At 42.5% G+C, this 288,358-nt stretch overlaps 1 protein-coding gene, 1 long non-coding RNA gene and 1 pseudogene across 5 annotated transcripts; 1 reads left to right on the plus strand and 2 right to left on the minus strand.

The window, feature by feature from the left end:
* Positions 1–30,812: 30,812 nt before the first annotated feature.
* LOC124861205 lies at positions 30,813–39,140 on the minus strand (annotated as a pseudogene).
* Positions 39,141–105,354: 66,214 nt separating this feature from the next.
* prkx (protein kinase X-linked) lies at positions 105,355–198,974 on the minus strand. Of its 4 annotated transcripts, none has more exons than XM_047355582.1 (9): positions 198,872–198,974; positions 198,139–198,419; positions 154,919–155,087; positions 154,180–154,443; positions 137,254–137,373; positions 131,631–131,726; positions 123,882–123,939; positions 114,192–114,269; positions 105,355–106,658 (listed from the first exon to the last, which is right to left on the minus strand). In XM_047355582.1, exons 2-9 carry the CDS (start codon positions 198,278–198,280, stop codon positions 106,533–106,535), a joined length of 1,053 nt encoding a protein of 350 aa, XP_047211538.1. In that variant the 5' UTR covers positions 198,281–198,419; positions 198,872–198,974; the 3' UTR covers positions 105,355–106,532. The 4 variants fall into 4 exon arrangements, with proteins under 4 accessions (XP_047211538.1, XP_047211537.1, XP_047211536.1 ...); XM_047355581.1 differs by lacking the exon at positions 198,872–198,974 and adding an exon at positions 198,692–198,840; XM_047355580.1 differs by lacking the exon at positions 198,872–198,974 and adding an exon at positions 198,615–198,768.
* A 1,283-nt stretch (positions 198,975–200,257) lies between these two features.
* On the plus strand, positions 200,258–202,680 carry LOC124861230. The gene is made up of 3 exons (XR_007036565.1): positions 200,258–200,317; positions 201,677–201,846; positions 202,088–202,680. It is a non-coding gene; the product is annotated as an uncharacterized LOC124861230 (long non-coding RNA).
* Positions 202,681–288,358: the final 85,678 nt, after the last annotated feature.

Consider the following 288,358-nt stretch of genomic DNA (forward strand, 5'->3'; position numbering starts at 1 on the left):
ATCCGGGATCATTCGGCCATCTACCTCCCCCGTTGGCGCCGGCTTCTTCTTTGTGGGGAAGAAAGACGGCACATTAAGACCCTGCATTGATTATAGGGGGTTGAATCAAATCACAATCAAAAATAAGTACCCCTTACCACTCATTGATTCTATACATGACCAATTACACTCTGCCAAGATTTTTACCAAGCTCGACCTGCGCAATGCGTATCATCTGGTTCGGATCCGAGAGGGTGACGAGTGGAAGACAGCTTTCAAGACTCCCCTGGGACATTTTGAATATTTGGTGATGCCTTTTGGATTGACTAACGCACCCGCTGTTTTTCAGGCTCTTATAAATGATGTTCTCCGTGATTTCCTCAACCTCTTTGTGTTTGTTTATCTGGATGATATTTTGATTTTCTCTCAGAACATTGATCAGCATCACCAGCATGTCAGGACCATACTCCAGAGGCTTTATGAAAACCAACTCTTTGTAAAAGCCGAAAAATGTGAATTCGGTGTTTCTTCTGTGACCTTCTTGGGTTTTATTTTTGAAGCAGGCAGGTACAGAACGGATCCTGAGAAGACCAAGGCAGTGGCAGAGTGGCCTACTCCAACGGATCGCAGGCAACTCCAAAGGTTCTTAGGTTTTGCAAATTTTTATAGAAGGTTCATAAAGAACTACAGTCAGGTCACTGTGCCTCTCACTCAACTTACCTCCTCTCTGAAGACATTCCATTGGTCCCCTGAGGCAGAGAAAGCTTTTTGCAAATTGAAAACTTTATTTTCTTCTGCACCCATTCTGACTCATCCTGATCCTAGTGTGCAATTCGTTGTGGAGGTTGATGCTTCTGACATTGGAGTAGGGGCCATCTTGTCTCAACGTTCTCCTATAGACAACAAGGTGCATCCTTGTGCTTATTTTTCTCGTCGTTTGTCGTCAGCAGAGCAGAATTACAATGTGGGAAATCGAGAGCTTCTGGCTATCAAGTTGGCGCTTGAGGAGTGGCGGCATTGGTTAGAGGGGGCGGAAGTCCCTTTTCTCATTTGGACTGACCATAAAAACCTCTCTTACATCCAAAATGCCAAGAGACTTAACTCCAGACAAGCCCGTTGGTCCCTGTTTTTTGCTCGTTTTAATTTTTCTATCTCTTACAGACCCGGCTTCAAGAACATCAAGCCCGATGCTCTCTCTCGCCAATTTTCTCATTCTGAGCAATCCAAGACTGAAGCTTCCATCTTGCATTGTGGGTGCCCTCACCTGGGCCATTGAAAAGGACATCAGGGAGGCACAACAATCTGAACCAGACCCAGGTACTGGTCCTGTAGGCAAACTGTTCGTTCCGAACTCCGTCATCAATAAAGTTCTGGATTGGGTTCATAATAATAAACTTACCTGTCATCCGGGGATTAATCGTATGATCACTTTTACCAAGAGGTATTTCTGGTGGCCCACTATGAATCCCGACATTAGAGAGTTTGTCGCAGCTTGTTCCACATGTGCCCGTAACAAGAACTCAAATCAACCTCCTGCCGGTCTTCTTCAACCTCTGTCTACCCCCAGTCGCCCATGGTCCCACATTTCTATTGACTTCGTCACTGGTCTCCCGCCATCTGACGGAAACACAGTCATCTTTACCGTTGTTGATAGATTCTCTAAGACTGTTCATTTTATTCCCTTAACTAAGCTTCCGTCTGCATTGGAGACTGCTCAACTTCTGGTTCTTCATGTCTTCCGTATTCATGGCATGCCCTTGGATATTGTCTCTGACCGAGGCCCGCAGTTCATTTCACAAGTCTGGAAGGAGTTCTGTAGGGCTATTGGTGCTACCGTAAGACTTTCATCTGGTTACCACCCTCAGTCTAATGGGCAGACTGAGAGATGCAATCAGGAACTGGAAGTAGCATTGAGATGTGTGATTAATGACAACCCTTCTTCCTGGTGTAGACATCTCACTTGGATAGAATATGCCCATAATATTCATACTTCCTCTGCTACTGGTTTATCTCCCTTTGAGATTTCTCTGGGCTATCTACCTCCATTATTCCCCAGTATTGAACCTGACACTGTTGTCCCCTCTGTTCAGCATTATATCTCCAGGTGTCGTAAGATCTGGCGTCAGACCAGGAGGACACTTCTACGCACTTTGGAACAGAATAAAAGGTTTGCTGACCGTCACCGTTCCACTGCACCGGTTTACTGCATTGATCAGAAGGTCTGGCTCTCCACCAACAATATTAAATTAAAGGATACTACTCGAAAGTTTCATCGGTCCTTTTGTCATAGAAAGGATCATCAACCCTTCTGCGGTGAGACTCAAGTTGCCAGCTTCTATGCACATTCATCCTACCTTTCATGTTTCACAGATCAAGCCAGTCTCGGAAAGTCCCCTGAATCCACCCACCAAGCTCCCTCCCCCTGTTCGTCTCATTGATGACCATCCAGCTTACACGGTCTATCGTATCCTGGATGTTCGACGTAGGGGGCGTGGTTTTCAGTACCTTGTGGATTGGGCTGGATATGGACCTGAAGAAAGAACCTGGGTACCTCGTTCTCTTATCCTGGACCCTGCTCTCATTACATCTTTTTACAGACGTCATCCGGAGAAACGTTCGGGATTGCCTGGAGGCAATCGTTGAGGGGAGGGTACTGTGAGATCTCTGCTAGCTGGTTCTGGCACTTCATTGTTCTCAGCTGCAACTCATCCAGCTAATGAGCTCATGGCTTTTTAAGACAGCTGCTGACACAGTCTGTTGCTGGAACATAGTCTCTGTTATGTGGACTTCTGTCAGCCTGCCTGATCGCTTGTTGTCCTGCCTTCCTGTCGATCTGCCCATCTGTCTGCCTGCCTGTCGCCATATGGAACTCTTCTTCAGGAAATCTGCACTGTAAATATTTCCACCGCCAGAACACTCTCTCTCTGCTCGGATCCTTGGGGCTTCCTCATCCTCTGGCTTCTAACAACTCTAATCAAGGTCTACCTAAGTTGGAACAATAAAACCTCATTTCAATCTAATTCTGTGCATCGAATCTGTGTCATCTTCTGATTTGGTTATATTTCGACAACCTGAGTAAATATCTGATAAAAGCAGGCTCTCACACACAGAACCACCTGAGACAAAGGAACAGCAGGACAGACTGGAGTCCTGCAGCTGGCTGCCAGCTGCTGAAAAACTTGGAACACATTAAACAGAATCACTAATTATAGGCAGGATTGGAAAAGGGTTCATATACATTAAACACACACATACATAAGCTGACAGCTATGTAGCATTACTATATTACCATATGGATTAACACATACTGAGGCATCGGGGAAGTCTGTTAGATTACATGTCTCCTTTTGTACTACTGATCGAAAAGTGTACCTCACATTTAAAAACCTAAACTATATAAAAGACATTTTGTGTTGTTTGTAAGATATGTCAGCATACAACCTCCACATCGCATTGCTTTCTGATTATTAACGATCTGCTGCAAATGTCCGAAACACTCATTTCAAAGTAATCAGTCAGTCTAATTAAAACTAAGTCTAAGTAAAACTACAGAATAAAAGCAAGACAAATACAAACACACTACTTCACATTGCATTTGAAAACATGTTATAGTCTGCAAAATACTTTACATCAAAGCATATCTGTAAAATGACCCAGTCAAAGTCCAGAGCAAGATCAAACTAAATGAATCTAGGTCCGGAACATTGATGTTCAAAGACACTTTCCATCCAATTTGACTGAGCTACAGCTGTTCTGTCTCCAGGTGTCCAAAGTTAATAGAGACATTCCCCAAAAGACTTGCAGGCCAAGGTGGTTCTACTGACAGAGAGGTTGAATATAAATGCATGCCATACTATTCAGATTTTGTAATGTAAAAACAAAATTGAAAACCACGTATTATTTTTCTTTCTGGAAACCATGGTTGTGAATATTTAAGCACGTTGCTGATCATTCACTTTTTAAGTGAGATTGGTTTTGGACAAGAAAGTCTGTAATGTGGACATGCTTCTATTTAACTTACTGATCAGCACCCAGAAACATGCAGGTAATGATGAAAACTATATCCATCCCTCCTTATACATCTAATGTACACAGTCACAGAGCTGAAGCTGTTCTGCTTAAGCTGAAAGTCAATAAACCTTAATGTAGCAGAAAACCAAGCCAGTAAGAAGCTAAAGTGTGTCACATTTTCTGTCCATGGTTCCACACTGGGAGGTCCTTCCATGCTTACAGTAAAACACAAATCAGCTGTAAATGTATGGATTCTCGGGGGTCTCCAGGGCGAAAGGACAAGACAGACAGCTGGGTCATCACAAAGTTATGTGGATGAATAATGTGCAAGCTGCAGTTTCATGGGATAACACCTGTTTCTGAGCAGAATACTAAAGGCATTCTGTAATGTTTACTTGTCTCACTGCTGAAAGATCTCACCACTGTTGCTCATGACAACCAAACAAGTGTCCACAGTTGGATTTTCACTGCATAACACTGTAAACTTCTGGCTTCAACACAACAATAAAGTAGACCCTGTAACAGTATCTCTACTCCTGTAGGTCCCCTGCATCATTGACAATAACTTTGCATATTAGGCACATTCACTCATTTGGCAAATCCCCTCCCCGAGAAATAGCATCCTCTCAGTTTCCCCGGGCACAAGCCAGCTCCAGCTGGGGGATGGGGAATCCAGTTACAACCATTTGTCTCCATTAGCAGAAGCACATGTCTCCAGAGAATATTTTGAGCAATCCATAGAAGTGTATACCCTGAGAGTTTGCAAACTAGCACATTTTGTGAAGCTGCTGTTTATAGAAGTGATCAAGAGCAGGCAGAGAGCCAAAGTTCTCTTTAATTCCACCCAAAGCAGAGGAGGCAGGCTTAGACTTGGCTCCCAGCATCAGACAATGAGTGACTAACAAGTCATCAGCCACACATCTGTGAACATTAGAGATTATAGGAGTTTACTCACTCAACTCTCAGCAGCATTGAAATGTCTATGTAATCAGGTTAGCAAGTCACAATATTTATATTAATTTCTAAATCTAAACTCAATAAATATGCAAATAAAAAAGGAATACAGGGTAGACGAGAATATAAAAGTGAGAGGTCACATATAGAAACTTGGGCATGAATACCCAGCATTTTAGTCAGCCAAAAATAAAGTAGTGATAGCAAAGTGTTAGAAGGGTTAGATTTATATGAGCTTTGTTCATTGAGGAGGAGAAGGTCAAGATAAATGTTGTCTGAGAGCTAACAAACCAGCACCTGCCCGAAATGTAAAGGCTTTTTCTGCCTTTAATTTGTCACATTGATGAGCAATTGCCTATGAATGAAATTGTGATTCAAAAACCTCAGTTGTACCAGTCCAAGTAGACATTCTAATTATAATTATAGTGTTTGATATCTCCCTTCCTTGAACCGCCACCTTAATGTGGTGGAGGGGTTTGAGTCCTCGAACAATCCTCAAGGTTATGTTGTCTGGGGCTTAAATGCCCCTGGTAGGGTCTCCCATGGGAAACAGGCTCTAGGTGACTGGTCAGACAAAGAGTGGTAGACAAAGAGTGGTTCAAGACACCTTCATAAGGACCACAAAATCGAGGCACATGACGTCGCCCAGTACAGCGGAGCTGGGGTCCCACACTGGAGCCCGGCCTGGGGTTGGGATTTGTCATAATCAGAATCAGAATCAGCTTTATTGCTGAGTTCGTACATACAAACAAGGAATTTGAAGATGACCAGCAGCTCCTTTGGAAGGTTGAACTTCTTGAGTTGCCTCAGGAAGTACAGTCTCTGCTGAGCCTTCTTTCGAACAGTGTCTGTGTGTGAGGACCATCTCAAATCCTCAGAGATGGTGGTTCCTAAGAACCTGAAGTGGTCCACAGCCAAAAACGATGTTGTCGAGGATGGTGAGGGGGGTGTATGGGGGTGGTGTTCTCCGAAAGTCCACCACCATTTGCACAGTCTTAAGTAGGTTGAGTTCAAGGTAGTTCTGACAACACCAGTGTACCAGCCGATACAACTCCTGTCTGTATGTAGACTCATCACCGTCCTGAATCAGTCCAATGACAGAGGTGTCATCTGCAAAGAAAGGAGTTTCACAGACGAGTCCGCTGAGGGGCAGTCATTTGTGTACAGGGAGAAGTAGGATCAAGGAGTGGAGATAGAACACACCCCTGGAGGGCACCAGTACTTATTGATCTGGTTTGGGAGAGGATGCTTCCCAGTCTCACCTGCTGCTGTCGGTCCGTCAGGAAGCTGTTGATGCACTGACAGGTGGAAGCCGGGACGTTGAACTGGGTGAGCTTCTGGTGGAGGATGTCTGGTATGATGGTGTTGAAGGCCAAGCTGAAGTCTACAAACAGGATCCTGGCGTACGTCCCTGGACGATCGAGGTGTTGCAGGATGAAGTGTAGGCCTAAGTTGACAGCATCATCTGCCGACCTGTTTGCTCGGTAAGCAAACTGCAGGGGGTCCAGTATGGGGCCTGTGATGTCTTTCAAGTGCTTCAACACCAGCCACGCAAAGGATTTCATGACCACAGACGTCAGGGCTACAGGCCTGTAGTCATTTAATCCTAGGATGGTAGGTTTCTTGGGCACCGGGATGATGGTGGATCGTTTGAGGCAGGAGGGGAGCGAGTTGATTTCCACAGGCTTTCAGGCATGGGGATAAAGGGGGTTGGCAGCTTTGTGGGAAGAACTTTTTCCTGAATGGGATGTGGAGGAGATGATTTGAGGCGTGAACGGCTTCCTGTCAAGTCTGCAGTAGAAGCCTGGTGACTGGGTTGCTCCTCGCTGGACCCGGCCGGAGCAGTCCTGAACAAGAGACGCGAGGCCACCCGCCAGTGGGCCCACCTCCTGCAAGGGGAACCATGAGGGACCGGTGCAAAGAGGATTGGGCAGCGGACGAAGGTGCAGACCTCGGTGGCTCAATCTCCAGGTGCTTAGGCTGGCTCTAGGGATGTGGAATGTCACCTCGCTGGGGAGGAAGGAGCATGAGCTTCTGTGGGAGGTCGAGAGATATCGACTAGAAATAGTCGAGCTCCCCTCCACGCACAGCTTGGGCTCTGGAACCCATCTCCTCGAGAGAGGTTGGACTATCTTCTACTTTGAAGTGGCCCACGGGGAGAGGCGGCGGGCTGGTGTGGGTTTCCTTGTTGCCCCCCAGTTCAGCCGTCTCGTGTTGGGGTTTACCCCAGTGGATGAGAGGGTTACATCCCTGCACCTTCAGGTTGGGGACAGGTCTCTGACTGTCGTTTTGGCATACGGGCCGAGCGGTAGTGCGGAGTACCCGGCCTTATTGGCGTCCCTGTCGGGGGTGCTGGATAGTGCCCTTCCCGAGGACTCCATTATTCTGCTGGGGGACTTCAAGGCCCATGAGGGAAACGACAGTGACACCTGGAGAGGCGTTATCAGGAGGAATGGCCTCCCTGATCTAAATCCAAGTGGGGTTTCGTTATTGGACTTCTGTGCTAGTCACGGATTATCCATAATGAACACCATGTTCAAGCATCAGTGTGTTCATCAGTGCACTTAGCACCAGGACACCCTAGGCAGGAGGTTGATGATCAACTTTGTTGTCGCGTTGTCAGTCCTTTGGACACATGTTCTGGACACTCGGGTAAAGAGAGGGCCTAAGCTGTCCACTGATCACCACCTGGTGGATAGTTGGATCCGCTGGAGGAGGAGAAAGCCGGACAGACTTGGCAGGCCCAAGCGCATAGTGAGGATCTGCTGTGAACTTCTGGCAGAGCCCTCGGCAAGCGATGTATTCAACTCGCACCTCCGGGAGAGCTTGATTAGATTCCGGGGGATGTTGGAGACATAGAGTCCCAGTTTACCATGTTCTCCACATCTATTGTCGATGGTGCTGCCCGTAGCTGTGGCCGTAAGGTCTGCGGTGCCTGTCGCGGCGGCAATCCCCGAACCCAGTGGTGGACACCGGCAGCAACAGTCAAGCTGAAGAAGGAGTCCTATGCGGTTGGCTTGTGGGACTCCTGAGGCTGCTGACAGGTACCGTGAGGCCAAGCGTGCTGTGGCAGAGGCAAAAACTCGGGCCTGGGAGGAGTTTGGCGAGGCCATGGAGAAGGACTACCGGTTGGCCTCGAAGCGATTCTGGCAAACCATCCAGCACCTCAGGAGGGGGAAGCAGTGCTTCGCCAACACTGTTTACAGTGGGGGTGGGGAGCTCCTGATCTCGACTGGGGACATTATCAGGCGGTGGAAGGAGTACTTCAAGCATCTCCTCAATCCTGCCGTCACGCATTCCCTGGTGGAAGCAGAGGCTGGGGACTGTGGGTTGGACTCTTTCATCACCCAGGCTGAAGTCATTGAGGTGGTTGAAAAGCTCCACGGAGGCAGGGCTTCGGGGTTGGATGAGATCCGCCCCGAGTACCTCCAATCTCTGGATGTTGTGGGGCTGTCATGGTTCATGCACCTCTTCAACATTGCGTGGCCCCCTCAAGCCAAGACCTACAGCATGCGCTGGGCCGTTTCACAGCCAAGTGTGAAGTGGCTGGGATGAAGATCAGCTCCTCCAAGTACGAGGCCATGGTTCTCGACCGGAAAAGGGTGGCTTGTCATCTTCAGGTAGGAGGGGAGTTCCAGCCTCAAGTGGAGGAGTTCATGTATCTTGGGGTCTAGTTCACGAGTGAGGGGAAAATGGAGTGGGAGATCGACAGACGGATTAGTGGGGCTGCTGCAGTAATGGGGACGCTGTGCCGGTCCATTGTGGTGAAGAGAAAGCTGAGCCGCTGCTCCTCCACATCGAGAGAAGCCAGTTGAGGTGACTCGGGCATCTATACTGGATGTCTCCTGGAAGGCCCAGGATACGCTGGAGAGACTATGTCTCTCAGCTGGCCTGGAAATGCCTTAGGCTTCCCCCAGAGGAGCTGGAGGAGGTGTCTGGGGAGAGGGACGTCTGGGTGTCTTTACTGAGTCTGCTGCAACTGCAAGCCAGTCCCGGATGAAGCGGAAGACGACGAGTATGAGTGTTCGATATATCTCTCCTGGTTGGGGGTGGCCCAATGGGGAAATTCATGTTGGGGTTCATGGGGGGTTAGAGGCTCATGGGGTTGAGATCTGAATTCGTTGGGGGTTGGGTCTGTTTCATCCTGGGACGGGCACTTCGTTTGGACCGGGTGGATTCCTGTTTTGTTTGTGGCCCCCTCTCTGGATGGGGATGGGGGTCCTTAGAAGCAGGGGTTGGAGCGAGGGGTCAAGGTCTGGGCCAGGGTCGTTCGGGTTCAGGCGGTGCCAGCACTAGTCTGGGCTGGTGCTTGGGAGCTCTACCTGTCTCCACCCGGAATGAAGGGGACCACCTCCTGGGTCCAGGGGCTGGTTGGCCATTTGGGGTATCAGTACCTGGACCTAGGAAATATAGAGCATATAAGGGGAGTGCGAGAGAGTGTATGGCATCCATTGTTGTTTGTCTGTATGTTGGGTGTGTGGATGTGAGTGTTTTTATGGGTACTCATGAGAGTGGGAATGTGTGATTTAAATGTGTGCACCTGTTTTTGTGTCAAGTTGGGTCTTGGTCTGGGGGGGGGCAGTATTCCTGGCAGTGGCCCACCCGGGGTTCCTGTGCTCTGGGGGCCTTTATCTATCTGTCTCAGGTTCTATGGGGCAGGGCTGTGGCTCCTCACTCTCGCTTTTGCATAGTTTAATGGACAAACCTTATATACACAAGCCCGTTCACACATACAACCATAAGTGTTTGTATTCAGGTGTTAACAGATACACAGAAGTTCTATATTTAGCTGAAGTTGCCACTACAGCTCGATATATTGGTACTAATGAATTGTTACTAATGAATTTGCATTCAAATTCATTAGTACCAATTTGCATTCATTAGTCCCATACACTTTTCGGTAATATTGCTATATGTTGATAATGTTACATATGCAATTCGCCAGGTATAAAAGCAGTCTTCTGGGGTGTTACCTTGTATTCTCTTCATCCTTCTTTCTCTCCTCTTTTGTCTTCCTCTTCTTTCCAATTTTCTGTTTGGACTGACCTCTCTCTCTTTCTTGCTTCCCTTTTTTTGCCCTATTTGTGTCTATTGCAATTGAAATAATCCCAAAGCAGTTTCTAATAAAGTTTTTTTTATGTATATCAAGTGGAGCATTATAGTGTTAGCCATAATACTCCACTTATGAAAGTTAATCGATTGGGCTTTTTCTTGGCACACAGACAATAATTCTGAGTGCTACTCTGCCAGACAGGACACATAGAGGGGCATTATCCAAGCTTCTGCTGGCAACAACTTAATGCTCACCTTTCTACAGATGATCCACTTGGCCCTGTCTTTCAGTGTTTAACCCTTTCTCTCTCCTAGATATAGCAATTGACTGAGCTTTTACTGTAACTAATTGCAGGGGTTTTCTTTCTGCTCTCAGTGGAGGAGGACGCTTTTTCTCTGTCTCCCGCACCCCTCCCATATCTGCCCTGCTTCAGTCTTGTCTTCTTTTTGGAGCCTCTTTTTGCATATCTTCCAAATTCTGAGTTATGGATTTGGTCAGCTGGTCTCTCAATGCAATTGATCAAAATTTCTCGACGAGAAGACAGGGAGAAGGAGAGCCCAACTTGTCCAGACGGGACGTTTTTCTCTGGATACACAATGGACTCCTGGCAGAAGTGGAGGATTGTGTGTTTGTCGATAATGTCAGTCGAGGATGTGGAAGATATGTATATAATTGGATGTTTGATATCAGGATTTAGGCTTTTTGGAGTCAGCGGTTACCTGGCATATCGAGAAATTCGGAGAATGTCAGCAGCTGTTCTGGCAATTGTGAGGCTGCCTGGCATGTGTGATGGGATCTTCAGGGCGATCAGCACTCAGACTGGGATGTTACGTGAGCTGAATCGCAGACTGGATGTGATCCTTACACAGGATCGCAGGCAGGTTGCGGTTCCTGGACTCAGGGTTGAAATGGGATAAATCTTGGAGAAAGTTGTTCGCTCGGATCTGGCGAAAGACCAGGAATTTGGCTGTTTGGATTCGCCTTTGAGAAGCACCAGCGAGACTCTCAAGGCTGACAGAAAATTAAGAGTTAGCCTAACCCAAATAATCATTGTTTTTCTGAATCTGGCTCCCCTGCACGGCTTTGATGGCTGGCTATCTTCAACTTCTCCTGGAAGTTATGTAAACATGACACTCTGCTCCCTCTGCCCCCTCCCTTCCCTGCGGACATCTGTGGACCTGCTCAGAACTTTGTGGCCGGTTGATGAACATTCCAACGTACCATCAAGGACAATGGCCTCTGTGACAGTGCTTCATGGACTTACTTGCACACACTCACTTGCACACACACACTCAATTCAATTCAATTCAATTCAAATTCAAAGATACTTTATTGATCCCTCAGGGGAAATTAGAATTCCAGTACAACCCATCCAAACATACACAAGACAAGGGGGGGACGGGTCACTGAGGCTTTGCTGCCCACTCACAGACGCTGCCCTTGCTAGATGAGAAAAGAGGACATAATAGGTAAGTAGAGGGAAAAAATCATATTTCACACTTTATCCTTAGCAGGATACAGTTTGAGATTGCAAAAAACCTCAGCACAAAGAAGCAACAAGTTTACAAAACAACATCATGCCGGGAACGTTGAAGGTGGTGTGAGGGGGTGCATATGTTTATCTTGAGCATGTGCAAGTGAGTGTGTGCAAGTAAGTCCATGAAGCACTGTCACAGAGGCCATTGTCCTTGATGGTACATTGGAATGTTCATCAACCGGCCACAAAGTTCTGAGCAGGTCCACAGATGTCCTCAGGGAAGGGAGGGAGCAGACCGTCATGTTTACATAACTTCCAGGAGAGGTTGAAGATAGCCAGCCATCAAGGCCGTGCAGGGGAGCCAGTTTCAGAAAAACAATAATTATTTGCTTTATGCTTACTCTTAATTTTCCGTCAGCCTTGAGAGTCTCACTGGTGCTTCTCAAAGGCGAATCCAAACAGCCAAATTCCTGGTCTTTTGCCAGATCCAAGCGAACAATTTTCTCCAAAATGTATCCCATTTCACCCCTGAATCCAGGAACCGTAACCTGCCTGCGATCCTGTGTAAGGATCACATCCAGTCTGCGATTACGCTCATGTAACATCTCAGTCTGAGTGGTGATCGCCCTGAAGATCCCATCATACATGCCAGGCAGCCTCACAATTGCCAGAACAGCTGCTGACATTCTCCGAATTTCTCGATATGTCAGGTAACCGCTGACTCCAAAAAGTAGAAATCCTGATTTCAAACATCCAATTATATACATATCTTCCACATCCTCGACTGACATTATCAACAAACACACAATCCTCCACTTCTGCCAGGAGTCCATTGTGTATCCAGAGAAAAACGTCCAGTCCGGACAAGTTGGGCTCTCCTTCACCCTGTCTTCTTCTCGAGAAAACTTGATCAATTGCATTGAGAGACCAGCTGACCAAATCCATAACTCAGAATTTGGAAGATATGCAAAAAGAGGCTCCAAAGACAAGACACAGAGCTGAAGCAGGGCAGATATGGAAGGGGGTGGGAGACAGAGAAAAGCGTCTTCCTCCACCAAGAGCATGCTCAAGATAAACATATGCACCCCATCACACCACCTTCACCGTTCCTGGCATGATGTTGTTTTGTAAACTTGCTGCTTCTTTGTGCTGAGGTTTTTTCCAATCTCAAACTGTATCCTGCTAAGGATAAAGTGTGAAATATGTTTTTTTACCTCTACTTACCTAATATGGGTGTTTTGGAGGAGCAAGTCAGGAAACATTTTCCTCCACCAGTATCACATTGTGACTTGGCCACTATCCTGCAAAAAGAATGGCTTAAAATCCCTCTGACCACTGTGCAGGACTTGTATATGTCATTCCCAAGACGAATTGATGCTGTATTGGCCGTAAAAGGAGGCCCTACACCATACTAATAAATTATTGTGGTCTAAACCCAGGTGTTTCAGTTTAGTTGTCCAACCCCTGTATATGTGCTCTCATTCAGACTCTATCCTTGAAAACTGGCTCAAAGTTTATCTGTTCTTTCTTTCTAGATGAAACGACTAAAGGAGCTACATCCACTAACATTTACTTATCATTCCCATAGAAAGTACTCCTGGATCAGTGCTTCTGTGTTCTTTTTGTGTCTCTGCTCTGTTTTCTCAAACCCCCAGTCGGTCGTGGCAGATGGCCGCTCACACTGAGCCTGGTTCTGCTGGAGGTTTCTTCCTGTTAAAAGGGAGTTTTTCCTCTCCACTGTCGCTACATGCATGCTCAGTATGAGGGACTCCTGCAAAGTCAACGCCAGTGACTGTCCACTGTCGCTACATGCTCATCCAGGAGGAGTGACTGCTACAAATCTCTGACTCGATGGAATCTGCTGGGTTTCCTTAAATAGAAAAACGTTTTTATCCAATTTGAATAATTAACTGAATCTGACTGTACTGTTCAATGGTTAGGATTAATTGGAATGCATGTACCTGACTTTTGTGAAGTGCCTTGAGACATGTGTTGTGAATTGGCGCTATATAAATAAACTGAATTGAATTGAATAAAAAAAAAAAATTACAATTTTTGTTCCACATCTCACTAAGCATTGGTACCCTGATGTGCCCAGAAATTCACCAGCACTTCCTGTTCTCCACACAACTGTTTCTTTATAGTATCAGCAAGTATATCAGCAAGTTGCATAATTGTTGTCAAACATAGGTGAATGGAAGCAGGTGAAAGTCTCATTTTTCTACATTTACTCGTACTCGTCGTCTTCCGCTTATCTGGGACCGGGTCGCGGGGGCAGCAGACTCAGCAGAGACGCCCAGACGTCCCTCTCCCCAGACACCTCCTCCAGCTCCTCCAGGGGGAGCCCAAGGCATTCCCAGGCCAGTCAAGAGACATAGTCCCTCCAGCGTGTCCTGGGCCGTCCCCTGGGCCTCCTCCCGGTGGGACGTGCCTGGAACACCTCCCGAGGAAGGTGTCCAGGAGGCATCCGGTATAGATGCACGAACCACCTCAACTGGCTCCTCTCGATGTGGAGGAGCAGCGGCTCTACTCCGAGCCCCTCCCGGATGGCCGAGCTCCTCACCCTATCTCTAAGGGAGTGCCCGGCCACCCTACGGAGGAAGCTCATTTCAGCCGCTTGTATCCAGGATCTCGTTCTTTCGGTCATGACCCAAAGTTCTTGGCCATAGGTGAGGGTAGGAACGTAGACCGACCGGTAAATTGAGAGCTTTGCTTTTCGGCTCAGCTCTCTCTTCACCACAACGGACCGGCACAGTGCCCCCCTTTACTGCGGCAGCCGCACCGATCCGTCTGTCGATCTCCCGCTCCATTCTTTCCTCACTCGTGAACAAGACCCCGAGATACTTAAACTCCTCCACTTGAGGCAGGAACTCCCCTCCAACCTGAAGAGGACAAGCCACCCTTTTCCGGTCGAGTACCATGGCCTTGCTACGGGCAGCAGCATCGACAACAGATGCAGAGAACATGGTCCACTCAGGCTCTATGTCTCCAACATCCCCCGGGATCTGGTCGAAGCTCTCCCGGAGGTGGAAGTTGAATACATCCCTGGCCGAGGGCTCCGCCAGGCGTTCCCAGCAGACCCTCACTATGCGCTTGGGCCTGCCAAGTCTGTCCGGCTTTCTCCTCCTCCAGCGGATCCAACTCACCACCAGGTGGTGATCAGTGGACAGCTCAGCACCTCTCTTCACCCGAGTGTCCAAAACATGCGGCCGAAGGTCTGATGATACGACAACAAAGTCAATCATCGACCTCCTGCCTAGGGTGTCCTGGTGCCAAGTGCACTGATGGACACCCTTATGTTTGAACATGGTGTTCGTTATGGACAATCCGTGACTAGCACAAAAGTCCAATAACAAAACACCACTCGGATTCAGATCGGGGAGGCCATTCCTCCCGATCACGCCTCTCCAGGTGTCACTGTCGTTCCCCACGTGGGCGTTGAAGTCCCCCAGCAGAATAATGGAGTCCCCGGGAGGGGCACTATCCAGCACCCCCGACAGGGACGCCAAGAAGGCCGGGTACTCTGCACTACCACTCGGCCCGTAGGCTGAAATGATAGTCAGAGACCTCTCCCCAACCCGAAGGCGCAGGGATACGACCCTCTCATCCACTGGGGTAAACCCCAACACGAGACGGCTGAGCTGGGGGGCAAAGAGCAAACCCACACCAGCCTGCCGCCTCTCCCTGTGGGCCACTCCAGAGTAGAAGAGAGGGTTCCAGAGCCCAGGCTGTGCGTGGAGGCGAGCCCGACTATTTCTAGTCAATATCTCTCGACCTCCCGCACAAGCTCAGGCTCCTTCCCCCCCAGTGAGGTTACATTCCATGTCCCTAGAACCAGCCTAAGCATCCGGGGATCGGGCCGCTGAGGTCTCCACCTTCGTCCGCCACCCAATCCTCTTTGCACCGGTCCCTCACGGTTCCCCATGCAGTTGGTGGGCCCACTGGGGGATGGCCTCGTGTCTCTCGTTCAGGCTTGGCCCGGCCGGGTCCCGTGAGGAGGAACCCGGCCACCAGGCGCTCTCCAACAAGTCCCGACCCCAGGCCTGGCTCCAGGGTGGGACCCTGTACCGTCCGCTGTACCGGGCGACGTCATGTGCCTCGATTTCGTAGTCGTCATGAGGGGTTCTTGAACCGCTCTTTGTCTGACCCATCACCTAGAGCCTGTTTGCCATGGGAGACCCTACCAGGGGCATTTAGGCCCCAGACAACATAGCCGCTAGGATCATTTGAGCACTCAAACCCCTCCGCCACGTTAAGGTGGCGGTTCATCCATTTCTCTCAAGAGGATTGATGTACATTGAAGAAATAAGGCAAAAGATTACAAGTTAACAAATAATCCAACCCACGAATTTGTGCACACAAACAAGGAATTTTACTTTGGTTCCACTTCAGTAAAGACATTTTAAATATTAAACATAAGAAAAAATTCTTGGGAAATTAATTTTTTTTTCATAATGTACAGTGTTTTTACAACGGAAAGACATGGTTGAATTATGGAGGATATGGAGGATTTCTGGGTTGATAGTGTTAAAGGCAAAACTGAAGTCTACAACCAGGATCCTGGCATAAGTCCCAGTGTGGTAGTGCAGGATGAAGTTTAGTCCCAGATGTACTGCATCATCTACCAACCTGTGTGCCCGTTAAGCAAAATGCAGGGGGTCCAGCAACATATTTGCCTGAGAAAAATTTATATTAATATTTTGGAGCAGCCCAGCCAGAGTCCTGACTTAAATCTGATAGAGAATCTGTGGAAGGAACTAAAGATAAGGCTGATGGTAAGGAGACCTTTCAACTTTAATGGCTTGCCAATAAAGATTTATCATTGGTAATTGAAAAGGGTATAAATAACTTTCAACATGCAATTTTTTTCAAAAATGTAAATAAACAGATATTTTTCTTAAAAACTGAAACACTTCTTACATTGTTTTCAATTCAATTCAATTCAAATATACTTATATAATATACTATTAATCCCAAAGGGAAATTAAATGTTGTTGTAGCTCACTATGAAGGTTTCTTCAGAGAGCCGTTGTAGATGCTGATGGCTGTGGGCAGGAAGGATCTCCTGTAGCGCTCCGTCTTACAGCAGATCTGAAGAAGCCTCTGACTGAAGACACTCTGTTGTTGTAGGACAGTCTCATGAAGAGGATGCTCAGGGTTCTCCATAATGTTATTCATTTTATGAAGAATTCGTCTTTGCACAATGATCTCCAGAGGATCCAGAGGAGTCCCCAGAACAGAGCCAGCCTTCTTTATCAGCTGTTTGAGATGTTTTAAGTCCCTGGCTCTGATGCTGCTTCCCCAGCAGATGATGGCAGAACAGATCACACTCTCCACAACAAACTTATAGAAGATATGCATCTTGCTGCAAACACCAAAGGACCTAAGCTTCCTCAAGAAGTACAGTCTGCTCTGTCCCTTCTTGTAGACAGCTTCACAGTTGCATCTCCACTCCAGTATGTTAGCCAGGTGAACACCGAGGTATTTATACTCCACCACCTCCACCTCTTCTCCCATGATGGAAATAGTTTTTGACTTATTCCTATTTCTCTAAAAATCTACAATCATCTCCTTTGTTTTAGTCACGTTCAAGATGAGATGATTGTTTACACACCATGCCACAAAGTGGTCCATCACCTTCCTGTACTCATCTTCTTGTCCATCTCTGAACCACCCCACAACTGCAGAATCATCCGAGTATTTCTGCAGATGACAGGAGTCTGTCTTGTACTGGAAGTCTGAGGTGTAGAGTGAAAAGGAATGGTGAGAGTACAGTCCCCTGTGGTGCTCCTGTGCTGGTGACTACCTGGTTAGACACACAACCCTTCAGTCTCACAAAATGTGGTCTGTTTGTCAGGTAGTCTTTGATCCAGGAGATTGTTGAGGCCTCCACTTGAGTCTTCTGGAGTTTCTGACAAAGCAAATCAGGTTGGATTGTGTTAAATGCACTGGAGAAATCCAACAACATGATCCTCACAGTGCTGCTGGCTTTGTCCAGATGACAGTGGGTTTGTTGAAGGAGGTGTATGATGGCATCTTCAACTCCAACTCCACAGCGATAAGCAAACTGAAGGGGTCCTGATAGTTTATTGTTTGCTTACTCAGGTGGGCCAACAGGAGTCTCTCTAGGACCTTCATGATATGGGATGTAAGGGCAACAGGTCTATAGTCATTGAGGACTGATGGGCGAGTTTTCTTTGGTACTGGAACAAGACAGGAGGTCTTCCACAACACTGGAACCTTCTTCTGGGCCAGGCTAAGATTGAAGAGGTGCTGCAGAATTCCACAGAGCTGCTCTGCACAGGCCTTCAAGACTCTAGGGCTGACACCATCTGGACCTGCAGTCTTATTCTGATTCAGTCTCTCCAGTTGCATCTTCACCTGACTTCTTGAGACACACAGGTGGAAGGGTGAGGCAAAGGAAGCATCAGCATCTTCTGATATGGTTGAAGGTAAACATGTAGAAGCAGAAGGGTCTAGGGCTGAGGTGGAAGATAAAACATTTGAGGTGTTACTGGACAGCCATGGGTCCTGTGGGGGAAAGGAGGGTGAGATATCTGTTTTGCTGTGAGCAGGAGAGGAGGATGCTGAGCTTGTTTCTGAACTGAACCTATTGAAGAATGTGTTCAGTTCATTGGCTCTATCCAGACCTCCATTGGTCTGATCATCCTTCTGCATGAAGCCTCTGATCTTCTTCATACCTGACCACACATCTCTGATATTGTTTTGCTGGAGCTTGGTCTCCAGCTTCCTCTTGTACACCTCCTTGCTGTCTCTTATCTTGACTTTAAGTTGCTTCTGTATACTCCTCAATAATTCCCTGTCTCCCTCTCTGAAGGTTCTTTTTTTCTTGTTAAGCAGGTCCTTCAGGTCACCGGTGATCCAGGGTTTGTTATTGGGGAAGCATCTCACGGTTCTGGTGGGGATGATGTTATCCACACAAAAGTTTATGTAGTCGGTTACACACTCAGACATTGCATTGATGTCTTCTCCATATGGCTGGCACAATGTGTCCCAGCCTGCAGCCTCAAAGCAACCTTGCAGGGTTTCTTCAGCTTCTTGTGACCATTTTCTCACAGTCCTCTTTATTACAGGTTGTCTCTGAACAAGGGGCTTATATTTTGAGCAGAGAAAAACATGATTGTGATCTGATTTGGCTAGAGGAGGTCTTGCTGTAGAGATGTATGAGTCTTTGACATTTGCATAAAACAAATCCAACGTTTTGTTTTCTCTGGTAGAGCAGCTGACAAACTGTTGAAACATTGGAAGTGTAGCAGAGAGTGAGGCATGGTTAAAATCACCAGAAATTGCCACAAACGCATTGGGGTTTTGTGTCTGTAGCTAAGCAACAACTGAGCTGATGGCATCACAAGCAGTGTCGGCAACAGTGGAAGGTGGAACATATACTGTTGCCAAAATAACACTGGTGAACTCTCTGGGTAAATAATATGGATGAAAACTTACTTCCAAGAGTTCAATATCTGGACTGCAGAGAAGACACTTCAAAGTAACATGTCCTGGATGACACCATTTGTTGTTTAGAAGTATTTTATTGTCACCTGAGACATGCTTGTCTCATTTCCTGTCAGAAACAAACTTCTTGGTTGAATTGAAATAATTTTAAATCTAAATCTGCCAGGAGTATCAATACTTGTGTGCTTGATTGTAGGTTCAATAAAAGTTAATGAATGTTCCAGATAGTACCTGGCAAGTTCCTATGAAGATATGGGAAGTACAGTACAGATCAAAAGTTTGGACACACCTTCTCATTCAAAGAGTTTTCTTTATTTCCATGACTATGAATATTGTAGCTTCATACTGAAGGCATCAAAACTATGAATTAACACATGTGGAATTATATACTGAACAAAAAAGTGTGAAACAACTGAAAATATGTCCTATATTCTAGGTTCTTCAAAGTAGCCACCTTTGCTTTGATTACTGCTCCGCACACTCTTGGCACTCTGTTGATGAGCTTCAAGAGGTAGTCAACTGAAATGGTTTTCCAACAGTCTTGCAGGAGTTCCCAGAGATGCTTAGCACTTGTTGGCCCTTTTGCCTTCACTCTGCGGTCCAGCTCACCCCAAACCATCTCGATTGGGTTCAGGTCCGGTGACTGTGGTGGCCAGGTTATCTGGCGCAGCACCCCATCACTCTCCTTCTTGGTCAAATAGCCCTTACACAGCCTGGAGGTGTGTTTGGGGTCATTGTCCTGTTGAAAATTAAATGATGGTACAACTAAACGCAAACCGGATGGAATAGCAAGCCGCTGCAAAATGCTGTGGTAGCCATGCTGGTTCAGTATGCCTTCAATTTTGAATAAATCCCCAACAGTGTCACCAGCAAAGAACTTCCATACCATCCCACCTCCTCCATGCTTCACGGTGGGAACCATGCATGTAGAGTCCATCCATTCACCTCTTCTGCGGCGCACAAAGACACGGTGGTTGGAACCAAAGATCTCAAACTTGGAGTCATCAGACCAAAGCACAGATTTCCACTGGTCTAATGTCCATTTCTTGTCTTCTTTAGCCCAAACAAGTCTCTTCTGCTTGTTGCCTGTCCTCAGCAGTGGTTTCCTAGCAGCTATTTTACCATGAAGGCCGGATTCACACAGTCTCCTCTTAACAGTTGTTCTGGAGATGTGTCTGCTGCTAGAACTCTGTGTGGCAATGACCTGTTCTCCAATCTGAGCTGCTGTTAACCTGCAATTTCTGATGCTGGGGACTCAGATGAACTTATCGTCTGCAGCAGAGGTGACTCTTCGTCCTCCTTTCCTGGGGCAGTCCTCATGTGAGCCAGTTTCTTTGTAGCGCTTGATGGTTTTTGCGACTGCACTTGGTGACACTTTCAAAGTTTTCCCAATTGTTCGGACTGACTGACCTTCATTTCTTAGAGTAATGATGGCCACTGGTTTTTCTTTACTTAGCTGCTTTTTTCTTGTCTTAATACAAATTCTAACAGTCTATTCAGTAGGACTATCACCTGTGTACTGTATCCACCTCCTGCACAACACAACTGATGGTCCCAACCCCATTTATAAGGCTTGAAATCCCACTTATTAAACCTTACAGGGCACACCTGTGAAGTGAAGACCATTTCAGGTGACTACCTCCTGAAGCTCATCAACAGAATGCCAAGAGTGTGTGTAGCAGTAATCAAAGCAAAAGGTAGCTACTTTGAAGAACCTAGAATATAAGACATATTTTCAGTTGTTTCACACTTTTTTGTTCAGTATATAATTCCACATGTGTTCATTAATAGTTTTGATGCCTTCAGTGTGAAGCTACAATATTCATAGCCATGAAAATAAAGACAACTCTTTGAATGAGAAGGTGTGGCCAAACTTTTGGTCTGTACTGTACTTGGTGTATTCTGTGACAGTTCAATTAAAGTTCCATTAAAAGGTTCTGGTAAGTACCTGGTAAGCTGCGGGAAACTTATTTTAAAGTACTTAAAGCATTTTGGAAATAACCCGCAGTTAGTTGTTGCACAACAATGTATAATTTTGCCCTAAAAAGCGGACATAAGATAATGCTACACATTTATCAGTAAGTGTATGTTAATTTCTTTTCAAACAAATATCTTTCCACACAGAATCTGAATCATAAAATAGCTTGGTGCCTTAAAATTGAAGAGAACTCGGCTACATGTTTCTTAAGGTTTCTAAAGACCTGTTCAGGAAGTCCATGTTTCACTGCACATCTCCGATTACAGGTTCTCATTAACAAAAGGTTGAGGACCTTCGGAGGGTGGACATACACATTTCAAACATTAGATTCAGAAGGAAAACAGGAAACTGAGATTCCAGAAAGTATCAGAAAAACCAGAGGGAACAGCCGAGCTCTATGCAGCTGCCAGTAGAGTAAAGAGATTTGTGTTTTATAGATCAAATTATAAAACAGGATAAATAGACTTATAATAAATGGTAGGAGTAGATCAAAAAGCTGAGATGCCTGTGAGCCCAGTGGCTGTAGATAACTTGGAGATGACCTGCATCCCTGCAGGGGGACAAAGCAACACTGTGAACTGTACATAGGCTAGACAGTAAAACTGTCAGCATCAGTTCATGGGATTACAGAAAGGTGTTTTCAGCATCATGCATCTCCCAGGTAACAACACACTGTGCTGTGTTTACAGAGCTCACCGGAAGCAAACAGTCAAGAAAGATGGAAAACAGAAAGAGGATGTGAAGTAAATAATGGCTGCGACTTGAGGAAAACACAGCAGAGCTCTTTTCAGCCATACTTTACTTAAAGCTGCACTAGTTAACATTTTAAACAGACATCCTTGAATTAAACTGTCAGTTTAACTAATGAGAAAAGACATTTAATTATTACTATTGTCATACTATACCTTCACTTTGTAAAAAAAACTCACTTTTACTGTTTACAACCATCTCCTAGTAGCAACAATGCATCTGGTTTCACACCCACTGGAGAAGAAAACAGAGCTAACAACCACCGACTTTACAGGAATTTCATTTAACAGACCAACATATAACAGACTAACATTATAGAATTGTCCTGTTCACGGTGGCAGCATGTTCGAGTGGCTCTGTTACTTTTCATTCTGATATATTCTTTTTAGGAACTCTAATTCCTCTTGTTGTGGATAAATATATAAATATATCTATATTTACATTTTTACTTTTTTGTTATGGTTATTTGTTATGGTGCGTTATGATAACAACATGGTGTTTTTTTAACTGGTAGCTGATTAAAATCCCAAAAGCTCGAAAAATACTTCAACTACAGCTCTAAATCCCAGATGAGTTGAAAAGGATGCACCGTGGATGCAGAGCAAAAACAAAGAGAAGAGAGACGAGAAGGAAGTTCAAACCATGTCTTCCATTATGGGCAATGTGAGCTTGTTGGAAAACAAGTTGGATGAACTCCAAGCCCTACAAAGGACCCAGGCAGAGTATCAGGAATGCAGTATTATGTGTTTCACTGATACATGGCTTAAGGATCATATCCCTGACTCCGGATATTGAACTGTTTTGCAGTAAGTTTTCATCTATGTTATTTACCCAGAGAGTTCACCAGTGTTATACAGGTCCTTCTCAAAATATTAGCATATTGTGATAAAGTTCATTATTTTCCATAATGTCAAGATGAAAATTTAACATTCATATATTTTAGATTCATTACACACTAACTGAAATATTTCAGGTCTTTTATTGTCTTAATACGGATGATTTTGGCATACAGCTCATGAAAACCCAAAATTCCTATCTCACAAAATTAGCATATTTCATCCGACCAATAAAAGAAAAGTGTTTTTAATACAAAAACGTCAACCTTCAAATAATCATGTACAGTTATGCACTCAATACTTGGTCGGGAATCCTTTGGCAGAAATGACTGCTTCAATGCGGCGTGGCATGGAGGCAATCAGCCTGTGGCACTGTTGAGGTCTTATGGAGGCCCAGGATGCTTCGATAGCGGCCTTTAGCTCATCCAGAGTGTTGGGTCTTGAGTCTCTCAACGTTCTCTTCACAATATCCCACAGATTCTCTATGGGGTTCAGGTCAGGAGAGTTGGCAGGCCAATTGAGCACAGTGATACCATGGTCAGTAAACCATTTACCAGTGGTTTTGGCACTGTGAGCAGGTGCCAGGTCGTGCTGAAAAATGAAATCTTCATCTCCATAAAGCTTTTCAGCAGATGGAAACATGAAGTGCTCCAAAATCTTCTGATAGCTAGCTGCATTGACCGTGCCCTTGATAAAACACAGTGGACCAACACCAGCAGCTGACATGGCACCCCAGACCATGACAGACTGTGGGTAGTTGACACTGGACTTCTGGCATTTTGGCATTTCCTTCTCCCCAGTCTTCCTCCAGACTCTGGCACCTTGATTTCCGAATGACATGCAGAATTTGCTTTCATCCGAAAAAAGTACTTTGGACCACTGAGCAACAGTCCAGTGCTGCTTCTCTGTAGCCCAGGTCAGGCGCTTCTGCCGCTGTTTCTGGTTCAAAAGTGGCTTGACCTGGGGAATGCGGCACCTGTAGCCCATTTCCTGCACACGCCTGTGCACGGTGGCTCTGGATGTTTCTACTCCAGACTCAGTCCACTGCTTCCGCAGGTCCCCCAAGGTCTGGAATCGGCCCTTCTCCACAATCTTCCTCAGGGTCCGGTCACCTCTTCTCGTTGTGCAGCGTTTTCTGCCACACTTTTTCCTTCCCACAGACTTCCCACTGAGGTGCCTTGATACAGCACTCTGGGAACAGCCTATTCGTTCAGAAATGTCTTTCTCTGTCTTACCCTCTTGCTTGAGGGTGTCAATAGTGGACTTCTGGACAGCAGTCAGGTCGGCAGTCTTACCCATGATTGGGGTTTTGAGTGATGAACCAGGCTGGGAGTTTTAAAGGCCCCAGGAATCTTTTGCAGGTTTTTAGAGTTAACTCGTTGATTCAGATGATTAGGTTCATAGCTCGTTTAGAGACCCTTTTAATGATATGCTAATTTTGTGAGATAGGAATTTTGGGTTTTCATGAGCTGTATGCCAAAATCATCTGTATTAAGACAATAAAAGACCTGAAACATTTCAGTTAGTGTGCAATGAATCTAAAATATATGAATGTTAAATTTTCATCATGACATTATGGAAAATAATGAACTTTATCACAATATGCTAATATTTTGAGAAGGACCTGTATTGGCAACAGTTTACATTCCCCCATCAGTTGTTGCTGACACTGCATGTGATGTCATCAGCACAATTGTTGCTAAGCTACAGACAAAAACACCCCAATTCTTTTGTGGCAATATCTGGTGATTTAACCATGCTTCCCTCTCTGCTATGCTTCCTGCCACACATAGTGGTTTGTCTGTATGCCTTAAGTTCAGTTTTGGTTTCATCTGATCAGAACGTCTCCCACCTGTCTGCTGTATCCCTAACATGGCTGGTGGCAAACTACAAACCGGACTTTTTATTGCATTCTTTCAAGAATGGTTTTCTTCTTACCATTCTTCCATAAAGATCATATTTGTGGAGTGCACGACTGATAGTCCTGTACACTGTACACTATACACTGCTCAAGAAAATAAAGGGAACACTCAAATAACACATCCTAGATCTGAATGAATGAAATATTCCCATTGAATACTTTGTTCTGAACAAAGTTGAATGTGCTGACAACAAAATCACACAACAATCATCAATGGAAATCAAATTTATTAACAAATGGAGTCCTGGATTTGGAGTCACACACAAAATTAAAGTGGAAAAACACACTACAGACTGATCCAACGTTGATTCAATTCAATTCAAAAATACTTTATTAATCCCGAAGGTAAATTAAATGTTGTAGCTCATTATGAAGAGCCGTTGTAGATGCTGATGGCTGTGGGCAGGAAGGATCTCCTGTAGCGCTCTGTCTTACAGCAGATCTGAAGAAGCCTCTGACTGAAGACACTCTGTTGTAGGACAGTCTCATGAAGAGGATGCTCAGGGTTCTCCATAATGTTATTCATTTTATGAAGAATCCGTCTTTCCACAATGATCTCCAGAGGTTCCAGAGGAGTCCCCAGAACAGAGCCAGCCTTCTTTATCAGCTTGTTGAGCTTTTTTAAGTCCCTGGCTCTGATGCTGGTTCCCCAGCAAATGATGGCAGAAGAGATCACACTTTCCACAACAAACTTATAGAAGATATGCAGCATCTTGCTGTAAACACCAAAGGACCTAAGCTTTCTCAAGAAGTACAGTCTGCTCTGTCCCTTCTTGTAGATGGCTTCACAGTTGCATGTCCACTCTAGTCTGTTGTCCAGGTGAACACCGTGTATTTATACTCCTCCACTTCTTCTCCCATTATAGAAATAGTTTTTGACTTATTCCTGTTTCTCTTCAAATCTGTAGAGTCCGTCTCATGGTACCACGAGTGTGAAAGCACCACCAACATTCACAATAAACCAAAACATCAGCCAGAAGGCATAAGTACTGAGAAGTGGTCTGGGTAAATAATATGGACGAAAACTTACTGCCAACAGTTCAATATCTGGACTGCAGAGATGACACTTCGCAGTTACATGTCCTGGATTACACCATCTGTTGTTCACAAGTACTGCCAGTCCACCTCCTTTACATTTGCCGCTCCTCTTTAAATCTGATGTAATGTCCTTAAAACAAGTAAAAATGAGGCTCAGTATTGTGTGTGGCCTCCACATGCCTGTATGACCTCCCTACAACGCCTGGGAAAGCTCCTGATGAGACGGCGAGGGTCTCCTGTGGGATCTCCTCCCAGACCTGGACTAAAGCCACCGCCAACTCCTGGACAGTCTGTGGTGCAACGTGATGTTGGTGGATGGAGCGAGACATTATGTCCCAGATGTGCTCAATCGGATTCAGGTCTGGGGAACGGGTGGGCCAGTCCATAGCTTCAATGTCTTCATCTTGCAGGAACTGCTGACACACTCCAGCCACATGAGGTCTAGCATTGTCCTGCATTAGGAGGAACCCAGGGCCAACCGCACCAGCATATGGTCTCACAAGTGGTCTGAGGATCTCATTTCGGTACCTAATGGCATTCGGGCTACCTCTGGCAAGCACATGGAGGGCTGTGCGGCCCTCCAAAGAAATGCCACCCCACACCATTACTGACCCCCTGCCAAACAGGTCATGCTGAAGGATGTTGCAGGCAGCAGATCGCTCTCCACGGTGTCTCCAGACTCTGTCACGTCTGTCACATGTGCTCAATGTGAACCTGCTTTCATCTGTGAAGAGCACAGGGCACCAAGGGCGAATTTACCAATCCTGGTGTTCTCTGGGAAATGCCAAGCGTCCTGCATGGTGTTGGGCTGTGAGCATAACCCCCATTTGTGGACGTCGGGCCCTTATATCGTCCTGATGGAGTCGGTTTCTAACCGTTTGTGCAGACACATGGACATTTGTGGCCTGGTGGAGGTCATTTTACAGGGCTCTGGCAGTGCTTCTCCTGTTCCTCCTTGCACAAAGGCGGAGGTAGCGGTCCTGCTGCTGGGTTGTTGCCCTCCTACAGCCTCCTCCACATCTCCTGGTGGACTGGCCTGTCTCCTGGTGGCGCCTCCAGACTCTGGACACTACGCTGACAGACACAGCAAACCTTCTTGCCACAGCTTGCATCGATGTGCCATCCTGGATGATCTGGACTACCTGAGCCACTTGTGTGGGTTGTAGAGTCCGTCTCATGCTACCACAAGTGTGAAAGCACCAACAACATTCAAAATAGACCAAAACATCAGCCAGAAAGCATAGGTACTGAGAAGTGGTCTGTGGTCCCCACCTGCAGAACCACTCCTTTATTTAGTGTGTCTTGCTAATCGCCAAAGATTTCCCCCTGTTGTCTATTCCATTTGCACAACAGCATGTGAAATTGATTGTCAATCAGTGTTGCTTCCTAGGTGGACAGTTTTCTTTCACAGAAGTTTGATTTACTTGGAGTTATATTGTGTTTAAGTGTTCAAATGTCAAATGTTAAAAATGTCAAGGTGTACACTTTTGCAAGGCACTGGAACTAAAACAGCACAAGTTTCCCTAAAGAAACCTATAAGCTTAACTTTGAGTGACATGCAGCTCTTGTAATGTAACATAATGTGAAAAGTTTAAGGTGTAGGAATACTTGGCTCCTTGAGCAGCTACCTAGGTTGTTCATCCAGTCCAATAAATACAGCTGTGATCTGAAGCTCAAAAAAATCAGGGGAATGTGATGTAACTGCAAAAAAAAAAAAAAAAAATCAAGATAAGTTTTTACTTGATGAATATTTAATGCTCTGCAACCTGAGGGAAAAGCAAATTGAAGTCACACTCGGAACAAATGAAAATATTATGCTCCTCCTTCCAAGTCAACCATGAAGGATTATGGAGGACACATGCTTGGGTAACTGCAAACAGAAACCAGAGCCAGGCAGTGCATCCCTGTAAACATGGGCTTCTTGTGAGCAAGCACAAAAGGCAACATCTCTGTATGTTTTCTGGGCTAGCAGAATGCAGCTGTGCAAGAGAAAAGGTTGGTGAGCAAATGGAGATGGGATCACAGCGACAAACAGCAGATAAACACACTGATAAACAGTCTTCTTATTTATCAGATTGTAGTTCAATGTACAGTTAAAACGAGATATTTTTATCCAGACACAGAACCTTTTATTTAATGTTGCATAGGCTAAACTTTTCCGGGTTACGGGGTTAGGAGAGGTGCGCAGAAGGAACATCATTTGAAAGTGCTGGAGATTAATTTTTAGACCCAAAGAAAATTTGTGGGCAGAGCTAAGAAGGTGTGTGAACAAGGAAGCCAACAAACCTGACCCAGTTCCAAGTAGTCAGAAGAAATGGGGCAAAAATCCAGTAAACTATTGTAAAAAGCTTGTTGAAGGAATCCCAAAACCTTTGACCCAAGACAGAACAAATACTGAGGAAATGAATCTGAAGAAACTAATAAAAATGTATCTCTCATTCTGGCATTCAGCAAATATAAACAATTTAGGCAATCATATCTGATGTAAAACAGGAAGAGTTTAATCTAAATAATATCACAGCAAAAAAAATAAAAGTTATGTTTTTTTATAAGTAAATCTGCGATTTCCACTGTACAGGCAACACTGACACCATTAAAGGTGTTTCATATGAGAAACTGTTTTCTTTTCCTTTGTTTAAGCTTTTTGCGTATAGCTCACACTGGAGGTTTTCTTATGTTTTACTATGTTTAGTACTTTAATGACAACATCAGGAAATACACTCACCGGCCACTTTATTAGGTACACCTTGCTAGTATCAGGTTGGACACCCTTTTGCCTTTAGAACTGCTTTGATTCTTTGTGGCATAGATTCAACAAGGGACTGGAAACATTCCTCAGAGAGTTTGGTCCATATTGACGTGATAGCATCACACAGATGCTGCAGATTTGTCGGCTGCACATCCATGACGCGAATCTCCCGTTCCACCACATCCCAAAGGGGCTCTATTGGATTGAGATCTGGTGACTGTGGAGGCCATTTGAGTATAGTGAACTCATTGTCATGTTCAAGAAACCAGTCTGAGATGATACGTGCTTTATGACATAGCGCATTATCCTGCTGGAAGTAACCATCAGAAGATGGGTATACTGTGGTAATAAAGGGATGTACATGGTCAGCAACAATACTCAGGTAGGCTGTGGTGCTGACACGATGCACAGTTGGTACTAAGGAGCCCGAAGTGTGCCAAGAAAATATCCCCTACACCATTACACCACAAGCCTGAACCGTTGATACAAGGCAGGATGGATCCATGCTTTCATGTTGTTGACTCCACATCCGAATTTCGCAGCAGAAATCAAGACTTATCAGACCAGGCATTTTTCCATTCTTCTATTGTCCAATTTTGGTGAGTCTGTGTGAATTGTAGCCTCAGTTTCCTGTTCTTAGCTGACAGGAGTGGCACCCGGTGTGGTCTACTGCTGCTGTAGCCCATCCGCCTCAAGGTTAGACGTGTTGTGCGTTCAGAGATGCTCTTCTGCATGCCTTGGTTGTAATGAGTAGTTATTGGAGTTACTGTTGCCTTTCTATCAGCTGGAACGAGTCTGGCCATTCTCCTCTGACCTCTGGCATCAACAAGGCATTTGCACCCACAGCTATTAACAACAATCAGAATTTTCACAAGCATACATTGGTATAAAATAAGGATACATTTTTGCTTTTCTTTCTCCAACATTTATGACTTTGGGTCAACATTTCCAGCTCATCTGGAAACCCAACATTTGATCCAACAGTTGCTTTCAATAGTTTTATGTTGTCATAGAGTTGGACATGGAACAGTTTCTGAGCACTAATTATTAAACATGTTACATTAGTTCCTGCTGATAATGAACATTCATAAGATAGGACTAATGAAACTAGAGAGAGTTCAGCTGTGAATACATGCAAACATCTCGATGTGAAGATGTTTGAACTTCCCATCTGCTGCTGGACGTGTCTGAGGTAGTGTGAGCTCTCGGGTACACTGTGCGTTTGTGTCTTACTCTTTCTGTCTGTCACTGTGGAACTCTGTAACAAGGCATTTCCCATCCATCAGCACCACAGTTCCAGCGTGAATCAGTGCCCCAGATCATCTGGAGACACCAGCAGGAGTGAAGTCATTCAACTTTCCTTTGCTTTAAATCTTTGCCTGACATTTTATTCCCAGCACTCACATTACTTCTTTTTTCTCATGGATTTTCATATTAGCTCTGCCCTCCATCCCAACCAGGTTTGCTTGCACATTAAAGCCACTTAGCCTCCTGACCCTGTAACATGCTGTAGTTTACTGCTGCCCTGGCTTTCGGAAGGCATCTCACTGTGCAGCACGATGGGGGATTCTGTACAGTTGGAGGCCCTGGTGGAAGGAAACATTAAACACGGACTGTTGGCTGTAAGACATCCATCATCCTGCTGCTGGCCAGCAACACAATCAGGTGACTATTTCCAGCTTTATTCAGCCAGCTGTGAGCCTGTGAATCATCCGTATTCTCGACAGTTAATGTGTCTTTTTCACAAGCCTCCATATCTCAGCCCCTGTTAAACTGTGTGCAGATGGCCTCACACTGAGACTCAATCACAAAAACACCTAGCACACATGCCAAACAGGATGTTTGGATTTCACATTCTGGAAGAAGGGATTCAATTCCTAGCCTGCCAAACTCTCCTCCATCCCTTTATGAATCATGAATAAGTCAGTGAAAATGTCCAGACTCGTCACTGACGTGTTGTCATGGAAATGTGGCCACCTCACACTCACACAGCAGTCTGTAGTCATAACACAGTCTGTCATCACCCAGGCATTACTTTTAAATGTATGTGAGTGTGCATCCTCATGTCTCTCCAGCAGCGGTCCATAATGTCCAACCATTCACCAGTGTGAGACAGCCTTTTCCTATTTGAAGTGACTGATGGAAAGAACCTGATTGGTCCTGACTGAGTGGCTGGTGTGAAGAGCTGCAGCAGAGATATAAAGAACTGTGAAAAAGATTTTGTTCTCTCAGATAATTCTTCTTTTTCTTTTTTTGACAAAATAAAAATTTTCAGATTATTAGACAAGTTTTCATATCAGCGAAGATATCCTGAGTAACTAAAACTACTTCAGATGGATATGAGTGGGCTGCAATATTTAACACAATGATTTGAACACAGTCCAGAATCCTACTATATGTACTTAGCTCAATACAAAATATCACCATTTTGGGCTGGGTTACAGTTGCTATGAAGGCAGATGTCTAAAGTACATTGAAACTGGGGTTGCGCCTGACGTTTGCAAGACCTCACTGCTTGCTTACATCAGATAAGTTTATGAGGGATTGTTGCATATTGTTGAAGCAACCCCCAAGGGGTGTTCTACGTGTTCGTTTATTCACCGTAAGCTGAAAGAATTCACAAGACATTAGAATAAATCACACGGAGACAGCTGTATGTTATTCAAATACCTGGCCAGGGGAAGTTCTCTGTCATGTGATCTGACCACACACCGAGATGACTTCAGAGCTTCTCACTGGGGCCATTGCTTTTATTGAAACACACATGAAAATAGGCAGCGCCCTTTTTCACAGTTTTTTTCACACATATAGTTACATACAGACTTTTCCGGCTTACCATATTTGGACAGCTATTGTCCTGCACCTGGACTCTGCTTTTCTGCTAATATGAGAAGGGAGTACTTGGCCAGTTAATCTTTTCACATTCTTTTCCCACCATTACAGTTCTTCAGTATTTCTCTGCTTCACCACACTCAAGGCCAAGTTTGTGCTACAACACTGCTGCAAGCCACTAACACAGATTTATACATTTTATTCCCCACACTGGTTATGAACACAATAATGATGCACACACATTATAAAATAATGCACACACATAGTATATCTCCACAATTTCCCCTTTTTGAAGTCTCCTGCGAGACTTCACCACTACTCGGAGATGCTAAATAAAAGAGTTTAACAGTCATTACAACCTGTGGAGCAGAAGGAAATGTTTGTCATAATGCTTTTTGACCCTGCCTCCAATGCCACGCCATGTGCCCAGGGACTATTGTCTGTCGGGCCTTCGCAGTCCCAAGGATGCTTAAGACCTTCTAAATCTTGACAGGGAGTCGTGACCCCTCTAACTGGAGGGTGTCCATCCGTGCTATATTCCATAGTCTGTCAAAATATGCCAATAAAATATTCTACCATCCTTCTGTTCCCTAGACAGTAATCATTTAGTACCCTACAAAAAGTATTCACACTGTCAAAAGTTTTCACACCCTACAAAAGTATTTGCACCCTAGACAGTAATACATGTCAGACAAGTTTTAGCACACAAAAACGTATTAGCACTCAGAAAGTATTATCACTCAAAAAGTATTAGCACACAAAAACGTATTAGCCCTGTGACTTACTCTTACGTGTTACTCTTCGTCCTCCTCCTCGTTAGCATCAACCGCAAGCAAAGGCATCATATGGGAAGGAGGTGCGTTTTTCCCTTCAATGGTTGTAGTAATAAAGCGAACAATTAAAGATCTTATACATGGTACACAGCAACATCCACAGGTAACCATAATAGCTACTAAAACAGCAATGGATATGAATAATGACATAATCATCCCTTTCCAGTGTCCAAACATTCCTGTCATCCAGTCTTCTAACTGATTGTCTATACCTCATGCATTGTGGCCGAGAGTGTTTTTAACCCTTCTAAAGCTTTTGAGACTGAACCATCCGGTGCAGTGTTGTTGGGAATAAAAGTGCAACACATATCCCCAAACATCGCGCAGATGCCCCCTTTTTCTGCTAACAACATATCTAATCCCATTCGGTGTTGCACAGTCATGAGGGAGGTTGGAGACACTTGTTCGGACAGGCCTTCTACTGCGTCCCTGGTTAGGTTAGCTAGACATAAGACATTGTAATGGATGTAGTTAATGCGGTCTACGTTTTTATTTGGGGTCACCGGAAAAAAGGCTGCAATGATTGGGATATTTTCAAAACCTGCTGAGATTTGGTCCGTGATTTTATATTCATTTGGCACACCCCGAGGCACTCCTATGGCATCAATGTAAGTGGGGGAGCCTTGACTTAAATCAAAGGTTCCTGCGCTCCTTTTCATGACGTGCCTTCTTCTTTTACGTGTTAACGCCCTGGTCTTATCATGTGTGGTCGGAGCAGATGTTATATTAGGTCCTATCAGGATCAGTGGTGCCTGTAGCCGAACCATGGCACACAATCCTACAGTCTCTTGTGGTATATTAGTGAGCAGTCTATGTTCGCCGCAATAATAGTAAAGTCCTGCTCGTGCCCAGGGACCTATCACTGAGCCTGGCACTGTGATGTTACACCAATCGCGAGGAATTTGTCCTACATTTACCTGTGGTTTTGTGGAAGTGAAGTCAAAACAAGTGTATGTGCCATTTCTCCGTAGAGGGGTAAAGGGCCCTGTTTTGGTGTTATTTGGGATGGGGGAAAAAATGCTGGCTAGTGTGGCGCAGTCAGCTGGTGTGGCCTCATTAGTTAGTTGTATCATGCAATTGTAACCCCACGTGTCCTCTTGATACAGAGTAAGTAAGTAAGTAAAATTGTATTTATATAGCAACTCTCAAGACACAGATCACAAAGTGCTTCACAACACTAATACAAAGTGCAATTGGAATAATATATTTATAAATGTAAAATAGAAGATAAGATAAAATCAAAAATAAACTAACCAAACGCAAGCCTAAAAAGATGAGTTTTTAGCTGTTTTTTAAAAGACACCACCGAATCCGCAGTCCTTATACACAAGGGGATAGAGTTCCAGAGTCGGGGAGCTACTGTTGCAAAAACTCTATCACCCTTAGTTTTCAGCCTTGTGTGATGTACTGCCAGTAGGACTTTATCGCATGACCTCAGAGACCTGGGGGGATTGTACGGATATAAGAGTTCACTGATATAAGTTGGGGCTTGACCATGAAGACCTCTATAAGTCAGGACCAGAATCTTAAACTGAGCTCTGAATTTAATGGGTAGCCAGTGCAGCTGGATGAGTAACGGTGTGGAGTGGGAATACTTAGAAGATTTTGTTAGAAGTCTAGCAGCAGCATTCTGAACAACCTGGAGACGTTCCAGTGAGTTTTTGCTAAGACAGGTAAATAAAGCATTACAGTAATCCAAACGTGAGGAAATGAATGCATGAATAGTAATCTCAAGTTCAGAACGTGACACAATGGGACTTAACTTAGCAAGATTACGTAAATGATAAAAACAAGAGTGAACCAGAGATTTGATGTGGGTATCTAAGAAGAAAGCAGAGTCAAAGGTTACACCAAGGTTCCTGATGGAAGATTTAGCAAATTTGCCAAGAGGACCAAGAGCTTCCATTATCCTGGGTATAAATCTATCAGGGGCTCAAACAAGGACTTCAGTTTTACCGTCAGAGGTGCAGGTTCAGTAGTTAAATGTGGTCTTGCAGCCGCGCATGCTACACAGTCCGATTTACTTTGTTCTTTGGCATTCTGAGCTATCCATTGGAGCCAGAGGTTATCTTCAGTACATCCCGTGGCCATCTGGATAATTTCTATGGGTTTTAAGGTCTTGTAGTCTATTTTTATCACCCCTTCTGGTTGGTCTTCTGGTTCTGGAACTGTAGGAACATTGGTGGCCTGTCCCTGGGGAGTTGGTTTATTTAAATTGACTTTGATTAATACCTGGGGGTCGGTCCCTGGTACCTGTACCCCTAGAGTGAAATACATCACCTGATCCCACTTGTGAGAAGTGCGATGCAAACCTTCTTGTAACGATTTTATGGACAAAAATAGTGTATTGACACCCCCAAGTTCGCTATGTGTCGACGCCCGTACCAGGCTGATTTGTTTGGCTTTTTCTCGATTCCGTAAATTTATATGTGTCAGGGTGGGTGTCCACCTGCCCGTGTACCCCACTGCGTGACCCCAGTTTCCGCAAAGCTCTTTTCCGCCATATAAACTCAAGGTCCTGCTTGCAGCGCATTGGGCGGACACGTCGACATTGGCACACAAATACACATTATACCCCAGCCAGGCATTCGGATTCTTCCCACACTTCATGACATCACACAGGTCAAACCGAAAAGTGGTAGTTGCAGTGGGAGAGCAGCTACGACCACACAGTGAAAGAGAAGAAAACTCAGTCACATCCGCCTCTTCTGTGTGATGTCCTGGTCTTCACTCACAGGTGTAGACTGACCTGGAGCTAAGTGGTCTCACCAGGGGATTATTCTGCCACTATTTGGTGGGACCACTGATCTGACGGTGCACCTAAGGTGTTGACTAACCTTTAGGTGTAAATGAACGCTTTCTCACCCAAGGGGATTATTCTGCCCCTTGAATTGGGTGAGAAAGGTCTTCTGGTGTACTGGTGTTGTCCCTCAGGTTCTGCTGGACCTCTGGCAGCGATCTCTGTGGTGCCTCTGCTGCTGCACACTGGCTCCAATGATACCACGTGTCTCCTTTGCCCTTGACTCTCACTGCATGTGAGGTTATCTCTGTGACCTGGAATGGACCCGTCCACCTGGGCTCTGACCACTTCCGTTTGATGACTTTCAGAAGGATCCACTCTGCGTCTGAGGTGGTGGCTCGAGCCTCGGATGGTTGGGCGGCCACCTGTTTTGAGAATGCTGCAACCAAGCTGTGGAGAGATCTATAGTAATCACGGTGAGACATAGATTCTTCACATTCAGTCAAAAAAGGTAACCTTATTTTTGGGCCTGGAAAAGGTCTTCCAGTCTGCAGTTCATGGGGCGTCAACCCATGTCTCTGGCTCACTGAGCTTCTTACTGACATCAAAGCTAAAGGCAATGCATTTTGGTCTGTGCACAGATTTTAGCCAATTTAGTTTTGATTGTCTGGTTCATCCTTTCCACCTTCCCTTGAGATTGGGGGTGGTACACTGTTCCAAAGGAATGTCTCAGTCCCAGGAACCTTTCAACCTCTCTAAGTTCTTCATTTTTGAAATGTGTGCCATTGTCTGACCTGATTTTCGCAGGAAAACCGTGCCTGGGGATGTAGTGATTAATCAGACACTTCACCACTGTTTTGCTGTCTTCCTTTTTTGCTGGGCAGGCTTCTGGCCAACCGGTGAACGCATCCACACACACCAAAAGATATCTGAACCCATTCACTTTCTCAGTCATGTCCGTGTAGTCTATGATGATTTCCTTACCTGCTACCGGGTCCACAGGGAACTTACCTGGTGCAGGCTTCAGAGTGGGTCTCACATTGAATTGTTGGCAGGTACACAAGCTTATCCAATGACCTACCGTCTGTTTCATGTATGGATGCCACAAGTGCTCAAGATTCTTCCTCATCACTGCGGTTCCTGCATGTCCCGGTCCATGTGCTTCTTCCAGCGCTGCTGTGGTCAACCCTGGGGGTAGGATGGGACGTCCGTCTGGACTTCTCCATAGTTCATCCTGGTCTTTTCTTCCCCCTCTTGCCTTCCAGACTGATTTCTCTTCCGGTGAGGCCCCCTTTCGCAGTCTACTCACCTCCTCCAGAGTCGGTTCTGGTGTCCATTCAACTTCAGAGTTCATCAAGATGTGTATGGGCAGATATCCAGCTTTGGTTGTGGCTGCTTGGTCTGCAGCTTGATTTCCTTGAGCCACCCTGGTGTAGCTGTTATCATGTCCTTTGCATTTTATGACCGCTACTTCTTGGGGAAGTAGTAGGGCCTCAGCTAATCTTCTCATTTCTTGCTCATGTTTAATGGGTTTTTGTCCTGCTGTTCTAAATCCTGTTCTCATCCATTGCTTTAGTTCCACGTGTGCTGCTCCCGTGACATAAGCTGAGTCTGTGTAAATGTTCACTTTTTGTCCTTCCCCTAGTTCTAGGGCTGCTATTACTGCTAGCACCTCTGCTCTCTGTGCTGATTGGGTGTCTGTCAGCCCTTCTGCCTTAAGAGTCACAAAGTTCGTCCCTGTGTCTTCCACCACTGCATAGGCTGCTTTCACACCCTCTGTGTCATGTCTAAAACAACAGCAATCTGTGTACTGGTTCCTTGCCTCTGTCAGTGGTTCTCCTTGTAGGTCTGGTCTGATTTTGTCACTTACCTCAACTTTTTCGGCGCATACGTGGGGCTCTCCTTTTGTCATTCTGTCTGCCATGTTGATCCCTTCATGGCTGTAGATGATGCTTGGCACCTCCAGCACCTTACTCAATCTCTGTTGTCTCAATGGTGAGAGTGTGAAAGTTTTGGAATTGACAAATGCCACTACCCCATGTGATGTTAAAATATGTAGTGGATGTCCCATCACTACATGGGCTGTTTTTTGGATGATTTTTGCCAGCCCTGCTGCATGTCTGGTACATTCATGGTGTCTTTGTTCCATGTTGTCAAGCATCACGCTAATGTACATTTGCACTGTTCTTACTCCCCCTTTTTTCTGGAACAGCACTCCGTTCGCAGTATGTGCTATTACAGAAACATCCAAATGAAAGGGCAATGTGTAGTCTGGATGTGCCAAGTGAGCAGCTTGGGAAAGGCTGGTTTTAAGAGCAATAAAGGCTTCCTCTGCTTCTGTTGTGCATTCTAGAGGTACCGTCAAATTGCGCATGCCCTGTTTCCTCACTAAGTCGCGGAGTGGGCCAGTCAGGTCAGTGTATCCTGGAATGTAGGACCTGCTGCATCCGGTGAGTCCCAAGAAGGAAAGCATGTCTTTCACCCGCACCGGTTTTGGATGAGAAAGGACAGCAGATTGATGTGAAGGGGACATTCCTGTCCCAGGCTGGGAGATCACCCTGCCTAAGAAATCCACCTGTTTCCGGCAAATTTGCAGTTTGGCTTTGCTGACCTTGTACCCAGCTTTTGCTAGGTGTGAGAGTACCACAGCCGTGGCCTCCAAGCATTCAGAAACAGTTGGTGTCGCCAAAAGAATGTCATCCACGTATTGGATCAATGTGGTGTTTGGGGGGAGGGGACAGTCTTGGAGGGATTCCTTAAGGACCTGATTAAAAAGTCCTGGTGATAGAGCAAAACCCTGCGGCAAACGAGTGTAGCGGTACCTGTTTGACTTATATGTGAATGCAAAAACATTCTCTGCACTCCTCAGCTAGAGCTAGGCAGAAGAAAGCATTGGCCAAATCGATGCAGGTGAACCATGTATGGTCAGGGTTAAGGTTAGTGAGAGCAACGTATGGATTTGGCACTGGGACTGTGGGAGTGGACAGTGCTGCATTTACTGCTCTCAAGTCGTGGGCCATTCTCCATTTCCCAGTGCCCTTCTTTTCTACTGGTAAGATGGGTGTGTTCCAAGAGGAGCCGTCAGCCGGTTCCAGCACCCCAGCATTCCACAGCCCCTCTATGGTGTCAGAAATTCCAATTTCAGCTGCTGGTTTGTGAGGGTACTGGGATTTCCAAATGAGTCGGTCAGAGTTAAGCTGGAAAGTGATGGGAGAGCACTGAATGAGTCCCACATCCGTGGGGCCCTCAGCGCAAAGTGAAGGTGGCATGCTCTGAACTACAGCTGCAGCCATTGGATGATCTGTTTTTTCTCTCCCATGATGTCTGTGAATTTGCACATGTTCCAAGGTGCCAACGTCTGTGGACATGTTGGTAATGCGGTAGGTGTTACCTGAGGGGGAATAAGAGAGATTGGGTGTGGATAAAGAATGCCAGTCAGTGAGGGCTAGGGAGCGTTTTAACACTCCTCCCAGCTCGCGAGCTTCGGGGGCAGGGTGGAGCGCCAGTGAAACATGGGGTACACCATCAGACCACATTTTGAACAAGTCCTTCTGTTCTGCAGACAACTGTACAGAGGCTACGACACCTTCAGGGGCTACATAAATGTCTGCAGTGGCGATCTCCCAGGAAGTCCCCTCCAGCTCCTCAGCAAAGCTTTCCTGATAACACTCACAGTTATTCCTGTCATAGAAGAGGGTGACATGTGGCGGGTCAGGGGGAGAGACGTAGGGCGCCAGGGTCGAGATCCAGAATTTCCACCGAAGGAAAGACGAGAGAATGCCTCCGCCCGCTGTGGTTTCTGGATGCAGGAGGACCCAATATATGTCAGCCATAGGGTCAGCCAGGGGTTGTATGAGATACTGTCCATGAGAGAGGCGGGAATTGTTGCCACAGGCTAGTTGAGTTCCATTGAGCAGATGCACAGACAGTCTGTCAGATCCACATAAAATGGTTGCTCCCATTTTAATCAACATGTCTCTGCCCAATAAGTTGACAGGGGTGTCCGCTGACACCAAATAGCTGTGGTTCAAAGTCTGTCCCCCTATCTCGGTTTTTAGGGGTTTGGTGTAAGGTAGGACCTGTGTAGCCCCAGAAAAGCCCAAGACAGTGGTAGTCCTTGTGGAGAGGGTGGTAGGAGAGGCTCATTTAATAGTTGAGCATGTGGCCCCAGTGTCCACCAAAAAAGGAAGATTTTGTCCATACACCGTCATGGACAGTAAGGGGTCCTCAGTCCCTCTGTCCGGGGGGTTCTGTGGGGGCCCTCAGTAGTGGTCTGGCCCAAAGCTGGGTTCATCCCAGGCTGGCAGCTGAAGTGAAGGTTGGTACTGTTGACCTTCACGCGGTGGAACACCCCGTCCTTGATACGGGCATCGCCCTGGGCCTCCTCTGGGCCCATACCCACGACCATATGCCTCAGGGTTGTATGGACATTGTCGGCTCCAATGACCCTGCTCCTCACAGTAGTAGCAAATGTCAGCACCCCCCCATCGCCTTGGTGGTCCTCCACGGAATCCATGGCCCCTTGGCCCGCCCCTGCCCCTGAACCGGCCTGGTTGGGCAGGATAAGGACCCGAGTTTGCAGACCTCGGTGCAATCGTGTCCGGATGATCAGGAAAGGGAGGAGGCTGGGGACCCTGAGAAACCGCACCCTCATACATTATTTTTGGGGTTTTATTGTCTTTCTTCTTGTCTCCTGCTTTTTGTTTGGCTTCAGCTAACTGCATTTTTAACAATTGGGTCTGCAGAGTTTTAAGTTCCTCCTCATCTTTCTTATGTTCCTCTCTTATTTTGGACAGGTGGTGTATCAGATGGCGATCCCAAGTTCCAGTATCCACTCCCGCCATGTCCGGATTGTCCTCCATGCTGGCTTTTATCTGTGGTGGTAGTCCTTTAAGGACAGCATCTCTGAACCAGTCTCGTTGTGCCCCCTCATTAGCCGGATTAGTTCCTGTCTGAGTTTGCCACATGGATTTACACTGATCCAGGTATTCCCTGGGGTTAATTTTAGGGTCCCATTCAAACTTAGGAATGGTGCGCCCCCTGGTTACAGGGTATGCTTGTCTCAATGCATCACCTAGCCAGTGGACATGCTGGGTGAAGAGGTCAAAATCCGGGGCTCCGGAGGTAAAAGCAGCTGTCTCAATCTCTCTACATGTGTGGTGTGGCATGCAACGTCCTGCCACTGCTCTATAATCCCCCAATGCTAAGGTGGTGCCAGCGGTTAGGGTGTCCAAAGTCTGGAGCCACACTGCTGCTCCTTCAGAGATGGGGGGCAACTTGTCACAGAGAGCTGTAATGTCGCCCAGAGAGAACGGTTTATACCTACCGGGGGCTCCAGAGCCTTGTGGCTGTAAAAGGGGGTAGTTGGTTTTTGGGTTTTTGGGGCATAACTAAAGCCTTGTGGTTTAGCTGCTGCTCCGCGGGCTAAATGGGTTCTGGAATGTAAAGCTGTGTGGGTTTCGGGTGGGGCAGGCTCTTCAGGCGTGTATGGATGAGCGTCTGCTCTGTTGTCTTCATCTTCTTGTGGCCTGCTGTGTGTTTTTTCCTCCAGGGCTGCTCCTGGGGTTGATGTATAACAGGGTGTGGGTCTGGGACCAGGGGTGGGGCACAAAACCCCATCTGATTTCCATGTTCCACTCAGTAGTAGGGACACTGATCCCACCTGATCAGTCCCTGATTTTTGTAAGCCAGAGTTTGGGGCGGATGGCCCGAATAGGTCTCGTGGCCCAGCCTCTGAAGGTAGAGAGGCCGGGTGGGAAGATGGCTGTGGAGTAGAGTAAAAGGGGTTTGTTTTACTCGTGTATCGTTGTTGCTGTTGTCGTCTTTCTCTTACCTCTCTGTCTTGAAAGGCTGCTTTTTCTGCATCCTGAAATGACCCATCAGATGCTGGCATAGATAATCCAGAAGTTCCACTGACAGATTCATTCACCTCTTTTGGGATGTCTAATCCATGCACCACCAGTGTTCCATTCTGTACTTCCAATATGGGGTACAATCAACCAGGGGGCTGTGTGGGTGCATCAGTGAGGGAGCTGCATGAGGAGGAGGATCTATATGCGGGAGGTGTGTCTGGACACGTCCCCTGAGCTGATTTTGACACCTCCTTCTTGTCTCCCCCTCTGGGTTTCTTCCGCTGCATTGTGTGAATTCCTCCTTGGTAGATCAAAAGGATGTCTGCCCAGAATCTTTCTTCTTTTTCAACTTTATTTATGTTGGTCTTGTGCTTACCTTTGGACCAAACAGTGGCTTCGTTCAACTTACTTTGTGCGTCCTGTGTCTTTTTTTTCGCTTTGTTCAGTTTATTTCTAAACCAATCACCTAAATCGCACTTGTCTGTCAAATTAATTCCATTCGCCTTCAGTGGTTGTCTTACCTTTTTTTCAATGTTATTTTTAATCTTCTTTGCGTCGTCTGTACCCCTGGTTTGGAGAACCAGTGTTTGTATATTATTTAATTGTGTTTCTAAATCCACCCATGCTGTTGTGTCTGGAAATTTATCTTCCATGTTGTTTAAAATCCTGCAGAATAAATGTTCAATCAATTTTTCACAATGTGCGCACAAAATCCGCTTATGAATGTATTGTTTTTGTTAACAACACAGTGCATTTATTCATCCGCAATGGCAGACTGGCTCTCTGCTGATCTGTCCCAGTCACACACACACACATATGCAGTCAGCTTTTTCCCACAGTCACTACCGTTTAATATCAGCAAAAAACACTTAATATTCACATTTATTCTATAATCCGCCACACAGACACGTATCCCTAGGACACAACAGTTATTTTAACCCAAATGATCCTCTTGCTTAGTGCACACACACATTTCAGTTCATATTTCCTCAATTCAACACAACAGTCTGTGGACAGACACTCGCACACAGGAAATATGCACAAATATGCAAAAACAATTCTCTACAAATTCACTTCACCATATATTCAACAAATGCTTTTTATTTTCCTCAAATAATCAAAAATCCAACCGCATTTTTAATTCAGAACGTGTATTCAAAGATCCAACACCGACTACACTCCCAGCCAGCTGTGCACTTCCTTCGTGTGGCCACCAGATGGGGACTTTAACCCTCTGTAAAATTTCTGAATGAACCAGATCTCCTGTTTGAAAAAAAATCAGATGTTCTGTCAAGACTTTCAACTAGCAGTCACCTGATTGAAAAAAATCAGATGTTCTGTCACCTGATTGAAAAAAATCAGATGTTCTGTCAGGCCCTCAACCTGTCAATACTTGGTGTTTTGCCAAAACACGGGACTAAACCCAGTTTATCAGCAATAACCTTTGACCCAGGCGGACTGCACCCCTGGTCTTATCTCAGCTTTTTCATATCTGACTCCATTTTAACACATTCAGTTAATGCACACTCTTTAACAGTTTTACAGAGTTTCAGAACCACTGAGACCTGGTTTAATTTGGCCTATACATAAATTCAATCGGAGAGTTTAATGAAATAGGCTCTGCCTCACCTTTGATGATTAATTATGGGTGCCCTGGTCTCAGAGGTTTCCATCTGTCACACTCTCTCTTTGTCCAAATTCCTTGATTCAGCCGTGAATCACGTCGGAGGTCACCAATTGTTGAAGCACCCCCCCAAGGGGTGTTCTGCGTGTTCGTTTATTCACCGTAAGCTGAAAGAATTCACAAGACATTAGAATAAATCACACGGAGACAGCTGTATGTTATTCAAATACCTGGCCTGGGGAAGCTCTCTGTCATGTGATCTGACCACACACCGAGATGACTTCAAAGCTTCTCACTGGGGCCATTGCTTTTATTGAAACACACATGAAAATAGGCAGCGCCCTGTTTCACAGTTTTTTTTACACATATAGTTACATACAGACTTTTCCGGCTTACCATATTTGGACAGCTATTGTCCTGCACCTGGACTCTGCTTTTCTGCTGATATGAGAAGGGAGTACTTGGCCAGTTAATCTTTTCACATTCTTTTCCCACCATTACAGTTCTTCAGTATTTCTCTGCTTCACCACACTCAAGGCCAAGTTTGTGCTACAACACTGCTGCAAGCCACTAACACAGATTTATACATTTTATTCCCCACACTGGTTATGAACACAATAATGATGCACACACATTATAAAATAATGCACACACATAATATATCTCCACAATATTTAACCACTTAATTCAAGCAATGGTCCTCTGTTGCTACATGCTAATCCAGGAAGAGTCAATGCTGCAAGTGAGTGACTCGATGCAATCTGCTGGGTTTCCTTAGAGAGCACAGCTTTTATCCAATTTGAATAATAAACTGAATTTTACTGAATTGTATGATAACTAGGATCAATTGGAAAGTATGTACCTGACTTGGAATTTGTCTGTATTATTGGATTAAAATTTGCAGTAAGTTGTGAATTGGTGCTAAATAAATATGAACTGAATCAGTCTCTTTTTCTTATTGTTAAAGCATGAACCCAGGCAAGTGAGGCTTGCATAATTTGAAAGTGGAAGGTAACAATTAAATGAATAATTGAAGTGTACAAAGAGTTGATCTCTGTGTAAATTATTATCAGTATAAAAACTATAGTTGTCTGGAAGCCTCGGAATTATGAAAACTGTAGTGGTTGATGAGCTTCATTAGATTATACCAATATACATAAATAATCAGTTTCATAATATATGAAAAATCTTAAAATTCTGTCTGAAAGATGATTTTTTTTTTATCCACCGTTAGACGGGTACAAGGAGCCTCTGTATATTTCATTCATAAAATAAAAATTCAATTCAATTCAGTTTTATTTATATAGCAATTCACAACACATGCAATCTCAAGGCATTTTGCAAAGTCAATTCAATCGAATCATACAAATTCCAAATTGGGTTTATACATTCCAATCAATCCTAACTATCAAAGAGTGCAGTCGGATTCAGTTTATTATTAAAATTGGTTAAAAGTTTTTCTTTCTAAGGAGAAAAATAAAACAATTTGCATCAGTAAAATGCCCCTCCTTGAACCGCCACCTTAACGTGGTGGATGGGTTTGAGTGCTCAAATGATCCTAGAGGCTATGTTGTCTGGGGCCTAAATGCCCCTGGTAGGGTCTCCCATGGCAAACGGGCTCTAGGTGACTGGTCAGACAAAGAGCGGCTCAAGAATCCTTCATGAGGACTAAAATATCGAGGCACGTGATGTCGCCCGGTACGGCGGAGTCGGGGTCCCACCCTGAAGCCAGGCCTGGGGTCGGGACTCGCCGGAGAGCACCTGGTGGCCTGGTTGGTCGGGACCCGGCCGGGTCAAGCCCGAATGAGAGACGCGAGGCCATCCCCCAGTGGGCCCACCACCTGCAGGGGGAACCGTGAGGGACTGGTGCAAAGAGGATTGGGTGGCAGACAGCGGCCCGATCAAGATGCTTAGGCTGGCTCTAGGGACGTGGAATGTCACCTTGCTGGGGGGGAAGGAGCCTGAGCTTGTGCGGGAGGTCGAGAGATATCGACTAAAAATAGTCAGGCTCGCCTCCACGCACAGCGTGGGCTCTGGAACCCATCTCCTTGAGAGGGGTTGGACTCTCTTCTACTCTGGAGTGGCCCATGGGGAGAGGCGGCGGAATGGTGTGGGTTTCCTTGTTGCCACCCAGCTCAGCCGTCTCGTGTTGGTGTTTACCCCAGTGGATGAGAGGGCCGCATCCCTGCGCCTTCGGGTTGGGGATAGGTCTCTGATTGTTGTCTCGGCCCACGGGCCGAGCGGTAGTGTGGAGTACCCGGCCTTCTTGGTGTCCCTGTCGGGGGCGCTGGATAGTGCCCCTCCCAGGGACTCCATTATTCTGCTGGGGGACTTCAACGCCCATGTGGGAAACGACAATGACACCTGGAGAGGAGTGATCGGGAGGAATGGCCTCCCCGATCTGAATCCGAGTGGTGTTTTGTTATTGGACTTCTGTGCTAGTCACAGATTGTCCATAATGAACACCATGTTCAAACATAAGGGTGTCTATCAGTGCACTTGGCACCAGGACACCCTAGGCAGGAGGTCAATTATCGACTTTGTTGTCGTATCATCAGAGCTTCGGCCACATGTTTTGGACACTCGGGTGAAGAGAGGGGCTGAGCTGTCCACTGATCACCACCTGGTGGTGAGTTGAATCCGCTGGAGGAGGAGAAACCCGCACAGACTTGGCAGGCCCAAGCGCATAGTGAGGGTCTGCTGGGAACGCCTGGCGGAGCCCTCGGCCAGGGATGTATTCAACTCCCACCTCCGGGAGAGCTTTGACCAGATCCCGGCGGATGTTGAAGACATAGAGTCCGAGTGGACCATGGTCTCCGCATCTATTGTCGATGCTGCTGCCCGTAGCTGCGGCCGTAAGGTCTGCGGTGCCTGTCGCGGCGGCAATCCCAAATCCCGGTGGTGGACACCGGCAGTAAGGGATGCTGTCAAGCTGAAGATGGAGTCCTATCGGCTGTGGCTGGCTTGTGGGACTCCTGAGGCGGCTGACGGGTACCGTGTTGCGGCCCGGGCTGTGGCAGAGGCAACAACTCGGGCCTGGGAGGAGTTCGGTGAGGCCATGGAGAAGGACTACCGGTTGGCCTCGAAGCGAACCGTCCAGCGCCTCAGGAGGGGGAAGCAGTGCTTCGCCAACACTGTTTATAGTGGGGGTGGGAGGCTGCTGACCTCCACTGAGGACATTATCGGGCGGTGGAAGGAGTACTTCGAGGATCTCCTCAATCCTGCCATCACGCATTCCCTGGTGGAAACAGAGGCTGGGGACTCGGGGTCGGACTTCTTCATCACCCAGGCTGAAGTCACCGAGGTGGTTAAAAAGCTCCGCGGTGGCAAGGCTTCGGGGGTGGATGAGATCCGCCCCGAGTACCTCAAATCTCTGGATGTTGTGGGGCTGTCATGGTTGACACTCCTCTTCAACGTTGCGTGGCGGTCGGGGACAGTGCCTCTGGACTGGCAGACTGGGGTGATGGTCCCCCTTCATAAGAAGGGGGATCGGAGGGTGTGTTCCAACTACAGGGGGATCACACTCCTCAGCCTCCCTGGAAAGGCCTACACCAGGGTATTGGAGAGGAGAGTCCGGTCGATAGTCGAACCTCGGCTTCAGGAGGAGCAGTGTGGTTTTCGTCCCGGCCATGGAACACTGGACCAGCTCTATACCCTCTACAGGGTACTCGAGGGTTCACATGTGTTTTGTGGACCTGGAGAAGGCATTCGACTGTGTCCCTCATGATGCCCTGTGGGGGGTGCTCCAGGAGTATGGAATCGGGGGCCCTTTATTAGGGGCCATCCGGTCCCTGTACGAGAGGAGCAGGAGTTTTGTCCGCATTGCCGGCACTAAGTCGGACCTGTTCCCGGTGCATGTTGGACTCCAGCAGGGCTGCCCTTTGTCACCGGTCCTGTTCACAACTTTTATGAACAGGATTTCTAGATGCAGCCAAGTGCCGGAGGGGGTCTGATTTGGGGACTGTTAGGGTTTTTATGACTTTTTGTATTGTTTATCACTCATCTAAGTGCTTTTCCCTCCTTCCATGTTGCAGGAAGGGAGATGGTCACAAGAATGAGTTATGCTTTTATTACTAGCAGCATCTGGGGGCTATACACCAGGTGCCCACTTCCCACTTCCTCTGTTTGTTTATAATCAAGACAGATGAACCCTATCCTTTCTGACCCCACACACACACACACACATACACCCCCACCCTGAATGATGTTTGAACTGTGTGTGACCAAGCATGTATACATAAAGAGAGAGGGGGCTAATACTTCGTAGTCTGTAGTGCACAGCTACCCTTGCAAGTAAAACTGACTCGGTGTCTTTCCTTACCTCTGAGTTGATTAAATAATACCTATCATTAATTTGGTCCTTCGAGCCGGATATTATAAGTACTAAACGGATTTTATCTTTCTTTGCAGTGACTGGCGGATTTCCGGAGACAGCCTGACGTCGAGTTAAGCGCTGCCGTACAGCCGCATCTAGGCCTGGTGGCTGAAAGTCCCGGTGTGTGACGTTCGCACCTGGCCGGTGGATTATTGTCTTGCTCGATGCTGGGCGGGTCCGGGAGATCCGACAGAGTCACCTGAAAGTCAACTCAGAGGTGAGACAGTTTTAAAATACAGTACATGAGATAAGAGTAAGCGCTATATAAATGAAAGAAGAAAAGTACTTAAAAGTCGTTTGGTAGTGTCTCGCCAAAAGGAGACTGCATTGGAAAGGTGTTATTTTGCCGCAAAGAAATAGGGATAAATTTAGGTAGGATCTCGCCGCAAGGAGATCAGAGACGACTAGGCGCTGTAAAGTGAACTGGATAATTTGGTTGGTAACATTCCGCCGGAAGGGAATTAAATTAAATGTTAAATAATAAAGAGATCTCATAAACTAAGCTAGGTCAACCATACATATTGCTGAAGGGACATAAATATGTTAAAATACTAACTGGGTGAGTGCTATATTATTGTTCTTCCTATTTTTATTACACATTAACCATCATCTCCTAAACATCAAAGTGGGAATGATTGTGTTAAATGTGCTTTAATTTGGAAGATAACATTGGTTTTTCAGTGTGGAAGTTTAAGTGTAAATGAGTAAAAAAAAAAAACTTAAAACTTTCCTGAAGGAAGTTTCGTTTGTCTTAAATATTGCGATTAGTCGGAAAAGAAGGTAAAAGTGAAAAGGGACATTAGAAATGCGAAAAGAAAGTTGTTTTAGAAAGGAGTATAGTGTATGTTATGAAAGGAAGTGACAGGCAGGTGGACAACTGACTGACTGACTGATAATATTTCTTTGTGCAAAATCTGAACCTATACTAAACTTTTTCTTCTGCCTCTCTCACACACAAATACACATATACGGGATTTGAGTTCAACATCTGTGTTTTTGAGTCTGGATTTTAGAAACCTGCCCTTCTCCATGGCTACTCCGCTAGAGACGCTTCTCCAGCACGGCCTGAAAGAGAGAGATCTGCCTTCTTGCCTGCCTGCTTGTCGAAAATCGCAGTGTGAGTTTCCACCAAAAAAACGAAACTCAGAAGAAGTCTGGCCCAAACCCACTGAGATGGACAATGATCCATGCTGTTTGCAAGAGCCAGAAGAGTGATACACTGAATTTATATTGAAAGCACATCTTATGCGGGCAGAAGAGAAACCGGAGCAAAGTTTCTTCTTTCTCCCTCCTGGAGAAGTTAAAGTGGACAAAGAATGATTGAATGTCTCACCAACAGACTGGGAAAGGGCCTGGTTGTTTTTGGACTGATAGAGGACTGTGTGCCTGACAGTCTAACTCTGGAGCGATTAAGAAACTGATGGGGGTAACGTACAAACACACACACATTTGCATAAATCTTTTGCTATTTTCTGCAACGAAGAACGCTTATTAACCGCTGCTCATGTGACGCTTGCTTGACGTTGATAGATATAGCGGTTTAAAATATTATTTTAGGGTTAGAAAAGTATCTTTAAAAGGGTGATAACTTAGCTCATTTGATACTTCCAGGTTAATTCTTTTAGAGAAGCAAGTTCTCTTTCGTCGTGGAATATTCAGGGTCAATTATTCTAGTTATTAAAAGTTATTAAAAAGCAGAGGAAGTTACATCTCCAAAACTCAGCAGTAACCATGTGTTTCTATGTTATTCTCGGGACAGATCTCATGAAGGAGTATTTTTAAAACCCAGCGAATGCATAAAACCTGATGGGTTTCTCCTTCAGGTATTATTTTCTGTTAACAGAGTTTGTATCCCATAAATCTAATGGGTAGAGACCTCATTAAAACAGGCATAGTTCTACTGCAGATGGTCTTCATACAGTCTCTGACACAGTATTTACAGTTTGGTGCAGTTTTTGTCCGCAAGTGTTAACTGACGCTTATGGAAAGTACAAATTCATTGTTTTTCACAGCAGCTGCTGGGAAGAGGTTATATTAGGTTTTTCTTCCCTCTTCTGATTCATGCAGCGTGTTGATTTACACTGTACCTTATATCAGGTCCTGACAAAAACTATGGCAGGCTTGGTTTTGCAGTTTCCTTTTTTCTTCCTTTGGAGAAGGAAAGAGAAACCTAATCAGTTCTGTGTTGCACAGAAATATTAAAACACTTGTTGTTTTCTGAGATATCACCAGCTAAAAACCTTTAAAACTTTGAGAGTAATTGGTTTTGTTAAACACATTTCCCTTGGTAAAACAAACCTTTAAAATGAGAATAAAAAATGGGGTTATTTAGAAAGAATCTGATTGGACAGTGGTACCACACAAAAATTAAACTAATCTCATGTTTCCTAAAAGACTCTGCATGAAAAGGCCTTCAGAACCGTGGAGTTATTTTCCACCACAGTACTAAGTTTTTTAAGCATGCTTTTTCTTTATTTTAAAACAGATCTGGTTTTTATTTGTTTTGTTTTTGGCTTTTTAGCATAATGTTTGTCTGAAGCTTCTTATGAACTGGGATAGGAGCAAATATGATCTGAGGTAAATTAGGAGCTGTGAACTAATAATTTTAAATCTGATTATTGTCCAAGCAGAAATAATATATTTAGCCAATCCTTCAATCTCTGCAGAAAGTTAACACCATTGTTCAATGCAGTAGTACTCAACTTGTGGTTCCTGGACTCCTGAAGCCCGTAAGCCATAGATTTTGGGTCCATAAAATTATAATATTTAATTAAAGGTAGACCGATTACCTATTAAAACAGATCCAAGCCAATGATGAGTTCCAGTCATTTGGTGGCTTTGAAATGCAATAATACTCAAAATTTCTACTCTGGGGAACACAGATTGGGGTTGAAGAGTTTAGTTTTGGAACCAAGGTTAGGATTTGTATAACGGAATAAAGAGAAGTAAAATTCTTCATTTTAGGAAAAGAAAAGAAATAAAGGCCCTCTTAACAGTAAGAGGATGGTCGGCTCAAACTCCAGTCTCCTTGTTTGATTTCTTAGGGTTGAAAGATTAACAGCATACATAGGAGTAGACAGGTACACAAGGTGATTTCAGATTACTAAGAGATAAAATATTGGAACATTTATCAGCATTTGGATTGTAAAAGAGGGGTTCTAGTAATAAGTTCTCCCCAACTCTCAAAATTTAAATAGCCTGAATTAAATAAAATTATGTTTGTTCTTTTTGAAACACTATGTGGGAAAAAGTCCAGTTTGGAGACAAGCTTCTTATCTTAATTTCTGATTAAGTCAAACACTGCAGTTTTGTTTAGTTTGGGTATACCATAAAAATGTCAATGCCGATTTTTCTAATTTCCCCTCGGGGATCAATAAAGTATCTTTGAATTTGAATTGAATTAAAATACTTCTTTGCATTAAACCTGAAATTCTGCAATACAGCTGCGATCAAATTGAGCCAAACAAAAAGAGAATTATAACAATAACTCTCAGGATTGTAGTTATTATTATAGAGTTACAGTACAAAGAATTAGCAAAAGGTTTCAGCATCAGTAAATTTGGATTCATTTAAGAGAAAACTGTTGCTGTGCTTCTAAATACTTTGAGATCTTTTTGGACTATGTAAACTCATTTTTAAAAAAGGATCCTGAAGATTGTCATAACAAAATTGATCAATTATATCATTAAAAGATATGGTTGAGAAAACATATTCTGAAAAGAGATTGTTAAAAATTTATTTTAATTATTGAAGCTTCAAATTTGGCCATTTGTTTGTCTTTGATGTTTTGTCTTTGTTTTGATGGAATGAATGTTTGTTATATATGTTGCATGAAACAATAATCCATGTTTAGAATAATGTTTCTAAATTCCAGATTGATTAAACTTTGAGTTTTCAGGAGAGTTAAGAAGCAGCTTGTTTCTGAGGTAGGTGCATGTTAACAGTTTTGCAGTTTAAGGTTCACTAAGATGGGTTGGGATGAAGAAACTGTGGGTCCCGCCCATAGTGCCCATCAGAGGTTAGTTCTGCCTGACTCCGCCCACCTACCAGGTTGGTTCACACCTTTACTCCCATGGTAACACTCAGCACCTCCCTTCCTGAGTTTTAACACTGTTTAAGAGACAATAGAATCAAAATGCTTGTAGTGATTGTTGCCTTAATAACATGTTTTTTTGGATGTAGGATGACTTTTAGATTTATGTGTTTTACTATTAAAAGGTTAATGAAATAGTTTAAACTAGTTTGAAGAATTAGTTTTGCATACAGAATCATTGGTGATTTATTAGATGGAAAGTTTTCCCTGGAGCCATTAAGCTAACTGACAGTTCAAGATATGCCAAAAGTAAGGAATATATTTCTGATAAAGAATCAGAGTTATGATTTCATACTTGGTGGGAATTATTTATTAGATTCGAATTTGTAGGGTTTATGCATCTGAATTACATTAGATGTCCATTAATCTAAAACTTATCTTCATACAAGACAAATCAGGATGATATGTGACTAATTTCTAAGTGAAATATTGATGAACTGTACGACGACTGAAGGTTGTGTTTTGCTGTTGATGGAACTGAGTTACAGTTAAAAACATCTGGAATTTCTTTATGCTGCTTTCGTTAAATTCAAAGAGACACATAGTTATGTCAGAATTAATTTCTTTGGTTCTATCTAATTTGATCTTGGTTACTAGAACATTCTTGTTTAAACCTTTTGCTGGATTGTCGCATGGGTTGGACCCTGCGTCAGAAGGGGGGGAATGTCAGAATAAAGTAACATGGGGATATTTCCAAGATCAAGTTTTTTCACATCTTTGTGTGAAGGTAGGATGTTGTTACTGTCAAAACCTGTCCACTGTGTTTTCTGAAGTTTCACAGACAGTGAAGGCTGCATTACCAGAAATAGCCACTTACACCCTCCAGTCCTTTATTCCTGGCGACTGGATTCTGGTCAGAGAATATAGGAGAAAACACAGGAAGTCCAGGGCTGGAATGGCCCATATCAGATCCTACTAGACACCCAGGAAAGCTCCAGCTCCTCCAGCTTCATCTGGCTTCCAGGACACAAGTCATCTTCCAACTGGATCATCCACGGCCTGAAAGGTGTGAGGACAGCGGACCACCACAAGACAAAGAACTGTAAGCTGATCACTGGCGAATAACTGAAGAGGTGGTTGAAGAACACTGTTCTTACAAGGGCACAATAATCCCTTGGGCAGTGCAACGTTATTTCAGAATCTACTTAAGGCCATCGCATTGCTTGAAAGTTAGAAATCATACGGTCATTTGCCTCACTGCACACACATCACAGTGAGAGACACATAGGAAACATACAGGGAAGACCTCTACACATTGCACATAACCTTTCTCTGGATGATGGACTGGCGACGTCTGCAACAGAGAGACAGTCAAACATGCGCCATGATGCTTATTTTCCTTAATTTCCTAATATTTGGTGGCTACTAGGGGCTCCTTTGCCTGGACGGCGAGGGTCAGCCAAATTCTTTTCTCCCACTTTGACAGCGAAACTGACTCTGAGGAGGAAATCTTGGATGCTTTTGTCTAACTTTCATGTTTATTGCTTGATATCTATCATTATGGCACAAATTTGAAATGTGTTCATTTCCGCCGTTGTTATAATTTGTTTTCTTTGAGGAAAAAACTGTTTGCTTTCAGTATCAGAAGGAAGGAGTTGTAATGGAAATAATTTTTTTAAGTGTTCCAAAGTGTATGACCTTTAGGTTACCTTACTCTTTAGAACATCTGTATAAGAGGAGGAAGCTGTAGAAGCCATTATCAGAAGTTTAATGGCTAAAAACCATTCCTTTTGGGTGATGTCTCAGGAACCAGCAGATGGTCTGTTACCCCTGACCGAGGACGGTCTAGGGTCATGAAGCACAAGCTCTTTTAAGTAGAGATAACACCCATATACTCTTTAAATACTGTGTGTAAATGTTGACACCACACTAAACCCAAAAGCAGATGATTATGATGACATGTTGTAAATGAATATATCTTCCATGCCTGAGTGTATTCATAATTGTACTTCATAAAATGACCTTATAGCAGAAAATTGAAAGAAGTTGCTGTTTAAGTGAAGTGAGAAAAAGTGCAATGATGATATGAACAAGGCTTGTTTTAATTATTTTATTTTTTATTATTACATTTTGTTTCTTTGCTTTATTATTGTTTTACTCTGCCATGATTGGTGGTCGCCTGGCGGAGGGACCGTGTAAGTGTTTCCCACAAAATAATCTGTTTTCTGTCCTGTGGGTTTGTGCTTACACAGAGGGTTTCATTTTACATGTATTTACTCATGACTTATTCGTGATAAAACAGGGGGGAACTGTTAGGGTTTTTATGACTTTTTGTATTGTTTATCACTCATCTAAGGGCTTTTCCCTCCTTACATGTTGCAGGAAAGGAGATGGTCACAAGAATGAGTTATGCTTTTATTATTAGCAGCATCTGGGGGCTATACACCAGGTGCCCACTTCCCACTTCCTCTGTTTGTTTATAATCAAGACAGATGAACCCTAACCTTTCTGACCCCACACACACACACACACACATACACCCCCACCCTGAATGATGTTTGAACTGTGTGTGACCAAGCATGTATAAATAAAGAGAGAGGGGGCTAATACTTCGTAGTCTGTAGTGCACAGCTACCCTTGCAAGTAAAACTGACTCGGTGTCTTTCCTTACCTCTGAGTTGATTAAATAATACCTATCAGGACCAGTGGATTTCGTCTCTTCTTTTTGCAGATGACGTGGTCCTGCTGGCCCCCTCTAGCCAAGACCTACAGCATGTGCTGTGGCGGTTCGCAGCTGAGTGTGAAGTGGCTAGGATGAGGATCAGCTGATCCTCATCCCAGCCGCTTGGTCGAGTACCAAGTCCAAGGCCATGGTACTCGACCGGAAAAGGGTGGCTTGTCCTCTTCAGGTTGGAGGGGAGTTCCTGCCTCAAGTGGAGGAGTTTAAGTATCTCGGGGTCTTGTTCACGAGTGAGGAAAGAATGGAGCGGGAGATCGACAGACGGATCGGTGCGGCTGCCGCAGTAAAGGGGGGCACTGTGCCGGTCCGTTGTGGTGAAGAGAGAGCTGAGCCGAAAAGCAAAGCTCTCAATTTACCGGTCGGTCTACGTTCCTACCCTCACCTATGGCCAAGAACTTTGGGTCATGCCCGAAAGAACGAGATCCCGGATACAAGCAGCTGAAATGAGCTTCCTCCGTAGGGTGGCCGGGCACTCCCTTAGAGATAGGGTGAGGAGCTCGGCCATCCGGGAGGGGCTCGGAGTAGAGCTGCTGCTCCTCCACATCGAGAGGAGCCAGTTGAGGTGGCTCGGGCACATATACCAGATGCCTCCTGGACGCCTTCCTCGGGAGGTGTTCCAGGCACGTCCCACCGGGAGGAGGCCCAGGGGACGGCCCAGGACATGCTGGAGGGACTATGTCTCTCGGCTGGCCTGGGAACGCCTTGGGCTCCACCCGGAGGAGCTGGAAAAGGTGTCTGGGGAGAGGGACGTCTGGGTGTCTCTGCTGAGTCTGCTGCCCCCGCGACCCAGTCCTGGATAAGCGGAAGACAACGAGTACGAATACGAGTACGAGCATCAGTAAAATGATTACACTTCAATTAAGTATTATTTTCTTTATCACAGTATGGTTTAAAAACAGACAAAATAACACAGGCACACATTTTATAGACTGCTTCTACAGGGAATAATCTTAAGACATTATCTAAGCTGATTGAAGATAACTGCAGTCTGGAGTCTCCTGCTCTCACAAAGTTCGAAGTAAAGATGTCAGGGGTTGTGTTTGAGGAGTCGGACCAGGATGCAGGGAGATACTCGGGAGCCATAAGGTATGGTTAAGATTCATTATTTATTGGGAAGGCTTGATGAGCAGAGTTGACAGAGGCCAGAAGTTCAGGTCTAAATAACAAAGACGCATAGGACTTACAAGTAGTGGAACAGAACAGGAACTATACAGGCAGGGACTCAGGAACATACCAGGAGCTTAGCAGGAACATAGCAGGACGCGGCGACGTGAAACCGGTGAGCTTTTATACAGAGGGACGTGAATAGTGAGACAATGGGAAGGAGAGGCAGGTAAACAGGGTGAGTACTGACAGGTGTGATGACCAGGTGTAGGGAAATGAGGGAAAAACGTTTCTATGGCTATGGGAGCTGGGAAACGCAGGGACCGGAAGGGAAACTAAACCTGGGACAACTCTAAGGGAAAACAAACACTAAACTAACTGGGAGGAGCAGGGGTAAGAAAACATAAGCTAACGGAGGAGCCATGGCGGAACCATAACACCCATACCCTCTGGGTGGACCATCCTTATGGGGGCAATCTTGGGCCCAATGTCCAGGCTCATTGCAGTAATAACACACATCAGCATTACCCAGTCTCCTCTGTGGTCCTCTCTGGAATCCCCTTGCTCTTGGCCCTGCCCGTCCCCCAAAACGACCAGCATGTCCGTGATATGGGACCGAGGCCTGATGCCACTGTCCTGCTGTTTCTCGATTTCCTGGAAATGGAGGAGCCTGAGGGGGCTGAGACACTGCACCTTCATACATAATTTTAGATGTTTTACCCTCCTTTTTCTTTTCCCCGACCTTCTATTTAGCTTCTGCTAATTGCATTTTCAGGAGTTGAGTTTGTAATGTTTTTAATTCACTCTCCTCATTTTGCTTTGCCTCTTTGAGTTTAGATAAATGATGCATCAGATGGTGATCCCATACTCCCGTCTCTGATCCAGGGAGGTCGGGATTATCCTCCATATTAGTTTTAACCTGCAACGGTAACCCTCTTAAAACAGCATCCCGGAACCAGTCCCTTTGGGGACCAGCTCTGTCTGGATTAGTTCCTGTCTGTGTTTGCCACATGGATTTGCACTGATCTAAATATTCTCTAGGATTTGTGTTTGCGTTCCACTCAAATTTTTGAATTGTACATCCTCTGGTTACTGGATACATTTGTCTAAGAGCTATACCTATGAGAGTGGAATAGAAAGTAAATGTCTCCCCATCTGGTGCTGTTGTTGTACCCGCAACAAGCTCTATGTCCCTACAGCTGTGTGGCTTCATGCATCGTCCAGCAATGGCCCTGTAATCACCTAGAGCTAACGTGGTGCCTGCTGTCAGGGAGTCCAGTGTCTGTAACCATATAGATGCACCTTCTGTGATCGGGGGCAATTTATCACACAAAGTGGTGAGATCTCCCAGTGTGAATGGCTTGTATCTGTTTCCTCCAAATTGTTGTTGAAACAGTGGACCCATATAAGAAGGTTTGGGCTGGGTGATGGGCCAGGAGGAGACTGGCCATTTACTGGCGGTAAATCACACATGCTCACGTGTCCCCCAGTAACTTTCAGCGTGGAGTTTAAGCCAGTAAGAGGAGCAGTGGGGGCCATGGTGTGTGATAAAGTGTGCTGATGTGCGAGAAGTTCATATGATGGTGTAATTTCAACTGTACTGCCTTCTTTAACCTATCTGCTTTTCCTGTCAGTCATCGCATGATCACTACTCTGCCACAGCAAACCCATTTGTGACCATAATTTTTCATCTTTTTCTGCTTTGTCTCTAAGTTCCTTCCATTTTCCTCTGCCCAACCACCTGCTGTCTCTACACTGTTTATCAGCCAAGTCTCTCTTCTGTTTTGATTTTTTCACCTTCAACCAAAACCACTTGCCAACATTCTCTCTATCTGTCTTGCTCTTTCCATCTTTTGACAATTCTTCATTTACTTTAGATCCGTCCGTTTAACCTACTTCTGTCCTTCTCTGTATTCAAGTGATTTCTTAATAGCAGCTTTCATTACTAGGAGCTGGTTCTCTATGCTCTTCCATGGATCATTCTGTTTCTCTCCACTATTATCAAATTCACCTTCCATTCTTATGACAACTACTATCCTTTTTTCTAAAATATATATTTTTAATGCGTTATCTCAGTCACTCACTCATTCAGTTCTGACCGACCTTCAAGACACAAGAACACATTCACCCCACAGGAGCCTGTTTTCAGTGGCCAGTCCTTGTTATCACCGTCAGGTTACCAGACTGAACACTTATCCAGTCCCCCAGGCCTTTCACACCGTTTTTTTAACCCGCAATGGGAGCTGCTCGCTGCGTTGGCGTTCTTCCCCACTCACAACAGCTTTCATTCACTCGTGTTTTCCTAATTAGTCTGGTCTTGCTGGTGTGTGTCTCCAGCTCACAGCTCATTCACTTTTTAACCCTAGCAAGTCTGTTGTTGGTTATTTCTCCAACTCACAGCTCATTCATTTTTTAATGCTAACAAGTCTGTTGGTTAGTTCTCCAACTCACTGCTCATTCATTTTTTAACCCTAACAAGTCTGTTGTTGGTTATTTATCCAACTCACATTTAACTTTTATTTCTGTCTGATCGTGTTGGTTTTACCCAACTCACAACTCTTACAGTTGTAATAACTTCTGTTCACAGCTCTTAAGAAAAACATCTCTAACTCATAGGACTTTTCTATCTGTTACGGTGTCATTTTCCACCGCTTATATTGTTCCTTCTGTGTTTATGCAGACGTCTGTAATCTGAGTTTTCACAGAGAAATGTCTTTGTTACTCATCAGCATTCACACACAGTGTATTTTGCCTAGTCTTTTTCTCAGTTATATGTAGAATTTGAGGTTTCTCAATCCCCTCGGGCCTCTAACCCAGCTAACAGTAGTCCGTCGAGGACTGCTCTGAACTGCCACGTTCGAGAAATTACTATATTTTTCCACACAACACCACCACTAAATCTTGTAATTCTCTCAAAACAACATCCTATTCACCAGTTGAAATCCTAGTCAACATTTATGACACTCTTTTTCTTGAAGTTTTGGCAGACTCAGACTTACTCAGACATCGGACACAATATTAATTTAGCCTATCGAAAATCCAAAAGCAGAGTTTGATAAAACAGGTTCTGCTTACCTTTTCTGTGGTTTTTGGCTAGCCTGTGTCCGATGTCTGTTGATCCTTGTCAGTGATCCCAATTTTTTCACCTGTTCTTCCAAATTCCGGACGACGCCCCCAAGTTGTCGAAGCATCTCTGCTGTCCAAATAAGGAGTGCTTCTAGTTATTTTCTTCTAGCAAGCTTGTCCTCCCCTATCTTCTTCACCCCCATCTGGTAATCCCCTGTCCTTCACCAATTTATGACCTTGCACTCTCTATGTTTCACTCCCTATGCTTTTAATCCCCTCTCCCCTATCTGCACATTCCAGTTACACACATAGATAGTTTATATTCTACAAAGGAGAGCATGGCTCTACTCACCTCCTCAAACATGATTGAGCACATCAGGTTGATTGCTGATCCTATTTTAGAATAGAAACTCAGTTGGAAACGTCCTCCTATCATGATCAGACAGTATAGACGACATGCATGTCCATTTTGGTTCAGTTCACCTGAGAACCTTGGAAAGATGGTTTTGTGGTGTTTCTCCTGGGGAGGTCCCAAGGGGTACTTGGAGTTTCCCAGGTTTGTCTCCCCATACGATCAGGTAGATTCTGATGGCTGTGGAGACTGGGTCCACGCCTAGTCATGCTGACGGGAAGTTTGGGTCTGGTTTAACTGGAGGGTCGGCTTCCTGTTTCAAGGGTTTTGGGGGCGTGGTGGCCTGACGCACCGCTTCTGTCACCATCTTACATAAGGCCTCCTCCATCTCTTTCCCCATAATCCCTTCTGTGTGTCGGTTCCACCCTTTTCCATCAGGTTTACCTTTAGGCTTCACGTGATGGTCAGGTCGTCTGTTCTGACCAAACCTACGTTGTTCCCTGAACCGGTTCTTAACGTGGGTTCCTGCTGAAGGCATTTCCTGACCTTTTAACACAAGGCTGGTTCTTTCAGTCTGGACCTGTAAAACCCTAGCCTCACTCTCCAATCCCTTGGTTGGGCGAGCACGTGTTTCCCACGCCATCTGAGCATATTTACGGATCTCTTGCATGCTCATGGCCTTGGTTCTGCAATACATAGTAACATCATATCGCACACTTTCATGAAGGTTGTGGAGGAACAGGGATTTAAAAGCATGTTCCTCCTCAATGGCGGGCGCATTGCGTCCTTGGAAGTAAACGGCTCTCAAGCGCCGGTAATACTCCCTGGGTGCTTCGCTTTTCTTTTGCTGGATAGTGAAAGCACCAAGTGTGGCGGAGGCCCGGTCCGTGTACACAGAATATTCTTCCCTTAATGCTTCGCAAAGGGTTGAATAATGGTCTCGGACTGTGGGTGTCAGGCTCTCCATGAAAACATGGACGCTCCTGGATGTTGTCTTCCAGATGAGCTTCAGTTTTTCCCGTGCTGATGGGCAGTACAAATCTAGAAGACAGCGTTCAACTTCCCTAAGATAATCATCAATGTTTGATTCTGCATTATTAGGGTCGAAATGCTCTATGTCTTTGGCAAGGGACTCAAGCTGGCGGGTGCGCAATCCACTCTCAGGGTTTGGTGCCGGCCCATCTGAGTCATCATCGGAGAGTTCACTCCGGCTGCACTCAGGGTGTATCAGTGCATCACGCCTCATCCTCGGAGGAGGCAGTGAAGTCTGCTCCCGGTACAACAGTGGGCCCTGTGCTTCCCGGACTCGGGTCCTGGGCAGTGGTTGAGGGCGGTAGGAACCACCTGAATCCCAGGGGCGGCTTTCCTGTCGCCTTGGCGGAGGTGAGGGATCGTAGAAGACCGTACTGCGAGTCAAGTTTTAAGGCTGCTCGCATCTGAGCCGTGAACTATTTACACCTGCTGGGTCTCCAGCCAGGTACCATTTGTGGCTGCTGATTGCAGTGGGGTGGGGCCCCGCACCACTGAACCTATTCTGAATACTTACACCTGTTCTCCAAAGGTTTCAACCTGTGAGGTGGGTTTCAGTTCGTACCCCCTTTCCTCCAGGGATGGAGGGGTGGCATGGCTACCCTCTATTGTCTCCAATCTATTTCCAGCTTCTGTTAGTTCACCTCTAAGGACATCCACCGTCTGCAAAGTATCATTCAGCTCGAACTGCAGTTTAACGCGCTGGTCAACTTCCAACATTAACCTTCGCTGATATAACAGAGTGAGCTGTCCTAACACATCTGAGACCCGTCTGTCCTTTGGTGGGTTTTTAATGACTTGGAGCAACTCCTGAATCCTGGCTTCACATTGCTCAATGCCATACTCATTGAGACTTTTACGCTCCCCTGGGGACAACAGAATCAATGACCCAATCACCTCTTGTGCCTGCATTCCTATGGGGTCCTCCACCATACACACATCTCCAGCTGCAGTCTGGGATGTTCCCTCCATCTTTGGCCCAAAATGCACAATGCAAACACACAAAACTGTTAATCTATGAACCACCACTAAAGAAATTAGCAGCAACGCAACAGACTGAGTTGTTCAGTCACAAACAGGCTAGGCTGTTCTGTGATTAAAAGATTGCTAAAATTAATTAGCAGCACATGAACAGGCTAAGCTGTTCAGTGATAAAATTATAGCTAAATTAATTAGCCGCACACAAACAGGCTAAGCTGTTCAGCTAGCTGTCTGATTCATACATGTATCTTCCAGGTGTATGGGTTTGCTTAACATAGGCACACAGGTTCGACCATTCAAACTGTGGCTTACCCAAGTCTATGCCTTAATGGGGGTAGTAATAAAGCAAACACACAAAAAGGGGAAGAAAGAAGAAGAGAAAGAATTTTGAAACAACCCAAAACCAAATTCAAAATAAAATTTAAAAAATGGGAAAACGAAACTAAAACATTCAATGCTGTTCTTAGCTTCAAATAAATGTTAGTGTTCTCTAATATGAATCACCTACCTTCCTGTTAGACAACTAAGGTAGTTTTATGAGTCAGATCAGAACATGCTTCACACAATAAAACCCAGCAAAAACGCTTAAATTTTATCCAAAAGTGGTAATGAATGATCTGTAACTTCAACTTTCAACTTTAAGTTATGCCCTTTTGATCATAGGTGATGGAATTATCTGCCTTTGTTAATGAATTGAGTGATTAAAATCAAAGTAGGAAATGTAATTCTCACTAGTGACCACCAGATGGTACCGAGTGCAGGTCTGTGGTTTGGGAAATCCAGTTGCAACTGTAATTTATTAAATGGCCACCAGATGTAGGTGTTGTTCTCTACCTGATTGGGAGAATGTTGGTCACAACTGTAATTACGCCCAGCGGACACTGGGGCAGGTCTGCTGCCTATCAGTGCTGGTTTTCTGCAGCTGAATGCAGTAGGCTGGCCGCCTAGAAATTAACTTTATATTTTCCACCAGTTAAACGAACTTTCACCTTGCATCCACCTCAAACACCTCTGAAAGATTATTTTATCCTCTGCAGCAGAACTGAGCAAACCCTAGTCAAAATATCCCCTAATTCACAAACGCCTTTGACAATTACAACCGTTAAATACTCCGTAATAATTATTAACTATTACCAGAGATGTCACTGTTTAATCGACCGTTTCTGCCGAAACGTGTGGAACTTCTAACCTTATCTTGACTGACGAATCACTCTTGCACAAAATAAACACAGAACGCGTTCTGTTACCATCTATGTGAATATTTATTAAATCACAGCCTGATACAATCCATTCTTCCGATTTAATAATCTTCACCTACTCAAACATGCAAAGTTCTACATACAAGGGGCAAAATATCTAACTAAACAAAAATAAAGCTAAACAGCAGTGGGTGCGAATGAGATCAACCAGCAGTTATGGCAAAAATGATAATATAAAAAGGGGTGTGGTGGTGAGGGGCGGTGGGGCGCAGCTCCACTGTAACTCAGTGATACTTAGTCATAAAACCTCCCCCAACTCTTGAGCAGACAAAGAGTTATACAACTTTTGGCGGCAAGCTAGCAAGCAGTGAGGTTGAAGACAAGAAAAATGGGGAATTTCACCATGAGGTTATTTTAGCAGTCCAGTCTCACAGCGCACCTGCGCTAGCTCTCAGGTGTTCAATACCCCACAAAACACGCACAGAGCTGGGAGCGCAGCGGCTTCCAGACATCAACACAGCACATCAAAGTTTCAATAACAAGGTTACATGCACATATCATTCAGAGCACATGTTAGGTATTATTTAGTCAACTCAGAGGCAAGAACGATACAGTCAGAGTTACTTGCAGCAAGGGTAGCCCACTTTGCAGTGCAACTACAAAGTTTTGGCACCCTATCTCTTTATTTATATACACAATTCAACAGACAGTTCAGACAGGGTGTATGTGTGTGAGACAGAAAGGAGGCTGGTTCTCACGAAGATAACAATGATCTCACACACACAGGGAGGAAGGCATAGTGCAGGTGCCTTGCAACACAAAGTTTCTACATGAGTGATAACAAGTTTTTGTTATCACTCATCCAACAGCACATTAGATTCTAACTGCACTAAAAATCTCCTCTACCCTATTCCTAATAAAGAAATAAAAAGATTAAAATAAAGGATGGGTTTTACTTGGTGAAGCTTACTTCTGGGGCAGCGAGTGAGAGGTAAAAAGGGGGGTAAAGCGTTGCTGTGCGTCCGCAGTTAAACTCCAAGAAAGCGGTCAGTCTTCGTCCTTTGGCTTCCTTGGCGAAAAAGGAAAAAAAAAAACGTGATCTGACCATCAAAGTCAACTTAGGATGAAACACAGTGGCGGTCCGTCTCTTCGAAACTCTGTGTTTTTAGTTACGTGTTAAACACGTCTTCGATCGGCAAAGTGAAATTTCTGGTCTTCTTAGTACAGAAACCTCAGTTATGAATTGTTCGTTGGCCAACGAGAGAGAATAAATGAGATCCACTCGGGACTCTTCTTCAGGTGATGCTTCAGATGTTGGTAACCGAACCCGGTCTCCAGCTGAAAAGCGGGGGTTCAAAATGGAGGCCCTGTTATATAGCGTCTTGTGACGTCAGACTTGGGACACCACGTCATATCAGTCGTAGTGTTCGACCAGGTAGGAGCGGACTGTCCTGGATACAAAATGGCCGATGCCGTTGGAAAGGCATAGTGACGTCCGACAACATGCACATGGTCCAATATTCAGCAAACAAGTGGTCCAACAAGAAAATGAAGTCAAGACCAGCTACTGCAGAAAAAGCAAGGCTCTTGGCAGGCAGAATTACACAAGGTAATGTTACTGTTTTAGAGTGTATGGTCAAAGTGAGTTCACTCCATCCCAGTGGTTGCCGACCTTCTCCATCTGCTAGATACAGAGGTCCTTGGTCCATGGTTTGAGTACACCATATGGACCACTTATTCCTGACCAAATATCTTCATTTCGCAGGGTATAAGATAAGCCCGTATCCAGGATGGCAGTTCCTGTCCAATGACCAATATTCAATGGAATCATCAGCTGACAGGGCAGATGGGTTTCAGCAGGTGATGGAGAATAGCTCACAGAGGCAGTTGCTCCTTTATGATCTGGGCTTGTCGGAGAGTGGAATGTTACTTGACCATGCATCTGAGAATTTCTTGAAGTTTGTGGCCTTGATGGGTTTGAAGGTTGAGTCCCTTGTTTGCCATTCCTCCACTGAGGACATGAAGCTGGTGCATAGTGTCCTTTGCAGCGCCAACAGTACAATTGAGAAGGTCGGTTAGAAGTAGCTGGGTGATGCTGGTTTGGTGCACTTTTTATATATGGAAAGGCAGCAGCCTCACTGATAGAAGGTTTTTGAATTGTTTTCCCCAAACGTTTCCTCTGTTCATAATGTAATTGGTTCTGTAGGTCCTTCTCCAGCTGCTGGCCCAGACGGACAAGTTCATCCACAGAGGTAACTCTGTTTCTCAGTTGGCTGGCTAGTTGGGGGTTAATGTTTTTCAAAATCATCTTAATAATGTCCTCTTCATGAATTGCTGGCTTCCAACGTTTGCACAGGGATTGATACATGTAGGCAAAGTCTCTGATGCCTTCATCCTCTTTTTGAATTCTATTGCGCACTCTTTCAGCCATCTCATCCTCATAATCTTCTGATAAGAAAGCAGCATGAAATTGTTTGTTGAATTCTTTCCAGGTTTGGATTTTATGACGTGCCACATCCCACCAGTCCCGGGAGGTACCATGTAGCACGTTACGAAGAGTAGCCATAAGCTCCTCATCAGTGAGTGGGCCAAAAAATCCTCGTACTGAAAGGGATCAGCGGAGTCATCTACTTTTCCAAAAGTTGGAAACTGCAGTTTGATAGGGCTTTTTCCCATGCTCCTAGTTTCGCCATGGAAGGATAAATGGCCAGATGTCTCAAAGAGATCATTGGGTTTACCCTCCCTTATTGTTGACTGCAATCTAGGATGGCCTGCAGCTCTTAGATGTTTCTCACCAAGTAAATCCCCTGGATAAGTTTGCAACATGTCCAGTTGCAGTGATTGATCTTGTCATGTGAATTTCCTCAGCCATGGAGTGTGAAGTTTGAAGACAAACAGAAAGATCCTCTTTCATTGGTTGGACGACATCAGTTATGAGTTTCGTATTCATTTCAGCATACTGTTCCTTTAACCTTCATCCAAGTGAAGCATCAAACTGGGTTCTTAAATACTCCACTCGTTTATCTACGTGATGCACAATCTGTTTTTGATGCTCTTGTAACAAATCTGTCAGTTTTAAACTCATTAGTTCCATTAGTTCTTTTTGAAAACTGTCCAAAATTTATTTTTAAATCCTCCTGGAAGTGGTGTTGCTTCTCCTTAATTATTTTTATCTGTTCCAGAATATCCTGATCAGCAGTATTTGATGGTGGATACTCTACATGGGGTCTTTCATCCATGTTCATTTTTCCAGGGAAAGAGCTGCTGGGCTTTAGAGGAACAACAAGCTCTGGTAGTTCAATCAACTCCATATCCAACAGTGAATAAGAAGTGGGAGGACATTCAGGCAGGAGAGTTTGATTCATTAGTGTTTGCTGTACTTCCAGGAGTGACTCCGATTCGGCAGCCATTTTGTGATTCCTCTTGTGGTTGTACTCTTAATAAAGTTAATTCTTTATTTTTTTGTTGTATTTATTTAATGGGTTTATTCATTTAATGTTTCTCTTCATTTATGGGTCCCATCTGGGGTGCCACTCTTTTATGTAGCGGTATTATGGAATCAAGGTTTGAAACATTCTTTCTGGGGTGCCAGCCAGGTCTCTCTCTTGACATATTTATTATTCAATCCCAAATCCCACACAAGGGAAAAAAAGCAGACATGCTCATCACCCGAAACATTGATGGAGAATCACCCAACAACCACAATTTAATTGTCCACAGCAAAAAACAACAAATATCAATAATAGTCTATACTATAAGAATTAACTCAGTTCAGTCAATTTCAGTTCAAACAAAAATAAGCCAGTCCAGGCTTTTGCTCTCGCCAGTCCAATCCATCCAAAAAACTAATAGAAGAAAAAACTCAATTTTGTGTTCTTTATACACGCACAAGGAAGCAAAACAAACACTGTGCTCGGCGGCACATAAAGTTATACAACCTGTATCAGCATCTTTATGCTGACAGGTTGTTTTATCACTCACAGTACCGGCGTTTTGAAACACTCGATCCAAATGGTGAGCTTCTGATGTGGGCCAGACGAACTCTCAGGTAACCAGTTGTCTCACGAACTGTCAATGCCACACACTCCACTGCCACGCATCAGTTTTCCCAGAGATGTTCCAATCGAAAAAAAAAACGCTTTTTGCGCCGGAGGACGCAAGTCATAAAAAAAAAAGAAATGGGCGTGGAGGTGAACAAAATGCGTGTCCAATCAGGCCGCCACAGCGTACCACCCAGACTGTTGCATGCCCAGAGTGAAGCATGGGGGTGGATCAGTGATGGTTTGGGCTGCCATATCATGGCATTCCCTTGGCCCAATACTTGTGCTAGATGGGCACGTCACTGCCAAGGACTACCGAACCATTCTTGAGGACCATGTGCATCCAGTGGTTCAAACATTATATCCTGAAGGCAGTGCTGTGTATCAGGATGACAATGCACCAATACACACAGCAAGACTGGTGAAAGATTGGCTTGATGAACATGAAAGTGAAGTTGAGCATCTTCCATGGCCTGCACAGTCACCAGATCCAGGCGAGTCAGGAAACGTTTTCCTCCACCAGTATCACGTAGTGACCTGGCCACTATCCTGCAAGAAGAATGGCTTAAAATCCCTCTGACCACTGTGCAGGACTTGTATATGTCATTCCCAAGACGAATTGACGCAGTATTGGCCGCAAAAGGAGGCCCTACACCATACTAATAAATTATTGTGGTCTAAAACCAGGTGTTTCAGTTTCATTGTCTAACCCCTGTACATATTCACAAATATATTTTTTTCCCTTTTATATTTCTGAAAATAAATTTCCTCATTGAGAGCAAAGTGGAACCAAAGCCCAATGTCTGTCAAATTTCTAGTAAGACAAGACTCATAAACATTTACTGTGCAATATTTTAGGTGAATCCCGGCTATTTTAGGAAAATCTTGTTGGAACCATATTAAGACAGCAGGTTGTAGATTTGATGTTGTAAACAGTTTGTACCAGAGACACCTAGTTCAATGGATTAAAGTGCTGTTAATGAAACTGATAAGTAAAGTCACTGCAGGAGTTCAGGATCAAGAGGTGTGGGTGTCAAAATAGGCCCTGGAATTATATTTAAATCGATGTCGGAGAAATATTACTGCTTTACATTATTTAACTCCACATTACATGAACAAATGATCTTTATAAATGTTATAAATGAACCTAAAGTTTAGTTTCCTTCAGTCTGTGTTCAGTGTCTATGCACTTCCAGAAAGAACACTGTTCATTTTTGGATAATTTCATCAATAACGATTATAACATTGAAAATAAAACAATGTGCAAGTTCATCAACAGAGGCTAAAGGCAGATATGGTGTTGGTGTAAAAACGTGTGTATATAAAGCAGTGCTGTTATCATTAATGCAGTCTCTTGTGATTACTCCTTTTCTACTCTGCCAATGGTAGCAGGAATGTTAATGATCAGCTAGAGCAACATCAGTCACAGCCACATCAGTGATGTTCAGACCTTTTGAAAAAAAAACAGATCTAGAATGTTCTTTTTTCTGATACATGCAAGCAAAGTTAAAGGTTATCTAGAATGCCCTCTGTTGGTTGTACTTCTATCCTTTATATCCTCTACATAAATGTTAAAATCAGCCACTATAAGAATGCAGTCATAATCAATATGAACTACTGATGGTAATTTAGTGAACTCATCATTGATTGAACAGCAGCTTATTCAAGCGTTTGATTTTTCCTGTTTGATGTTCTTGCAGAGTAGTTTCCTAAATAACCCTGCAACACCCCCTTCTTTATTATATGACAAAGTTTCAATCAAAGCTAAAGTTGGGAGGATATATTTTCATTAGAATCGCTGCACTGTTATCTTCGTCTTACCATGTTTCATTTCAACATATCTAATTTAAGTATGTGTTTGATAACATATGCAGTGATTATATAGTATTACCATGCTATTACCTCTGTGTGTGTTTGTGTGTTTTGTTCTGTACCATCATCAACAGACTGGCCAGCCGATGTCGCTGCGGAGGGCAGTTTTTCCTCCGTGCTATTGGTGCCGCTGTTTCTGATGGGATCGGATTTCTTCTGCCCTCCTACTGGGGCCCTGTCCCAATTCCCAAACTACACCCTACGCCCCTCTATGAAGTGTTTACTTTGTACAAGGTCATGTAAGGGTTGAAGTGCGCAGGTTACAAGTGTGCAAAATTGGAGAATTGGGACAGTAGGGGTTACGTCATCGACTTGCACTTTTCGTTGTCCGATGAGCTAACCCCTCCCACTTACTTCCCTTTCCTTAGAGGTATTGCTCAAACCAGCTCTCCATCCAACGGGTCCGGACTTCCCTAAACCTGAAGGGTCTTGCCTAACAGGCTCACTGAAAGTTGTGTTTAAGCTGGTGTCGGGAAATGACTCGCCTAGCACAGCCTTCATCCAAAAGTCTCGCCCTTCTTCAACTGGAGGCCCGGGTGACCGAGTAGCCTTTCGCGGTCATCCTCACCTTGCACAGTCACTTTTGTTCACGGCTGCTCATTCCCTATTTTACAACTGGCACTTGGTATATGGACTAGGATCATTTTAGTAGCTCGGCACGAGCTCCAAGGGCGCTGTTTTAACTTATTTGACTAAGGCAACCGTTAAAAACCTCCTATAATCTATTAGGACCAAACAACAAGACTTTTTACCACCAATGAAAAACCAACAGTACTGTGACTTAAATAATTGAATGTCCACAACTTAACTAGAATTTTATATGCTTTCTTTAATCAGTAGAGCTTTGGCAGGAGCAAGCAACAGCTTTAATTCAGCAATAATGATTATTTCAACGATAATAAAAATAAATCAATCAACTCAACCTGTCTTTCCCTGAAGCTGAAACTAGTGGGTTTGAGAGGCTTTGAAGATGGAGATTCTTCCATAGACCGAATGATTCCCTCTGGTAACAACGAGTGATTTCTTGAAGGAAATAGGACTTGATCCTCAGGGGTCTTCCTTTAAGTGACAAATACTGATGCTCCGAACTTTCGATGATTTACCCAGTTATTGGTTGCAGGTTCCCTCTGGAGGTAATGGCTACTTTAATTGGAAGAGTTTGGGTGAATCCAGAGGCCCAAATGAGTTAGATTCCGGACTTCCCGAAGCCTGAATCTTAGAGCAATCAGCTGGCCACCGATCAAGTTCACTTCTGTTGTCTGGATAAAAAAGGCTTTATGATGAAATCAGATCCTTAAATCTGAGACACAGTCATTCAATGGCATCGGGTTGATCCTCTTTCTTAGGCAGTTAATCAGTCTGGCTGTGACTCTGGTACTCTGATCCACCTGTGGCTTCTCTCCGATCTTGTTCACTGATCTTCTGCAAGGAAAACAACAACGTTTCTACACTCACTCACTGTCTTTATAGTCCAGGAACGTTTTTTTGTTCAAACGTCTTTCTGTTTCTCCGTCATGGAAAGTTCCAAAACCACTCAGCTGCTTCTCAGTCATGGCAAGTTCCAAACCGCCCACACTGTTTCCTAACCTCAACATGTTATCATACATTTTCAGCAGTCATTTTAGCACATGCAAAAGATCACAATCTTTGCACCTGCAACAGAATATCATCGCTTTTGTTCATATTGCTGCTAGAGATAAATCACATAGCATTTCACAGATTACACTTTGTTCGTTACAGTTTACATGCAAAAGATCATAATCTTTACACCTGCAACAGAATATCATTGCTTTTGTTCATATTGCTGCTAGAGATAAACCACATAGCATTTCACAGATTATACTTTATTCGTTACAGTCCTCATTACTTCACCAGCTCCAGAACTCCACATCAACTGTGTGCCTTCAATATCCACTTCATGAATTACACTTGGGGATATTCTTTATTACATTTGTTCTATAGTCAAATATAAGAAGTTTGCTATATGTTGCATGGATTACATGGGAAGATCTCACCTTATTTTGACACCCCTTGTTGAGATCGTACTGTATTCATGCCTAAAGGTTGAAAAGTCAGATAAAATCAAGATCAGCATCATAAACACACAGGGAACGTCATTGTCCAAATAGTCCGGGTATTCCGGGGTGAGTGGTACTGGCGTTGGAGACCACATGTCGAGAACCTCAAACTCCTCTATGAAGTCGGGATGCATCAGAAAGGGTGATGACGGTCTCTCCTTCTGGAGGACTGGTGGTGAAAGGCATTCATTCTGCACAGATTCTTCTTGTGAGTCGTTGTTGACAGGGCTACAGATAGGAGATAGAAGTGGTGGTAAGGGAAAAAGGGAGGAAAAAGGTGGCGGATGGATTGTTAACATAACCTCCTTCAGCCAGCTAACAGACGCTGTGTCTTCTTGCCGGGGCTCCTCTGGGAGAGAAGTCTGAGAAGCCAGCTCACCAGGCGAGGCTAGCTGATCTTGTGCTCCCTCATTGCTGATAGAAGTTTGGCACGTTACGTTTTGGGTTGTAACATAGGTTTGAGTGCCGCTCTCCGTCACGGTGGTGGACACCAGACATCCTTGGATCCCCCCTTCCCATGGATGTGAATCAGGGGAGCCATGGGCACCGATAGCCAGAATTCTTCCATCGAGCAAATTCAGGGTCGGCAACCAAAACCCCTCTTTGGGATTCTTCCAGATATAACTGATGATGGGGAGGTATACTCCTCCGTGCGCCCTTTTTACCCGAAAGGTATTTGCAGCAGCCCCGAATGCCGATGTCCAGGCCACCTGGTATCGTGTCTGAAGATTGTGGCTCTCGGTCATGGAGATGTAGGGGAGATCTCCAAGACCTTCAATGCAGAAGACTCTTGTTACTTCAGAATAGCTTACGGCCAGAGGGAGGCAGTGGTGACACCAGTGTGCGTTAGTCGTGACCCAGAGGTATCTTATCACTGAGGCGGAAACTCCACATCGGGAACAGGAGACTGGGAACTGGAGAGAGATATTGGAGGGCTGTAAGTACTCTTCGCTGGTTGAGTGCCACTCGGCAAGGTTTCCGGGGATGTAGAGGAATAATGGAAGAAAGCGGCATATGTCATAAGCCAGACCATAATAGCCAGATCGGTAGTAATCTGCAACCAATAAAGGATAGAGATAACCCCCCATCCTAAGGCCCAAAACCCTAAGCCAGCCAATTTTGAGAGCCAAAGCCACTTTCCATGTCCTTTTAGAGAGATTGTCAACTGCCCTAAATAAGTGATGACGGCAAAGGCCAATAATGCCCCCATAACTGCAGTGGCTATTTTAGCTGGTGCGCGACGTGTGGCATGGGGACCGCTTAGTAGTATCTCAAGCACTAAGGCGGTGGTATCGACACAAAGCCACAGGGCCACCATCAGGCTCTTCTTCCAGTCAATTTTAACTCTTCCTAAAAGGTAGGATGCAAACAGAGATAACGCTACCTCCCATCTGCGTACCCAAAAATGACCAAAGAGTAATTTAACATAGCCTTGGAGTGCGATGAGAAACCGTAATGGTTGGCTGGCCGACCAGGTCCCGGTGTGGCAATAGCAAAACCATCCACAGAGTAGCGCATAAAATTCCACTGTACTCACTTGGACAGGCTCGGAGTTAGCGGTGGCATTGGTAGTCATGATGGCAAGTGGCTGCAAAGGCTTAGGCTCAAGCTGCTTTCCTCCCAAATCCGGAACTAAGAGTGACACTAACTCCCCAAACCCGGAGCTTTATACCCGGGGTGGTCCCTCCTTCGAAGGGAGTGGCCTATACCTCCTCCTTCCTGAGTTGATCATAGAACGGAGGAACTGTTGTGCAAAAACTTTACACATTACTACTATAATAATAACTCCTACAGCTGCAAGCAAATAAGGCCATAACATCATAAACAAAGTAGCGATCCAACCTTCAACTATTGAAACCCCCTCACCTATAATGTGTCCTGCTTCTTGAGCTACTGTAGTAATGACATTACCAACGGTGGGTCCCAATGTCTCATACCAAGTGCAAGCATGCTGATTCGCCCCTTCCCCACAATTCTTCCAGGTTTCTTTAGGTGGCTGACAGGTGAGGTTGGAGTAAAAATCATTAAATCCTACCCACTCTAAGCCTTTATCAATGCTGCCAGAGCACAAGTGCTGTCTAAATGCATACAATTCTGCGAGAGCGATGACTGAATCTGGAATAAAAGGCACAATAACATCCATGATGCTTTTCCTATGCCGAAGATTATGCCCCAGTATGACCTCCGCACAAGTTGAACCTCCTCCGAGGGATCTTCTCCATACTCCTTCAATTTTCCTCCATACAACTTCATGTGCATGGGTGTTGTATTCATCATCATAAGTAGATTGGCATAAGTCAGTCCATCCTGTAAGCTCTTGACAAGGCCTGCGAGCAAGGCCAATAGTGCACTGAGTCTGGGCCTCGTTGCACACCATGCGCCAGGGTCTGGGGTGAACAAATCTTTCGGGCCAATAGAAAGGTTCGGGCCAAATATCTCTCTCTTTGGAATACACAGTTGCTAAATACTGGTATTGGACCCAGTAATTATTACTCTGTGACAGGCAGGGAATAATCCATTCCTTGACTTCATACTCCTGCAATCCCCACCAGGTTCGGGACAAATCTCTACTACTTTTTTCAATCCAGGCCTGCAGGAGCATTTTTGCTGTTTTTATTTTAGTCAGAACTGAGCAATCATATCGCCATGTTGACATGATTGAAATATCTGCCTGCCACAGGTCGCATCGAGGGGAGGCTCCATTTCCTGACCATACGGAGTTGTTGAGACTGTCAAAAACTTGTTGTGCCACACACTGATCAGTTTTCTGGAAATCTCCTTTTGTTACATTGAAGAGTTCTTCCGGCTTAGGGAGTTTCCGGACATACATATCCGCATAATAAGGTCCTTTCAGCCCGTTATCTGTCCGGCTCTCGCCTTCTGGGAAGTCTCCTTTAAAGTGAGGAATACCGTAAACTTTCACACCCAGGGAAACGTTGTATTCAGCCATTCTTCATGCTCAGTCCAAATGGTTTTTGACCTGGAGGTTATGAAGGAGAGGTAGACTCGGTGAGTGTAAAGACAGGCTAAAGGCAGATAATTCTGAGTGCGGCATCGAGTGAATATGCTCCAAAAACAGCTGGGCAGATGTTTGAGCTTGGTATCAATACACTGCTGCAAGGCTTTTCGATTTCGAAACATTAATGGGTAACTTGCATTGCTTCTGGTGGATGAAGTGTTTCTTCTCCGAGGGGTGCTAGAAGAGCGGGTTCGATCCTGCGCTTTCATGTTACATTCTTCAGAATTGATAAGGCCCCAGTCGGTGTGGTTACTGGTATTTTGAGTGGTGCCCGGTTTAGTAGATCTAGTCTCGCCACAGTTTAACTGATACTTTCCCCAAAATTCCCAACGAGGAAACCAGGCTGGACAGGTCACAACTCTTGAAGGAGCCTTGTGGATAACTTCAGGTTCCCAGTAACCATGGCCTTTAAATTGCAGCAAGGGCCGACAGGCCCAGTCGCAGTGCCACTCCGGGACCCCTCGATCAGGGTGAATCCAATTGCAGGGAATTGTACGGCTGATGCGTTGAAGCAGAATTTGTACCCATATTATTAGTCCTTCATCCGTGGGGTCAAGGTTGGAGATTGACCAGGTGCGGTTGGCAAGCTGTTCAGTCGTGGAATCGTTTATCCATGTCGGGTTTCTCTGTATTATTTTCTGTATTTTACTGAAATTATTTTCTTTACCTTCTTGAAAGAGTTCTGTCTGGTTCTTTAGGGGAGGGTGTTCTGTCCAAGGCAGAAAGAAGTTCAAAGTTGTTGTGTTCCAGCATGTCTGGTTGGCATATTTTGAAGGACCATGAGCGACTTTGACATGAGTTAAGTTCCATGGTCCCACTCCGGCTTGGTATAGGATAATTAACAAAAGAATAATGCCTATAAGCAAAGCAAAAAGCCTAAGAAAAGTCTTTAAACAAGACGCTTTATCCGTAATCGTTATCCGTTTCCATAGCTTGGGTCTAGTAGAGGGACTTGTGTTGTCGGGGTCGTCAGGAGGTTCTTTGTCTTCACCGTTGGCAGTAGCTGAATTACTGAGAGGGATCATATCTGAATGAGTTTCTGGCATGGTTATCCTCGAGAGTGGCCTGCCAACTCCAGTTGATCTGCTTCTTCGGCTCTGTCTACTCGTCCTTTGAGCAGGGTCTGATAAATAGGTGATGGGTAGGGCAATCCAGGTTCCAACCCCTTCCACACCCACGTCCACCGGTATACTAGCCAGTTGTCCGGTTGTACCTGTGGTCTGGCAAGCATAAATCCTTCTATAACCCGCCGCTGTCTGTAGGTCTCGTAGGCCAACCCGACCTCTGACTGGATACAGATTGTTGCGTACAACAGGTGGCTGTGAATCATAAGCTCGACCCGACGGCTCGGCCGAGCCGGTATGGTGCAATGCGGATGTGGAGGGTTAGGGTAGACCGTGCTTTCTCTCACTGAGATGGGTAATTGGGTGTTGTTGAAGACATACTTGTCAGGTTGACGCTCTCTTCTCTTGACCTTTCTTGACATAGAAGGTGATGTGGCCCAAATTACAGCTCTGGCCACGGAAACTTCATAATACATGCCTTGTAATGGTTCCTGATAATGTGGTCCCCATCTGATTCCCAGAACCGCTCCTCTTACTTTAAGGTGGACTGCATTGAATACCCATGGTAGATTTGCAGGCATGCCTGGTGAGGGTGCAACTTCAGTAGCTAGCGGGCCATGGCCCCGGCTACCAGGCCAGGACATTCTACGGTATGAGATAAAAAAGTTACTTATATCCCATGGCAAGTGATGACCCTTCACACCATCGTCAAGTTTTTGCAGATCCATCGCTCGGTGAAACTCTATGTGGGAGACAAAATAACACTCTGAGTTTGGGTAGTAAGGGGTAAAATCCGCTCTTGGATTGTCCAGTAGAACTAATCCTGAAGGCAGCTGTAAATAGGGAATTCCATGCAATAGGCCATTCCAGGTGCTGGGCCCGATTTTAACCCTGTTGTTTTTGTAGGAACCTGACGGGGAACAATTTCCTTCTTTTTGTACTCTTCTTTTCTTTTGACGCCCAACAACTTTTGTCCCTCTGCTTCGTTGGTCCGTCATTTCTTCTGAGCCTTCATCCATCTCAACTTCTGCGGCCACGATTGCCAGGGCCGGGGAGTTGAGCGTTTTTTCTTGTATACTGCTGCCGTTTCTTCTGGTTTTTCTGTGATGACCGTCACTGTTGCTCCTATGGAGTATACGCCTTTAAATGGGACTAAAACCATGTGTACCGCCAGTTGTACCCTCAGGGTGGAGCTAGGGTCGGTGGGCGTGTGAGCCCAGTGGGCTGATGTTCCTGGGATTTGTAGAACTTTCTCACGCTGCCAGTTTTCAGAGGTCACCAGGAATTCTCCCACCTTCTGTTTGGGTCTGGCCCCGTGGCTTCCCCATGCATCCAGACCGGTGGTGAAGTAATATAGGTCGGTACCCCGGGCTCCATGTTCCTTGGGAGTGTCGGGTAAATCTTCCAAGGGGAGAGCTGGGTTTGCTACTACTTCTAATATTAACTGTCCCCAGGTTGTCAACTCCCAGGGCCCCAACCATCCACTTGGATGTGCGTGCTGTGGGTCGTTGTTATGAGGTTGGTTTGACGTGGGTCCGTCACCTTCTGGACCCTGCTCCCTATACACTCGGAACACCAGGGGGTATTGGGTGGTACCTACAGGTGGACTGCTGACCTGGCCTGAGGCTAACTTGTACGGCCAGGAACCCTCAACTGCTGCTTTCAGGAAATCTATTGGTCCTCTTTCCCGGCTACTACTCAGGTTTCCCCAGTCCTCGGTTTCACACAGCCCTTCGTAGAGTGGAGGAGCTGATGGTTGAGCCGTTAGTTCCGCACTAGGTGGTTCCTGGACGCCTTGGTGATACGGTGCAGGCCTTTCTTCTACAGGCTGTGATTTGAAGGGCCTCAGTGGGTTGTAAAACCGCTTCACTTGCCACCCTTCTGCCTGGGCCACGTGCATCAGCCGTCCTGATCTTGTCAATTTTCCACAGGAATCACAATACTTCAGGTAGCAACTGTCCCACATACAGGTACAGTTTTTTACTTCTTCTCCACTTATATCCCACCGGGTCTCAAAAACCACTCTGGGGAGAGTGGTGATTCGGCACCCCCCACAAATGTAGATGTCAGTTACCTTAATGGGCTTGTACAATAGTCTGTCGAACTCCTCGGTACCTGTGTAATGATGTAGTGGTTTCTCTCGTCCTGGTCCTTCCCAGCGGACTATGAGCTCAGTCGGGCCCAGGCAGATTGCACAGCAGTACTTGACATCACGCCAGCACAACATCTCATCTTCTGTCGACAGGAATCCTTTTTTAGCAAGTTCCAATTTCTTCAAGGCTCTTCCTGCCCAAAGCCCTGAAGTGGTTCTTCGAATGGCAACCACCCCATATACATTGGCCAGTCTGATGTAGGGTGGCATGGTGCTTGGTCCGCTGGCCATTCTCCGGTTTCTGGTTATCCTTAGCTAAGAATAGGTTTGAGCTGTTCAACTCCTTGAATGCCTTTCTTCTGTAACAATACTGTGTTACGATCTAAGACTTGTTTTACAATGTCAGTGGTATCATACTTGGGTTTCACTGCTGTTAACACAGGATGATCTCGTGCTTTCACCCACACTCGATGTCCCTCACGGAATGGTACTTTAGGCGTTGGCTTCACTGTTTTCTCATTGGAGCTCCGCCCCACTTCTGTTGAAGAGAAAGGTCGTTGGTTAAGTTCTGCTGCAGGGGAGGGCCTACTGACTCGATGTCTGTCATTCAGTGCTTGTCCAATTTCTACAGCCTTTGTACTCCAGTCTCGAGAATTAGCATTTTTTGCTATCCAGTTTTTCACCAGGCCTATGGTGCGTTCCACTACTCCGTTCGCTTGGGGAGTGTATGGTGGAGACTAAACTCTCATTACTCCATGACTCTGGCACCAGTGATCAACCTGTGTGTTGCGAAAATGAGTCCCATTGTCCGTTCGTAATTCCTTAGGTACCCCCAGGGAACTACAGATTCGCTCCAGCATGGCAACGACACTGCTGCCGTTGGCTCTCCTTGCTGCTCTTACAGTTACATACCCTGACATTGAATCCACTAGCACCAGGAGGTATTTTTCACCTTTCTTCCCTGTTATCCACATGGGGCCTGCGACGTCCATGCACACTGAGCCCCAGGGGATGGTGCTTTTGATGGTTAAACCTTCCAGCCTCTGTCCTCGGCGTCCTGCGTTGTATTGACCACATACTTCACAGTCCCGTAGCACACGGCGGATGTGTTTCATGGGGATCCAGAGGTCCTGCTCTTCCAATTCTTTACGGGTAGGCAGCACGCCTGCATGTCCTAAGGTCTCATGCACGCTCCGTACTACCTCATCCACGTGCTCTTCAGGGACCGCCCGTCCTTGTGGCGTTCTGTCCCACTTCTCGATCCAGACAAAGACAACTTTTCTTTGTTGAACATAGCGATCCACCTCATTGTTTCCACGCCAGTGAGCTCCTTCTCGGGTGTGAGCCTTCTGGTGTTCTACTTCCAGTTCCAGGCTCATTCTCAACTCGGCAATCTTCTTCCACAGGTCATGATGGGCCACCAGCTTTCCTTTGGCGCTTTCAAATCCATTCTCTTCCCAAATGGATAAGTCTTCGTTCAAGGCTTGAGCACAGTAGCGGCTATCTGTGATTATCTTGGCTGTTTTAATTCTTCTCTTTACCAACTCCAACATTCCTTCCAGCACTGCTGTCACTTCTCCCGTTTGTGCACTACCGGGAGTTTTACCTTTCTGACGGCACCTTTCTTGACCTTGCTGTTTGAGAATAAACCCCCAGTAGGCCATCTGATCCAGTCCTTTCTTTGACCCATCAGTGTATAGTATCCATTCTGGCGGCCCTTCTCTCACAGGTGGCTTTAAAGGTGTTTTCTTGTTGGCTGGTTGTGCTGGGCCAATTTCGAGGTCGGGGTCCAGCAGGATGTCTTCCCATCTTCCCCACCTTGTGTTTGTTGCTTTTGTGCTTTCCACCGTCCCTTTCCTGAGATACTTGTGGACTTGACTTTGTGTATTGACTTTAATCTGCTGGCCTTGTGCTAGGTCTTTCAAGGTACTCCAGTATCTAGCAAGCACTGCTAACTCTTTTTCTTCTTGGGGGAATTTCTTTTCTACAGATGACAGAGTGTAACTCCACAATGTTACTAACCCCCCATTTTCATTGCTTACTTTCAGCATGGAGTCCTCATCTTCACAGCTGATCTCGGCTACTAACTTTTCAGTAGGGCTTCTTGGTTCCAACCTCACAGCTTCTTGGATTGCTTTTTTGAGCTTGTCCAGGTCGTTCTGGTTTGCTGCAGTCCATGTCCAGTTTTTCTTTGTCGCTTCATCCTCTCCTTCTCGCTTCTTTAGGCAGGCATATAGTGGCTTAGCATATCTTTGATAGTTAGGAACATGATCTCTCACATAATTACAGAGTCCCAAAATCTTTTGTAGATCATTTTCAGATGCAGGTGGCTGGATTTGTGTCAGCTTTTCTCGATATCCGTTTGAGAGTCCCAAATCTGTTGTTACTTGGAACCCTAGGTAGTTCACTTGAAACTGTCCAAACTGGCATTTCTTGAGATTCAGCTTCAAACCTGCTGCTGTAATTTTCTCCACCACTGTTTGTAGTCTCTGTAAATGTTCTTCTTCAGTGTCATCTGCAATAAACACATCATCTATGTACACCGTTGCTCCTATGTCACCCAGAACTTCCATCACAGCTGACTGGAACACATTAGGGGAGTTCTTGTACCCTTGGGGTAATCTTTGCCACACATAACTTTTTCCTTTGTGTGTGAATGCCGTCTTGCCTTGTGATTGCTTTGCGAGTCTGAGGGAGAAAAATCCATTTGCTAAGTCAATACAGGATTTATATTTTTTGACTCTTAACGTCTTCAATGCTCCCTGGGGATTGATTAGGCTGGCCCGGTTTGCTATGGTTCTTCGATTGAGGGCTTTGAAGTTAATTACTGGCCTCCAACCTCCTCCTGCTGACTCGGGTTTCTTTACAGCTTGAATGGGACTATTAGTGATAGGATTCAGCTCTTCTCTGATGATTCCTAGAGCACTCAATTCTTTTACTATTTTATCCATTTCTTCAACAGCACCCGGGTTTAGGGGGTACTGCCGAACTGGTGGATGCACTCCCCCTTCTATGAGGTGTACATACTTTGGTCCCAAATCTCCGCAGTCATTCTTGAACCGGGCAACACTAGCTGAGGTGATGATCTTCCGCAACCCCTCTTTCCCAGATGGGGAGAAGTCACTTTCTTTCAGCTTTTGTTCAGTTACTTCTGGCACATCTACTGCTTTGTACCACTCTGGAGCCTCGGTCCTACTCTGAGTCGGTCCTATCTTTACTAACCTTGACCGTAGCTGGCTCAACCTTTGAGATAGAGAGCGGCGTTTGTTGAGCTCTTTCAGGTCTGTGACGGTGATGAGGTTGTATGGTCCTTTCACCCAAATGATTCCTTGCCAAGTTCCATACGGCATCTCTTCTACGGTCCCGTTGGCAAATTGGACCGTAAGGTATCCTGTCGTTTTTAGGCCTCTGCGAGTCATGGATACCTCAGCCCCTGTGTCCACCAGATAGGGTTATTTTCCCACTTCTGTGTAGATTTCGTCCCTACTCCAGTAGGCATTTTCCAGGGTGACTCGCGGCCGTGTCATCATTTACTTAGCAGGCCCTCCTGTCCCAGGTCTACGGGACTCGAAGAGAGCCTTCTTTTCCTCGGTGGACAGCTTGTCGTATTCCTCTTTAGGGATGTATGTGCTTTTCTTTTGTGGACCCTGGGATGGTGGCGGTCCGTAGAATCTTCTTTGAGGTTCTTCTCTTCTCTGCACCGGTGGTTGGTTAGGTGGGTTGACTGGAGCTTTCACACTAGCCTTAGTTGGTGGTCTGGCCCCTTGTCCTGTCTCTTTTTTCCTTCTTTCTTCGTAAAACTGCTGCTCCAGATCATAAGAAACTACTGCTCGATCCATCTGTGGAACTGTTGTCCCCAGCATCAGCATTTTAGCAAAAACGATTTCTCCTCTTCTGCCTTGGGTTATTTCTCGGAGGGCTTTCACATATCTGGTTGGTGAGATTGTCTGCTTAAGCACATGCCACACTGGTGCAAGGCGCTTACCTCCGTCCATACGCAGTTTAGCTCCTGATCTGGGAGTCTTCATCATCCATGTCTTCCAACACTAACCTTCCATAGTGGACTTCAGCGGTTTCTTCTTTGTCTATGGGATGTGCTGTTATGTGGCAAAGCCACAGTTTTTTAGCTTCGTCACATTCAGTAGCATTTCTAATCATTGGCCACACATCTTTGATGTAATCTTCATTACTTTCTTCTGTTCCTTTCTCTCTGACTAAAGTCTTGATCTTTTTATATTCACGGAAAACATCACCTTCAGGGCTGGATGCCGGGCACTGTGCGGACGTTTCCTTCCTAGGCTTGTTGGCGGAGAGGGGTGCTGCAGGCCGTGGAGGTTCTTCCTCTTCTTCAGCCGACAGCTCATCTACTTGTCGCTCTGTTTCTTGCGCATACTGGTATGCGGCTTTCTTCATTCTTCTTAACATCACATCATGTACAACTCCAACATAAGCAGATCTGAACTTACTAGTTAGGGGTTGACAGGTTGCTAGGGTGTGGTAGAATGGCATCATTAGAATGTTAGCCCATTCCCCGACTGTTGCTTTCACCTTGAGTTCGACTTTATCTTCCAGCCAATCAGCCCATACAGCCGGGATGTGGTATTCTTTCTGTCCAGCTTCTGGGATGTACGCCCGACGGCCATCATTCGCTTGAACCGGGCCCCATGTCAGGTCTCTGGCCAGTCTTTCTGAAACTCGGTAGATGTCAAACACCTCCACTGCTCTCTTTTCTTCTTTTCTCTGTCCTATCTTGAGTGGCTTGTGTGGGGTCGCAGGTTGCACAGGGATTGAAAGCAGGCTTTCACTGTCATCACTCTCCGCTCCTGAGATGTCGTGTTCCGATGGTTCCTCTTCTTCTGAGCCACTGACTTCACTGTCCTCCCCTGAGTTTAGGGGAGACATCCTAATTGGACTCAGAAATTCCTCTATGGCTGGACTTTGCTTTATGTTCTTCTTTGTTGTTAAATTTTTTGTTGGAACTGGCTCTGTTTCTTCTAGGTCCTCCAGGCTGCAACTGGCGAGGCCACGCTCCACAGCCCGCACGGAGGTTGAAGGAGCAGCTGCGTCCCTTTTTGCTTGTTGTGGCCTTTTCTCCAGGCAGGGTTCTTGATTAGTCTCACTCTGGTGTGAATAAAGTCTTTCATCAGGGTGTGGTTTAATTTCACTCCCTCTTTTGATTTTTGTCGTGTGTAGCTCTGGAGGATTTTTTGGCCTCTTCTCTTCCATCTTTTCTACTAACGCCAGCTCTCTCTTCCTTCTGCTCTCATGCTGGCTCGGTGAAGTGATGATGACTATCTCATTCAGTGAGGCACTTGACAGCAGATCCTTGACTACATGGTGTGCTGTCGCAACAGCGACCTTTTCTGCTGACTCCCAGGGCAGGTTATGCGATCTCAGTCCATCTAGGCATATCATCACCCGTCTGAAGCCGTGGTTGATGGCAGCATTTAGTCCTTTTTCCAGGGCTACCCACATCTTTTCTCTGTAATCTTTCAAGTCTTCATCCTTTTTATAAGAGGCAATGGGAGAGTGAATCACAGCATAATAAGGGAGGTCGGCCCCACTAGTCAGATGCACCTTGGTTGCTTTATTCTGGCTCACTTTCCTCCTCAGCTCTCGAACTTCTTGTTTGTAACTTTCCCCTGCCTCAGCTCTTAACTTTTTCCTAAATTTGGTGTTGTGGATCTTGAAGTTATCATTGGTGAAAACTAACAGCCCGTCTCCCTCCATGCACCAGGGGTCTCCGATAACTTGATAGAGTCGGGTCCCATTTTGCAGGGAAATTCGTTTTGCGTCTGACGGCATCGGGTCTAATGCTCTCTTCATCGTGACTTCATCTGATTTCTGGGTAACCTTTCTTGGTTCTTCAAAATCCGTCTTTTTTGTCGTTCTGGGTTGGTTACTAGCACGGTTTGGTTTATTTTCTTGGTCATACTGGAAGGTGAGGTCTCTTACTTCACTTTGTGCAGGGTCGTGTTTCCTGTAGCTTGAGGCGTTGAGCATACTTCGGATGGTCTCTTTATGTTTCTTTAAGGAGGTGTTTAAGTTGGCCCTCTCCCGGGCGGCCTCTTGCAGATTTTGTGTGGTCCGGGCCCTGTCTCGAAGCAAACTATTCCCCCTCTTTGTGATGAATGGGGTGGTAGTTGTTTCTTGGCTGGACTCAGCATCTCTTTGAGGCTGCTCTCGATCTGACTCGATTTCTTCATCGTCTGTTTCTTTGGTTATTTCAATAGTTGGTATCCCTAAGGGAGCTCCGTCTTCTTCTTCCTGTTCCGACTCACTAGAGTCGATCTCCATGTCCATTAACTTCACGTTGCCGCTGCTTCCAGTTGCTTTGAGTTGCTTTAAGTACTGATGCCCCTTTCTACTCTCCGCATCCTCTTCTGTCCTTGAGTCTCTGGGGTCGGGGATTATAGAGCCCTCTTTCTGTGTCCAGTCCTCACCCTCCTCAAGCAGACTATCTTGGTCATCATCTTGGATGGCTCTGAGCTTCTTTTTGAATTTGCTCATCCTTTTGATTTCTTCGTCATATTCTCTAAACCTTGCCGCTGCTCTGGCCTTGGATCGTATGAGGATCCCATTGAGCCCAGATTCGTTGGCAACCATCTTCACGATCGGGTCATACTTCTCGGATGGACTGTGCAGTGAGGTCAGTTTCCCCAGTACCCATAGTTCCGTGAATTGTGTCCACCACCCCAGCCACTTAACAACGTCTTCCTTCTTCTGGACTCCTTTGGGGCAGGGCACCACAGCAAGTCTGTGTTCATGTTTTATCTTTGAACAGTAATATACGTCCCCTTTTTGCAGGTGTTCTTTTAGCTCACCCACCAGTCTTTCTTCCGATTGTTCTTTGTTGAAGCTGAAGAACAGCTGCTTTACTGTTGGATCCCATGTTGAATATCCGTCTCCACTCAACAGCACTTCGGTTGGTATGCTGAGTAACATTGACCTTGTCGATCTCGATCGTTCTGTTGACGGGAGCGGTTCTTCAGCTCCCTCCTCCACCTCGTCCTGTGGTTCACTCTCTCCGTCCATCGCTATGTCTTTGTCGTCTCGAGTTGTCCGTCTCCAAAGCCTCTCGAGGATCCTTCGAGTAGGGATGGATTAAGACTATTTTGGCTACTAGCTTTACTGTCCGGGTTTGGTCATTCTACCCTCAATAAAGCCCTAACCTCACCTGTATGCTATGCAGTTACTGCGTGGGTTGTGACTGATGGCCCTATCAGTCACAGACAACCTTACTCCCTTTCAGGCTGTCGGTCCGGGGTGCTCAGGCAGACATGTCTCTCTGCTTCGAGCATCCTTCTTCTGGGGCCCCTGTATCTCTATTAGGGTCCCTGTTCGGACGCCACCTTTTGTTGTCCGATGAGCTAACCCCTCCCACTTACTTCCCTTTCCTTAGAGGTATTGCTCAAACCAGCTCTCCATCCAACGGGTCCGGACTTCCCTAAACCTGAAGGGTCTTGCCTAACAGGCTCACTGAAAGTTCTGTTTAAGCTGGTGTCGGGAAATGACTTGCCTAGCCCCTGACAGCCTTCATCCAAAAGTCTCGCCCTTCTTCAACTGGAGGCCCGGTTGACCGAGTAGCCTTTCGCGGTCATCCTCACCTTGCACAGTCACTTTTGTTTACGGCTGCTCATTCCCTATTTTACAACTGGCACTTGGTATATGGACTAGGATAATTGTAGTAGCTCGGCATGAGCTTCAAGGGCGCTGTTTTAACTTATTTGACTAAGGCAACCGTTAAAAACCTCCTATAATCTATTAGGACCAAACAACAAGACTTTTTACCACCAATGAAAAACCAACAGTACTGTGACTTAAATAATTGAATGTCCACAACTTAACTAGAATTTTATATGCTTTCTTTAATCAGTAGAGCTTTGGCAGGAGCAAGCAACAGCTTTAATTAAGCAATAATGATTATTTCAACGATAATAAAAATAAATCAATCAACTCAACCTGTCTTTCCCTGAAGCTGAAACTAGTGGGTTTGAGAGGCTTTGAAGACGGAGATTCTTCCATAGACCGAATGATTCCCTCTGGTAACAACGAGTGATTTCTTGAAGGAAATAGGACTTGATCCTCAGGTTTCTTCCTTTAAGTGACAAATACTGATGCTCCGAACGTTCGATGATTTACCCAGTTCTTGGTTGCAGGTTCCCTCTGGAGGTAATGGCTACTTTAATTGGAAGAGTTTGGGTGAATCCAGAGGCCCAAATGAGTTAGATTCAGGATTTCCCGAAGCCTGAATCGTAGAGCAATCAGCTGGCCACCGATCAAGTTCACTTCTGTTGTCTGGATAAAAAAGGCTTTATGATGAAATCAGATCCTTAAATCTGAGACACAGTCATTCAATGGCATCGGGTTGATCCTCTTTCTTAGGCAGTTAATCAGTCTGGCTGTGACTCAGGTACTCTGATCCACCTGTGGCTTCTCTCCGATCTTGTTCACTGATCTTCTGCGAGGAAAACAACAATGTTTCTACACTCACTCACTGTCTTTATAGTCCAGGAAATATACCTTATTTGGTTATACTGACAAACTTGATCCGGTCTTCAACGTTTTTCTGTTTAAACGTCTTTCTGTTTCTCCGTCATGGAAAGTTCCAAAACCACTCAGCTGCTTCTCAGTCATGGCAAGTTCCAAACCGCCCACACTGTTTCCTAACCTCAACATGTTATCATACATTTTCAGCAGTCATTTTAGCACATGCAAAAGATCACAATCTTTGCACCTGCAACAGAATATCATCGCTTTTGTTCATATTGCTGCTAGAGATAAACCACATAGTATTTCACAGATTACACTTTGTTCGTTACAGTTTAGATGCAAAAGATCATAATCTTTACACCTGCAACAGAATATCATTGCTTTTGTTCATATTGCTGCTAGAGATAAACCACATAGCATTTCACAGATTATACTTTATTTGTTACAGTCCTCATTACTTCACCAGCTCCAGAACTCCACATCAACTGTGTACCTTCAATATACACTTCATGAATTACACTTGGGGATATTCTTTATTACATTTGTTATATAGTCAAATATAAGAAGTTTGCTATATGTTGCATGGATTACATGGGAAGATCTCACCTTATTTTGACAACCTCTGCTCCGTAACTGCAACATCAAAAAGGGCGGGAACCAGCACGTTTTCACAGTCTTGCTGCTACAAAAAACTATTTAAAACTGCAACAAGCAATTGTTTTGAGGAGAAGAAAGTGCAGGAAGCGAAGGAGGCTTATACACCAGACTCTCGCCGCGCCAGTGTTTGTTTGAAAGGTAACTTCAGTGTTATGGCCTACTGACTGCGCAGACTCACTCTGAACCCAGTGGTTTCTTACAATGTTGAGCCTGAAAAACCAGTAAAAAAAAATATTTGTTGGCTTACTGTCTAAAGTTTACGCAGTTATTATTCTGATTTGATGGCTGGTTACGTTGACGGTTGTGATTGGTTTTTGTTCAGAACGTCATCTGCAGCAGTGAATTGTGGGTAATATACTTCGGCGAAGTCCGCTAAGGACAACTCCTTTGTGTGCTTACTTGCTTGTTGGGAAGCTTGGTTATTTTGTGTGCTTACCTGCTTGATGGTTAGCTTGGTTATTTTGTGTGCTTACCTGCTTGATGGTTATCTTGGTCATTTTGTGTGCTTACCTGCTTGATGGTTAGCTTGACTCCATCTTGGCTCAGAGGAGTCTCTTAAAGCTTGTTAAGCTTTATCTTGATTTGTTTGTTTGCTTGTTGTTAGCAGGGACGCTTTGATTTAAGAAACTGTTGAATTAGCTTGTCCCTCCTTTTGGGGGATTATTTTTAGTTAAATTACTGATTGTTGTGTATTTTGTTAAATTTATAGTAATTGTGTATTTTGGGTTTTATTTATTTTCATACAGTTTGTACTTCGTTAAGTACCCTCCTTTTGTTTGTTTTGTTACAAATAACAGAAACTAAACTGAAAAGTAATAAATTATTCTGTCTTTCACAAAACCAACAACACCTGGTACAAATGTTTACTTCCCCCTACCCCTAGACCGAGTGGGGTCGTAAAAGGTGGCTATTTCTAGTCAGAGTGCTGATGTCCTGCATGTTTTAAATGTTTCCCTGATTCAACACACTTGAAGGTTCCTGCAGAACCTAATGACCTGCTGAGGAAGTAATTGAGCCATTTTAATTGTAAAATTATGTTAACATTTGACATTACTTTGTTTTGGATCAATCTATCTATCCTGCATTTAATTTAATTGTGCCGCTCAAGGTGGCTGCAGGTTGGAGTAGCTCAGTTACTTTTGATTCTGATTTATTCTTTTTTGGGAACTATTCCTCTTGTGGTGGATACTGTTGATTTGTTTTTGGATGACTGTCCACTCCACTCCACTCCAGTGTTGAATGCTGTGCAGCTTGGAGGATTTTTCTTAATACTTTCTATTTTTGGACATTTGTTATGATGCATTGCCATGGCAACGGGGTTGTTTCTTACAACCGGGAGCAGCTGATTAATATCTCAAAAGCTCAAATAATACTTCAGCTACAACCCCAAATCCCTGATGAGTTGAAAAGGAGATGCCATGGATGCAGAGCAGGAGCTAAGAGAAGAGAGAGAAGGAGGAAGTTCAAACCATCTTTTCCGTCGATTTTGATGGGCAATGTGAGATCATTGGGAAACAAGTTGGATGAACTCCAAGCCCTACAAAGGACCCAGCCAAAGTACCGGGCATGCAGTATCATGTGTTTTACAGAGACATGGCTGCAGGATCATATCCTTGACTCCAGTGTCTCTCTGCCGGGCTTTTTAACCATACGAGCAGACAGAGATTTAAGGAGGAGCGGCAAATGTAAAGGAGGTGAACTGGCAATACTTGTGAACAACAGATGGTGTAATCCAGGACATGTTACTGTGAAGTGTCATCTCTGCAGTCCAGATATTGAACTGTTGGCAGTAAGTTTTCGTCCATATGATTTACTCAGAGAGTTCACCAGTGTTATTTTGGCAACAGTTTACGTTCCACCTTCCGCTGTTGCTGCTTTTGTGGCAATTTCTGGTGATTTTAAACATGCTTCACTCTCTGCTACACTTCCAACGTTTCAACAGTTTGTCAGCTGCTCTACCAGAGAAAACAAAACATTGGATTTGTTTTATGCAAATGTCAAGGACTCATACATCTCTACAGCAAGACCTCCTCTAGGCAAATCAGATCACAATCTTGTTTTTCTCTGCTCGAAATATAAGCCCCTTGTTCAGAGGCAACCCGTCATAAAGAGGACTGTGAGAAAATGGTCACAGGAAGCTGAAGAAGCTCTGCAAGGTTGCTTTGAGGCTACAGACTGGGACACACTGTGCCAGCCACATGGAGAGGACATCAATGCCATGACTGAGTGTGTAACCAACTATATAAACTTATGTGTGGATAACATCATTCCCACCAGAACCGTGAGATGCTTCCCCAATAACAAACCTTGGATCACCAGTGACCTGAAGGACCTGCTTAACAAGAAAAAAAGAGCCTTCAGAGAGGGAGACAGAGAATTATGGAGGAGAATACAGAAGCAACTTAAAGTCAAGATAAGAGACAGCAAGGAGGTGTACAAGAGGAAGCTGGAGAGCAAGCTCCAGCAAAACAATATCAGAGATGTGTGGACAGGGATGAAGAAGATCACAGGCTTCAAGCAGAAGGATGATCAGACCGATGGAGGTCTGGACAGAGCCAATGAACTGAACACATTCTTCAATAGGTTCAGTTCAGAAACAAGCTTCGCATCCTCCTCTCCTGCTCACAGCCAAACAGACATTCCACCTTCTTTTGACCCACAAGACCCACAGCTGTCCAGTAACACCTCACATTTTTTATCTTCCACCTCAGCCCTAGACCCTTCTGCTTCTACATGTTTGCCTTCAACCATATCAGAAGATGCTGATGCTTCCTTTGCTTCCCCCTTCCACCTGTGTGTCTCAAGAAGTCAAGTGAAGAGACAACTGGAGAGACTGAATAGGAATAAGGCTGCAGGTCCAGATCATGTCAGCCCTAGAGTCCTGAAGGCCTGTGTAGAGCAGCTCTGTGGGATTCTGCAGCACCTCTTCAACCTCAGCCTGGCCCAGAAGAAGGTTCCGGTGTTGTGGAAGACCTCCTGTCTTGTTCGGTACCAAAGAAAACTCACCCATCAGTCCTCAATGACTATAGACCTGTTGCCCTGACATCTCACATCATGAAGGTCCTAGAGAGACTCCTGTTGGCCCACCTGAGTAAGCAAACAGTAAATCAGGACCCCCTTCAGTTTGCTTATCGCTGTGGAGTTGGAGTTGAAGATGGCATCATACACCTGCTTCAACAAACCCACTGTCATCTGGACAAAGCCAGTAGCACTGTGAGGATCATGTTCTTTGATTTCTCCAGTGCATTTAATACAATCCAACCTGATTTGCTTTGTCAGAAACTCCAGAAGACTCAGGTGGAGGCCTCAACAATCTCCTTGATCAAAGACTACCTGACAAACAGACCACAGTTTGTGAGACTGAAGGGTTGTGAGTCTAACCAGGTAGTCAGCAGCACAGGAGCACCACAGGGCACTGTACTCTCACCATTCCTTTTCACTCTGTACACCTCAGACTTCCAGTACAAGACAGACTTGGCTCGACGCCGCCATTGTGTAGTTTGTTTCCAACAATCATATACTATAATGCGAGTCAAACGAACTACACGACCCACAAGCCAACAGTGCTTCTGATCGATGATTTCCACCTGCGTTCAGAATGGAGGGAGAAAACGCAGGTGGAGAACTGGACATGGTAAAATTGGATTTGCAACGTAAAGTCAGAAGTAAGGACTTATCTATTAAACTCATAGAGCTGACAGGAAAGTCGCAAATATTACTGAACTTCAGGAGAGTTGAATGTAGCGGTGTTAACACACAGTCTGCTGCTTGTAAAATGTATTTAGTCGTAATCAAGTACACCAGTGAGGCACACTTGTAAGGCAGATTCTGGATTGAATCAGCCCTGCATCTCTTCATTCGTCAAACGAAAAGTACCATCACGTGTCAAGTCTCTTCTGACCAACAAAACTCCTGCATGTGCACTAAAGATTTAAGAGGCTTTGCCACAGTAGAAGGGAAAGGTACGGAGCCCGCGAGGGGACATAGGGGAATTATTTTTTTTTTTGCATCCCCACGCAGTACTTTTGCGTTCGCACGCAAAAGTTGTTAATCGCCTTGAGAAAAATGTGCATTTTGGAACAGCAGCACAGATGACAAACTGGTCACAAAACAAACACTGATATGGCATCGGTATGGTTTATTTGTCATATATAGTTAACATGCAGTCAACAATGCGATTAAATGCTTAGGATAAGAAGAACCGTTCAACTCACTATAAAAACAAAAGCACTAATGGCGTGCAAAAAAAAAGTACCCGTCATGCAGCAGCAATAAGCAAATAAAGTGTCACAGATGTGGTTTCATGCAGTATTATGGTCTAGAGTTCAGTAGTTTGACAGCTTGTGGATAATAACTGTCTGATTGAAGATCATTTTATTTAAGGCCGTTTTCAAAATAAAACTCAATAAATCTCAAAAACGGATCTCCAACAAAGTATTGCGAGATAACGCAAAGACTATTGCGTGAGAACGCAAAAAGTTTTGCAAGTGAACGCAAAAGAAAAAAAAATCCCCCTTTTCCTCTCGCGGGCTCCGTATAGAAAGGCTTCAGGGGAAGATATTAAATAAATACGTTGTGAAATAGAAAAAAATTGAAAGTACCATTAAATGTACAATTTATTTTAATACATCATTAAATATTAAGTGTACCACTAATTACGTCATGTTGTCTTTAAAATTATACTTAATTATTCAGTGGCACATTTAATTGCATAATAGTCCATTTCATAATATAATGGTACATTTATTGTTTCTAATGATGTATTAAATAAATAAATGGTACCTTTAATTTAATGGCACATTTAATGTTACATTTCTTTCATGTTACATTTACTTCACTTATGGGACATTCACAACATTTATTTATTTAATGATAATTTTATTGTATTAATTTTGTCCAGTTTGACCATTCTTGAGGCCTGTATAGGAGGTCATGTCAGAATTTGAATCAGGTGTACTGGAGCAGACACACATCTAAAACCTGCAGGGAAAAGGTCCCTGATGACCATTGCTGTGAACCATTGAGATCAGGGACGTGCACAGATAGACACTAGGTGGTGCTAGAGCATCTGCCCTTTTATCCTATGGACAAAAAAGTGCCGCCCTGAAATCTCTTTGTTTTTTTTAACAGTGTATAGTGTGGGGCCCGAGGTAACATTCTGAATTTAAAGGCCTATACCAGTGCCCCACGTTTTGAAATTTTGAGCGACAACTACCACCCCGCCTCACCAACACACATACGTGTCCCGCCTCGTGTGTCTCTCAACGGAGACGGGCTGCGTGCAGAGCAGAGAGTTGGACCTGCGCTGGTCTAGCTTACCTCTTCTCTCCTCCCCTCCGCCGTCAGATAGAGCCCTGACCTGCCCTGCCGACAGGCCAGCTAACCATCCAGGAAACAAATAAAACAAATATACTTGCTTCCTAAACTTCAGATGAAAAAGTTAAAACTTCACTTGCCACCATTTTATCGAAACAAAACAGGCCAATCAGTGGTATACCTTACAGACACTTTAAAACAGTGAGATCCACAACTCATGGGACGATGGCCATAAATGTTGTCCATGATTTCAAACCACCGCCATGGCTTTCGGTTTGACTCATTCTGGCCATTGTGGTTTCTAATATTTTTGGAGTAGCTTTCAAGATTTTTGAGCTTTTCACTGCAGTGTGCTGTAAAATCCGTGGCTTATCAGTCTTACTGCTACCTCGGTGAACACTTTCTCATACTGCTGACAATAAGCAGGTGACATGAAAGCCAGTATTGGGCTGGATATTAGCTTCATCTAAACCTTTCATTTGCATGCTAGACCTAATCTCAACTAAATAATTTAAGGAAGTGTTACGTTTAACTACCCCCCTTATTTTACATATGTATAATCTATCGTTAGTAAACAAATTTGTACCACAGGCTTTTAAGTTTGCTGTAATTAAACCTTTACTTAAGAAACCTTCTGTTGATCAAGATGCCTTAATAAATTACAGACCTATATCCAGTCTTTCATTTAACCTAAAAGGTTTGAGAAAATAGTGGCTAATCAAGTGTGTGAACATTTACACAGTAATTTTCATTTCAATTCAGTTTATATACCGCCAATTCACAACACACGTTGTCTCAAGGCACTTCACAAAAGTCAGGTACATACATTCCAATTAATCCTAACCATTGAACAGTGCAGTCATATTCAGTTATTTATTCAAATTGGATAAAAAGTTTTTCTATCTAAGGAAACCCAGCAGATTGCATTGTAGCGTTCACTCCTCCTGGATGAGCACGTAGCGACAGTCAATAGTCACTGGCATTGACTTTGCAGCAATCCCTCATACTGAGCATGCATGTAGTGACACCAGCCCCCTACCCACGCCGGGGACAGCTCTTTCCATCCAGGAGAGGGACGTCAACAAACTCTTCAGGAGACAGAACCCCCAGAAAGCTGCTGGACCGGATTCTGTCTCACCAGCCAGCCTGAAGCACTGCGCTGATCAGCTGTCTCCAGTCTTCACAGACATTTTTAACACCTCACTGGAGACATGTCATGTGCCAGCCTGCTTCAAGTCCTCCACCATCGTCCCTGTTCCCAAGAAGCCAAGGACCACAGGGCTTAATGACTTCAGACCTGTCGCCCTGACCTCTGTGGTGATGAAGTCCTTTGAGCACCTTGTGCTCTCACACCTAAAAGACGTCACCGACCCCCTCCTGGACCCCCTGCAATTTGCCTACAGAGCCAACAGGTCTGTAGATGATGCAGTCAACTTAGCCCTTCACTTCATCCTCCGGCACTTGGACTCCACAGGAACCTACGCCAGGATCCTGTTTGTGGATTTCAGCTCTGCCTTCAACACCATTGTTCCAGCTCTGCTCCAGGAGAAGCTCTCCCAACTGAGTGTGCCCGACTCCACCTTAAGGTGGATCACTGACTTCCTGTCTGACAGGAAGCAGCGCGTGAGGCTGGGGAAGCACGTCTCTGACTCCCTGACCTTCAGCACCGGTTCCCCCCAAGGCTGTGTTCTCTCTCCTCTGCTCTTCTCCCTGTACACCAACAGCTGCACCTCCAGTCACCAGTCTGTCAAGCTTCTGAAGTTTGCGGACGACACCACCCTGATCGGACTCATCTCTGATGGTGATGTGGTGGAAATTCTTTCAGTAGGCATTCCACAATGTACGACCTTTGGTTTACCTCACTCCAGTGAACATCTGTGTTAGAGGAGGAAGCTGTAAAAGCCATTATCAGAAGTTTAATGGTTAAGGGCATTTGTTAGGGTGATGCCTCAGGGAGAGTAGATGGTTGTTCCTAGGTAACCTTCTCACCTATGAACCTGAGAAGGGTCTGGGGTCATAAAACACAGACTCTTTGAAGTTGAGATAACACTGTCATGTTCTGGTATAAATACTGTGTGTAAATGTTGTTCGGGGCTCTGTTTCACTGACTAACCTCAGTGTCAGGGTCTTCAAATACTGAATGCCTTTGAATAAAACTTATAAAGACAAAGTCCGGATTTTCTCTTGTTATGAGTCAACTTCTACCCACTTTGATAAGAAAATTCCACAACACTTTTAGCGTCACGAACAGGATCTAACGTGCCAGAGGAGACCGCAGGATGGGACACGGACGCCTGGCCAGCCTGAGAGTTGTTCTCAGTACACTTCCATTTTACGGAGGGGAGTTCTGGTGCCTGCCTGCGGCTACTGGCCGATTGGATCCGAACTATTTGTCTTCAAATATATCTGGGTGAGAAGTTGCTCTGTATGATATAATGTATATTATTATTTTTTATTACACATTAACCATCATCTCCTAACTAATTAATTAGGTTCCAGAGTTGCGAGAGGGAGGACATCAGCTGAGGGCCCGGTTACCCTGCAAAGAAATGGCAGGGAGGTTCTTATTGGTAACAATGGGATAAAGCAGAACACAGGGTTTTGCGGGTGGTTTTTAGCAATTTTCTACACCTCATAAAGGAGAAAAGCCAGTCGGCAGACGTGCCACTGAACGGGTTAAAAAAAATGGTTGAACCAAGAGGCATCAGGGGTGTCTCCTTCTTCATACTCTGATTTATAAAATAATGAAAGGAAAAAGTGGGGATGATTGTGTTAAATGTGCTTTAATTTGGAAGATAAGTTTGGTTTTTCACAGCGTGGAAGTTTGCGTGTAAATAAGTTAAATAGTTTAAATAGTTTCAAGTAAAACAGTTGATGGAAAAATAAAAAAACATAAAAAAAATATTAAAAAGCACAGAGTGCATCAATTAAGGGGTTAAAGAGTTAAAACTTTCCTGAAGGAAGTTTCGTTGGTCTTAAATATTGCGATCAGTCAGAAAAGAAGGTAAAAGTGAAAAGGGACATTAGAGATGCGAAAAGAAAGTTGTTTTAGAAAGGAGTATAGCACATGTTGTGGAAGGAAGTGACAGGCAGGGGGACAACTGACTGACTGACTGATAATATTTCTTTGTGCAAAATTTGAACCTATACTAAACGTTTCTTTTGCCTCTCTCACACACAAATACACACATATATGGGATTTGAGTTCAACATCTGCGTTTTTGAGTCTGGATTTTAGAAACCTGCCCTTCTCCAAGGCTACTCCGCCAGAGACGCTTCTCCAGCACGGCCTGAAAGAGAGAGATCTGCCTTCCTGCCTGCCTGCTTGTTGAAAATTGCAGTGTGAGTTTCCACCAAAAAAACGAAACTCAGAAGAAGTCTGGCCCAAACCCACTGAGATGGACAATGATCCATGCTGTTTGCAAGAGCCAGAAGAGTGATACACTGGATTTATATTGAAAGCACATCTTATGCGGGCAGAAGAGAAACCGGAGCAAAGTTTCTTCTTTCTCCCTCCTGAAAAAGTTAAAGTGGACAAAGAATGATTGAATGTCTCACCAACAGACCGGGGAAAGGCCTGGTTGTTTTTGGACTGATAGAGGACTGTGTGCCTGACAGTCTGACTCTGGAGCGATTAAGAAACTGATGGGGGTAACGTACAAACACACACACATTTGCATAAATCTTTTGCTATTTTCTGCAACAAAGAACGCTTATTAACCGCTGCTCATGTGACACGCTTGCTTGACGTTGACAGATATAGCGGGTTAAAATATTATTTTAGGGTTAGAAAAGTATCTTCAAAAGGGTGATAACTTAGTTCATTTGATACTTTCCAATTAATTCTTTTAGAGAAGCAAGTTCTCTTTCGTCGTGGAATATTCAGGGTCAATTATTCTAGTTATTAAAAGTTATTAAAAAGCAGAGGAAGTTACAACATCTCCAAAACTCAGCAGTAACCAAGTGTTTCTATGTTATTCTCAGGACAGATCTCATGAAGGAGTATTTTTAAAACCCAGCGAATGCATAAAACCTGATGGGTTTCTCCTTCAGGTATTATTTTCTGTTGTCAGATTTTGTATTCCATAAATCTAATGGGTAGAGACCTCATTAAAACAGGCTTAGTTCTACTGCAGATGGTCTTCATACAGTCTCTGACACAGTACTTACAGTTTGGTGCAGTTTTTGTCCGCAAGTGTTAACTGACGCTTATGGAAAGTACAAATTCATTGTTTTTCACAGCAGCTGCTGGGAAGAGGTTATATTAAGTTTTTTCTTCCCTCTTCTGATTCATGCAGCGTGTTGATTTACACTGTACCTTATATCAGGTCCTGACAAAAACTATGAAAGGCTTGGTTCTGCAGTTTCCTTTTTTCTCCCTTTGGAGAAGGAAAGGACACCAGTTCTGTGCTGCACAGAAATTTTAAAACACTTGTTGTTTTCTAAGATATCACCAGCTAAAAACTTTTAAAACTTTTGAGAGTAATTGGTTTTGTTAAACACATTTCCCTTGGTAAAACAAACCTTTAAAATGAGTATGAAAAATGGGGTTATTTAGAAAGAATCTGATTGGACAGTGGTACCACACAAAAATTAAACTAATCTCATGTTTCCTAAAAGACTGCATGAAAAGGCCTTCAGAACCGTGGAGTTATTTTCCACCACAGTACTAAGTTTTTTAAGCATGCTTTTTCTTTATTTTAAAACAGATCTGGTTTTTGTTTGTTTTGTTTTTGGCTTTTTAGCATAATGTTTGTCTGAAGCTTCTTATGAACTGGGATAGGAGCAAATATGATCTGAGGTAAATTAGGAGCTGTGAACTAATAATTTTAAATCTGATTATTGTCCAAGCAGAAATAATATATTTAGCCAATCCTTCAATCTCTGCAGAAAGTTAACACCATTGTTCAATGCAGTAGTACTCAACTTGTGGTTCCTGGACTCCTGAAGCCCGTAAGCCATAGATTTTGGGTCCATAAAATTATAATATTTAATTAAAGGTAGACCGATTACCTATTAAAACAGATCTAAGCCAATGATGAGTTCCAGTCATTTGGTGGCTTTGAAATGCAATAATACTCAAACTTTCTACTCTGGGGAACACAGATTGGGGTTGAAGAGTTTAGTTTTGGAACCAAGGTTAGGATTTTTATAACAGAATCAAGACAAGTAAAATCCTTCATTTTAGGAAAAGAAAAGAAATAAAGGCTCTCTTAACAGTAAGAGGATGGTCGGCTTAAACTCCAGTCTCCTTGTTTGATTTCTTAGGGTTTAAAGATTAAAGGAATACATAGGAGTAGAAAGGTACACAAGGTGATTTCAGATTACTAAGAGATAAAATATTGGAACATTTATCAGCATTTGGATTGTAAAAGAGGGGTTCTAGTAATAAGTTTTCCCCAACTCTCAAAATTTAAATAGCCCAAATTAAAGAAAATGATGTTTGTTCTTTTTGAAACACTATGTGGGAAAAAGTCCAGTTTGGAGACAAGCTTCTTATCTTAATTTCTGATTAAGTCAAACACTGCAGTTTTGTTTAGTTTGGGTATAACATGAAAATGTCAACGCCGACTTTTCTAATTTCCCCTCGGGGATCAATAATGTATCTTTGAATTTGAATTGAATTAAAATACTTCTTTGCATTAAACCTGAAATTCTGCAATACAGCTGCGATCAAATTGAGCCAAACAAAAAGAGAATTATAACAATAACTCTCAGGATTGTAGTTATCATTATTACAGAGTTACAGTACAAAGAATTAGCAAAAGGTTTTAGAATCAGTAAATTTGGATTCATTTAAGAGAAAACTGTTGCTGTGCTTCTAAATACTTTGAGATTTTTTGGACTATGTGCACTCATTTTTAAAAAAAGTATCCTGACGATTGTCATAACAAAAATGATCAATTATAGCATTAAAAGATATGGTTAAGAAAACATATTCTGAAAAGAGATTGTTAAAAATTTATTTGAATTCTTGAAGCTTCAAATTTGGCCATTTGTCTGTCTTTGATGTTTTGTCTTTGTTTTGTTGGACTGAATGTTTGATTATATGTTGCATGAAACAATAATCCATGTTTAGAATAATGTTTCTAAATCCCAGATTGATTAAAACTTTGAGTTTTCAGGAGAGTTAAGAAGCAGCTTGTTTCTGAGGTAGGTGCATGTTAACAGTTTTGCAGTTTAAGGTTCACTAATATGGGATGGGATGAAGAAACTGTGGGTCCGCCCATAGGCTGCCAATCAAAGGTTAGTTCTGCCTGACTCCACCCACCTACCAGGTTGGTTCATGCCTTTGTTGTCATGGTGACGCTCAGCACCTCCCTTCCTGAGTTTTAACAGTTTAAGAGACAATAGAATAAAAATGCTTGTAGTGATTGTTGCCTTAAAAACATGTTTGTTTGTTTTTTGTATAATAATTAAGGATGTAGCATGACTTTTGGATTTATGTGTTTTATTATTAAAAGGTTAATGAAATAGTTTAAACTAGTTTGAAGAATTAGTTTTGCAAGCAGAATCATTGGTGATTTATTAGATTGAAAGTTTCCCTGGTACCATTAAACTAGCTGACAGTTCAAGATATGCAAAAGTAAGGAATATATTTTTGATGAAGAATCTGAGTCATGACTTTATATTTGGAGGGAATTATTTATTAAATTCAAATTTGTAGGGTTTATGCATCTGAATTACATTAGATGTCCATTAATCTAATACTCATCTTTGTACAAGACAAATCAGGATGATATGTGATTAATTTCTAAGTGAGACATTGATGAACTGAATAACTAAAGTTTGTGTTTAGTTGTTAATGGAACTGAATTGCAGTTAAAAACATCTGGATTTTCTTTATGTTGCTTTCATTAAATTCATAGTGACACATAGTTATGTCAGAATTCATCTCTTTGGTTCTAGGTTATGTGATCTTGGTTACTAGAACATTTTTGTACAAACTTTTTGCTGGATTGTCGCATGGGTTGGACCCTGCGCCAGAAGAGGGGAATGTCAGAATAAAGTAACATGGGGTTCCAAAAGTTGTAGCACTCATGGGAAAAAGGGTAGCTCATTCCTCCAGTGAGGACTTAGTGACAATGCGAGAGAGACGTTGTACTTGACCATTTTTGAAATTCTTTTTGGGTATTCTGAAACTATGAAATATTGACCTGTAATCAGACCTTCCTCAAACATCATGTCATTCGGTCTGCTGAGAAGGTGATTGGCTGCAGTCCACTGTCGCTCCAGGAACTGTACACCTCCAGGACCCTGAAGCGGGCAGGGAAGATTCTGGCTGATCCCTCCCACCCCGGTCACAGACTCTTTGAGACTCTCCCCTCTGGCAGGAGGCTGCGGTCCATCCGGACCAAAACCTCACGCCACAAGAACAGTTTTTTCCCATCTGCCACCAGCCTGGTTAACAAAGCCCGGAAACCACCTTGACATTCTCCCTTTCCCCCACACCCCCCCCCTTTTTTGCTGACAGGACACTTGTAACTTGTAACTCTATGCGTTACATTAACGCTCAGCTTGGACTCCTGCTTTACTTGCACTGCCATAATTGCACAATGATCACCTGCACTGTTGTACTGCTCTCGCACCCAATACTGCTCTATATTTACTCTCACTCACTTAAAACTGTGCACATATATTTATATTATATTGTAGATATGTTTATACTGTTTAATTTGTACTGTATTGCACCGAGTACGCCAAAACAAATTCCTTGTATGTCCAAAAACGTACTTGGCAATAAAGCTTTTCTGATTCTGGAGAGGAAAAATTCCCTTTTAACAGGAAGAAATCTCCAGCAGAACCAGGCTCAGTGTGTGCGGCCATCTGCCACGACTGACTGGGGGTTTGAGAGAACAATGATCTGTTAAAAGAGTTTCAGTCAGGTTTCAGGGCTTGCTATAGCCCTGAAACAGCACTAATGATAGTCACTAATGATATTCTCATGGCCTCAGATGAGGGACTGTTGGGATCCACAGCCATGGATTTCAACATTAAACTCCGGTACGGACATTTCTGGAACTTTCAAAATAAAGTACATTAACCTTCTTCCGGCACAGTCAGGAAACGGGATAACTGCGGACTTCCTGTGACGCCACTACCTGAATAAAAACACAGCTGTTGCTACATCCGCCCTCTTTCCACACGGTCAGGGGAGGCCCGGCGCGCTTTTGCTGGCAAAAAGACATAAACTCTTCAAATGGATCCAAGGAAGCCATACGATCATCGATCATATGCAAAGATAAGTACGGATGAAATACTGTCTGTGTATCCGGTATTTCCATTCATGAACGGGGGTAATTAAGGTACAAGCATTGCTTGACTGTCTCTCCGAGCCCCCGCAGACGCAAACGGTGTTTGAGAGAAGCCCCTGCAAAGACGCGGTCTCCCAGTCTGGAAGGAAGACAGCGGAGACCGCAGCGGACAGGACAGGCCACCCAGCTACAGCTCCGGAGCTAACCCTTTCGTTCACAGAACGAAAGCACCTTCTGATCGTGAGAAGCTGAGGAGGTTAGCGGGAAGCTTACCCTTTGTTCACTGTGGCTACCTTCTTCAAACTTCATCGCCCCTTGGACAACATTTCCTCACCATGGTCAGAGGTTAGGTTTGGGCAGATTAAAAGTTAGGATGAAATAATCTGAACTTTTTCATTCTATGAAGTTTTGTTTTTGTGAAACTCGGCTATCTTAGTGCTAGCAGGCTATCTGCAGCTCACGTGCCCGGTTTGTGTTCTTTGTATGTTTTTTTAAAGTTAAGACAAACTTTATTTAAAGGGTGATTTCTAAACAGAACATTGATCATAACGCGCCATCCGCGCTTATGCATTTTAACCCTTATATTAACCGAGGTATTTTAAAGGTATGTGTGTGTTTCTGGTGCTATCCGCTTCTTTGCTAGCTCAACTGCTAACCGGTAAGAACACGTGCTTGCTACTAAAGAGTATTCAACAGAAAGGTTGTTGGTTTTCAAGGTAGTGAATAATAGTCCTTGAACATCATTTACTAGATTTGATAACTAAGTAAACACCATTAAGCCCATTTCTCCAGAAAGATTTGGCTCGTTTCCAGAATTTCCCCTTTATAATATTTCTTCAAATATTATTTGAATAAATGAAGGTTGCTAATTAGACACCGTTGAGAATTAGTCATCCAGAAGGTTGGTTTTATTCAGCAGATCATTCCTTAAAATATTATTTCATTAAAATAATATTTTATCTGATCTTGCATTGTGAAGGGTTGTTTAAATGTTGCTAATTATTTTCTAAGTTGGTTCCAAGACTAACTTAACTTCATTTCCAGATTCATCAAGATAATCCTTGGTTCTCAAACATAAATATTGCATGGTAATGTTGCATCACTCTTTTGGTCATAATTTCCAATCATCTTTAATCAGCTTGTTTATATTGTACATAGCCCATTAATTTTTCCTATTCTTTAATTCTGCTTGGTAGTTTAATTGGATTGTTTTAGCATAGTAAATAGTTTGTTGATTGAAATATGTTTGACTTTGAGTTGACTTATTTTTGTTAATAAATTCTTGTATTTTAAGAAATTGTGTGAATTCATTCCATATACAGGTCCTTCTCAAAATATTAGCATATTGTGATAAAGTTCATTATTTTCCATAATGTCATGATGAAAATTTAACATTCATATATTTTAGATTCATTGCACACTAACTGAAATATTTCAGGTCTTTTATTGTCTTAATACGGATGATTTTGGCATACAGCTCATGAAAACCCAAAATTCCTATCTCACAAAATTAGCATATCATTAAAAGGGTCTCTAAACGAGCTATGAACCTAATCATCTGAATCAACGAGTTAACTCTAAACACCTGCAAAAGATTCCTGAGGCCTTTAAAACTCCCAGCCTGGTTCATCACTCAAAACCCCAATCATGGGTAAGACTGCCGACCTGACTGCTGTCCAGAAGGCCACTATTGACACCCTCAAGCAAGAGGGTAAGACACAGAAAGAAATTTCTGGCTGTTCCCAGAGTGCTGTATCAAGGCACCTCAGTGGGAAGTCTGTGGGAAGGAAAAAGTGTGGCAGAAAACGCTGCACAACGAGAAGAGGTGACCGGACCCTGAGGAAGATTGTGGAGAAGGGCCGATTCCAGACCTTGGGGGACCTGTGGAAGCAGTGGACTGAGTCTGGAGTAGAAACATCCAGAGCCACCGTGCACAGGCGTGTGCAGGAAATGAGCTACAGGTGCCGCATTCCCCAGGTCAAGCCACTTTTGAACCAGAAACAGCGGCAGAAGCGCCTGACCTGGGCTACAGAGAAGCAGCACTGGACTGTTGCTCAGTGGTCCAAAGTACTTTTTTAGGATGAAAGCAAATTCTGCATGTCATTCGGAAATCAAGGTGCCAGAGTCTGAAGGAAGACTGGGGAGAAGGAAATGCCAAAATGCCAGAAGTCCAGTGTCAAGTACCCACAGTCAGTGATGGTCTGGGGTGCCGTGTCAGCTGCTGGTGTTGGTCCACTGTGTTTTATCAAGGGCAGGGTCAATGCAGCTAGCTATCAGGAGATTTTGGAGCACTTCATGCTTCCATCTGCTGAAAAGCTTTATGGAGATGAAGATTTCATTTTTCAGCACGACCCGGCACCTGCTCACAGTGCCAAAACCACTGGTAAATGGTTTACTGACCATGGTATCACTGTGCTCAATTGGCCTGCCAACGCTCCTGACCTGAACCCCGTAGAGAATCTGTGGGATATTGTGAAGAGAACATTGAGAGACTCAAGACCCAACACTCTGGATGAGCTAAAGGCCGCTATCGAAGCATCCCGGGCCTTCATAAGACCTCAGCAGTGCCACAGGCTGATTGCCTCCATGACACGCCACATTGAAGCAGTCATTTCTGCAAAAGGATTCCCAACCAAGTATTGAGTGCATAACTGTACATGATTATTTGAAGGTTGACGTTTTTTGTATTAAAAACACTTTTCTTTTATTGGTCGGATGAAATATGCTAATTCTGTGAGATAGGAATTTTGGGTTTTCATGAGCTGTATGCCACAATCATCCGTATTAAGACAATAAAAGACCTGAAATATTTCAGTTAGTGTGCAATGAATCTAAAATATATGAATGTTAAATTTTCATCATGACATTATGGAAAATAATGAACTTTATCACAATATGCTAATATTTTGAGAAGGACCTGTATGTGCAGGGTTTATGCTGTTCAATAATGTCAGAGCTCGTCTCACACCTTTCTATTTTGTCCGAATACCATCGCCTTACTGGGCTGGTATTCACAGGACAACCCTTAACAGACCTAAATATTATTTGATAAAATATTAAAACATAAATATTAAATAATATTGTCAGATTCATAATCACAACAGGACTTTTGTCTGTTTGGAACGCTGTGTTTTTACTGGAGGGTGTGGCCATGGCGGCGTGGTAAAGTTAGATGTCATCCCATGGCTCTAATTTCCACGTATATCATCTGATTTGCACCAAATTCAACATGATTGATCCTAGTCCAGTCCCCAAAAGAGGTGTAGTGAAATATATGGGGGCGTGGCCTAATTCCTCCACAGCGACCCCTACAAAATAAAAAAAACCATGCTTTGACCGAGGATTGTGAAATTTGGTACACATATGTAACTTCTCAGAACCTACAAATAAAGTCTCTTGGAGCCTTGGTCCAAACCCTACATGAAGTCGCCCATATTGGATTGAATTTGCTATTTCAACCCCATTTTTGCCATTTCTAGCTTCTGTATCTGAGCAAACTCCTCCTCCAGCTTTTGCCTTACAGAATTTTAAAATGACTCAGTGTACTCTCAAGGCATTGAGGATCAAAAGTTATGAAAAGCTTTTTGTTGCATCAAAGCAGGCATGGCGAATTTCGATATCTTGGCATTTGAGTATGGTTGGCTGTAAATCATACATGCATGATCCGATTTGCTCCAAACTGAATATGGTTGATCTTTGTCATTCTCCAAACAGCTCTATATCATTACACTGGGATTTGGGAAAACGGAGCCCCCTAGGAACTTCAACCAATTTGGTATGCATCATCGTGGACAAATGCTGATGTTGGCACAGTCAACTGATAACATCGCCTTAGCCCCACCCACTAACAACCACTGACACCCGAGCTTTTCATCGGGAAGGTAGGATTTCGGACAAATTTTGAATTCTTCTGACAGCAGCACAACCGGGCATGAATAAAGGTCATATGAATGCTTACTCACGGCACCGCCTAGTGGCAACGTGAAGAATGGCGCCGCAGGCTTGACATAGACGAGGAGGCGGCAATGCCGGACTCCCGGGTCGCTACACAGATTGAGCGGCGCTTTGCTGCGAGGGCTGCCAATGCTGTTTACAGCTTTAATTTGATGTTTTTTCAATTTTTTACTTTATGTTCTCTCTGTTGTTTTCTCTTCCTTGAAGCTACATCTGGCCTGGCTCTGTGTTTAGCTATGGCACCTTCCTGGAGGGTGGCATCAGCTGAGCTGCTGCTGCCAACAACATAATGCTCTCCTTCTACAGACGATATACAGGGGTTAGACAATGAAACAGAAACACCTGGTTTTGGACCACAATAATTTATTAGTATGGTGTAGGGCCTTCTTTTGCGGCCAATACTGCATCAATTCGTCTTGGGAATGACATATACAAGTCCTGCACAGTGGTCAGAGGGATTTTAAGCCATTCGTCTTGCAGGATAGTGGCCAGGTCACTACGTGATACTGGTGGAGCAAAACATTTCCTGACTTGCTCCTCCAAAACACCCCAAAGTGGCTCAATAATATTTAGATCTGGTGACTGTGCAGGCCATGGGAAATGTTCAACTTCACTTTCATGTTCATCAAACCAATCTTTCACCAGTCTTGCTGTGTGTATTGGTGCATTGTCATCCTGATACACGGCACCACCTTCAGGATACAATGTTTGAACCACTGGATGCACATGGTCCTCAAGAATGGTTCGGTAGTCCTTGGCAGTGACGCGCCCATCTAGCACAAGTATTGGGCCAACGGAATGCCATGATATGGCAGCCCAAACCATCACTGATCCACCCCCATGCATCACTCTGGGCAATCAACAGTCTGGGTGGTACGCTTCTTTGGGGCTTCTCCACAGCGTAACTCTCCCGGATGTGGGGAAAACAGTAAAGGTGGACTCATCAGAGAACAATACATGTTTCACATTGTCCACAGCCCAAGATTTGCGCTCCTTGCACCATTGAAACCGATGTTTGGCATTGGCATGAGTGACCAAAGGTTTGGGTATAGCAGCCCGGCCGTGTATATTGACCCTGTGGAGCTCCCGAAGGACAGTTCTGGAGGAAACAGGAGAGTTGAGGTGCACATTTAATTCTGCCGTGATTTGGGCAGCCGTGGTTGGATGTGGTTTGTCCTTCTTGGTGGTATGCTGACATTACCCTGGATACCGTGGCTCTTGATACATCACAAAGACTTGCTGTCTTTGTCACAGATGCGCCAGCAAGACGTGCACCAACAATTTGTCCTCATTTGAACTCTGGTATGTCACCCATGTTGTGTGCATTTCAATATTTTGAGCAAAACTGTGCTCTTACCCTGCTACTTGAACCTTCACACTCTGCTCTTACTGGTGCAATGTGCAATCAATGAAGACTGGCTACCAGGCTGGTCCAATTTAGCCATGAAACCTCCCACACTAAAATGACAGGTGTTTCAGTTTCATTGTCCAACCCCTGTATTTAGTCCTCTCTTTCAGTGTTTAACCCTGTCTCTCTCCTAGATATAACTATTGGCTTAGGAATTGCTGCAACTAACTATATGTGCTCGCTATCATACTCTAGACTTGAAAACTGGCTCAGAGCTTATCTGCTTAGCTGCAAAGTCGATGATACAAGCGAGTGTCCACTGTCCCAACAAGCTCATTGAGGAAAAGTGAATGCTGCAGGCCAGTGTCTCAGAGCAATCTACTGGGTTTCCTTAGATAGAAAACTTTTAATCCAATTTGAATAATAAATTAAATTTGACTGCATTGTTTGATAATTAGAACCTCTTGGAATGTATGTACCCAACTTGAAATCTGTATTATTCGATTGAACTGACTTTGTAAAGTGCTTTGAGACAACACGTGTTGTGAATTGGAGCTATATAAATAAACTGAAATGAATCAAAAAGACAGTAATGGAAATGGTCGCATAACAAGCTGAGTGGAGTCGGCCAAAGTAGGAAAAATGGAAAAGGGACATTTGTAACATATTTGGTTACAAATACCGTAAGAAAAGGACACATAATGTCCTTTTCTTACAGTATCATCCATTTTGTGACATTAACCAGTCCCCCTTGCAGGAAAAAACACCCCCACACCATGATGCTGCCACCTTTGTACTTCACAACTGAGATTGTGTTCTCAGGCTTGCAAGCTTCCCCCTTTTTCCTCCAAATGTAACAATGGTCATTATGATAAAAAACTTAAAATTTTTGTTCCATCAGACCACAGAATATGCCTCCAATCATTAAGGTCTTTGTTCTCACTGTACAATTCAATTCAATTCAGTTTTATTTATATAGCGCCAATTCACAACACATGTTGTCTCAAGGCACTTCACAACAGTCAGGAACATACATTCCAATTAGTCCTAACCATTGAACAGTGCAGTCAGAGTTATTTATTCAAATTGGATAAAAAAGTTTTTCTGTCTAAGGAAACCCAGCAGATTGCATCCAGTCAGTGACTTGCAGCATTCCCTCCTCCCGGATGAGCCTGTAGAGACAGTGGACAGTCACTGGGGTTGACTTTGCAGCAATCCCTCATACTGAGCATGCGTGTAGCGACAGTGGAGAGGAAAAACTCCCTTTTAACAGGAAGAAACCTCCAGCAGAACCAGGCTCAGTGTGAGCAGCCATCTGCCACGACCGACTGGGGGTTTGAGAGAAAGAACAGAGCAGAGACACAAAGAGAACAAAGAAGCACTGATCCAGGAGTCCTTTCTATGGGAAGGAGAAGTAAATGTTAATGGATGTAGCTCCTTTAGTCGTTTCACCTAGAAAGAAAGAACAGATAAACTCTGAGCCAGTTTTCAAGGTTAGAGTCTGAAAAAGAGCACATATAATTAGTTACAGTAAAGCTCAGTCAATCGCCATGTCTAGGAGAGAGAAAGGGTTAAACACTAAAAGACAGGGCTATGTGGATCATCGGTAGAGGGTGAGCATTAAGTTGTTGCCAGCAAAAGTTCGGATGATGCCCCTCTCCAGAAAGGTGTCACAGGTAGTCACAGAACCAGGCCAAGTGTAGCTTCTAGGAAGAGAAAAGAGAGAACAAAGTTAAAAGCTGAAATAACAGCAAACAATGCAAAATTGGAGAGTAGTGTGAGAATGTAGCGAAGAGGGTGAAAGTGGTCATTATGTCCTCCAACAGCCTAAGCCTATAGCAGCATAACTACACAGATAGTTTCAGTTCAGATTGTTTAGTTAAACGGTGCTTATTTACAACAATGTCGTCACAAGGCACCCCACAAAGGGTCCCTCTGATGGTCATTGTTATACTAAAAACCACAAAGATTGGGATACCTCTCTCTGTCAGACTGATTATAACCATTGGAAAAGAGAAGGGGTCATATAGGTAGCAAAAATGGAGGGTGTGTTTGCACCTCAACCATACACACTTTTAGCCCTTGTTGGGATAGTACTCGCTTCACTTTGGATATTGATGTTCTCTTAACAGCTTCAACAGCATCTTCACAAGGTCTTTAGCTTTAGTCCTAGGGTTGAATCACACATTTTACACCAAAACATGTTTATTTCTGTAACACAGAACCTGTCTACATCCTGAACAGTATGATAGATAGACATTCCATGCTGTTTATACTTGCAGATAACTGTACAGATGCACATGGAAACTTCATCTGAATTTACATCTGAATATTGATTTTACAAAAGGAAGCAGAATGTTTCATTTGTTGGCTTAAAATACATCAACAGGTGTGCCTTTATTCAACCTAAACGTTGTGAATTTACCTATTAGAGGCTTACAGAGCTATGACATCTTCTGGATTTCTCAATTAAAGTAACAGTAATCTTAGCGTATGTAAACTTCTGAATTTCAATAAAGTTATAAAAGATATCTCACAATCCTGACAAATAGCAAATAGAACCAATTTAGGTAATCCTAACTGACCTAAAACAGGAAAAGTGTAGTCTGATCTAAAGTCAGAGATAAGAACCGTTTTGTGTGTTTTTGTACATCGGATGGAAAGATGAGATTTTACCTGTATCTAAGTCCTTTGGCTGTAAATGAAGCTGCTGCAGAAGTATGATGGCAAATAAGAGAGAGGAGACAGGGTGTTTACAAGTCTGCTCTCATCAACATATTGTCATATGTACTCGGATTATGTTGACCATGAACGTGGCCATTGAGGGAACTCTACTTGTGACATCATCTGCATCACACTGATGAAGGTGCCTTCTTAAGAGCTACCTGTCACGTAATTTCCAATAAAGTGTCTGAGCACGTACAGTACAATAAGTCAGCCAGCACCAGTCTGGAGTCATCTTCAACAGGACTTCATGAACAGTTTAAAAAGAGTCAAATTAGAAAACATAACAATATAAAAAAAGACCTGAATATTTTAGAAAGTAACAGTCTTTTGGTTTCAAAGGAAACATTTTTTTGCATATGAGTAGGCTCAAAGAGAACAACTCAAATAAAACGTTCAAACAGTATTGGTGTGACCGAAGTCAGATAAATAAAAACATAAAAAGCAAACATTTGTGTTTATGTTTCATACATCTCTCAGCATTTATCATGTGCAGTTTGTATTTTAGGGGTCAATGTTCAGGGAACAGAACATGACTCCCCTGCTTTGATAAATAAGATGATATCTCAATGACAGTACCAGGAGCAGCAGCTTTACTACTCAAACAATGTTCTGTCCATCTAACAACACATCAGCCATTTTCAGAAGTTCTTGAAGATCTCCAGGTCCTTCTGAGGCACAGGAGGGTCTTTCTTCCAGTCATTGTCCGGATAGACATCAAAGTTGGATGTGTCGCCTTCATGAGAGACTTTAGGAATTATTGGAGGCTGTGGACACAGGAGAACACAGCTTAGTATTAGAGGAGTACCTGTTTTAAAAACAAGTAGCCCTATTGACCCTCTTATAAATTTATTCTGTTTGCTTTCTGTTGCACAGATAATTCAGAAGAAATGTTTATAACACAAAAACCAAACACCCTTTTGTGAAACAGGAATTAGAGTAAGACCAAAATTATTTATACCAAAAGCCTTTTGAATTATTTTTATTCAACCAGAAGTTTGTTTCTGACAAGAAATGATATGGGCATCTCTCTGAGGATGATAAACCAATGTAAGAGACTCAGTTTTGAAAAAGAATTATCAATTTTTATTTACATGTTATAAAAAAATTAAACGCTAAAAATAATTTATATCCTTCTCATTAATTAGTGGAAAACCTTTATTACCATTACATCAATCAAACTGTTCTTCTAACTGCTGAGCAGCTTTCTGCATGTTTGCTCGTAGTTTAATAATTTAGCTTTGGCAAATTAGCTCCGAGTTAGTAAATCCACCTTACCATGACCTTAATCGTTAGCCCCCTTCATAGGGGGCTAGAGTCAGGACTCTGCTTGGGCCATTAATACAGGTCCTTCTCAAAATATTAGCATATTGTGATAAAGTTCCTTATTTTCCATAATGTCATGATGAAAATTTAACATTCATATATTTTAGATTCATTGCACACTAACTGAAATATTTCAGGTCTTTTATTGTCTTAATACGGATGATTTTGGCATACAGCTCAAGAAAACCCAAAATTCCTATCTCACAAAATTAGCATATCATTAAAAGGGTCTCTAAACGAGCTATGAACCTAATCATCTGAATCAACGAGTTAACTCTAAACACCTGCAAAAGATTCCTGAGGCCTTTAAAACTCCCAGCCTGGTTCATCACTCAAAACCCCAATCATGGGTAAGACTGCCGACCTGACTGCTGTCCAGACGGCCACTACTGACACCCTCAAGCAAGAGGGTAAGACACAGAAATAAATTTCTGAACGAATAGGCTGTTCCCAGAGTGCTGTATCAAGGCACCTCAGTGGGAAGTCTGTGGGAAGGAAAAAGTGTGGCAGAAAACGCTGCACAACGAGAAGAGGTGACCGGACCCTGAGGAAGATTGTGGAGAAGGGCCGATTCCAGACCTTGGGGGACCTGCGGAAGCAGTGGACTGAGTCTGGAGTAGAAACATCCAGAGCCACCGTGCACAGGCGTGTGCAGGAAATGGGCTACAGGTGCCGCATTCCCCAGGTCAAGCCACTTTTGAACCAGAAACAGCGGCAGAAGCGCCTGACCTGGGCTACAGAGAAGCAGCACTGGACTGTTGCTCAGTGGTCCAAAGTACTTTTTTCGGATGAAAGCAAATTCTGCATGTCATTCGGAAATCAAGGTGCCAGAGTCTGGAGGAAGACTGGGGAGAAGGAAATGCCAAAATGCCAGAAGTCCAGTGTCAAGTACCCACAGTCAGTGAAGGTCTGGGGTGCCGTGTCAGCTGCTGGTGTTGGTCCACTGTGTTTTATCAAGGGCAGGGTCAGGGTCAATGCAGCTAGCTATCAGGAGATTTTGGAGCACTTCATGCTTCCATCTGCTGAAAAGCTTTATGGAGATGAAGATTTCATTTTTCAGCACGACCTGGCACCTGCTCACAGTGCCAAAACCACTGGTAAATGGTTTACTGACCATGGTATCACTGTGCTCAATTGGCCTGCCAACTCTCCTGACCTGAACCCCATAGAGAATCTGTGGGATATTGTGAAGAGAACGTTGAGAGACTCAAGACCCAACACTCTGGATGAGCTAAAGGCCGCTATCAAAGCATCCTGGGCCTCCATAAGACCTCAGCAGTGCCACAGGCTGATTGCCTCCATGCCACGCCGCATTGAAGCAGTCATTTCTGCCAAAGGATTCCCGACCAAGTATTGAGTGCATAACTGTACATGATTATTTGAAAGTTGACGTTTTTTGTATTAAAAACACTTTTCTTTTATTGGTCGGATGAAATATGCTAATTTTGTGAGATAGGAATATTGGGTTTTCATGAGCTGTATGCCAAAATCATCTGTATTAAGACAATAAAAGACCTGAAATATTTCAGTTAGTGTGCAATGAATCTAAAATATATGAATGTTAAATTTTCATCATGACATTATGGAAAATAATGAACTTTATCACAATATGCTAATATTTTGAGAAGGACCTGTAGTACCTACAGCCAGAAAAAATCTGTTGTCTATACCCAGAACTGGTTACCGCCTGACCCGCCTTACATTGTCCTACTCATATCTTTGATTAACACGCAGCTACAATTTGTTGTCTCTGTCTGCCTTCCTAGTTGCCATCTTAGGTCGCTCTCTCTTCTCTTATCCTGTTTGGTCTTCTGCTTTGTCTCTTTCCAGTAAATGACACAGGGTTTAATGGAACAAATATTTGTAAGCATGGAAAACTATCCAGGAAGAAATTGTACTACATGTGAGATTAACTTTAGATCGTAAAATTGTCAAATTCTCACCTCAGATTAAGACATTTATTACTGTCCCTTTTACTTGATAAATATTGTTCCTTTCTCTAGTGTTCATCTGAGCTGCATCTTTTGTCAACTTTGTTAAAATAAAATGAAAACCATTAAATTGCTCACAGGTACTCTGTTTTTGCTGAGACAGCATCAGTGATGATCTAAACTGTTTACATTGCTGTAATGTGTAGCATGTTTCTCCAACTCTTTCTTTCTTCTCTGTTCTCTCTTCTTGACCTACCCTCTGTTGCTGCTTATTTCTTTCCAGAATAACTTTCTGCAATAAAGTTAGTAACTTTAAGAATCTCCTTCATTTTGTCATTACACTGCAACTGTGCATCATCAGTAACCTCCTTTTATCGTTTTACTGCTGCTGTATGAGACACATCATCTGAGTGGTGACACAAAGTTGATGGTTTTGTAGCATCTGCTAGTAAAATGCAATCGTACATTCTGAAAATGGAGCAACTCATTTAATCATTATTACTGTATGTTTAAACCACAGACATCTTCTGAGCCAGTCAGTAATTCCATGTCGGAAATTCCCACATTATAAGAACTACAAATGTAGGAATTGATTATGTAGTGTGCACCACCCTATGGAATTTTAGGCCCGATCCACATATGGAGAAAACATGGAACAGTGAAGAACCTTTCCAGGAGTGGTGGGCCTACCAAAATTACTCCAACAGCGCATCAGCGACTCATTCAGCAGGTCACAGAAGGATCCACTAAAAAATATAAAGCTCTGCAGGCATCACTGCCTTAGTTGAGGTCAGAGGTCATGATTGAACAATATGAAGGAGTCAATGGGCAAAAATGGTCTCTATGGGAGAGTTCCACAGCCAGAACCACTGCTGATCAAGAAGAACACAGAGACCCATCTCACATTTACCAAAGAACAACTTGATGATCGTCAAGACTTTTGGCAAAATATTATGTGGACTGATGGGACAAAAGTGAAAGGAGTGGTGGTGTGACGGTCTGGGGCTGTTTCAGAACCTGGAACACCTACTATATACTATATCTTTAATAGACAAGTCAAGTCAAGTTTATTTATATAGCGCTTTTCAGCAACAAAGCACTCAAAGCGCTATACATGAGGAAAAACATTACAATGATACAGAAAATCAAACAGATAAACAAATCAAATGACACTAATTATCCTTGGGAGTTTACTGGTAAGAGCTGGTTCTAAGCCAGTCTTTCTAATAGAGGTAATTAGTTCATTAACTCCTCTGTGGTAAGGAATTAATCTGGTGCAAGAAGCAAAAATGATAATATTAATCTTTGAGGTCGCAGGTATGAGGCAGTTGTGGTCCCATCATTCAAATAAGCTGGGTCACTGGTATAAAACAGTTTTAGTCTAAACTTTTTAAATACTAATAATGTTTGGCTGTCACTGGTATGATATAGTTGTAATACAATCCTTTTGAGAATTCTAAAATTCTCTGGTCATTGGTGTAAAAACAGCTTCATTCCAAATTTTCAAATACTAATAATATTTGGCTTTCGCTGGTAATCCTTCTGAGAAATCTGAAAATCTATAAAAAGTAATGACATCACACATTTAGGTAGATGAAAAAAGAGACCACATCAGGTAAGAAGAGGGAAAAAAAAAAATCATATTTCACACTTTATCCTTAGTTTGAGATTGCAAAAAAAAACATCAGCACAAAGAAGCAACATGTATACAAAACAACATCATGCAGGGGATCCGGTGAAGGCGGTGTGCATATGTTTATCTTGAGCATGTGTGTGTGTGCATTTGAGTGTGTGCAAAGTAAGTCCGTGAAGCACTGTCACAGAGGCCATTGTCCTTGATGATACGATGGAATGTTAATCAACCGGCCACACAGTTCTGAGCAGGTTCACAGATGTCCTCAGGGAAGGGAGGGGGCAGAGGGAGCAGAGCGTCATGTTTACATAACTTCCAGGAGAAGTTGAAGATAGCCAGCCATCAAGGCCGTGCAGGGGAGCCAGATTCAGAAAAAAAAACCAATTATTTGGGTTAGGCTGTCTCTTAATTTTCCGTCAGCCTTCAGAGTCTGGTGCTTCTCAAAGGCGAATAATAGCCAAATTCCTGGTCTTTCGCCAGATCCAAGCGAACAACTTTCTCCAAGATTTATCCCATTTCACCCGAGTCCAGGAACTGCAACCTGCCTGCGATCCTGTGTAAGGATCACATCCAGTCTGCGATTAAGCTCACGTAACATCTCAGTCTGAGTGCTGATCGCCATGAAGATCCCATCATACATGCCAGGCAGCCTTACAATGGCCAGAACATCTGCCGTTGTTTTTCTAAATTCTCTATATGCCAGGTAACTACCAACTCCAAAAAGCAGAAATCCTGTTATCAAACATCCAATTGTGTACACATCTTCGACATCCTCGACTGACAATATCAACAGGAGTCCATCGTGTATCTGGAGAAAAATGTCCCGTCTGGACAAGAGGGTTCCCCTTCACCCTGTCTTCTTGTCGAGAAAATTTTACCAATTGCATTGAGAGACCAGCTGACCAAATCCATAACTCAGAATTTTGGAAGATATGTGAAAAACGGCTCCAAAAAGGAAGACAAGACACAGCAGAAGCTGGGCAGATAGGGGAGGTTGCGGGAGACAAAGAAAAGCGTCGTCCTCCACTGAGAGCAGAAAGAAAGACACAAATTCGGCTCTCTAGCAGAAATACTGAAGAAGAATGTATGGCCAGCTCAACTGAGCTATTCAGCAGGGTGCAAAGCACACCAGCAAGTCCACCCCTGAAAGGAAGAAGCTGCTTTTGGAATGGTCTAGCGAAAGTCTGGACTTAAATCTGACTGAGATGCTTTCACATGACCTTAAACAGGCCCTTCACACTGGAAAGCCTTCCAACATGGTTGAAAAGCTAGGGGGTAATTACTTTTTCACATAGAGCCAAGACGTATTTACTCAGGTTATCTTTGTCTAACATCAATGTTTGCCCAATAATTATTTTAAAATGAGTTTCTGTTTAATTTGTTAACTGAAAATGTTAAGGTAACTTAATTTACAAATTGCATGGGAAAGCAAACTGAACACATGAGAATGATTTAGTCATAAACACCAAACTATGAATGTCTGTAGCAGTCTTAGTGCATTGCCAAAGGCCAGGTACTTTAAGAGAAGCCAAAAAAAAAAAAAATTTGAAATAGTCCAGATAAATTATTATGTTACATTTTGTGTCAAGATTGCACTGATTCAGACCAACAGCAGGGAGCCAAAGATTGGGTTAGGTGCTGCAGACCTTTAGGCCATCTCTGCCCTCTTATCAGGCAGCCAGAGCAAACATAGCTGCAAAGGCTGTAATCCAACCAGACAGACAGGTTAGAGCCAAGTCATCTTAAACCTGAGGCTGTTCCTCTACACGACCTACTTTGGTGGAAGTTGTAGCAGAATCAGATTTGACGTCTAGCATTGTCAGAACTAGAGGGAGATGGTTTTCATACTGCAAAGGGGAGAACAGACCTGCAGGCCACTTTTCAGGAAGAGGCTGAGTTTATATTAATATTGACCGATTCCCAAATATCACAAAAGCCAAGAGGAAAGTGCTACATGTGTAAAGGATATATTTTGGATGACATATCCTTTTAAAAAATGTAACTGGTCTCTGTTATGTGATGAATGTGTCTCCTTTACATGCTGTAAAATTCACAGTCACTATGGCTATCGGCAAAACTTTCTGCATAGGTCATGTTTTAATTTATAGACTGGATGGATATATTTATGTCCCAGATATTTTTCCAAGCTATTTTTTTACAATCCTTATCCTGATCTGAAAAGAAATACTTCAAATTCCACCTGACTGCAGAAGAAAATGGTCTCAGTCAGAACTGTGACCATGAGCCTGCTGTTCGTTTCAGCAACTGGCTAACAATAGATAACGGCATAATAATAAACAATTTTAAACTCTCTTTACTCTTTAAAACATCATGTTCATTTGTTCTTTATTAACCTACAGCTGCCAGACTCTGGCTGAGCCAACTGATGAAGTCCTATTGATGAACATTAAAACCACAGCAATCAACCAATCTGTTCTTTCAGTCACATTAACTGTTGGTTCGGGGCTTGTCTGGAATTTCTCAGTGTCTACGGCCACAGCCTTAAAAGGGTAAGCAGGTTCGTTTTAGTGGGAACAGGGAGACTAACAGACAGACTGAACAGAGATGGTTGGTTCTTCAAACAGTTCAGGACACCTTTCTGTCACACCAAATCAGTAGATTAATTTAACACTAGCTTACCATTGTAGCATTTTTTAGTTTTGACAGCAGTTTGATGTAATCTGGCAACTGTTCAAATGTATGTTCATGTTAGCAAACTCAGGAAATTACAGATATTGGCCAGTGTTATCGGCCAACTGATTGATCAACCAATAATTGTTTTTTTGTTTTTTTTAAGTAATGCAATATTTCTTGACAGCGAACACCTTGGCCATTTTTAAATAGGCATAACTTTGGGCAGTAAACTGCTGTGTTGACAAGGTGATGCACAGCGTGCCCTCCTGTTTACATTGCCTAGAAAAAATTTCCAAAACTTCTGGATAGATCAAAACCACAAGACTCTTTTTGAGGCTTTTGTTGTATCGGGCACTTTGTATCATTTTAGATAACAGGCAGATACGTTTGCTAGACTGAACCTTTGACTCACCTGCTGTATCTTCTCCAGTCACAGCAAACATGCAGACAAGTCTCTCAATTCACTGATACTGTACATACTGATAAAGTGCTTCCTTTATTACCCAGACAGTAAATTGTTAGCTTTACACTTTGGCTCAAATGCTAAAAACAAAAAAGTCATTTTAGTTAAATAAAAGTCTATATTGCTCCTCAACACGGACAGAAAGTCTAAACAAACACTAAAAACACAACATATCATTTTAAGAAGTGGTCTCACTCTAAATGGAGACTGGCATCACATGACTAGGTCTTCATTCAAATCCCAATCTAGTCTCATTGATAATTTGGTTTTCAAATAAAAATGCTTAAAAGGAGTTTTATGGAAGCAGACCCACCTTCAGTTTCCTCAGAGGGACAGTTTCCCAGTCCACTGTCTTGAACCATCTGTGCTTTTTCACATCATCTGCTCCATTCTGAAACAGGAAACATTGAGCTTCATAACCAAGAAATTGTGTGTGCATCTCTCATAAGCAGTGACAAAGATGACTTCAAACAATCTGGGCTGACGTTATAATACTTGCGCCAGAAGAAAAGGTGGCGATATAAGTTGTACAGTGAGCTGATGGATCTGGCAGTTTTGTGGATGACTTTGGTTTTATTCTTTCTTTTAACGAAGAGCTGGAGTCAGAAGCTGTGTTTCAGACTGGAGGGTGTCGGCTGATGGCCTGTTAGGTCCAGTAATGGCCTTTAGGTGTCTTTTTATGCAGTGGAAAGAAATATTAGGCTTCAGCTCTGAGAGAAGTTGGACTTGGTGTTTTCCAGAGATTTGACGTGTTACAGGTGCAACATTTGGGTAACTGCTGGAATCTACAGTAAGCTGATGTGTTCAACAAGCTTATCAAGTCACACATTACAAAGTAAACCAGTATTAATAGTTGCTCAGATTTGTCTAATTTAACGTCAACCAATAAGAAGCAAAAGGTTATGTGTTGTTTTATACAGTGGATGGAAATGTGGTTCAATTTTATCCCTACTCAGAGGACGGTGCTGAATCGAGTGATCATACCAACAGACTCACACCTGTGACACACCGGACGACCTGGACGCCCTGTTGCTTGTTGTCTGGAGTTGCAGTATTTCGCCCTCCTAGGGCTGCAACGGGTTGGGCTTCATGGAGGACTTCTGCAGGCAAGTTTGCTGTTTGTTGGTAGCGTTCGCGCCCCCTCTCCCAGCTCATGGCTTCTTGTTACTATGTTTGTGGTATTATTGCAGCTTGGCTGCTGTCATTTTTTGGCTCCATACCTGGTGACGGCAGCGGTTTTCACCCCCTCTTCCAGCGCATTCAACCGTGGTCCAGCTTACGGTGTTAAGCTTTCTTTAGTTTTGTCTGGTCTTACACCTGGTGACGAGAGCGGTTTTCGCCCCCCTCTCCCAGTGTGCTCGACCGTGAGGTCCGTTTCGGCTCACGGCGTTAAGTTTCTATAGTTTTGTTTTTTATACCTGGTGACGGCAGTGGTGTCGCCCCCTCTCCCAGTGTAACTGACGGTGCTTTTCTTAGATGTGCTTCGTTTAAATTGGTGACAGCGACGTTTGCGACACCGCTCCTAATAGCAGCATTGTGGCCTCTTTTTGTTTGCCTGCTCTGATATAATGGGTGACAGAAGCGTTCGCTTTCCCGATTTTGGCTTATTTTTTTCCCATCTGAATTGGGCTGAGCCTCGTTTTTCAGTCGTGGACATGGAAGGCTCCCACTGCTGCATGGATCGTGGGTCTGCGCTTCAGGCAGATGATGGCCACGACCTGTGCCCTACCTGCCTTGGGCGTGATTACCTGGTGGAGGTGCTTTCGGCATGAATAGTAGTTTCATTCCTCATGTGGTGAGGGTAGCTCGGTTGGCCCAGTTGTGCCCTCAGAATGATGCTGAGCTCCCTACCCCTGGGCAGGTCGCCCCTTTAGGTGTTCGAAGCGCCGTGGTGAGACCACGGTCTCTGTGCCCCCCTCTAGGAGGAAGCCGGCCAAGTCTGAACAGGGCCTGGCCTCGAGGGTTGAGCAGTTGTCAACGGAGTTGATGGAGATGAAGTCCTTGTTGCAGACACGTCAATCTGATGCCTCACCTCCAGCAGATGGGCTCTCTTTCCCACCAATGCCGGATTTGCCTGCGGACGAGGATGTTTTTTCTCCTGCTGCGTCAGCCTCTCACTTTAGAGATGAGGACGAGGTGCAGTCCTCCTAAGCCTCTGAGACTGGCTCTTTTTCATTCTAGAGTGCAGTTAGGGAGGCCCAGTGACGGCACTGGCGGGTTGTCATGTGTATGGCCCTGAGGCAGCTGCAGCAGGAACTCCTGCTAGGAGGTGTGTCTGCCTCCAAAGTGCTTTTTTCAGGCGCGGACGGTCTCCTACTCCCTTTTCTGTCCCTCCATCAGAGGAGTACCTGAGGGAGTTGCACGCCTTTGGCGGGACCCAAGGGTGTTGTCACGTCTCTCCACAGACGATCGGGTGTTGGCTGCCATGTATGTGTCAGTCTAGGCAGGCCGATCTGGTTTCTTGTCCCGTGCCCACTATTCTCGAGTTTCTCAAGTTTCTGCTTGATAAGGGCTGCACTCCTTTGACCGCTGGTTCGACGAGTGCCTGATTGGGATCTGCCCTTGATTCTCAAAGATCTGAGCTGTTCCCCTTTTGAGCCTTTGGTGCAGGTGGACCTCAACTAGCTCTCGTATAAGACTGCCTTTTTGTTGGCTGTTGTTTCAGCTAAGAGGGTCAATGAGCTGCATGCTCTTTCTGTCGGTCCCTCATGTTTCCGATGAGGTCCAGATGGTTCTGGTGTCGCCTTGTGGCCTAACATTGCGTTTGCGCCTAAGGTGTTGTCTCGTTCTCACCATAACCAGCCATTCAGGTTGGCTCAGTTTTAGCCTCAGTGCAGTGCAACTGAGGATGGGTCTAAGTAATTGTGCCCAGTACGGGTGCTGGAGGCATACGTTGTGGCCACTGCAGGTGTGAGACACTCAGACCAGCTTTTCCTGTGTTATGTGTTCCTTTTTTTCTAAACAACATCTCTCCCACTTGATTGTGGATGTCATCTGGCTAGCCTACAGTGCAGGACGCCGTCTGCTGCCGGTCGATGTGAAAGCCCACTCTACCAGGAGCATCTCTGCTTCCTGGGCTGATATGAGGGGGGTTCTGCTGGAGGCCATATGTGATGCTGCATATCATGGGCTTCCCAAGCACTCGCTAGGTTCTACATCAATGTGGCCACCCCTCAGTTAGGTATGTGCTCAGGATTCCTTGTGACATAGTTGGTATTAATCATTCAGTGCTTTCAGCGCCGCCCTCTGGTTGTCATTCGGGATTCATAAGACCGTAGTTACATAAGTAACTTTCGTTATAACTATACCTGATGATTTAACATTACAGGTCCTTCTCAAAATATTAGCATATTGTGATAAAGTTCATTATTTTCCATAATGTCATGATGAAAATTTAACATTCATATATTTTAGATTCATTGCACACTAACTGAAATATTTCAGGTCTTTTATTGTCTTAATACGGATGATTTTGGCATACAGCTCATGAAAACCCAAAATTCCTATCTCACAAAATTAGCATATTTCATCCGACCAATAAAAGAAAAATGTTTTTAATACAAAAAACGTCAACCTTCAAATAATCATGTACAGTTATGCACTCAATACTTGGTCTGGAATCCTTTGGCAGAAATGACTGCTTCAATGCGGCGTGGCATGGAGGCAATCAGCCTGTGGCACTGCTGAGGTCTTATGGAGGCCCAGGATGCTTCGATAGCGGCCTTTAGCTCATCCAGAGTGTTGGGTCTTGAGTCTCTCAACGTTCTCTTCACAATATCCCACAGATTCTCTATGGGGTTCAGGTCAGGAGAGTTGGCAGGCCAATTGAGCACAGTGATACCATGGTCAGTAAACCATTTACCAGTGGTTTTGGCACTGTGAGCAGGTGCCAGGTCGTGCTGAAAAATGAAATCTTCATCTCCATAAAGCTTTTCAGCAGATGGAAGCATGAAGTGCTCCACAATCTCCTGATAGCTAGCTGCATTGACCCTGCCCTTGATAAAACACAGTGGACCAACACCAGCAGCTGACACGGCACCCCGGACCATCACTGACTGTGGGTACTTGACACTGGACTTCTGGCATTTTGGCATTTCCTTCTCCCCAGTCTTCCTCCAGACTCTGGCACCTTGATTTCTGAATGACATGCAGAATTTGCTTTCATCCGAAAAAAGTACTTTGGACCACTGAGCAACAGTCCAGTGCTGCTTCTCTGTAGCCCAGGTCTGGGTAATGCGGCACCTGTAGCCCATTTCCTGCACACGCCTGTGCACGGTGGCTCTGGATGTTTCTACTCCAGACTCAGTCCACTGCTTCCGCAGGTCCCCCAAGGTCTGGAATCGGCCCTTCTCCACAATCTTCCTCAGGGTCCGGTCACCTCTTCTCGTTGTGCATCGTTTTCTGCCACACTTTTTCCTTCCCACAGACTTCCCACTGAGGTGCCTTGATACAGCACTCTGGGAACAGCCTATTTGTACAGAAATTTATTTCTGTGTCTTACCCTCTTGCTTGAGGGTGTCAATAGTGGCCTTCTGGACAGCAGTCAGGTCGGCAGTCTTACCCATGATCGGGGTTTTGAGTGATGAACCAGGCTGGGAGTTTTAAAGGCCCCAGGAATCTTTTGCAGGTGTTTAGAGTTAACTCGTTGATTCAGATGATTAGGTTCATAGCTTGTTTAGAGACCCTTTTAATGATATGCTAATTTTGTGAGATAGGAATTTTGGGTTTTCATGAGCTGTATGCCAAAATCATCCGTATTAAGACAATAAAAGACCTGAAATATGTCAGTTAGTGTGCAATGAATCTAAAATATATGAATGTTAAATTTTCATCATGACATTATGGAAAATAATGAACTTTATCACAATATGCTAATATTTTGAGAAGGACCAGTAATTGAGAATTATTAACTAAGAAATTTGGAGAACTGTTTTGTTCTGTGTCTACTCAAGCATCAATTTAATAAGAAAACAAAGGGTCTTTATCAGTTGACTGAAATGAAGTATGCAGCATTGTTGAGCTTCTATTCATCAATAAGTGAGCTGTGTCAATGAGTGCTGTGACTCTTCTCCAGAGGCTTCCTGGCACTCTCCAATCAATATCATCTGGACTGATTGGCTATTTGCCGTCTGGGGTCGGAGGCCAGGAGAGGGTGCTGGCGTTCTCATCAGGATCTGGGCTGGGTTGGGGTTTGTCTGTCTTGTTAGTGTGGGGTCATAGGTTCTGTTGTGGGCGCTGTGCTCGGTGGTATCTGGCCTGGCCTGTGGGCGGGGGCTGGGGTAGCGTTGGGTGGCGCCTTGCCTTGCCATCGCAGCGTGCTGTGTGGTGGGGGGCAGGATGCGGTGCAGGTGCTTGGAGCGGGGCTGAGTGTGAAGCTTGCGCTGTGTGGGTGTGGCTTCATCAGCTTTTCCAGGATAGAGCTCACCTGTGGGGGTGTGCCCCTGTGCTGTGAAGTGGGGATTCATGGCGTTTGGGTTCGGGGGCATGTGTTCGATATCTGTGTCCTGGTGGGGGGTGGTAGTCCCGGGGATGGTTCTCCTGGGGTTCCTGTGCTCTGGGGGGGCCTTTGTCTTTGGCTCAAATGTCCTCTGTATCTGTCCCAGGTCCGGGGGGGATGGGGGGGGGGTCAGGTCTGTGGCTCCTCACACTCGCTATTGCTTTTTTTTTTTTTTTTTTTAAATGGAGAAACCTTGTTCACATAAGTGCACACACACTCAGACCCACAGGTGTTTAGATTCAGGTGTCAACAGAGACACAAATTGTCAGGATCTGCCATTGTGGACTTTGTTTTGGTTTTGTGTTTATTTACTCTCTAGTTACATGTTTCTATTTTTTTGGGTTTATTAGTCATGTTTGTTTATTCCTTCTCTTTCCTGATAGTTTTGTTCTCCCTCCTGCCTCCTAGTGTTAGTAGTTCTTCCTCCACTCGGCCATAGTTCCCTTGGTGGTTGCTTTCTCATTTATTTATTACTTAGAATGGTTTTCTTCTGATTATTATCATCATTATTAATACAGTTCTCTTGCTTCCTTGGGTTCTCTAGTTTAGTGTCCCGTTTAGTATCTCTGTGTTTGTTTATGGTTAGGTTATTTGTTTCTTGTTGCATTCTTCTAGTTTCTTTTCCCTATTCCTCCTCTTGTCATTAGTTCCCCTTCAGTTGTTAATTATTCAGTGTTCGTTTCCCTTTATATTTGTAGTTCTTTCCTAGTTTAGTTCCTCGTGTTAGTCTCTATTGTTCCAGTTCCTTCTGATAGGTTAGCTTTCAGCTATTGTTTACGTTTTGGTTTGTATTTATTGTAGTCTTCACTTTCTCTGCTTCCCTCTCAGGTAGTTTAGTGTTTGTTTACTTTTTATCAGTCAGGTGTTTCTTCTGTTCCCTCCAAGTTTCTCAGTTTACTTTAGTTAATGGTTATTCTAGATTCTTATGCCTCATTTGGTTATTTATCTTTGCCTATACTTTTGCTTAGATCTGTTTCCCTGAGTTTGTTATTTAGTCCCTTTCCCATAGTTTAGTTTTTTAGTGTGTTCTCCTGTTCCTCTGCCTCCCTGCTCCTCTTTGTGAGTTAGTACTGTCTATCTTTTGATCCAGTTTTCCTTTTGGTTATTTCATAGTGTAGTTTCTCTTGTGTCCCTTTGTCTTCCAGTCCGGTCACCATAGCAACCATTCATATTCCTTTAGTTCCCTGCAGCCTGGTCCACACCTGATTCATGTTTCCTCTGATTACCTGCCTCCCTGTCTCCTTGGTCCATACTCCACTTCCCTCAGCTTATAAACTTTCTTGTTTTCATTGTTCCTCGCTAGTTCCTCATGCTATCTTTCAGTGTTATCTCTCCACGTAATCTTCTCACGTTATCTTCCCGAGTTCTTCTTAGTAGTTAGTTTTCTGTTTTGCCTCCTGAACCTGTTTTCTGTGGTTTACCTGCCCGTACTCAGTACTCTGCCTGCCTGCAAATCTGTTATCATTAAAGACTTTTTCAACTCAGCATGCTGCCTTCTCACCGTGTTCAGCATTCTGGTCCTGACTCAAAACAAACAGCCCTGACACAAATGTCCTATATTGAGCCGCATTTACCACTAAATACATCTTGCAGATATATGAATGAGTGTGTGCGTGGTTGTTTGTGTTGCCCTGCAATGGACTGGCGACCTGTCCAGGGTGTACCCCGCCTCTCGCCCATAGACTGCTGGAGATAGGCACCAGCTCCCCTGTGACCCACTATGGAATAAGCGGTAGAAAATGACTGACTGACTACATCTTGCATTCATAAGTACCGTGTACTTTTTGGTAAAAAAGCAGTTAATATGAATGTTTCTACAGGTGTAGAAGCAAGCAGGGTGTTATCTTGTATTTTCTTCATCCTTCTTTCTCTCCAGCATTCTTTTTCTTGGCACTCAGGCAACAATTCTGAGCGCTACTCTGCCGGCCAGGACACAGTTTGAAAAAAATAAAAAAAAATAATAATAATAATATATATATATATATATATATATATATATATACATATATATATATATCGTCTGGACTGGGATTATGTGGAGTGGCTTTAGTCAACTTTTTGTTAGATTAAGAGCAGCTCCTCACCAAATAAAATACTCCACATCTTCAGCTGGAATGGGAATCAACATATTTCCATTTAACAGTATGGAAACACCAGAGTTTCTTATAACCTGAAGATGAATTACACTGCGTTACACTGAAACCAGACCATTTTTACATGATTTAATTCTTTAACACATACTACTAAAGGCCTGTAAAGGGGACATCAGGCATCAGGACATCTTTGTACACCTTTTATCTTTACGTCTCAGGGGCCCTACCAAATCTGGTTCTGTTCAAACAAAGTTTACTTTATGTTACCAAGGTAAACTCTAAATGATGACAGCCACCTTGACATCTCCATGGGAAAACCTCCACACATTTTTCTTTCACTTAATTTCTTCCCAATTATTTCAAAAAGCTAAGGCAAAATTCAGAATCCCAGAAACTAAATACACCTGATGAACATAAAGTAAAACCTTCTCCAGCAACAAAACCTTCAGGTACTAGTTTTTCATATGACCATCATTAACTTTGGATCAGCCACAGCATTTTAATCAGGTTGTATGTGGAGTTTTAACGAAACATTGCAGCATCTCCTGGATTAGTGCTTCTGTATTCTTTGTGTGTCTCTGCTCTGTTCACTCAAACCCCCAGTCGGTCGTGGCAGATGGCCGCTCACACTGAGCCTGGTTCTGCTGGAGGTTTCTTCCTGTTAAAAGGGAGTTTTTCCTCTCCACTGTTTCTTCATGCATGCTCAGTATGAGGGATTGCTGCAAAGTCAACCCCAGTGACTGTCAACTGTCACTACATGCTCATCCAGGAGGAGTGAATGCTACAAATCTCTGACTCGATGCAATCCGCTCGGTTTCCTTAGATAGAAAAACGTTTTTATCCAATTTGAATAAATAACTGAATCTGACTGCACTGTTCAATGGTTAGGATTAATTGGAATGTATGTACCTGACTTTTGTGAAGTGCCTTGAGACAACATGTGTTGTGAATTGGCGCTATATAAATAAACAAAATTGAATTGAATTCATCTTGATTCCTTGGATTTTTAGCCCTTGTGTTCTAGATATTCTTCTGGTTTTTGGGATTACTGTACTGATGCTTTACCGAGGTGCCAAGCTTCAGTGGTTGAATAAATGGCATCAATGTAATTTTATATAATTCCCGTCATTGTATACAGAGCCATAAAAAAGTATTTGCTCCCTCACTGACTGCTTCCGTTTTTGCTTTTCTGTCAACATTTCAGATCAAACAAAAATCCAAAAATAGATACCCAGTACTCCGTTATCTTTCCTCTTTCTTAATGTGGTCAAGGTGAACACATTTTGGCTTAACGTCATCGTCGGCACATTCAGCCAAAACCCTTCCGATTGCCCACTTGAAAGAACTGTGTACATGTGAACTGCGCATCCATCTGGTTGTTTTTACTTTGGAATTGTGTGCATTGTGTCCACCTTTTTTTCATCAGACAAAGATAACCTGAGTAAAAGGTCATTTCAAATTGTTTCATTTATTAAGGGTAAAAAGCAGAATTCAAGGTTCCATTGATTATCACAAGTAATTTGGGTCTTGAAACAGCAAAGCAGCCCCAGAATATTACACTACCACCACTATGTTTGACTGCAGGTATGATGATTGCTTTCTGAAATGCTGTTAGTTGTAACAGACAAGTAAGGCCTGCAGAGCTTTAGATGTTGGTCTGGGGTGTTTTGTAACCTCCTGTAAGGTTGTTAGGCTGGGTTCTCCTAGGAATGTTCTTCGCTGTTCCATGTTTTCTCCATGTGTGGGTAATGGTTCTCATTTTGGTTCTATGGAGTCCCAAAGCCTTAGGAATTAGTTTCACCACAGTTAATTCATGATTTAAAAAGCAGTAATAACTTTTTCACATAGGGCTGGGTATGTTTGAATAATGAATGAAATCATTATTTGGAAACAGTTTTTACTCAGGTTATCTTTGTTTAATATTAAATATTAACCCTTCCCAGCCTGCTGAGCAGCAGTAGTTGCTTCACTAAGGTCATTGCTGGTATCTTTCTTCTTTGGTTTTATATTAACCTGAAAGTTATACTCAAAGTGTAAAAATCTTGCTTTTCAAAGCATGGTAAGGCTTGATGACTAAGACATTTGATTAACATTAGCTGGCTTACACTTACCTTCTCTAACAACCACATATGGCCATCAAGACCAAGTGTTTGCAGAAATTAGAAAGGAAAGGATGATGTTTCTGTTAGGAAATGTCACCATTTACATTTAATTCAGTCCAATCTTTAGAAAAAGCAAGAACTGAAGTCAGCCTTTTGGTACTCTTCCCCTCATTTGCAAGAAATTGGAGCCATGTGGCACAGCCCTTCCTGTACTGTTCTCATCCTCAGACTGTTGACGTCTGTCTAAAGATGGTATGAAATATAGCGGGCTGCCATGTGGTTCAGGGAGACAGCATGTCTAACCAACTCACCTTCATGTTACCTAGCCGTCTGGCTCTGTCAATGACCAGAAACTTCTTGATGAGGTCTCTGGGGCGAGAAAAGAAACAAGTCAGTAAATCAACAGCATACAGTGTGTGTTCAGTCTCAGAGTGAGAGGGGACAACTGTCCCAATGCCCTCGATGCAATGTCAAACAGCCTTTTTCTAAAGCAATTTGAGAACTGAGAGCAAAATCACCTCAAATAAATAAATAAGACCTAATTCCCTATATTGTAAAGAAAGAAAGAAAGAAAGAAAGAAAGAAAGAAAGAAAGAGTTTTGAGTTTAAAAATACCTTTATTTCACACTGTATTTCACACTCTAACCATCAATAAAAAAACACAAAATAATAATCCATAAAACAAAAAAACATTCTAAATAAAAAAAAGCAAAAAGCAAAAACTAAAGATGCATCATCCACTGAACACAAAACATCATTAATACCCCACTTATTTACAAAGACAGCTATGTTCTTTGTCAACTTAAAAAATTCAAATTCCACACGAACACGAGCAACTACTAGTCGCTTAAATAAAACACAAACGTCTTCCGTTTGATGTCCATTAATTTTGTTCTTTCTTGATATCCATATTGCTAATTTTGCCATCCCAGAAATAAAATTTAAAAGTATGTAAATAGCTTTCTTTCTTGCACAATACCGTGGACCATAAATAAAAATACAGTTAGAAAACTGTACACCAAACAAATGTTTCAAGAGAACAAAAAGAGGATTCAATGTTGAACATTCAACAAAAATATGATACAAAGTTTCCTCCTGCAAACAATAAGAACAGGCAACACTAATGTCAGGATTAAGGTGTGCCAGATACCTGTTTGTAGCTATGGCCCCATGCACAATCCTCCATTGGAGGTCACCCACCCATTTCTCAATAGGGGGTTTGTATAGGGACCGCCAACAGCCTCTTGGGGTCGAGCTGGTGTCAAAAAAACCAGTCCACTTTGACACCCTCACCTCTGCCAGAAACCGTAAATTTAGAACCTTCATGCAGATATTGTACAAGACTTTCTTCCCCAAGCCTTCAAAACAACCTAGTGGTGCATGCTGTAGAGACATCAGTTTTCCTGGCTCATCCTGCCATTGGTCCACTGCAGGAGAGACCATCAGGGAAGGAAACACATACCTCATCATCCCATTGGTCAAATAAAGTACTATTAGCAACAAAACCTCTGATGGAGTCTGGTAGAGAAGCGCAGGTTTCCTCTTTCAGTCTTAACACAAATCTGTTAGATCGCACATCAAGACTCTCAGTGAGACTGGACACAACTTCACAACTGGACAACTTCATCAGATGACCCAGCTTCACACAGCCTGCTTCTCTCATCTTAGATCTTAAAGTAACAGATGAAAACAGCTGTGACGAAATTAAATTATTTTCAAACAGAGGTTCTTCAAAAACCCACATCCCTGGCGTTGCATCAGTCTTCCTCTCAAAGGTGAGAATCTGCCAAGCATTTAATACCGATTGATAAAAAGGAGTAAGACCAGTCAAGTCCAAGGATCTTTGTCGTAGCAAAAAGAGATGTTTATCATATCCAATACGTCCTGCTTTCCTCAGAAGAAGACGTGCAGTATCCAGCCATGGTAATCCAACACCATATAACAGTTTCTGCGCTGTCTGGAGCCTGAAAGCCGTGATCCGTGAGGTTATATCTATGAGTCCTTGTCCTCCCTCTTCTACTGGTAGGTACAGGGCTGCAGCTCTCACCCAATGTCGTCCAGACCAGACAAAATCCACTAGAGTCCTTTGGAGATGTTGTATGAGAGATAATGGTGGTGTTAACCCTGTCAGTTTATGCCAGAGGGCCGAAGCAACCAAGTTATTAACTACCAAAACCCTTCCCCTGTAAGACAGCTGAGGCAGCAGCCATTTCCATTTGGATAATCTGGCACACACTCTCTCCATTAAACCCTCCCAATTTTTTCCTAAAAAGGGCCCCAAAAAAACACCCAAGAATTTTAAACCTTGGTTAACCCAATGAATATTACCTGGTAATTTAGGGAGATTATTAGTCCATGGACCAATTTTTAAGGCAGAGCTTTTTTCCCAGTTCACTTTAGCTGAAGAAGCTTTTTCATAAAGTTCCAAACAATGTTGAAGACCCATAACATCATTCTGATTTTTAATAAAAATGTTTATATCATCAGCATAAGCAGAGACCACTAAACCTGGATAATTTGACAAACTAGGAGAATTAAACCAGTTAGGGTAGAGCACAGTTTGTGTAAAAGGTTCAACTGCAATAGAACACAACTGTCCTGATATGGGACATCCTTGTCTAATGCCTCTCTGAACTATAACTGGACAGCTTAATCCTCCCCCAACTTTAAAAACACAAAACACTTCTTTATACAATAAACCCAATAAAGAAATAAAACCATCACCAAATCCAAAAGCTCTTAATGTTGAAAAGAGAAAACAATAATCAACCCTATCAAAGGCTTTTTCCTGATCTAAAGTAATAATACCAAAATCAATTTCATAAAGTTTACAAATGTCTAACAAGTCTCTTAAAAGAAAAAGATTATCCATGATAGATCTGTCAGGTACACAATATGACTGATCTCTTTGTATGATAAATTCAAGAATGTTCTTCAACCTATTCGAAAGCACTTTAGAAAATAACATAATCCACACAAAGGAGGGCAACGGGTCTCCAGTTTTTCAACAAAGTCAAGTCTCCTTTTTTTGGAAGTAAGGAAAGAACAGCTTTCCGGCAGGATGGTGGCAAGATACCTGTCAAGGTGCACTCCTTGAGCACCTCCCACAAGTCCTCTCCCAACAGCCTCCAAAAATGTTTATAAAAATCTGCAGGCAAACCATCTAGATCTGGAGTCTTGCCAGGAGCCATTTGTCCAACAGCAGCAGTCAGTTCTTCCAATGAAACTTCAGCATCCAGAATTGCCTGATCTGCAGCAGAAAGTTGAGGGAGACCATCCAATAAAGCCTCCACACAGCTTCTGTTACAGGCCTGCTGTCTAAAAAGGTCACTATAGAAAACCACGGCATGCTCCTTCATGGTGGTGGGATCAGTGGTCAGAGTTCAATCTGGAAGTCTAAGACACATCATCTGCTTTGTCTGGCTGGCATTTCTCTCCAAATTAAAAAAGAAGGATGTAGGGGCATCCATATCCTTAACGGTAGCAAACCTTGACCGAACTAAAGCCCCTTTAGTTCTTTCATGCAAGAAACAACTTAACTGATCTTTCTTATGTTTAAGCTGTTCATTATTAGTAAATTATGTAAATACATCATTTTCTATCTCTGTTATTTCAATTTCTAAATTCTGAATCCCATTTTTAATTTTAACTGTAGAATGGCTTGTGTATTGTTGACAAAAAACTCTTATTTGAGCCTTTCCAACCTCCCACCAGTCAGTTAAGGATGTAAAACCTGATTTTCTTGCCTTCCATAGCTGCCAAAAATTACTAAAACTTTGGCAAGAAAAACTGTCTTGAAGTAGTTTGGTATTAAAATGCCAATAAGATCTGCATCTAGTAGTGGTTGAAAAAAGGAAATCCATACAAACTAAATGATGGTCAGAAAAACCAACTGGATAAATTAGGCAGTTGGATAGTCTATTTCTATGAATTTCTGAAATATAAAATCTGTCCAACCTGGCCCCACTCACTGTCCCCTCCTTCATTTTTATCCATGTATATTGTTTAGCTGGCGGATGTTTAATCCACCAAGCATCAACCAAATTAAGCTCTGATATAACCGGAGCTAATTTAAAGGATGAGGGTAAATGAGGTTCTTTTCCTGTTCTATCTGTTGTAAAATTAATAGTGCAGTTCCAATCCCCTGCCATCACAATACACTCATTTTGATTAGACTGCTGCAAAAAAACTGTATATTTTCGCAAAAGTCTTCATCCTGTTATCCACCTGATTTGGTGCATAAACATTAATAAAACAAAAAGAGAAACATTCTATCTCTACTTTAATTCCCAGGACCCTGCCTGGGATTAACTCAATACAGGAAATGATGTTAGCATCCAGTCTTGGTGAAAATAAAATTGCTACACCAGCAGACGACCTGGTCCCATGAGACATCAAGCTTCTTTTGAAAAATCAGTTCTAAACTAACCATCCTTTTCTGTGGATCCCTCCCACCATTGATGTTTAATTATCCCACCCTGATATTATTCATACAGGTGAAACGGAGAGGGAAAACAGACAGAGACAGCAAAAGTAAGACCACCCAGAGTATTATAATCATATTTCTATATTTTTAACCGTGTTGAACCTTTTCCTTTATTTGCTAATAAGTGTTTAAACGGAACCGTTTCTTTTCGTCTAACATTCCAAAACCTACTATTTTCTGTACCATGAGAGTGCTCTTGATAAATGTTTCCGCATCAGGAAAATAATCAAGAACTTTAACATGTTTTCCAAAAGTTTCATCAAGGAAAACATTGATTTCATCCAAAGTGTACAAATCACCACTGGATGTTTGGGAATCTGCAATTGAAATGCTGTCTGAATCACTGCCATACTCCATATTTTCTTCAGCTGCAGGCTGGGCCGCTACACCCTCACCCGCGGGCAGCACCGCTGCCTCAGCAGCACCAGGGTTCGAGTTAGCCGTAGGATCTGTTTCTGAGTCAAGATGGCCACAGATTGGGGAATCTTTTGGAACACTGATTCCAATTTTCTCAGGGTAATTCTTAACAGACTGTATATCCAGATCGCTGCTTCCCTCCCCAGCATTAAAGACAGTTGACGGGGGAGGCACCGCCCCTTCCGCAGCCGGAGGAACACCAGCAGCCAGCGATGCTTCTGCATTTGGATTTATCTCAACCTGCGTTGTAGAGCATGCGGCTCGTTAATGCCCAACATCCCCACACTCAAAACATTTCATGTTTCCAGTGCTCGCGTAAACCATATAAGATCCTTCCTCATATTTAACTCTGAAAGACACTTCCAGCGTTTGTGAAGCAGAGTTTAGAAACATAAACACCTGTCTCCTAAAAGATTGTACATGTTTTAGTTTATCATCCTTACATCCAAAACCCACATTTTTGAAACCGCTGGCAAGTTTTCCAAAACGCTGGAGTTCTTTCTCCAACAAGTTATTCGGAATGAAGGGCGCCACACCCGAAACAATCACCCGGGTGGAGGGCACTGCAAGCGGGGACACCTGCAGGTATTCTCCGCCTATTGTCACCCGCTGACAATCAACTGAGTAACAAAGCGCTCTTCTTTCCAAAAAATCACTACTCCCTTATGCATTCTCGAAGCCTAAATTAAATTGATGTAACCGACAGCCAGGAGAACTGTCTCAACTGAGATTGACGGGTCAGGTTGAATCCGAATCCCATTCTTTAAAGAGAGGGGCGGCGTCCCTAAAGACGTCATCCCCGCAAACAAACAGCGCTACAAGCGCTAAAAAAAAAACCCAAACAACTCCGAGACTTAGAATCAGTACAAATAAAGAATATAAAAATAAAAATAAACACATAAAAAGAATAAAAGGTCAGAAAAACGTAGAGACAACTCTTTCACTCTATCAGACTCACCACATCCAGCCTCACCGTCACCAACACACTCTTAGCATGCAACGAAGAAGGAAAGAAAAAAAAAAGAAAGAAAGAGAAAGGAAGGGAATAAAGTCTGCAAATACAACTCCTGAATCTTACATATTTTGCTGATGTTTGGGACAAACTGATGTGGCAACTCTTGCACATATCTAAGCCAGGCTCAAGCACATATTTGACATGCCGAGAAACTTTAAAGCTTAAACAACAGCCAGGTGCTTCAGTTCAAAAAAGACTCAAAATGTCCATAACAATGCTGTTAATGGCAGCTGACTTCATGACTAATGCCTTGTCCTGCTGGTTTCTTCCTGTCTTTCTGACTACGTTCTGCTGCAGCCTCTGGAAGGCCTCTTAATGCTTGATGGATGGGAGTGTGTGACATGGAACAGTGGAAATGTGATGAAAATGCTGGAAATATAAAAAATCTCTCTGCTGGCTGACAGAACGCTGTTATAGATCGGAGCTGGCTGAATTATAGGGGAGCCGTGTGTGGTTCTGGCAACGTCCAGTTTGTCTAATGTGTTTGTGTGTGTGTGTGTGAGATGGGGGAACTGTACTGAACCAGCCAGGTGTGTTATTAGAAGCTCCACCCAAGGCTCTGGTTTAGCTTCTGGGGGCTAACTGAACATGTGTCAGAGGGACCCTGTGGCAATTAGAGAGTCCCCACTTAGGGTAAACATAACCTAATCAAACATGAAGACAGGTCATGGGTGGCAACCAGCTTCAACGGGGACAGATAAAGAACACCTTCGCCTGCTGATGAGTTTCAGCAGTGCCTGAAGTCATGCTCAGCTCTGAGTTTTTTATTTCAACAAATTAACACAAACCTTACTGTTTTATCGGATGCAAAAGCAGATAACACATGAGAGTAGCTTCAGTTTATTAGCCACAGATCTCTGCTGGAAACAATATAATGTAACCTGTACAAACTTTCCTGGGGCAGAGTTGCTCCACCTTTTCTTGACTGCATTCACAGAAGAGCCAGATGTCTCTGATATAATCTTCACTGTTTGTTCCACAGTCTTCACATTAAATGTTCAAATGTCTCACATGCATGTGTGTTACTGAGAGAGAGGCAAGTCAACAGTGAAGCAGCAGGACCAGAAGTACTGAAGCAGCTGGAGTCAACCACCCAAAGCAAAAGGCAGAGCAGACAGGAGGTGAAGAAGAGGATGGAGTGAATGGAGCTGAGTATCACAGTGTCAGATCTGTGACACAGGTCAAAGCGAAAATAGTGAGATCTGCTTTAATGTACGATATGGAGACAGTGGTACTAACAAATGGAAAGGAGGCGGAGCTAAAGATTTCTACTGAAATCAGCAAGTGTAGCAGCTCATTTGAATCCTGTACACCTCAGCTACTTTGATAGACATGAGGAGCATGAATCTCTATGTGACTGATACCTGAATGATACAAATGAGCTGCTTAACAGATTAATGAATATCACTAACATCATACCTGAAGTTTGGAGCTTCTGCATGTCAGACCCAACCCCCCTCCCTCCTCGAAAATATTATTTTCTCTGACGTGTTTGTCTTTTTTCCAACTACATAAAGCTTTAAATCAGAGCATCTCAAAGTGATAGGTGGGGCTCCATGGAGGGCAGCACAGCTTCATAGGAGGCTCAGTGAATAAACATGAGAAAATACATACATAGTTATCAAAAGAATAACTGAAATGTTGACTGTGTGGGTGAATAACTCAGGTTCTGTGGAAATGTTCTGTTTTTCATAAGTCAGGACACTAATGTGCAGTTTGGATAAGCGGGACTGCAATGTGTGTGCTCTTTTCTATAGATGGTATTGAAGGGTTACGGACATCAGGACAAAGGGCATAAGGATTTCTGGGCTTTAACTGTTCCTCTGTTTGTCCCATTCTAACAACAAACTACAATGCATTTTACTGGGATTTGAAGTGAGAGAGAAAATTGTGGACAACTGGTTTTGGTGGTCATTTCTATTCATCCCCATTTAATTTCGTATCCCCTGAATAAAATTCAGTGCTCTCAGTTGACTTCAGAGGGTACCCCATTAGTAAACAGAGTCCACCTGTTATATTGCTTTATTCACAATATAACTAAAGCTAATCCATCATCTCAACATGAAGAGAAGATATTCACTGATATAGTAAACAGATTTCAGTGGGAGGGAATATTTCACTGGCTCTGTGACTAACTCTTACTTGACGTAGAAATCCAGATGCCGTGGGAATTCCAGTTTTCCAGAAAGAATCTTCTGGTAGATTCCAAACGGATTGTCATCAAAGAAAGGCGGATACCTGCGGACAGGAGGAAAATATCATTACAGGTGACTCTGGCTGCGCACACACAGGCAAAGTGTGCAAACTTGGCTTGCAAAAATCAGTTTGATGCAAGATCAGGTAATGGAGCAAGCAGGACATTCCACCAACTTCACGTTTTCAGCGTGACACATGAACAGGTCAATATTTAGAGTGGAGGCGGCAATAAGAATTAATAAATCTTGGCTGGAGACTATGCTGGTTTTGTTCAGAGCTTTTCTGATCATCTTCTGTATATGTGTGTGTGCTTCTACCACCCACACTCCTTCTGTTCCATTCAATTCAATTCAATTCAAAAATACTTTATTAATCCCAAAGGGAAATTAAATGTTGTTAGAGCTCATATTATGAAGGTTTCCTCAAAGAGCCGTTGTAGATGCTGATGGCTGTAGGCAGGAAGGATCTCCTGTAGCGCTCCGTCTTACAGCAGATCTGAAGAAGCCTCTGACTGAAGACACTGTTGTTGTAGGACAGTCTCATGAAGAGGATGCTCAGGGTTCTCCATAATGTTCTTCATTTTATGAAGAATCCTTCTTTCTACAGTTATCTCCAGAGGTTCCAGAGGAGTCCGCAGAACAGAGCCAGCCTTCTTTATCAGCTTGTTGAGCTTTTTTAAGTCCCTGGCTCTGATGCTGCTTCCCCAGCGGATGATGGCAGAAGAGATCACACTCTCCACAACAGACTTATAGAAGATATGCAGCATCTTGCTGCAAACACCAAAGGACCTAAGCTTCCTCAAGAAGTACAGTCTGCTCTGTCCCTTCTTGTAGATGGCTTCACAGTTGCATCTCCACTCTAGTCTGTTGTCCAGGTAAACACCGAGGTATTTATACTCCTCCACCACTTAACACTTCTTCTCCCATGATAGAAATAGTTTTTGACTTATTCCTGTTTCTCTTAAAATCTACAATCATCTCCTTTGTTTTAGTCACGTTCAAAATAAGACGATTGTTTCCACACTATGCCACAAAGCGGTCCTGTACTCAGCTTCTATGCTTTCAATGCTTTCCAAGCTCTTCTGTGCTTCCCTCTGCTCCAGTTTGGACAAGCCATTACCCACAAATTACATAATGGCACCAGCCTCTATCACATTACACACGGAGCAGTCAGGCGCATATTCACAAACAGCTTGTCACACGGTGCTTGCATTGCCCATAAAGAGCTCCAGAGTCTGTGATGTAGGCATCTGGGATCTGGCAGTGAGCAGCAGACTTTACTTGTGTGTGTGTGTGTGAGAGAGAGTGTGTTCCTGTCTTGGCATCACGGTGAGAACCATTTTCCCGATTTCACCATCTAATTGAGGACCATTTGTACCAAAGTGAGGACATTTTGCTGGTCCTCATGACCTATTTTGCTAACGGTTAGGTTTAGGACTAAGGTATGAATTGACTTTAGGTTAAGGTTAGGGTTAGGCATGCACTGGTAATGGTTAGGTTTAGGGTTATTGTCAGGGTTAGGGCAGAGAAAGGGTTGAAAATGACTGAAAATCAATGGAAGTCAATGGGAGTCAACACATGGTCCTCACTACATATAGCAAAAAAAGAGTGTGTGTGTGTGTTTCTGATGCTGCAATTGCTCAGGAATCTGTAGAAGTGTGAAAAACTGCGTAAAGCATGACAGAATTAAATAATTTATTGTCTCAAACTAATGGGTCTACATGTGTTCAAAGTACCCCAGGAACAAAATTACAAAGATAGAAAAATACCAACAGAAAACAATCCATTAGTCTTATTAACCCCTCAAAAGTCCTGTAGACAAACTATAGCAATCTGTTTTATATTTTTGAGCCGTACTGGGTATGTTAAATGAACACATCTCAAATGTGCGAGAACGTTTATTTCAAACCCTCTGATAGCTGCCGTCTTATACCTTAAATTAGCTTAAAGAGGCTAAGCTACATAAAAAAGAAAGGACAAATGTCTCACTGAAAACAATTCAGAGCACATTTTTGATCCCACAAAAATTTCAATTTTGCACAGCTAGCCATCACTTTTAAATTTTTGTGTTAGTGTGATGGCCGCAATTACCGTAACACAAATTAGGTAATTTCTATCAAACATCACACTGCTACAGTAGAGAATTACACATTTCACTACACTTATATTTAGCATTCTTTAAATTGTAATGGAAATTCTTGCAGTAAGCATTCCAAAGTGTATGACCTTTGGGTTACCTGACTCCTCTGAGCATCTGTGTTAGGGGAGGAAGCTGTAAAAGCCATTATCAGAAGTTTAATGGTTAAAACCCATTTGTTAGGATGATGTGTTGGGAAGGACAGATGGGTTCCTAGATAACTTTGTCACCTCTGAACCCAAGAAGGGTCTGGGGTCATAAAACACAGACTCTTTGAAGTTGAGATAACACTGTCATGTTTTGTATAAATACTGTGTGTAAATGTTGATCGGGGCTCTGCTTCACTGACTAACCTCAGTGACAGGGTCTTCAAACGCTGAATGCCTTTGAATAAAACTTATAAAGACAAAGTCCGGATTTTCTCTTGTTATGAGTCAACTTCTACCCACTTTGATAAGAAAATTCCACAACAATTTTAGCGTCATGAACAGGATCTAACGTGCCAGAGGAGACCGCAGGAGGGGACACGGACGCCTGGCCAGCCTGGAGACGTTGTCCTCAGTCCACCTCCATATTACGGGAGGGGAGTCCGGGTGCCCGCCTGCGGCTTCTGGCCAATTGCCTATTTGTCTTCAAATATATCTGGGTGAGAAGTTGCTCTGTATGATATAATGTATATTATTATTTTTATTACACATTAACTATCATCTCCTAACTAATTAATTAGGTTCCAGAGTTGCGAGAGGGAGGACATCCGCTGAGGGCCCGGTCACCCAGTAAAGGAATTGCAGGGAGGTTCTCATTGGTAACAATGGGATAAAGCAGAACACAGGGTTTTGCGGGTGGTTTTTAGCAATTTTCTACACCTCATAAAGGAGAAAAGCCAGACGGCAGACATGCCGCTGAACGGGTAAAAAGGAAAAAAAATGGTTCCGGAACCTTGAGGCATCAGCGGTGTTTCCTTCTTCATACTCTGATTTATAAAATAATGAAAGGAAAAGTGGGGATGATTGTGTTAAATGTGCTTTAATTTGGAAGATAACATTGGTTTTTTACAGTGTGGAAGTTTAAGTGTAAATAAGTAAAAGAAAAAAAAAAAAAAAAGAAGTTAAAACTTTCCTGAAGGAAGTTTCGTTTGTCTTAAATATTGCGATCAGTCGGAAAAGAAGGTAAAAAGTGAAAAGGGACATTAGAGAGTCGAAAAAAAAGTTGTTTTAGAAAGGAGTATAATGCATGTTGTGGAAGGAAGTGACAGGCAGGTGGACAACTGACTGATAATATTTCTTTGTGCAAAATCTGAACCTATACTAAACTTTTTCTTCTGCCTCTCTCACACACAAATACACACATATATGGGATTTGAGTTCAACATCTGCGTTTTTGAGTCTGGATTTTAGAAACCTGCCCTTCTCCATGGCTACTCCACCAGAAACGCTTCTCCAGCACGGCCTGAAAGAGAGAGATCTGCCTTCCTGCATGTTGAAAATCGCAGTGTGACTTTCTACAAGAAAAAAAAAACAAAGCTCAGAAGAAGTCTGGACCCACTGAGATGGACAACGATCCATGCTGTTTGCAAGAGCCAGAAGAGTGAATGCACTGTATTTATATTGAAAGCATCTTATGCGGGCAGAAGAGAAACTGGAGTAAAGTTTCTTCTTTCTCCCTCCTGGAGAAGTTAAAGTGGACAAAGAATGATTCAATGTCTCACCAACAGACCTGGGAAGGGCCTGGTTTTTTTGGACTGATAGAGAACTCTGTGCCATGAAAGTCTGACTCTGGAGCGATTTAGAAACTGATGGGGGTAACGTACAAACACACACACATTTGCATAAATCTTTTCCTATTTTCTGCAAAGAAGAACGCTTATTAACCGCTGCTCATGTGACACGCTTGCTTGACATTGACAGATATAGTGGGTTAAAATATTATTTTAGGGTTAGAAAAGTATCTTTAAGAGGGTGATAACTTAGCTCATTTGATACTTCCCGGTTAATTCTTTCAGAGAAGCAAGTTCTCTTTCGTCGTGGAATATTCAGGGTCAATTATTCTAGTTATTAAAAGTTATTAAAAGCAGAGGAAGTTACATCTCCAAAACTCAGCAGTAACCAAGTGTTTCTATGTTATTCTCAGGACAGATCTCATGAAGGAGTATTTTTAAAACCCAGCGAATGCGTAAAACCTGATGGGTTTCTCCTTCTGGTATAATTTTCTGTTGTCAGATTTTGTATCCTATAAATCTAATGCGTAGAGACCTCATTAAAACAGGCTTAGTTCTACTGCAGATGGTCTTCATACAGTTTCTGACACAGTACTTACAGTTTGGTGCAGTTTTTGTCCGCAAGTGCTAACTGACGCTTATGGAAAGTAGAAATTAATTGTTTTTCACAGCAGCTGCTAGGAAGAGGTTATATTAGGTTTTTCTTCCCTCTTCTGATTCATGCAGCGTGTTGATTTACACTGTACCTTATATCAGGTCCTGACAAAAACTATGAAAGGTTTGGTTCTGCAGGTTCTTTTTTCTCCCTTTGGAGAAGGAAAGGACACCTGATCAGTTCTGTGTTGCACAGAAATATTAAAACACTTGTTGTTTTCTAAGATATCACCAGCTAAAAACTTTTAAAACTTTTGAGAGTAATTGGTTTTGTTAAACACATTTCCCTTGGTAAAACAAACCTTTAAAATGAGTATGAAAAATTGGGTTATTTAGAAAGAATCTGATTGGACAGTGGTACCACACAAAAAATTAAACTAATCTCATGTTTCCTAAAAGACTCTGCATGAAAAGGCCTTCAGAACCGTGGAGTTATTTTCCACCACAGTACCAAGTTTTTTAAGCATGCTTTTTCTTTATTTTAAAACAGATCTGGTTTTTGTTTTGTTTTTGGCTTTTTAGCATAATGTTTGTCTGAAGCTTCTTATGAACTGGGATAGGAGCAAATATGATCTGAGGTAAATTAGGAGCTGTGAACTAATAATTTTAAATCTGATTATTGTCCAAGCAGAAATAATATATTTAGCCAATCCTTCAATCTCTGCAGAAAGTTAACACCATTGTTCAATGCAGTAGTACTCAACTTGTGGTTCCTGGACTCCTGAAGCCCGTAAGCCATAGATTTTGGGTCCATAAAATTATAATATTTAATTAAAGGTAGACTGAGACAATTACAGCTCTAGGATTATTTGAATCATTCCACTGCTCCTTGAACACAGCTCCTCTAATGCAGAGCAGAATGCTTGTGTTGGATGGATAACTGGTGTCCACTTGTTCGTGTTTCCTTAAGTGTCACCAGTTTGCAGAGCTCAGCACCCTCAGCTGAACCTTATCAGTTTAGTGAGTGTCACTTTAATTCAATGCTGTTGTACCATTATTCCACTGGGGAACTAGAGCTCCCCCTGGTGTTAAACACAACTTCAGACCCATTCAAGCACTTACCCAGCCAGCATCTCAAAGACGAGGATGCCCAGAGCCCACCAATCCACAGCCCGCCCATGCCCTTTGCTTTGGATAACTTCCGGGGCCAAGTACTCAGGGGTTCCACAGAGAGTCCAGGTCCTGGGGGGACAAAACGAGACAAGAAAGCATGTTACAGGATAAATTGTTGACACCATTGTGGATTTAAATTTGCACAAAAATCCAAAATCTTTCATAGTGCTAAATCTGCTTGTGCATTGCAATAAATTAGAATAGTAATTTATTAATATTTCAGTAATTCAATACAGAAGTGAAAGTCATACAGATTCATCACACTTTTACAGCTAATAAAAACGCAAAATTCCGTTTTTCAGAAAATTTGAATATTACGTTGAATGTTATGTTATGATCTACATGATAACGGGAAAGGAGAAAAAGAGCTGGACCCTTGCTCTGAGGTCCAAATTCCTCTTTTCAGATAAAAAATTACATTCGCATTTCATTTGGAAATCAAGATCCCAGAGTCTGGAGGAAAGGCCGAGAGGCACAGAATCCTGCTGCAGTCCAAGTTTCCAGTCACTGATGGTTTATGGTGCCATGTCATTTGCTGTACAAAATTAAGGCTGTACATCACCCAGAAAACACCATTCTCATTGTAAAAAGAGGTGGTGGCAGCATCAGGCTGTGTGTATGCTACTCTGTTTAGATCAAAGCATATATATGTGGCATCGAATGGCCCAGTCAAAGCCCAGACCTAAATCTAACTGACACAAGGCTGCTCTCCATCCAGTTCAACCACTTCAATATACATCTGCTCTGGGTAGACAATTCTCCTGGGAACTAAGGCCTTTTTAGGGATCTGAATAAAATGCAACAGAGTGACATCATGTCAGGCTAAGGCTGCTCATATTGATTTATATTGCTTGAGACTCCCCTAATCTTTGTAAAAACAATCATCAAAGTTTCCTGGCATATATTATTTCAAACCCTAAAATGATACTACAGATGAGCAGTATAACAAGCTTTTTTTGCACGTTTAACATATAACATGCGATGTATAATATATAACATGCAAAAATAAAAAATAAGGATTATTTGTTCTCAAATTGAAAATGTATGGCTGTAAATTGTGAAATATGTTCCCCACTGTTATAGATTTCCAGTTTTCTGTGAGGTCTGACCTGCTGATTCAGAGATTGACAGCTATGATTTATTGAGGACTGTAACATAAAAAAGAAAACATGGCAGCAGGTTCTATGATAGAGGTAATAGTTTTTATGGATAGAATTTATGGATCAAAACACATGTCCCTAACCTTTCTTTGAGTTTCACTAAACTCAGAAAAGTGTATCAATGTGTATGTTTTTGGTTGATGCTCTTAAAATGGTGAGAGTGGTGATGCTTAAAAATGTATATTTTAATATTTGACCTGCCGATCAACCAGAGCCGTTAATGGGGAAACTGGTCGGTCTGATCTCTGAATGACTGAATATTCATCCCTGTGACTGTTATTTACTGTTTTGTAGAGTGACAGATCATATTTGCTATGGAGTTTGGTAACACGGAGACTCTGTCCTTTGGGAACACCACACTCATGCTTGTGCCATCCGACATGACTCTACCACACGATTCACCATGAAACCAGTAAGACCTCAGCCATGATGACAGGTAAACATATCTGGGGCCGCACTGAATGAAAGACAAATGAATGCAGGAGGTGAAACAAGTAGTTAACAACAACTGAAGCATGTCTGGCAAGCGTGAGAAGAAAACAGAGAAATTTGATGAGGATGATGTTCTGCTGGCTCTGACAGGAACTGCGAATGCAGAACAAACAGGCAGAGCCCTCTGTGAAAGCAGCTGCTCCTCTGAGGAAGAGCACTTGGCCCACTGCCAGCCCTTCATCGTTTGCTACCAATATCACCTGGGTAATGACCCCTTTTGGCAAGTTGCCATGGTGATGGTAATTTGCATGGAAATAATGCTGGTCCTGGTGAATGATGAGGGTGCTGCTGATGTCATGGGGAATAAAGCATGGGTGTAGGCTGGGCAGAAATGAGACACGAGCTGAGGCTGTTCAGCATATGTTGGGTGAATGAGCCTGTCTGCCAGCAGGGGTCACTGTGGAAGCACTGGAAAGGCTCCTCTGTTGTCTTCCTCTCCCTGGCTCTTCTGAGGCCCTCCATTTATATAAGTGGGTCACTTGAACATCAGAAAGGTATCTATTCCATCTGTTTGCTCCACCAGTCTGCCAGAAAATGTAATCTTACTGCATTATGTTTACATGTCAGCAGGGGTAGGAGCAGCTGTGGGAGGAACGCCACCACGCTGCAGATATGAAGTCTCATCTGCTCCACTGTGGATCTTTTCTCCTGTGATGAGCTCACACTCACTGGGTCTTTAATTTACTTAATGACACGAGTTTGTCCTGAAGTGGCACTGGAGAGGACCATTTTCAAGGTCATTGAACAAAAACTACTGACCATCACAGAACTTCTGTTTAGAAACACATGATTCCAAACTTAATGTGTGTCCTGAGATGATAAATTAAAGTGCTTGAGGAGCTTTTATTACGTGTCTCAAATGTTTCCAATTGATCCAGAGCAGTTGTCGCTTATAGACCAACCTACCTGCTGCAGGGAGAATCCTGAAAACAGCCTTTCTGTGACTTTCTGCACCAGTGGATCATTATCGTAGCTAACCTCTGTTTTCCTGGCTTTCTGTGCAAATGCATTTCATTCAGTCCTACTGAGCTCATTTAATCAAGTACGGCTGTCACACCTTATTTAGGTAGGTTCAAGAAGCCATTAGACAATCTAAGCAGCATTTCATTTGAACCACATTGACAATGTTGGTTAATCTGTATGATATCACAATGGCAACATAACACTAATCTGGAATTTATGGAAAAGAGTTGCAAAGAAATTCTGGAGAAACCTTGTTTACAGTTTGCTACAAACCATGCAGAGGACACAGCAAACATATGGATGAAGGTGATCTGATTGGATAAGATCTAATCTGAATAAGGAAACTGGTCAGAGTTGATGGGAAGAAGGATGGAGCTAAATCCAGGACAATCCTGGAAGAAAACCTTTCAGAGGCTGCTTCAGCCTCTGACAGGTTTTTTTTACATACAGCCTCTTTACATACAACATACAGCCAGAGATACAATGGAATGGTTTAGATCAAAACCTATTTTTGTGTTAGAATGGCATACTCAAAGTCCAGACCTAAATCCAAATAAATCTGACTGAACTTGAGCTAATTTGCAAGAAACAAAAAACAGGCTTGAATTTTCAGTCAGCAAAATGTGATGTGCATTATTTCCTTCCACTTCACAATTTTGCACTATGTTTGCCAACACATAAAATTCCACTAAAATGCACTAAAGTACTCTGACAAAACAGGTCCAACAGAGACAACAACACATTGCCACTGGATGTGTAAGTTTTATAATAATGTTATTAGTAGAAGGTGGAACATACAAAGTAAGTGAAAAGATTAATAAATAATCTAAAAGGAGGAAATCATGAAAAGCTCATAAAAATAAACACAACTCAGACTGAAAAGAAAAGAAAACAATTAAATGTGGCTTACTGAACATAAGATCTCTCTCTTCAAAGACTTTGCTAGTACTTGACAATCAGATTGATTTATTTTGCCTCACAGAAACCTGGCTGCAGCAAGAGGATTTTGTTACTATAAATGAGTCAACTCCTACTAATTATTTGAATTTTCACATACCTCGAAATACTGGGCGAGGAGGAAGAGTAGCAACCATCTTTTAGTTCGATTTATTGATTAGTCTCAGACCAATTAATAGCTACAACTCTTTTGAATATTTAATCCTTAGTTTTCCTCATCCAAATTACAAAGCACTAAAACCACTTCTGTTTGTTGCTTTGTACCGTCCACCAGGCCGTTACTCTCAATTTTTAGATCAGTTTTCTGACATTTTATCTGATTTAGTGTTAAATACAGATAAGGTTATTATAGTGGGGGATTTTAACATTCTTTTTAACACTGAAAGTGATAGCCTAAATATAGCCTTTCATGCTATAGACTCAATTGGCTTTGCTCAAAACATTAACAAACCTACCCACCTTTGTCTTCATTCTCTGGACCTTGTGCTGACATATGGCATTGACTGTAAAGACATAACAATAATTTCTCATAACCTGTCCTGTCTGACCATTTTTTAATAACCTTTGAGTTTACTTTAACTGAGTACTCCACACCTGATAGAAAATTTCATTATAGTAGATCATTATCAGACAATGCTGTAACAACCTTTAAAGAATCTGTTCCACTTTTAATTTTCTCATTATCACAGAAAAACACAGTGGATGGCAATAATTTTGTTTCTTCCCATTCATGAATTGAATCTCTTGTTCATAGTGTTACTCCATCATTGCCTAGAGGATTCCTACTTAATCTGGAAAAATAGCCTACTGTTGTATAAAAAGAACCTTCGCCAAACCAGAACAGCTTATTTCTCATCATTAATAGAAGAGAACAACAATAATCCTAGGTTTCTCTTTAGAACACATGCTAAACTTACACAGAGTAATAGCTCTGTTGAGCCATCCATTCCCTTAGCTCTCAGCAGTCATGACTTTATGGGATTCTTCTTAAATAAAATTGATTCTATTAAAAATGAAATCTTTGACATACTCCCGAAGATAATTACTTAATCCTCAGCAAGTGAGACAACATTGGAAGTAACTGTAGAACCTGATCTGTGTTTGGACTGTTTTGATCCTGTGGAGCTTCCTGAGTTATCAAAAATACTAGCTTCATCTAAACCTTCAACTTGTATGTTAGACCCAATCCCGACCAAATTATTTAGGGAAATATTCCCTTTGATTACCAGCCCCATTTTAGATATTATTAATCTATACTTAGTAAATGGATATGTACCACAAGCTTTTAAGGTAGCTGTAATTAAACCTTTACTTCGCTTGATCTAGATGACTTAAAAAATTACAGACCTATATCGAATCTTCCATTCTTATCTAACATTCTTGAGAAGATAGTTGCTAATCAAATGTGTGATCATTTACACAGCAATGACCTGTTTGAAGAGTTTCAGTAAGGCTTCAGAGCTCATCATAGCACTGAAACAGCTCTGCAAAAAGTCATTAATGATATTCTTATGGCCTCAGACAATGGACTTGTGTCTGTACTGGTTCTGTTAGATCTCAGTGCTGCATTTGATACAGTCGATCATAATATTCTCTTAGAAAGGCTGGAATATTCTGTAGGGATCAGGGGAACAGCGCTAGGCTGTTTTAAATCTTATTTGTCCGACAGATTCCAGTTTGTTCATGTAAATGATAAATCATCTTAGAGATAATAGTACACCCTTTAATCAAACTTTTGACAAGTGAACTTTTGAAGTTAAGGGGGGTCATGGGGGCAGGGAGGTCATGGGGTCAACAGGGGTGTGTCCGAGGGGCGTAACCGTGCATGCTGATTGGTTGTCGTCATTAGGGGCGATACCTTAAATGAACCAATTATAATACAGGGGTGTGTTTAAGGGTGTTACGGGGAAGGCCTTAAATTAACCAATTACAACCCAGGGGTGTGTTTAAGGGTGTTATTAATAATTTGTATGTTTTTCAGGCGTTAATACATCTAAAAACTACATGCAGCCTTTATACTTTAAAGGTATACTCAACTTAATGCTGACCTGTCACATGAAATCCTAATAAAATGAACTGTGTAACCTGACAGAATTGTAAGTTCATTTTGCTTTACAGCAGGACCTATTTGCTGAATATATGAGTCAGTCTAAATCAGTTCAAAATAGAAAGACCTAAAAGTAAATAAAGATTGTGCTTCCCTACATCGGTAGAATGAGCAAATCTTCCACTTCTGCATCAACAGACTGACTGGAAAGCAGGAGAAAGAGGTAAGACAAATATGAAATTAACAGAAAAACTTTACCCTCAGTATACTGTTTCCAAGTTATAAATTGACTCTAGCGATGATGTGTTTGTTTTGAATCATGAGAGACTCCATTTTAGGAAAAGGAATGATAATTTTAGTTACCTGTAGCTTTTCTAAAACATTTTTTTTCCATCTTAAAGCAAAAAAAAAAAAAAGTTATTGAGGGACTTACTGAAACAGTTATTCTGTAACTGAACTCCCAGTCAACCTCACCCTCGGCCTTCTGATTCAATTTCCTGACCAAGTGTGTGACACAGGGCAATAAAGTATTTAAAATTCTCAACCCCCCTCCAAAAGTGTCAATACATAGGTTCATGAACAGGTGAGACCCCCAGGGCCTGATGTATGTCAAAGTTTGCTGGTTTCTCATTGCTAATACGTGCTTCTAAAAGGAAATTCTTGTTTTTTGATTTTGGTAAAGTTTATAGAGACAGCTTCCCATGTCAGAGCTGACTGAGTTATGTACTCAAGAAACTGTGCAATGAATAGCTAATATGGTAATTGGACCTCTTTTTTGCATTTCAGGGTGCTGGCAATAAAAACAGGTTTAGTTTCACAGTAGTCCCAGAGCAGAGACATCAGAGTTGTCTATATCATCAAGCGTCAGGTCTGGTACTGCTAAAAAAGGTTTAAAATTGTTACACTGAAAATACTAGTAAAACTCTAGTTTAAAAACTTGTTACTTGTTACTTGTTGAAAATACCAGTACAGAAAAAAAAAATGTTGGTACATATTTCAGGAAAAAAATTGCTGCATCTGCTTCTAATGATTCTCAGAAGTACAATGCCATCTTTAGAAGTATTAATCTTTAAGAAATCATTAAATGCATGTGAATGTTCTCTAATATTGTTTATATATATATATATATATATATATATATATATATGTAACTAATGTTAAGTGCAACAATATTTTATAGTTAACGAATAAATCAGCTAACATTGAACAAATTTATAGATTTGATGAGAGAGGTAAACCCGAATGATCAAGTTGGAGGGGTCAGCGGCTGGAATTGACCTCCCCCCCCCAACAGTCAAAGTTGAGAAGGCGGGTTATCTCCAAAAAAGAAAACCCGACAACATCTGAACTTTCTTCTAACAAAGAAAGAGAATCTGAATCGTTAAATACGCCTCCGCAAATTATCATCATTTCCCCTGAAAACACACCGGATAAGTTACCAGCTGCTCCCGCACAAGAAAGTAAGCCCTAAAAACTATTTGTTTTCTTTGAGAGTGAATGTGTACTATTAGGGACTTGTTTTAATCCACAGATAAAACTGTTTACAGATTTGACGGAGAACGTATCTCTGAAAGAAGCTGCAACAGCAGCAGCAGCAGCAAACTTGGAATACAGCCATCAGCTGTGGAACGGCAAGGTAAGTAAAATAAAGTAAAAATAACAATAATATCTATATCTATATATATATATATATATATTAAGCAAGCATAGTTCAATAAAATAATATCATATAAATCTGCTTAAAGATTCCCCCAAAGATGCGAACCTGAAGCCGCCCACCAGAAGGTCACTTTTCAAAGATCAAGACAGCGTTCAACACAAGCACATCAGTCCAGTGCAACAAGAAGCGAAATCTGGAGCTTTTATCGCACAGACCTGGCCCCGCAGTAAGTTATAGTATTTCAAAATTCATTTATAAACCTACAAGTAATAAAGTTATTGGGGTTCACTTCCCCCTTAAAAAACTCGCTTATTTTAAAAACTATTATTATCGTTTATTTATGAGCTCTGTGCTGCGCAGCGTAAGGTAAACTTTATTTTGTTTTGTTTTTACAGAATATTTAACCCCAGCCAAAAGGCAGTGGCTCTCTGCTCTGCATACCAGAGCAACGCTTGTTAGAGGTTTAATGAGCGGTACATTTAATTCTTATTTTACCTACTGAATTCATTTGAATTCCCATTTTTTTTCAGCTTTAATTTGTTTATTTCAATATATATTTTTTGTTGTTCATTCTCTTACATTCTCTTTTCCCCTCGGTCACCCCACCATCATTTGCAAAGATTTTGATGATCCGGACCGCTACTTCGGTATAATCAGAGCCGTGGTGTACCCCCCCACGAGGCCTCTTTTTCCCCGTTTTGCCTTACAGAACTTCCTGGGGTAAACTAGTGTTCACTCTATGCCGCACATGCGCTGAAATAAATAACCAGTCAGGTCCCTGCATGCATAGTGATGAGGACAGAGCTCTGACAGGTGTGTGGGTGAGTGTAGAACTCTGTAAAGCGTTGGAGTGTAGTTATCGCCTTGCTAAAATCACATAAAAATGCTGAGTACATTTTGAAGAAATTATCCGAAAGAAGTGAGAGTTGGACTTCGCAAGGTGAATTTGTATATAAAGGAAATGTTGTAAAGAGGTCCCACATGATTGACTTGTTCAAAAATCTCATGTTTCCGTTTAAAAAATATGGAGGACCCCTACTCCGAGGATGGTCAAACTTTCTACATACCTTGTCAGAGGTAAACATCCCCATATCTTCAGTAATTAACCCTTATGCTCGTGATGAATATAGATGGTTCAAAATAGAGGGCGAGGGGACATCTATTGAAACTGCTGAAGCACCCCCCAGTGTTAAGCAGAGAAGAACAAGAAGAAGGCAAATAACTCTTTCTCTCCATTGGTCGAGATCCGAGCTGGAAGATCTAGCCTATTTCTTTTATTCAATAAAATATTTATTGATTATATTTTCAAGTCTAGCTTCGTTCTCTACGTCACACACTAACATATGATGTCATTACACAAATATTAAACCATAAGAAAAAACAAACAATGAAAACAAAATGACAATTTAAATTCCATAACAATCCAGAAAAATCTCCAGAGAGCATGTTCCGTGAGTATAAAATGTACAACTTTGATTAATGACACATTTCTGATATTTTTTCACAAAGTTAGATACCATTAAATCATTCTTAATCACATCTCCGGTGTATTTTGACAACACTTGATGCAGTGATAATCCGCACACTCTATGACATAGATAAAAAATGCAATGGTGACCGCACACAGTGGACAGAGTGTTTTGAAGCTGATTATTATGATACATTTTTGAGGATCTGTCTTCTAAAAATGTTACAATGCTTGACGGGTAGAACTCGAAATCCGGAGAGAATCCATAAGAGTCAAAAAAGCTGGATTGACCATTCTCATCCAAAGTCAGAGCTAACCAGTGTTCTCCAGGCATGTGTGAAGGATGTGTGTTCACAATAAAGTAGGCCGGCCCTGGGAATTTGTCAGCTAGCAGCGGGAGCTGGTCGCATGGCAACACACCGCAAAACAAATCTCCCAGCAGATGATGCAGCAGGTTCTCAATTTCATGATTATTCATGTCTGATTAGATTAATAATAATCCACCAGCACACACCTCTTTGAATCAATCTCTAAAATAGAGTCATAACAAGCGTAGATGATCAGCGTGGTGGTATGAGGCAACAGGTTTCAGAAGCCCATTTCCAATCTTAAACTCCCACTGGAAACTGGAGATAGAGCATCTGTGTCCTCACCCGGGTTAAGATTAAATGCGCATAGAGAATATCCTTGATTAAATTCCTGACGTGTTATACTCAGCGGAAGATCTTTTAGATGTCGTCCTGTAGCCGTAAACAAGTTTTAATACTCTCTCACTGAATTACCTTGGTTAAAATTGGGCTGGAAGGCCTTAGCTGGAATTTGTCTGCCATCCTTACACAAAGCTAAATATTCCATATCGAAATGATTAAAGTCAAACGGATTGAGATCGCGTGTTCCTGTAAAAGCGTCATGATCCAGTAATGCAATCACCACATACTTGGGGAAGATGCCTAAGAAAAGATTCTCTTGGGTGCACACCCTTGAATTTTCAGAGATGGAATATGTTTTTACATTCACATGTGAAAGTGGATAGAGAGCATTTGCTTTCATTAAAGCCGAAGAGTGCCCCAATCGAACGGCTGGAGAGACGGTAACTTTTGATGAAAAGAGAGGCTCCTAATATCCTAAGTTTGTAAGTGGAGTCTCTTGCTGTCATGAGACAAAAGGCATCGTTGGCTCTTGTAAGTTTAATTTTGAGGTCAACAGAGTTTAAAAGAAGCCTCTCACAGAAAAATATGTCTGCATGCAGGGGGCCTAGGAGATGTACCTCCTTGGAATTTGCCGTAAAGCCTGCTCTGCTGTTAAGGCCCTGGTTAGGGCCGTTAGTTATAACAATAGAGTTCAGAGCCCCGGCTGTGTCTTTATAAAAAAGACCAGAGCTAAACTGGCTTTTTAAAGAATCCTCAGAAAAGTTTAACAATGTCTCAATCATGGCTCTATATGGATGGGTGGCGTGGGATTGTGAAATCAATCAATCTCCGAGAGTGACATCACACTGACTGAAGATGGTGTTTAACGGGTAGTTGATGAGCCCTACAGGTGCATCATCCGGCAGGTTTGTTCCATCCTCATAAGTAATTTTCACTCTGAGATGCAGCAGCATATCGTTGAGATCCAGATACTTTTCTGTCTCCCGGAATGAAAAACTCAATGGGGCCTCCATCGGTTATTGCTGATAAAGGCTGGATCTCGGTTTAAATTTTATCTTCGATCGATAGCTGCGTCATCGGGTCAGAAAATAAGTCCAGCTCTGCCAGCGTGCACTCTGATGATTTGTTATGTAAAAGAGCCATTATTTAAATATATCAAAACTTGCGGAAGACTTCCGTCCTCTTCGTATGCCAGCAGCGACTGATCTCCTTTTTTGTGTTTGTCATTGCTTTTTAACCATCCTTAAACGATCACCAGGGGGTCTTGTTCTGGGTCTTTTGGATAAAACCATAATTCCTGAACCTTCTTGACCGTCGGTGTGTGTAGAACCACTCATTTTACTCACGGCTCTACCTATGACATCCGAAGCGATATTTGATGCAGCCGTTTTAAGATGGGGTTTTGCAATAGCAAATCCTTTTTTAACCAGAGGGGATACGAAGCGGAATAATTTTGAAAATAATGATCCAATTCCGCGTCCGTACATGACCGGGGCCCCATAAAACCCTGGCAGATTACCGCCTGATTGACTTACATAGTAATTTACAAAGCGATTTGGATCACGTCTCAGACTTAGCTGTGCCATGTTCTCTCTCTTGCCTGCTTGATGCAGTGTTAAAGGACCAGGGTAATATGAATGATCAGTCTTAGAGGTTAAATGTATCTCTGGAATAGTTTATACAAATAAAATTTATCTCAGGCTACGTTGTGATATCACCGCTCTGAAGTGTAGTCGTATGACGGTCTTTCCATAGACGAAATTTACAGTAACGTTTTGGTCCGATTTAATTTCTATATTGATATTTTCAATATGTCTTCTGGAGACTGGAAGGTAGTGGGCGGGGTTAAACGTCTGAGTAATCATATCACTGAATTTGCCTTGTACTTTGATGGTCCGCAGTAAAGGTGCAAAAGTGTCGCCTACTATTTGTGGGCTGACCATGTCGCTGTAACAGTATAGATGATAGAAACCAGCCTTTATATCTGCCGGAGAAGGAGCCAGTTTTGGTTCAGAAACATGAATCCATTCCCCTGGTTTCATGCCCATCATATACAGGTCCTTCTCAAAAAATTAGCATATTGTGATAAAGTTCATTATTTTCTATAATGTCATGATGAAAATTTAACATTCATATATTTTAGATTCATTGCACACTAACTGAAATATTTCAGGTCTTTTATTGTCTTAATACGGATGATTTTGGCATACAGCTCATGAAAACCCAAAATTCCTATCTCACAAAATTAGCATATCATTAAAAGGGTCTCTAAACGAGCTATGAACCTAATCATCTGAATCAACGAGTTAACTCTAAACACTTGCAAAAGATTCCTGAGGCCTTTAAAACTCCCAGCCTGGTTCATCACTCAAAACCCCAATCATGGGTAAGACTGCCGACCTGACTGCTGTCCAGAAGGCCACTATTGACACCCTCAAGCAAGAGGGTAAGACACAGAAAGAAATTTCTGAACGAATAGGCTGTTCCCAGAGTGCTGTATCAAGGCACCTCAGTGGGAAGTCTGTGGGAAGGAAAAAGTGTGGCAGAAAACGCTGCACAGCGAGAAGAGGTGACCGGACCCTGAGGAAGATTGTGGAGAAGGGCCAATTCCAGACCTTGGGGGACCTGCGGAAGCAGTGGACTGAGTATGGAGTAGAAACATCCAGAGCCACCGTGCACAGGCGTGTGCAGGAAATGGGCTACAGGTGCCGCATTCCCCAGACCTGGGCTACAGAGAAGCAGCACTGGACTGTTGCTCAGTGGTCCAAAGTACTTTTTTCGGATGAAAGCAAATTCTGCATGTCATTCGGAAATCAATGTGCCAGAGTCTGGAGGAAGACTGGGGAGAAGGAAATGCCAAAATGCCAGACGTCCAGTGTCAAGTACCCACAGTCAGTGATGGTCTGGGGTGCCGTGTCAGCTGCTGGTGTTGGTCCACTGTGTTTTATCAAGGGCAGGGTCAATGCAGCTAGCTATCAGGAGATTTTGGAGCACTTCATGCTTCCATCTGCTGAAAAGCTTTATGAAGATGAAGATTTCATTTTTCAGCACGACCTGGCACCTGCTCACAGTGCCAAAACCACTGGTAAATGGTTTACTGACCATGGTATCACTGTGCTCAATTGGCCTGCCAACTCTCCTGACCTGAACCCCATAGAGAATCTGTGGGATATTGTGAAGAGAACGTTGAGAGACTCAAGACCCAACACTCTGGATGAGCTAAAGGCCGCTATCAAAGCATCCTGGGCCTCCATAAGACCTCAGCAGTGCCACAGGCTGATTGCCTCCATGCCACGCCGCATTGAAGCAGTCATTTCTGCCAAAGGATTCCCGACCAAGTATTGAGTGCATAACTGTACATGATTATTTGAAGGTTGACGTTGTTTGTATTAAAAACACTCTTCTTTTATTGGTCGGATGAAATATGCTAATTTTGTGAGATAGGAATTTTGGGTTTTCATGAGCTGTATGCCAAAATAATCCATATTAAGACAATAAAAGACCTGAAATATTTCAGTTAGTGTGCAATGAATCTAAAATATATGAATGTTAAATTTTCATCATTACATTATAGAAAATAATGAACTTTATCACAATATGCTAATTTTTTGAGAAGGACCTGTAAGCTAGAGTGCTGAAGAAGCGTATTTCATACGGACTGTTTGCTTGAAATGCAAATCTCTTTTGAACTTTGCTGAATTTAATGCGTAAACCCGAGTTCATTTTTTTGAAAAACAGTTCCATCTCTGTCTCGAGTTGAATAACGCTGTTATAGTAGCCACTTCTGATCCTTTGCGTATTGATCTCCACATCACCAACCTTCCTCCATTCAAAGTAGGCATCATGATCCGGTAAATTATGCCATGTATGAGGGTATGAAATCTCTGCTAATGCAACCATCCATTGGCCTTCTAAATCAATATGTTGAGCTAAATTTACACAGAAACTCGAACTGGTATTATTTTTAAACACTTCCATGCTAGCGTTAGAGGGAAGGGTAACCTAAAAGCCATCATCCTCTACCTGACGGTTCATGATGCTGTGTCAACTGTGAGGTTTAGTGCAAACCGTTTTTATACGTTTCGAAGTTCATCAAACCTGATCCAACTGTTGAATTTCTCAAGCCAGTTTTTCCAGCTTACAAAAACCTGTTTGACTCCCTTGACCGTACGTCGTTTTAATATTTTTTCCACTTGATACATCTTGTCGTTAAATATTTTTACTTTTTGAAGCTCCTCTGCGTAAAAGGAACCCTCGATAGGTTCTCCATCCAAATCTTTGAGTTTGTATACAGGAGGAGATTGGGGTATCCGCTCATACACTGTAAACACTGTCTGTGAGCTTGCTGTTATCCCCCCGTATATATATCATAGGAAGGGGGCAGGTCCTCAGAAGAGAGTTTGTTTTAGAAGTAAAACAGGAAACGTCAGCGTTTTTTTCACTGACATGACATCGATCCAACTGCATGAGTTGTGGAAAAGGTTGGAAAGACGCTGTCCAATTTCACTCATCTTCTCTGCCCAAGCTTCAAACGGCAGAGCCAGCATTGTCTTGAATATGCCACAGTCCTGATTGAAAGCCTCCAGCACAAACAGATCAGAGGGGTTCGTCCGGTTGTTCTTGCGTCTGCTTGCCCGAAAAGACCAGCGACCATTTTCTGTGGTATTGGACCTCCACACTGCGCTAAAGAAAGGTTCTCTCTCAGCTATTTCAACATCGGGTGGCATATGAAACATTCTCGCCCGTTTTGCAGGCCAAGGAGACAGTTTATTTTCTTCTTCTTCTTCATCCTCCCTCTCCTGCATTGAGACTGTTTCAGGGCTATCATTAAGGTGCGGTATTGCAAGCCTTAACACAGCTCAGTCGCTGTGGGTGAGAGTACACAGAGCCAATGATCCATTAAATACCTCGTCTTGATCCAATTGATACAGGCAAAGCTCTCCTATTTCATACATGAAAATATAACCCCAGCTACCACTCAGGCCATATGGCTCCAAAGACCATTCTTTGTGCAGAGTGTCGAACGGTGGTCTTTGTACCTTGCAGATGTAGTATGTTGATTTCTTAGGAGCATTCAATTCACGGGATGAATGCTGGTAGATAGTCACTGGGGTTTCGCACAGAACTGACGTACCACTAGGCTGACCCGAGCTCTGATTTTCAACCGTGGTTGTTGAAGTTGATGTTGGATCCTCATCATCGGTAGAGTATGTTGTGACGGGAATTCAGATAGGTATCTCAGATGAGGAAGTAGATGATATAAAGGTCCTTCTCAAAATTTTAGCATATTGTGATAAAGTTCATTATTTTCCATAATGTAATGATGAAAATTTAACATTCTTATATTTTAGATTCATTGCACACTAACTGAAATATTTCAGGTCTTTTATTGTCTTAATACAGATGATTGTGGCATACAGCTCATGAAAACCCAAAATTCCTATCTCACAAAATTAGCATATTTCATCCGACCAATAAAAGAAAAGTGTTTTTAATACAAAAAACGTCAACCTTCAAATAATCATGTACAGTTATGCACTCAATACTTGGTCGGGAATCCTTTGGCAGAAATGACTGCTTCAATGTGGCGTGGCATGGAGGCAATCAGCCTGTGGCACTGCTGAGGTCTTATGGAGGCCCAGGATGCTTTGATAGCGGCCTTTAGCTCATCCAGAGTGTTGGGTCTTGAGTCTCTCAACGTTCTCTTCACAATTTCCCACAGATTCTCTATGGGGTTCAGGTCAGGAGAGTTGGCAGGCCAATTGAGCACAGTGATACCATGGTCAATAAACCATTTACCAGTGGTTTTGGCACTGTGAGCAGGTGCCAGGTCGTGCTGAAAAATGAAATCTTCATCTCCATAAAGCTTTTCAGCAGATGGAAGCATGAAGTGCTCCACAATCTCCTGATAGCTAGCTGCATTGACCCTGCCCTTGATAAAACACAGTGGACCAACAACAGCAGCTGACACGGCACCACAGACCATCACTGACTGTGGGTACTTGACACTGGACTTCTGGCATTTTGGCATTTCCTTCTCCCCAGTCTTCCTCCAGACTCTGGCACCTTGATTTCCGAATGACATGCAGAATTTGCTTTCATCCAAAAACAGTACTTTGGACCACTGAGCAACAGTCCAGTGCTGCTTCTCTGTAGCCCAGGTCTGGGGAATGCGGCACCTGTAGCCCATTTCCTGCACACGCCTGTGCACGGTGGCTCTGGATGTTTCTACTCCAGACTCAGTCCACTGCTTCCGCAGGTCCCCCAAGGTCTGGAATCGGCCCTTCTCCACAATCTTCCTCAGGGTCTGGTCACCTCTTCTCGTTGTGCAGCGTTTTCTGCCACAGACTTCCCACTGAGGTGCCTTGATACAGCACTCTGGGAACAGCCTATTCATTCAGAAATTTCTTTCTGTGTCTTACCCTCTTGCTTGAGGGTGTCAATAGTGGCCTTCTGGACAGCAATCAGGTCGGCAGTCTTACCCACAATTGGGGTTTGGTGTGATGAACCAGGCTGGGAGTTTTAAAGGCCTCAGGAATCTTTTGCAGGTGTTTAGAGTTAACTCGTTGATTCAGATGATTAGGTTCATAGCTCGTTTAGAGACCCTTTTAATGATATGCTAATTTTGTGAGATAGGAATTTTGGGTTTTCATGAGCTGTATGCCAAAATCATCCGTATTAAGACAAAAAAAGACCTGAAATATTTCAGTTAGTGTGCAATGAATCTAAAATATATGAATGTTAAAATTTTCATCATGACATTATGGAAAATAATGAACTTTATCACAATATGCAAATTTTTTGAGAAGGACCTGTATTTTACTGTTTATAATTGGTACAGATCACAGAAGCTGTAGGGGGTGAGCAGTCATTTTCTTTGAACAGTTTTCTCCTGTTTCTGTTAGTGTAGGAAGCTCAGTTCTGGTGTTGTCCTTTGGTCGGTTTTCTTTCACATAGGGTTTAGGTACCATTAACTGGGGAAGATTAGCTGTTTTAGCCTGGGTTCACCCTGAGGTCATTGATTCTTTGTTCCCTATTGGATGGTCACTCACTTTGTAAATAAACTGCAAACTTATTTGGAAGACAGTCATATTTGTTATTTGGGAATCGGGTCGGGAAATTTCTTTTTAATATGTTGCTTTCCAGCTCCCTTAGACTGGGCGTAAGAAATAAGATATAAAGTCTGGAAATTCAAACATATCTTTTTACATACTCAATTTTCAGTTTTTCATACTCATCCAGACTTGGAACATAATGAAATCAAGTTTCAAATGTTTCAAGACTGCGTGAGGATCAACTAGAACTCCACTGAAATGTGTATTAAATTATTATTATTAAAGTATATCAACAAAAAGAGGAAACAGGCTGACCTTAGCTTACCACTTTAGCAAAATGTCCCATACAACAACATTGTCAGGAGTAATAGCTCCTGAGATTGTTGTTATATGACTTTCTTACCTTTTCTTTATATGTCTTACCTATCCGACAACTTCTTAGCAAAGCCAAAGTCAGTCAGGCGGATATGTCCCTCATTGTCCAGCAGAATGTTCTCAGGCTTCAAGTCTCTGTAGACTATTTCTTTGGAGTGAAGATACTCAATGGCGCATACGATCTCAGAGGTGTAGAAGAGGCCCATGCCATTGCTGAATCGCCCGCGACTGCGTAGATAGCTGAAGAGCTCTCCACCCGAGACGTAGTCCATCAGCATGTAGAGGAAGCGATCATCATGGTGAGTCCAGAACCTGTCAGATAATGTCATGGTTGATTAAGCAGTTAATTCTGCTGGAAGCTGAAAGTGCTAAAGTGTTGTCTGATGAGTGGTGAAATCAGATTAAATCAAAAGCTTATACCCAACTGTGGATGGGAAATGTGCAGCAGCTTTCAACTCTGTATGCAATATAAAATGGACTAACCAGATGTTAACTCAAACCTAAAAAAACATTTTGAGATATTCCAGGGTTGAATGTCTGATGTAGAGAAGTCATCTCAGCAACAGGTAATACAGAACACTAATGCCGAATAATGGTGTGCATAAAGACACAACCAAAGTGTCATCTGCAGTGAAAATTGGTCATATTCTGACTGCAGCTGGTGTTATTACAGTGAGGAAAAGTGACATTGCTCATTATTTGTCCCTTTTGACTATATTGCAGCTGCTTCTTTGTTCATAAAACAGTTTGCATATGATGTGATGTGCTGTGCTGTGAGTGGACTCACAGCCTTATGAGGAAAGGGTGGCTGATTTCCGTCAACACCTCCTTCTCATTGTGTACGTGCTGCTCCTGCTTCAGCCGAATCACGTCAGAAATCTTCATCTGTTTTAGTGCAAAGAAGGCCTTGCTTTTCTTGTCCTTAACTAGGAAGACTCGACCAAAGGTCCCTGTTCCTGAGGTGAAGGAGGTGAAAAGATTACATCATTGAATACAATTTAATCATTTAACAGTGTACTCAATTTATGTCAGATTTGAGATATACAAAATACTCGCCTCTCAGAGAAAAATACTGAAACCAGTTAGGTACAACTATCCAGTAAAAAGACAAAAATCTGAAAAGTGCGGCATGCATTTGTATTCAGCCGCTAGTACTCTGAAACCCCTCATACAACCAATTGCCTCAGCAGAGAAAAATGCACCTATGAGTGGTTAGATCACAGTGTAAATACTGCTCTGTGAAAAGCAAACATGTGGAAGAAGGTGCTCTGGTCAGAGGAGACCAAAACTGAACCTTTTGGTCCAAATTGCCAGAAAGACTGGTAATTTGTTTAATCCTGTTTATTGGCTCTTTTATTATTATTATTGCAATAAATAACACCCGTTAGGGTAATTACCCATCCCTACAGGTCAGTGCTGGTACTCAGACCCAAGCATACAGTACAGTGTTAATGTGACTTATGTGAAAATTCAAAGAATTCGCCAGTGATGCTGTTTGTCTTCCACATAGGAACTATTTAGATGAATGTTGTTCCTCTTTATGATTTCATTGTCATCCAAGCTCTGAAATGATGAGCAGCTTCTTCATGAACGTAGACACAGTCTGACCGCTGGGCACCTTTTCACTTTCATCTCAGCCTTTATTGCTTATAGACTGATGGCAGCATGCTCTTTGTGTACATGTCAGTAATATAGCCTTTTTTATTTTAGCATGACGTTGAAACCATGACATCACAGACGATGCTGGCACATTGACTTTAGAGAACCAGTCATACGACAAAAGAAGAAGTAAAACTAAATATGAGGATGTAATTCAGAGCTCAGCCTACAGCTATGCTAACTGTGCTATGTTGGGAGGCTTTTGTTCTTGTAATAAGAAATAACCATCATGCCTCGGTGGGACGAGGCAGACAACGGAAGATGGCATTTCAGACAGCAGGAGCAAGCAGAGTGGTGTCGGGTCACAGTGAGATGGTGAAGTAGTGAGAGTGGGCAGTAATGGCTGCATATTCAGCAGGGGGAGAAACAAGTGTCCTCCTGAGCTACAATCACTACAATTTGTGCTTCCTTGCGTCGGCCTTGGCTCCTTGATATTTTCCTTCCAAAGATGGAGAGAGGTGTCTGGCATTTCAATCCGGTGGAGCTGATAAAAACCGAGGGATGCATTAGCGGCTGATGACAATATGTGACACAACAGCCACACCTCAGTCCACCTCAGTCCAAAATATGCTGCCTGTCTTCTTCTACGTTACCGATCAACCTTTGTCTCAGGCCTGCTGTTGAAACAGCAACAACACTAGAAAGCTGTAAAGCTGCAGTCAGATGAACCTCTTGTATGTCAACTTTAAGGAATGAAAGGCCATTTTTCTTTTTTGGCTGACATCTGCAGAAATCTTGGCAGTCATGATGCTGAGCCTCTTTGGACATGTAGCGAGGTGAAAGAAAGGTCTTATACACATTTGGAATATAGGCATTATCCATGCTTGCCAGAACCATTTAGGGGAAGTATTCATACCCCTTGAACCTTTCCGCATATTGTCACATTACAACCACAAACAAATATATTTTAGTATTTAGGAATTTTATGTGAAAGACCAACACAAAGCGGTATGCAATTGTGCAGTGAAACGAAAATTATACATGATACATTTTTTACAAATGAAAAAGTGAAAATGCAGTGTGCAAAAGTATTCAGCCCCCTTTACTCTGAGTTCAACCAATTCCCTTCAGAAGTTGACTGATGATTGCCAATGACTAAATAGAGTCCACCTGGGTGTAATCTAATCTCAGTACAAATACAGCTGCTCTGTGACGGCCTCAGAGGTTGGTTAAGAGAATATTGGGGAGCAAACAGCATCATGAAGTCCAAGGAACATACCAGACAGGTCAGGGATAAAGTTGTGGAGAAATTTAAAGCAGGCTTAGGCTATAAAAAGATTTCCTAACCTTTGAACATCTCTCGGAGCACTGTTCAATCCATCATCCGGAAATGGAAAGAGTATGGCAACTCTAAACCTACAAAGGCAAGGTCGCCCACCTAAAGGTACAGGCAGAACAATGAGAGCACTGATCAGAGATGCAGCCAAGAGGCCCATGGTGACTCTGGACGAACTGCAGAGTTCCACAGTGCAAGATAAAATCTAATAAATGAATTCTTCTGACTCTTTAATCTGCTTCTGCCAGTGCTTTCACAGACACCAAAAACTACAGAAAAGTTGGACTAAGCTACTTCAATCAGTGACACACGAGGATTTCTTTTCAATGATTTTCTATTTTAATCACTTTTGAAAAAGGTCAAGACGACGTTGGGATGCCTCCCACTTCTACAACAACTTCTCCAGAAAATAGCAGTGATAGAAATGAAAATCAATCTGCTTAAATAGGTTTTTTTTCCAGGATTGTCTAGTGTTTTCCCATTATCCAACAACCTCCCTGTCCCTGTTGAAGAAATACATCCCCACAGCATGATGATGCCACATCATCTCGACTGTTTCACTGTGGGGATGATGTGTTCGGGGTGATTTCCAGGGTTAGTTTTCCACACGTTTTGCTTGAAAGATTTCAGTTTCAGTACTCTGAGCAGAGTACCTTCTTCCATGTTTCCCCTTATAAGACAGGTGGCAAATTATGAGGTGGACTTCTTCTTGCGTTTCTTTTATATAGACCATATTTGTGAAGTCCATGCATAATAGTCCTGTGAACAGACTCTCCCGCCTGAGCTATGGGTCTCTGCAGCTACTTCAGGGCAACATCGGCCTAATCGCTGCTTCACTGATTGAGGCTCCTCTTGCCAGGGCATTTTTTTTAAACTACCACTAAATTCAAGGGGTATAATTAAGTGAGCAAGGCAATTTAAATTGTCTGTTCAAACAGAAATTAAACAGCATGTTTGAATCAGGAATTATACTGATGGTAAAATATAGTTGATTTTGCCTCTATGTGATGTTGTAGAAGTCCAGCCATCCCAGCCTCAAAAAAGAAATAGTAACAGAGCAAAGGCAGTGTCCTGATTTTCATGAGAATTTACCAACAGTGTTCATATAAGGAGCTTTACTCTGTTTTAGGCAGAAAATCCCCCTCATCAGACAAAATACTCAGGAAAATTAATTTTAGGAGCTCATGAGCACAGTGGGAATTTTGTTAGCAGTTGTACACCTTCCTGTTAAGAATTAGGCTTAGGTTTTGTGCCCTGTAAGTAGGTTAATGCATATATTGAGAGGGGTTTTCTACATACAGTTCCAAGCCGAGATCATAAATTAAAATGTTAAATGCACCTGCATAACATTACCATTACCATTTAACTACATACCTTAAGAGTCATATACATATAACATATACATTCTGACAACATCACTCTCCTGTTAAAACCAGGAAAAGACCCAATACTTCGTACCAGCTACCATCCCATATCCTTTATTAACTTTGATCGCAAAATAATCTGTAAAGCCCTCGCAAAAAGGCTAGAAAAGGTAACCCCTCTCATAATACATCCTGACCAAACTGGTTTTATAAAAGGGAGGCATTCATCCACAAATTTATGCAGATTACTTAATTTAATTGACTGTTTCTACAGTAAAAATATTGAGACCGACATATTATCTCTAGATGCAGAAAAAGCATTTGATAGAGTTAACTGGAAATTCTTGTTTGCAACCTTGACTAAATTTGGTTTTGGAAACTCTTTCATAAACTGGTTAACAATGTTATACAGTTCCCCAGCGGCATGTATCAGGACAAATAACCAAATATCTTCCAGCTTTTATCTTCAGAGGGGCACCAGGCAGGGATGCTCACTTTCCCCCTCATTATTTGCGGTTTTTATTGAACCACTAGCGGCAGCAATCAGGCAAAATAAAGATATTAAAGGCATAAAATGCATGAATATTGAAAATAAAATCAGTTATGTTCTTTATGCAGATGATGTATTATCCATTCTCCAGCATTCGCAAACCTCTGTCTCCCAGGTAATTGGATTGATAAATTCTTTCTCAAGAATTTTGGATTATTATATAAATTGGTTGAAATCGACAGTTCTTCCAATTAACTGTTCTTTCTACAATTCCCCTAATACACAACTACAGCCAGGGAATATTACATACTTGGGTATTAATGTTTCTCCTAGATTGGCAGACTTAACAAAACTAAACCACATCCTGCTTTAAAAAAGAAGTGGAAAATGATCTCCCTAGATGGAAATTTCTACCCATATCACTCATGGGCAGGGTTGCTTCAATGAAAATGATGGTCTTGCCAAAAATCAATTACTTATTCTCAATGATCCCAAATAAACCGTAATCTGACTGGTTTAGCTCTCTGGACTCCTAAATCACAAAATTTCTTTGAAATATGGATAAAACCTATGTATTAGCCTAAAAACGCTACAGAGGACCAAAGATAAAGGAGGACTCAATCTGCCTAACTTTCATTACTTCTTAGCCAACAAGCTGGTTTAAATGGTTTAAACACACTCCTCTAGATGAACCATGGCTAGACGTAGAACAGACATTATGCAATAATATTAAGATTTCAGCTATACAATTTATTAGCTCAAACATAAAAACAACATGTATGCTTCTATATCAGTACCTCTCTGACAGCATGGTGGGAATATCTAAAAATGACAGGGTCTTCACTAATCCCATGCGGACGAACACCCATCTGGAACAACCCTGACATCCTACAAAAAATATTATAAACTTTCCAGCTCGGAGGAGTAAAGAGAATTAATATCTGGAACATATATTTGAAGGAGAATTCAGTTCATCCCATTTAACAGATTAATTATACAATATGGGATGGACAAGAATACATTTTTTAGAATATCAACAAATTAAATCTATAATAAAAAAAAAATGTAGGCTTAAAAACTGAGTTGCAAATTCCATCAAGTGTACTAGAGTTCATAAAACTCAAGCCCCCCCCTCCATGCCCTATGGTTATGTACACCTGTTCAGAGGTTCTGGTGCCTGATATGTGAAGACTTATCAAAGTGTCTGAGATGTAATATGTCACCTTACCCCTCAGTTTGCTTGTTGGGCAACTTAGAGATGTCACCATAGAGACAAATTCAGTTCACATGGTTTTCACTGCCTTATGGAAAGCCTGTGCCAGTGGACATAGGTTACTGGCCTAGTGGCCGTGCTGCTCCTAGGCAGATCTGGGGTGGACTTGGGGGCTCTGGGTTCCTGGTGCGTGTCGCCCCCGGGCTGGGGTCCAGGCTGGGCCAGAGTGGCTTAGGTCCGGGTGGGTATGTCATTGAGATGTTACGTGAGCTTGAGATGTTACGTGAGCTGAATTGCAGACTGGATGTGATCCTTACACAGGATCGCAGGCAGGTTGCGGTTTCTGGACTCAGGGGTGAAATGGGATAAATCTTGGAGAAAGTTGTTCGCTCGGATCTGGCGAAAGACCAGGATTTTGGCTGTTTGGATTCGCCTTTGAGAAGCACCAGCGAGACTCTCAAGGCTGACGGAAAATTAAGAGTCAGCGTAACCCAAATAATTATTGTTTTTCTGAATCTGGCTCCTCTGCACGGCCTTGATGGCTGGCTATCTTCAACTTCTCCTGGAAGTTATGTAAACATGACGCTCTGCTCCCTCTGCCCCCTCCCTTCCCTGAGGACATCTGTGGACCTGCTCAGAACTTTGTGGCCGGTTGATGAACATTCCAACGTACCATCAAGGACAATGGCCTCTGTGACAGTGCTTCATGGACTTACTTGCACACACTCACTCACACACACACGCATGCTCAAGATAAACATATCACACCACCTTCACCGTTCCCGGCATGATGTTGTTTTGTAAACTTGTTGCTTCTTTGTGCTGAGGTTTTTTGCAATCTCAAACTGTATCCTGCTAATGATAAAGTGTAAAATATGATTTTTTCCCTCTACCTTCCTAATGTGGCCTCTTTTCTCATCTAGCAAGGGCAGCGCCTGTGAGTGGGCAGCAAAGCCTCGGTGACCCGTCCCCCCCTTGTCTTGTGTCATGATGTATGTTTGGATGGGTTGTACTGGAATTCTAATTTCCCCTCGGGGATCCATAAAGTATCTTTGAATTGAATGTCGCCGGGGTTTTCGGCCGGCGCATGCTCTGGCACTCGGCACCAACCCGGGGGCCTCCTAAACTGGCTGGTAGGTACCACCTCATTGCAGGTGCTCTCTCCTTCAAGGAATGCACTCTGCTGGTGGGGCGGAGGTTGCCATGCCTATGCTGGCCTGGAGCTTGCATTTGGGTGGGCCTGCCATTTTGGGTTGGGTGTTTCTTGTTGGCGGCCTCAGTGTTGGTGTGGGTTGTGTTTTGTTGCCCCACTTGCCTGGTTGTGGCTGCAGTCCAGTGCCAGGCATCGGGGACTGGATGCTCTGTTGGCTCTGCCCCGTGGGTTCGGAACTGGTTGGGCACGTTGGTCATGTGCCCTCCTTTGTGTGACGTATTTTTGGTTGCGCTGGGCCGGCTGTTCTGCTCATCTGCCGCACTCTTGGTCGTTGCTGTGCACTTTCGGCTGGCTCCTCTTTGTTCGGGGTCGGTGGCTTCTTTGGGCGGGGAACTGGGTGTCGGGGCTGGTGATCTGGTTTTGGGGGGGCTGGGGGTGTTGGTCCCAATTTTCATCGGTTCTTAGGGCCTGGTCCCTGTCCCTAGCCTTTTGCCCGATGGATGTGCCTATGCCTCCGTCCTTTGTTGGAACTTAGTGAACAGCGCTGCCTATTGGGGTCAGGCGGGGAGCTGGCTCTCTGGGAGACCATTTTGCCCCCACAGTCCTTCCCTCCCCCTACCCGTACACCACCCTCCGCCCACTCCATCACACTACCACTCATGTAGGGCCTTGGGGTGCAGGTGTGTCATTGGAATGCCACAAGGGTTTTCCATCTCCAGGTCCCATGGCAGCCTGTGCCCCAATTTCTTTGTACATCTTAGACACTCATTTATAACATTTTCATGGCATTCACATGAAAGGCCTTGGTTGTGGGCGCGCTCAGTGGCATCAACAGGGAGGGTATTTTATCATCCTAACCTCTGGTGCCTGCACTAACCCCTAAGGGTTAAGTTGCATGTAGACATCGAGGTTCTTTTTAAATGCATACTACAACCACACACATCAACATCCCTGTTTGCCATCTGGGGTTGGAGGCCAGGAGAGGGAGCGGGCTTTCTGGTTGGGATCTGGGCTGGGGTTGGGGTTCGGGTCCTGGGAGTTGTCTGGTGCTGGGGCTGGCTTTTCGGCTCTCTTGGGATTGCTTGGATTTCCTTGGATCTCGGTCCTTGGCTTTGGTGCCCGGTCCGTCGGTTGGGGTGGGGGCACCGGTCTCCGGCGAGGAATTCGTGGCTGGGCAGTGTGCAGTGTTGATGTAGATGTGGCTTCGCTTTGGTGGAGGGGCTAGCCAGCCTGCTTGGTGCGACAAGGTGTGCCGTGTGGGAGGGTGGGTGTCCGGCATCCTGGGGCACCGCCGGGGTTTGGGTGTGGGGTTGACGGGGTGCCCAGTCCTTGGCGTGCTGTGGTGGCCTTCCTCCAATGCTTCCTTCTGTGTCTCTTGCCCCTGGCCGGGCGCCGGGCTACGGTTGGCGGTCGGGTGGGTGGGGCGGTGGACCATGTCTTGTGCCTGCACTGGGACGGCTGGTAGGATGTACTTGGCCTGGAGCGGTTGGCCTGCCGGACCCAGTAACCCAGCTGGTGCATGTTTCCCTCTCACGAACTGATGGGCTGGGGCTGCTGGCGCTGGCTGAATGGTTGGGCAGGTGGGGGCTGTGTGGTGGAGGTTGTGTGTGAAGCTTGCGCTGTGTGGGTGTTGCTTTGTCGGCTTTTCGGGAATGAAGCTCACCTGTGGGGGTGTGTCCTGCCCATGTGCTGTGGGGAGGGGATTCCTGGTGTTTGTCTCCACACCCGGGGGGACGGGGACCACCTCCTGGGTCTGCGGGGTGGTTGTCCCTATGGGGTATCGGCACCTGGACCTGGGAGTATAGAGTAATATGGGGAGTGTGAGTGAGAGTATGACGTCTATTGTTGTTTGTCTTTACGTTGGGTGCGTGGGTGTGAGTGTTTTATGTATACACATGAGGGTGGGAATGTGTGATTGTGACTGTGTGTGCCTGTTTTTTGTGTCAGGTTGGGTCTTGGGTTGTTCCCCCCCCCTGGATCAAATGGGGGGCCTATTTCCTTCCCACCACACTATCTGCCTGTGGTTGGTGTCTCTGCCCGCCGATGCAGGCTGGGTGCTTTGGTGTGTGCTGCCTCACTCCCGGTGGCTGCTTGCTGGAGCCTGGACTCCTGGGCTCTGTCGGGCCTCTGCTTGGGGAGTGAAATGTCCCAGGGTCTCGTGTCTCTTGGTCTATGGCTGGATCTGCCTGGGCGTAGACGGCTGCTGGCGGGGCCTGTGGGCTCGTCGCTGCAGCTCCCTGGGGCTTCTGCACTGTGGCTGCTGGGTTGTTTCCCCTGGGACTCTCCCCTGCTCTTCTCTGGGGGTGTTGCGGTAGTCCCGGCAGTGGTTCTACTGGGGTTCCTGTGCTCTGGGGGGCCTTTGGATGTCTGTGGCTTGGATCTCCTCTGTATCTGTCCTGGGTCCACGGGGGCAGGTCTGTGCTCCTCACTTACTGTGGCATATTTTTATGGAGAAACCTTGTATACACAAGCGTGCTCACACTCAAACCCACAGGTGTTTAGATTCTGGTGTTAACAGATACACACATGTTCTATATTGAGCTGCATTTACCACTAAATACATCTTGCATTCATAAGTACCGTGGACTTTTTGTTAAAAAAAACCTGGTAATATGAACGTTTCTGCAGGTGTAGAAGCAAGCAGGGTGTTATCTTGCATTCTCTTCATCCCTCTTTCTTTCCTCCATTCTTTTCTCCTTCTCTCCCCTTTTCCTTTTTGCCCCACCTTTCTCTCGTGCTTCTTATTTTTTACTTTTCATTTCTGTCTCTGTGTCCGTAACAATTGAAATAGTCCCAAACCAGTTTCTAATAAAGTTTATTTTTATAAATATCAAGCAGAGCTTTAAAGTGTGAGCTGTAATGCTCAGGGTACCCCCAGGGTTCTTCAAGTGAAATTTAAGACTTTTTAAGACCTCTTTAAGACCACCTAGAAGGAAATTTAATGCCAATTTCACAGCTATAGCGATAGAATTATGAATGATATAATAAAAAATCTATGGATTTTAAGCTTGAGAAAATAATTGCCAGGTACTTGAACTTATTTTATTAAGACTTTCCTATATAATAGACATTAACTTTGTGAGCTGTGCAATAACAAAATAAAATATAAAATGCATGTTTCTCACATTAAGAGTCAACACCACTCACTATTGCCTTACAAGCAACCTTTTGGTTATACAAGAGATAAAATGCAGATTAGGTTCAAAAAGTACAGCAATCCCCTTTACGCTAATTTCGTCGTTCGAAGTAAATGAGTGGTGGTCCGAAATTGTTTTCAGGATCCAAATCACCTCTGCCCGAAGAGTTGGCGAATGAGCTCGCAGGTTCACTGGCTGTACTACCGATGATGCGGTGGCTTCAGTATTACTTGCAGTACCCACGTTGCTGGTTGTTAAAGTAGAGCCTTGCTTTGAACAGAACTGAGCAATAGGTGCCTGCTGTTGGTGGACTCTAGCATAAACGACATGTTTGGCACTCTTCATATGGGAGTCCAAAGCCATAAGTCCCATCGTCCCCAGCTTAAAAGATTTTCGGCACAAACAGCATTGGACCTCATGGTCATCGTTCGAATTAGGTTTAACCCACTTGTATTTTGGATTCTGCTGCCACTTCGGGTTAAAACGACGCTTGCCCATTCTGAAGCACACTAAACTAACTTACTGACAAGGTGGTTTTGTTTTCCCACCACTCACTGAGCCCGCAGGAGAAAGTCGGCTGACGTGCCCTTCATAAAACGGATATTCGTCATTGGGCGCGTGAATTCTCACATTGCTCGCACACACCAACAACACATTTTGCTTCAGTATTTTAGGACATTTTAGCATTTATTGTCTCACTAAAGGACAAAATAAATTAAGACCTGTAAATGACATTTTATGATTTGTCTTCAAAATGTAATACTTTTAAGGCCTTAATTATTTAGTAAAAAATTCCAATACTTTTTTAATACTTTTAAGACCCCGTGGGTACCCTGAATGCTCCACTTGTGAAAGTAAATCTGTTGGGCTTTTTCTTGGCACTCAGACAACAATTCTGAGCTTTACTCTGCTGCACATGACACGGTTAAAAACAAAAAGAGTCACAGTGCAGTTTTACCTGTTTTCCTTTAAGATGAAAAGTCACTGCATAACTAAAGATGCATGGTTTTTCAGGTTCACAATTGACTGTTAATAGAAAAGTCCCTGGAAATAGAAGTTTTAATATGGAATAAACATTAGTGATTTGAACCTAAAGTTTTATCACAATGTTTTCTGTATTTTGTTGTGAAGACAACATAATAGAAATATATCTTATAATTCATTACAGTGTTTCATCTGTAAACACGCCAGACAGGCTGATCGTGCTGCTAGGTTTATGGAAAACTATGGGGATGTTCTCCAATAACTGCTGGCTTCTAAATTAACCTTTGCTACTTTCTGCGGAGGACAGACTGTTGTACCGCAGCTTTCTAGACAATGGAGGTCGTGGGTAATGGGAAGGGGGCTCTTGTTGTAAAGGAACATAAATGGAACAGCTAAGATATGACGGAGCAGCACAACAGCTGACATGGTGATGGCCTGATTTCCAATTAGACCCATCTTATTTCCCTGAAATGCACAATCCAACTGTATTTATAAGGCACTTTAAAAACAAACAGTTAGACCAAAACACTGTGCAGATCAAAAGCAAATATGCGTAGACATAAAATGAATAAAATACAGATAAATAAAATATAAATAACCCAAACTTAAAATCAACACCTTATTAGGTATTAAAAGCCTGCGAAAAAAGGGTGGTTTTTAAAAGAGATTTGAAACCATCAGGGAGGACGCTTGCCTAATATGAAGCATGAGGCTATTTCTGTTTCTCAGCACTGACAGGAGCAGCAGGTCAGCAGATTTCCGAGAATTAGGGGGCACATATGGCTGTAAAAGCAAAGAGATGAACGGAGGGGAAAGACCATTTAAAGAAATGTGGGCAAATTTGTGCATGTTGGCTAAAAGACATGCATCAGTAAATCCAGTTGAGTGGCGACTAAGGCATGGATTGTTTCAAAGTGCTTGACAGTAAGCATCGGCTTTACTTTAGCCAGCTGTCAGAACTGAAAAAATGGATTTTACAACTACCTTCATTTGGCCATCAAAGAAAAGCTATTGAGGTTAGTTGCCGTTGGCTTCACATACTGGCCAAGATAACCCAGATCTAAAAGGAAGCTCTCTGATGAGCCACTAAAAACTATCACTACAATCTTACTCTCTAAAGCCTGAAACATTTTATGACATCCATGCCTTCAGTTTTTAAAAGGAAACGCCATGCTTCCTAAGAATGGAGCCTTGTGGGAGTAAATATAGGCTAAAAAGAACGGTTTCTAAGGCCTTGTACACACGTAGCAGGGTATTTAAAAAAAACGAATATCTCCCCAACATCGCTTTTAAAAATAATATCGTACACATGTGAGGTTTTTCAGAAAGGTTTTCATCTAACCAACCTGCAGAAATACGCCACTGAGCGTTGTGTTGAACACTCCAGATGCTCAGGGGGTAGTGTACTGCAAAAATGAAAGCTATGTCAGCCAATCAAAATCCTTTATAACAGTCTTGGCCCACTGTTAGGTGCCAGGAGAGAGAATTTAAGTACACCCTTTCATCAAACTTTTTGACAGGTGGGCGGGACGTCCGGTGAGGGCGGGACTTCCGGTTGGCGCCATGTGGGGGCCATGTGGGTGCCATGTGGGCATGAGGTCACGTGGTCAAGCAGGTGGTGTGTCCAAGGGGGCGTAACCGTGGATGCTGATTGCTTGTCGTCATTAGGGGCGATACCTTAAATGAGTCAATTAAAACACAGGGGTGTGTTTGTTATAAATAGAACAAGACAAATATGGTATTATCGGAAACTGTTTGGCATCAGCACCAATTAAAAATAGAGGGGGTGTGTTTGTAAGCATCGTTAAACCTTGAATAACCCAATGAAAACAATAGGGCGTGCTTTAGTGTTTACTTTAAATACAGAGATAAAACTCTGCACTTTACATGCAGCATTCGTTGGAAAAAAGAACACCCGTTCAACAATGGCTAGAGTTAAGAGAGTTTATCGTCAAGCGGAGGAGAAACGCAACGCGTGCCAAGATGATGATGAACAAGCAACTGCATCATATACTTCCTCAACGGAGATACCTATCGGAATTCCCGTCATGACATACTCTACCGATGATGAGGATCCAACATCAACTTCAACAACCATGGTTGAAAATCAGACCTCGGGTCGGCGAAGAGGTATGTCAGTTCTGTGCGAAACCCCAGTGACCGTCTACCAGTATTCATCCCGTGAATTGAATGCTCCTAAGAAATCAACATACTACATCTGCAGGGTACAAAGACCCCCGTTCGACACTCTGCAGGGACAATGGTCTTTGGAGCCATATGGCCTGGTTGGCAGCTGGGGTTATATTTTCATGTATGAAATAGGAGAGCTTTGCCTGTATCAATTGGATCAAGATGAGGTATTTAATGGATCACTGGCTCTGTGTACTCTCACCCACAGCGACTGGGCTGTGTTAAGGCTTGCAATCCCGCACCTTAATGATAGCCCAGAAACAGTCTCAAGGCAGGAGAGGGAGGAAGAAGAAGAAGAAAATGAACTGTCTCCTCGACCTGTAAAACGGGCGAGAATGTTTCATATACCATCCGATGTTGAAATAGCTGAGAGAGAACCTCTCTTTAGCGCAGTGTGGGGGTCAAAAACCACAGCAAATGGCCGCTGGTCTTTTCGGGCAAGCAGACGCAGGAACAACCGGACGAGTCCCTCAGATCTGTTTGTGTTGGAGGCTTTCAATCAGGACTGCGGCATATTCAAGACAATGCTGGCTCTGCCGTTTGAAGATTGGGCAGAGAAGATGAGTGAAATTGGACATCGTCTTTCCGACCTTTTCCACAAGTCACGAAGTTGGATCGATGTCATGTCAGTGAAAAAAACGCTGACGTTTCCTGTTTTACGTTTAGAACGAACCCTCTTCTGAGGACACGCCCCTTCCTATGATATATATACGGGGGGATAACTGCAAGCTCACAGACACTGAGAATCGTATCATGAGAATGAGTGGACCGACACAATACAGGGATCTCTACAACCACCGAGCAGAGATCCACTTCTCTCCTGAGCACGATGAAAGCTTCAACATTGGACCATATCATCCGCCTTCCCCGGACCTCTTCTTACCATCCACCTCAACGTCTTCATTCTCAGAGAACCACTTCAGTCCTGCATCACCTACAGGATACAACATGAAATATCTACCGCTTTCTCCAGACCTCTGCTCACCATCACCGCTATTCATGGCTGAGTCTGTAGACGCGAATGTCCTGCCTGAAGACATGAAGGTGGTCGTGGAGGAGGAGGTAGCCACCGGCTACTCACCCTCTACCGAAGCCCCTACACAAACCATGGAACCGAAGGAGGACCCTCAGCCTTGGACAGCGTCTTTCCAACCTTTTCCACAACTCATGCAGTTGGATCGATGTCATGTCAGTGAAAAAAACGCTGACGTTTCCTGTTTTACGTCTAAAACAAACTCTCTTCTGAGGACCTGCCCCCTTCCTATGATATATATACGGGGGGATAACAGCAAGCTCACAGACACTGAGAACCGAATCCTGAGAATGAGTGAGGCAACACCATACAACCACCGAGCAGAGATCCACTTCTCTCCTAGGCACGATTAAAGCTTCAACATTGGACCGTATCATCCGCCTTCCCCGGACCTCTTCTCACCATCCACCTCAACGTCCTCATTCTCTGAGACAAACTTCAGTCGTGCTTCACCTACAGGATACAACATGAAAATGTATCAACAGCCTTCTCCAGACCTCTACTCACCATCGCCGCTATTCATGGCTGAGTCTGTAGACGCAACTGTCCTGCCTGAAGACAAGAAGGTGGTCGTGGAGGATAAGGTAGCTACCAGCTACTCACCTTCTACCGAAGCCCCTACACAAACCCTGGAACCGATGGAGGACCCTCAGCCTTCGGCGGAGAATGAGAGTAACCAGGGGGACGAAATTGACGGTTGGTTCTCAACCGCCCTCATCAATATGGTGAAAACAGCGATATTTCATTTATTCAACATAACCTCTTTGAACTATCTCAGAGAAACCTGCTATGGGTGCATAACGAACCATCCGAGCCAGCGTCAGCACCAATGCCTGGAGGTATTGGGGGAGGAGTATTACCAAGTCAACTTTCAACGCATCGTGCGACGACTCGTAACCCCCAAACTCGTTCCTGCTATTCAGAATCTTCTGATACTTCGATGCATACAAGCAGATGACTTAAGAGTGAAAATGATTGCCAAGACGGTTTTATATGAACTGAAATCGGTACAAGGCATCCACAGTGCAATAGCGCACGTTTATGATCGCATGGCCGAAGAGAAACACCTCAAACAACTTAACTCTGTTTCAGAGTGCTACGGACTGACAAACTGATCTCACATGTTTGATGACTTGTTGTATCATTTTTAGTATTCCAGTACTTTAATTAATTTGCATTATATGATTTTTCTTCTTTTTTTCTTTCTTTTTACTATTAAATACAATTAAAGTGGGAGCATATTAACCTTTCCCAAAAGTGTTGTTTAAAAGCTTGTAGTGTTTGAATTAATCTGCATTATCTGATTCTTCTTTTTTTTTTTTTTTTACTATTAAATACAAAAATAAATAAAGGGATAAATCTACCCTCCGGTGTGTTTTTTTCTCATTATTTAACAAGTAATCATCAGAGTGAGCATAAGGCAGAGATGGCAGGAAGACGGTTGATGAAGAAAGTATATTATAGCCCTTCAAATCCGGGAAGTTTTGGGGGTATATATAGGCTGAGGAGGGTTATGCAAGATGAAACGGGAAAGAAGGTTGCGGTTGAAAATGTTAGATTTTTTTATCAGGAGAAGATACCTATACTCTACATAAACCTGAAAGAATAAAGTTCCCGAGAAACAGAGTTTTTGTAACCAGACCATTGAGGCAGTTCCAGGCTGATCTCTGTGACATGCAAGCTCTGGCCAAGAAAAATGATGGTAATAATTATTTATTAACCGTCATTGACATCTTTTCAAAAAGGGCGTATGTACGAGTTTTGAAGAGGAAAACAGCTGCTGAGGTGGTAAAGGCATTTAAATCAGTTTTTAAAGAAAGTTAGATCCCCAAAAAACTTCAGACTGATGCCGGTAAATAATTTTTTAACAAGAAATGTAAGGTTTTAATGGAGAAACACATTGAACATTTTGCGACAGCGAGTGAAGCAAAAGCTTCTGTGGTCGAGAGATTTAACCGCACATTAAAAACAAGGATGTGGAGATATTTTACAGCTAAAAACACCCGGCGGTACATCGATGTCCTGCAAAACCTAGCTAGAAGCTACAACCACAGCTACCACTCCAGCATTAAATTGAAGTGACCTCAGAAAATGCCTTCCAAATGTTTCAGAATCTGTATGATGTCAAGTCCAACAGATATTGCAAGGACTCAGTGACAACGTTTAAACAAGGGGATCTTGTCAGAATATCCAACGTCCGTGGAGTGTTTGACAAAAAATATGAACAGAGTTTTACGGATGAAGTGTTTACAGTGTATGAGCGGATACCCCAATCTCCTCCTGTATACAAACTCAAAGATTTGGATGGAGAACCTATCGAGGGTTCCTTTTACGCAGAGGAGCTTCAAAAAGTAAAAATATTTAACGACAAGATGTATCAAGTGGAAAAAATATTAAAACGACGTACGGTCAAGGGAGTCAAACAGGTTTTTGTAAGCTGGAAAAACTGGCTTGAGAAATTCAACAGTTGGATCAGGTTTGATGAACTTCGAAACGTATAAAAAAGGTTTGCACTAAACCTCACAGTTGACACAGCATCATGAACCGTCAGGTAGAGGATGATGGCTTTTAGGTTACCCTTCCCTCTAACGCTAGCATGGAAGTGTTTAAAAATAATACCAGTTCGAGTTTCTGTGTAAATTTAGCTCAACATATTGATTTAGAAGGCCAATGGATGGTTGCATTAGCAGAGATTTCATACCCTCATACATGGCATAATTTACCGGATCATGATGCCTACTTTGAATGGAGGAAGGTTGGTGATGTGGAGATCAATACGCAAAGGATCAGAAGTGGCTACTATAACAGCGTTATTCAACTCGAGACAGAGATGGAACTGTTTTTCAAAAAAATGAACTCGGGTTTACGCATTAAATTCAGCAAAGTTCAAAAGAGATTTGCATTTCAAGCAAACAGTCCGTATGAAATACGCTTCTTCAGCACTCTAGCTTATATGATGGGCATGAAACCAGGGGAATGGATTCATGTTTCTGAACCAAAACTGGCTCCTTCTCCGGCAGATATAAAGGCTGGTTTCTATCATCTATACTGTTACAGCGACATGGTCAGCCCACAAATAGTAGGCGACACTTTTGCACCTTTACTGCGGACCGTCAAAGTACAAGGCAAATTCAGTGATATGATTACTCAGACGTTTAACCCCGCCCACTACCTTCCAGTCTCCAGAAGACATATTGAAAATATCAATATAGAAATTAAATCGGACCAAAACGTTACTGTAAATTTCGTTTATGGAAAGACCGTCATAAGACTACACTTCAGAGCGGTGATATCAGAACGTAGCCTGAGATAAATTTTATTTGTATAAACTATTCCAGAGATACATTTAACCTCTAAGACTGATCATTCATATTACCCTGGTCCTTCAACACTGCATCAAGCAGGCAAGAGAGAGAACATGGCACAGCTAAGTCTGAGACGTGATCCAAATCGCTTTGTAAATTACTATGTAAGTCAATCAGGCGGTAATCTGCCAGGGTTTTATGGGGCCCCGGTCATGTACGGACGCGGAATTGGATCATTATTTTCAAAATTATTCCGCTTCGTATCCCCTCTGGTTAAAAAAGGATTTGCTATTGCAAAACCCCATCTTAAAACGGCTGCATCAAATATCGCTTCGGATGTCATCGGAAGAGCCGTGAGTAAAATGAGTGGTTCTACACACACCGACGGTCAAGAAGGTTCAGGAATTATGGTTTTATCCAAAAGACCCAGAACAAGACCCCCTGGTGATCGTTTAAGGACGGTTAAAAAACAACGACAAACGCGAAAAAGGAGATCAGTCGCAGCTGACAAACGAAGAGGAAGGAAGTCATCCGCAAGTTTTGATATATTTAAATAATGGCTCTTTTACATAACAAATCATCAGAGTGCACGCTGGCAGAGTTGGACTTATTTTCTGCCCCGATGACGCAGCTATCGATCGAAGATAAAATTTACACCGAGATCCAGCCTTTATCAGCAATCACTGATGGAGGGCCGATCGAGTTTTTCATTCCGGGAGACGGAGAAAAGTATCTGGATCTCAACGATACGCTGTTGGATCTCAGAGTGAAAATTACTAACGAGAATGGAACAAACCTGCCAGATGATGCACCTGTAGGGCTCATCAACTATCCGTTAAACACCATCTTCAGTCAGTGTGACGTCACTCTCGGAGATCGAATGATTTCACAATCCAGCGCTACACATCCATATAGAGCCATGATTGAGACATTGTTAAACTTTTCTGAGGATTCTTTAAAAATCCAGTTTAGCTCTGGTCTTTTTTATAAAGACACTGCAGGTGCTCTGAACTCTATTGTTACAACTAACGGGCCAAATCAAGGTCTTAACAGCAGAGCAGGCTTTACGGCAAAATCCAGGGAGGTACATCTCCTAGGCCCCCTGCATGCAGACATATTTTTCTGTGAGAGACTTCTTTTAAACTCTGTTGACCTCAAAATTAAACTTACAAGAGCCAACGATGCCTTTTGTCTCATAGCAGCAAGAGACTCCACTTACAAACTCAGGATATTAGGAGCATCTCTTTTTATCAAAAAAGTTACTGTCTCTCCAGCTGTACGACTGGGGCACGCTTCAGCTTTAATGAAGGCAAATGCTCTGTATCCACTTTCACGTGTGAATGTAAAAACATATTCCATCCCTGAAAATTCAAGGGTATGCAACCAAGAGAATCTTTTCTTAGGCGTCTTTCCCAAGTATGTGGTTATCGCGTTACTGGATCATGATGCTTTTACAGGAACACGCAATCTCAATCCGTTTGACTTTAATCATTTTGATATGTAGCTTTGTGTAAGGATGGCAGACAAATTCCTGCTAAAGCCTTCCAGCCCAATTTTAACCAAGGTCATTCAGTGAGAGAGTATTACAACTTGTTTAGGGCTACAGGACGACATCTAAAAGATCTTCCACTGAGTATAACACGTCAGGAATTTAATCAAGGATACTCTGTATTCACATTTAATCTTAACCCGGCCGAGGACACAGATGCACTATCTCCAGTTTCCAGTGGGAATTTAAGATTGGAAATGCGCTTCAGAAACCCGTTGCCTCATACCACCACGCTGATCATCTACGCTTGTTATGACTCTATTTTAGAGATTGATTCAAAGAGGTGTGTGCTGGTGGATTATTATTAATCTAATCAGGCATGAATAATCATGAAATTGAGAGCCTGATGCGTCATCTGCTGGGAGATTTGTTTTGTGGTGTATGGCCGTGCGAACAGCTGCTGCTGCTAGCTGACAAATTCCCAGGGCCGGCCTACTTTATTGTGAACACACATCCTTCACACATGCCGGGGGAACACTGGCTAGCTCTGACATTGGATGAGAATGGTCAATCCAGCTTTTTTGACTCTTATGGATTCTCTCCGGATTTCGAGTTCTACCCGTCAAGCATCGTAACATTTTTAGAAGACAGATCCTCAAAAATGTATCATAATAATCAGCTTCAAAACACTCTGTCCACTGTGTGCGGTCACCATTGCATTTTTTATCTATGTCATAGAGCGTGCGGATTATCAATGCAGCAAGTGTTGTCGAAATACACCGGAGATGTGATTAAGAATGATTTAATGGTATCTAACTTTGTGAAAAAATATCAGAAATGTGTCAATAATCAAAGTTGTACATTTTATACTCACGGAACATGCTCTTTGGAGATGTTTCTGGATTGTTATGGAATTTAAAATGTCTTATTATTTTTTTCATTGTTTGTTTTTTTTCTTCTTATGATTTAATATTTGTGTAATGATATCATATGTTAGTGTGTGAAGTAGAGAACGAAGTTAGACTTGAAAAATATAAATCAATAAATATTTTATTGAATAAAAGAAATAGACTACATGTTTCATTTTTCTTATAACGGTTTATGGTGAAAATGTAATCCATCGGGGTGGTAGTGTCGTCTTACGAAGAGACCTTTTTGATCTCCCATCAGCATTTTTTGGATCTTCCAGCTCAGATCTCGACCAGTAGGGAGAATGAGTTATCTGCCTTCTTCTTCTTTTTCTTCTCTGCTTAACGCTGGGGGGTGTACCCCCATTTTCAATCGATGTACCCTCTGTTTTGAAACGTCTATATTCTTCACGAGCATAAGGGTTAATGACTGAAGATATAGGTATGTTTACTTCTGACATGGAGTGTAGAAAATCAGACCATCCTCGGGTTTGTGATGCTCCAGATTTTTTAAACGGAAGCATGAGATTTTTCAACAAATCAATCATGTGGGACCCTTTTATAACATTTCCTTTAAATACAAATTCACCTCGCGAAGTCCAACTCTCACTTCTTTCGGATAATTTCTTCAAAATGTACTCGGCATTTTTACGATTGTGTTTAGGAAGGCTTTTCAGTACTTCCGTAAGAACCTGATCCTTAGGGGCCTCGTCCTGCCCTGGGCCTTGTTTTTCTTGGGACCGCTCATGTTCAGGGACCTCTGTGTCATGCTGCAGCGTTAAACTGACCCGCTGTTTTTCTTCTTTGACACCTTGCTTAAGTAAAGTCAGATACCTCTGGAGAAGAGCATCGTATCTCTTGATTTTTTCATAAGAAGTCAAACCCGGCTCGTTTAATATCGCTCTCATTTCAGCATCCAAATTCTCCTCCGCCGTCTGTCTGATGGACGTGTCTGACTGGGTCAGACGCTTGAATTGATGAGGTGAAATGAGAAACATCTTCTGCGATGTTCTGAGAGACATTATCTCCTGATGATTCCACCCACTAGATCACCGATCAAGGGTGCAAGAGCCGTTAAAATGGGGAGAATAAAACCACCTCGTTGCTTTTTGAGAGCTAACTGTTTAGTTTTTATCCCGGTTCTTTTATCACCCAACAATCTGATGATATTTCTTTGTTTCTTCAATTGTCGGTGTTGAGAGGGTGATAGTTTAATGTTACCTTTTAGGATATTCAGTGCAATCTCGCACAGAGCCTGAATAAAGTCGGGAGAGCAGTGTGCGAGAATATCTTTACGTTTCTGTGGACAGGCCTGGTACAAAGCTCTGAATAATGGTAAATTCCTTTTTATACGCGCAGACATGATGACTTACTTTGTTCTGGGCACGTACACAGCAGGCCACTGCTGAGGAAGTATGCCCGTTCTCAGTCTGAAATGTTCTGGGCAGGTAGGCGTAAAATCGATGATTAAATATCCATGAGCTTCTCTCGTTGCGTCTTCAAAACTCTCCAAGAAGAGACCCTTTTGAGATGGAAACATTTGGCGGGCTAGTATATTCAGCTGCAGCTTATCTCTCGGGTTCTTAAACAACACCATATAATTACAGTTCTAACTAATAGTGCGACTGAACTTTCCCTGATGAAAAACATTCTGAGTCAGCATAATAACGCTCATATTTCGATGATGTCGATACTGGGTAAAGACTTTCATCACGTTTTCATCATCTGAGGCTTGAGCAATAACATCGTCTAGAATAATCAGATGATTCTGATCAGGAGGAAACAGGTTTTCATCTTCAAAAGAATGAGGCAATCCTTCCACAAAGGTAATATTTTTATTCATCTTCTGCAATTCAGCATACATGGGTTGAAAAGATGTGTAAATCCATACAATATTTTCTGGAACAACATCCATGACATGATTACAGTTTTGTAAAATACTTTTTACAAAGAAAGTTTTCCCGCGGCCGCTGGGTCCAACTATCATACATGAGAAAGGTGCTCTAAATCTAGGATCAAAATCAATCTCCTGTAAATCCATGTGACTTTTCATTTTATTTCTTCTTCAGCTCTAATAACCGAAAGGCAGAGTTGTCCCGTCAGAAAAAAGACGTCTCTTATCATACACCAGTCGAAACTTTTTAAGAAATGTCGCGTTTGTCAAACGGAATCTCTTTTTATCCCTCCTGATCGTGTGTTGAGGGATTTCAATGACACCCTCACTTGACCTCTGTAAGTAGCCCTCAACCAGCCCTTTGATGCTGTCAAAATTGACCCTCTCGCTGCATTCAGGCGTCTGAGTGATGCCTTTAGCACGTATCATTACATTTTTACGGTTTTTGGTCTGGTATGCATAACTCTTGGGTCCTGTCGATGCAAACTCCGAAATGCTGTCACCATCTAACTCGTCAGTAAGATCACCCAGATAATTCCCCAATTCCAGAGGAGTTTCACCACTTTTTGTCACATAAATCAAACTGTCCGTGTCAATATAAATCAATCTGTCCTGTAACTTCTCCATGCTGCTGAGAAGTTTTAAACGTGCATAAGCGGTGGTGAATGCTGCAATAAACACATTGTTTGCCTTACTTGGAGGAGAGATGACACGTTTACTGAAATTCCACTGCACTACACACATTTCAGGGTTGAAAAAATGAAAATAGTTAACCCTGTATTTACTCGAGAACATGAAGCTGAAAAATTCTTCAGGGTTAGTGATGACTGTGGTCTGAGACAGATCACTTCTTTGCGCAAATTTCCCCCAAAAACTGTTTAAACACAATTTTGCAACCTGCCTTTTGGCAGGATTCACCTCGATTTTCTCAGGGTCTAATTGGATGCTCTGATGCAGTTTGTAGTCGCTTATATACTTTGACTTACTCTCCTGATCCACTGCTTCAGACGGATAGCCTGAAGCCTCCTGCTTACCCTTTAAAAAGCAATGAATGTAACCTTTAAAGATTGTATCACTTCTCTTTTCAAAATGCCACACCTCTGTGATTTTAGCAAGACGATAACTACACTCCAACGCTTTACAGAGTTCTACACTCACCCATACACCCGTCAGAGCTCTGTCCTCATCATTATGCATGCAGGGACCTGACTGGTTATTTATTTCAGCGCATGTGCGGCAGAGAGTGAACACAAGTTTACCTTGGGATGTTCTGTAAGGTAAAACAGGGAACAACAGGTTACGTGGTGGGTAGACCACAGCTTTGATTATACCGAAGTAGCTGCTGGGGTCATCAAAATCTTTGTAAATGATGGTGGGGTGTCCGAGGAGAAAAACGCAGTTGGCGTTTACATAAGGGTACAGAGATGTGTAATCCACATAGTGTACAGTTTCATCCGGTCCCGCTGTGTACCTCAACTTCATAGGACAGGTGCGTCCACCATACAGAGCATCCTGGGGGGATAGCGGTTTGGGTGCATTAACTTTCTCAAGAAAGCTGATCACCCCTGGGTCTGATTTTTTCATTTCAATCCACTCATGCTCCCATATGACTTCGAGACGAAGGCCGTACACAGTTTGTAACACCTTGCTTCTCTCAACAGTGGCTGCGTAAAACTGTTCAAATGCGACCCCTCTCAACGGACACTTGTCATGAGGCATGTAACACTTTTTACAGCCGTGGAAAAAACAGCCGTAAAATTCAAACGCAACTTTGACACCGTTAATCTCTGCATACCCATCCACTGAATATGGGCCGATTTTCTTTTCACCCCTATTTAATGCATGCTCAATAAATATGGCTCTGCTGTCTGCAATCCAGCCGAGTCATTGAATGGACGCGCTGGAGAATGTTTTACTGCTACGTCTGTAGTCTAGAGGTGATGGAATGGCTAAGGTTTGAGGAGGAAGGAAATTGGTTACAAAAACCTTCATGCAGGCTGATGCTATTGTGATACTTTTAAACGGATCCACACTTGTCTCCTTAAAGAACTCGTCTCTGAATTTTAAGCATCCTTGAGAAAGAATTTCAACGTCATTTTTACAATAACAAATAGCTTCTTTCTTAAAGTCAAAGACCTCTTTGCTCGCTTCTCTGTACCAGCTGCTAAACACCTGTTGTTCTTGAACACTCATGCGTTCTACAGCGTAGCAGGATGGAGGAGGAAAAGGCCCCAGATACTGGAGACGTTGTTCAGAGGAAAATAGGTGGGGAAAAAAACCCTTGCTTTGATCGGTAAAGCCTAACGCTTTCGGCATGGTGCTAAGCTTCATGCACATAAAGGACAAGCTGTCAATGTATTTTAACCTGTAATCAGGGTCGGTTAAACAGAGAACTTTACTTCCTACCATGACGAGATGAGGTTTAATCCCTAACTGCAGCATTGCATTTAGAATCAGGTAACCATCGTACCCCCGCGCATTGTGCGCTATTAAGGTGAAGCCTCTGTACTTCGGCCTCCTGAAATGCAGGAGAAATGTTTGGGTGCAATTCAGTCCATAAGCGTACCATTTATCACCTTTCAACGTTTTAGCACAGACCAGAAAGGGGGTATGCACGCCGCTCTCATTGACGAGGCATTCGAAATCATAAAAAATCAGTTTATCATCAAGCTGATTAATTGCACTGCAAGGCTGAATGTAACACTTATAATCATCGCATGTAATGTCTAGGCTGGGAGGTACATTTTCACCGCAAATACTGCATTTTACATTACACACGTGTGGTTTATTCGGTTTACTGATTGGAATAACGTATATCCGTTTGCATACTTTACACAGTTTTACCAACTCACAGTCACTCATAGGCCTTTCAGCACTATTTCTGATGCGCGGTTCCCTGTGTCTGCTGAAACATGAGAAATTACGACAGATTCTTTGACAGCCTGCACAGCTTACAGGATTGCTAATTTCTTGCATACATTTATATGTTCGACACACTGGACAATAACCTTCACAATGGTGTGTGTTTGCATTATCATAGCTGGTGTAACAGTAATTACAAATATATCTGCACCCCATAAAACCTTTGAGATTTTTTATCCCATAGTAATGACCTTGAAATAACAGCAAAAACACAGGGTTTGAACGATCAGGGAAACTGGTCTCAAATTTACACAGAGCAGTAGAGCCCGTGGTTCTGTGAAACACTACAATTTTTCTCTTCAAAATGGTTTCAAATTTACTAATATCACTAAAAGTAACTGCTGTTTGCTCATCGAGGCCTGCCTAATGCTGCCATCTCCTCCCCAGTTCTACAGCACGGTGATCCGTGAGCTCAGGATCAGAGACCTGTGCGAGGCTGATTGCAAAACATAACTGATTACCGGTATTGTTTATAATATACAAATGACGCATTTTCTTATTAAACAGTTCACAGTCTAACGTTCCTGCAGCTTTACGCTTAGAACCTCCTGCTGGGTCATTAACAACCTGAAGAACAAATTCCATGTTATTATCTACAGGTATATTTGCATTCGATTGTACTAAATCATCGAGGAAGTTTTCGAAAGCAGGCAGGATCATATTCCCATCATCTGTAACAGTAAATGTGATGTGACGATTGAGATTTTCACCCACTAATTCCAGCTGCACAACGTTGTTACGTCTGGTTAAAGATCTTGCTGCGTCGGCTAATTCAATGATAATACGCATGATGTTTGTATAAATCTGGAACGTGACTTGGACATGGCGGCGGTATGGTAAAAGGTCTCCTTATTTCATGGTTATTAAAATGTTCACGTTCAACCATGGCTGGAGGGTTTCGTCCTATTTGATCAGAACTAACCGCTACTTCTGTATTGAAATGACCCCCGTGCTGATCTGCGGCGTGTGACGTAGAAGGATTCTGATGACTGTCAGGTGAATCATTTTCCTCAATGCTGCTGTGTGGAGACGGTGCTCTATTTAAATCTTCAAGAGCCTGATTGATTACGTTTAAAACGTCACCGTGCCGATCTGCGGCATGTGACGTAGAAGGATTCTGATGAGTGTCAGGTGAATCATTTTGCTGAAAGCCGAGTGGATACAGTGCTCTATTTAAATCTTCAAGAGCCTGATTGATTACGTTTAAAAAGTCACCGTGCTGATCTTCATTTATTACATTTTCACTGTTAGCAGGAGATGCATTTAAAACGATGTTATCTGCTACTTCTGCATTAACGGGAATTTCGTTAAGTTCATTAACTAAATTTCTTATTTCATCCAGGGCAAGTCTGATTCGGTTATCCATTTCTATGAACATAAGAAAAAATAAATAAAATAAAATAAAACTAACCTACAGAAAAACAAAAACAAAACACAGTGATCAGTTCAGTTTAAAATCACCTTGATGTCACCAAAATGCTTCTTTAACAGAATCTGACATGCTGCCAGAAGCGTTAACGATGAGGCCTTATTACGAAGATTCCGTGAGGCTGTAGAGACTGTCTTCCTGCGCTGTCCGTTTCTGTAGCCAATCTGTCCTACTATCAACGTTACCTCTGTAAGGAGAATGAACAAAAAGTAAATAAATAAAAATATGTATATATATATATATATTGAAATAATCACATTAAAGCTGAAAAAAAAAAAGGGAATTCAAATTAATTCAGTATGTATGAATTAAAACGTACCGTTCATTAATCCACTCACTTGCGTTGCTCTGCTTTGTAGCGCAGAGAGTCGCTGTCTTTTGGCCGGGGTTAAATATTCTGTAAAAACAGAAGACAATAAAAGTTATCTTACACTGTGCAGCACAGCGTTCATAAATAAAACGAAAAATAGTTTTTAAAATACACAAGTTTTTTTTTTTATCTTACTCCGACTCTTTGCGGTAAAACCTCCAGATTTCACTTCTTGTTGAACTGAAACGGTGCCTCTCTGCTGAAAGCTGTCTTGATCTTTGAAAAGCGACCTTCTGGTGGGCGGATTCAATGTGGCATCTTTGGATGTATCTGTAAACAGGTTTATATGACATTTTATTGAACTATGCTTAAAATACATATATATATATATTGTTTTTATTTAATTTTTATTTTTTTCCTACCCTGCTGCTGCTGCTGCTCGACAGCTGTGTCTTCCACAGAGCTCTCAGTCGAATCTGTAAACAGTTTTTATCTGAGGTTTAAAATACATTCACTCTCAAAGAAAAATAGTTAGTTCTTAGGACATACTTTCTGGTGGTGCCGGTAACTTATCCGGTGTGTCTTCAGGGGAAATGATGATAATTGACGGAGGAGTATTCAAAGAATCAGTTTTAATTTCTGTGTTAGAAGAAAGTTCAGATGTTGTTGGGGTTTTTTCTTGTTTGGAAATAATTCGCCTTCTCAATTTTGACTGTCGATTCCAGCCGCTGAACCCTCCAACTTGATCATTCGGGTTTACCTCTCTCATCAAATCTATAAATTGAAACATTGTCAAGGGTTAACTATAATATATAAATGTATATATATATATTTTATTGCATTTAACATTTACTTACCATAATCTGATTGTGTCAAGATGAAATCATCAAGGTCATCAGCGGTGGGTTTTATGACAAAGAAACAAATATATATATATATATATATAAACAATATATATAAACAAAATTAGAGAACATTCACATGCATTTAATGATTTCTTAAAAATGAATACTTACTTACTTACGTTTAAAGATGTCATTGTGCTTTTGTGAATTATCAGAAGTAGATTCCACAATTTCCGGGTTTCCTGAAATATTTACCGACATTTTTTCTTGTCAGTACTGGTATTTTCAATGTAACAAGTGTTATGGTTCAAAGACATTCAGCATTTGAAGACCCTGACACTGAGGTTAGCCAATGAAACAGAGCCCCCGGACAACATTTACTCACAGTATTTATACCAGAACATGACAGTGTTATCTCAACTGCAAAGACTATGTTTTTAAGACCAAAACCCTTTCTTGAGTTCAAAGGTGATATGGTTATCTAAGGAACAGACGTAACTGCCCTTCCTGAAATCGCCCCTAACAGTTGTATATAGTATAACTGTAACCCCCCTGAATAACATTTTACTCTAAGATGAAAAAGTAAATGTTTTAGAAAAGCTACAGGTAACTAAAATTATCATTCCTTTTTCCTAAAATGGAGTCTCTCATGATTCAAAAACAAACACATCATTGCTAGTCAATTTGTAACTTGGAAACAGTATACTGAAGTTCTTTTTTTTTCTGTTAATCTCGTATTCGTCTTACCTCTTTCAGCTGCAATTCCAGTATGTTGACGCAGAAGCCGAAGGTTTTTCTCGTTCCATCGATGTAGTGAAACACAATCTTTTAATTTACTTTTTAGGTCTTTTCTATTTTGAACTGATTTAGACTGGCTCATATATTCAACAAATAGGTCCTGCTGTAAAGCAAAATGAACTTACAATTCTGTCAGGTTACACAGTTCATTTATTAGGATTTCATGTGATAGGTCAACATTAAGTTGATTATACCTTTAAAATATAAAAGGATGCATGTCTTTTTTGTTTTTAGATGTATTAACGCCTGAAAAACATACAGATTATTAATAACACCCTTAAACACACCCCTGTGTGTTTTAATTGGCTCATTTAAGGCCTTCCCCGTAACACCCTTAAACACACCCCTGTGTTTTAATTGACTCATTTAAGGTATCGCCCCTAATGGCGACAAGCAATCAGCATCCACGGTTAGGCCCCCTTGGAAACACCACCTGCTTGACCACGTGACCTCCTGCCCACAAGGCACCCACATGGCGCCAACCGGAAAGTCCCGGCCTCACCGGAAGTCCCACCCACCTGTCAAAAAGTTTGATGAAAGGGTGTACTTAAATTCTCTCTCAGGAGGTTTGTTTGTGCGGACAGAAGAAGAAGTTGACCTGCTTTTAAACAGTTTTAGAATATAAAGCTGATAAAACACAAGATGGTGTCAAATGGAAATCGTTCATCATTCATTTTTAGTCCACTGTGCAGCCGAGTCTATATACAATGGTCGCACATTTGACGTCAGCGCCACAATATTTGTCGCAGACAGTGATGCGGCGAACCGTAAAAGTCAGTTTGATCATGTACACATGCAGGCTCAAAAACTTCGTTTTTTTTAAATCTCCACTTTGGCCGGAGTTTTCAGAATTATTAATTTTTCGTGATGTAAAACGAAGTTTATGTGTGGAAGGCCAAAACGTATAAAAAGTTATTCATTTTCCCAGATACCTGCCTACGTGTGGACAAGGCCCAAAACTGATGAGTGAGGGACCTATAAAGAAGGACAGTAGAGGACACAGCTTCTTCCAAACTAACACAGAATGTTCAATCTGTGACCACTTCAGAGCTGTTCCTCGGATGCCCACGCACTACTCCAAGAGATAAAAGAATTTCGTGGCCCACTGTGTCAAATGCTGCAGTTAAATCTAGAAGCATAAGAACAAAGATATCTAAAAAGATATAATTTAAACTTTTAAAGTGCAGATTTAGTGCTGTAAGAATGTCATTGTCTAATAGAAAGGCCATTAACTGGATGTATACAATCCTTTTCAGCAGCTTTGATATAAAAGGCAATTTTATATTGAGTTCTTCAGGATTCTCTGGAAACTGAAGCTGTAATTAATGAGCCAAACATTAACCGCTGACTGGAGGCATGTCTGAGCATGAACACGCCTTACCTCTAAATGCTGTCAACCTTCAACAGCTACTTTCATTTTACAACTAACACATTCAGGGACATTAGTATATGCCTTAACATGGTATAAAGGCAAACTGGCATTCACTCCACACATTCATGACACTGGGGACTGGTGCCCTGGAGCACCTGAAGGTGTTGTTCACAGCTCAGTAGACAAGGTTCTCACCAGAAATGTATATGAGCGTGGTGGGGTGGGGGGGATACACTCATGAAGAAATGAGCTTATCTGCCTAATTTCAGCATAACGGTGAACACTTAAAATGTATGGTAAGGCATTTTTTTATTGTTTGGGTTCTTGCAGTTGGATTGGACCCTGTGAATACCTGAAAATAGCCAAGCGTATCTAGCATTTATCTAAGTTAGGGATGTTCAAAGTAAGTCCAGCTCCAGATTGGCAGTCCTGCGTGTTTTAGACGATTCCCTGGTTATATCTCACTGAATCAATTCCAGGAGTAATTAGCAGGTTCGTGCAGAAGAGGATGATATGCTGAGGAGGTCATTCAAACCTTGAATCTGCTATGATGGAACAGAAACACATCTAAAACATGCAGGACACTGGGCCTTGACAACTGGGGCTGGTCACACCTTAACTAATCTCTAGTAACTACTGGACCTGTAGAACAAACAACTCCTTTAAACAGATTTTTGTATTTCCTCAGGTTAGCTCTGTCTAATATAAAATGTATCGCATGATCTGAAACACTGAAAAAACCTGGTAATGGTGCAAATACAGTATAAATACACATTTACTTTCATTCTCTAATGTGTGTTTTTACAGTAAGGATTGTGTTTCTTCTGCAGCTTTATCACTGGGTTCATATGTGTATTAGTGTACACATCATCTGTTTGTTGGTATAATAAGATCAAAACGGTGACCGGTGGACCTGAAACCTGTAGGAATTCAACATATACCAGAAGAGAAGTTGTGGTGACATGATGATGTGACAGAGATGGCTCCCTGGCTGTGGAACGCCACACCAGATAAGATCTGCTATAGCACCAGCTAACAACTAGCCCTTAGTGCTAGTGTGCTCAGGATGAAATACAGGGGTTGGACAATGAAACTGAAACACCTGGTTTTAGACCACAATAATTTATTAGTATGGTGTAGGGCCTCCTTTTGCGGCCAATACTGCGTATATTCGTCTTGGGAATGACATATACAAGTCCTGCACAGTGGTCAGAGGGATTTTAAGCCATTCTTCTTGCAGGATAGTGACCAGGTCACTACGTGATACTGGTGGAGGAAAACGTTTCCTGACTCGCTCCTCCAAAACACCCCAAAGTGGCTCAATAATATTTAGATCTGGTGACTGTGCAGGCCATGGGAGATGTTCAACTTCACTTTCATGTTCATCAAACCAATCTTTCACCAGTCTTGCTGTGTGTACTGGTGCATTGACATCCTGATACACGGCACCGCCTTCAGGATACAATGTTTGAACCATTGGATGCACATGGTCCTGAAGAATGGTTCGGTAATCCTTGGCAGTGACGCGCCCATCTAGCACAAGTATTGGGCCAAGGGAATGCCATGATATGGCAGCCCAAACCATCACTGATCCACCCCCATGTTTCACTCTGAACATGCAACAGTCAGGGTGGTACGCTTCTTTGTGGCTTCTCCACACCGTACCTCTCCCGAATGTGGTGAAAACAGTAAAGGTGGACTCATCAGAGAACAATACATGTTTCACATTGTCCACATCCCAAGATTTGTGCTCCTTGCACCATTGAAACCGACGTTTGGCATTGGCATGAGTGACCAAAGGTTTGGCTATAGCAGCCCGGCCGTGTATATTGACCCTGTGGAGCTCCCGACGGACAGTTCTGGTGGAAACAGGAGAGTTGAGGTGCACATTTAATTCTGCCGTGATTTGGGCAGCCGTAGTTTTATGTTTTTGGATACAATCTGGGTTAGCACCCGAACATCCCTTTCAGACAGCTTCCTCTTGCGTCCACAGTTAATCCTGTTGGATGTGGTTCGTCCTTCTTGGTGGTATGCTGACATTACCCTGGATACCGTGGCTCTTGATACATCACAAAGACTTGCTGTCTTGGTCACAGATGCGCCAGCAATGCACCAACAATTTGTCCTCCTTTGAACTCTGGTATGTCACCCAAAATGTTGTGTGCATTTCAATATTTTGAGCAAAACTGTGCTCTTATCCTGCTAATTGAACCTTCACACTCTGCTCTTACTGGTGCAATGTGCAATCAATGAAGACTGGCTACCAGGCTGGTCCAATTTAGCCATGAAACCTCCCACACTAAAATGACAGGTGTTTCAGTTTCATTGTCCAACCCCTGTATATATATACAAATGCAAATACCATTTAATTTATTGGTAAACTGCAGGAGACTGGTGCACCTCCCAAATTAGATGATATCATGAGAAAAGAACATTATGCCAAAATATTGAAGCAATATCTCAATACATCAACCAGGAAGTTCAAGCTTGGACACAAATTGGTCTTCCAAAAAGACAAAGACCCTCAGTCTACAATCAAATTAGTTACAGAGAGGGTAAAGGAAAACAAAGTCAGTGTTTTGGAGTTGTCATCACAATGTTCTGCTCTCAGTCCCAGAGAACATTGGTGGACAGAACTGAAAAGATGTGTGTGACCAAGGAGGTCTGCAAACCTGACCCAGTTCCACGTCTCTCAGGAGGAATGAGCCAAAACTTGTGGAATGAATCCCTAAATGATTGACCCAAGTCAGTTTAAAGGGCGATTCTACTAAATACTGAGGAAATTGATGGAGACTTCTATATTTGTCATTTAGCAAACATGTAGGCAATCCTAACTAAACTTTAGTCTGATTTAATGTCAGACTATGAGGGAAAAGGTTATGTGTCTTTTTATAAAATGGATAGAAATAACACTGAATCAGACTTTTTATCTGATTTAGTGGTAAATACAGATAAGGTTACTATAGTGGGGGATTTTTGTTGACACCAAAGTGTTTGCCTAAATATAGCCTTTAATGCTATCTTAGACTCAATTGGCTTTGCTCAAATCATTAACAAACCTAACCACCTTTGTCTTCATTCTCTGGACCTTGCGCTGACATATGGCATTGAGTGTAAAGAAATAACAATACTTCCTCATATCCCCTTCCTGTCTTTGAGTTTAATTTAACCAAGTACTCCACACCTGAAAGAAAATTTCATTATAGTAGATCATTATCAGACAATGCTGTAACAACCTTTAAAGAATCTGTTCCACTTTTAATTTCCTCATTATCACAGAAAAACACAGTGGAGGACAATAATTTTGTTTCTTCCCATTCACGAATTGAATCTCTTGTTCATAGTGTTACTTCCTCACTACGTGGTGCATTAGACAATGCAGCCCCCTTGAAAAAGAAGCTAATTATTTATAGGAGGCTGGCTCGCTGGTTTAATTAAGAGCTGCGTACTTTAAAGCACAATGTTAGACAATTGAAAAGAAAATGGTGCTCTACACACCTAGAGGATTCCTACTTAATCTGGAAAAATAGCCTATTGTTGTATAAAAAGACACTTCGCCAAGTTAGTACAGCTTATTTCTTATCATTAATAGAAGAGAACAAGAATAATCCTAGGTTTCTCTTTAGTACATATGCTATTCTACCAGAGTCATAGCTCTGTTGAGCCATCTATTCCCTTAGCTCTCAGCAGTCATGACTTTATGGGATTATTTTTAAATAAAATTTATTGTATTAAAAACAAAATCATTGGCATACTCCCAAAGATGATTGCTTCATTCCCAGCAAGCGAGACAACATTTGAGGTAACTGTAGAACCTGATCTGTGTTTGGACTGTTCTGATCCTGTGGAGCTTCTTGAGTTATCAAAAATATTGGCTCCATCTAAACCTTCAACTTGTATGTTAGACCCAATCCCAACCAAATTATTTAAGAAAGTGTTCCGTCTGATTACCAGCCACATTTTAGATATGATTAATCTATCCTTATTAAATGGATATGTACCACAGGCTTTTAAGGTAGTTGTAATTAAACCTTTACTTAAGAAACCTTTGCTTGATGAAGATGATTTAATAAATTACAGACCTATATCCAATCTTCCCACTTATCTAAAATTCTTGAGAAAATAGTTGCTAATCAAATGTGTGAGCATTTACACAGCAATGATCTGTTTGAAGAGTTTCAGTCAGGTTTCAGAGCTCATCATAGCACTGAAACAGCTCTGCAGAAAGTCATTAATTATATACTTGTGGCCTCAGATAATGGACTTGTATCTGTACTTGTCCTGTTAGATCTCAGTGCTGCATTTGATACAGTCAGTCAGTCATTTTCTACCGCTTATTCCATAGTGGGTCGCAGGGGAGCTGGTGCCTATCTCCAGCAGTCTATGGGCGAGAGGCAGGGTACACCCTGGACAGGTCGCCAGTCCATCGCAGGGCAACACACAAACAACCATGCACACACTCATTCATACACCTAAGGGCAATTTAGAGTGACCAATTAACTTAACAGGCATGTCTTTGGACTGTGGGAGGAAGCCGGAGTACCCGGTGAGAACCCACGCATGCACGGGGAGAACATGCAAACTCCATGCAGAAAGACCCCCGGTTGGGAATCGAACCCAGGACCTTCTTGCTGCAAGGCAACAGTGCTACCAACTGCGCCACCGTGCAGCCCCAGCATTTGATACAGTCAATCACAATATTATCTTAGAAAGGCTGGAACATGCTGTAGGGAAACAGCTCTAGGCTAGTTTAAATCTTACTTCTCTGATTCCAGTTTGTTCATGTAAATGATAAATCATCTTCAAACTCCAGGGTTACTCCCTATATATATGCTTCCAATAGGTAAAATTTTTAGACAGCATGGGATAAATTTGTACTGTTACGCTGATGATACTCAGCTTTACTTATCCATAAATCCTGATTAGCCCAACCAGTTAGATAGACTACAAGCATGTCTTGAAGACATAAAAACTTGGATTACTTTAAATTTTTTACTTCTAAATTAAGACAAGACAGGACACTTTGAAAAATAAACTGCTTAGTCAATCACTTAACCTGGATGGCATTAAATTGACCTCTGGTAATAAAGTACAAAACTTTGGTGCTATTTTTGACCAGGACATGTCATTTAAATCCAATATTAAACAGGTTTTTAGGATTTCCTTCTTTCACTTCCAGAACATTGCCAAAATTAGAAATATGCTATCAAGGAGATACGCTGAAAAACTAGTCCATGCATTTTTTACTTCAAGGGTGGACGAATGTAATTCCTTACTATCAGGATGTCCACAAAATGCAGTTAAAAGCCTTCAGCCAATTCAAAATGCTGCAGCAAGAGTTCTGATGAAAATTAAAAAGAGAGATCATGTTTCTCCTATTTTATTTTGATAAAGCTTATAGTTAGAGTGGCTGAAGTTATCCTGAGCCTTAAATCATATCTCAGTAGTCATGCTGCCATAGACTTAGGCTGCTGGAGGACATAATGACCACTTTCACTCTCTCTGCTACACTCTCATACTACTCTTCAATTTTGCATTATTTGCTGTTATTTCAGCTTTTAACTTTATGTTCTCTCTCTTTTCTCTTCCTAGAAGCTACACCTGCCCTGACTCGGTATCTACCTGTGTTACCTTCCTGGAGGGGGGCATCTTCCAAGCGTCTGCTGCCAACAACTTAATGCTCACCTCCTACCAATGACACACTTGGTTTTTCAGTGTTTAACCCTATTTTTCTCCCAAACGTAGTTACTGACTGAGCTTTACTGTGACTAACTGTATGGACTCTCTCTCAAACTCTAAACTTGAAAACTGGCTCAGAGTTTATCTGTTTTTTCTTCCTAGATGAAACCACTGAAAGAACTACATCAATTAACATTTACTTTTCCTTCCCATAGAAAGTACTCCTAGATCAGTGCTTCTGTGTTCTTTTTCTTTTTCTGCTCTGTTCTCTCAAACCCCCTGTCGGTTGTGGCAGATGGCCGCTCACACTGAGACTTGTTCTGCCTGGAGGTTTCTTCTTCTTAAAAGGGAGTTTTTCTTTTCAACTGTCGCTACATGCATGCTCAGTATGAGGGATTGCTGCAAAGTCAACACCAGTAACTGTCCACTGTCGCTACATGCTCATCCAGGAGGAGTGAATGCTACAAGTCACTGACTTGATGCAATATGCTGGGTTGCCATTGATAGGAAAACTTTTTAACCAATTTGAATAAATAACTGAATCTGACTGACCTGTTTGGATTAATTCGAATTAGAGGTGGGCAATATATATTGCCGATGATAGTATCGTAAACGTTGCTTTGACAATGTGCAGTTTTACGTTATCGAGTATTCATAAGGTCTCGAAAAGACAACAAATGGAGGGTGCATACACGGTAAAGGAGAGGTGCATGAAAATTCTCATTCAAAGAATGCGTTCCTCAGAAGCCAATCAGCGGACAGGATTCAGTCTCGTGACTCGAGTCGGCGGCAACTAGGCCAATCAGCAAACAGAATTCAGTCTCGTGACTCACAGTAACCAAAAGAGAACAATCTTCTCACATGGAGGAAATATGCAGCAATATTCTGTCTCAGCGGATGATTTAATAGCAAGACGTGGCTCCACGTCCCAAGCCTGGAAATGTTTCGGAAGTGATAAGACTGACGTTGGTCAAAATAGCGTTATATGCAAGATATGCCGAAAAGCGGTCACCGTGAAGAGCAGTTCAACAACAAATCTGTTCCACCACTTGCGAACGAACCATACAAAAGAGTATAAGGACTACGTAAACGTTTGTGACTCTACGAGCACTACTACGGCCAAAGAAAAGACAAGTAATTCAGCACAACACACTCAGCAAACCCTTGCCGAGTCATTCAGCAAACACGTACCATACGAGAAAGCAAGTAAACGTTGGCAAGACATAACAAATGCCATTACTAATTTCATACCCAAGAAAATGATGGCGATTCAATTAGTGGAGGGAAGGCTTAAGAGAACTTGTTCACGTCCTTGATCCCATATACAAAGTGCCAAGTTGCAAATATTATGGTCAAACTGCTCTACCAAACTTATACGAATCAACATGCAAAAAACTCACGGAGAAACTGCAAAATGTGTCGCACTTTTCTACAACCACTGATTTGTGGTCGAGCAGGACCTCCGAGCCCTATCTGTCTTTGACTGTGCACTTTATTGATGAATCCTGGTTACTGAAGAGCTTCTGCTTGCAGATGTCCTACTTCCAGCAGGACCACAAAGGTGACACCATTGCACTTGGGTTGAAAGATACCCTCGCTGCATGGTCGCTGAAGGAAGAACGCATGACAACCGACAACGGTGCAAACGTTGTCAGTGCACTCCGGATCAACAGCTGGACCATTTAAGGCCAATTTAAAAATAAAACTCAATAAATCTCAAAACGGGTGTAGTGTTTGTTTCATTTTTGCAGTTATCTGGTTTGGAAACTATCCCACAAAGTATTGCGAAATAACGCAAAGACTATTGCGTGAGAACGCAAAAAGAGAAAAAATTCCCCATGTCCTCTCGTGGACCTCGTTGAAAGGCTTCATCAAGGAAAGATATTAAATAAATATGTTGTGAAATAGAAAAAAATTGAATGTACCATTAAATGTAGAATTTATTTAATACATCATTAAATATTAATTGTACCACTAATTACGTCATGTCGTCTTTAAAATTATACTTAATTATTCAGTGGCACATTTAATTGCATAATAGTCCATTTCATGATATAATGGTACATTTATTGTTTCTAATGATGTATTAAATAAATAAATGGTACCTTTAATTTAATGGCACATTTAATGTTACATTTCTTTCATGTTACATTTACTTCACTTATGGGACATTCACAACATTTATTTATTTAATGATGATTTTATTGTATTAATTTTGTCCAGTTTGACCCTCCATTCTTGATGCCTGTATAGGAGGTCATGTCAGAATTTGAATCAGGTGTGCTGGAGCAGACACACGTCTAAAACTTGCAGGGAAGGGGTCCCTGAGGACCAGGGCTGTGAACCATTGAGGTACAGTTTCTAAATTGTGAAGCCAATACCTTTTTGCCCTTTTGTTCACCAAGTACAGTTCTCTTGCTAAGTGCATTTGTCTTTCGTTTCAGCAACTTGAAACATAAAAGTGATGTCATTGTTCAAAGGAAACAATCACTTAATGAATGGGTAAAATACAACTATGTACATTTTGTTTATTCAACTAAGATAGGCATGGTCTGTTTCCTTGTTTGATATTTTATTATTTCTTCATTATTATTCTTTTTACTTTAACTGGCCTTTACTACAACTAAAAACAGGGACCTAACTGGTCCTTCAAAGAAATTGCCAAAAGACTAAATGAAGAAAACAAAAATGGGAGTGGCACAGGAGTGGGAGTCGTTCTGAATGGGAGCGGGATGGGAGTGGGAGTCAATTTACCAGGAGTGGGACAGGACAGGATTTTTTTTTTTTTATGCTGGCCTGGGATTGGGATGGGACAAGGCATTTTTCTGTGGGAGCGGGATGGGACAGGAGAGAAAATCCACTCCCGTGTCACCCTCTAATATGTATACAGTACAGACCAAATGTTTGGACACACTTTCTCATTCAAAGAGTTTTCTTTATTTTCATGACTATGAATATTGCAGCTTCACACTGAAGGCATCAAAACTATGAATTAACACATGTGGAATTATATACTGAACAAAAAAGTGTGAAACAACTGAAAATATGTCTTATATTCTAGGTTCTTCAAAGTAGCCACCTTTTGCTTTGATTACTGCTACGCACACCCTTGGCATTGTGTTGACGAGCTTCAAGAGGTAGTCACCTGAAATGGTTTTAGAACAGTCTTGAAGGAGTTCCCAGAGATGCTTAGCACTTGTTGGCTTTTACCTTCACTCTGCGGTCCAGCTCACCCCAAACCATCTCGATTGGGTTCAGGTCCGGTGACTGTGGAGGCCAGGTCATCTGGCGCAGCACCCCATCACTCTCTTTCTTGGTCAAATAGCCCTTACACAGCCTGGAGGTGTGTTTGGGATCATTGTCCTATTGAAACATAAATAATGGTCCAATTAAATGCAAACCAGATGAAATAGCATGCCGGTGCAAGATGCTGTGGTAGCCATGCTGGTTCAGTATGCCTTCAATTTTGAATAAATCCCCAACAGTGTCACCAGCAAAGCACCCCCACACCATCACACCTCCTCCTCCATGCTTCACGGTGGGAACCAGGCATGTAGAGTCCATCCGTTCGCCTCTTCTGCACCGCACAAAGACACGGTGGTTGGAACCAAAGATCTCAAACTTGGACTCATCAGACCAAAGCACAGATTTCCACTGGTCGAATGTCCATTCCTTGTGTTCTTTAGTCCAAACAAGTCTCTTCTGCTTGTTGCCTGTCCTCAGCAGTGGTTTCCTAGCAACTATTTTACCGTGAAGGCCTGATTCACACAGTCTCCTCTTAACAGTTGTTCTAGGGATGTGTCTGCTGCTAGAACTCTGTGTGGCATTGACCTGTTCTCTAATCTGAGCTGCTGTTAACCTGCGATTTCTGAAGCTGGTGACTCGGAAGAACTTATCACCCACAGCAGAGGTGACTCTTGGTCTTCCTTTCCTGGGGCGGTCCTCATGTGAGCCAGTTTTTTTGTAGCGCTTGATGGTTTTTGCGACTGCACTTGGGGACACTTTCAAAGTTTTCCCAATTGTTCGGACTGACTGACCTTCATTTCTTAGAGTAATGATGGCCACTCGTTTTTCTTTACTTAGCTGCTTTTTTCTTGCCATAATACAAATTCTTACAGTCTTTTCAGTAGGACTATCAGCTGTGTAATGTATCCACCCCACCTCCTGCACAACATAACTGATGGTCCCAACCCCATTTATAAGGCTTGAAATCCCACTTATTAAACCTGACAGGGCACACCTGTGAAGTGAAAACCATTTCAGGTGACTAACTCTTGAAGCTCATCAACAGAATGCCAAGAGTGTGCATAGCAGCAATCAAAGCAAAAGGTGGCTACTTTGAAGAACCTAGAACATAAGACATATTTTCAGTTGTTTCACACTTTTTTGTTCAGTATATAATTCCACATGTGTTAATTCATAGTTTTGATGCCTTCAGTGTGAAGCTGCAATATTCATAGTCATGAAAATAAAGAAAACTCTTTGAATGAGAAGGTGTGTCCAAACCTTTGGTATGTACTGTATATACAGGGGTTGGACAATGAAACTGAAACACCTGTCATTTTAGTGTGGGAGGTTTCATGGCTAAACTGGACCAGCCTGGTAGCCAGTCTTCATTGATTGCACATTGCACCAGTAAGAGTAGAGTGTGAAGGTTCAATTAGCAGGGAAAGAGCACAGTTTTGCTCAAAATATTGAAATGCACGCAACATTATGGGTGACATACCAGAGTTCAAAAGAGGACAAATTGTTGGTCCACGTCTTGCTGGCGCATCTGTGACCAAGACAGCAAGTCTTTGTGATGTATCAAGAGCCACGGTATACAGGGTAATGTCAGCATACCACCGAGAAGGACATACCACATCCAACAGGATTAACTTTGGACGCAAGAGGAAGGTGTATGAAAGGGATGTTCGGGTGCTAACCCGGATTGTATCCAAAAAACATAAAACCACGGCTGCCCAAATCACAGCAGAATTAAATGTGCACCTCAACTCTCCAGTTTCCACCAGAACTGTCCGTCGGGAGCGCAACAGGGTCAATATACACGGCCGGGCTGCTATAGACAAACCTTTGGTCACTCATGCCAATGCCAAACGTCGGCTTCAATGGTGCAAGGAGTGCAAATCTTGGGCTGTGGACAATGTGAAACATGTATTGTTCTTTGATGAGTCCACTTTTACTGTTTTCCCCACATCCGGGAAAGTTACGGTGTGGAGAAGCCCCAAAGAAGCGTACCACCCAGACTGTTGCATGCCCAGAGTGAAGCATGGGGGTGTATCAGTGATGGTTGGGCTGCCATGTCATGGCCTTCCCTTGGCCCAATACTTGTGCTAGATGGGCGCATCACTGCCAAGGACTACCAAACCATTCTTGAGGACCATGTGCATCCAATGGTTCAAACAATGTATCCTGAAGGCGGTGCCGTGTATCAGGATGACAATGCACCAATACACACAGCAACACTGGTAAAAGATTGGTTTGATGAACATGAAAGTGAAGTTGAACATCTCCCATGGCCTGCACCGCCACTAGATCTAGGCGAGTCAGGAAACGTTTTCCTCCACCAGTATCACGTAGTGACCTGGCCACTATACTGCAAGAAGAATGGCTTAAAATCCCTCTGACCACTGTGCAGGACTTGTATATGTCATTCCCAAGATGAATTGCCGCAAAAGGAGGCCCTACACCATACTAATAAATTATTGTGGTCTAAAACCAGGTGTTTCAGTTTCATTTTCCAACCCCTGTACACATATATATATATATATATATATATATATATAGATATATATATCTATATATATATATATATATATAGATAGATATATACAGTGCCTTGCGAAAGTACTCGGACCCCTTGAATTGGTCAACCTCTTGCCACATTTCAGGCTTCAAACATAAAGATATAAAATTCTAATTTTTTGTGAATAATCAACAAGTGGGACACAATTGTGACATGGAATGAAATTTAGGTGTGTCAAATTTTTTTAACAAATAAAAAACATGATAAGTGGGGCATGCAATATTATTTCGCCCCCTTGCGTTAATACTTTGTAGCGCTACCCTTTGCTGCAATTACAGCTGCAAGTTGCTTAGGGTATGTCTCTATCAGTTTTGCACATCGAGAGAATGAAATTCTTGCCCATTCTTCCTTGCAAAACAGCTCGAGCTCAGTGAGGTTGGATGGAGAGCGTTCGTGAACAGCAGTCTTCAGCTCTTTCCACAGATTCTCGATTGGATTCAGGTCTTGACTTTGACTTGGCCATTCCAACACCTGGATACATTTATTTGTGAACCATTCCATTGTAGATTTGGCTTTATGTTTTGGATCATTGTCTTGTTGGAAGATAAATCTCCGTTCCAGTCTCAGGTCTCTTGCAGACTCCAACAGGTTTTCTTCCAGAATGGTCCTGTATTTGGCCCCATCCATCTTCCCATCAATTTTGGCAGTTAGTCTAAGGACACAGACCTGACCAAAACAATCAAAGAAACAATTCTGGGCTATCTGAACACAAAATACAGAGATGACATTGACCTCTTAAGTTTGGCATCTACAGTCGACCCCCGCTTCAAAAACCGTTACATTGATGATGACCAGGTTGAAGCAGTTTCATCAAAAATAACCACTGAGCTGATAGCCATGGAAACAGAGGAAGACCATATTTCCCCAGGCCCCTCAACCTCAACAGCTCAGGGCACCACAGCAGAGGATGTAGCAAGAGGTGATGACACCAGGGAGCCACCCAAAAACGCCAAAAAAAATCGTTTGTTCATTGTTACTTCAAAAAACAACACATAAGAGAAGGGGAGTCACTAGCCACTGCCATTGAAAATGAGCTCGAGAGCTACCTAATGATCCCTGAGGTGGACAGTGATGTCAATCCTATTGAGTGGTGGAAATCACAAGAGGGGAATTTCCCCAGACTGGCGAAACTGGCCAGAAAATATCCATGCATACCTGCCTCAAGTAGCCCGTCAGAGAGGGCTTTCAGCACAGGTGGAAATGTTGTAACCTGCCACAGCGCTTCACTCGAGGCTGATGCTGTGGACAGACTGGTGTTTTTGGCTCATAACCTTATTGCCACATTTCAGGCTTCAAACATAAAGATATAAAATTCTAATTTTTTGTGAAGAATCAACAACAAGTGGGACACAATCGTGAAGTGGAATGAAATTTATTGGATGTGTCAAACTTTTTTAACAAATAAAAAACTGAAAATAACCTGCACTTGTTAACAGTTGGCCTGCATTTCTTTCTCCAGAGTTCTAGCCAAATTTGTGCGCCAGTGACAATACATGGTATTGTTTATTTGATTTAAAGTATCTAATTTGCTTTATATTTTGATGTCGTCTTAATTTAATGATATTTGTTTACATTTATTTATTTATTTTTGTACAAAAGCTTAAGATACTATTGAGAAAACCTTATTTGGTATATTCCCTTGTGATTTATGTACAGCCGGGACATAACTTGAAGTTAGTCATTGTCAAATATGGCCATTGTTGGGCAATGTTTTGCAGAAGGCCATAATATGTTTGTGTGCATGTTTTGCAGAAGATCTATGAAGCACTTGAAAAATAAACGAGAGCTATTGTTCTGAAACACGGTGTTTATCCATAGATGTCCTGGTAGGCAAGTAGGGTTTGACAGCAATTTTTGTTAAAAAAAACAAAGAAGAAACAAAAAGGATATCATCAGATTATCGTTATCGAAAAATGTGAAAAACATTATCGAGATATTTTTTTGGGCCATATCGCCCACCCTAATTCGAATGTATGTACCTGACTTGAAATCTGTATGATTCGATTGAATTGACTTAGCCCATTTTAAAAGTTACCCACCTTTCACACAATGCAACAGGAAAGAACACTCTGCAATTATTTTTATCTCTGACTTCCTCCCTGTTGGATGGCGTAAAGGGGAGTCAGGTTTAGCCATAACCGGCTCAATAATGGTTGAGGTGCAAACACAACCTCCATTTCTGCTACCTGTGTGACCCCTTCTCTTTTCCAATGATTATAATCAGTCTGACAGATAGAGGTACCCCCAATCCTTGTCGTTTTTAGTATAACAATGGCCACTAGTGGGCTCTAGATGGACAAACTTTACCAGTTTATTATTTTACTTAGTGCCCCTACACATAGCCCAAAATAAATAAAACTGAATTGAAATATCAGGCTTCAACATTTATTCCAATCCCTGGAAAAGTAGAACATTATCCAAGAACATTAGGTGAAAGTTTTATAGCAATAGCTTAGAAAACTTTAAATGATCTAAATTTTTGTTTTCAGAAAATTTCTCATGCATGAATGTAAATTGAGGGGCATACATGTTCTCATAATTTATTAATTTAAACACAGTAAATTTCTAATTTCTTAACATACATACATGATCTCCGTCTCATCTATTGTCATTGTTTCAAATAAAAACAAGATCTCGGTTGTTTTTATTTGAACTCAGTTTTTTTTAAATAAAAACTACTGAATTTTCTCCTGATTCTGTCTGGGAAAACTTTGTCCTCCCCTGCCCCGTCGGACCCACATGTAAACTTACCCACAGTGGCCATGCTCTCCAGCTCATCCAAGCTGTATATCCGACTGTTTGCCGCTGCTTCTGAGGGACAGCCCGCACTGCTCTTCCCATCCCTCAGGGAGATGTCCCCGCTGGCTGCAGTTTTGGTTCTCAGGGCTGCCATTTGTCAAGACTAGCTCGTCTATTTGTGTGTAGGAATGATAATGAACGGAACGACTCCAGTGTGAATATAATGCATCTCCAGAAGGAAAGAGGTCTCACTCGGTCCTGTTTCGTTCGGTTCTAATATGATAGTGTCGTCCCTGTGGAAGCAGAAAGTCAAAAGAGTTGAGCCCAGGCAGACAAACTGAACAATAATGAAAATAAAATGAAACAAAGAAGCCGGCTGGCCGGACACAGGTGTAGCGGCATGAAGCTAACAGTTAACACAGCAGACAGCCTTAAGAGACCCGCAGCTCAGCAGGAGGCGGACAGAGCAGACTAACAAAGCTTCTAACCTGTCTGAAATCACAAGTTTCACTCATTTCACTTCCCTTATTTCCTCCATTATTTTCCGAACTACAACAGACCTCACCCAGAGCCTCTCCCCTGTGTCAACGTCAAACTCGTTGAAAACCCGCTGCCCTACTTCTGGTCAATACTTCCAAAATAAAATCAATATTTACAGGTTGACTTAATAAACCCCAGTCAGTGATTCATTTAAAGTGTTTTCTTTTAAAAAATCAGTAGGCTTAACGCTAAACGTAATACAAACCATACGACTGAAAGCCTTGGATAATGTATGTAAAAAATACAATACAAAAATCGCCAACATTAAACTGGTACTGGTAAACTTCCTGTGTTTTCTGTCATTGTGCAAATAGCTTAACGTATTTCACAAAAACTCATAATGTTGACATAAAATGGCCAATCAGGAGCAACATTGTCTCTGACTATTGGCCAATCAAAGGTTAGGATAGGCTTAGCAACAACAAGGAGGTTCAGTGTGCTCATGCACGACTAGAATAGTATAAAATACATGAAAATCATTTTTATAAAATACTCTTTGTATTCCAGACGATTACAACACTTTCACTCATATGTGACCTGTGTATTTTACAAGGAACTCTCTAATTTACAGGCCAGACAAAAGGTAAATGCATAAATTGTACAGTAAAAGCAAAATGACGTCTTCATTCTAGGATTTCCAGATATAGTAGAGGAGAAAATCAAGTACATCCAGGGACCAGCTGAGCAACTACAGAATATCAAGATTTTACAAGTAATATAAGTGTTAGTGTGGTAAAATGTGTATGTCGGTAGGTATGAATAATGTTTCCCTGAGTCTGAATTATACTACACTTTTATATTAATGAACTTGTCAACAATAATGTGTTAGATGCTATTTGAGAAAGCCAGTTAAAAGTTTTATGCAGTTCATTTTTTTCTGTGATCAAATATGAACTAGACCAAATAAATTACATCAATGACTTTCCACAATTATTGTTTTTAACAGATTTGTTTTTTCTTTTTTTATGAGGCACAAATAATGTTTTTTCAAGTTAGGGAAGCAGTTTTTAGTCCTTTGATGAGACCTCTATTAATGAGGATATGCGAAGTACGCTCAGCTTTTTTTTGAGATATCCAAATCAGTGTTGCACATTTTTGTTTGTTACTGTTACTGTAGATGTAGTTTTAATTGAAGCAAACAATCACTTTAATGCCAAATTTTTCCTTTGCGTGAAAGTAAAAAAAAATGAATTTTTTTCTAACATCGTGGATAGGTTTTTCTTTTAAACTCAAATATACAGGAAGTATAAATAAGTATTTCAACCTGGAAAGACTCAGATAATGGAGAAACAACAAGAAGACGGTTAAAGAGTTTATTATTCAAAGATTATTTCTTTGGCGCTCGGACCCCTGAGGGAGACGTGAACGCTGAGGATGAAAATTAGTTTGAATAAACATCTTATGATTATGATTAGGTACGTCTTCCCCCCCTGGGATCCGATCCTGGTGGTGGCGTAGCCCTTGGTATGGAAGGAGTTGTTAGCCTATGCTGGAGAAGGGGTGGAGGAGGGTCGAAGCTCAGCAGAAGAGCGGTGTCTTCCATGCAGAAGGTCTTTAAAAGTGATGCCCTGGGAGATGATTGGCCGAGGAGGAGTGCGGACCTGCCGTTGATTGGAGCAGCCAGTGAGGAGTGATTGGACGAGACGGGGTGGTGAGTCTTCCATGTTGAATTTTTGTTTAAACTCCATAAGTACATACTCTGCTAAAAAAGTGAAGCACGCAAACATAATGGTACAGGGTGGAGTTTTGCCTCCTGTTTTGTTTAATTTTCATGTTTAGGGGTTGATCCATGCTCCTGAGAGCCTGTAATACTGGATGTTTTCTAGGTAAAAGAAAAACCATCCTATGTAAACAGATGGCCTGCCGGTCTCCTGCCCAAGTGCTACTGGTTTATTGCAGCTTGTTAACACTGAATGTGGTCCGCAACATGATACAAAAAACTATGTTGTTAAAAGTGCTATTTTGATATGTAGAACCAAGAAAGATAAAACACTTAATTTTCCTGTGCTTAAACTGTCCAACAATGTTCTTGAGGTTTTTAAAAAGGTGAAATACCTCGGTCATTTTATTACTGATCAGATGAATGACGATGATGATGGTCTATTCAGAGAATGTTGGAAACTCTATGCTCAGGGAAATACCGTTGAACATAAGTTTAGCTTCTGTTCAGTTCCAGTAAAAGTGGCTTTATTTAAAGCATGTTGCACATCGCTCTATACAGTCCAACTGTGGTCATCTTCCAAACCATGTAGCATGCAGAAGTTGCACGTCGCATACAATGATGCTATGAGAATCCTACTTAAAATACCCAGAAGGCAGAGTCACATGTTTCTAACTGCAGCTGTTTGCATTTTTAAAGCACTAGTGTAAACATCTAAAAAAGCACTGGTTGAGGTGTTTGTGTATACATTGATTCCTTTCAATTGTGCTACTACATTTGTATTTGTTGTAAATTATATTTATATTATTGTTTAACTTTTTTTATATATTTGTATGTCTGTGTAACCATGTGTGTAACTATGGACTTAAGTGTGTTAATAATGTGGAATTGGTTCCATATGATGGAGAGTGGTGTAATGCAAACATAAAACTGCCACATTCTGGTAATGCCATCTTCTGCGTCTATGAGGCAGGTTTGCTGCATGTCTACTTACTGTTGTAACAACTGTGGGAGCTCCAGAAACCACATTTAACACCCATGGTACCTAGGACTGTAATGATGACTCTTGTTTATCTCTTCATACAAGCTACATCTTTGCCCTGTGCTTGAGTGATTAACCCTGTTTCTCTCCTAGACAGGTTATAGGCTGAAATTTTACTAACTGTATGTGCTTTCTTTCATGCTATAAACTTGAAAACTGTCAGGTTATCAGCTTAGCTGTTTTTCCTTTCCTAGATGAAGCCACTAAAGGAGCTACTACTGTTTTTAACGTTTTACTTATTTTCACATGGAAAGTACTACTGGATCATTGCTTCTGTGTCCTTTTGTGTGTCTGTTCTGTTCTCTCAGACCCCCAGTCTGTCATGGCAGATGGCCATTCACACTGAGCCTGGTTCTGCTGGAGGTTTCATGTTGCTACATGAATGCTCGCTATGAGGAATTGCTACGAAGTCAACGACACAATGCAAGCGACTGTCCACTGTCCCTACATGCTCATCCAGGAGGAGGGAATGCTGCAAGTAAGTGTCTCAATGTGATCTGTTGCGTTTCCTTAGACCAATGTGAATAATAAGCTGAATTTGACCGGACTATATGAAAACAAGGATCAATTGGAATGTATGTACTTGACTTGGTATCTGTTTGTATGATTAAACTGAATTGATTCTGTAAAGTACTTTGAAATAACATGTTGTAAATTTGGTGCTATATAAATAAACTGAATAAAGTTATTCAACTTTATCTGTTTTCTGTCACGATTAGTGTCCGTCTGCTCCCTGTTTGTGACACGCCACCCACTCTGCAATCTGTGCGCCGATCTCTGAGAATTACCCAACGCCCGGATAAGTAAGCAGAGACTGTACTTCTTGCGGCAACTCAAGACGTACAACCTTTCACAGGATCTGCTGGTCATCTTCTACACGGCCGTCATTCACTCTGTCTTGTCTTCAAATCACTGTGTGGTTTGGCTCATCCACAAAACTGGACAGGCCCAAACTGCAATGAACAAGCAGGTCTGCAGAGAAGGTCACCTGAGCTGACCTTTCCTTCCATTCAGCACCTGTACAGGACAGCTACCATCACTGCAGATTCCATACATCCTCATCACAAATTGTTTAGAATTTTACCTTCAGGTTACTGCTTTAGAGTGCTACCAGCGGCACAGGGATGGTTTTTTTCCCCAAGCTGTTTCTCTGATGAACACATTGAACACAGCCTGAGTAGTCAGCTACTCTGCTAGGAAACAAAATAAGTATACAGTGTGGAGAACAGGTATTTGATACACTGCAGATTTTGCTGGTTTTCAGACTTGCAAAGCATTTAAAAGTCTTTAATTTTTATCATAGGTACTCTTCAACTGTGAGTGACGCAATCTAAAATGAAAATCACATTGTGTGATTTTTAATTAATTAATTTGCATTGTATTGCATGACATAAGTATTTGATACATCAGAAAAATATAACTTAATATTCGGTACAGAAACCTTTGTTTGCAATTACAGATATTAGACATTTCCTGTAGTTCTTGACGAGGTTTGCCCACACTGCAGCAGGGATTTTGGACAACTCCTCCATACGGATCTTCTCCAGATCCTTTAGGTTTCGGGCTGTCGGTGGGCAATACGGACTTTTAGCTCCCTCCAAAGATTTTTGATGGGGTTCAGGTCTGGAGACTGGCTAGGCCACTCCAGGACCTTGAGATGCTTCTTGCGGAGCCACTCCTTAGTAGCCCTGGCTGTGTGCTTCAGGTCATTGTCATGCTGGAAGACCCAGTCACGACCCATCTTAAATGCCCTTACTGAGGGAAGGAGGTTGTTGGCTAAGATCTCCCGATACATGGTTCCATCCATCTTCCCCTTAATACGGTGCAGTCGTCCTGTCCCCTTTGCAGAAAAGCATCCCTAAAGAATGATGTTTCCACCTACATGCTTCATGGTAGGGATGGATTTCTTGGGTTTGTACTCATCCTTCTTCTCCCTCCAGACACAGCGAATGGAGTTTAGACCACACGAACTTCTCCCATTCCTGCTCCGGACAGACTTGGCAGGCCCAAGCGCATAGTGAGGGTCTCGGCCAGAGATGTATTCAACTCCCACCTCCGGGAGAGCTTTGACCAGATCCCGGGGGATGTTGGAGACATAGAGTCCGAGTGGACCCTGTTCTCCGCATCCTTTATTAGGGGCCATCTGCTGCCTGTACGAGCGGAGCAGGAGTTTGGTCCGCATTGCCGGCACTAAGTCGGATCTGTTCAAGGGCCGGAGGGGGTCTGGTTTGGGGACCAGTGGATTTTGTCTCTTCTTTTTGCAGATGACGTGGTCCTGCTGGCCCCCTCTAGCCAAGACCTACAACATGCGCTGTGGCGGTTCGCAGCCGAGTGTGAAGCGGCTGGGATGAAGATCAGCTCTTCCGAGTCTGAGGCCATGGTACTCGACCGGAAAAGGGTGGCTTGTCCTCTTCAGGTTGGAGGGGAGTTCCTGCCTCAAGTGGAAGAGTTTAAGTATCTCAGGGTCTTGTTCACGAGTGGGGGAAAAATGGAGCGGGAGATCGACAGACGGATCGGTGCGGCTGCCGCAGTAATGGGGGCACAGTGCCAGTCCGTTGTGGTGAAGAGAGAGCTGAGCCGAAAAGCAAAGTTCTCAATTTACCGGTCGGTCTACGTTCCTACTCTCACCTATGGCCATGAACTTTGGGTCATGACCGAAAAAACGAGATCCCGGATACAAGCGGCTGAAATGAGCTTCCTCCGTAGAGTGGCCGGGTACTCCCTTAGAGATAGGGTGAGGAGCTCGGCCATCCGGGAGGGGCTCGGAGTAGAGCCGCTGCTCCTCCACATCGAGAGGAGCCAGTTGAGGTGGCTCGGGCATCTATACCGGATGCCTCCTGGACGCCTTCCTCGGGAGGTGTTCCAGGCACGTCCCACCGGGAGAAGGCCCAGGGGATGGCCCAGGACACGCTGGAGGGACTATGTCTCACGGCTGGCCTGGGAACGCCTTGGGCTCCACCCGGAGGAGCTGGAGGAGGTGTCTGGGAAGAGGGATGTCTGGGCGTCTCTGCTGAGTCTGCTGCCTCCGCGACCCGGTCCCGGATAAGCGGAAGACGACGAGTACGAGTACGCAACTAATCATGCCTAAATGGCACAGTCAAAGGCCACTCTAAACAAATAAGTTTTTAATCTTGATTTAAAGCAACTTAGGGTTTCGGCGCTTTTACAGTTTTCTGGAAGTTTATTCCAGATTAGTGGATCATAAGAACTAAAAGCTGCTTCTCCATGTTTAGTTCTGGTTTTGGGTATGCTGAATCGATTTGAGCGAGATGACCTGAGAAGTCCGGGTGGTTGATACACTGACAAGTCTGTAATGTATTTTGGTGCTAAGCCATTCAGTGATTTATAGACTAACAGAAGTATTTTAAGCTCTATTCTCTGAGCTACAAGGAGCCAGTGTAGGGACTTTAGAACCAGGGTGATGTGCTCCACTTTCTTAGTTCTAGTGAGGACACGGGCAGCAGCGTTCTGGATCAACTGCAGCTAACTGATCGACTTCTTAGGCAGACCTGTGAAGACACCGTTGTAGTAATCAATTCTACTAAGATGAACGCATGAATTAGTTTTTCAAGGTCCTGCTGAGACATTAGTCCTTTAATCCTGGAGATGTTCTTTAGTTGATAGAAGGCCGACTTTGTTACTGTCTTTAGGTGTCTCTGAAGGTTCAGGTCTGAGTCCATCACTACACCCAGGTTTCTAGCCTGACTGGTGGTTTCTAGCTGTATTAACTGAAAATGTGTGCTAACTTTTAAATGCTCTTCCTTTGGTCCAAAGATTATTACTTCAGTTTTGTTTTGATTCAGCTGAAGAAAATTTAGGCCCATCCATGCATTGATTTCTTCTAAGCATTTACCCAGCGCTTTAATGGGTTCATGGTCACCTGGTGACATCGTAACGTATAGCTGTGTGTCGTTTGCATAGTTAAGATAACTTACGTCGTTGTTTATTAGGGGGAGCATGTAGATATTGAATAGGAGGGGCCCTAAGATGGACCCTTGGGGAACACCTCATGTGATTTTTGTGCTCTGATGTAAAGTTACCTACTGACACAAAAAAGTCCCTGTCCTTCAAGTAGGATTTAAACCAGTTGAGTGCTGTACCAGAAAGGCCGACCCAGTTTTCCAGGTGCTGTAATAAAATGAAGTGATCAACAGTGTCGAATGCTGCACTAAGGTCCAATAATACCAACTCTGTGGTTCTTCCACAGTCTGCATTTATACGGATGTCATTGAACACCTTGACAAGAGCATTCTCTGTACTGTGGTGAGCACGGAAGCCTGACTGGAAGACATTGAAGCAGTTGGTCGTTGTTAGGAAGTTGTTTAACTGCTGAAACACAGCTTTTTCAATAATCTTACTGATGAAGGGGAGGTTTGATATAGGCCTGTAGTTCTGTAGTAGCAGCTTGTCCAAGTTGCTCTTTTTCAATAGAGGTTTGATAATTGGTGCTTTCAGGGCCTGGGGGAAAACACTTCACAAAAGGGACATGTTTATTATTTGTGTTAAATCAGATGTTATTACCGTCAAAGCTTTCTTAAGGAAAGCTGTGGGTAAAAGATTGAGACAGCAGAAAGAAGAGCTTAGTTGCTGTACGATTTCTTCTAAGATTTTGCAGTTTATTTGGTGAAATTGGGAACCTTTGTCAAAATCAGTTCTAGTTGGATACAACATTGGTACTGGAGTTGATGTGGATGTGCTGACTGCCCCTCTGATCTTTTGGGTTTTTTCAGTAAAGAATTTAGCAAATTCATTGCAGGCCCTGGTAGAGTGGAGTTCAGATGCTACAATTACAGGAGGGTTTGTTAACCTGTCGACCATGGCAAATAATGCACAAGAATTGTTAATGTTTTTGCTGATGATCTCAGAAAATAAAGGTTCCCTTGCATTTTTCAGTTGTAGGTTATATCTGTATAGTCTCCCTTTATAGATAATATAGTGAACCTGGAGTCCAGTCTTTCGCCACCTGCATTCAGCTTTTCGACACTCCTTTTTTTCACATCTGACTGGTGGAGCACTTCTCCATGGAGACATTTTCTTCCCAGAAACAACTTTCATTTTAATTGGAGCAATTGAATCAATGATGTCCGAGATTGTAGAATGAAAGTTATCTACCAGCACATTTACAGTGTTACAGGGCAAAGTGGAGGTAGAAGAGTAAATCTGGTTAAAGGTTTCAGCAGCACTGTCCTTAAAGATGCATTTTCTTATCATGTTTCTTTGGCAAACTGAGTCATTGCAGATGATGCTTTCAAAAATACTAATGGTCTTCTTTGAGACTGTGGTCCCAGCTCTCTTCGGGTCATCGGCTAGGTCCTGCTGTGTAGTTCTGGGCTGATCCCTCACCTTCTTTATGATCATTCATGCACCACGAGGTGAGATCTTGCATGGAGCCCCATACTGGGGAGATTGACCGTCATCTTGAACTTTTTCCATTTTCTTATAATTGCGCCAACAGTTGTTGCCGTCTCACCAATCTGCTCGGCTTTTCATGTAGCCTGTCCTAGCCTTGTGTAGGTCTACTATTTTATCTCTGATGTCCTTACACAGCTCTCTGGTCTTGGCCATTGTGGAGAATTTGGAGTTTGTTTGACTGAGTGTGTGGACAGGTGTCTTTTATACAGATGACGAGATCAAACAGGTGCATTTAATACAGGTAATAAGTGGTCAAGTCAAATACTTTCATCATGCAATAAAATGCAAATAAATTACTTCAAAATCACACAATGTGATTTTCTGGATTTTTGTTTTAGATTCCGTCACTCACAGTTAAGGAGTACCTATGAGAAAAATTAAAGACTTCAACATGCAAGTGGGAAAACCCGCATAATTGGCTCTGTGTCGAATACTTGTCCCCACTGTATTTGCACTCCTATAACCTGGCTTTTTTCCCTTTATTCTATGTCTGTATGTATAAAAAAAATAAAATAAAACTGGCTGTACCTACATTTACATACTGTTCCTTTATCTTTATGGTTTTTCTTCTAAAGTTTATATATACTATATGCATGTGCCTAGTGAGTGCTTGAAACCAAAGTCAAATTTCTTCCTTGTGTATACTATCTTGGCCAATAAAACTGTTTCTGATGCTTTTGCCACCATGCTTCGTAGTGTACTGTGACTTAAATTCAGTGTTTTTGGGTCAGTCTGACAAATTCTCTTAACCAGAAAGAGCAATCTTACTGTCATCAGTCCATGAAATGTCACTATAGTCTCCTTCAGTCTAGTCAGTGTTCTTTGGAAAATTGGGACCTCTTCAGCACACATTGCTTTTTCAACAATTGGACTTTATGGGGCTTTTTGCTGATAGCTTATCCTCAGATATGCATCTTCTAATTTTCCAGTACTCCCAGATAACTGTAGATCTGTTTTGATTACATGGAGCTTATCATTAGTAATTTTTCCATTCACTGGAATTGTAGTTTTCCCTTTTCATTTTTCTGGTTTCAAATTGGATATTAAAGGTTTTTCAGCAGTTTTTGTTTCATTTTAGCATAGCAGCCTCTTTTTTCACAATAATGTTTATGTTTTCTTCTCTCCAATCAATGTTTTAATCAGGACAGACAATAAAAAGAGGAGGCGGACAGATGTTGTTCAGAATGATTGGGGACTTGTAACTGAACATGTTTCTGATCGTTCTCCTCGTACGAGTAAAATAACTAACATTTTGTCTCTCTCTCTCCTTTTTGTGTTGTTATAAATATTGTTAGGTTGTTTAAACCTGACAGTAACCTTTAAAGATTGTGTCACTGGTCTTCTCAAAATGCCAAACTTCAGTGATTTTGGCGAGGCGATAACCACACTGCAACGCTTTACAAAACTCTACTCACCCACACACCTGTCAGAGCTCTGTCCTCATCATTATGCCTGCAGGGACTTGACTGATTATTTATTTCAGCACATGTGCGGCAGAGAGTAAACACCAGTTTACCTTGGGATGTTCTGTAAGGCAAAACAGGGAAAAAGAGACCTCGTGGGGGGTAGACCACAGCTCTGACAAGGCCAAAGTAGCTGCTGGGGTCATCAAAAGTTTTGTAAATGATGGTGGGGTGCCTGAGGGGAAAGACACAGCTAGCATTTACATAAGGGTACAGAGATGTGTAATCCACATAGTGTACAGTTTCACCTGGCCCCGCTGTATACCTCAACCTCATAGGGCAGGTGCGTCCACCATGCAGAGCATCTCGGGGTGATAGCGGTTCGGGTGCATTAACTTTCTCAAGAAAGCTGATCACCCCCGGGTCTGATTTTTTCATTTCAGTCCACTCATGCTGCCAGATGACCTCGATACAAAGGCCGTACACAGTTTGGAGTACCTTGCTTCTCTCAACAGTGGCTGCATAAAACTGTTCAAATGCGACCCCTCTCAACAGACACTTGTCATGAGGCATGTAACACGTTTTACAGTCGTGGAAAAAACAGCCGTAAAATTCAAACACAACTTTGACACCGTTAATCTCTGCATACCCATCCACAGAATATGCACCGATTTTCTTTTCCCCCATGTTTAATGCATGTTCGATGTCAATTTTTCTGCTGTCTGAAATCCAGCCAAGCCATTGAATGGACGTGCTGGAAAACGTCTTACTACTATGCCTGTAGTCCAGAGGTGAGGGGATAGCCAAGGTTTTAGGAGGAAGGAAATTGGTTACAAAAACCTTCATGCAGGCTGAGGCTATCATGACGCATTTAAGCGGATCCACACTTGTCTCCTTAAAGAACTCATCCCTGAATTTAACGCAACCTTGAAATAGAATGTCCACATCATTTTTACAATAACGAAGAGCTTCCTTCTCAAAGTCAAAGACCCCTTTGCTCGCTTCTCTGTACCAGCTGTTAAACACCTATTGTTCTTGAAAGCTCATGCGTTCTACAGCGTAGGAGGATGGAGGAGGAAAAGACCCCACATACTGGAGATGTTGTTCAGAGGAGAATAGGTGGGGGAAAAAACCTTTGGTCTGATCACTAAAACCTAATGCTTTCGGCATCGCACTAAGCTTCATACACATGAAGGACAGGCTATCAATGTATTTTAACCTGTAATCAGGGTCGGTTAAACAGAGAACTTTACTTCCCTGCATGATGAGATGAGGTTTAATGCCTAACTGCAGCATAGCTGTGAGAATCAGCAAATACGGCATTTTACATTACACACGTGTGGTTTATCCTGCTTGCTGATTGGAATATCGTATATCCTTTTGCACACCTTGCACAGTTTTACCAACTCACAGTCACTCATAGGCCTGTCAGGACTAGGTCTTTTGTGGGGTTCCCTGTGTCTACTGAAACATGAAGAATTACGACAGATTCTGTGACAACCTGCACAGGCGACAGGTTCGTTAATTTCACGCATACATTGATATGAGTGACACACCGACAATAGCCTTCACAATGGTGTGTGTCTGGCTTTTCATAGCTCTCGTAACAATATGCACAGATGTATCTCGATCCTATAAAACCCTTGAGATTTTTTATCCCATAGTAGTGACCTTGAAATAACAGCAGAAAGAGAGGGTTTGATTGATCAGGGAAACTGGTCTCAAATTTACACAGAGCTGCAGAGCCTGTAACGGTTCTGTGAAACACTACATTTTTTCTCTTTAGAATGTTTTCAAATTTACCAATGTCGCTGAAAGTTACTGCTGTCAGATCATCTAAACCAGCCCTGTGTTGCCACTCCCTCCCCAGCTCCAAAGCCTGATTATCAGTAAGGTTAGAGTCAGAGACGTGTGCAAGACTTATGGCAAAGCATAACTGATTACCGGTATTATCTACAATATACAGGTGACGCTTTTTCTTATTAATCAGTTCGCAGTCTAATGTTCCTTTAACCTTACGTTTTGACCCTCCTGCAGGGTCATTAACTACCTGTAGAACAAATTCCAGGTTATTATCTGCAGGCATTTCAGCGTTGGACTGTACTAACTCATCTAAAAAATCCTCAAAAGCAGGCAGAATCATATTCCCATCATCGTTAATGGTAAACGTGACGTTACGGTTCAGATTTTCCCCGACTAATTCTAGCTGCACAACATCGTTACGTCTGGCTAAAGATCTTGCAGTATCGGCTAATTCAGTGAGAATACGCATGATGTTTATATAGACTGCAGCGAGATCAGGGACATTACCAGGGCAGGGAGGTGGGATGGTGAAAGGTCTGCTTATTTCAATGTTATTAAAACGTTCACGTTCAACTGTCACAGGAGGATCTCCCTCAATCTGATCAGGGTTGACTGCAACCTCTGGATTGAAATTACCGCCATGCTGCCCAGTATGATCAGCGGCGTGCGACGTTGAAGGAATTTGTAAGTCAGCAGATTCATTTTGCTGAATGCTGGGTGGAGACGGTGCTCTATTTAAATCTTCAACAGCCTGTTCTAATGAGCGTAAAAAGTCACCGTGTAGATTTTGATTTATTAAATTTTCACTGTTAGCAGGAGATGCATTTAACCCAATGTTATCTGCTACTTCTGCATTAACAGGAATTTCATTAAGTTGTGTTGAGCAACAACATTCCTTATCTCATTCAGCACATGTGTGATCTGGCTATTCATATTAACATGAGTATCAGAAGAAGAAGAAGAAGAAGAAGAAGACCCATCTGATTCATTTTGCTGAATGCTGGGTGGAGACGGTGTTCTATTTAAATCTTCAACAGCCTGTTCTAATGAGCGTAAAAAGTCACCGTGCAGATTTTGATTTATTACATTTTCACTGTTAGCAGGAGATGCATTTAACCCGATGTTATCTGCTACTTCTGCATTAACAGGAATTTCATTAAGTTGAGCAACAACATTCCTTATCTCATTCATCGCATGTGTGATCTGGCTATCCATATTAACATGAGTATCAGAAGAAGAAGAAGACCCAGGGATCAGTTTAAATTACCTTGATATCAGCGCAATGTTTCAGTAACAGTGTCTGACATGCAGCCAGAAGCGTTAAACTTGATGCTTTATTATAACGGTCACGTAAGGATAGGGGAACTCTCTGTCTGCGCTGTTGCTGTCCAGGTCTCGATGAAATCTGCTCCACCGTCAACGTTGCCTCTGGAAAGATAAAGAAGAAAATAAATTTATGAAATATACGAATTAATTCAGTAGGTAAATGAGTATAAGAAGAATTAAACTTACCATTCAATAAACCTCTAACAAGCCTTGCCCTGGTATACAGAGCACAGAGTCGCCGTCTTTTCCTCAATTTAAGATATTCTGCGAAACAAAATAAAGTTACCTTACAATGCAGGTCTTTTGGGAAAAAAAATCTGGTTTCTGTGAAGATTTGGATAGAACAGAATTTGAAATACTATAACTTACACGGGGTATTTGAACGGTTCCGGGCGGTTTCAACTCTTCCTGCACTGAACTGGTACAGTTCTGCTGAATGTTATCCAGGCTTAAGTTCTGGATTAAATCATTCGATATATCTGTAAAATATTTTATCAGGGGTTAAAACAAGTCTGCGATATCGCATAGACCTGTGAAAACATATGCATAGAAATATATATATATATATATATATATATATATATATATATATATATATATATTTCTCTTTTTTTTTACTTACTCTCCTCTCCCGGAGATGTTAATTTTTCCGGCGCACGGTCAGGGGACTGTGGCGCATGAATGGCTTCGCCCTCTATTTCCTGTTTAGCTGGGATCGGATTGTCTTTTTTAAAGACAAGTTTCCGTCTCAACTTTGATTTTTTCGGAGGCAGACGGTTACAAACGCTGACCTCTCCAACATTCAGGAATACGTCTCTTGTTAAATCTGTAAGTAGAATTTATTTCATTTATTTTTTAAATCACAAAATAGCATTCACCAGTTGACTAAACCAGATGTTGTTGCAATTAATAATTACCATAGCTGGACTGCGTAAAAGCGATACCATCCAGCTCGTCACTCGTGGGTTCTAAAGAATATAAGTTAAACATTATTATTATCCAACGAGCATTCACAAGCACTTAAAGAATTCTTAAAGATGATTACTTACTACTGAAGATTGCGTTGTATCTCTCGATAGAAGCAGAATGTTCACCACCTTCTTCGTTTCCTGAAATATGTTCCGACATTTTTGTGCTTCTCCTTACGAGTGTTCTAAAAATATTTCAGTGTGATTGGTTAAAAATAAACTTTTAGCTACCAGATTTGAAGCCGATCTCCCAGTAAAGATTGCGTTGTATCTCTCGATAGAACCAGGATGACTGACTACGCCACCTTCTCTGTTTCCAATGACGAAATCGTATCAGCGCGCATAGTTACGCCCCTTGGTCACACCCCCCCCGAGACACCTCAGCAACAGCGCAGACGTGTTAATTCAATAAACAGGGGATGGGAATTGTCAGAGGCAATGCTCGAGACTTATGGCCAGGAAAAAGTGCACAGTCCTCTTAATTACTTTGACTACAGTTGGTGTGAAGACTGTCTGAAACAATACGCAAGAAACAGCTGTGGATGTCTGCCTTAATTCAATAAACAGTGACATGTCTGAGGACTTTATAACCTTTATTTTTTATTTTTTCAGTTTCTTGTGACGTTGTACATAGACATACAGGTTACAACCTCTGGCTCCCACGTGGGATGAGGAGAAAACTGTTTTCTCTAAATCCTCAATAACTATTGCTCTAAGATGAAAAAAGAAAAGCTTAAGGTAACTAAAATTATCATCCATTTTACCAAATGGAGTCTCTCATGATTCCAAACAAAGTCTTTTAGCTGTAGAATCCATTTCTAATTTGGAAACAGCGTACTGAGCACTCATAAAATTTTAGATAATTCCATGTTTGGCTTACTTTTTAACTATTTTTTTTTCAGTTCATTTATTTCTCTATTTTTAGATCATCTCTACAAGTTACTGGTGCAGATTAGATTACTCAAACATTTGAGCAGAGGAAGAAAGGTTCTGTATCTACTTTTTGCCTCCTTGTTTTTTAGATGTAAAAACATCCATCTGAATAACCCCTGTGTTAAAACAAAATGAATTTACAATTCTGTCAGGTTCTCTTTTTATCAGAATTTTGTGTGATGTGCCTGCATTAACCTGAGTGACCTTTTAAAAAGGATAAACTACATGTTTTTTTTGTTTTTCAGTTCATCTCTACAACAGAAGCCAATTCATCCTTCTTTTCTAAATAACATCTAAATAACCCATGCGTTAAAACAAAATGAATTTACAATTCTGTCAGGTTCTCTCTTTTTATCAGAATTTTGTGTGATGTGCCTGCATTAACCTGAGTGACCTTTTAAAAAGGATAAACTACATGTTTTGTTTTTTTTTCAGTTCATCTCTACAACAGAAGCCAATTCATCCTTCTTTTCTAAATAACACCTAAATAACCCATGCGTTAAAACAAAATGAATTTACAATTCTGTCAGGTTCTCTCTTTTTATCAGAATTTTGTGTGATGTGCCTGCATTAACCTGAGTGACCTTTTAAAAAGGATAAACTACATGTTTTGTTTTTTTTTCAGTTCATCTCTACAACAGAAGCCAATTCATCCTTCTTTTCTAAATAACACCTAAATAACCCATGCGTTAAAACAAAATGAATTTACAATTCTGTCAGGTTCTCTCTTTTTATCAGAATTTTGTGTGATGTGCCTGCATTAACCTGAGTGACCTTTTAAAGTGGATAAACTACATGTTTTGTTTTTAGATGTAAAAAACATCTAAAAACATACAATTAGAAAGATTAACTTCCTTGTAATGACAACATCTGGCTAATGACAACATCCGGTTAATGACGATATCCGGCTATTGACGATATCCGGCTAATGAGAACATCCGGTTAATGATGATATCCAGTTACGTCACAGGAAGGCCCATCACCGGAAGTCCCGCCCTAGGATGTCCCAGCCACCGGAAGTCCCGCCCACCTGTCAACATTTTCACACCTCGTTTGATTGAAGGATGTACATTTAGTCTCTCATATGCTTTAATGTGCTACAATCATTCCATTGTAGCTATGGGTGGATGTTTAGAGTTGATGTCCTGCTGGAAGGTAAACCTCTGCCCCAGCACTCACCTGTATGATGTAATTAGGAATAAATAATTATGACAGCCTTGGGAAATATTTATTCCTAAATATTTTATCTGTGTATAAACCAGTTTTATGGTCAATGTCTGTATAACAGAATCCATAGATTTTACAATTGTTTTCTTACTACTACAGCAAGTGGTTTCATAGAAACAGCAAACAGAGAGGAAGGGTGTGGGGCATCCATTGTCTGGTTTCTCTGTGAAATGTGAAATTAGTACTTACTGTGACCCTTGGTGAAGTGTGCAGTTTTTTATCCATCCAATGAATGACTGTCAAAATTCCCCTTTTTGTAATAACCTGAGTAAAGATGTCCAGTCAACATTGTTTTAGGCTTTCAATGCATCCAATTAAATTATTACACTTTTAATATATTGCTGTTGAGAAATGGTTATTAGCTGAAATATTAGCTATTAGGTTTCTATTTTTAATGAAGTTGGTTTGAACAGGGTGAATTATTGTGGTAGTGATTTTTTCCAACTTATAAGTTTAATACTTTTAACTCTTGGGAAGTGACTCTAATGATCAAAAATGTATGTCAAATGTTGTAAATTGATCTTTTATAGGCCATTCTTAATTTGTTTAAAGTCATAATAATCTTTGTCTATGTCAACTTCTAAATTTGAAGACAGTAAAACAAAATTCTCCCTCATTTTTTTGGCATTTAGCAAATAAGAATTATTTTTAATCCTAGCTGACCTACAAACAAAGGAAAAGTTTAGTCTGATTTAGTGTCAGATTGTGAGAAAAAAATTAGTGTATAGAAATATCTGTTTCACCTGTATATAGTTTAGTCCAATTTATAGCTAAGGATCCAAGGCTAATAGTTGTGTGTTTAAAATCTTCTCAAAAATGATGCAAATCTTTGAAGTCAGATTGCATTTAAAAACAATGTACTATCACTGAGCCTCCAGCTAGTAACTCATGTTCTAATAAGCTTTCTGGTTCTTTCTGTCATCAGTTAATATCTCTTCAGTTGGTTTTGCTTTTGAATATTTTAAAATAATGTATGTTTTTCATCCAAGCTGCTTCTGCATACACTGCACACCAGGAGATGCAAAACAATCAAAGGCCAGAAAAGCATGACCAACAGTCCCATGCAAAAGTATTCACTCCCCAGTAAAATAGATTGTTTGAGAGTTTGTACCATTTTATTTACAGAACATCCGTACAACTTTGAAGATGTATTTTATATTGTGAGCAAAACCACAAATAAGACAAAACAACAAAAAATAACAGAGGTACAAGTTGCTTTGGATAAGACTCTATTGGAACGAGCTGATGCTCATTCTTCAAGGCAAAACTGCTCCAGCCCCTATATGTTGAATGGCTTTCTTTTGTGAACAGCAGTCTTCTAGTTTAACTAAGAATCTCAATTGGATTGAGGTCTGGACTTTGACTAGGCTTTCCCAACACATTTAAATATTTCCTTTTAGAGTTGCTTTTGCAGTATGCTTTGGACTATTGCCCTGCTGGAAGGTGAACCTCTGTGACGTTATCAAATCACCACCAGACTGATGCAGGTTTCAATTAAGAATATCCCTGTATTTTTATTTATTTTTTTTTTTTCAGTGATCCATCCGTGAGCCATCTTGGGTGGCTCTGTATCACTTTACAGCTCTTCACAACATTGCAAGATTGCATACTTTTTCGCCCATGGATATGTATCATGAGTCGTTACAGCCTCCTGATAAGGTCATAAAAAAATTGCCGTCATCAAAAAGGTGGATCCATATTTCCTGCTTGTTGGTTTGTTTAGCGCAAATTTGGACGATTTGCTGCACATATCACACAATGAAGGAACACTTGTGACAGTCAATTTGGGCTCGTTATATGTTTATTTCTTTATAAAATTATTGTGGAAATATTGCGTAAAATAATGGTTGCCTTTCATATATATATTAATTTAATTGTGTAAAACACATTTAAAATATTACTGGTCTGTTTGAACTACGGTGAACAAACCTCCCTAATGTCTGATTTCAGTCCCTGTTTCAGACTAGCTGTCCTCAGGTTAAGCTGTCTCTGGAAATGTCCCCGATTTTAACATTATATGCATGAGAAAAATGTTGCATGTGTGGACTGGTATTACTGTAGCTGGGGGTTTAGTATAGATCGAGCTCATAAAATCCAGCCCGACCAGCCCGGGCTGGTGACCATAAAAGCCTTACCCGATCCTGACCAACACACCCGAATATAATCCGATGTGAATAAATATTTTATTTATCTTATTTGCACTTTCACTGCAAAGATATAAACAGTCGTGATTTTATATATACATATGTATATATATATATACGGTACAGACCAAAAGTTTGGACACCTTCTCATTTAAAGAGTTGTCTTTATTTTCAGGACTATGAATATTGTAGCTTCACACTGAAGGCATCAAAACTATGAATTAACACGTGGAATTATATACTGAACAAAAAAAGTGTGAAACAACTGAAAATATGTCTTATGTTCTAGGTTCTTCAAAGTAGCCACCTTTTGCTTTGATTACTGCTACGCACACTCTTGGCATTCTGTTGATGAGCTTCAAGAGTTAGTCACCTGAAATGGTTTTCACTTCACAGGTGTGCCCTGTCAGATTTAATAAGTGGGATTTCAAGCCTCTAATGGGGTTGGACCATCAGTTGTGTTGTGCAGGAGGTGGATAGAATAGACTGAATGAATGCAAGATCTATTTAGTGGTAACTTCCCTTCAATATAGAACATCTGTGTATCTGTTAACACCTGAATCTAAACACCTGTGGGTGTAAGTGTGAGTGCGCTTGTGTATACAAGGTTTCTCCAAACAAATATGCAATAGCGAGTGTGAGGAGCCACAGACCTGCCCCACTGGACCCGAGACAGACACGAAGGAGATCTGAGCCACAGACATCAAATGGCCTCCTAGAGCACGGGAACCCTGGGAGGACCACTGCTGGGACTACTGCAACCCCCCAGAGAAGAGCCCCAGGGGAACCACCCAGTAGCCACAGTGCGGAAGCCCCAGGGAGTTGCAACGACGCCCCCACAGGGCCCGGCGGCTGCTCACTATGCCTGAGCAGATCCAGCTCTGAATCCAAAGACTCGGGACCCCGGGGTGCATCACTCACCAAGGGGAGGCATAGCAGAGCCAGGGGGTCCAGGCCCCGGTGGGCAGCCACCAAAACACCCAGCCCCGGACATTGAGAACCACCAATACACCTGCGGGCAGAGACACCAGCCACCAGCAGGGAGTATGGTGGGGAGGAAATCGGTCCCACAACTGATCCAGGAGAGGGAGAAGCCTAAGACCCAACCTGACTCAGAAACAGGGACACACAGTCACAATCACACTTTCCCACCCTCATACATACACATAAAATCACTCACACCCCCACACCCCACATAAGGGCACACAACAATGGACGTTGTACACTCACTCACACTTCCCATATATACTCTATACTCCCAGGTCCACATACTGATACCCCAAAGGGGCAACTAGCCCCCGGGCCCAGGAGGTGGCCCCCCTTCTTCTGGGATAGAGGCAAGCAGACTACCCCAGCACCAACCCAGACTAGTACCGGCACCGCCCAAACCCAAGCGATCCAAGCCCAGACCTCGACTCCTCGCTTCGACCCCAGCCACCAACGACCCCTGTCCCCAGCCCGAGAGGGCACCATGTACAAAAGAGGGGTCTACCTGGTCCAAATGAGCCTGCCAACCAAGTCCCAGGATGAAACAGTCCCAAACCCCCCAATGAATTCCAATCTCAACTCCATGAGCCGTCCCACCTTCCATTAACCCCAACATGAATCTACCCACAGGGCCATCCTCAACCAGGACACAGATATTGAACACATGCCCCCGTACCCAAAAGCCATGAATCCCATTTTTGGAACAATTGAATACAGATTTATATATTTCTCCTATTCTTTAACTTGACTATTTGATTTTATAACCTTTCATGACGTTTGTGTGAGTAAAGGATGTATGAGTTTGTCTGCAGGCAACCATCAAAAGTGCAGTTGAGGAGGAAGCAGTCCGCAGTTGAGGAGGTCATAAAAGATGAGGGCTGATTGTGCTGAACGGACAACACACTGATCTTAGGATTGAAGGAGACTGTGGAAGTGTGTTGTTAAAAGATAATGGTGTTTATGACCTGTTTACAATGCAGCTGTTTTTCCCATCCCTAGAGAGTAATGTTCTTTGTAATTAGGGACCCCCGAAAAGATAATAAAAAAAGAGGGTCGGACAGATGGTTTTCAGAGAAAATGGGAAAAGGGGCGAGTAAAATAAACTAAAAATGAATAACAATGCAAAGATTGGAAATTTATAGAAGCACAGGATCAAATTAAAATATTAAAATTAAAATATTTAGATAAATGGATAACCACATATCATTATGATGGTCGTTTAAACTCTAAAAATTAGTTAATCTTTAGGATGCAATAATTAAAAGTACATTAAAAGTACACGTGTTTTAAGAAAAATGGACAAAGAAGGTTATGATGATGTAGATTATTAGTTAAAGTAAGTTTTTTTTTTCTCTGAGTAAACCTTAGAAAATATTTTACTCTTTTTAACAGCAGGATGATGAAGATGATGAGGATGCGACTGACCACTTTTCTGACCTGTACCCAGATCCATCTCTATATGAATCTGTGATTTAAATGTCAGTAAGTACCTCTGAGTATAATTGTCTTTGTACTCATGAAAATAATCTTACAGTTAAAAAATCCAAAAGAAGTGGCTGTTAAGTGATATGAGAATATGAGCAGATATTTCGATAAACAGGGAGGAAATGTTGGAATAATTGAATATAGATTTATCTTATATATTTCTCCTATTCTTTAACTTGACTATTTGATTTATAACCTTTCATGATGTTTGTGTGAGTAAAGGATGTATGAGTTTGTCTGCAGGCAACCATCAAAAGTGCAATTGAGGAGGTCATAAAAGATGAAGGCTGATTGTGCTGAAAGGACAACACACTGATTTTAGGATTGGAGGAGACTGTGGAAGTGTGTTGTTAAAAGATAATGGTGTTTATGACCTGTTTACGATGCAGCTGTTTTTCGCATCCCTAGAGAGTAACGTTCTTTGTAATTAAGGACCCCCGAAAAGATAATAAAAAGAGAGGGTCAGACAGATTGTTTTCAGAGCGGTAGAGAGATTTGTAACTGAAAACACATCTCTGTCCGTTCTCCTCGCTGCGAGTGAAATAACTAATTCTTTGTCTTTCTCTTCTTTTTGTGATGTTATAAGTATTGTAGGTTGTTTAAACCTGACACTCATCCCCGTAGGGGCACACCCCAAAAGATGAGCTCCACCTTCGAAAAGCCGATAAAGACGCATCCATACAGCCCAAGCTCCACACACATCCCAACTCCAAGCATCCCTGCCGCATCCTGCCCTCCACCACACAGTGTGCCACAACGGAAAGGTAAGACCCCCGCACAATGCCACCTTAGCTGCTGCCCACAAGCGCAACAGAGCAGACACCACCAAGCACTGTGCTCACAACGGACCCCCTGACCTCACACCAAGAAGGGACACAATCATTCGGCAAGAGGTCCCTGGCCGGACATGATGGAACCATTAAACAGGTTATGACTGTGTGTGGGTGAAACATAAGTCAAAAAAAAAAAGCAAATAATGTAATTTTGTGCTTACCAGAAATATACAATAAAACCAAACCAATTAAACTTTCCATTAATATGCTTAGATGTAGCACTCTGTGAACAACCAAATTCTTTGACAATGACTTGTTTTGGCTTACTCTCCTTTTGAAGGGTGTCAATGGCTGTGTGGTGCACAACCGTCACATCACTAGTCTTCCCCATTATTGGTAAGCCATAACATAACATTTATGCATTAAAGATCTCGTTTTATTGCTCTAATGTTACATTCTAACTTGAAACTTTGTGTTTTCAGTATTGTCATGATATGACATCCTGGGACTTGGTTTGTGTTTTTGTGTTAACTGTGTTTAGGTTTATGTTTTCCTTTATTGATTATTAGTTCCACCTGTCCCCTCTGCCTCCCTGTCAGCTTGTCACACCTGTTCTTAGTTTCTGTGATTACCTGCCTTTGTTTTCTCCCTGTATATTAGTTGGTCTGTGTTCTTTGTTCCCCGCTGGTTTCTCCGTCACTATTCCTCGTCACTACCCTTGTTGATGTTCAGTTTTGCTACGTTGGAGAACTGAGTACTCATGTAGGTTTTTGGCTCTGAACTCGGTTATGTACCTGCAGTGATTTTTGTGATGCTTTTGACGGTTTTGGAATAAAACCTCAAGATTAACTCATCATGCGGCTGCCAAGCTCTTTTCTGCACTTTGGTCCGATTCAAACACTTAATGTGATAAGTATTTGTGTCCCATGATGAGCACAATTGTCAGATGCTTAAAATATATTGTGTAATGAATCCTAATTTAGTTGCACCTGCACATGTGCTTCAGTCTTGGTCTCACATACACTTGCTAGTCTCCAGAACTTAGTCAGAAAAAGTTTTTTACTCCAGAGACTAGGTTTAATGTCCAGTTGATGCTGACCTATTTTTAGCATGTGCATATGCCAGTGTTTGTCTTGCGGGTATGTGTATGGAAGGAAGAAAGATGAGCCGCAGTAGGAATGTAGCCATTTTGTTGTCTTCAGTTGCATTCTTAATGACCACGATGTCATTAAAATTTGCATTTGTATAAAAACATTTATGCTTTAAATAAATATTTAATTTCAATAGCCTTTTGATTTTTTGATTGCAAAAACTCTTGCAACAAGCTGCATGTAGACTTCAAACTGTTCAGAATGTCTGACCTCTCTCTGCTGCTTCCCCACAATGAGAAGGACAAACCTTTAAGGACAACAGAAAGATTGTGGACGTAAGGAGGATATGCAAAACTCTGAGATTAACTGCAGAATAGAGAGAAAGCACTGTTTGATAGCTCTGAATTCACATTCCCATAACGTTTCAGCTTGTTTTTCTCCCAACAGGAAAAACAGTCTCCCAAAAAGAACCCTCCGCAGCAAAACGCAGTTCTGAAAGGAACCCTCATTATAGCCGCCAGGTTGTAGCTCCACTTCAAGCCCCTCTTCTTTTTGGCCAGAGGAAAGCACCTGTTGTTGACCTCCTTCCTTCTCCACCTCCCCTGAATCTCTCAGTGCTAATGACATGGCAGAGAAGTCAACTAATGATTCAAAACCTGTTCCTCCAGTATAGCAAACGTGGAGTATTGATGCCAGACACATTGCTCCAACTTGTTCTCTCCGCCCTTACAACTCTGCCAACTCTGCAGGAAGGAGAGAATGATCCCCTGCTCCTTGGGACTCTGACAGCTCTCAGTTCTGTTGTTCTGGATCATCTTTGAGCAACAGAGCTATACTCCACCCCAATTTTGGTAATAGAGTCATCATTTATGTGGGATCAAATTATTATGAGCCAGCAGATGATGGCTGATCACAGCCATGATCCTTTACCCAATGATCCACACCTGTCTCCTTTTCTTTGGTTGCTTTTCACACTATTACTCCCTACAGTCTTCCCCTGGCACAACAGGTCCCACTAAAGCCAAAAGTCTCACAATGTTGATCCTGTTGACAAACAGAACATTTCTCTTATTCCAGTTCATTGTTTACCTGTTTGAAAAATACAAATGGCTTCTTTTATGCAAGGCAAGGCAGATTTATTTTTATATCACATTTCAGCAACAATTGAAAGTGCTTCTTCTGATGAAAAAAGTACATTGCTGTGACAAAAAACATAACAAAAAGGTATATTCCAGGAAAGTAAAGAAAAGCAAAGTTGAAGTACAAGTTGAAATTAATGATGTTTCAGTTAGTAAATTTGAATAGAACAATCAAAATAAACTCTAAACAAAAATGGTTTTTAATGCTGAATTAAAAGTATTCAGGATATCAGCATTTTTTGGGAGTTTCCTGAATGTTTGTTCCAGATTAGTGTAGCATAAGAACTGAATGTTTCTTCTCCACGTTTGGTTCTGATTCTGGGATGCAGAGTAGACTTGAGCCAGAAGACCTGAGAGGTCTTGAAGGTTGATAAAACAGAAATAAACTTTGAATGTATTTTGGTGCTTAGCCAGCCAGTAACGTAGAAACTAACTGAAGTGTTTTAAAATATAGTCTATTGCTACGTTCACACTGCAGCTTGAAGTGACCCAAATCCGATTTTTTTTGCCCGTATGTGACCTGTATCCAAACATTTCATGACAGTCTGAACGACACAGATCCGATTTCTTTCAAATGCGACCCAGGCCACTTGGATATGTGGTCCTAAATCCGATATGTATCTGATCTTTTCAAATGCAACCTTTGTCTGTATGGCCAGGTCGTATTCATCCGACCTGTACGTCATTGATACTCGACAAACGTCACTATTCTGGGTCCTGCTACACGGAAGCGGGAAGAAAAACAACAACGATGGCAGACGTGGTTGTTAATGTGCTGGCTCCAGTTGGAAAACAACTTAAAACTCACAAGATACAGTCCAACATTTATTTACTTCTGCAAACACTAAGCACGCTCGCTACATGTGACGTCATTGCATCGTCTACTGTGCATGCGGGACCCCTGAGTTGTATGAATGCGTTCACACAGGAGATCACTACAAGTCACATATATTTGGAAATGTGAACGACCACGCAAAAAAAAAAATCGTATTTCACCAAATAATCGGAATTTAGCATTAAGACCGTAGCCTATGAAATACAGGCAGTCAGTGTAAGGAATTTAAAACTGGAGTTATGTGCTCTACTTTCTTAGTTTCAATGGGGACACCTTATCAGCATTCTGGATCAGTTGCGACTGATCAACAAATAGTGTGACAAAATAGAGAAAACTGAACGGACTGAAAAATATGACCCAAACAAAATATAAAGATACCTACGGAGCACCTGAAGAGACTAAATTTTACTTTTGTGTATTCCTACAGAGTCCAAGTACATGATAAAATGTATTGAAGGGCTACAAAGGGGGATGCATGATGTGAGTAAAATATCAAGACAGCAGGAAGAGCTTAAATGATGTATAATCTATTTTACATTTTTGTAGTTGATTTAGTAGAATTGTGTCATTTTGTCAAAATTTGTTTTGGTTGGACAAATCATTGGTGCTGAACTTGATATTAATGTACTTCTAATCTTCTGAATTTTCTCAGTAAAATAGTTATCAAATTTATTGCAGGCTTTGTTAAAGTGGAGTTCAGATGTTACAGACACAGGAGGTTTTGTTAACTTGTCGACCATAGCAAACAAGGCATGAGCATTATTGTTTTTGTTGATTTTAGAAAAGAAAGATTACGTTTCAGTTGAACTGCCCTTAAAATTGAACTGCACCTTCTTATATCTGTTTGGCTAATTTAGTTAATGGATGCTTTCAAAGATAACAGAAAAGTAGTCAGATAGGACAACATCAGTTACAAAGACCTTGGAAATGTTCAGAACCTTACTGATAATTACGTCCTAAATAGTTCCTTTTTGTGTGTTCTCTGTTCAACGAGTCAAACCAATATTTTTAGTTGTATCACATTGATACAACTTTTTCCCCTCTCTATTGGGGTTGACAACATGGTGAAGTCTCCCACAATGATGAAACAGTGATAGTTAGTGTGCAATGAATCTAAAATATATGAATGTTAAATTTTCATCATGACATTATGGAAAATAATGAACTTTATCACAATATGCTAATATTTTGAGAAGGACCTGTATTGGAGTTCTTTCATTAGCAAAATTATTTTCAAAAAGTACTTGGACAAAGGCAGGATACAGCCAAAAAACATTGTTAACAGAAATATATGAATGCAGGTAAGAAAACAGTTCTTTAAAAACTTTTTTTTGTTTCTTTAAGAATGTTTTTGGCAGTAGTGGCCTTAATTTGAAGGTAAGCCGACAGGAAGGGGTCAGAGAGAAGGGGAAAAGACATGCGGCAGAGGTACTGAGGACAGGAGTCGAGCTCGGGACAGCTGCGATGAGGTCTGTAGCCTTTGTATACAGGGTGCGTGCTCTAACCACTGCTCCACGCAATGCCCCCTTTAAAAACTTTTAAGAGAAATCTGGCCCACGTGCAGACCCACAATCAGCAGCAGACACATTATAGTGTGTTAATTTTATTTAATTTAATTTAATTTAATTTAATTTAATTTTATTTTATTTTATTTTATTTTATTTTATTTTATTTTATTTTATTTTATTTTATTTTATTTAACTGACTTACTTTTTGTAGTATCTTGTAGTGTATGATGAACTGACAGCTCCTCCAAATGTCACGGATGTTAGTTATTACACGTGCACGCGCATGCGTATTAACTATATGTATGCTACTCTGACATGTACGCTGAACTGACAGAAAACTGGCTCTGCACTGTTGAAAAACCAGCAGATTGCCGAGGCCACTCGGTGAACACGGAGCCACCGAGGGTAGCTCCCCGTAGCCGTTCTTCAGCAGAGCCCGTGCAGCCGGCTGGGTGATGGTACATAGAAAGCATAGTCCTAGATCCCAGCCCACAGGTCACCACCAACCCGTTTGCGTTTCTAACTGATTTTCCCCACTCAGCGACACACCCGCTAAGAAGCCAACTCTGGTCATTGGCAGCTGCATAGTCAGAAACGTGGCAGTAGAGACACCAGCGACCATAGTCAAATGTTTGCCAGGGGGCAGAACAGGCAACATCAAATCCTACCTGAAACTGCTGGCTAAGGATAAGTGTAAATACAGTAAGATTGTTATTCATGCTGGCGGTAATGATACCCGGTTACGCCAATCAGAGGTCACCAAAGTTAGTGTTCCTTCGGTGTGTAAGTATGCCAAAACAATGTCGGACTCCTTAATTTTCTCTGGTCCCCTCCCTGATCTGACCAGTGATGACGTGTTTAGCTGCATGCTGTTATTCAACCGCTGGCTGTCTAGGTGGTGTCCAGAAAACGATGTGGGCTACATTGATAATTGCCGAACATTTTCCGTCTTACAGCACATCTGAAGGAGCCTCTGACTGACGACACTCTGTTGTTGTAGGACAGTCTCATGAAGAGGATGCTCAGGGTTCTCCATAATGTTCTTCATTTTATGAAGAATCCGTCTTTCCACAATGATCTCCAGAAGTTCCAGAACAGAGCCAGCCTTTTTTATCAGCTTGTTGAGCTTTTTTAAGTCCCTGGCTCCGATGCTGCTTCCCCAGCAGATGATGGCAGAAGAGATCACACTTTTCACAACAAACTTATAGAAGATCTGCAGCATCTTGTTGCAAACACCAAAGGACCTAAGCTTCCTCAAGAAGTACATTCTGCTCTGTCCCTTCTTGTAGATGGCTTCACAGTTGCATCTCCACTCTAGTCTGTTGTCCAGGTGAACACCGAGGTATGTATACTCCTCCACCACCTCCACTTCTTCTCCCATGATAGAAATAGTTTTTCACTTATTCCCGTTTCTCTTAAAATCTAAAATCATCTCCTTTGTTTTAGTCACATTCAAAATGAGATGATTGTTTCCACACCATGCCACAAAGCGGTCCGCCACCTTCCTGTACTCAGCTTCTTGTCCATCTCTGATCCACCCCACAACTGCAGAATCATCCGAGTATTTCTGCAGATGACAGGAGTCTTGTACTGGAAGTCTGAAGTGTACAGAGTGTTGAGGAATGGTGAGAGTACAGTCCCCTGTGGTGCTCCTGTGCTGCTGACTACCTGGTTAGACTCATGACCCTTCAGTCTCACAACCTGTGGTGTGTTTGTCAGGTAGTCTTTGATCCGGGAGATTGTTGAGGCCTCCACCTGAGTCTTCTGGAGTTTCTGACAAAGAAAATCAGGTTGGATTGTGTTAAATGCACTGGAGAAATCAAAGAACATGTTCCTCACAGTGCTGCTGGCTTTGTCCAGATGACAGTGGGTTTGTTGAAGCAGGTGTATGATGGCATCTTCAACTCCAACTCCACAGCGATAAGCAAACTGAAGGGGGTCCTGATGGTTTACTGTTTGCTTACTCAGGTGGGCCAACAGGAGTCTCTCTACGACCTTCATGATGTCGGATGTCAGGGCAACCGGTCTATAGTCATTGAGGACTGATGGGTGAGTTTTCTTTGGTACCGGAACAAGACAGGAGGTCTTCCACAACACCGGAACTTTCTTCTGGGCCAGGCTAAGGTTGAAGAGGTGCTGCAGAATCCCACAGAGCTCCTCTGCACAGCCCTTCAGGACTCTAGGATTGACATGATCTGGACCTGCAGCCTTATTCCGATTCAGTCTCTCCAGTTGCATCTTCACTTCACTTCTTGAGACACACAGGTGGAAGGGGGAAGCAAAGGAAGCATCAGCATCTTCTGATATGGTTGAAGGCAAACATGTAGAAGCAGGAGGGTCTAGGGCTGAGGTGGAAGATAAAAAATTTGAGGTGTTACTGGACAGCTGTGGGTCAATGGACGATGGGATGTCTGTTTGGCTGTGAGCAGGAGAGGAGGATGCGAAGCTTGTTTCTGAACTGAACCTATTGAAGAATTTGTTCAGTTCATTGACTCTGTCCAGACATTCATCGGTCCGATTATCCCTCTGCCTGAAGCCCGTGATCTTCTTCATCCCTGTCCACACATCTCTGGTATTGTTTTGCTGGAGCTTGCTCTCCAGCTTCTTCTTGTACACCTCCTTGCTGTCTCTTATCTTGACTTTAAGTTGCTTCTGTATAATCCTCAATTCTCTGTCTCCCTCTCTGAAGGCTCTTTTTTTCTTGTTAAGCAGGTCCTTCAGGTCACTGGTGATCCAAGGTTTGTTATTGGGGAAGCATCTTACGGTTCTGGTGGGGATGATGTTATCCACACAGAAGTTTATATAGTCGGTTACACACTCAGTCATGGCATTGATGTCCTCTCCATGTGGCTGGCACAGTGCGTCCCAGTCTGTAGCCTCAAAGCAACCTTGCAGAGCTTCAGCTTCCTGTGACCATTTTCTCCCAGTCCTCTTTATTACAGGTTGCCTCTGAACAAGGGGTTTATATTTCGAGCAGAGAAAAACAAGATTGTGATCTGATTTGCCTAGAGGAGGTCTTGCTGTAGAGATGTATGAGTCCTTGACATTTGCATAAAACAAATCCAATGTTTTGTTTTCTCTGGTAGAGCAGCTGACAAACTGTTGAAACGTTGGAAGTGTAGCAGAGAGTGAAGCATGGTTAAAATCACCAGAAATTGCCACAAAAGCATTGGGGTTTTGTTTCTGTAGCTTAGCAACAACTGAGCTGATGGCATCACATGCAGTGTCGGCAACAGCAGAAGGTGGAACGTAAACTGTTGCCAAAATAACAGTGGTGAACTCTCTAGGTAAAGAGTAAAGCTCTGGGTAAAGCTCTTACTCCATCAGTTTTCAGACTTTTTATCTGATTTAATGTTAAATATAGATAAGGTTATTATAGTGGGGGATTTTAACATTCATTCTGACACTGAAAGTGATAGCCTAAATATAGCCTTCAATGCTATCTTAGACTCAATTGGCTTTGGTTAAATTGGCTCAAAACATTAGCAAACCTACACACCTTTATCTTCATTCTCTGGACCTTGTGCTGACATGGCATTGAGTGTAAAGAAATAACAATACTTCCTCATAACCCTGTCCTGTCTGACCATTATTTTGATAACCTTTGAGTTTAATTTAACTGAGTACTCCACACCTGAAAGAAAATGTCATTATAGTAACCCATTATCAGAAAATGCTGTAACAACCTTCAAAGAATCTCTTCCACGTTTAATTCCACTCATTATCAGAGAAAAACACAGTGGAGGGCAATAATTTTGTTTCTTCCCCTTCACAAATTGATTCACACTCTTCATTGTGTGGTGCATTGGACAATGCAGCCCCCTTGAAAAAGAAACTAATTATTTATAGGAGGCTGGCTCCCTGGTTTAATTCAGAGCTGCATAGTTTAAAGCAAAATGTTAGGAAATTGGAGAGAAAATGGCGATCTACACTCTTAGGGGATTCCAACTTAATCTTGAAAAATAGCATACTGTTGTATAAAAAGACACTTTGCCAAGCTAGAACAGCTTATTTCTCATCATTAATAGAAGAGAACAAGAATAATCCTAGGTTTCTCTTTAGTACTAATGCTAAACTTATACAAAGTCATAGCTCTGTTGAGCCATCCATTCCCTTAGCTTTCAGCAGTCATGACTTTATGGGATTTTTTTAAAATAAAATTGATTCTATTAGAAACAAAACCATTGGCATACTCCCGAAGATGATTACTTCATCCTCAGCAAGTGAGACAACATTAGAAGTGACATCAGAACCTGATCTGTGTTTGGACTGTTTTGATCCTGTGGGGCTTCTTGAGTTATCAAAAATATTAGCTTAATCTAAACTTTTAACTTGTATGTTACACCCAATCCCAACCAAATTATTTAAGGAAGTGTTCCATCTGATTACCAGCCCCATTTTAGATATGATTAATCTATCCTTATTAAATGGATATGTACCACAGGCTTTTAAGGTAGCTGTAATTAAACCTTTACTTAAGAAACCTTCACTTGATCAAGAATATTTAATAAATTACAGACCTATATCCAATCTTCCGTTCTTATCTAAAATTCTTGAGAAAATAGTTGCCAATCAAATGTGTGAGCATTTACACAGGAATATTCTGTTTGAAAAGTTTAAGTCAGGTGTCAGAGCTCATCATAGCACTGAAACCGCTCTGCTGAAAATCACTAAGAATATTCTCCTAGCCTCAGATAATGGACTTGTTTCTGTACTTGTCCTGTTTGATCTCCGTGCTGCATTTGATACAGTCGGTCACAATATTCTCTTAGAAAGGCTGGAACATGCTGTAGGGATCTGGGAAACAGCACTAGGCTGGTTTAAATCTTATTTGTCTGACAGATTCCAGTTTATTCATGTAAATGATAAATCATCTTCAAACTCCAGGGTTACATTGCCAGAATTATCAATATGTTATCCAGGAGTGACGCTGAAAAACTAGTCCATGCATTTTTTACTTCGAGGCTGGACTATTGTAATCCCTTACTATCACGATGTTCATAAAAAGCAGTTAAAAGCCTTCAGCTGATTCAAAATGCTGCAGCAAGAGTTTTTATGAAAATTAAAGAGAGATCATATTTCTCCTATTTTAGCTTCCCTTCATTGGGTCCATGTTAAATCCAGAATAGAATTTAAAATTCTCCTCCTCACATATAAAGCCCTTAATGGCCAAGCTCCATCACACATCAGATATCTGATTGTTCCATATGTTCTTAACAGAGCACTTCGTTATTAGACTGCAAGTTTACTGGTGGTTCCTAGAGTCTCTAGAAGTAGAATGGGAGGCAGGTCCTTTAGTTATCAGGCTCCTCTCCTGTGGAACCAGCTTCCAGTTTTAGTCCATGAGGCAGACACCCTGTCTACTTTTAAGGCTAGGCTTAAAATTTTCCTTTTTGATAAAGCTTATAGTTAGAGTGGCTTAGGTTATCCTGAGCTATCTCTGTAGTTATGCTGCTATAGGCTTGGGCTGATGGAGGACATAATGACCACTTTCACCCTCTGCTACATTCTCATACTTTTGCATTATTTGCTGTTATTTCAGCTTTTAACTTTATGTTCTCTCTCTTTTCTCTTCCTAGAAGCTACATCTGGCCTGACTCTGTGTCTACCTGTGACACCTTTCTGAAGGGGGGCATTGTCCAAGCTTCTGCTGGCAACAACTTAATACTCATCCTCTACCGATGATCCACTTGGCCCTGTCTTTCAGTGTTTAACCCTATTTTTCTCCTAGACATAGCTACTGACTGAACTTTACTGTGACTAACTGTATGTGCTCTCTCTCATACTCTAAACTTGAAAACTGGCTCAGAGTTTATCTGTTTTTTCTTCCTAGATGAAACCACTGAAAGAGCTACATCCATTAACATTTACTTTTACTTCCCATAGAAAGTACTCTTGGATCAGTGCTTCTGTGCTCTTTTTTTGTCTCTGCTCTGTTCTCTCAAACACCCAGTCGGTCGTGGCAGATGGCTGCTCACACTGAGCCTGGTTCTGCTGGAGGTTTCTTCCTGTTAAAAGGGAGTTGTTCCCCTCCACTGTCACTACATGCATGCTCAGTATGAGGGATTGCTGCATAGTCAACACCAGTGATTGTCCACTGTCACTACATGCTCATCCATGAGGCGTGACTGCTACAAGTCAGTGACGATGCAAGCTGCTGGGTTTCATTAGATAGAAAAACTTTTTAACCAATTACTATAACTAAATCTGACTGCACTGTTCGATAGTTAGGATTAATTCGAATGTATGTACCTGACTTGAAATCTGTATGATTCGATTGAATTGACTTAGCCCATTTCAAAGTTACCCACCTTTCATACAATGCAACACGAAACAACACTCGCCAATAATTTTTACCTCTTTCTTCCTCCCTTTTGGATGGAGTAAGTGGGAGTCAGGTTTAGCCTAAACTGGCTCAGTTATGGTTGAGTTGCAAACACACCCTGGTTATAATCAGTCTGACAGAGAGAGGTACCCCCAATCATTGTGGTTTTTAGTATAACAATGGCCACCAGTGGGCTCTAGATGGACAAACTTTATCAGTTTATTATTTTACTTAGAACCCCTACACATAGCCCATTCTAAAGTGGCCAATTCTAACACTCAGTAGTTTATTCTAACCTCCCCCCACCATTCCAAACCCTTTGTGAAGTGCCTTGAGCTGACATGTGTTGGGAATTGCTGCTATATGAATAAAACTGAGTTGAATTAAACTATCTGAATCAGCATCTTACTTTGTAGTTGCCTATGCTGATGGTTGTCTGAATATTTGTTTTCATTTATAAGGAGCAGGAGTAAATGGATTGGAAGTACAAGCTGTGCTCTGTAACCTTAGACACTTGTGCAACGTTTCCTTTCCCTTTTCCCCTTTTTGTTTTATTTATTTAAGTCAATATATTTTTTTTCTACCAGTTTCGGTTTAATTTTTTCATTCGTTTTTGTTAACTATAATAACCCTGTCTCACATTTACGATTTTGATAATTCCCAAGACTGTTGGGAAAACATTCTGTGGACTGACAAGACAAAAGTGAACGTTTTTGGAAGGTGTGGGTCCCATTACATCTGGAGTTGTGGGTATTGTGAGTTTTTTGTGAAATTAGGAGCTGTGACTGGTTATCGGTGGGAACCAGAGGACCCACAGAAATAGGCCTTTAGGGCTTGGACCATATTGTGTTGGTCTTTCACATAAAATCCTAATTAAACAAACAATAATTTGTTCTATGTTGAAGATGTTAAAACATTCAAAAGGTAGGATTACTTTTGTAAGTCTCTGTATGATGAGTTGAGGTTAAAGAGAGTCCAAGAGCCCATTGCTAATCAGAAGTATTGACATCCAGGATCACACTGGATGTCTAACACAGAGTCCTTGACTGACCTCTCCCATTTTCACTTGTGTAATGCTCTGTCAGCTAGTTAATTATATGTGTAACACAACATGAAAGAAGAAATGTTTAATAGTGGTGTTAAACTTTGATGAAAACAGGTAGAATAAATAAAGGATTTAAGTTCACTGGATACTGAAAAAACATTAGTAGGGATAAAATCCATTTAAAATTCACAAAAAGCTTGGTTTTGCATGAGATGGAAGATCCCTTCCACTCTCCCTTTACTCTATGCCTGCACAGCAGGAATGTCTACAATCATACCCCTGACAATTTCCATGGTCCTTTCCTCTCACCTCTGCATTACCATCAGATATCAGCTGACTGTCACTGAAAGACACCAGGAGGGATCTTAGACAACTGCATAATGACACCTTACATAATGACTTCCTCGCTAAACATAGCAAAGCCCCTAGGCTATGGCTGAACTCTGTTTTCTGCGCCTATACCACCTCAGCATACAGGAGCCTTGTCTGAGCCTTTCTTTCATGTCCGACTGCAGGGGGAGCAGACATCTCACTCTCACAACCATGTGAGTGCGCTGTGGAACTTTGCCTATTGTTCTGTAATATGCTCTTTCTGATCCCTCTCTGCAGTGTAGATTTAAATTAAACATTAAACAATGAGGCAAATGAGTGTCTATTCATGAAACATCCACTTTCTTTCTTTGCAATAACTGATACAAGTACAGTGGGCGTATGATTCATTGCTCAAGAGCGACGATGTTCGTCAATTAATGAATATTTGGGTCCAAGGAGACCATTTCCTAACAGCCTCTGTTGAATTGTAAGCATCCAAGGTACCTGGGGACTGATTATCAACTCTGTTTTCTCAAACTTCAGTTAAAACTAGAAATTGACTTACACTGTAAAACATGGTCACACTACTGTCCAACACCCCTGTTTTAGGTCACTTAGTCTTTCAAACTATCTGACTTCGGGCAGATATATTAGCTTTTCTTTCAAAAGCTTCTTACAATAGTTTGCTTGTATTTTGGCCCAGTCAGAACTGTTGGAACTGGGTCCGGTTTGCAGGCCTCCTTCCTCACAGATTGGTAATTTGTGATGACTAGTGTTTAATCAAGACTGCCTAAGGTGACAGGTAAGGGTTGTGGAATAAAAGTAAAAATCTTTATTGGCTGTGTTTAAATACAGCTCTAAGTGTTTAGATTTAGCTGCAAAAAACAAAGGATGTTTCTGCAGCTGTGGGCTTGACTGGTCTCTTGAAAAATTCCTGACTCCTGCATTCTGACAACAAGACAACAATTAAAAAATGTAAAGGGTTTATTACAAGACCAGGACTTGGAAATTGTGGTCTTAAGACCAAGACCGATCTAGAGAACTGCAACATTTGTGATGGTCACTCCAAAATACTGACTTTGTCCTTTGTCCTTTTGTGGTATGCTGAGGGACATTGTCTGGGGACTCCTCTGGAACCTCTGGAGATCATTGTGCAAAGACGGATTCTTCATAAAATGAACATTATGGAGAACCCTGAGCATCCTCTTCATGAGACTGTCCTACAACAACAGAGTGTCTTCAGTCAGAGGCTTCTTCAGATGTGCTGTAAGACAGACTGCTACAGGAGATCCTTTCTGCCCACAGCCATCAGCATCTACAACGGCTCTTTGAAGAAACCTACATAATGAGCTACAACAACATTTAATTTCCCTTGGGATTAATAAAGTACTTTTGAATTTGAATTGAATTTGAAACTGGAAGACACATACGTGTCCAAGCTTTAAGGTCCTTACTGATGTCTTAAGATGTTAATTTAAAATTACCACAGAATGTTCTTCTTCATGATGCCATATCTCCAACAACTAAAAACCTTGTCACTGACCTAAGGGTGAGACCAAGACCAATCTTGAGAACTTTATGATGGCCGGACGTTCCCATGCTGTTTATATATACATTTTTGAACAAATTAAAATGAAACATTCAGTCATCTGGACATTGGACCTAAGGATGAGACCAAGATCGATCTAGAGAACTGCAGCATTTGTCATGGTCACTCCAAAATATTGACTTTGTTGTCCTTTAGCCAATTTGTAACTAATTTGGTGGTATGCTGAGGGACATTGTCGAAACTGGAAGACACGTGTGTCAAAGCTTTAAGGTCCCTGCTGATGTCTTAAGATGTTAATTTAAAATTACCACCGAATGTTCTTTCTTCATGATGCAATGTCTCCAACAACTAAAGACTTTGTCACTGAGTGCATTTGTAAACTCTAATTTCATGTTGCTTTTGGAGTAATGTCGTCTTTCTTTCTGAGTGGCCTTTTAGCCCATGTTGTCATAGGACTTGTTTCACTGGACAATGATGCTCTCTTACCAGCTTTAGCAGCATTTTCATGAGGTCTTTAGTTTTTTTTCTGGGGCTGATTCACACATTTTGCACTAGAAACTGTTCATCTCTGGAACACAGAACCCGTCTCCTCCCTAAACAATATGATGGCCGGACGTTTCCATGCTGTTTATATATACATGTTTGAACAAATGAAATTGAAACCTTCAGTTATCTGGAGATTGGACCTAAGGATGAACCAGACTTGTCGAGGTCCACAATTCTCTTCCTGATATCTGAGCAGATTTCTTTTGATTTTCCTTGATGTCACACAAGGAGTGTTTGAGGCGTTGCCTTAAAATACATCCATACCGATGGCTTGATTTAACTCAAATGTTTGGAATTCTCTCATTATTCTGGCAAATAGCAAATAGAAATAATTTAGTAAATCCTAGACAGAAAGAAAAAAGGTTCTGTCTTTTTCCACATTGTATGGAAATATTTGGTTTCAATTGGAGGTTTAATTATTGCCATGTTCAGCTAACTTCATGTCATTTGCCCTTTATTGTAATTTTATGAAGCTACTGTGAGTATTCGAGGCTTTAGATCCACAGGTAAAATACAGCTTTGTCAGTGCTCCTTTTTGAGGGACAGGTGTGATGTAATCGAGTGGCTGAAATGTCAGAATTGGGTGCATGCAGGCGGATGGGCACAGTGAAGGGATTAATGCAGTGGCTCTGAGGCATACAGCCAGTTCTGCTATCATGACCTTGTCGATAAACTGCCAGTCAACCTAGACCTCCGAGGGTTTCTGCTTCCTTAGCTGAGGCTGACGCCGTGTCTGTCACATCAACACTACTCTCCCCCTCTCCAGACCCCACCTCACTCTAAAATGGATAGACTCTTTTTTTTTCTCTAACGTCAAGGAGACGAAGAGCAAAAAGAGATTAGAGACGTAACTCAATCAGCGTTGGCTCAAATTTCCTCTCCAAATTTGGACAGGTAGAGGTCCTGAGTAAGTATACAGAAAAAAGAGGGTGTTTTCCTAATGCAGCCAGGGTCTTTGTGTTTAGAGGACAGTGAATTAATGAAATCACATTAGAAAGTGCCTAAATATTTAACACTGGTGCCCAATTAAGATCTGTAAGGCCTGGAGCACATAGCACACAAGGAGCCTAATGCTTTTAATGCCAAAAATATGAAGAAAACTGTTCTACTTTAATTTTGATAACCTTGTTTTAATTACATAATTACACAGCCACGTTCTAACCCCAATCTCTCCCTGCATTAAAAAGCAGCAGCCACAGTTGGGACCATTTGTTCAGCATAACGACAGCTTTGAACCTGCGGGAAATATTATGCAAAAATGCCTCCTTTGATGCAGAGCACAGTGCAGATTTTGAACAATTATCATAGTTATTCTGGTGCCTATTGCCTAGAGGGACTGTAAATTGGCAAGAGATGTCAAAACTAGTCACATTTCAAATAAATAACATAAATAACATTTGAATTTAATAACATTGAGATGATTCACTGATGATGCTTTAAACAGCTTTACATATGCACAAATTTAAAGGACAAGTTCTTTAGACAGCAGTATCTCAGTTCAATGCACATGACCCTTTTAACATTTCCACGTTATGTGATATGTGAACCATTAGATTGTAGCTGTGGCAATATGTTTAGGGTGGTTGTCCTGCCGGAATGTGAACCTCCACCCCAGTCTCAAGTCTTCTGCAGCCTCTAACAGGTTTTCCTTCAGGATTGTCCTGAATTTAGCTCCATCCATCTTCCCATCAACTCTGATCAGCTTCCCTGTTCCTCGTAAAGAAAAGCATTCCCACTGCATGATCCTGTCAACACCATGTTTTCTCTTATGTTCTGATGGTGTTATTCAGTGTGATGTACAGTTTTAATTTTCAACAGCATAACATGTTATCCGTTTTTTGTTGATGTAATTATGAATATGAATATATTATTTAATATTAATACTTTACCTTAACGTAGTGGAGGGGTTTGAGTGCTCAAATGATCCTAGAGGCTATGTTGTCTGGGGCCTAAATGCCCCTGGTAGGGTCTCCCATGGCAAACAGGCTCTAGGTGATGGGTCAGACAAAGAATGGTTCAAGAACCCCTCATGAAGAACAAAATATCGAGGCACGTGACGTCGCCCGGTACGGCGGAGCCGGGGTCCCACCCTGGAGCCAGGCCTGGGGTCGGGACTCGTCGGAGAGCGCCTGGTGGCCGGGTTGCTCCTCGCGGGACCCGGCCGGGCCAAGCTCGAACGAGAGACGCGAGGCCATCCCCCAGTGGGCCCACCACCTGCAGGGGGAACCGTGAGGGACCGGTGCAAAGAGGATTGGGTGGCGGACGAAGGTGGAGACCTCAGCGGCCCGATCCCCGGATGCTTAGGCTGGCTCTAGGGACGTGGAATGTCACCTCGCTGGGGGGGAAGGAGCCTGAGCTTGTGCGGGAGGTCGAGAGATATCAACTAGAAATAGTCGGGCTCGCCTCCACGCACAACGTGGGCTCTGGAACCCATCTCCTTGAGAGGGGTTGGACTCTCTTCTACTCTGGAGTGGCCCACGGGGAGAGGCGGCGGGCTGGTGTGGGTTTGCTTGTTGCCCCCCAGCTCAGCCGTCTCGTGTTGGGGTTTACCCCAGTGGATGAGAGGGTCGTATCCCTGCGCCTTCGGGTTGGGGAGAGGTCTCTGACTATCATTTCAGCCTACGGGCCGAGTGGTAGTGCAGAGTACCCGGCCTTCTTGGCGTCCCTGTCGGGGGTGCTGGATAGTGCCCCTCCCGGGGACTCCATTATTCTGCTGGGGGACTTCAACGCCCACGTGGGGAACAACAGTGACACCTGGAGAGGCGTGATCGGGAGGAATGGCCTCCCCGATCTGAATCCGAGTGGTGTTTTGTTATTGGACTTCTGTGCTAGTCACGGATTGTCCATAATGAACACCATGTTCAAACATAACGGTGTCCATCAGTGCACTTGGCACCAGGACACCCTAGGCAGGAGGTTGATGATCGACTTTGTTGTCGTATCATCAGACCTTCGGCTGCATGTTTTGGACACTCGGGTGAAGAGAGGGGCTGAGCTGTCCACTGATCATCACCTGGTGGTGAGTTGGATCCGCTGGAGGAGGAGAAAGCCAGACAGACTTGGCAGGCCCAAGCGCATAGTGAGGGTCTGCTGGGAACGCCTGGCGGAGCCCTCGGCCAGGGATGTATTCAACTCCCACCTCTGGGAGAGCTTCGACCAGATCCCGGGGGATGTTGGAGACATAGAGTCCGAGTGGACCATGTTCTCTGCATCTATTGTCGATGCTGCTGCCCATAGCTGCGGCCGTAAGGTCTGCGGTGTCTGTCGTGGCGGCAATCCCAGAACCCGGTGGTGGACACCGGCAGTAAGGGATGCTGTTAAGCTGAAGAAGGAGTCCTATCAGCTGTGGTTGGCTTGTGGGACTCCTGAGGCGGCTGACGGGTACCGTGAGGCCAAGCGTGCTGCGGCCCGGGCTGTGGCAGAGGCAAAAACTCGGGCCTGGGAAGAGTTCGGTGAGGCCATGGAGAAGGACTACCGGTTGGCCTCGAAGCGATTCTGGCAAACCGTCTGGCGCCTCAGGAGGGGGAAGCAGTGCTTTGCCAACACTGTTTATAGTGGGGGCAGGAGACTGTTGACCTCGACTGAGGACATTATCGGGCGGTGGAAGGAGTACTTCGAGGATCTCCTCAATCCTGCCATCATGCATTCCGTGGTGGAAACAGAGGCTGGGGACTCGGGGTTGGACTCTTTCATCACCCAGGCTGAAGTCACCGAGGTAGTTAAAAAGCTCCGCGGTGGCAAGGCTTCGGGGGTGGATGAGATCCGCCCTGAGTACCTCAAGTGTCTGGATGTTGTAGGGCTGTCATGGTTGACACGCCTCTTCAACATTGCGTGGCGGTCGGGGACAGTGCCTCTGGACTGGCAGACTGGGGTGGTGGTCCCCCTTTATAAGAAGGGGGACCAGAGGGTGTGTTCCAACTACAGGGGGATCACACTCCTCAGACTCCCTGGTGAGGCCTACGCCAGGGTATTGGAGAGGAGAGTCCGACCGATAGTCGAACCTCGGCTTCAGGAGGAACAGTGTGGTTTTCGTCCCAGCCGTGGAACACTGGACCAGCTCTATACCCTCTACAGGGTGCTCGAGGGTTCATGGGAGTTTGCCCAACCGGTTCACATGTGTTTTGTGGACCTGGAGAAGGCATTCGACTGTGTCCCTCGTGATGCCCTGTGGGGGGTGCTCCAGGAGTATGGAATCGGGGGCCCTTTATTAGGGGCCATCCGGTCCCTGTACGAGCGGAGCAGGAGTTTGGTCCGCATTGCCGGCACTAAGTCGGACCTGTTCCCAGTGCATGTTGGACTCCGGCAGGGCTGCCCTTTGTCGCCGGTCTGGTTCATAACTTTTATGGACAGGATTTCTAGACGCAGCCAAGGGCCGGAGGGGGTCTGGTTTGGGGACCAGTGGATTTCGTCTCTTCTTTTTGCGGATGACGTGGTCCTGCTGGCCCCCTCTAGCCAAGACCTACAGCATGCGCTGTGGCGGTTCGCAGCCGAGTGTGAAGCGGCTGGGATGAGGATCAGCTCCTCCAAGTCCGAGGCCATGGTACTCTACCGGAAAAGGGTGGCTTGTCCTCTTCAGGTTGGAGGGGAGTTCCTGCCTCAAGTGGAGGAGTTTAAGTATCTCGGGGTCTTGTTCACGAGTGAGGGAAGAATGGAGCGGGAGATCGACAGACGGATCGGTGCGGCTGCCACAGTAATGGGGGCGCTGTGCCGGTCCATTGTGGTGAAGAGAGAGCTGAGCCGAAAAGCAAAGCTCTCAATTTACTGGTCGGTCTACGTTCCTACCCTCACCTATGGCCATGAACTTTGGGTCATGACCGAAAGAACGAGATCACGGATACAAGCGGCTGAAATGAGCTGCCTCCGTAGGGTGGCCGGGCACTCCCTTAGAGATAGGGTGAGGAGCTCGGCCATCCGGGAGGAGCTCGGAGTAGAGCCGCTGCTCCTCCACATCGAGAGGAGCCAGTTGAGGTGGCTCGGGCATCTATACCGGATGCCTCCTGGACGCCTTCCTCGGGAGGTGTTCCAGGCACGTCCCACCGGGAGGAGGCCCAGGGGACGGCCCAGGACATGCTGGAGGGACTATGTCTCTCGGCTGGCCTGGGAACGCCTTGGGCTCCCCCTGGAGGAGCTGGAGGAGGTGTCTGGAGAGAGGGACGTCTGGGCGTCTCTGCTGAGTCTGCTGCCCCCGCCACCCGGTCCTGGATAAGCGGAAGACGACGAATGAACGAACGAACTTTAATATTTTATTAAATAATATTTTGGTCTGTTAAGGGTTGTCCTGTGAATACCAGCCCAATAAGGCGGTGGCATTAGGACAAACCTGAAAGGGATGAGCCAAGCTCTGACACTATTGAACAGCAAAACTCTGCACACACATGGAATGGATTCACACAATTTCTTAAAATACAAGAATTTATTAACAATAAATCAACTCAAAGTCAAACATATTTCAATCAACAAACTCTTTACCATGCTAAAACAATCCAATTAAACTGCCAAGCAGAATTAAGGAATAAGGAAGACTAATGGGCTATGTATAAACAAGTTGATCAAAGATGGTTGAAAACCATGACCAATAAAGTGATGCAACATTACCAAGCAATGTTATTTATGTTTGAGACCCAAGGATTATCTTGAAGAATCTGGAAGTGAAGTTAAGTTAGTCTTGGAACTAACTTAGACAATAATTGCCATACCTTTAGACAACCATTCAAAATGCAAAAATATTTAAAGAAATATTATTTTGAATAAGAACAAAATCTTTGAGAAATGGGCTTAATTGTGTTACTTAGTTATCAAGTTTAGTAAAATAATATTTAGGGAAATATTATTTTACTATATTGAAAACTAACAACCTTTTCAGGAAAATGATCTTTAGCAGGCAAGCACGTGTTCTTAGCTGTTAGCGGTTGGAGCTAAAAAAAGAAGCTTATAGTTTATCATCCGAATCAAACATATACCTTTATTACAACTATTGAAAGATTATTCAACATTTCCCATATACGAGTATGGATTGGTTTTGTCAAAGTAAGGTGAGATCCTTCCATGTAACCCATGCAACATTTAGTAACTGCTCACAGTTCACTCCATAAAAGTTACAATAAATATCCTTATATCCTTATGTGTAATCCATGCAATAATTATTAAAACACACAGTTGAAGCAGTGAGGAGTGAAACAAGCATGTTCTCATATTCTGGAGCTGAGATACTGGACAGACCTGTGTGGAGCCACATATTATCTGCCACATGCTATCTGACTTATCTTTTGCAAAAATATAAACAAGTATATCCAAAGAAAAGATGCATGATGGTTTTATATTCTTTCACATGTATTGAATAAAATTAGTAGTCTTTGATTAACAAGTTAAAAGATGTATGATTGAAATGTGGTTAAGAACTGAGAATTAGAGGAAAAACATTAAGGCTTGACATTCTCAATCAGCTATATATGAAAGAAATATAACATTAATCATTTGTAAAGCATGAATAAAAAGAATGAAGTGATGGTTTTGCAACGGTGTTTTAAAGTGAAAGCTGAAAGCTGAAGAATGAAATGTGTAATACTGTGTAAAGTTTAAAACTGAGCAGATTAGGGAAAGAACTGTAGGATGACTAGGAGTGACGAGAGCTGGCTGCATGCTGACAGCGACGGGAGGATGCGACTACAGACCAGCATGGCTATTTTTGGCATCTCCAAGGCTGAGAAGCAAAATCAGTAGGTCACAATGACCATGACTAAAGTATTGAGCAATAATCAAGAAGCTGAGCTGAATAGGTTGCGCAATAATTAAGAAGACTAATAAGGGCCTGACCGGTGAAGGCATCAAGCTCTATAAAAACAATGCTGAGAGCAGAAACGGGGTTGTTTCCTCGCAGAAGACCAGCGAACAAGTTCGGACGGAGAAAATAAGCTTGGATGGAAAAGGAACAGAGACACAGCTCCACTGATCGACTGCATTAAAAAAGAGGAGCAACCCGTGAGCCCAGAAAGGACTGTGCCTCAAAATTAAGAATCTGATTTCATCTAACGCCTTTTTATCCAAACAACAGAAGTGAACTTGATCGGTGAACAGCTGATTGCTCCCAGTTTCAGGCTTCTGGAAGTCCTGAATCAACTTCATTTATGTCCCCAGGTTTCCTTCAACTCTTCAGCCTCTGGAAACTACCGTCTTTGGAGACATATAACAACAAAGATCCTGTTTAACCATCAAAGCCTGGAGCATCAGTGCCTGCCACTTAAAGGAAGAAAACTGAAGATTAAGTCGTATTCCCTTCAAGAAACCACTCGTTACCAGAAGAATCTTTCTCCATCAGGTGCATGGATGAGCCTCCATCTTCAAAGCCTCTTCAAACTCACTAGTTTCAGCATCAGGGAGAGACAGGTTGAGTTGATTGATTAATATCTATTATTGAAATTATTTTGTGTTGCCGAATTTAAGCTGTTACTGACCCCTGCAAAAGCATTACTAATTAAAGAAAGCATATAAAATTCTAGTTAAATCGTGGACATTCAGTTATTTGAGTCACTGTATTGTTGGTTTTTCATTGGTGGTAAAAAGTCTTGTTGCCTGGTTCTAAGATATTTTAGGAGGTTTTTATATGTTGCCTTAGTCAAGTTTGATAAAACAGCGCCCTTGGGGCTCGTGCTGCGCTAGTAAAATTAACCTAGCCCATATACCAAGAGCCAGTTGTAAATTAGGGAATGAGCAGCCGTGAACAAAAGTGACTGTCAAAGGTGTGGATGACTGCGAGAGGCTACTCGGTCGCCCGGACTTCCAGTTGAAGAAGGGCGAGACTTTTGGATGAAGGCTGTCAAAGGCTAGGTGAGTCATTTCCTGACACCAGCTTAAACAGAACTTTCAGTAAACCTGCTTAGTAAGACCTTTCAGGTTTGGGGAAGTCCGGACCCGTTGGATGGAGAGCTGGATTGAGCAATCCCTTTAGACATGGGGAAGTAGGAGGGAGGGGTTAGCTCATCGGACAACGAAAGTTTGCGTATTGTGTTACAGAATAACACATCCACACAGATCTGATCAGAGATTTTACATTCATTCATCATGGGAATGAATGTCATAATAATTTTTGATTTTTCATTATTTATTGGAAAGGTCCTTTTCCCAGGCCGGAAGGAGTTTTTTTTTTTTTGGATAAAGTCAGAACCCGGTTTTGATCCAGAGGTGTGAAATGTGAAAACTTAAAACCTTTTCCCCGTGTCTTAAGAGTTTGATCATGTAATGGACTGAGTTGAAAGGTAGGAGGAGTCAGAGATTATTAGAAAAATTTGATTTTTAATTTAACCCAAAAAGTTATACTTACACAAACTGAATACCAAGTTCATAAAAGAAGTCAAAGAAATAAAAGTTTACTCAAAAAATGTGAACAAACAAACCGACCGACCCACTGAACAAAGAAATGACACAAAAGGGTATATATACACTGCTGAAAAAATAAAGGGAACACTTAAACAACACAATATTACTCCAAGTAAATCAAACTTTTGTGAAATCAAACTGTCCACTTAGGAAGCAACACTGATCGACAATCAATTTCACAGGCGATTAGCAAGACACACTCAATAAAGGAGTGGTTCTGCAGGTGAGGACCACAGACCACTTCTCAGTAAATATGCTTTCTGGCTGATGTTTTGGTCACTTTCGAAAGTTGGTGGTGCTTTCACACTCGTAGTAGCATGAAACAGACTCTACAACCCACACAAGTGGCTCAGGTAGTGCAGCTCATCAATGCAAGCTGTGGCAAGGTTTGCTGTGTCTCTCAGCATAGTGTCCAGAGCCTGGAGGCGCTACCAAGAAACAGGCCAGTACACCAGGAGATGTGGAGGAGGCCGTCGGAGGACAACAACCCAGCATCAGGACCGCTACCTCCGCATTTGTGCAAGGAGGAACAGGAGGAGCACTGCCAGAGCCTGCAAAATGACCTCCCACAGGCCACAAATGTGCATGTGTCTGCAGAAACGGTTAGAAACCGAATCCATGAGGATGGTATGAGGGCCCGACGTCCACAAATGGGGGTTGTGCTCACAGTCCAACACCATGCAGGACTCTTGGCATTTGCTAGAGAACACCAGGATTGGCAAATTTGCCACTGGTACCCTGTGCTCTTCACAGATGAAAGCAGGTTCACACTGAGCACATGTGACAGATGTGACAGAGTCTGGAGACACCGTGGAGAGCGATTTGCTGCCTGCAACATCCTTCAGCATGACCCGTTTGGCAGTGGGTCAGACTCTACAAGATTTGGCAGTGGGTTGTTTCTTACAACCGGGAGCAGCTGATTAATATCTCAAAAGCTCAAATAATACTTCAGCTACAACCCCAAATCCCTGATGAGTTGAAAAGGAGACACTGTGGATGCAGAGCAGGAGCTAAGAGAAGAGAGAGAAGGAGGAAGTTCAAACCATCTCTTCTGTCGATTTTGATGGGCAATGTGAGATCGTTGGGAAACAAGTTGGATGAACTCCAAGCCCTACAAAGGACCCAGCCAGAGTACCGGGCATGCAGTATCATGTGTTTTACTGAGACATGGCTGCAGGATCATATCCCCGACTCCAGCGTATCTCTGCTGATCTTTTTAACCATACGAGCAGACAGAGATTTAAAGAGGAGCGGCAATTGTAAAGGAGGTGGACTGGCAGTACTTGTGAACAACAGATGGTGTAATCCAGGACATGTTACTGTGAAGTGTCATCTCTGCAGTCCTGATATTGAACTGTTGGCAGTAAGTTTTCGTCCATTTTATTTACCCAGAGAGTTCACCAGTGTTATTTTGGCAACAGTTTACGTTCCACCTTCCGCTGTTGCCGACACTGCATGTGATGCCATCAGCTCAGTGGTTGCTAAGCTACAGACACAAAACCCCAATGCTTTTGTGGCAATTTCTGGTGATTTTAACCATGCTTCACTCTCTGCTACACTTCCAACATTTCAACAGTTTGTCAGAGAAAACAAAACATTGGATTTGTTTTATGCAAATGTTAAGGACTCATACATCTCTACAGCAAGACCTCCTCTAGGCAAATCAGATCACAATCTTGTTTTTCTCTGCTCGAAATATAAGCCCCTTGTTCAGAGACAACCTGTAATAAAGAGGACTGTGAGAAAATGGTCACAGGGAGCTGAAGAAGCTCTGCAAGGTTGCTTTGAGGCTACAGACTGGGACGCACTGTGCCAGCCACATGGAGAGGACATCAATGCCATGACTGAGTGTGTAACTGACTATATAAACTTCTGTGTGGATAACATCATCCCCACCAGAACCGTGAGATGCTTCCCCAATAACAAACCTTGGATCACCAGTGACCTGAAGGACCTGCTTAACAAGAAAAAAAGAGCCTTCAGAGAGGGAGACAGAGAATTATGGAGGAGAATACAGAAGCAACTTAAAGTCAAGATAAGAGACAGCAAGGAGGTGTACAAGAGGAAGCTGGAGAGCAAGCTCCAGCAAAACAATATTAGAGATGTGTGGACAGGGATGAAGAAGATCACAGGCTTCAAGCAGAAGGATGATCAGACCGATGGAGGTCTGGATAGAGCCAATTAACTGAACACATTCATCAATAGGTTCAGTTCAGAAACAAGCTTCGCATCCTCCTCTCCTGCTCACAGCCAAACAGACATCCCACCCTCCTTTGACCCACAGGACCCACAGCTGTCCAGTAACACCCCACATTTTTTATCTTCCACCTCAGCCCTAGACCCTTCTGCTTCTACATGTTTGCCTTCAACCATATCAGAAGATGCTGATGCTTCCTTTGCTTCCCCCTTCCACCTGTGTGTCTCAAGAAGTCAGGTGAAGAGACAACTGGAGAGACTGAATAGGAATAAGGCTGCAGGTCCAGATCATGTCAATCCTAGAGTCCTGAAGGGCTGTGCAGAGGAGCTCTGTGGGATTCTGCAGCACCTCTTCAACCTTAGCCTGGCCCAGAAGAAGGTTCCGGTGTTGTGGAAGACCTCCTGTCTTGTTCCGGTACCAAAGAAAACTCACCCATCAGTCCTCAATGACTATAGACCTGTTGCCCTGACATCTCACATCATGAAGGTCGTAGAGAGACTCCTGTTGGCCCACCTGAGTAAGCAAACAGTAAACCATCAGGACCCCCTTCAGTTTGCTTATCGCTGTGGAGTTGGAGTTGAAGATGCCACCATACACCTGCTTCAACAAACCCACTGTCATCTGGACAAAGCCAGCAGCACTGTGAGGATCATGTTCTTTGATTTCTCCAGTGCATTTAATACAATCCAACCTGATTTCCTTTGCCAGAAACTCCAGAAGACTCAGGTGGAGGCCTCAACAATCTCCTGGATCAAAGACGACCTGACAAACAGACCACAGTTTGTGAGACTGAAGGGTTGTGAGTCTAACCAGGTAGTCAGCAGCACAGGAGCACCACAGGGACTGTACTCTCACCATTCCTTTTCACTCTGTACACCTCAGACTTCCAGTACAAGACTCCTGTCATCTGCAGAAATACTCGGATGATTCTGCAGTTGTGGGGTGGATCAGAGATGGACAAGAAGCTGAGTACAGAAAGGTGGTGGACCGCTTTGTGGCATGGTGTGGAAACAATCATCTCATTTTGAACGTGACTAAAACAAAGGAGATGATTGTAGATTTTAAAAGAAACAGGAATAAGTCAAAAACTATTTATATCATGGGAGAAGAAGTGGAGGTGGTGGAGGAGTATAAATACCTCGGTGTTCACCTGGACAACAGACTAGAGTGGAGATGCAACTGTGAAGCCATCTACAAGAAGGGACAGAGCAGACTGTACTTCTTGAGGAAGCTTAGGTCCTTTGGTGTTTGCAGCAAGATGCTGCATATCTTCTATAAGTCTGTTGTGGAAAGTGTGATCTCTTCTACCATCATCTGCTGGGGAAGCAGCATCAGAGCCAGGGACTTAAAAAAACTCAACAAGCTGATAAAAAAGGCACATTCAACTTTGTACAAAACAAAGTGTTCAATGAGAATATTTCATTCATTCAGTTATAGGATGTGTTATTTGAGTGTTCCCTTTATTTTTTTGAGCAGTGTATGAGGTCTGATTAGACTATTACAACACAATAGGGGTAACTAAACAATATAGTCACAAACTACAAGAAAAAACAAGGTAAAATTATTTTGTGGATGTACTAAATACCAAGGAGGGAAATCAAAAATATGACATTTTAAATGCAAGTCTAGTTAAATTTAAAAAACCTACGACAACTGAAGAAAATACAAACTAACCCTATCCAGCAGGAGCTGGTGGTGCAGTGCAATTATCCCCTCCATTTATTTAGGGTACTCTGAGCCCTGGCCATCATCTTCTGTCTTGGCAAACTCCCAGGGATCATGGAAGGTAAGAAACCATTAAAAGAAACAAGAATTAGTAATAATTAGTGATGGCGAAATGAAGCTCTGAGGCTTTCCATTCAATTGCTCGACTCATGAGGCAATTCATCCCGATGCTTCATTTGCCTCGATACGCGCTTCACAAAAAATCTTCCTGGATTAATTGACTCATGCTTTGAAGCATCAGCACACTCACTAGTAATAATTACAAACCAAAGGTGAGAAATGAGTTAAAAAAACACAGAAGTGATATAAAGGAAGACGCTTACAAATAGAACAAATGCAGGCAAACCAATCAATAAACTTTTATTGCAAACACAAATGTGTCATTGTGTTTGAAAGAATGAACTATAATTGAAGGTGTATGAGAGCTACAGATTTTACTGGAGTGTGGCCATGGGTTTGGCCATCACAGATCGTGACAGTCCCACCATACAGTGATGTAACTGGTTGAGTGAAAACCCTAAAGGTTTGTTAGCTTTTGACAGCAGGGCTAAATGATTATCTTTGGATTAAACAGGATGAAGTACAATCTATTTAGCTACTGTCTAAATTTAAGATCAAGGCCCAGATGTTTATCCAATCCAACTCAATTTATTTGTAAAGCACATTTAAAAATAACAAATGGTTAAACAAAGTGCTATACATTAACAGAAAAGGTAAAAACAGACATAGAACACTGTGGTGTGGCGCGACCTTTATACGGAGGCTCCAGTCCTCAACAGAGCTTCCCATGTTTGAGTGCTAGGCTTGAGTGCTGATCTGTGCTGCATGTGCTCCCCTTCTTTCCACCCCACTTGCTGTCTGCCTACTTTAATAAAAATACCAAAAATAACTAAGGGGCATAAGCCAGAGCACCTTTGAGCTTCAGCCTCATCCTCTGAACGACCAGGAGTAGCTGGTCAGCTAACCTTAGAGAACTTGAAGGAGACAATGGGTGGAGCCATACCACTGAGACATTTAAAACCAAATAAAAGATTTTTAAAATCAATTCTGCAGCAAACAGGGAGCCGGTGAAGAGCAGCCAGCACAGGAATGATGTTTTCTCACCTGTTTGACACGATTAGAAGAAGAACAGCTACATTTTGAACAAGCTGAACAAACAGGGAAGCCTGTCTAACCCCAAAATACAGCGCATTACAATAATCAACGTGTGAGGTAATAAAGACATGAATTATCTTTTTAACAGAGACTACTGACTAGCAAACAAAGACACTTGCAAATATGGCTTCCATAGGCACTTGTAGCAGACTGAGTGTCGATTAAATAAATTGCTAATCTATTTAGAATTTTCCACTTGATTTGTAATGTAACTCTGTGACAGCAGATGAAATTGCTTCTTATTAGTATTCATCTGAGTGTAGCTTTGTGATTATAATGTTCCTCGCTGCATAACTACTGATGCCAGAAGATCATTTCTCAGCCAGACTGCATATGAGGCAATGTCATTCTGACAGGTCTGTGCATATCAGCAGACCTTCTGCACCTTTATTTACAGGTGAGTTTCTGCTAATCATGTGCACTGGATTAACACATTATCCACAAGTCTTGATAGGTTGCTAAACTGTAGCAGTAGGGAGCATGAGAGGCTCAGAGAAATGAAGCTGACAGAACTGACAGAACCCTATAGAAGCCCAAGCTGGTTCTGAGAACATAAACAGCATCTGACCCACCTGAAGATGCTCTCCATCTTGTACTATTATAAGGCTGTTTTTTGGTACCGACCTCTAGGTCTTCTTCTCTGGAATTCTTTCAGACTGTCCTTCAGACTCTAATCTGGTATTTAGAAAATCCGATTTACGCTTGTAAACCATTGCCTTTCAGAGAGAGAGAGTTTGTGATGAGTTAAACCTTTATTAGCTTAAGAAATCATAAACATTCATTCTTTAACCTTTGAGAAATCCATTTAAATAGATAGTTTGTTGGTTTTGTCTTCTTAATTGGTTTATCATATTAGTTTGATTGCTAATAGTTCAACTATTGATTCTTTTAATGACTAAACAGTAAGTTTCGATTCCAACTGAAGTATTAATATCGTGATTCTGAACATAAACATATTTTCATAATGTATTCCTCTCATTCGAATTAGGTCGTGGAAAGATTTGGGACTGATAAAAATAAAATATTTTACTTAATCAGGGTAGCATGATTTTTATTACACACTGGTGCTAACCATGTATCATTTTTGAGACATTATCTATATTCATTTGCTACACTCCGTCAACCTAATAACTGGCTGTTCCACCCTCTGCAGCTACAGCTGCCATCAAGTGTTTGGGATATTTGGCAATACGTTTTTAACATCACTGTGGAGGAATTTTGTCCTAATTTTGCAAAGTTCCAAAATTAATTCAGACACAGTGGAGGATTTTCCAGCATCAACATCCAATGTCTGGTTTCGACCCAGACACAGTGCTGCAGTCAGTTTAGCTCATTCTGACATTTACAAAGATCTCTTGGGTCACATTAATGAAATGGCCCCTCCCCCCACAGAGAGCAAGCAGGTACCGATCAACTGGAGGAGGAGAAGTAAGAGGAGAGGTCTATGTTAACTTTTCTGTTTTAAGAGTTAATAGTATGTTGTGTATTATTTAACATTTAATATTAATATTTCAATATTTTATTGAATAAGAATTCCATCTGTTAAGTGAAAGGGGTGAGCTAAACTCTGGCATTACCAAACAGCAAAACTCTGCACACACATGGAATAATTCACACAATTTCTTAACTCAACTCAAGGTCAAACACATTTCAATCTACAAATTCCTTACTATGCTAGAAAAATCCAACTAAACTACCAAGCAAAATAAAAGAATATGGAAGACCAAAAACTATATACAATATGAATATGTGAATCAAAGATGGTTCAAACCAAGGGCAATAAAGTGATGCAACATTACCATTTAATGTTATTTATTTTAAGAATCAAAGATTATCTTGAGGAATCTGGAAATTAAGTTATGTTGGTCTTGAATCTAACTTAACCGATAATTGATATACCTTAAAACCACCATTCACAATGCATGGTCGGATAAAACATTATCTTAATCATTTTAAATGTGATAAAAATCATTTAATTTTTATCACATTTAGTAAAATTATATTTAGGGAAATATTATTTTCCTAGATTGGAAACTAACAACCTCTCTGGATAAATGATTTTTAATGGATTTGTAAGATGGCAGTCATAGGTCACGTATTACCTTAGCCGACAGCAGTTAAACCTAAGAAAAGAAGCTTATAGCTTCTTACCACTTCTTTAAAATCAAACATGCATCTTTAAAATACCATCGATAAAAGGATAAAAATGCATAAGCTTTGAGTGTGCATTATGGCCGATCTGTGTTTAAAAACCACCCTTTAAATAAAGCTTGTCTTAACTTTAAAAACACAACACAGAACACATCATTAGCTGAACAGCTAGTCTGCTAGCACTTAGTTGAGTTTTCTCAACACAAACAAAAAACAAACGTCATTAAACGAACATTGTTTAGATTATTTCATTCTAAACTAATCTGCTCAAAAACTACCTCTAACGTGAACAGTGCTGAGGAAAAGGTTTCTATGCATTGAGTTGAGGCAAGCGAAGCTGTCCGGTCATGCACGTGTGGACTGAACCGTAAAACAAAGGCACACGTTGCAGCGGGGTAGCTCTCAATACCAGGCCATGCCTTCTTCTCAATGGCCGTAGGGGAATATCTGCCTTAATTAGGGCTGCTTCTGGAGGCCTCAGAAGGAAAGTCAAGTCACGCTTGTCTGATTACACTCTTTTTATGAATGAATTCTTGGTACTCAAACAGCAATTCATTACTTACCTTTGCTCATACTAACGGCGTGATCATAGTCACTTTTGGATCCAAGTTGAAAAGTTATGTCTGCTCGTCAGCAAGGAGACATTTGCACGTTTTGTGCCTCCGTCCAGTTCACTTTCTGGAAATCTGTGTGGCCGCCATGTTGAAAACAGTGCTTTTGTTCAAAAAGTGACATCACAGGGAGTCAGCTCTGACTTCTCCTCTTCCTGGGCTGGGTCAGGTGCAAGTTTGTGTGACACTGAAAGGTGTAGAAAAGTTCATACTAGCCTTTGATTAGCAGAACATACTAACTTCTGAAGAACTCAATAGGGTAATGACTTAGTGGTTTTCTAATAGATCAGAACGTTCAGCAGGTGTGTTAACAATGACAAATACTTTTGAAGGAGACATTCTACAGTACTTACATCTATAGACCCAAAAGATCATTTTATCTGTCATGAAATCAGCTTAAATAAATTACATTTATTATTATTATTGTTTATGAGTACGAATCACATGCAGAAAATCAGTCATTAATGTTACTGGTGACAAACATAAGTGTTGGTTAACAAAATTCCCAAACATTGTTATCGGGGGAGAGTTCAATGTCATTATTAATCCTTTGATTGATAAATGGCCACCTACTAGTAATAGTAGAAATACATTCCTTAAAGATTTCATTGAAAGATTTGAACTAGTAGACATGTGGGGGAGTAAATTTCCAGATTCGATCTCCTTCACCTGGAGTAATAAAGACAACATATGTGAACTATGTAATGTCCTGTTATCAATCAAAGAAATTGAAGATTCTATAGGTTGTCTGAAAAATAACAAATCCCCTGGGACTGATGGCATATCTTCTGAGTTATATAAGAGGTTTGCTCCCCAATTAGCACCTTTTTTGTTTCCACTGTTTAATGAGTGTATTTTAGCCAGGATTTTGCCTTGGAGTATGGCCCAAGGATTATTCACACTAATTCCCAAATGCTTACCGGTACTTCATCTTGGCAACTGGCACCCTATAAGTTTGTTAAATAACAATAATAAAATTGTAGCCCTTATCTTTGCACAAAGAACTAAACTAGTTTTGGATTCTATAATAGATGAAACACAACCGGGTTTTTTAAATAACAGACACATTTCAAATAATATCAGGCTTGTTTTAGATTTATTGGATTACTCATATTGTCAGGATGTGAGATTTTGGACTTTGTTTGTGGTTTGGTGTTTTTGTTTTACTAGATGCTCTTGTTTGACGTTTTTGTATTCTTGTTCATCACTTTGTGTTCTGACAATTCTGGTTTCCTTTTGCCTCCCTGTCTGTTCTCCTCTCATCATTAGTTTTCCTCTTTTAGTTGATAATTACTCAGTTTCTGTTCCCTTTACATTCATTGTCCCTCTTAGCTCTGTTTCTTCTGTTTATCTTTATTCTCCAATTCCTCCTTTAACAGATTAGCTTTAGTTACTGTTTACTTTTATTCTAGTCATCTTTTCTCCTGTTCTGCTTGGGTCTGTGTTTCTCCTTATTGGTTAATCTGTTTCACCTGCTCCCTCTGCCTCCCAGCCTCATTGTGTCACCTGTTCCCTGTTCCTCTGATTACCTGCCCTATTGTTTCTTGTCCACCTTTGTCTGTATTTAAGTTTGCCTTCGTCCTTTGTTCCACGCGGTGTCGTTATGTCTCTTTGGATTTTGTTCTAACTGCGGATCCTGTTAAATTCTGTTTTGAAGGTGCCTTGTAATCAGGATTATCCTGTCATCCAGAACCTCGCCTGCATGTAAGTGGACTCACTTTAAATTAAAGTAGTTTTCGACCACCTCTCTGCTTTTCTCCGTGCTTGTCTGCCTTTTGGTCCACTCCAAAAATAGAATTATGACACATATTTTATCCCAGACAATGGCTTTATTTTATTTTTGGATTTCTTTTAGGCTTTTGACATTGTTGAACATCAATTTTTACGCCTCTCTTAAAAAGCTTTGGTTTGGAGATTTTTTTTCTAATACCATCAGAACTTTATATAAAAATTCCAATTGCTCAATTAAAGTCAAACATGGATTATCAGACAGATTTTATGTTCAACAAGGATTTTAGGCAAGGCTGCCCAATATCTCCATATCTTTTTTTCTGCTTGTTGCCCAACTGTTATGTTGGGACCCCACAGCCATGGGTACAAAATGAAAAGCCAGTATGAACTTTTCTGGAACTTTCAAAATAAATCGCATTAACCTTTTTCCAGCACAGCCAGGAATAGGGGTAACAGTGGACTTCCCGTGACGTCACTGTCCAAATAAAATCACCGCTTTTGCAACAAGCTGACCTCTTCCACATGGGTCCCCAGAGGAACTGGACGGAGGGACACAGTGCGCTAATGTCTCTTTGCTGGCAAACAGACATAACTCTCCAAACTGGATCCAAGAGTGTCATACGATCACACAATCATATGCACTAAGTTAAGTAGGTATGAATTGCTGTTTGTGTATCCGGTATTCATTCATGAACAGGGGTAATTAAGGTACGAGCGTTGCTTGACTTTTCTCTCTAAGGTCTACAGAAGCAAACTGGTTTCCAGAAAGTTCCGCATCACCGTGGTTACAGCTGTAACGTGCAGTTTGGCCGGACGACAGAATGAGAAAGTATTAATATTAAATAATATATTCATATTCATAATTACAACAGTTATGCTCCTGCATCGAATCAAGTAATTTACAGGGTCTCACTGGTGCAAATAGGACACTTATCAGTCAACTGGCTGATGATACAACACTTAAAAAAACAAACCCACAAAAAAAACAGTTCGCAAGGATGCAACACTGGTGTTGTAGGGGTTTAAAACCCGCGACCCATATACGGAGGCTTTAGTCCTCGACCGTCCTGGGTTCGAGTCCTGGCCCCGGCGACATTTCCCACATGTCTTCCCCACTCTCTCTGCCCCCATTTCCTGTCTAGCTACTGTAAAAAAAAAAAAATATATATATATATACTTGGAAAAATAAAGGCCACTAGTGCTGCAAATAAATCTTTAAAAAAACAAAAAACAGTTCTCAAGTTCCTACCCTACTCGAATCATTTTCCAAAGCCGCTGGTCTCTGCCTTAACCTTACAAAATGTGAAATATGTCAAAAGAGTGTGATGCTGATTCTATTTCAAATATGCCTGTCAAAAACTCTGTTATAAAACTCTGGGTATAAATATTGAGTGAAACGATACAAAAGATGCCTCAATAATTGTATTCCTATAAATGCAAAAACTAAGAAAATTAAACTTATGGCTTCTGCGTGTCTGTAAGAGGAAGAATTCTGCTCTCAAAGGCTGAAGGTCTACAAAGGTTAACGTATGCTGCACAATCACTAGATCTAGACCCTCATAGAAACAGAAATATAGATAGAGCCCTTTTCGATTTTGTTTGGAAGAATCACACTTATTTTTTGAAGAAGACTGCTGTGATGAATGATTACTCTAAAGGAAGACTCAACTTTGTTGATTTCACAACAATAAATTACACTTTAAAACTAAATTTGATAAAACATTATTTAAAATGTCCAACCTCATTATGGAATGTAATTCCTCATAATGTATTCTCCATGGTATGTGGTCTTGATTTTCTTTTAGTTTGCAATTACAATATTAATAAATTCCCCTTAAATTATCAACTTTTCATAAGCATATGCTGTTAACATGGTCTCTAATTTATAAGCACAACTTTAGCCCACATAACTATTACATATGGAATAATATATTCAATCCATATAAAAACAAGTCTATAATCCTTCAAAACTGAATCGATAACATCATTACAGTAAGCCAACTCTTCAACCAGGATGGGCATCTGTGCAATTATGCTGAATATTTACAACATTATTGAATTCCTGTTCCTCCAAAGAAATTTTCTATCGTTTTCGATGCCATCCCCTCGGGTATATCTCTTCTCAGAGGTGTAGTAGGTAGCCATACTCAACTTTCTCTTCCCCAGGTTACTGTCACATTGGAAAGGCTTGTTTTTTGTCATCATGATCTTCCAAACAGAAGAACAGGACAATTCGGAAGTTTTTTCTCCAGGAGGTTATTTGCTCTACTTCTCACTACAGGTCCAGTTTTATTAAGAACACTTATTGGAGTAAAATTTGACTTTTACCTCACAAGTGTCTTTTGACCAATAAGGTTAAGGAAATTTCATTTAAATGCTCCACAGAATTTATCCAACCAACCACTACCTTCAAAGACTCAAAAGTGATATTAATGTTAATTGCACTTTGTGTGACGTTCAAAAAGAAACAATAGTTTATTTTGGTATTGCCCATATATGAAGCGTTTCTGGAGTCATTTTTCTCATTTTAGTATACAGGTCCTTCTCAAAATATTAGCATATTGTGATAAAGTTCATTATTTTCCATAATGTCATGATGAAAATTTAACATTCATATATTTTAGATTCATTGCACAATAACTGAAATATTTCAGGTCTTTTATTATTTTAATACAGATGATTTTGGCATACAGCTCATGAAAACCCAAAATTCCTATCTCACAAAATTAGCATATCATTAAAAGGGTCTCTAAACGAGCTATGAACCTAATCATCTAAATCAACGAGTTAACTCTAAACACCTGCAAAAGATTCCTGAGGCCTTTAAAACTCCCAGCCTGGTTCATCACTCAAAACCCCAAACATGGGTAAGACTGCCGACCTGACTGCTGTCCAGAAGGCCACTATTGACACCCTCAAGCAAGAGGGTAAGACACAGAAAGAAATTTCTGAACGAATAGGCTGTTCCCAGAGTGCTGTATCAAGGCACCTCAGTGGGAAGTCTGTGGGAAGGAAAAAGTGTGGCAGAAAACGCTGCACAACGAGAAGAGGTGACCGGACCCTGAGGAAGATTGTGGAGAAGGGCCGATTCCAGACCTTGGGGGACCTGCGGAAGCAGTGGACTGAGTCTGGAGTAGAAACATCCAGAGCCACCGTGCACAGGCGTGTGCAGGAAATGGGCTACAGGTGCCACATTCCCCAGGTAAAGCCACTTTTGAACCAGAAACAGCGGCAGAAGCGCCTGACCTGGGCTACAGAGAAGCAGCACTGGACTGTTGCTCAGTGGTCCAAAGTACTTTTTTCGGATCAAAGCAAATTCTGCATGTCATTCGGAAATTAAGGTGCCAGAGTCTGGAGGAAGACTGGGGAGAAGGAAATGCCAAAATGCCAGAAGTCCAGTGTCAAGTACCCACAGTCAGTGATGGTCTGGGGTGCCGTGTCAGCTGCTCGTGTTGGTCCACTGTGTTTTATCAAGGGCAGGGTCAATGCAGCTAGCTATCAGGAGATTTTGGAGCACTTCCTGCTTCCATCTGCTGAAAAGCTTTATGGAGATGAAGATTTCATTTTTCAGCACGACCTGGCACCTGCTCACAGTGCCAAAACCACTGGTAAATGGTTTACTGACCATGGTATCACTGTGCTTAATTGGCCTGCCAACTCTTCTGACCTGAACCCCATAGAGAATCTGTGGGATATTGTGAAGAGAACGTTGAGAGACTCAAGACCCCACACTCTGGATGAGCTAAAGGCTGCTATCGAAGCATCCTGGGCCTCCATAAGACCTCAGCAGTGCCACAGGCTGATTGCCTCCATGCCACGCTGCATTGAAGCAGTCATTTCTGCAAAAGGATTCCCGAACAAGTATTGAGTGCATAACTGTACATGATTATTTGAAGGTTGACGTTTTTTGTATTAAAAACACTTTTCTTTTATTGGTTGGATGAAATATGTTAATTTTGTGAGATAGGAATTTTGGGTTTTCATGAGCTGTATGCCAAAATCATCTGTATTAAGACAATAAAAGACCTGAAATATTTCAGTTAGTGTGCAATGAATCTAAAATATATGAATGTTAAATTTTCATCATGACATTATGGAAAATAATGAACTTTATCACAATATGCTAATATTTTGAGAAGGACCTGTAGATAATATCTACCCTCACTTTTCATTATGTTGGAAAATTGTGTTATTCGGTTACAGTGATTATGACCTCAGTTTTTGTAATTAATATGTTTCTTATTATTTCAAAATTTCTCATACATAAATCCAGGTTTTCCAATCACAAGCCAAACTTCACTGAATTAATTCTGTATGCAAAACATAATATATTTTCAATAGAAGACAGTAAATATGAAAGCATTTAAAACCTGTCATCTCTTTAAAAAGTTTAATTTATCCCCGTAAACCTAATGTGACCTTTTTGTTTTTATTTTGAAACCCCTGGCATTTTTGAGTTATGGTAAACTTAAGTTGTATTATTATGTTATCGTTTTTGTTTGTTATCTTTCGTATTTCAGCTTAATGTATGCCATGTTCTGTTTTGTTCTACTAAATCTCAATAAAGGCTAAAAAAAAAGCCTTTGATTTTGTACAGTTCAGAGTTCATGTTCATTCATGTTGTAATCCATGGCTGAGGTCCCAACAAGTAATAGCTAGTTTTAAAATGGTTATACTGAAAGTGAATTTTTCCAGATTTTGAGGCTTCCCCCAGGAGGACAGAGCACCCTTAGTAGTTGCCTATACTTCCTAACAGGCCAGCTAGCTCTGTCATGACCTCTGACCTTAACTGAGGCACTGAGGCCAGCTTTAGATGTTGTTCTGGGTTCTTCCCCAACCTCCAGGATCAGGTAATTTATTTACCAGGAGGAGCAACTACTTTTAACCAGGCTGATTTAATGCTTATTTACTCTTGATAAATTATATTATTAGTTGAAAAAAGGCTATGTTAGATGATCTGAAACATTTAAGTAAGACAAAAAAGCAAAAACAGAAAAAGAAATCTGTAAATTGGTAAATACCTTTTCACAGCACTGTGTGTCATCAACATCAGCAATGATGTTAGGATTAATCAGAGAATAAAAGTTTGCTGATTTGAATAAATCTGATTTGAAAAATGAATCCAAGTTTAGTTTAGTCATGACAGACTAGACTACAGATCTATTTTCCTGTTAAATCTTTAAAGTTTTAAAGTTATGTCTTCCTCATTCAAATAATGATTGAAGTTGTTCTAAATGCATTTTTTGGTGGATTGCAAAAAGTGGATGGAATGTAAATTCTTACAGGGTGGGATCTCAGCAGAGCCCCAGGACAGAGGAGAACAATGTCTTTCCTGGAAATTATGTTCCTGTTGCTCTCTGAGCTTTTTGAGGGTACCCTCATGTCTGCTGTTCATAGTGATTCCATAGAACCATAAAATGTACAGGCTCCAAACACAGGAGCCAACCACAAATAAAGATGATTGTTTTAAAGGTTTTATTGTTAGCTTTTTTAGTGTTAGCTTTGCTGAAGAATCCGTGGAACACCATGGAAATTTATAGGTTTTCTCCGGTACCAGAGGTACCATTTCCAGGTATGAACCTGGATGGATTTGATTTTGCTTATACTGTCTAAAGAATAGGTGATTGAGGAGCATAATAAACCAGATGACATAGAGAGAAAGGAGGTAGGTGATAATGTTCTGGCTGATCATTGGAGGGCAGACAGGCACCTGCAGAAATGATGACCCGAGGAAGAAGGCCAGCAGAGGATTCTTCTAAGGAGGTAGAAGTTCCGTGCTACACTCATTGTACTGAATTTATTGATTTATATATATATATTTGGAGTTTGTGGAGACACTGTAATATTGGGGCACTATTGCAAAACCTTCCACATCAGATATCTGCTCTTTCGCTAGTTTTGCTTGTCACTTTCTTCCCAGTTGAGACCACTTTAATGAACCATTGTCCTGAAAGAAAAAAGGGTCATCAGAGAGTCTGCTGCCTGTTCACATCACTCAATAATTGACATTTTCATCCTGAAAGGTAGTGGTACCCCTTCAGTTATTTCCATTGCTGCTCCCAGACAGCAAGTCCAAGCAATTAGAACAAGTGAAGAAGATTAATTAAAAGCTGACTTTTGTTTGTTCATGAATCCTTTACAGTCCTGATATGTCACACTGCTGTCACCAAATGACGTAGACTGTACTATGCCTCAAGCACATTTCAGTCAAGCAACAATTTTCCTAGTTTCAAGTTTATATAGTAACAGCTTTGCAGCCTTTAGTTCTTGCTAACGTTGTTGCTAATGAATATAAACTGAAGAAAAATGTTGTCTTCTGTGAAACAGAAATAAGCAGGGTTGTTTATACAAAACCTTCGGTTTACATCTGTTTATTTTATCTACATGACATCAGTTAACAACTGTTATCTTGCCACTTTACAGAGAGAAGAGAACAAGTTAATTAGAGTGCAAATGAAATAAAGTCCACTTTAAATGAATTTCCACTTAATGTCATTTAGTCCAATTAAAGGACACCTAATTCAATCCTTTCACAAATAAATTGAGTACACCAATATTCTGCAAGTTTGTGAACAGTTATAAAGCCAAGGAATGAAAAGGCTGTAGGTTTAGGTGAAAAACACCACCTACCATGTGGCAACATTAAGTCCAGAACCAGCATTACTACTCATACATCTGTATTGATCATTAATGGGATGAGAAGACAGAAAATAGAGACAAAAACAGGCACATAGCCAGAGATTTAAGTGTATCTTAGGGGTGTAACAGTGGAGAAAATTCATTGACCAGTAAAACCATGGTTTGATATGTTTCAATTAAAGGGAACAAACAAAATATATAAATATTATTTTCCTTTATTTAACAGTGAACAAAGAATGTTAAAATTTTTTGACCAATACGTTCTAGGACTCAAAATGTTGCCAGTCTAATACAGACTGGACGTTTGGTTTGATTTTGTTTTTAAATAAAACATAGTTTATGAAATTTTGAATAACACTGTGCTGACTTTTGATAATGGAGATGTGTAAATTTCTTTGAAGTTGTTATGATATATCTATATATCATACGAGTTGCACTTGAATGCTCCTTAGAAGTGTTCATCTTTACTTCTTTGTTTCATGTGTCCTTTTACTGCATTTCAGGCATACGGAGAAGCTGATCGCCTCCATATGGCAGGGCAACTATGCTCTACAAACAGGATATCTGGAGATGGTATTCTAACTTCTTAATCGACTATTATATCAGGGTTACATTTGGCATAAATGTAGACAGGTTACATGAATAATGTAATTTGTCACAATGTGCAAAGATGTTACAATAGTAGGATGCATTGAAGCCTTGCAGCACTCAGCATCAAAGAGCAGTATGTATGTAACTGTGGAACTCCACAAGACTGGTTAATCATTGGGTCCAGTTTCCAGATATCTAAAGGTAAGATATATGTTCCACAAAAGCTTTAGTGGGCAATGTGCCAGCCGGATCTGGCATTTTGGCACATATTAGCCAAATGTACCAAAACTGTGCTGAATGTATTTTTCAGCTCATAAAAGGGAATCTGGTCAAATAAAAGTGCTGATTAGGATTGTAGGACTCCTTCTCCATATGATACAGCCTTTGGTCATGACATTTATCCTGTTTACCATTTTGCACGCCATAAAATCAATATAATGAGAAGAAATTGAACAGAATTATATTGTTTTGTCTCCAACTGGAGGATTTTTATTGAACAAAAGAATAATACAAGATAAACTACAGTAACACTTGAAAAGCAGCCCGCCCTGCTCCAAAGCTCATCTTCATCATCTTGTTCCTCATTAACACAGCTGTCTGAAGAATATTCAATTTCCATGTCACTGGTCTGCTAAATGTCATTCAAAACTTCCAAACAAATTTTCCTATTCTGTGCCATTATAAGTTTCATTTAATGATACTGGATATGGGGGGTTGCTGCAAATAGAAAGGTTACATTTTGTTTACAGTCAGTCATGTCTGAGGGACCTTTATATTTCGCTGCGTCTGTTTAAATTGCTGCAAAACTAAAAGTATTCGTACCATACTCATTCAGGGAACTGTTTTGTGAACATTAAAGCCTCCTCTTGTGAGGGATTTAAGAAATAAAAAACTGGCACCGTTTGATCTAGTTTTAAAGATGGTGAAAAATGGGCATTGTGCTGTGTTGCTCTTTTTATATCGGTATTGGTATTCTCGGGGCTAACAGCAGGAGGGACTTTTGCGCTTCACTAAATGGCATTATAAAGAAAGAACATTATGTGGAAATATTAAAGCAAAATCTCAAGATGTCATTCAAGGTAAAGCTTGGACACAAGTGGGTCTTCCAAATGGACAATAGTCTATTTTCCATTGCAGGGCACGATTTGATACAAACTTACCCGATAATTTCACTTTCCCCGGACCTTACCATAATGGGTCAAAGGTCCTGGTCTGAAGGAGGACTTTTCAGATTTTCCCAGGATTGTTAAAGGGGCAGAGTTGGGTGCAGCAAGGCATTGCACTACCAGATGCAGCGAGGGCTGCTGTGAGTATACAAATTTATCATTTGTACACCATTAATTTTTCACAAAAAGTAGTTTTAAGATGTTTTTAATTGAGAAAGTAGACCTGAAAACGTCATCTGTTCAGTCGGTTCATCAAAGTGAGACTACTTTGAAATGTTCTTTCAGACTTTTTGGAGCAGCGGAGCTCCGCTTACAGGCTGTTCTGGCTGCTAAGGTAAGTTGACCTAACCAGGCGGTTGGGCTGGGACTTCCCCACTAACTGCTTCCTGATCTTGCCCCAGCACCAGGGATTTCCCACTACCTGTTATGTGTGTGGCGGCTGAAAATATTTATAGGTTGTTTAGTAAGTATGTGGTAAATAACTGCCAGTACCAGAAAATACAATGTAATATTTTTGGCTTGAAAGTGTTGACATTTTAAATTAATATAGGCATTAATTATAAACTGTTTTGCCCCAGTTCTGTAAGAAAATATTATAATACAGTACTGATGATCAGAGCACACACAATTTTCCTTGTACATAAAGAATACACAATTTCCTTAAGTCTTTTCATGTAAACTTAACTTAGTGTAGTGTTAACCATTTATTATTTTTTATTTTTTATAGTTCTATGCAGAACGTTGGAAGAGAGACAACAGTTCCAGGTTTGGATGAAGGTTTCCTGAAGCTCCCAGTGATCCTCTTCAACCTTGTGTCCTTCTATCATCTCCTCCACTGTCTATGCATTTTTTGCTTTATATAAATATTTGCATATGAAGGTATCAAGTCAAGGTATCAATTCTCTGTATTTTTGGACTGATTATAAGTTTTTTTTATTGTGATAAATAACATTTTATTAAAAACATTTATCTGTAATAATGTGATATGAGTTCACCTGATAATAATAAAAGAAAAACTAAGTGTGTCAATCAGTGTTTAATAGTTATTGTAAATGAAACATGTAGTTGTAAAGCAATAACTGGCCAGTTGCAGATTGGTACAAAATTAAATGTAAAATATCTATTTAAACTTTTCATGCTTATGGATCCAGAATAATAGAAGTGATTAATCAACTGTATAACTTCAAAGCTGCTCATCATCTAATATTTATCAGTTCAAACAACAACAAAAAAGATTTCTTAGCTAAGAGTCTTTAAAACGCAGTAAAGGAGTTATACCACCTGCTGGACTGAAGGTGTACTGCAGCTTTCTTCACAACTTCGCCATTCGTCTGATTTAATTATAAAAGCCTTCTTGAACAATGGCAGAAGTACCCAAATCCCCAGGATTCATTTTAGCTGGGTAAAACAAATCCCTGGGCTTTAAATCCTAGGGCTTTCGGAGGAAAAGGGGCTGTGTCCCTCAGCATACCACCACATTAGTTAAATTAAGGACAACTAAAGTCAGTGTTTTGAGACCATAACAAAGTCCTGATCTAGGTCCCCTAAAAATCTTTGGGCAGAACTGAAAAGCTGTGTGTGAGCAAGAAGGCCTACCAACCTGACCCAGTTATTATAGTAATAATTTTTTGGGAATTTGGGAAATAATGTAGGTAATCTTAATTATGGAAACAGTACATGTTTAGTCTTCTTTAATTTCAGACAGTGAGAGGAAAACAAGTTATGTGTCTTTTAATATAGTGAATGAAAATATTTGATTTCAGCTGTGTAAAGGTTATCCTTTACTGATCACAGCAGCCGTGATGCTTCCACACACAAAGAAAGCTCCTGTAAAGCTTTTTCTGAGGACTTTGACTTTTTCCCAAACTGAGTGAACAGTAACTTCTCTGGTCCATTACCCCTCACCCCCTTGAGTCTGTTTGGACTTGACATCAAGCAGTTTGCTCTTAATCAGTTCGGTGTGAAACATTAGCTCACATAGTCCCCACCCAAGTGACATCTTATTCTATCACCCCTGACCAACAAACACAAGTAAACACTGAAGTGATACTCCCTAATCATCCATGAGCCCCAGGCATTCTGTGATTGCACTTGTTTGTCTGATGTGTGGGAGTGGATGAGGCGGCATACTGTTACTGTACAAGCACAGCCTTCATTTTATGAAGAATCCTTTTTTGCACAATGATCTCCAGAGGTTCCAGAGAGGTCTCCAGAATGGGGGCAGCCTTCTTTAGTAGCTTGTTGAGCTTTTTTAAGTCCCTGGCTCTGATGCTGCTACTCCAGCAGATGATGGCAGAAGATCACACTCTCCACAACTGACTTATAGAAGATATACAGCATCTTGCTGCAAATACTGAAAGACCTAAGCTTCCTCAAGAAGTACAGTCTGCTCTGCCCCTTCTTGTTGACAGCTTCACAGCTGCATCTCCACTCCAGTCTGTTGTCCAGGTGAACACTCATTTTCCACTCATTTTCAACTTCATAAAACATTGTGGAGAACCCTCTTCCTCTTCATGAGAGTGTCGTACAACAACAGAGTGTCTTCAGTCAGAGGCTTGTTCAGATCTGCTGTAAGACAGACTGCTACAGGAGATTCTTCCTGTCCACGGCCATCAGCATCTACAATTGCTCCTTGAAGAAACACGCATGAAATGAGCTATAACAACTTTTGATTTTTCTTTGGGATTTTAACCAATTAAATCAATAAAAGATCAACTAGACATTTACCTTTATTGAAAAGGGGGGTGAGTGGGATGAACACACAAAACAGGTTGAGTTTGCATGCAACACTTGAGTCTACTCCTCTACAAATGTCATTCCATTCCTTTTGGTTCATGGCTGAGGCCCGTCTACCATCTGATGTTCTTATAGGTGTTCCTATGCAAACATCCACATGCAGACCTAATGACTATTCTACTACTGTCCTAAACAAACTGTGTTATGCTTTTTTCACTACAGCTACATTACAGCTATTATGAAACACTATTATGATAGGCAAGTGAAACATGTCGCTTATGATCCCGGGAATTTAATGTGGGTTGATCTCCCCTCTGTGTCTCTGGTTCCCAAATGGACTGGTCCATTTAAAGTTTTTTAAACAGCTGGATTTTGACATTGCTGTTGACTATGAGGCTATGAGGTGTTAGACCAACTAGACCCCAGGGCTAAACCCAAAGTTATTCACTACAACCCCTCAAGCCTTATTAGCTCCCTATACCGAGGTCATCCTTACCAAATCTAGCACCCAGCTTATCTCCTACTGGGCCACCCCCTCTGACTGGCCTCTCAGGATCAAAGCCATGGACTTTTCAGAGTATGGGGACAGGTACCCCTGATATGACACATGCTACTCTGGCTCCACCTAGTGGAGGAATAGATGGCATTATTGAAGATGCAGCAAGAGGACCACCTGCCATTGCATTTCTGCCCCCAGTGGAGCTGCGAAATAGGTCAGGGTGTCCCATACGACCCAGAACTGTATAGCAGTGGTCCCCATCCCCTGGGCCGTGGACCGATTCTGGTCCGTGGATCAATTGGTACCGGTCCGCACAAGAAATAATTAAACTTGGGCCCCACCCCTCCGCAAATGGGCTAGCTCCAGGATTTCTTTTCCCCTTATGTTTATTGCTCAAACTTCCCTTAGTTAAACCTAGACGTGTGATATCTTCTGAAACATCAGAATATTGGGTAAAAGCTGATATAAACAATTTCTACAAACACCAAACACAGTTAAAACTACAAGTAGTTGAATCAGAAAGTAAACACACTCTACAAAATTGAGTCACCGGAAGCCTCTGCTTCTTGATTGGTGGGATTGACGTGAAAGACTTGGAGATAACTTTATTCTACTGGCTCTAAGGATGAAAAGGAGGGCTCATTTGTGGAATTCGGCCCATCCAAACTCTAGTTATGGGCATGCGTAACGGCGCGTATTTCAAAAATCCATATCGAGTTCAAACAGGGCAGAACCGATTATGCAGCTGAGCGTGTATGTTTGTTTTTTAATAATTTCTCGTGTTGGATTATTTGGTTTTTAAGCCCAATTACTTCACAAAAAAAGTTTTGAACCGTGGATGAAGCATTGGACCAAATTACGGCTGAGTTTTGTACTGAGGACGGCAAATGAAGACCGGGACCGTGTTTTTCTCAGATGATGGGACAACAAAGAGTGCCACAGCTTGACAAAAAGTATGTTCATATAAAGATTCAATTCAATTCAATTCAAAAATACTTTATTAATCCCAAAGGGAAATTAAATGTTGTTGTAGCTCATTAGGAGGGTTTCTTCAAAGAGCCATTGTAGATGCTGATGGCTGTGGGCAGGAAGGCTCTCCTGTAGCGCTCCGTCTTACAGCAGATCTGAAGAAGCCTCTGACTGAAGACACTCTGTTGTTGTAGGACAGTCTCATGAAGAGGATGCTCAGGGTTCTCCATAATGTTCTTCATTTTATGAAGAATCCTTCTTTCCACAATGATCTCCAGAGGTTCAGGAGGAGTCCCCACAACAGAGCCAGCCTTTTTTATCAGCTTGTTGAGCTTTTTTAAGTCCCTGGCTCTGATACTGCTTCCCCAGCAGATGATGGCAGAATAAATAACACTCTCCACATCTTCTATAAAGACGATATGCAGCATCTTGCTGCAAACAACAAAGGACCTAAGCTTCCTCAAGAAGTACAGTCTGCTCTGTCCCTTCTTGTAGATGGCTTCACAATTACATCTCCACTCTAGTCTGTTGTCCAGGTGAACAGTATTTATACTCCACCACCTTCACTTCTTCTCCCATGATAGAAATAGTTTTTCACTTATTCCTGTTTCTCTTAAAATCTAAAATCATCTCCTTTGTTTTAGTCACGTTCAAAATGAGATGATTGTTTCCACACCATGCCACAAAGCGGTCCACCACCTTCCTGTACTCAGCTTCTTGTCCATCTCTGATCCACTGCACAACTGCAGAATCAGTATTTCTGCAGATGACAGGAGTCTGTCTTGTACTGGAAGTCTGAGGTGTACAGAGTGAAAAGGAATGGTAAGAGTACCGCTCCCTGTGCAGGTGTTTTCACTCCTGCTACTGTTGGTCCGCTTTAAACGGAACAAAACATCTCTTCGAACTTAACAAGCCTTTGTTGCTGGTATCAAAGGTGTATAAAGTGATACCTGTTCGGCTGGGCGTTGCTTAGCAACACGTTGTGGGAGAGAACGCCGTCTCTTGCTTGTAGCACACATTCGTCGACGCCGTTCCAAGAGCTTAAATAGAACGCTGCAAAATCGGTGTAGAATGAGCTGCTCTTGGCTCTCACAATAATATTTCTCATTAAAAAACGGCAGAAATATGCAGAACAGAGCAGCTGCGTGTTGTTGAGTTTGTGAGTCTGAGCGGGCACACCAACATGACGGTTCAACCCCCCACACCCTGGGCCGGAGTAAAATTGTCAAGCGTTGACCAGTCCGCGGTGATGTAAAGGTTGGGGTTGCTGTATAGGACCAAAATTTATTGTAAAGGTATGTTTTTTTGGTACTTTGTTTAATGATAGCCTGTTCAGTATGGCATTTATTGATAGCCTGTTCAGTATAGAATTTCAGGTTGCATTGTTTTTTTTGTTTTTTTTCTCTGTGATAAAGGGTTTTTTCTATACAGCTACATTATAGTATAATTCTGGTTTATAAAACTGTCTTTATTTCTTTTTTTTTGTTGGACTAACTCAGCCCTTTTAATTTAATTATGGTTGAAGCGGGGACGCTTCTCTTACTGTAAGGGAGATATAGTGTAAGAATTAATATTGCTAACAAGAATGCGTAAAAGGACGAGGTTCTATTGTGAAAAGGGGCCAGATGTGGTTTGTGGATTTTGGAAGTGAAAAATAAAAAGTTCGAGAAAGAGCTCAGTCGTGTCTGTGATTGCAAAAGGCTTAATCACAGAAGCTGGACATCCAAACGTTTTTACACTGTCAAACATTTTAAAAACCATGGCCAATAAAATGATGCAACATTCCCATTCGATGTTTTTTTATGTTTGAGAACCAAGGATTATCTTGAGGAATCTGGAAATTAAGTTAGGTAAGTCTTGAAAGTAACTTAGTATATAAGTATATATAAGTATATCATTGAGTTATTATATACCAATTATAAGTATATACTTGGTATACCTTCAAACAACCATCCACAATGCAAGATCAGGTAAAACATTACAGAGATAATACTACACCCTTTAATCAAAAAGTTTTGACAGGTGACCTTTGACCTTAACGGGGGTCATGGGGGACTAAGAACAGGTGGCAACAGGTGTGGGATGATATGAATAGAACAAGACCAAATATGGAAATATCTGACATTTTATGGCGTCAGCACCAGTTAAAATAGAGGGTTGTGTTTAAGGGACGTTATGGGTGAACCCATGAATGAAACCAATGAAAACACAGGGGGTGTGTATGACTATTGCTTTAAGTACAGGCATAAAACTCTGCATTTACATGCAGCATTTGTTGGAAAAGAACACCCGTTCAGCAATGGTTGGAGTTAAGAGAGTTAATCGTCAAGCGGAGGAGAATCGCAACGCATGCCAAGATGATGAACAAGCAACTGCATCATCTATATCATCTACTTCCTCATCTGAGACACCTATCGGAATTTCCGTCATAACATACTCTACCGATGATGATGAGGATCCAACTTCAACTTCAACAACCACGGTTGAAAATCAGACCTCGGTTCGGCCAAGAGGTACGTCAGTTCTGTGCGAAACCCCAGTGACCGTCTACCAGCATTTATCCCATGTATTGAATGCTCCTAAGAAATCAACACACTATCTTTGCAAGGTACAAAGACCCCCGTTGGATATTCTGCAGGAAGAGTGGTCTTTGGCCTGAGGGGTAGCTGGGGGTATATTTTCATGTATGAAATAGGAGAACTCTGCCTGTATCAATTGGATCAAGACGAGGTATTTAATGGATCATTGGCTCTGTGTACTCTCACCCACAACGACTGGGCTGTGTTAAGGCTTGCAATCCCGCACCTCAATGATAGCCCTGAAACAGTCTAAATGCAGGAGAGGGAGGATGAAGAAGAAAATGAACTGTCTCCTCAACCTGCAAAACGGGCGAGAATGTTTCATATGCCATCCGATGTTGAAATAGCTGAGAGAGAACCTCTCTTTAGCGCAGTGTGGGGTTCAAAAACCACAGAAAATGGTCGCTGGTCTTTGCGGGCAAGCAGACGCAAGAACAACCAGACAAACCCCTCAGATCTGTTTGTGCTGGAGGCGTTCAATCAGGACTGTGGCATATTCAAGACAATGCTGGCTCTGCCGTTTGAAGCTTGGGCAGAGAAGATGAGTGAAATTGGACAGCGTCTTTCCAACCTTTTCCACAACTCACGCAGTTGGATTGATGTCATGTCAGTGAAAAAAATGCTGACGTTTCCTGTTTTACGTCTAAAACAAACCCTCTTCTGAGGACACGCCCCCTTCCTATGATATATATTTGAGGGGAATAACAGCAAGCTCACAGACACTGAGAACCGAATCCTGAGAATGAGTGAGGCAACACCATACAGGGATCTCTACAACCACCGAGCAGAGATCCACTTCTCTCCTGAGCTCGATGAAAGCTTCAACATTGGACCGTATCATCCGCCTTCCCCAGACCTCTTCTCACCATCCACCTCAACGTCCTTGTTCTCTGACCCCCTTCATTCCTGCATCACCTACAGGATACAACATGAAAATGTATCAACCGCTGTTGGGATTTATGATTATTGATTGATTAATCTTGATCAATAATTATAATTAAAAATCATAATTTGACAAAATCAATTTCTTAAGCAAAATCCTCATTTATGAATCGAGACCAGAGATGTTTCTGGTGTTGTAATTGTGGCTCAACGCCTTTGACAATTACAACCGTTAAATACTCCGTAATAATTAATAACTATTACCAGAGATGTCACTGTTTAATTGACCGCTTCTGCCGAAACGTGTGGAACTTTAACCTTATATTGACTGACAAATCACTCTTGTCCAAAATAAACACAGAACGCCTTCTGTTATCATCTATGTGAATATTTATTAAATCACCTACTCAACATGCAAAGTTCTACAAAAAGGGGTAAAATATCAATCTAAGCAAAAATAAAGCAAAACAGCAGTGGGTGTGTATTGAATCAAGTAGCAGTTATGGCAAAAATGAGAATATGACGAAGGGGTGTGGTGGTGAGTGGAGGGTGGGGCGCAGCTCCAACTGTAACTCAGTTATACTCAGTCATAAAACCTCCCCCAACTCCTGAGCAGACAAAGAGTTATAAAACTTTTGGCGGCAAGCTAGCAAGCAGTGAGGTTGAAGACAAAGAAAAATGGGGAATTTCATCATGAGGTTATTTTAGCAGTCCAGTCTCACAGCGCACCAGATGGTAAATACCCCACAAAACACACACAGAGCTGGGAGCGCAACTGCTTCCAGACATCAACACAGCACATCAAAGTTTCAATAACAAGGTTACATGCACATATCGTTCAGAACACATTAGATTCTAACTAGCGAATCTCATCGCACTAAGACCTCCTACTCTGCCCAGACTTTCTAAGAAAGAAATAAAATAAAGGATGGGTATTACTTGTTGTCGGCTTTCTTCTGAGCGGGGTTGAGCGAGGAAGGGGGTAGTTGGAGGTTAACTGTGCGTCCACAATTAACTTCAGGAAAAGCGGTCAATCTTCATCCTCTGGCTTCCTTGGCGAAAAGGAAAAATATGATCTGACCATCAAAGTCGACTTCGGATGAAACACGGTGGCAGTTCGTCTCCTCGAAACTCCGTGTTTTTAGTTACGTGTTAAACTCACGTCTTCGATCGGCCAAGTGAAATTTCTGGCCTTCCTAGTCCAGAAACCTCAGTTATAAAGTGTTTGTTGGCCAACGAGAGAGAATAAAGGAAATCCACTCGGGACTCTTCTCCAGGTGATGCTTCTAATGTAGGTGATCGGGTCACGATCTCATGATCTCCAGCTGAAGGCGGGGTGTTCAAAATGGAGGCCCTGTTATATAGCGTCTTGTGACGTCAGACTTGGGATGCCTCGTAATATCAGTCATAGTGTTCGACGGGATATGTCGGGGCGGACTTTCCTGGATACAAAATGGCCGATGCCGTTGGAAAGGCATAGTGACGTCCCGCACCGTGCAAGTAGTCCAATATTTAGCAAACAAGTGGTCCAACACCGCGTTCTCCAGACCTCTACTTACTATCGCTGCTATTCTGTAGTCTGTAGACGCAAGTATCCAGCCTGAAGTCTGTAGACGCAAGTATCAACGTCATTTTTACAATAACGAATAGCTTCTTTCTTAAAGTCAAAGACCTCTTTGCCCGCTTCTGTGTACCAGCTGTTAAACAGCTGTTGTTCTTGAAGATTCATGCATTGCACTGCGTAGCAGGATGGAGCAGGATATGACCCCACATACTGGAGGCGCTCTTTGGAGGAGAATTGGTGGAGGAAAAAACCCTTGCTTTGATCGGTAAAACCTAACGCTTTCGGCATGGCACTCAACTTCATACAAATGAAGGAAAGACTATCAATGTATTTTAACCTATAATCAGGGTCGGTTAAACAGAGAACTTTACTTCCTAGCATGATGAGATGAGGTTTAATACCTAACTGCAGCATAGCAGTGAGAATCAGATAGCTGTCATACCCACGCGCGTTATGAGCTATTAAGGTGAAGCCTCTGTACATCGGTCTCCTGAAATGGAGAAGAAATGTTTGGGTGCAGTCTATCCCATAAGCGTGCCATTCATAACCTTTCAACGTTTTAGCACAGACCAGAAAGGGGGTGTGCCCACCGCTCTCATTGATGAAGCATTCAAAATCATAAAAAATCAGTTTATCATCTAACTGATTAATGGGATTGCATGTCTGAATGTAGCACTGATACTCATCGCATGTAACGTCTAAGCTGGGAAGAATATTGTCACCGCAAATGCAGCATTTTACATTACACACATGTGGTTTCTTGGGTTTGCTGATTGGAATAACCAGGGGTGAAAGCAGTTTTAAATTCTTTCCGGTACTCATGGGCGGAGCTAGAGGGGGGGGGCTGGGGAGGCACTGGGGGCATATATGCATGCATATATATATATATATATATATATATATCAATTGTTACAGAACTGCCATGTATGAAAAAATGATAAACCATTTTCTGAAGCATAACTTTTCATCTTCATTTTCCGTCTTTTCTTTTGAACAAAAAAGTTATTGTTCTCTGCATTGGGGTCAAGTTTTGATTTCATTTAAATAAAAAAGTTGAAAGTTCGGTTGTTTTTGCGGTTTTTATTTAAAAGTCTGTAGATGGTAAGTGATTCATTGTTCGTCCTGTCCTAATGCAATGGTTGTTTTTTTTATGTCTGTGCACCACCTGTGTAAAATCTTCCAGTCCATTAAATCGAACGCACCAATCTCCTTGGCAAACGTTCTGTTTTGGAGGTAAGCGCGCATATGCTCTCGTGTAGTGTATGTGAAATCTCTGGTCATAAGCGGTGTTTTCGAGCTGTACTGTGTTGTAATTCAGCAAAATAACATGTAATACAACTAGTTTCTCTCCCTTTGCTTTTAACTGGAGTATTTAGCAGTGAGCAGACAGACATTAAACGTAGCGGTGCTCGTTTTAAAGGCTGGCCGTTCGCAAAAACCTCGACCTCCGAGGGGAGAGAAGCAAAGCAAGAGCATTGAGGCTCCAGCATAGCAGAACAGTTCAGAAACTATTTGGAATGAGGGGAAAAAACTATATTTATAAACAGATTAAGTCCTGTGTTAGACTGCCTGTTGATAGCGGATCTGATGTTTTTTGTGTGCTCGTGAATTTTTGCAGCTGTAACTGGTTCTGGACGACGGCTTCATAGCAGATAGCTGTTCCTCCCTCTTCCCGGTACTGCGTACCGGCGCAGAATCTTTCAGTGGTATGCAGTACCAGACCGTACTGGCTCACTTTCACCCCTGGATATAACGTATATTCTTTTGCACATCTTGCACAGTTTGACCAACTCACAGTCACTCATAGGCCTGTCGGAATTAGATCAGTCTAGTTCATTGTCTAGCAAAATATAAAGAATTGCGACAGATTCTTTGACAGCCTGCACAGGCGACAGGTTCGTTAATATCTTGCATACACTGATATGAATGACAAACGGGACAATACCCTTCACAATGGTGTGTGTGTGCATTTTGATAGCTGCTGTAACAGTATGCAGAGATATATCTGGAACCTATAAAACATTTAAGACTTTTTATTCCATAGTAGTGACCTTGAAATAACAACAAAAACAGAGGGTTTGAACGATCAGGGAAACCGGTTTCAAATGTACACACCTGTGGTTCTGTAAAACACTACAATTTTTCTCTTCAGAATGTTTTGAAATTTACCAATATCACTAATAGTAACTGCTGTTTGCTCATTGAGGCCTGCCTGGTGCTGCCACTTCCTCCCCAGTTCTAAAGCACGGTCATCAGTAAGCTCTGCTATGAATCAGAAAAAGGCAGACCCAAGATTCAGCCGGACACAGTACTGAAAGTTTAAAAGGTTTATTCAGCCACAGAAAAACGTCACACAGGTAACACTCCTCACAGCTTCCAGGAATCACCGAGGCAGAAAGAGGGGTTAGTGAGGGGTTAGTCTCTCCAGATTTTGCAGGGATCAGAGAAGTCACTAACCTGCTTTTGTCTTGAGTGGAACTTGAAACCCAGAGGGGAAACCTCAGTGGGCGGCAGACGGTGATCTCCACAGCACAGGTAAGAAGTGACTCCAGGCTGAATAATCCGAGGGCTAGGCTGGGTCAATAATCCAAGGACAGGAACAGGGTCAACGATCGAAACAAGAGGCGTCAGGCAAGGGGCAAGCAGAGGCATAAACCAGATGCAGGAAACAAGGTCGACAACCAAAATCCAAATAGTCCGACAGGGAGCAGGCAGAGGCATAAATCCAAAAGACAAGGCAAAGTCAAGAACAATGATCAGACAGGAAGGAACGCTGGATATCTACTCACACGATGGCTTTCAAAAATCTGGCACCGTCTGCTTGTCAGAGTCAGTATATATCAGGGAAGACACAGGTGCTTGGCATTCCACAGATTGCACTACACTGCAGCAGCCACCAGTTGCATCTATTCTGCTGATTGCAGCCAGGGAGACAGGGTAGAGCAGACGTGCCAGAATCATAAGAAGCTCAGGGTCAGAGACGTGTGCGAGGCAGATGGCAAAGCATAACTGATTACCGGTATTATCTACAACATACAGGTGACGCATTTTCTTATTAATCAGTTCACAGTCTAACGTTCCTGTAGCCTTATGTTTCGACCCTACTGCTGGATCATTAACTACCTGAAGAACAAATTCCAAGTTATTGTCTACAGGCACATCAGCATTTGACTGTACTAAGTTGTCCAAAAATTCCTCGAAAGCAGGCAGGATCATATTTCCATCATCAGTAACAGTAAATGTGACGTGACGATTGAGATTTTCACCCACTAATTCCAGCTGCACAACAACATTTTCTTTAGCACAGCTCCATCTAGTGGATGCATAACGCAACCCCAGTCAAACGTTTGACTGCAGTAGCTTCTATTCTATGCGCCTTATAATCCGGTGCGCCCTATATATGAAAAAAGTTCTAAAATAGGCCATTCATTGAAGGTGCGCCTTATAATCCGGTGCGCCTTATAGTGCGGAAAATACGGTATATAGAATCCTGCTAGATCTGGAACGTTAGCCGAACAGGATGGTGGGATTGTAAAAGGTCTCCTTATTTCAATGTTATTAAAATGTTCACGTTCAACAACCGTTGGAGGATCTCCCTCAATTTGATCAGAGCTGACGGCTACCTCCTGATTGACATTACCCCATGCTGTGCCGCACTGTGTGATGTTGAAGGGTTTTGTAAGTTATCTTCATTTTGATGACTGCCAGACGGTGGTCTATTTAAATCCTCAAGAGCTTGTTCTAGTAAGTTTAAATTTTGGTCAGGTGGAGACGGTCTATTTAAATCTTCAAGAGCCTGTTCTAGTAAGTTTAAAAAGTCACCGTGCTGATCTTCATTGTGGTTGCTCTGGTATGCAGAGCAGAGAGCCGTGATCATTTGGGTTTACCTCTCTCATTCAATCTATTAGTAGATTTGTTCAATGTTAGCTGATTTATTTGTTAACTATAAAATGTTGTTGCACTTAGCATTAATTACCATTTTCGCTTTGTGTCAAGATTAAGTCGTCGAGATCATCATTGGTGGGTTCTAAGAAAAAGAAACTATATATATATATATATATATATATATATATATTAAACAATATTAGAGAACATTCACATGCAATTAATGATTTCTTAAAGATGATTAATTACTTCTAAAGATGGTATTGTACTTCTGAGAATCGTTAGAAGCAGATGCAGCAATTTCTTCCTTTACCGAAATATGTAGTGACATTGTTTTTTTCTGTACTGGTATTTTCAATGCAACAAGTTTAAATTAGGCTTTTAGCTGTACCAGATCTGAAGCTGCTCTTGCTCACGATGTTGACAACTCTGTCCTGGACTACTGAAAGTCTTTTACCACTAGCTTCCTGAAACGCAGAAGAGGTCCAATTTCCGAATTACATTCATTCAGCTGTTTCTTGTGGATTGTCTGAGACACCTAGAGGATTGCACTGAAGGTGAACATAACTCACTTAGCTCTGACATGGGAAGCTGTCTGTATAAACATTCCCAATACCCCAAAACAACAATTTCATTTTAGAAGCATGTATTACCAGTGAGAAACCAGTGACCTTTGACATACACCAGGCCTCACCTGCTCACGAACCTCTGAATCGAATAAGGGGGTGGGAGAGCTCTAATTACTTTATTGCTGAAGTCACACACTCAGTGTGGAGACTGAATCAGAAGGAAAAGGTTGGTAGTGAGTTCAGATACAGAATAACAGTTTTTATTTTTTTATTTTTTTCTCTAAAACCCCTTGATAACTTTTGCTCTAAGTTGGAAGAAAAAAAATGTTTTAGCAAAGTTAAAGGTAACTAAAATTACCATTCCTTTCCCAAAATGGAGTCTCTCATGATTCCAAACAAACACATCGTCGCTAGAGTCAGTTTATAACTTGGAAACAGTATACTGAGGGTTTGTAAAGTTTCTTTTAAAGTTTATAACTTGGAAACAGGGCTAGGGTTAGGATTTGTAAGGTTTGTTTTAATTACATATTTTGTCTTACCTCTTTTCTCCTGCTTTTCCCCAGGTCTTTACAAGTGGTTGGTGCAGATTGTCAGTCAGTCAGTCAGTCTGTTGATGCAGAAGTGGAAGGTTTGCTCATTCTATCACGGTAGGGAAGCACAATTTTTATTTACTTTTAGATCTTTCTATTTTGAACTGATTTAAACTGGCTCATATATTCAGCAAATACAGGGGTTGGACAATGAAACTGAAACACCTGTCATTTTAGTGTGGGAGGATTCATGGCTAAATTGGACCAGCCTGGTAGCCAGTCTTCATTGATTGCACATTGCACCAGTAAGAGCAGAGTGTGAAGGTTCAATTAGCAAGGTAAGGGCACAGTTTTGCTCAAAATATTGAAATGCACACAACATTATGGGTGACATACCAGAGTTCAAAAGAGGATAAATTGTTGGTGCACGTCTTGCTGGCGCATCTGTGACCAAGACAGCAAGTCTTTGTGATGTATCAAGAGCCACGGTATCCAGGGTAATGTCAGCATACCACCAAGGACGAACCACATCCAACAGGATTAACTGTGGACGCAAGAGGAAGCTGTCTGAAAGGGATGTTCGGGTGTGTTAGGTATTATTTAGTCAACTCAGAAGCAAGGAACGACACACAGTCAGTTTTTACTTGCGGCAAGAGTAGCTCTGCAGTACAGACTACAAAGTATTATCACCCCTCTCTCTTTATTTATACATGCTGGTTCACACACAGTTCAACAAACATTCAGGGTGTGTGTGTGTGTGTGTGTGTGTGTGTGTGTGTGTGTGTGTGTGTGTGTGTGGTAAGAAAGGTTAGGGTTCATGTGTCTTGATTTTAAACAGAGAGGGAGTGAGTGAGTGAGTGCTCGTACCAGTCCCTAGATGTTGCTGATAAAAGCATAACTCATTCCTCTCCCCATCTCCCTTTCTGTGACATGCAAGGAGGGAAAGGCACTTAGAGCAGACATGAGTGATAAACAATCAAACCCTAGCAGGGTGCTAACCCGGATTGTATCCAAAAAACATAAAACCACGGCTGCCCAAATCACGGCAGAATAAAATGTGCACCTCAACTCTCCTGTTTCCACCAGAACTGTGCGTCGGGAGCTCCACAGGGTCAATATACACGGCTTGGCTGCTATAGCCACACCTTTGGTCACTCATGCCAATGCCAAACGTCAGTTTCAATGGTGCAAGGAGCGCAAATCTTGGGCTGTGGACAATGTGAAACATGTATTGTACTCTGATAAGTCCACCTTTACTGTTTTTCCCACATCCGAGAGAGTTACGGTGTGGAGAAGCCCCAAAGAAGCGTACCACCCAGACTGTTGCATGCCCAGAGTGAAGCATGGGGGTGGATCAGTGATGGTTTGGCCTGCCATATCATGGCATTCCCTTGGCCCAATACTTGTGCTAGATGGGCGCGTCACTGCCATGGACTACCAAACCATTCTTGAGGACCATGTGCATCCAATGGTTCACACATTGTTTCCTGAAGGTGGTGCACCAATACACACAGCAACACTGGTGAAAAATTGGTTTGATGAACATGAAAGTGAAGTTGAACATCTCCCATGGCCTGCACATTCACCAGATCTAAATATTATTGAGCCACTTTGGGGTGTTTTGGAGGAGCGAGTCAGGAAACGTTTTCCTCCACCAGTATCACGTAGTGACCTGGCCACTATCCTGCAAGAAGAATGGCTTAAAATCCCTCTGACCACTGTGCAGGACTTGTATATGTCATTCCCAAGACGAATTGACGCTGTATTGGCCGCAAAAGGAGGCCCTACACCATACTAATAAATTATTGTGGTCTAAAACCAGGTATTTCAGTTTCATTGTCCAACCCCTGTACTTGCTAGTTCTTCCTTGGTTTGTGGGGGTGGTGGTGAGTGGGGGGCATTATGCCTATCTCCAACGGTCATTGGGCGAGAGGTGGGGTACACCCTGGACATCACCAAAACAAAAACAAAACTGACATCCAGGCATGCAGATGTGTTTCCGAACCAAGCTAGACTTAGATTAATTGGCTAACCTTCAGAATTTCCATCACCAGGCTTAATGTACTAGATTTCTGTCCTCAATAAACTAATCTGGTGATAATTTGATGAAAAGAGACACAAAGCCATATTGAGACTCCTCAGTGTCCTTGACACAAGTGGAGGCGTTTGATTAAGAGCCTTTACAGCTTAGATGTAGTCAGATATCTCGCCTACCAAATCGTTGTTGTCAGATATCTTGCTGCTGCCTTCTTTTAATGCAGGCCAACTTAGGAAATAATGATGTGGGGAGCCTACAATGGAGCACAGCACCAAACAAATCAAAATATCAGATGGAGCTTTCAAGGTTGTTGCCACCTCGCCTCCATGATTCACTTCCTGCTTATGTATCCCATTCAGTGTGATGGGCCAATAAAATGCACCTCTCATTCATTCCTCCCTCTTTCCCTCTCTATGCCATGCTGACTGCAGATTCTGATCAACTGTTGTTGGTCAAAGGTCACTTTTGCTCAAAGCATTCTTTGTTGCCTAGTAACATTTGGACCATACTTGCTAATTAATCTTCTTCAGCAGAATTGAATGTCAGAGCTGTTACATTATTTTCCTTGCAGCAGTCAAATTATCTTCAAACTGGCCTCCAGTGTTTTTGTAAATCAAACTTTTGAATCTGCTTTGACCGTTGTGCACTCAGCTCACTAATGAAGCCAATTAATGGAGTCCAATTAAGCTCTGTTAGATCAGCCCATTGTTTCCTGGAACTGATTTATTCAAAAGACCACATCTGTGTTATGAAGAGGTTCATAATTAATCTTGCATTATGACAACAGTGCCAGACATTGTTTGTAACTTATTTTCCAATGTTAATTTATAGTGACAACATTTTGTGGAAAAAGATATGTGTCAAGGGGCCACCAATATGAAACCGAAGCATTTTCAACTTTTAATTCACCAGAATAGAGAGATGTTATTCTGTAGCTAAGTAAACGGTTGGTTTAATAGGTAATATCACGTTAGGGTTAACCCCATGCAATCTTAAATTGTCACTGAACCAATTTGTTAAACGTTTGTTATGCTTTGTTATTTTGTGTTTATGGAGAGAATTTTGAATATTTTCAAATGAAGTTCAGCTCCCAGCTGACGTTGTCTTCCAATTGCCCTGTGAATTGAGCCAAACTAGTGCACACTAATACAGACTTTTCCTGACTTGGAATATTGGCCAAAATTAGGCATGAAATCATCTAGTATGTTAGATTAACTTTGTTGTCTGATGACAAAAGCATTAAAATAAATTAAGAGCAGCTATTTTAGTAATTTGGCTGCTCCAAAACATTAAAGTTACTTCCAGTCATTTAAAACAGGTTGGCCACATTAAACGATTAATTTAAACCTGAGTCTTCCAGGGGTATGAATAATTCTAGCCTAGCCTTTAAGAATATGAGCTAATTCAGTTATGGAACATGTATTTAGATCACTTCAGTACTTGAATTTAATGGAAAATACTGAGCCTTAAAAACAGTGATACAGAGTTATAGTCAAAAAGACTGGTAGGTTCCCAGGTACACTATGTTCCTACAACTAAAACAATCCACAAAGGCATGTGAACCGACAATATTAAATCCATCCTTTCAAAAATATTATCTTCTGCATAATAACCAGCATTAAGGTAAAGCTGTGTGACACATGACACATTGTCATCTAACAAGCCCCAATGGCTGGGCCTGAGTCCTTGGGGAGGCGTGGTGGACTAGTTCAGTTCAGCTTTTTGGACCAGACCATTATACAAAAAGTTGGGTAGTTGTTTCATAGAGCTCCCATAAGTTGAAAGGAAATCTCTGCTGTCAGTTGGAAGTCAGCTCCAGAGATATTTACCTGTTTGACAAAGATGACTAGGCCTTAGTCTTATAAGTGCAACTGATTTGCATGAACAGTAATTATGAATTGATATTTGGAGCCAGCAGTAATCTCTCCCCCAGTCACTTATAATCGCCACAGCTCCCTCTACTTAATCTTGTGAGTGAAAGATGTTCCATGTTGTCCCCTAAGGACCCCTAGTGCGATCCCATGTCTCACCGCCTTCCCCAAAGGGGAGCGGGGGTAACAGGGAACCCTGGGACTTTCATCTCACACCCTGTGCCTTCCTGAAAAGGGGAAGGTGGGGTTGCAAGGACCCTGTGTGCATCGGTCTCATTTGTCTGCATCTTCCCCAAAGGGGGGTAACAAGGACCACTAGTGTTCTTGTCACACTGCTGCCGTCCGTGGAAGTGTATTGTGTGTGTGTTGCGTTCACGCACAACCCCTCCTGCGCCGTCATCACACCCGGGGTAAAGTGGGGTTGACTGCTCAGAGTCACGCGAGCTCCACTGTTGCGGCTCAAGTCAACCAGGCTCCCGATCCCCTCGTGCCGGGGCCACACCGGAGGGGACCGACCCTGGCGGACTGAGACGTGTTCTCTGTTTTCCTGGTGTTTTACTCGCCTAAGGTGGAGCACTTGGTGCTCAAGGCCTCGGAGAAAGGGGTCGAGCAGTGGGCAGGAGAGGTGGTGGTCGCCCCGGACGAGCTGGAGCTGCAAGGCTTTGTGGGCCTGCTGCTCCTGGCCAGCGTGCTTCGCTCTCGGGGCTTCTACGCGTTGTCTGTGCTGGTGAGGTTTGACGATCGGAGCACACGAGCAGAGAGGCAAACAAGGACAAGCTCGACGTGGTCAGGGAGCTGTGAGACCCGTGGTCTGCGCTTTTCCCTGCCATGTATGTGCCGGGACTGGAGGTCACCGTGGTCGACTGATGCCAAGTCCAGCTACACATTGGAGGATGAGCATGTACACGGGCAAGCCGCTGGACGCCCAAGGCCCGAGAGGCATCTGGGTATGTGCATGGTGCTAAACCTGACTCAAGGACTCAGGGCACGCAATGTGACGTGCGACAACTTTTTCACCTCGTACCGGCTCACGGACCGTCTGCTCAGTGGAGGAGAAGGAGGAAGCAGCAGCCTGACCCTGATTGACACCATGCGCAAAAGTAAACCCGAGGTGCTGCCTGCGATATTGCGCTTCTCCGCCAGGAACTGAGTTGCGCTCTCCATGGCCTGCGCGTTCACCGCCTATGCCTTTATGCCTGCGCCGAGCTCATCTCCTACGTGAAAAAGAAGGACAGAAACCGCTGCACCGTGGGGGCGTCGACTTGGTGCAAGGGCACCGGGGCAAGAAGCCTCTGGTCCTGCTCCACCACAACACCAACAAGGGAGGAGTCGACGACCTCCAAGCTGCCTACATCTGTCATAGGATTATGTGGCGCTGCACCGTGGCCCTCTTTCACAACATCCTTGACATATCCACCAACAACGCCTTTGTGTTTTGGCGGGAGACCAACCTCGGGTGGATGTCTCAGATGAGGCACAGGCAGAGGCTGTTTCTCGAGCAGCTTGGCAGGGTGCTGGCTGCTCTGCTATTAATTTATTTATTTTTAGTTCACACTTCTGTTCCAGAGTGGTCGGGTGGACCCTGGCTATGTTTTTTTTTTTGAGCCGGGACTGCAGGAGGGATAAGAAGCTGTAAAAAACAGTTTCCCTTGTTCAAAGATGCCTGCATACTAAAAAACAGAGGAAGACCAGTAGAATTAATAATTGAATAGAAACTGCCACAAAACCCAGTAAAATGTACAAGTACAAATACAAACCTGAACAAAAACCAAATTCAAGAATGATGCAAAGCTCAAAAACAAAAACGGACAAAGCATCTTATTTGCTATGTCCTCTAAAACATGGTGCCGTTCATCATCAAATCTCTACTTTGGTCTCTTCTGTCCAAAGGACATTGTCACAGAGGTCTTGTATCCCATTCAGACGTTACTTTGCAACTTATTCTTACCCTTTTCAAACAATTGAAAATTACCATAAACTGTAACAATTCGCATGCAAACTAAGAAGTGTTGAGTGTGACATATACACTCACCAGCCACTTTACAGGTCCTTCTCAAAATATTAGCATATTGTGATAAAGTTCATTATTTTCCATAATGTAATAATGAAAATTTAACATTCATATATTTTAGATTCATTGCACACTAACTGAAATATTTCAGGTCTTTTATTGTCTTAACACGGATGATTTTGGCATACAGCTCATGAAAACCCAAAATTCCTATCTCACAAAATTAGCATATCATTAAAAGGGTCTCTAAACGAGCTATGAACCTAATCATCTGAATCAACGAGTTAACTCTAAACACCTGCAAAAGATTCCTGAGGCCTTTAAAACTCCCAGCCTGGTTCATCACTCAAAACCCCAATCATGGGTAAGACTGCTGACCTGACTGCTGTCCAGAAGGCCACTATTCACACCCTCAAGCAAGAGGGTAAGACACAGAAATAAATTTCTGAACGAATAGGCTGTTCCCAGAGTGCTGTATCAAGGCACCTCAGTGGGAAGTCTGTGGGAAGGAAAAAGTGTGGCAGAAAACGCTGCACAACGAGAAGAGGTGACCGGACCCTGAGGAAGATTGTGGAGAAGGGCCGATTCCAGATCTTGGGGGACCTGCGGAAGCAGTGGACTGAGTCTGGAGTAGAAACATCCAGAGCCACCGTGCACAGGCGTGTGCAGGAAATGGGCTACAGGTGCCACATTCCCCAGGTCAAGCCACTTTTGAACCAGAAACAGCGGCGGAAGCGCCTGACCTGGGCTACAGAGAAGCAGCACTGGACTGTTGCTCAGTGGTCCAAAGTACTTTTTTCGGATGAAAGCAAATTCTGCATGTCATTCGGAAATCAAGGTGCCAGAGTCTGGAGGAAGACTGGGGAGAAGGAAATGCCAAAAAGCCAGAAGTCCAGTGTCAAGTACCCACAGTCAGTGATGGTCTGGGGTGCCTTGTCAGCTGCTGGTGTTGGTCCACTGTGTTTTATCAAGGGCAGGGTCAATGCAGCTAGCTATCAGGAGATTTTGGAGCACTTCATGCTTCCATCTGCTGAACAGCTTTATGGAGATGAAGATTTCATTTTCCAGCACGACCTGGCACCTGCTCACAGTGCCAAAACCACTGGTAAATGGTTTACTGACCATGGTATCACTGTGCTTAATTGGCCTGCCAACTCTTCTGACCTGAACCCCATAGAGAATCTGTGGGATATTGTGAAGAGAACGTTGAGAGACTCAAGACCCAACACTCTGGATGAGCTAAAGGCCGCTATCGAAGCATCCTGGGCCTCCATAAGACCTCAGCAGTGCCACAGGCTGATTGCCTCCATGCCACGCCGCATTGAAGCAGTCATTTCTGCAAAAGGATTCCCGACCAAGTATTGAGTGCATAACTGTACATGATTATTTGAAGGTTGACGTTTTTTGTATTAAAAACACTTTTCTTTTATTGGTCGGATGAAATATGCAAATTTTGTGAGATAGGAATTTTGGGTTTTCATGAGCTGTATGCCACAATCATCCGTATTAAGACAATAAAAGACCTGAAATATTTCAGTTAGTGTGCAATGAATCTAAAATATATGAATGTTAAATTTTCATCATTACATTATGGAAAATAATGAACTTTATCACAATATGCTAAAATTTTGAGAAGGACCTGTATTAGGTACACCTTGCTAGTACCGGGTTTGACCCCCTTTTGCCTTGAGAACTGCCTTAATCCTTTGTGGCATAGATTCAACAAGGTACTGGAAACATTCCTCAGAGAGTTTGGTCCATATTGACATGATAGTATCACACAGATGCTGCAGATTTGCACTGGCTGCACATCCATGATGCGAATCTCCGCGTTAGTGAGTGCGATTGGGTGAATGTAGCTCTAGTGTAAAGCGCATTGAGTGATCTGTATGACTGGAAAAGTGCTATATAAGAACAATACTCAGGTAGGCTGTGGCGTTGACACGTCGCTCAATTAATACTAAGGGACCCGAAGTGTGTCAAGAAAATATCCCCCACACCATTACACCACCACCAACAGCCTGAATCATTGATACAAGGCAGGATGGATCCATGCTTTCATGTTGTTGACGCCAAATTTTGACCCTACCATCCGAATGTCGCAGCAGAAATCGAGACTCATCAGACAAGGCAACGTTTTTCCAATCTTCTATTGTCCAATTTTGGTGAGGATGTGTTGGAATAATTGAATATAGATTTATCTTATATATTTTCCATTTCTCTAACTTGACTATTTGATCTTTATAACCTTTCAAGGATGTGATGAGTGTGTCTGCTGGCAAGGATCAAAGGTGGAGCTGTCTGTTCTCCTCGCAGCGAGTGAAATAATTAATTCTTTGTCTTTCTCTTCTTTTTGTGATGTTATAAGTATTTTAGGTTGTTCAAACCTGACAGGATGTGTGAATGGTAGCCTCAGTTTCCTGTTCTTAGCTGACAGGAGTGGCACGTGGTGTGGTCTTCTGCTGCTATAGCCCATCTGCCTCAAGGTTCGACATGTTCAGAGATGCTCTTCTGCATGCCTTGATTGTAACGAGTGGTTATTTGAGCTACTGTTGCTTTTCTATCAGCTCGAACCAGTCTGGCCATTCTCCTCTGACCTCTGGTATCAACAAGGCATTTGCGCCCACATAACTGCCGCTCACTGGATATTTTCTCTTTTTCGGACCATTCTTTGTAAACCCTAGAGATGGTAGTGTGTGAAAATCCCAGTAGATCAGCAGTTTCTGAAATACTCAGACCAGCTCATCTGGCACCAACAACCATGCCACTTTCAAAGTCACTTAAATCACCTTTCTTCCCCATTCTGATGCTCGGTTTGAACTGCAGCAGATCGTCTTGACCATGTCTACATGCCTAAATGCATTGAGTTGCTGCCATGTGATTGGCTGATTAGAAATTTGCGTTAACGAACAGTTAGACAGGTGTACCTAATAAAGTGGTCGGTTGCTTAGGTGTTTAATAGTTTCTCTAACTATTGTGCAGTGTGACCTTTTCGGTCAATCATATCAGTTATGCTTACAGGAGGAAAATAAATCTGTGAAAAAAGGACACAATAATTATTGTGAAACATGGAGGGAGCCTGATCTTGTTTTAGGGCTTCTTTTCTACATCTGGCCCAAGGACCCTTGTATTTTTGCAAGATACAATGAAAGCTCAGAATGACCAAAATTGGACAATAGAATGTTGGAAAAACGTTGCCTTGTCTGATGAGTCTCGATTTCTGCTGCGACATTCGGATGGTAGGGTCAAAATTTGGCGTCAACAACATGAAAGCATGGATCCATCCTGCCTTGTATCAACGATTCAGGCTGTTATTGGTGGTTTAATTGTGTGGGGGATATTTACTTGGCACACTTCGGGTCCCTTAGTATTAATTGAACGACGTGTGAACGCCACAGCCTACCTGAGTATTGTTGCTGATCTTGTCCATCTCTCAATGATCACAGTGCACCCATCTTCTGATGGTTACTTTCAGCAGGATAACGCACCATGTCATAAATGTCTGTGTGTACACTGTGTGACTGTTAAATTAATTATAGTGACTTTATAAGCCGCAAGTATAGATAAGAATGAATAAAAATGTATTTTGCTAATGTCCTTATGACCTGGCGATGTAAAAGCTACAACAAAAGTAGGAAACATAAATTGTAGTCACACTCCATGTCATGGATAGTTTGCCAACGCAGTTAATGAACACATGTGCAATTATGTAGCAAATCAAAAATTGTAAAATATAAATATGTTATATTTTAGAATTCTTAAAGTAACTGCCCTTTGCTGTAATGACTTTGTAATATTAACCTCTGGCTGTCTTGTCTGGGAAGTTCTTTCAAGACCTCTTGGAAATCCATTTCAGGTGACCACCTCATGAAGCTCTTGTAAAGAATACCGAGAACAATGCAGTCATCAAAGCAAAGGGTGGCTATTTTGTAGTAAATCCAAAATATAAAAATGTTTAGAGTTATTTCACACTTTTCGTACTCGTCATACTCTTCGTCTTCTGCTTTATCCGAGACCGGGTCGCGGGGGCAGCAGACTCAACAGAGACGCCCAGACATCCCTCTCCCCAGACACCTCCTCCAGCTCCTCCAGGGGGAGCCCAAGGCGTTCCCAGGCCAGCCGAGAGACATAATCCCTCCAGCATGTCCTGGGCCGTCCCCCGGTGGGACGTGCCTGGAACACCTCCTGAGGAAGGCATCCAGGAGGCATCCGATATAGATGCCCGAGCCACCTCAACTGGCTCCTCTCGATGTGGAGGAGCAGCGAGCTCCTCACCCTATTTCTAAGGGAGTGCCCGCCAACCCTATGGAGGAAGCTCATTTCCGCCACTTGTATTCGGGATCTTGTTCTTTCGGTCATGACCCAAAGTTCATGGCCATAGGTGAGGGTAGGAACGTAGACCGACCGGTAAATCGAGAGCTTCGCTTTTCGGCTCAGCTCTCTCTTCACCACAATGGTGGCAGAGTGCCCCCATTACTGCGGCAGCTGCACCGATCCGTCTGTCAATCTCCCGTTCCATTCTTCCTTCACTTGTGAACAAGACCCCGAGATACTGGAACTCCTCCACTTGAGGCAGGAACTCCCTTCCAACCTGAAGAGGACAAGCCACCCTTTTCCGGTCGAGAACCATGGCCTCGGACATGGAGGAGCTGATCTTCATCCCAGCCGCTTCACAGTCAGATGCGAACCACCCCAGCACCTGCTGTAGGTCTTGGGTATAGGGGCCAGCAGGACCACTTCATCTGCAAAATGAAGAGACGAAATCCACTGGTCCCCAAACCAGACCGCCTCCGGTCCTTGGCTGCGCCTAGAAATCCTATCCATAAAAGTTATGAACAGGACCAGTGACAAAGGGCAGCCCTGCTGGAGTCCAACATGCACCAGGAACAGGTCCGACTCCTGCTTCGCTTGTACAGAGACCGGATGGCCCCTAATAAAGAGCCCTCGATTCCATACTCCTGGAGCACCCCCCACAGTGCACCACGATGGACACAGTCAAATGCCTTCTCCAGGTCCACAAAACACATGTGGACCAGTTGGGCAAACTCCGATGAACCCTCAGGTACCCTGTAGAGGGTGTAGAGCTGGTCCAGTGTTCCACAGCCAGGATGAAAACCACACTGCTCCTCCTGAAGTGGAGGTTCGACTATCGGCCGGACTCTCTGTCAGGTTTAAACAGCCTACAATACTTATAACATCACAAAAAGAAGAGAAAGACAAAGAATTAGTTATTTCACTCGCAGCGAGGAGAACGGACAGAGACGTGTTTTCAGTTACAAATCTCTCTACCGCTCTGAAAACCATCTGTCCGACCCTCTCTTTTCATTATCTTTTCGGAGGTCCCTAATTACAAAGAACGTTACTCTCTTAGGATGGGAAAAACAGCTGCATCGTAAACAGGTCATAAACACCATTATCTTTTAACAACACACTTCCACAGTCTCCTCCAATCTTAGGATCAGTGCGTCTTCGTTCAGCGCAATCAGCCTTCATCTTTATGACCTCCTCAACTGTGACTGTTTCCTTCTCAGCTCCATTTATGACCTTTGCCTGCAGACAACTGACACATCCTTACTCACACAAACATCATGAAAGGTTATAAAATCAAATAGTCAAATGAAAGAAAAGGAAAAATATAAGACAAAAGATATAAACTATATACAATTATTCCAACATTTGCCCACTGTTTGTCTTATATTTGCTCATATTCTCATATCACTTAAACAGCCACTTCTTTTAGATTTTTAACTGCAAGATCATTTTTCATGAGCACAAATATAAGTACACTCAGAGGCACTTACTGACATTCAAATCACAGATTCATATAGAGATGGATCTGGGTATAGGTCAGAAAAGTGGTCAGTCACATCCTCATCATCTTCATCATCCTGATGTTTAAGTGACGGATAGAGTTGGGTAACTCTATCTTCCATAGGAGAAATAGCTGTGGTGATGAGACGGTTAAGCAGAGAACGAAGTCAGGGAATACAACAACATCCACACAATGTCAAAATTGCAGCAAACACTGCAAAGGAAATTATTACTGATGATACTACAATTTTATACTTCCCAAACACATCCAGCCAGGAGTCCCACATCGAGGTGTCTACTCCAGAATGCTCCTTCAGTTTGCCATTTAGAGATCTCAAACCTTTTATGGCTTTAGTGAGGCTACCGTCAGCAGCAGTGTTGTTAGGTATAAATGTGCAAAATCTTTCTCCAAAATGGCACAAACTCCTCCTTTTTCAGCTAACAACATGTCCAAATCAATTCTATTCTGGAATGCCATCAGGGAAGTTGAAGCCAATTGGTCATGGACAGCTTCAAACCCACTTTGTGTCCAATTTCCTAGTTTTTGCACATTGTAGTGGATATACTTGATCCTGTCCACGTTTTTGTTCATTGTACACCACCAACAGATACTTGATTCAAATCCTGCAGCTACTTAATCAGCCAATTTATATGCATCTGGTACCCCGCGAGGTACACCTATAGCATCGATGTAAGTAGGGTCTCCCTCAGCCTGCCAAGCTGCAGCTCTGCGTTTTCTATTACGCCAGTCATGTGGGGTTTCACTAGATAGTCCACGTGTTACCTCATCTACTGACATAAGATATACTGAAACTGGTAACAATAAAGTAATTAGAGCACAGAGTCCTGTTACATTTGAAGGCAATTGATCAAACAACCTGTCGTCACCACACCACCACCAAATGTCTCCTCTAGAGACTGGTTTAAAATACTTATTTACTTTTACAATTGGAGTACACCATACTGCAGTGAGATTCCCCAATTTATTGCCTCTCTCTGATATATTTGTACATGTGTAGTTTCCAGTGTTGACCCGTTTATGGAATACTGGTTTGTTCTTATCTGCTGTGGTTACAGGAACAACAGAATCCCAGTGCTGACACATTTCATTAGGATTAGTTTGATTCATTACTTCCATCACACAAGGTTGTTGTATCACAGCTGGAATTATTTGTAATAAAGGCATGGGACCCATACACACAACACAATCTCTTTTAGTCATGTTAGCCGCTTGCTCTACCATCAATAACCAGTTATTATTTGTTCCTGATACTCCAGTAATAACCTGGAACCAGTCATCTGTTGTTAAGTTTCCTAACATAATTTTTACTCTCTTCGCTGTAGTCTTCGGGGAGAGAGTCATTTCAGTTTTTACTTCACAAACAAAAAGGTTAAAGTTTGTGTTAGGTATTATTTAGTCAACTCAGAGGTAAGAACGATACAGTCAGAGTTACTTGCAGCAAAGGTAGCCCACTTTGCAGTGAAACTACAAAGTTTTGACACCCTATCTCTTTATTTATATACACAATTCAACAGACAGTTCAGACAGGGTGTATGTGTGTGAGACAGAAAGGAGGCTGGTTCACACAGAGATAACAATAATTCACACACACAGGGAGGAAGGCATAGTGCAGGTGCCTTGCAACACAAAGTTTTTACATGAGTGATAACAAGTTTTTGCACCCATCCAACAGTCCCTCCTTTTATCACAAGTAAAAACATTTAATATAAAAACAAATAAGAAAAATACTCTGTATGAGCAGAAACCCACGGACGGTAAACAGATTATATTTTGTGGGAAATACTCATACGGTCCCGCCGCCCTCGGCAACCATTAAAAGTTAAATGTTGATTAATACTTGAAATCATAAAAATAAAAGAATAATACTTGAAATC

Source organism: Girardinichthys multiradiatus, chromosome 24 (assembly GCF_021462225.1).
Source record: "Girardinichthys multiradiatus isolate DD_20200921_A chromosome 24, DD_fGirMul_XY1, whole genome shotgun sequence".
Lineage (NCBI taxonomy): Eukaryota > Metazoa > Chordata > Actinopteri > Cyprinodontiformes > Goodeidae > Girardinichthys > Girardinichthys multiradiatus.

Bases quoted from the DNA above. Each gene is read 5' to 3' on its own strand.
- prkx (XM_047355582.1), bottom strand. From the start codon at position 198,280: ATGGCAGCCCTGAGAACCAAAACTGCAGCCAGCGGGGACATCTCCCTG. The intron at 155,088-198,138 runs GTAAGTTTACAT...CCTTCACCTCAG, and splicing joins GGAGAGCATGGCCACTGTGG to GAACAGGGACCTTTGGTCGA. The intron at 131,727-137,253 runs GTAAGTGCTTGA...TCCTGTCCGCAG, and splicing joins GTCTTTGAGATGCTGGCTGG to GTATCCGCCTTTCTTTGATG.